The sequence below is a fragment of the Bufo gargarizans genome, chromosome 1 (genome assembly GCF_014858855.1).
Source record: "Bufo gargarizans isolate SCDJY-AF-19 chromosome 1, ASM1485885v1, whole genome shotgun sequence".
NCBI classification, from domain to species: Eukaryota; Metazoa; Chordata; class Amphibia; order Anura; family Bufonidae; genus Bufo; species Bufo gargarizans.
In genome coordinates this window covers 50,768,054-51,056,411 of record NC_058080.1, presented here as the reverse complement: position 1 = coordinate 51,056,411, position 288,358 = coordinate 50,768,054, and the positions used below count along the sequence as shown (strand labels likewise).

Here is a 288,358-nt window from a genome sequence, read left to right as displayed (position 1 = left end):
CTCAGCTGCTGCAGAACCTCCTAATACACACCTCAGCTGCTGCAGAACCTCCTAATACACACCTCAGCTGCTGCAGAACCTCCTAATACACACCTCAGCTGCTGCAGAACCTCCTAATACACACTTCAGCTGCTGCAGAACCTCCTTATACACACCTCAGCTGCTGCAGAACCTCCTAATACACACCTCAGCTGCTGCAGAACCTCCTAATACACACCGCTGCTGAGGAACCTCTTAATACACACCTCAGCTGATGCAGAACTTCCTAATACACACCTCAGCTGCTGCAGAACCTCCTAATACACACCTCAGCTGCTGCAGAACCTCCTAATACACACCTCAGCTGCTGCAGAACCCCTTAATACACACCTCAGCTGCTGCAGAACCTCCTAATACACACCTCAGCTGCTGCAGAACCTCCTAATACACACCGCTGCTGAGGAACCTCTTAATACACACCTCAGCTGATGCAGAACTTCCTAATACACACCTCAGCTCCTTCAGAACCTCCTAATACACACCTCAGCTGCTGCAGAACCTCCTAATACACACCTCAGCTGCTGCAGAACCTCCTAATACACACCTCAGCTGCTGCAGAACCTCCTAATACACACCTCAACCACTACAGAACATCATAATAGACACCTCAGCTGCTGCAGAACCTCATAACACACATATAACGAGTGAGAGTGAATCTGCACATCCTCAATACTATGCTTTTGATATAACTGTTTTTCAGCATAATAAAACATGTTTTTTCAGCACAATATTAATAAATATAACCTTATGCTATACACTAAAAGGAGGCATTGGCATACAGTTTGATCAAAGAGCATAGGCCCACTTACCACGACAAGGTTGCCTCTTCAAGTGGGGACCTACTCTAACTTTAGCGCGGCACTGTGCAGCGACCACCGACACCTCCACACTGCGCCAGTAGGCGACGGGACCCAGTAGCCACACAGCACCCTCACTGTGCTGGTGGTCGCTGTGCAGTGCCGCGCTAAAGTTAGAGTAGGTCCCCACTTGAGTAGTGCATAGCATAAGGTTATAATTATTAATATTGTGCTGAGAAGCCATGTTTTATGCTGAAAAACAGTTGTTATATCAAAAGCATAGTATTGAGGATGTGCGGTCCTGATTCACTCTCACTTGTTATACCTCATAATACACACCTCAGCTGCTGCAGAACCTCCTAATACATACCACAGCTGCTGCAGAACCTTATAATACACACCTCAGCTGCTGCAGAACCTCATAATCTGATGCTAGAGAACATAAAAGGCTTTTATCACATCTGTGTTGGTGCCTCAGTCACATATCAGGTTATAAATTCTGGATACAATTTTATATCCTTGCAGATGGAAACCCGTCAGATCTCATCATAGTCAGCGGGATCCATCGGGTGTTGTTGTCCATGAAGTGCCAGATCCGGAATTGCAGTGATTTTCGTTGATTTGTTCCTATGACTGAGAAGAACAGCGAACGTCACCAGCACAGATGTGAACAAAGCCTAATACACACCTCAGCGGCTGCAGGACATTATAATAGTGACAAGGGAACTACAAGTCTCATCATCACCAGATTGTTATTATTGGAAATTAGGGAGCAACACAGGGAGAGGTAAAATGGAGAGAACTACAACTCCCAGCATGTCAAGGCTGTTATTATCGGATACAAGTAGATATTACACAGAGAGAGTATAAGGCCGAGTTCACATCACCGAGTTCACATTTAGTTTTCCGTTCTTCTGATCCGTCAGATGAACAGAAAAAAAAAAACGAATCATGTATTTCAAGCATCAGTTCTGCACATTTGGCATCCATTTAAGCCATTTCTGTCGGAGATACGTTATTTTAGAAGGAAGAAAGTCCTGCACGCAAAACGGAAAACTAAACGGTGATGTGAACACAGCCTAAGAAGAGAGAACTACAACTCCCATCATGTCCAGATTATTATAGGACATCATCTAGTTGTACTAGGTGAGAGCTTTAAAAAGAAATAACTATAACCCCCAGTATGGCCAGACTTATTATGGAGCATCAGTATACATTACAGAGAGGGGTATAAGAGGAGAGAACTACAACTCCCAGCATTTCCAAACTGTACTAGGGCATAAATTGAAATTACATGGAGAGGGAAACAATAGGACAGAAGAACTACAACTCCCAGCATTACCAGACTGTACTAGGGCATACATTTAAATTACATGGAGAGGGATATAATAGGACAGAACTACAACTCCAAGCTTTTCTAGGATGTTTTGGGTTATCTCAGGACACCACTAACCTCTCCTCCTGGCACCACACAGAAGCTCCGCCCCCTCACAGGGATATTCCACAGGTCTTTCACCAGTCCTCTGCAATGGTCACATGATGATGACATCACCAAAGGTCCTTCAGACTTCTGCTGCTCTGCTATTTCTTGGCTTCCTGCACTGGTCACATGGTTAATGACATCACCAAAGGTCCTTCTCCATGTCTTAGATTCTCAGGTAGCCATACAAGTGTAATTAGTGGGCGGGGCCTATCCTCCACTGCGGGCTCCCTTTCGCCAGGGGCCCCATAGCAGCTGCATGGTCTGCCTCTATTGGAGGTACGCCACTGCCCGCCAGTTGGTAAATTACTGCTCTTTCCTACTGTATCCATTGGAGGATGACGTGTTGTGCAGCACAAGGGTCTCAGCCTTCGGGCCGGGTGTTATTGTATGTTCCGAGCATTTGTAGTTGTGTTTATTGCCACATTTAACCGCCTCAGGACCGCTGCACGCAGGATTGCGTCCTGGCGGCGGCCCTGTTATTCCTCCTGGACGCGCCGGCACGTCCTCTCATGAGAGGCGAGATTTCCTGTGATCGCGCGCACACAGGAGCGCGCATTCACAGGAACCGGAGGTAAACGAGTGCATCTACAGCCTGCCAGCGACGATCATTCGCTGGCAGGCTGTAGATGCGATTTTTTTAACCCCAAAAAGGTATATTAGACGCTGTTTTGATAACAGCGTCTAATATACCTGCTACCTAGTCCTCTGGTGGTCCCTTCTGCTTGGATCGACCACCAGAGGACACAGGCAGCTCAGTAATAGGTACCACCAATCACCACACTACACTACACCCCCCCTGTCACTTATTAACCCCTTATTAACCCCTGATCACCCCATATAGACTCCTTGATCACCCCCCTGTCATTGATCACCCCCCTGTAAGGCTCCATTCAGACGTCCGTATGTGTTTTGCAGATCCAAGGATCCGCGGATCCGCAAAACACATACGGACGTCTGAATGGAGCCTTACAGGGGGGTGATCACCCCATATAGACTCCCTGATCACCCCCCTGTCATTGATCACCCCCCTGTAAGGCTCCATTCAGACGTCCGTATGTGTTTTGCGGATCCAAGGATCCGCGGATCCGCAAAACATGGACACCGGCAATGTGCTTTCCGCATTTTGCGGATCCGCACATTGCCAGAACTATATAGAAAATGCCTTTTCTTGTCTGCAATTGCGGACAAGAATAGGACATGTTCTATAGGCTCTACAAAAAACGCAGTGTTCGCCCGATCAGGCTTGATCTTGTGCGCACACTTGCGTTCAGTCCGCCCCACCGCAGTGACAGAATTTTTTTTTTTCTGATCACTGCAAAAACACTGTAAAATCGCTGCAGCGCTATAAATATCACTTTTGAGGGGCATGGCGAGTTCATAGAAGAATAAAAAAAAATTAATTGCCACAAGTTAGCGGAAATTGTTTATTTTTTATTTTTTTTTTTTCTTACAAAGTTTTATATTCCACTAACTTGTGACAAAAAATAAAATCTCACATGAACTCACCATACCCCTCACGGAATCCAAATGCGTAAACATTTTTAGACATTCCAGACTTCTTCTCACGCTTTAGGGCCCCTAAAATGCCTGGGCAGTATAAATACCCCACAAATGACCCCATTTCGGAAAGTAGACACCCCAAGGTATTCGCTGAGGGGCATATTGAGTCCATGAAAGATTGAACTTTTTGTCACAAGTTAGCGGAAAGGGAGACTTTGTGAGAAAAAAATAAATAAATCATTTTCCGCTAACTTGTGTCAAAAAAAAAATTCTATGAACTCGCCATGCCCCTCACGGAATACCTTGGGGTGTCTTCTTTCCAAAATGGGGTCACATGTGGGGTATTTATACTGCCCTGGCATTTTAGGGGCCCTAAAGTGTGAGAAGAAGTCTGGAATCCAAATGCCTAAAAATGCCCTCCTAAAAGGTACTCATTAGAATTTGGGCCCCTTTGCGCATCTTGGCTGCAAAAAAGTGTCACACATGTAGTATCGCCGTACTCAGGAGAAGTAGGGCAATGTGTTTTAGAGAGATATTTCTCTCACCCAGCATGGGTATATGTAAAAATACACTCCAAAACACATTGCCCTACTTCTTTTGAGTACGGCGATACCACATGTGTGACACTTTTTTGCAGCCAAGATGCGCAAAGGGGCCCAAATTCTAATGAGTACTTTTAGGATTTCACAGGGCATTTTTACGCATTTGGATTCCAAACTACTACTCACGCTTTAGGGCCCCTAAAATGCCAGGGCAGTATAAATACCCCACATGTGACCCGATTTTGGAAAGAAGACACCCCAAGGTATTCCGTGAGGGGTATGGTTAGTTCATGTAAAATTTTATTTTTGTCACAAGTTAGTGGAATATAAATCTTTGTAAAAAAATAAAATAAAATCATCATTTTCCGCTAACTTGTGACAAAAAATAAAAACTTCCATGAACTCACTATGCCCATCAGTGAATACCTTAGGGTGTCTACTTTACGAAATGGGGTCATTTGTGGGGTGTTTCTACTGTCTGGGCATTGTAGAACCTCAGGAATCATGACAGGTGCTCAGAAAGTCAGAGCTGCTTCAAAAAGCGGAAATTCACATTTTTGCACCATAGTTTGTAAACGCTATAACTTTTACCCAAACCAATAAATATACACTTATTGGATTTTTGTTATCAAAGACATGTAGAACAATACATTTAGAGAAAAATTTATATAGAAATGTAGTTTTATTTTTAAAAAATTACAACCGAAAGTAAAAAAATGTCATTTTTTTGCAAATATTTCGGTCAATTTCGATTAATATAAAAAAAAGTAAAAATGTCAGCAGCAATGAAATACCACCAAATGAAAGCTCTATTAGTGAGAAGAAAAGGAGGTAAAATTAATTTGGGTGGTAAGTTGCATGACCGAGCAATAAACGGTGAAAGTAGTGTAGTGCAGAAGTGTAAAAAGTGGCCTGGTCATTAAGGGGGTTTAAGCTAGGGGAGCTGAGGTGGTTAAGTAAAATCTGTTTTGGCAAAAGCTGGTGTAGGGGTTGCTTTCCTCGTTCATGACTTCACACGATCGTGGGAGCCCACCCCGGTACACGGCTTACATACCAACTGAGCATTTTTGTAGGAAGTGCGTTATAACACCTTGGAAGGGCCCTAGGGTAGTACCCTGCACACGCTGCAATTGGCGTCACGACAAATACAGAACATTAACAACCCAGCCCTAGCCAATGCAAAAGTGGCGTCACGAACAGGATTTACCTTTGTGCCTATAATACAGGCTATAGTAATCACCAAACCCATGGAAAAAGAGACTTTTATTTAATGTACTTACTGCTAAAGAGTGTGGGTTTGCATCAGCTGCAGGACAGTGGCAGAGCAGGGGTTAAACAGCCTGCCTCCACAGAGAAAGCATTCCTACAGCAACAGGACCTAAAGTGCTGAATACAAGTTCCCAGGAGGACAGAGAAATCGCTGCCCATACAGGAAGTGAAACGGCGGCCATCTTGAAAAAGGGAAAATACAGTCTTTTCTGCCTTGTATGTTGGAGAAACATCAACTGTGGATCTGAGTGAGTACTACTGTGAAAATAACCTTGCTAAAGACTGTTAAGGGTTATTAATCTTCCTGAAATTGAGCAGCTGCAGCGACTCTTAAAGGAGCAACGCACCAATTCTGCTGCAGTCGCCCATAGCAACCTGCATCTAAATTGCATTGTGGCCAATACTGACCCCTCTAGTCTGGTACTGGGTATCAAGGGCCATGTCTGACAACGAGCATAGCACCCACTTAGACCGCAGTGATCCAGCAGTGGCAGCCACCTGCATCATGCCTCTTACTATGCCATACTATTTTGGGGCACCCTGGCTCCCAAGTTACTCAGGAGAACCCCATTCACTCATGGAATTCCGTGATAACATGCTAGCCACGTTTAAGCTATATCCAGTATCACTGGAGCGGAAAGTAGAAATCCTGATTGGCCAGTTACAGGGAGCTGCGCTCCGGGAGGTCAAGTCCTGGCCTCGGCCAGAGCGGAAAACCGCTGAACAGATCCTAGACCGACTCAGTACCACCTTTAAGACTAGGACTGTCTCTGAGCTTCAAATGCGCTTCTTTGGAAAGAGGCAGCAGTCAAAGGAGACCTTGAGAGACTTTGCCCTGTCCCTGCAGGAAGCTCAGCGAGCTGTTATCCACATTGATCCCCGTGAAGCTGAGGGACAAGATCAAACCCTCAGGGAACAGTTTAGGTGTCCTTGACGAATCCCTTAAACGTCAGCTGAAGATGCTGTCAGCTCAGCACCCAGATACCCCTTTCTTGGATTTAAAGGAACTTGCTATTGGCATCCTAGGGTAAAGTCACCAAGCTGAACCCCCTGAAAACAAGAAGGCAGGGCCCGCACTATGGCCTGTTACTCATAGCCAAATAGCTGAGCATGGGGCTCAGGCACCTGTTCCAGATGCCGTAGCAGCTCTTACCACTCAAGTCTCCCTTTTAGCTGAGAATATGGAGAGGATGAGGAAACAGCTAGAGCACCTGGAACAGCAACCCAAGGTGGAGAAAGGGACTTCTGCAAACAGAAACCGACCTACACCCAGTCCACAAGAATATTGGCGCCAGCCAATCGGTAGGTTGTCAGACCTCAGTTATCAAAACATTAGGAAACACCGATGCCTGCATTATCAGAGGTATGGACACACTGAAAAGGACTGCCGTCAGTTAAACGGGTATCCCCTGAGGTCAAGGACCGCCCGTAGGGAGGAAGAATACTAGGTCCCAAAGATCCAGCCTTTATGCCTAGGTATGTGGGCGCCCGCCCCGTGGTTAAAGTTGACATCAACGGAGTGAAATTTCCTGCTTTAATCGATACCGGATCTCAAGTGACTACCATCCGCCAAGCAGCATTTTACACATGCTGAAACAGAGCCCAGCTGATGCAACCTCCTGAATCTTGGCTCCACATCATAGCTACCAATGGTAAACAAGTGCCTATACTAGGTTATTGGGAACCTACCTTACAGATTGAAGATACCGAACTCCCATGCCAAGGGGTAGTCGTGATTCAGGTCCCGGAAGATGACCATTGACCTGTGGTCCGGGGGATGAATGTACTTGGCAACTGTTACCCTGAAGTGCTGAAAGCCTTAAAGAAAACCCTACTGACTACCCACCGTGCAACTCAATGGGCTATAAACCAGACCATTCAAGTGCTAGCTGCCCAACTAAAATTCTGCAATCAACGGGGCGAAATCTGCTGTGTCCGCATCAAGGATGCTCAACCTATCAAATTCCAGCCGGGAGCAGAGACTCTGATATGGTGCAAGGCTTGCATTGGTATCCAAGGTCAGGATTATCAGGCCCTTGCGGAACCACTACATCTTCAGGATCACCCCCTTGTCTTAGCTGCTAGGAGCATGGTCACTGTGTCTCAAGGAAAGGTACCTATACGTTTTGTCAATCTAGGTGATAAGGCTGTGAAATAAAAAATGCACTGCCCAGTGGCCTGCCTATATCACATCCTTCAGCAGGATATCCTGGATTCCCCTACTGCTGCGGCCCAACAATCACTCCAAACAGTGGAGAAAGCCAAAGACCCGCCGAAACAGCCCTGGTGGGCCGAACTACATATTGGGGATACCACAACCACTGCCGAACAGATCAACGGTGTGCTGGACTTCAAACAACACCATCAAGTCTTCAGCAAACATTCTCTGGACTATGGTCAAACTCGTTTAATACAGCACACCATCCCAACTGGTACTCATCCTCCAATCAAAGAGAGATACAGACCAGTACCTTCAGCCCTATACCAGCAGGTGAAGAAGATGGTTCAGGATATGAAGGCAGCTAACGCCATCCAGGATAGCCACAGCCCCTGGGCTGCTCCCCTGGTCCTGCTGAAAAAGAAGGATGGAACCATCTGTTTTTGTGTGGACTACCGTAAGATCAACAACATTATGCACAAGGATGCATACCCCCTGCCACGAATTGAGGAGTCCCTGGCAGCTCTGGGATCCACTGCTTACTTTTCAACTCTGGATCTAACCAGTGGCTATTGGCAAGTCCCTATGGCACCAGAAGATAAAGAAAAAACTTGTTTTGCCACCCCAATGGGTCTGTTCGAGTTCAACTACATGCCATTCGGGTTGTGCAACACCCCTAGGACATTTCAGAGACTCATGGAAAGATGTTTTGGACACAAAAACTTTGAGACCGTGTTGTTGTACCTGGATGATGTGATCGTCTACTCTAAGACCTACGAAGAGCATTTACAGCACTTGGCGGAAGTGTTCCAGACTTGACTGGACTGAAAGTGAAACCTTCAAAGTGTCACTTACTGAAGCCCCAGGTGAAATATCTGGGACATGTTGTGAGTGCCAGTTGCTGAGATTACTCCAAGTCAGACAGCTGATCCTCCTGCACAAGTCCATGACTCTACTTCTACCCCTGGAGACTCGGAACTGCCCTTGCGGAGATTCGAACGGACCAACAAGGGTGTGCCACCTGCCCGTTATCGGGAATTCTTTGAAACCAGTGTTTAGCTGCAGAGACAATGGGAGCCAAGCCATGGACACATTTTACTGGTAAGAATCATTGCCTACTGTCTATTGTTTACATTATTGGCTCCTTCATCTACCCTTTCTGTGCCTGGACTTCATGGACTCCATCTATCAACCAAGCGATACCTCATGTTGGATTACAAATTATTTTTGATTTATTTTATTTTTTTCTACTTGTTACAAGTTATGCAACGTTACAAGTTTGCACCCAAAGAAAAGACTCAAACGTGTACCTGAGCTCTTTGTGACTTAGGCCTCTTTCACACTTGCGTTGTCCGGATCCGGCGTGTACTCCACTTGCCGGAATTACGCAAGTGTACTGAAAGCATTTGAAGACGGATCCGTCTTCAAAATGCGTTCAGTGTTACTATGGCAGCTAGGACGCTATTAAAGTCCTGAAGTCCTGGTTGCCATAGTAGGAGCGGGGAGCGGGGGAGCGGTATACTTACCATCCGTGCGGCTCCCGGGGCGCTCCAGAATGACGTCAGAGCGCCCCATGCGCATGGATGACATGCCATGCGATCATGTCATCCATGCTCCTGGGGCGCCCTGACGTCACTCTGGAGCGCCCCGGGAGACACACGGACGGTAAGTATGCTGCTCCCCCGCTCTTCACTACACTTTACCATGGCTGCCAGGACTTTTGCGTCCCGGCAGCCATGGTAACCATTGAGAAAAAGCTAAACGTCGGATCCGGCAATGCGCCGAAACAACGTTTAGCTTAAGGCCGGATCCGGATCAATGCCTTTCAATGGGCATTAATTCCGGATCCGGCCTTGCGGCAAGTCTTCAGGATTTTTGGCCGGAGCAAAAAGCGCAGCATGCTGCTGTATTTTCTCCAGCCAAAAAACGTTCCGGTCCAGAACTGAAGACATCCTGATGCATCCTGAACGGATTTCTCTCCATTCAGAATGCATTAGGATAAAACTGATCAGGATTCTTCCGGCATAAAGCCCCGACGACAGAACTCTATGCCGGAAGACAATAACGCAGGTGTGAAAGAGCCCTTACACTGTTCTAATCTTGCACAAATGTTTCTTAAATGTTTACAGGTGTAGCAACGTTCAAGTACTTATGCACATTGTATGGACTCTTTTATAGATGCCGCAATGTGAATTTATGCACTTTTTGTGAAACTGCACTTAACTTTTGCCTTTAGCCAGATCAGTAGCACCTTGCTTCTGTGTGCCTTGATGTACAGGGAGTGCAGAATTATTAGGCAAATGAGTATTTTGACCACATCATCCTCTTTATGCATGTTGTCTTACTCCAAGCTGTATAGGCCCGAAAGCCTACTACCAATTAAGCATATTAGGTGATGTGCATCTCTGTAATGAGAAGGGGTGTGGTCTAATGACATCAACACCCTATATCAGGTGTGCATAATTATTAGGCAACTTCCTTTCCTTTGGCAAAATGGGTCAAAAAAAGGACTTGACAGGCTCAGAAAAGTCAAAAATAGTGAGATATCTTGCAGAGGGATGCAGCACTCTTAAAATTGCAAAGCTTCTGAAGCGTGATCATCGAACAATCAAGCGTTTCATTCAAAATAGTCAACAGGGTCGCAAGAAGCGTGTGGAAAAACCAAGGCGCAAAATAACTGCCCATGAACTGAGAAAAGTCAAGCGTGCAGCTGCCAAGATGCCACTTGCCACCAGTTTGGCCATATTTCAGAGCTGCAACATCACTGGAGTGCCCAAAAGCACAAGGTGTGCAATACTCAGAGACATGGCCAAGGTAAGAAAGGCTGAAAGACGACCACCACTGAACAAGACACACAAGCTGAAACGTCAAGACTGGGCCAAGAAATATCTCAAGACTGATTTTTCTAAGGTTTTATGGACTGATGAAATGAGAGTGAGTCTTGATGGGCCAGATGGATGGGCCCGTGGCTGGATTGGTAAAGGGCAGAGAGCTCCAGTCCGACTCAGACGCCAGCAAGGTGGAAGTGGAGTACTGGTTTGGGCTGGTATCATCAAAGATGAGCTTGTGGGGCCTTTTCGGCTTGAGGATAGAGTCAAGCTCAACTCCCAGTCCTACTGCCAGTTTCTGGAAGACACCTTCTTCAAGCAGTGGTACAGGAAGAAGTCTGCATCCTTCAAGAAAAACATGATTTTCATGCAGGACAATGCTCCATCACACGCGTCCAAGTACTCCACAGCGTGGCTGGCAAGAAAGGGTATAAAAGAAGAAAATCTAATGACATGGCCTCCTTGTTCACCTGATCTGAACCCCATTGAGAACCTGTGGTCCATCATCAAATGTGAGATTTACAAGGAGGGAAAACAGTACACCTCTCTGAACAGTGTCTGGGAGGCTGTGGTTGCTGCTGCACGCAATGTTGATGGTGAACAGATCAAAACACTGACAGAATCCATGGATGGCAGGCTTTTGAGTGTACTTGCAAAGAAAGGTGGCTATATTGGTCACTGATTTGTTTTTGTTTTGTTTTTGAATGTCAGAAATGTATATTTGTGAATGTTGAGATGTTATATTGGTTTCACTGGTAAAAATAAATAATTGAAATGGGTATATATTTGTTTTTTGTTAAGTTGCCTAATAATTATGCACAGTAATAGTCACCTGCACACACAGATATCCCCCTAAAATAGCTAAAACTAAAACCAAACTAAAAACTACTTCCAAAAATATTCAGCTTTGATATTAATGAGTTTTTTGGGTTCATTGAGAACATGGTTGTTGTTCAATAATAAAATTTATCCTCAAAAATACAACTTGCCTAATAATTCTGCACTCCCTGTATAGCTCTGTTCTCTTTATACGGACTGCCTCTTTGGATGCTTAATACTAATGGCCTACATCTGGTGTCATATATCCCGGGTACCCAGGTAGGACAAGTGGTAAGTCCCAGGTAGGTTCAGAAACTACCAGGGTAACCCTGCTGCTTTGGGAACGGCTAGGGGAATAATATACCCCTCCTTCCTGTTTGTTATATGTGCCAGGATTGGTAATGGGACTACTAAACCCCCCATCCAGGTGTGTCTTCCAGGAGTTTCATGGGATTATTATACCCTCCTCCTGTGGCATTGCCAGAAGTGTTTGGAGAAGCTAATACCTCCCCCTTCTGTGCCTTTGCCTAGGGTATAGCGCATCCACCTTAGAGCCTTTTTGCTACCCATAGTCACCATAGTGATCATGCTATAAGCCTTATATTTTGACTTTGGTGCAGGGAAGAGAATACAGGATAAAGCCACTCTTCCATTTGCAAGTATTTCATTACACAATGGTGGGATTACAGAGTAAAGACACCCCCATGCTTTCTTTGGTATTAGGATCCAATATACTTCAAAGTCATGCGTTTTTGAGGGACTGCGCGTTCCCTATCCAGAAGGTTACACCTCTTCAGTCTTGAGGCATCCAAGATATATGACACAAGCAAGTAAATCAGGTCCCCACTGCCAACACTCTAAGGCTCCTGTGGGATATCAGAAAGTATGCATATGGTGAAGCGCTGCAGGTCACCAGAAATTCCTTGTGTGATTGTACGCACAAGCGCAGCTTGACATATAGGCGCCTAGTATAACTCCACGGCTCTCCTTTTATCCACGCGTCTTCACCACCACTAAAACAAGGATCACTCCAATAGTGAAGCACCACTAGCAAAACGCTGTATAAAAGTGCTTATTATACTCACAAACATGAGATAACACAAAGCAGTCAAGGCTGTCTTTTCAAATCTGCCCGACCTGGGTTTCGCTCCACGCTTCGTCAGGGGCTTCACCGTGATCTTCCTCCCACATGTTTTATACCCGCCCCCATATACATATCATAAAATAAATACCATAAAATTCATAAAACACTTATAACCAGTTTGAAACTTTTCCCATCAGCACCTGTACTCACATCCTAGGTATAATATTCTCACTTTCCACTTACGTTCAATTGCAGGTTCATTCATTCATAAATCCGCTCTTAGTCACTCCCTTACTATCCTAACTCATGACGATACATTCTACCAACTCCCATAGGACACACCTCCCTACTCTGATTGGTGCGTGTTGTCATACCTTCTTTCAATGACACACCTCCCTCACCTAATTGGCTAGTGGCGATCGATCTTTTGATTTTTCTAAATCGGATACTTTATTCCACCAGGCACGTTTTTAGATCCAATTCGACATTAAGTCCCTGTGGCTGGATAGTATCCAGCTCATAGATCCAACTGACCTCCCGCCGATCTATCCTCTTTACCGCATCTCCTCCCCACCAGTCATTTTTCACCACTTCTAATCCAGTGAATGCAAGCCCTTTAGGTTTTTTTTGGTGGACTTTTTTTTAAAATGCATGGATACCGCATGAGTCTCCAGTCCCTTTTTAATGTTATTAATGTGTTCCTGTATCCGAATCTTTAATTTTCTCGTTGTACGACCCACATACTGGAGGCCACAAGGGCACTCCAGCATGTATACGGCTCCTATACTGTCACACGTAATTTGCCCTTTAACTTTAAAATCTTTCTTATTCTTCTTTCTTTCCTCTTCTTTATTCACTAACTCTTTTTTATCCCAATTTTCCTGAACCTCGCGACTGTATCTCACTAAGTCCTCTTTATTATATCCCTTCATTTCCTGGAGAAAGGATATAATAAAGAGGACTTAGTGAGATACAGTTGCGACATTCAGGAAAATTGGGATAAAAAAGAGTTAGTGAATAAAGAAGAGGAAAGAAAGAAGAATAAGACAGATTTTAGATTTGCTTTTCTCACTAAATACACAGCCCAAGCAGGCCTCATAAAAAATGCCATAAGGAGAAATTGGAGTGTACTCAAGAATGATCCGATTATAGGCACAGAAGTCATCCCGATTTTATTTTTAAAAAGGCACCGAATTAAAATAATCGATTGGTCCACAGTGTGATTAAAAATAAAGAGGGAATGGAAAGAAAAAGATAATTTTTTCGTGGTGCGGTTTTTGCCTTGCGTGTAGGAATAGGAATAATAATAAGAAATAAAATGAAAACAACAGTGATCCATTCGGCTAAAAGAGATAAAGATTTTAAAGTTACACAGTAGTTTCCCCCACACTGCCCCATACAGTATATTCCCCACACTGCCCCACACAGTAATTTCCCCCACACTGCCCCCACACAGTAGTTTCCCCCACACTGCCCCATACAGTAGTTTCCCCCACACTGCCCCATACAGTAGTTTCCCCCACACTGCCCCATACAGTAGTTTCCCCCACACTGCCCCATACAGTAGTTTCCCCCACACTGCCCCATACAGTAGTTTCCCCCCACTGCCCCATACAGTAGTTTCCCCCACACTGCCCCATACAGTAGTTTCCCCCACACTGCCCCATACAGTAGTTTCCCCCACACTGCCCCACACAGTAGTTTCCCCCACACTGTCCCCACACAGTAGTCTCCCCCCACTGCCCCCACATAGTAGTTTCCCCCCACTGCCCCCACACAGTAATTTCCCCCACACAGCCCCCACATAGTAGTTTCCCCCACACAGCCCCCACATAGTAGTTTCCCCCACACTGTCCCCACACTGCCCCCACACTGCCCCCACATAGTAGTCTCCCCCACACTGCCCCCACACAGTAGTTTCCCCCACACTGCCCCCACACAGTAATTTCCCCCACACAGCCCCCACATAGTAGTTTCCCCCACACAGCCCCCACATAGTAGTTTCCCCCACACTGTCCACACACAGCCCCCACATAGTAGTCTCCCCCACACTGCCCCCACACAGTAGTTTCCCCCACACTGCCCCCACACAGTAATTTCCCCCACACAGCCCCACACAGTAGTTTCCCCCACACTGCCCCCACACAGTAATTTCCCCCACACAGCCCCCACACAGTAATTTCCCCCACACAGCCCCCACATAGTAGTTTCCCCCACAACAGCCCCCACATAGTAGTTTCCCCCCACTGCCCCCACACAGTAATTTCCCCCACACAGCCCCCACACAGTAATTTCCCCCACACTGCCCCCACACAGTAGTTTCCCCCACACTGCCCCCATAAAGTAGTTTCCCCCCACTGCCCCCGCACAGTAATTTCCCCCACACAGCCCCCACATAGTAGTTTCCCCCACACTGCCCCCATAAAGTAGTTTCCCCCACACTGCCCCCACACAGCCCCCACATAGTAGTTTCCCCCACACTGCCCCCACATAGTAGTTTCCCCCACACTGCCCCCATAAAGTAGTTTCCCCCCACTGCCCCCGCACAGTAATTTCCCCCACACAGCCCCCACATAGTAGTTTCCCCCACACAGCCCCCACATAGTAGTTTCCCCCACACTGTCCCCACACAGTAATTTTCCCCACACAGCCCCCACATAGTAGTTTCCCCCACATAGTAGTTTCCCCCCACACTGCCCCCATAAAGTAGTTTCCCCCACACAGCCCCCACATAGTAGTTTCCCCCCACTGCCCCCACACAGTAATTTCCCCCACACAGCCCCCACACAGTAATTTCCCCCACACAGCCCCCACATAGTAGTTTCCCCCACACTGCCCCCACATAGTAGTCTCCCCCCACTGCCCCCACACAGTAATTTCCCCCACACAGCCCCCACATAGTAGTTTCCCCCACACTGCCCCCATAAAGTAGTTTCCCACACACAGCCCCCACATAGTAGTTTCCCCCACACAGCCCCCACATAGTAGTTTCCCCCACACAGCCCCCACATAGTAGTTTCCCCCACACAGCCCCCACATAGTAGTTTCCCCCCCCACTGCCCCCACACAGTAATTTCCCCCACACAGCCCCCACATAGTAGTTTCCCCCACACAGTAGTTTCCCCCACACAGTAATTCTCCCCACACTGCCCCCACATAGTAGTCTCCCCCCACTGCCCCCACACAGTAATTTCCCCCACACAGCCCCCACACAGTAGTTTCCCCCACACTGCCCCCACATAGTAGTCTCCCCCCACTGCCCCCACACAGTAATTTCCCCCACACAGCCCCCACATAGTAGTTTCCCCCACACTGCCCCCATAAAATAGTTTCCCCCACACAGCCCCACATAGTAGTTTCCCCCACACTGCCCCCATAAAGTAGTTTCCCCCACGCAGCCCTCACATAGTAGTTTCCCCCCACTGCCCCCACACAGTAATTTCCCCCCACTGCCCCCACATAGTAGTTTCCCCCACACTGTCCCCACACAGTAATTCTCCCCACACAGCCCCCACATAGTAGTTTCCCCCCACTGCCCCCACACAGTAATTTCCACCACACAGCCCCCACATAATAGTTTCCCCCCACTGCCTCCACACAATAATTTCCCCCACACCGTCCCTACACAGTAGTTTCCCCCACACAGCCCCCACATAGTAGTTTCCCCCACACTGCCCCCACACAGTAGTTTCCCCCACACTGTCCCCACACAGTAATTTTCCCCACACAGCCCCCACATAGTAGTTTCCCCCACATAGTAGTTTCCCCCCACACTGCCCCCATAAAGTAGTTTCCCCCACACAGCCCCCACATAGTAGTTTCCCCCCACTGCCCCCACACAGTAATTTCCCCCACACAGCCCCCACATAGTAGTTTCCCTCACACTGCCCCCACATAGTAGTCTCCCCCCACTGCCCCCACACAGTAATTTCCCCCACACAGCCCCTACATAGTAGTTTCCCCCACACTGCCCCCATAAAGTAGTTTCCCCCACACAGCCCCCACATAGTAGTTTCCCCCACACAGCCCCCACATAGTAGTTTCCCCCACACTGCCCCCACATAGTAGTTTCCCCCACACAGCCCCCACATAGTAGTTTCCCCCCCACTGCCCCCACACAGTAATTTCCCCCACACAGCCCCCACATAGTAGTTTCCCCCACACAGTAGTTTCCCCCACACAGTAATTCTCCCCACACTGCCCCCACATAGTAGTCTCCCCCCACTGCCCCCACACAGTAATTTCCCTCACACTGCCCCCACACAGTAGTTTCCCCCACACTGCCCCCACATAGTAGTCTCCCCCCACTGCCCCCACACAGTAATTTCCCCCACACAGCCCCCACACAGTAGTTTCCCCCACACTGCCCCCACATAGTAGTCTCCCCCCACTGCCCCCACACAGTAATTTCCCCCACACAGCCCCGACATAGTAGTTTCCCCCACACTGCCCCCATAAAATAGTTTCCCCCACACAGCCCCACATAGTAGTTTCCCCCACACAGCCCCACATAGTAGTTTCCCCCACACTGCCCCCATAAAGTAGTTTCCCCCACGCAGCCCTCACATAGTAGTTTCCCCCCACTGCCCCCACACAGTAATTTCCCCCCACTGCCCCCACATAGTAGTTTCCCCCACACTGTCCCCACACAGTAATTCTCCCCACACAGCCCCCACATAGTAGTTTCCCCCCACTGCCCCCACACAGTAATTTCCACCACACAGCCCCCACATAATAGTTTCCCCCCACTGCCTCCACACAATAATTTCCCCCACACCGTCCCTACACAGTAATTTCCCCCACACCGTCCCTACACAGTAATTTCCCCCACACTGCTCCCATACAGTAGTTTCCCCCCACTGGCACCACACAGTAATTTCCCCCACACTGCCCCATACAGTAATTTCCCCCACACTGCCCCATACAGTAGTGTCCCCCACACTGCCCCATACAGTATTGTCCCCCACACTGCCCCATATAGTAGTGTCCCCCACACTGCCCCATACAGTAGTGTCCCCCACACTGCCCCATACAGTAGTGTCCCCCACACTGCCCCCACACAGTAGTTTCCCCCACATTGCCCCATACAGTAATTTCCCCCATACTGCCCCCATACAGTAGTGTCCCCCACACTGCCCCCATACAGTAGTTTCCCCCACACTGCCCCATACAGTAATTTCCCCCTCATGGTAATTTCCTCCACTTTACTAGTATTTTTCCCCCCACATAGTAAGGGTACTTTCACACTTGCGGCAAAGAATTTCGGCAGGCAGTTCCATCGCCGGACACAAACGGATGCATTTGTGAGATGGATCCGGATCCGTCTCACAAATGCTTTGCAATACCGGATCCGTCTTTCCGGTTGTCATCCGGAAAAACGCATTCGTTTTTGTTTTTTTTCACATTTTTAAAGGTCTGCGCATGCGCAGAACGCAAACCCAAGTCCGTTTTGCCAGAACACTTGGAGCCGGATCCGGCATTAATGCATTCAGTTTTTTTCCCAGTATTGAGCCCCGAGGACGGAACTCAATACCGGAAAACTTTAACGCAAGTGTGAAGTACCCTAATCCCTCCCATAATTATTGCCCCACATAGTAATCCCTCCCATAATAATTTGCCCCCACACAGTATCCCACCATAATATTTTCCCCCCACATGTCCTCCTGTATCCCCCCCACCTGTGTCTCCCAAAGTTGGCACATAAAATAAAAAATAAAATAAAAGCTAAATACTCACCTGCGCTTGCTCGCAGAGGAAGATGCGCACACTTCACTGTGCTGCTGTGTCCCGGCATTGGTGCGCGCGAAGACGTCATCACACATGCCTGCGCCGGGATTTCACTACCACATAGGCCTGAAGCCTATGGAGGTGATCTGTGGCGGGGCAGGGAACTATGCGCTCCCGTGCCCCGCCGCAGTATGTGGGCGTCAGCGCTCCAGCAATGAGCGCTTCCATCTGTATTGATGGAAGCGCTCATTGCTTCTGGCACCCCCCTGAGAACGGGCACCCGAGGAGGAACGCTCCCCTCCCCCCCTAGGCACGCCACTGCACACAGGAGGATGTTGCAGTAGTCTAGGCGGGAGATGATGAGGGCATGTACAAGCATTTTTGCAGACTCAAAGTTCAGGAAAGCGCAGATGCAGGAGATGTTTTTGAATTGAAGGTGGCAGGTGGTGGAAAGGGCTTGGATGTGCGGTCGGAAGGAGAGGGCAGAGTCCAAGGTCACTCCAAGGCAGCGGACTTGGTTGACCGGGGAGAGTGTGTAGCCATTGGTTGTGATAGATAGGTCTGTTTGGGGGTTGAGCAAGATGGGGGAAAGATGATGAATTCTGTTTTATCCATGTTAAGTTTTAGAAAGCGAAAGGAGAGGAAGGAGGATATGGAAGATAGACATTGTGGGATTCTGGATACTAAGGTGGTGATGTCTGGACCAGAGAGAGAGTAGATTTTTGTGTTGTCAACATAAAAGTGATACTGAAAGCCATGAGCTGTCCCAGGCCAAAAGTGTAGATAGAGAAGAGCAGAGGTCCTAGGACAGAGCCTTGCGGGACAAACACAGAGAGGGAATGAGACGAGGAGGAGGTGCGGGAGTGGGAGACGCTAAACGTCTGCTCTGTGAGGTATGATGTCATCCAGGAGAGGGCCAGGTCAGTAATGCCAAGGGATGAGAGAGTTTGCAACAGAAGGGAGTGGTCGACAGTGACAAAGGCAGAGGATAGGTCAAGGAAAAGGAGGACAGAATAATGTTTCTTGTTTTGGCTGTTAGTAGGTCATTGGTGACAAGTGGTGGGTTCGGAAGCCAGATTGTAGCCGGTAAAAGAGGGAGCAGGAGGAGAGGTGAGAGGACAGTTCAGAATGGACATGTTGCTCAAGTAGCTTTGAGGCATATGGAAGAAGTGATATGGGGCGATAACTGGACAAAGAAGATGGGTCAAGTGAAGGCTTTTTGAGGATGGGTGTAATGGTAGCATGTTTAAAAGCAGAGGGTAAGACACCAGAGGTTAGTGATAGGTTGAAGAGATGAGTTAGGGCTGGGATAAACACTGTGGTGTGGTTAGGGGTGAGGTGGGATGCGATTGGGTCAAGTGCACAGGTGGTGAGATGTGATCTGGAGAGTAGAATGGAGAATTTTCCTTCTGTAATGGTGGAGAAGCAGGTTTTGGGAGAAGAGGACCGAGCAGTTGTGTAAGGGAGTAAGTAAGGGAGTTTAGTAAGGGAGATGTGGGGACTGTGCCCTAATATTATGTGTCCATGATATGGTACCACATGTCCACTCACTGTAATCACATATCCATTTGCTGGTACTTGCCCAGGTATTTCATATGCATGGCTGATATCACATGTCTATGCTCTGGCAGCACATTCTGTAGTACCCCAGACCCGGGGCTACTATAATTTTGTATACAGTTGCGTATTGTTTTATATTATATTATTATGGATTTTGTTAGTTCGTGCTATGACAATGGATGCATTTCAGCACAGTCAGTAACCAATAAAATCCACCTTTATTGGAAGTAATATAAAAATGATACAGGGACAGAGCCTCTGAACTGGCTTACGCGTTCCAACACAAGGTCTCAGTGATAACCTAACCAGTATAAAACAGCTCACTCTATAAAACACCCCAACCCTCCATGATGTCAATATCACATACGTGTTGGCATAATGATAGTAATGAAAGAAATCACATACCTGATACATAAAACATACGGGGATATATTCCATACTCCAAGGATTTTCCTACTAAAATCTCCACCCCTCTAAGTATTAAACACTTTCTCAATACCAATATCCCAAGTGGGTTAAATCCCCATCGTGCAACTCTTTAAGGTGTTCCTGTATGTTTTATATTACTGGTTAGGTTATGATTGAGACCTCGTGTCGAAATGCGTAAACCAGTTGAGAGGCTCTGTCCCTGTTTCATTTTTATATTACTTCCAATAAGGGTGGATTTTATTGGTAACTGACTGCTGAAATGCATCCATTATCAAGCTATGCTGCTCCAGGAGTTCAGTGCACGTAGACCAGACAGTGGAGGGGGAGCCGAAAATATATGTGGTGTATCGTCCATGCTATGGTAGGAAAGGAAGGGACGGGAGAAAAGGAAAGAAAAGCAAGGGAGGAAGGGATAGTAAGGGAAAGAAAAGGAAAGGAAGGGAGGAAAGGGAATGAAGGAGGGAAGGACAGTAAAGGAAAGAAAGGAAAAGGAAGGGAGGAAATGAAAGGAAGGGAGGAAAGGGAATGAAGGAGGAAAGGAAAGAAGGAAGGAGGAAAGGAAGGAAGGAAGGAGTGAGGGAAGGAAGGAGGAAAGGAAGGAATGAATCCATTGTCAAGCTATCCTGCTTCAGAAGTTCAGTGCACGTAGACCAGACAGTGGAGGGGGAGCCGAAAATATATGTGGTGTATAGTCCATGCTATGGTAGGAAAGGAAGGAAAGGGAGAAAAGGAAAAAAAAGCAAGGGAGGAAAGGACAGTAAGGCCTCGTTCACACTTCAGTGTCTGGTCAGTGATTTCCATCAGTGATTTGTGAGCCAAAACCAGGTGCAACTCTAAACACAGAACAGGAGCAGATCTTTCCCTTCTACCTCATGTCTATGGAGGCCCCACTTCTGGTTTTGGCTCACAAATCACTGATGGAAATCACTGACCAAACACTGAAGTGTGAACGAGGCCTAAGGGAAAGAAAAGGAAAGGAAGGGAGGAAAGGGAGTGAAGGAGGGAAGGACAGTAAAGGAAAGAAAAGAAAAGGAAGGGAGGAAATGAAAGGAAGGGAGGAAAGGGAATGAAGGAGGAAAGGAAGCAAGGAGTGAGGGAAGGAAGGAGGAAAGGAAGGAATTAATCCATTGTCAAGCTATCCTGCTTCAGAAGTTCAGAGCACGTAGACCAGACAGTGGATGGTGAGCCGAAATATATGTGGTGTATAGTTCATGCTATGGTAGGAAAGGAAGGAAAGGACAGGAAAGAAAGGAAGGAAGAAAAAAAAGAAAGGAAAGAAGGAGGAAAGGAGAGGAAGGAAGAAGGGAGGAAGGAAAGGAAGTAGGAAAGGAAAGAAAAGGAGGAAAGGAAAAGAAAGGAGGAGAGGAAAAAAGAAAAGGGAAGGAAGGAGGGAGGAAAGGAAAGAAGGAAGAAAGGAAGAAAGGAGGAAAGGAAGGAAGGAGGAAAGGAAAGAGGAAAGGTGTGACTCAGGATAGATACAGTGAGGAGCAAAAGGGTAACGATGTTTTGAACTTGGAAAATCTTCCTCGTGGCTGCTCCTGGATTAGAACCAGTGACCTTTTGCTTGAGAACCAACCTAATAACACCCTGAGCTATTAGGCAATGTGAGAACAGGTTGTAATTTGTAGTTTACAAGAAGAAAAAGATTTTTCCACCACCAGGAGCAAAACAGTAACAATGCAGTTACATGACAAGAATCTGTATAACTAATCATATGCTAAATAGCTGCAAGTCCAATTTATGTATGAGACAGCCAAGATGATTGTCTATAATCTATGGTGGGAGTCTCACGTCCGAAGCTGTAGTGGATGGTGCGATATGGAGCCTGAAAGTCAAATGTTCAAAACATTGTTACCCTTTTGCTTGTTAGTGTAGATAGATAAATGTCGTCTCAGCCCTTGTCCACTGCCCCACAGGCCTCAGTGTATGGGTTTCCATTGATTGCGCTCTCTATATCATTATCTTGGACATGCCTCTCTCTCGGCGTCCGCTCTTTATGTGCAGTGGAGAAAGTTACAGGTGAAACTCGAAAAATTAGAATATTGTGCAAAGTAAATTTATTTCAGTAATGCAACTTAAAAGGTGAAACTAACACATGAGACTCATTACAGGCAAAGCGAGATATTCCAAGCCTTTATTTGGTATAATTTGGATGATTATGGCTTACCGCTTATGGAACCCCAAAGTCCCAATCTCAGGTCCCCTTTGCTCAGGGGGTATGGATTAATTAGCTGACTAGAGCGTGACACTTTGAGCCTAGAATATGGAACCTTTTCACAAAATTCTAATTTGAAGCTGCATTAATGCAATAAATGGACTTTTGCAGGATATTCTAATTTTTTGCGAGTTTCACCTGTATGTCCACTATCAATTTTTTTCAAGCTTGGCCAGTGCAGATACTGTAGCGTGCAGAAATGTATTTCATCAGAGGACTGTCAGGCCACAGGCTGCTGATAAATTCACCACTCTTCCTCTGAGCTATTGATGAGGACTTTAAAAAAATTGATCTGATTTACCAAAATTCCCTTCAAAGTACAGGCTTCATAGGATATTGATCAGGATACAAGGTCACCGTGCTTAACCCGATTAGTCCCAGTGGCTGAGGTTCAGCAAGTCATTGATGGAAAACATTTCAAATTAGTGCAAGGAGGGAGAGATAAGGAGACAAGCACGGTTTATAAGACCCTGAATGTTCAATGGATAGACTAAAAGGGCATGTCAACCATATTACAGATTATATAACGGATTAATCTACATAAAATTTTGAGTCAAATCATAAACACATTACATTACTTATCCTGTACTGATCCTGAGTTACATCCTGTATTATACTCCAGAGCTGCACTCACTATTCTGCTGGTGGAGTCACTGTGTACATACATTACATTACTTATCCTGTACTGATCCTGAGTTACATCCTGTATTATACTCCAGAGCTGCACTCACTATTCTGCTGGTGCAGTCACTGTGCACATACATTACATTACTTATCCTGTACTGATCCTGAGTTACATCCTGTATCATACTCCAGAGCTGCACTCACTATTCTGCTGGTGCAGTCACTGTGTACATACATTACATTACTTATCCTGTACTAATCCTGAGTTACATCCTGTATTATACTCCAGAGCTGCACTCACTATTCTGCTGGTGCAGTCACTGTGTACATACATTACATTACTTATCCTGTACTGATCCTGAGTTACATCCTGTATTATACCCCAGAGCTGCACTCACTATTCTGCTGGTGCAGTCACTGTGTACATACATTACATTACTTATCCTGTACTGATCCTGAGTTACATCCTGTATTATACCCCAGAGCTGTACTCACTATTCTGCTGGTGCAGTCACTGTGTACATACATTACATTACTTATCCTGTACTGATCCTGAGTTGCATTCTGTATTATACTCCAGAGCTGCACTCACTATTCTGCTGGTGCAGTCACTGTGTACATACATTACATTACTATTCTGTACTGATCCTGAGTTACATCCTGTATTATACTCCAGAGCTGCACTCACTATTCTGCTGGTGCAGTCACTGTGTACATACATTACTTATCCTGTACTGATCCCGAGTTACATCCTGTATTATACTCCAGAGCTGCACTCACTATTCTGCTGGTGCAGTCACTGTATACATACATTACATTACTTATCCTGTACTGATCCTGAGTTACATCCTGTATCATACTCCAGAGCTGCACTCACTATTCTGCTGGTGCAGTCACTGTGTACATACATTACATTACTTATCCTGTACTGATCCTGAGTTACATCCTGTATTATACTCCAGAGCTGCACTCACTATTCTGCTGGTGCAGTCACTGTGTACATACATTACATTACTTATCCTGTACTGATCCTGAGTTACATCCTGTATTATACTCCAGAGCTGCACTCACTATTCTGCTGGTGCAGTCACTGTGTACATACATTACATTACTTATCCTGTACTGATCCTGAGTTACATCCTGTATTATACCCCAGAGCTGTACTCACTATTCTGCTGGTGCAGTCACTGTGTACATACATTACATTACTTATCCTGTACTGATCCTGAGTTGCATTCTGTATTATACTCCAGAGCTGCACTCACTATTCTGCTGGTGCAGTCACTGTGTACATACATTACATTACTATTCTGTACTGATCCTGAGTTACATCCTGTATTATACTCCAGAGCTGCACTCACTATTCTGCTGGTGCAGTCACTGTGTACATACATTACTTATCCTGTACTGATCCCGAGTTACATCCTGTATTATACTCCAGAGCTGCACTCACTATTCTGCTGGTGCAGTCACTGTATACATACATTACATTACTTATCCTGTACTGATCCTGAGTTACATCCTGTATTATACTCCAGAGCTGCACTCACTATTCTGCTGGTGCAGTTACTGTGTACATACATTACATTACTTATCCTGTACTGATCCTGAGTTATATCCTGTATTATACTCCAGAGCTGCACTCTCTATTCTGCTGGTGCAGTCACTGTGTACATACATCACATTACTTATCCTGTACTGATCCTGAGTTACATCCTGTCTTATACTCCAGAGCTGCACTCACTATTCTGCTGGTGGAGTCACTGTGTACATACATTACTTATCCTGTACTGATCCTGAGTTACATCCTGTATTATACTCCAGAGCTGCACTCTCTATTCTGCTGGTGCAGTCACTGTGTACATACATTACATTACCTATCCTGCACTGATCCTGAGTTACATCCTGTACTATACCCCAGAGCTGCACTCACTATTCTGCTGGTGGAGTCACTGTGTACATACATTACATTACTTATCCTGTACTGATCCTGAGTTACATCCTGTCTTATACTCCAGAGCTGCACTCACTATTCTGCTGGTGGAGTCACTGTGTACATACATTACTTATCCTGTACTGATCCTGAGTTACATCCTGTCTTATACTCCAGAGCTGCACTCACTATTCTGCTGGTGGAGTCACTGTGTACATACATTACTTATCCTGTACTGATCCTGAGTTACATCCTGTATTATACTCCAGAGCTGCACTCTCTATTCTGCTGGTGCAGTCACTGTGTACATACATTACATTACTTATACTGTACTGATCCTGAGTTACATCCTGTCTTATACTCCAGAGCTGCACTCACTATTCTGCTGGTGGAGTCACTGTGTACATACATTACATTACTTATCCTGTACTGATCCTGAGTTACATCCTGTCTTATACTCCAGAGCTGCACTCACTATTCTGCTGGTGGAGTCACTGTGTACAGTACATACATTACATTACTTATCCTGTACTGATCCTGAGTTACATCCTGTATTATACCCCAGAGCTGCACTCACTATTCTGCTGGTGCAGTCACTGTATACATACATTACATTACTTATCCTGTACTGATCCTGAGTTACATCCTGTCTTATACTCCAGAGCTGCACTCACTATTCTGCTGGTGGAGTCACTGTGTACAGTACATACATTACATTACTTATCCTGTACTGATCCTGAGTTACATCCTGTATTATACTCCAGAGCAGGGCCGGCGCTACCATAGAGGCAAGGGGGGCAATTGCCCCCGGGCCCCCGCTCGTTAGGGGGCCCCTAGCGCCGGCCCGGCCTATTATCTTATTGTCAGTTGCTTGTGTGAGTTGTCACACTCACTGACACCTCACGCTGCAGCCAGGCTCTGCGGGCTGCCGCCGGCGCCGCGCGGCAGCCGGCAGTAATGTAATTAAAATACATTTACTAATTACTCACTACCCCAGACTCGGACTCCAGTAGTCTGACTGCAGTGAGTGAGCAGCCAAGTGTTGAAGGGGCCCCCCGCCAGGCGCAGTTGTTGATTGGAGTGTCTCATCACACAGTCACTTACGACTGCCAGTGTGGTCTGGAGGGAGGGGGCCCCTCGTTGGGCGCAGGTGGCTGCTGACTGTGCCTGCGCCGCTGCCGCTGCTTCTGTCTCTTTAAGAGATTCAAGTATGTCTGGAGCAGCAGCGGCATGCACAGCACAGGCCAGGCACGTCTGCCACAGGCTCCGCCCCCTCGCCCAGAGGCCAGAGCAGGTACTTAAGGACAGGTGCACTGAGCAGTGCCAGGAGGCATTGGCAATGAGAAGGAGAAGAAGCAAAGCAAAGCAAAGCAGGTAGGTTCATAATTCATTGGTTAGGGTACTTTCACACTTGCGGCAGGACGGATCCGGCAGGCTGGTCTCCCTGTCGGATCCGTCCTTTGGCTGCGAAGGGGGTCATGACGTGACATGGAGGGGGAGAAGGCTGTTTCGCCATATTGCTGCTCTGTCCCTATTGACTATAATGGGATGGGGGCTGAGCTCTGGCGCAGCACGGCGGTGCACGGCGAAAGCCGCCGGACTAAAAAGTCCTGCGCCGGAGCTCAGCCCCCGTCCAGTGTACTACTAGCCCGGCCTGCGGCCCTGGTTCTGTTTGTGTTTGGAGTCAGTTGGACTGGAGAAATGTGCGTTTGGGGGGGGGGCAGTTAATGGTACTACCCGTAACTGCCCCTTCCCCCAAATGCACATTTCTCCAGTCCAACTGACTCCAAACAGAACCAGGGCGGGCTAGTATACTGGCACTGGGACAGGTGAGATGGTGCCTGGAATGGATCCGATCCAGTTTAATCAACCAACCTACTAGTAACTGGTTGGTTGATTAAACTGGATTGTGATCCATCCCAGTCTGGTAGGTTGACATTGAGGCCCGGGGGGCATCATTGGGGGCACTTTTTACTGGCACATTATTAGGTTGCACTATGGGGGCACTTTTTTCTGGCACATTATTGGGGGGCATCTATGTGAGCACTTACTAATGGCACATTATAAGGGGGCACTTCTTGCTGGCACAGTATTGGTGGGCACTTTTGGGGCATCTACTGGGGCTACAAAGAAGTGGTTATATGGAGGGCTCTGTACAGTGGCATTTTATACTGGGACACGTGGGTACTATGGGGAGAGGAATACTATGGGGTCATCTACGGAGGGCACTAAGAGGGCATTTTATGCTTGCAAAATTTATTTATGGAGGACACTGAGGGCATCTACTGGGGCACTATATATGGGGCATTTAATACTGGTACATTATGGGGGGCACTAGGAGGAAGGGGGAGAGGAGCACTATGCAGCATTTACTGGGGGCACTATATAGGGGTATTTTAGACTGGTACATTATGGGGGCACTATGGGAACATTAGCTCAACTGGGGGCATTACAAGAGGGTATTTTTGCACTGTCACATTATAAGGAGAATTATTTCTACTGGGGGGCATTATGGTGGGCTTTATTACTCCCCCATGGTATGACCCCCTAGAAGGAGCACCAGTCTCTCCCTGCTCTGCTATCCCTCTGCCCCTTCTCCAAATCCTTATTATGAAATCTTTCTCATTAGGATAAAGCACAACATCAGCTCCGCTGAACCCCCGGCCAAAGTGTGGAAGTGGCGTCCGAGATCCCCAAGGACCAAGCCAAGTAACTGTAAGTGTTCATGTGAAATATGTTTGTTATACACTGTGCCCCACAATATACAGTATACCTCTACACTGTGCCACACAATATACAGTATACCTCTACACTGTGCCCCACAATGTACAGTATACCGCTACACTGTGCCCCACAATGTACAGTATACCGCTACACTGTGCCCCACAATGTACAGTATACCGCTACACTGTGCCCCACAATATACAGCATGCCTCTACAATGTGCCCCACAATATACACCTCTACACTGTGCCCCACAATATACAGTATACCTCTACACTGTGCCCCACAATATACAGTATACCTCTACACTGTGCCCCACAATATACAGTATGCCTCTACACTGTGCCCCACAATATACACCTCTACACTGTGCCCCACAATGTACAGTATACCGCTACACTGTGCCCCACAATGTACAGTATACCGCTACACTGTGCCCCACAATGTACAGTATACCGCTACACTGTGCCCCACAATGTACAGTATACCTCTACACTGTGCCCCACAATGTACAGTATACCGCTACACTGTGCCCCACAATGTACAGTATACCGCTACACTGTGCCCCACAATGTACAGTATACCGCTACACTGTGCCCCACAATGTACAGTATACCGCTACACTGTGCCCCACAATATATATATATATAATTTTTTTTTCTGTATAAAAGTCCACAAATTAAATCTCCAGACCAATTGATGAACGAGATATGTGGGCCAGCCACAATTAAACCTATTATTGTTTTTATTGATGACTGTTTTATGGTTTTATCTATCACTGACATGACACTCCTAGTGAGGTAGGAGGGAGGAGCCGCAGCTAGCCACTGGTGTCTCCCTCCTGTACTCTTGGAGTGATATAGGGTTAACTTAAATTCTGTATTACTAAAGGACCTCTCACTTGTATAAACTATGTGAACTGAGTATGCTGCCATATAGAGCAGCACCCGGGGATCTCACTGCACTTACTATTATCCCCGGGCGCTGCTCCGTTCTCCCGTTATAGGCTCCGGTACCTTTGCTCCTTAAGTTATAGTAGGCGGTGTCTTCCCTTGTCCTGTGGGCGTCTCCTTCTCCTAGGCTGCAGCGCTGGCCAATCGCAGCGCACAGCTCACAGCCTGGGAGGATTTTTTCTCCCAGGCTGTGAGCTGTGCGCTGCGATTGGCCAGCGCTGCAGCCTAGGAGAAGGAGACGCCCACAGGACAAGGGAAGACCCGCCTACTATAACTTAAGGAGCAAAGGTACCGGAGCCTATAACGGGAGAACGGAGCAGCGCCCGGGGATAATAGTAAGTGCAGTGAGATCCCCGGGTGCTGCTCTCCATGTCAGCATACTTAGTTTTGATATTATTATTATTATTATTATATATATTTTTTTTTTTTTTTTTTTTTATTGTAATGAAAGGTCCTCTTTGACCATCCCAGGACCGCCGCATGCAGGATTGCGCCCTGGCGGCGGCCCTGTTATTCCTCCTAGACGAGCCGGCGCGTCATCTCGCAAGAGGCGAGATTTCCTGTGAACGCGCGCACACAGGAGCGCGCGTTCACAGGAACCGAAGGTAAACCAGTGGATTTACAGCTTGCCAGCGAACGATCGCCGCTGGCAGGCTGTAGATCCACTGGTTTACCATTGGTTCCTGTAAACGCGCGCTCCTGTGTGCGCGCGTTCACAGGAAATCTCGCCTCTTGCGAGATGACGCGCCGGCTCGTCTAGGAGGAATAACAGGGCCGCCGCCAGGGCGCAATCCTGCATGAGGCGGTAGATGCGCTGTGTTTTTTTTTGTTTTTTTTTTACCCCTGAAAGGTATATCAGACGCTGTTTTGATAACAGCGTCTAATATACCTGCTCCTCTGGTCCCTTTTGCTTGGATCGACCACCAGAGGACACAGGCAGCTCTGTAATAAGTAGCACAGCACAGCACTACACTACACACCCCCCGTCGCTTAATAACCCCTGATCACCCCCCTGCAAGGCTCCATTCAGATGTCCGTATGTGTTTTGTGGATCCACAAAGCAGACACCGGAAATGTGCTTTCCGCATTTTGCGGATCCGCACATTACCAGAACTATATAGAAAATGCCTTCTCTTGTCCGCAATTGCGGACAAGAATAGGACATGTTCTATAGGCTCTACAAAAAACTGTGTTCACCCGATCAGGCCTGATCTTGTGCGCACACTTGCGTTCAGTCCGCCCCACTGCAGTGACTTTTTAATTTTTTTCTGATCACTACAAAAACACTGTAAAATCGCTGCGGTGCTATAAAGATCACTTTTGAGGGGCATGGCGAGTTCATAGAAGATTATTTTATTTTTTTGGCACAAGTTAGCGGGAATTTTTTATTTTATCTTTTTCTTACAAAGTCTCATACTCCACTAACTTGTGACAAATTTTATATATATATAAACTATATATTTTTTTTTAATTATATTGTAAGATTACTGGGCCAAGATGAAGCGATCCTATCTCAGCGGTTCTCAGAAAAGGAAAAAAACTGAAGAAAAAACAAGGAAGTTGGAGACCTATCCAAAACTAACATCATTCTTTCAACCGCATCGAGAATTGCAGAAAGTTGAAGCTTCACCATCCAGTGATGGAACTCCTTTACCACCAGCCACAGAAATGGGAGAGGAAGCTCAAGGTCACGGATCCAAGGACACAGTCTCTTCTGTTGAAACGCCAATGCAATGTGGAAGTGAACCAGTCACCACTGAACCTGCTGCAGAAAGCACTAATTCTGCTGTTTCCATCAGTATTATTTTACCACCGGAAAATGTAGGCATTATTGATGTTTTAAGTGACGACCCAGCATTGTGGCTTACTGCAATTTCTGATGCCCAGAGAATGGAGTTAGTGAAGAGAGGCCCCAAGCAAATTGTGGACATTGTCTTTCCACAGAACAAATCAGCAACACCAAGACGTTTTACCAAAGAAAATTATTTCATTCAAGTAGGCAATGGAGACACAATTCTACGTACATGGCTGGTGTACTCTGAGAAAGTAGATAAAGTATTTTGTTTCTGCTGCGTTGTATTTGGAAAACGGGATATCACAATATCCAAAGATGGGTTTAACAAGTGGAAAAATCTCCATTCATACCTTAAAGAACATGAGCAGTGCATGCAGGACTGGCATAGCCTACGCACAGGGATGTGTGCGAAAAGGACAGTCGATAGTGCCAACATGCAGCAGATTGAACTGGAAAAAAACTACTGGTGCTCTATTCTAACAAGGATAATAGACATTATTTGCCATTTGGCGCAACGCAATCTGGCCTTACGTGGAAGTACAGATAGACTATATCATCCCCACAATGGCAATTTTCTTGGCTTGGTAGAGCTTCTTGCTAAATATGACTCGGTTATGAATGAACATGTGAGAAAAATTCAGAAGAAGAAAATGAAACAGCACTACCTCAGTAAGGACATTCAGAACGAGCTTATAAGGCAGATGGGTAATACCATACTACAGGCTGCGGCAGAAAGAATTCGTACAGCAAAGTACTATGGTGTGATCATGGACTGCACACCTGATACAAGCCATGGTGTGATCATGGACTGCACACCTGATACAAGCCATGGTGTGATCATGGACTGCACACCTGATACAAGCCATGGTGTGATCATGGACTGCACACCTGATACAAGCCATGGTGTGATCATGGACTGCACACCTGATACAAGCCATGGTGTGATCATGGACTGCACACCTGATACAAGCCATGTGGAACAACTTTCAATAACCATTCGCATTGTGAAATGTGAACTGTCAGTTGGAGCATCAGTTTTTGAACACTTTGCTGGTTTCCTTGCTGTGGAAGAAACAACTGGGGAGGCCTTGTGTGATGTATTTTTAAAACACCTGGATGAACTGAACATCAGTATTGATAACTGCAGAGGTCAGAGCTATGATAATGGCAGTAACATGAAGGGGAAGAAACAGGGTGTCCAAACAAGGATTTTGGCCATTAATAAACGAGCATTGTTTATGCCCTGCAGCAGTCATACTTTGAATTTAGTAATACTGGATGCTGCCAAATCTTCTGTTTTTTCTGTGACATTTTTTGGCGTTTTACAGAGAATCTATGTTCTTTTTAGTTCCTCTACACAGCGGTGGGCTATCTTGAAGCAGAACTGCCCTCGTCTCACTCTCAAACCCCTCTCTGGCACTCGATGGGAGTGTCGGGTTGATAGTGTGAAGGTTCTGCGCTTTAACCTAGGGGATGTTGTTTCTGCACTTGAAGATCTTGTCATCCATGCAACAACAAAGAAAGATGATGTGACAGCTGCAGAGGCTAAGAGCCTTTCCAAGGAGATATCTTCAGGCCAATTCACTCTCTGCACTGTGGTGTGGTATGATGTTTTGTACCACATTAATCGTGCCAGCAAGCTCTTCCAGAGTCCAAATATTGGGATGGATGTCCTAACAAAAGAAATTGAAGCAGCACTGGAATTCTTGCAAGAATACAGAGATACTGGTTTTGAATCAGCCCATTCCATTGCTAAAGACTTGGGAGAAGAAATAGGTGTGGAATTTGTGTTGCCCATCAAGAGAAAAAGAACAAAAAGAAGAATGTTTGACTATGAGGGAATAGATGATGTAAACTCCACCCCCGAAGAACATATAAAACGAATTTTCTTTCTACCCCTGATTGATGTTGCCCTGACAAGCATAAAAGAAAGATTTACTCAAGTAAGCACTTTCTACAATCTTTTCGGTTTCCTCTTCAGTACAAAGGAGATGAAGGCTGCTAAAGATCACCAAAGACTGGAAGCTTGTTGCAAACACTTCTCAGAAGAAATGGGGGACATTGATCCTAATGACTTGAGGCTAGAAATAATTACTGCCATAAGAAGCATGCCTGATGACGTATCCGATTCCAGCCTGAATATGTTGAATCACATATATAGAGCCAACCTTTTGGATCTGTACCCGAATCTCAGTGTGGCCTTTCGTATCCTCCTGAGTGTGCCAGTTACAGTGGCATCCGGAGAGAGAAGCTTCTCACGTTTAAAGCTAATCAAGAACTATTTACGATCCTCCATGTCACAAGATCGGCTAAATGGCTTGGCGGAGATTGCAATTGAGCAAGACATTTGCAGAAATCTAGATTTCTCCAAATTGATAGAAGAGTTTGCCTCAGCAAAAGCCAGAAAGGTTCACTTTTAAGAAGTCAAAACTTTTATTAAAAAGCAATTTTGTTGGTTCTCAAACCATTGCACTTTAAAGTATTTATTTTTGCTTGATGTTGCAGTATTCTGTTTTTTATCTAACGTTAAGTTAAAACATTTCATGTTAAATTATTTGTTTAATATTTATTTCTATTTGTTTATAGTAAATCTATTTATTTCTATATGGTCATTTTAATCATTTTGATTGAAACAATTTTGTTATAGCTTATGTTGATGTTACATTTACTTACCTGGGATGACTTATTTATTTATTCCCATGTCATAGTTGATGTAATTGCACTGTTGCACATATAATTTATGAGCACTTTACTTATTTTCAGGCCACTTTAGAAATGTTTGTTCACATGCCATAGGTTAATTTTTGAATTGGCGAACTTATATTTATCTGAACATTTATTAGAGACCAGTTTCTGGAATCATTTTTATTTGACTATTGCATGGTTTACATTGTGTTTTTGTCTGTAGTTTAAATTTTCCCTACAGTGGGGTTTTAAGCCTACCCCAAAAATCTAACTGCACTGTTTATTTGGAAAAATACTAAGGTACTTTGAAATTTGATTCCTTTTTTTGTAGCATTTATGTATTGTAAGAATATTAAATAAATTTTTACTTGTACATGTTGCTTTGCCACTTGCATTTGTTTACAATACAGGACGTTTTATGTCAGCAAGTGTCATTGGGGGGGGGCGGAGCAAGGGGGCGGAGCGAGGGGCGGTCAGGGGGCGGGGCGGGGGGGCCCCCTTATTGTTTTCCGCCCCAGGGCCCCATTTCGCCTAGAACCGGCCCTGCTCCAGAGCTGCACTCACTATTCTGCTGGAGGAGTCACTGTGTACATACATTATATTACTTATCCTGTACTGATCCTGAGTTACATCCTGTCTTATACTCCAGAGCTGCACTCACTATTCTGCTGGTGGAGTCACTGTGTACATACATTACATTACTTATCCTGTACTGATCCTGAGTTACATCCTGTATTATACTCCAGAGCTGCACTCACTATTCTGCTGGTGGAATCACTGTGTACATACATTACATTACTTATCCTGTACTGATCCTGAGTTACATCCTGTATTATACCCCAGAGCTGCACTCACTATTCTGCTGGTGGAGTCACTGTGTACATACATTACATTACTTATCCTGTACTAATCCTGAGTTACATCCTGTATTATACTCCAGAGCTGCACTCTCTATTCTGCTGGTACAGTCACTGTGTACATACATTACATTACTTATCCTGTTCTGATCCTGAGTTACATCCTGTATTATACTCCAGAGCTGCACTCACTATAATGCTGGCGCAGTCACTGTGTACATACAGTACATTTTTAGTCTGTACTTATTCTGAGTTACATCCTGTATTATACTCCAGAGCTGTACTCACTATTCTGCTGGTGGAGTCACTGTGTACATACATTACTTATCCTGTACTGATCCTGTGTTACATCCTGTATTATACTCCAGAGCTGCACTCTCTATTCTGCTGGTGCAGTCACTGTGTACATGCATTACATTACTTATCCTGTACTGATCCTAAGTTACATCCTGTCTTATACTCCAGAGCTGCACTCACTAATCTGCTGGTGGAGTCACTGTGTACATACATTACATTACTTATCCTGCACTGATCCTGAGTTACATCCTGTATTATACTCCAGAGCTGCACTCACTATTCTGCTGGTGCAGTCACTGTGTACATACATTACATTACTTATCCTGTACTGATCCTGAGTTACATCCTGTATTATACTCCAGAGCTGCACTCACTATTCTGCTGGTGGAATCACTGTGTACATACATTACATTACTTATCCTGTACTGATCCTGAGTTACATCCTGTATTATACTCCAGAGCTGCACTCACTATTCTGCTGGTGGAGTCACTGTGTACATACATTACATTACTTATCCTGTACTGATCCTGAGTTACATCCTGTACTATACTCCAGAGCTGCACTCTCTATTCTGCTGGTACAGTCACTGTGTACATACATTACATTACTTATCCTGTTCTGATCCTGAGTTACATCCTGTATTATACCCCAGAGCTGCACTCACTATTCTGCTGGTGGAGTCACTGTGTACATACATTTATTCAACAGACTTTTGGGTCCTTCAGGAGGTGGTCACACTATATTTCTCTATATATGCAATTCAGTGGTCACTAGGACCGAAGTGTGGCTTTTTCTCACCTCACTGACTAGTTATTTTCTTAAAACATACATTTTAATGGTTCATTTTAAAATATATTTATTTATTTCGACTCTAAATTTAAAATTCCTCAATAGTTGGAGAGATGGGAATTATGTATAGTACTGACATATGAGCTTGTTCCCTATTGGGGTGCCTGATATCTTCTCAGGACTAACCCCCTTCTTTTCATGTGTCCTACTCCTATCTGTCAGTCTATTTTGTGTCTTGGCTCTTGTTTTATTATATATACTTTCTCCCCTGTTGGGGTTCCCCTCTCTCCAATATTGAACTAAAAATCAATGTTACTCCTGCATCCCTTATCCTGTACTAATCCTGAGTTACATCCTGTATTATACTCCAGAGCTGCACTCTCTATTCTGCACTATTCTGCAAATGAAGGCCATTGTAACCCTAGTTTGATATTTTCCGAGCTGTCTCAGTGTCCCCCAAAAAACTTCATAAACAAGGTCCCAGGGTCCAGGCCTCCAAATCCAGGAGTTCCCATATCAGTAGGGACAAGTGATGAGTACATAGGTCCCACACCCTAAGGCCGGCCCACGGTAGGAGTGATATATGAAGTAGAAAACAAGACTGAAGGTATGACACAAGATCCAACATGTAAGGTTATCATCAACTCAAGAATATGTTCAAGACTCTTGAATTTTGAACGTGATCTGATTCCATAAGTTCATGTTCTTTCTAAAGATATTTGAAAGACGTTGGCTATTTTCAAGAGCTCGTTGTCTTCTCCCTACGTGACACTTTCATCGTGTTGACCTTCATATTAGGCCCAGTATGGTCTGCTACTGTATGTCCCATTGTAGATCTTTTCTCATGAATGACCACACATGAAGACAATGTTCCTGTATCATTGCTGTGTCTGTGAGATCTCCTGGCTTCCTAGACTGAATGGGAGAGTGAGGGGGAAGAATCCACCTGGGCCTCCGAGAGAGAAAAGCAGATGTCTAATCCAATTGAAATTGGATGAAAGGGAAATTTGGTTTCCTGAGAGACGTTGAATTGATGCTCTTGAAGCCAGACGGGAGCATTTGCTGAGCTTAGATAAACTGTGCACATCTGGAATTGTAGTGTTTGTGAAGCGCAGTTGGAGCATAGGAAGACAGATGCTACAGAGGGTCTTTCTTCTCCGTTCTACAGTATCAGTCGTTACTTTGTGTTCTGCACTTGTAACACAATGTACCATATATCAGAGAAAGCTGAAAATATCATCTTCGGAAAGAAACTTTCCCAGGGGGATTTCTGCAAGGAAGAGACGGATAGAAGGAAGCCATCATGACATGCTCCACTACAATCGCTCCCTTGTAGACAGAGGCAGGCGATTGGGAAGGAACCCAACATCTGCTCTTCTATGTAACTGGATCAATGTTGTTTCCACTTGCAAATCCAAGTTGGTCTAATTTTTTCTTTCCAGATGGCGTATGTGAGGGGCGACACCTTATTTTCAGGCCTCAAAGACCATCTGCATTCTGTCCCGTAATAAGGTGCACAGTCTATGACCGCACCTTGCTGCAGGATGCAAAGTTTTTTGTGCCATATGTTACAGGTATATTTAGTTGGCCATAAGAAGCAGAGAGAAATTGCTTCAATATTAATTTTGTCCTCATGAAAACCGGTAGGAGGCCTTACAAGACCTTCCAGTTAGCAGCCGCAGCAGTGATCAGCTGGTTGTTGTAGGTTTGGCTCCCAACACTCCTAGAAGGACACGTTAAAGTACTGGAATGAATTTGGTGCTCTATGGGTACTGAGAGGATAGGAACACTGAGATTTCACAAGCCAGGGATCAGCAAACTCCGGCACTCCATCTTTTCAGAAACTATAACTCTCAGAATACATTAAAAGAACAGCCAAACATGTTCGCATGCTGGGAGTTGTAGTTTCACAGTAGATGGACTGCTGAAGGTTGCTGACCCCTGATCCAAGCCCCATCCATAAGCACAGACAAAGCCCCATAATGAAAGTCAAAGTATCTCCACTGAGAGCACCATCACAGTAAGTACTACCAGCAGAGTGCCCCACATTAACAGTGTCAGCATAGATTAAATTCTGGCTGCCTCCAGTGAGCTCAGTAGGGTGCTTTAGAAAGAAATACAGCCAGGTCCATAAATATTGGGACATCAACACAATTCTAACATTTTTGGCTCTATACACCACCACAATGGATTTGAAATGAAATGAACAAGATGTGCTTTAGCTGCAGACTGTCAGCTTTAATTTGAGGGTATTTACATCCAAATCAGGTGAACGGTGCAGGAATTACAACAGTTTGCATATGTGCCTCCCACTTGTTAAGGGGCCAAAAGTAATGGGACAATTGGCTTCTCAGCTGTTCCATGGCCAGGTGTGTGTTATTCTCTCATTATCCCAATTACAATGAGCAGATAAAAGGTCCAGGGTTCTTTTCAAGTCTGCTATTTGTATTTGGAATCTGTTGCTGTCAACTCTCAAGATGAGATCCAAAGAGCTGTCACTATCAGTGAAGCAAGCCATCATTAGGCTGAAAAAACAAAAAAAAACATCAGAGAGATAGCAAAAACATTAGGCCGGCCAAAACAACTGTTTGGAACATTCTTAAAAAGAAGGAACGCACAGGTGAGCTCAGCAACACCAAAAGACCCGGAAGACCACGGAAAACAACTGTGGTGGATGACCGAAGAATTCTTTCCCTGGTGAAGAAAACACCCTTCACAACAGTTGGCCAGATCAAGAACACTCTCCAGGAGGTAGGTGTATGTGTGTCAAAGTCAACAATCAAGAGAAGACTTCACCAGAGTGAATACAGAGGGTTCACCACAAGATGTAAACCATTGGTGAGCCTCAAAAACAGGAAGGCCAGATTAGAGTTTGCCAAACAACATCTAAAAAAGCCTTCACAGTTCTGGAACAACATCCTATGGACAGATGAGACCAAGATCAACTTGTACCAGAGTGATGGGAAGAGAAGAGTATGGAGAAGGAAAGGAACTGCTCATGATCCTAAGCATACCACCTCATCAGTGAAGCATGGTGGTGGTAGTGTCATGGCGTGGGCATGTATGGCTGCCAATGGAACTGGTTCTCTTGTATTTATTGATGATGTGACTGCTGACAAAAGCAGCAGGATGAATTCTGAAGTGTTTCGGGCAATACTATCTGCTCATATTCAGCCGAATGCTTCAGAACTCATTGGACGGCGCTTCACAGTGCAGATGGACAATGACCCAAAGCATACTGCAAAAGCAGCCAAAGAGTTTTTTAAGGGAAAGAAGTGGAATGTTATGCAATCACCTTACCTGAATCCGATTGAGCTGCATTTCACTTGCTGAAGACAAAACTGAAGGGAAAATGCCCCAAGAACAAGCAGGAACTGAAGACAGTTGCAGTAGAGGCCTGGCAGAGCATCACCAGGGATGAAACCCAGCGTCTGGTGATGTCCATGCGTTCCAGACTTCAGGCTGTAATTGACTGCAAAGGATTTGCAACCAAGTATTAAAAAGTGAAAGTTTGATTTATGATTATTATTCTGTCCCATTACTTTTGGTCCCTTAACAAGTGGGAGGCACATATGCAAACTGCTGTAATTCCTGCACCGTTCGCCTGATTTGGATGTAAATGCCCTCAAATTAAAGCTGTCAGTCTGCAGGTAAATCACATCTTGTTTGTTTCATTTCAAATCCATTGTGGTGGTGTATAGAGCCACAAATGTTAGAATTGTGTAGATGTCCCAATATTTATGGACCTGACTGTATGTAGAAAGCTCTCTCTGGTGGCTGCCTCTCATTAGACTTGTCTGTCCTGTCAAGAGTCCAAGATGTCTACACTATTTAAGAAGACTCCTGAATAATTTGTGAGTAAGTATGACTGAGATGGAGGCTTACATTTTGGAGAAGATTGTCTTATAGGAGATGGTAAGAGAAATATGACAAGTGCTGGTACCTGGGTCAGAAAATAAAGCCTCCGTGTTACCACAAAGTAGACATTTTTCTACAAAGGAAAGTCTTGGTGGATTTTCTTCTTTACCTTGTTCCATGTGCTATAGAGGATGCAGCAGCTATCATTCCCGGGCCACGTTTTTAATTCTTCCCCACCGGACGCACAACCCTAAATTACAATTTTTCTGTCACAGTAAATGAAACATTTGAAGGCGAGAAGGTGACACTTATTTCTCTGAAGAAAGCCTCTTATTGCTTTTCTGGTGGCCTGTAAATGATAGCAGCCCAGGACTCTGCGGTAGAGGTCACCTCCGATTTTGGTTTTTGTTCAGAATTCACATCTCGCTACACATTTATCTTGTCTAAGAACTCAGGAACATGTCATGCTGCTTGTGTAAAAGCCACACACTTCTCGTTTCCTGTCACTTCAGCCTGGTGAGAACGAAGCTAAGTGACGCTAAGTAAACACTCATTAATACTGCCTCCTAAGCATATACATGAGTAAATGTACTATCTCCTCTATCAGGGGTCAAGCTCTTTAAATGTACTATCTCCTCTATCAGGGGTGAAGCTCTCTAAAATGTACTATCTCCTCTATCAGGGGTGAAGCTCTCTAAGATGCTGTGTGGGAATATGAGGTCTTACAAAGTTCACAAACTCATCAGGGTAAAAGAGCTACAGACCTAAGTTTTCAATTTCACTGTGATTGCCTTCAAAATGGTCCCCTTGGAAAGCCATGCACTGGTGCCAGCGCCTCGTCCATGCTTCGAAGCAATTTTAGTGTTGGTTTGTGGAATGGCCTTCAGCACTGCTGTCGTATTACCTTTGATGTCATCAAAATGCCTTCCTTTCAATATTTCCTTTATCTTTTGGACCAGAAAAAAGTAATTGGGGGTTAGATCTGGTGAATAGCGAGAGTGGTCCAACACAATTATTTGTTCAGTAGCTAAAAACACTTTGATTCTTCGTTTTAGAGTTGTATTCGTAGACCTATGTTTCATCATCTGTGATGACATGGTCCAAAATGTCATATTCTTGGCAAATTTCCAGACTCCTTTGCTTGTGTTCATTGTGGAGTGTCTTGGGGACCATTTTTACACACACCTTCCACATGCTAAGATTTTGAGTTGTTTTCCTTACTGTTTCTCTGTCGATGTTCATTCCTGAAGCAGAAGATTTTCACGCACAATTTGCGAACTTTTGCAATGATTTTGTCACTTCTGCTTGTGGTTGGGCGTCCAGATTGCTCCATCAGTGACACAGTCTGATGTTTAATCCACTGCTGTTTTCTTTATAGTATTATCCCCATAAACTGGCAATTACATCTCCCCGATTTCTCTTCCACTCTTGCCAAGTCGAACAAGAAATGTTATGCCTGTTCATTGCTCTGATTCAAAGTCCAACATTCTTAGGACAGGATACAGAAACCCACATAGACCTTACCAGTTGCCAATCGGAATTTGTTGTGGGTCTATGAAATAATAAGGTTATGAAACCATACATAAGTGTCTGTATAGGTGCTGCCCCGACGAGATCACAAACAAGAGGCACAGAGACAAGACTGCCACTAGATTCCCCCCTCTATAATACAGTCATGACTACTACTAACAAATTTACTATCCTTGTATAGCACCAACATATCTTTGTAGGTCCATTTTACAAGTTTTAGGTTACTGAATAATACAACCGTCTGCATCCGTTATGAACGGATCCGGTTGTATTATCTTTAACATACCCAAGACCGATCCGTCATGAAAGTCAATGGGGGACGGATCAGTTTTCTATTGTGTCAGATTGTGTCAGAGAAAACGGATCCGTCCCCATTGACTTGCATTGTGGGTCATGCCGTCTTGCTCCGCATTCCATGACGGAAGGAAAACTGCAGCATGCTACGGTTTGCTCTCCGGTATGAGAACGCAACCAAACAGAACGAAAAGCATTTTTAGAGCGCTCCGTTCTGTTCAGTTACATTTTGTCCACATTGACAATGAATGGGGACAAAACGGGAGTGTTTTTCTCCAGTATTGAGACCCTATGACGGATCTCAACACCGGAAAATAGAAACGCTAGTGTGAAAGTAGCCTTAGAGAACTTGGCGATTCGGCAGGATAGATTCCCTCATGTTTAATGCAAACTTTATAACTTATGGGTAGGGCCAGACAGTCAGGTTTCTGTATGCAGTTTTGGAAACCAAAAAGAAGTGAATTCAAAAAAGTCTTTTCTGTGCTTTCCTTTTATTATCCGGTCCTGATTTTGGAAACCTGACAGCATGGCCGTAATATAATTGCAAACAGACTGTGCTCCTTCCATTCATAACTTGACACCCTGGTTTTTCTTTCCTTCAAGTCTTACAGCATGAGGACAATCCAAAGGTGACACACTGCTGTCTGTCTTGGCCAGGAGGAAGCTTTCTGCAGCAAATAACATCCCCCTTTTAAGTGTGTAATGGCAATGAAGCAAGGATATAAAAAAACAAAGAGGGTTTCACAAGTTCTTTCCAGTAATGTATCAGGAGCTCCGGGCTACATCTGATGAATCAACACCAGACTTAACAGCATTATGCAGAAACAAATCCAAAAACAATAAAGTATAATGCAAATGAATTAATTCATCACAAACAAATCATGAAAATTTACTAAAATAAATAAAACGTGAAATATTAGGAGGGTAATAAACAAAAGAGTATCACCCCGCACGGTGAAATGGAAGCGCAGTATTGTAAATATCAGAGCTTTCATCTGCATCCATTTCTTCTCCTTTCATTATTGCTTTACTCTGTAATTAACATTAAATCTCATTTAAACAGTACAGAAGATCTATAACGACAAGCAGAAATTTCATGGTATTATCATTACGCCTTACTATAAATCCGACACGAAAATCTGCAGCAAATCCTCACCCGAGAACATAGATGGCAGGGGGAAGTGGTTATCTCAGTCTGAAAAGTGTTCAGGGACATTTCTTAAATACGACCTTTCACTAGTAAATAATTGTATTCCATTTTAAATTACCATTCTAGAACATCTATTCTTATGGCTCTTAATCGACTCCTCTATTATTCCTACAAGACAATAATCCCCAACTAAGTGTTACCAGTGATGGTGGTGTCCCTGCACAGTCTGACAATATCCAGTCAGTGCCGCCAGTGTTAGGCCAGATTCATTCATAAACTTCTAGTAGGAATAATTGAAGAATAGCACTGTTAACAATGCCGTTGTTATTGCAGGAAGAACGCAAGTAGTTACTAAAAAATATCAGGAGAGCCAACGTAATAAATAAAAAAAATTGTCAGCTCTCCTGTGTGGTGTTGTATAGGTTATAGTTTCTCAACCCTTTCAAGCCAATTACCCCCTAGTGACGACAAGTTCCAACCGAATACCTCCAGTGATGAAATAAGGCTACTCTCACAATGCTGTCAGGTTCTGTTCCAAGCCTCCATCAGCAGTTCTTTTAGATATGATGGCTAATCTTCCTGTTGTAATGACCCATGATGGAGGGATATTACTTTCTAAATTACTTTCAGGGCTACCAAACATATAAGAGAATCCAGCAGTGTTACCTGATCTGATTGTGGGTGCTCTCATTTTTTCCATTCGGCCCAGACCGCCATGACGACTTCTTTCAGCCATGTCTCATCTATCTAGAGTTTGCCAAATAGACATCGTAGGTTCCTCACTTTTCCATCAGACATCATTTCCTCATAGATTGTAAGCTCTTGCGAGCAGGACCTTCACCCCTTGTGTTTTAGTTGCATATTATTCAGTGATGTCTATTTTGATTTGTACATGTTCCCTCTGAATTGTAAACAGTTGTGAAATATGGCGGTGCTATATTAATAAAGATTATTGTTATTACCTCATTCATCTGCAATGTGGCACTGGACGCCTACACATTCTCTCATAGGCGGTCATGATGATGCCATTAAGCCATCTGTGCCATTCCTTCATAGATTTATCAGGCCTAGTGGCCTGTGTCTGCAATAGAGCAAGATATCGGGTAACGCTTACGCCATTTATGCAGTGGGCCAGGATGCGGGTATTAAAGTTCTGTATTTGTTCATGACGCCAATTGCAGCGTGCGCAGGGAACTATCACAGGGCCCTTCAAGGTGTTATAACGCACGTCCCAGATTAGGAATGCCAGAGTGGTATAATTGCCTATAATTAGTGTTAAACGAACTTCTGTTTTAAGTTCGGCGTCTAAAGTTCGGCTTCCGGTTAGCGGAGAATCCCGATATGGATTCCGAATTCCGTTGTGGTCCGTGGTAGCGGAATCAATAATGGCCGATTATTGATTCCGCTACCACGGACCACAACGGAATTCGGAATCCATATCGGGATTCTCCGCTAACCGGAAGCCAAACTTTAGACGCCGAACTTAAAACAGAAGTTCGCTCAACACTACCTATAATGTCTCTACAGATGGTGATAATTGTGTCAACTTTGTCTCCTACCTGGGTACGGCTGGACTCCTGGCTCACTTGCAATAAATTTGAGTGTAGTGATAGTAGGATTAATAGAGGAATTTTGCAGCAGAAATTATGTTCAGACCTTTAGATGAAGTTAAAACTTTTCTTTACTGAAGATAACTTGTATCCAAGCAGAATACAGCTTTGGTCTTTGGTCCCAGCAGGTTTTAGCAATCATTGGCAGGAATAAATACTTCTGCACTTTAAATCTGGAGCTTGCAGGATAATTTGTCTGCTTGGTAGCTCTGTAATGGTGGCAGGAACTATTTTTCTGCACCTTTCAATACTTCTGCTGTATGGGGACAGACTAGCTGAGGAGGAATAGCTTCTCATAGGTCTCTGGACTTACTCTCAGATGGTTTCTCAGAGGCTTTCTTCCTGGAACTCTGGAGATTGTCTGCTTTCTTCTCATCCAGCTGAGGCTGCAGGGCTCAGTCTGGGTATATGATCAATGTCTCATGGTTTTACATGCACGTTTGCGAAGACATAATGTAAATTATATCAGATGATAATATACAGGCTCTTAGGAGACAGTAGCGGGGTAGAGGCGAGTAGTAACACAACTCTGGGGTGTTACATGTCCTTTCAAATTAAATGGAGGAGAAGGGAGCAACCCCCTCTCATATCCCGCCACACTGCTCAACTGTATCTCCATCCTGAGGATGATGGTACTGTATATCTACTTGGACCTAAATGGAGATGATTACTAAGTAGGAGGTAATAATACTAAATATCTGTGTTCTGTTTGTTCAGTTATACAGAAAGAAGTTGTGGAAAAAGGAAAGAGAACAACTCCAGTCAGAGAAGACATCATTCATAGTCACTGAGTTGGGGCCTATACGGGTTTATTAATTACAGTTTGTTGAATGACATCCCCCCTCCTCCGGCGGGGGGGGAGGAGAAACCGGTCCCTGGCACAAAAAAGGTTGGGGACCACTGGTATAGAGGATCTGTCAGCTCTCCTATGTGATGTAGTATAGAGGATCTGTCAGCTCTTCTGTGTGGTGTAGTATAGAGGATCTTTCAGCTCTCCTGTGCGGTATAGTATAGAGGATCTGTCGGCTCTCCTGTGCGGTGTAGTATAGAGGATCTGTCAGCTCTCCTCTGCGGTGTAGTATAGAGGATCTGTCAGCTCTCCTGTGCGGTGTAGTATAGAGGATCTGTCAGCTCTTCTGTGTGGTGTAGTATAGAGGATCTTTCAGCTTTCCTGTGCGGTGTAGTATAGAGGATCTGTCGGCTCTCCTGTGCGGTGTAGTATAGAGGATCTGTCAGCTCTCCTGTGCGGTGTAGTATAGAGGATCTGTCAGCTCTCCTCTGCGGTGTAGTATAGAGGATCTGTCGGCTCTCCTGTGCGGTGTAGTATAGAGGATCTGTCAGCTCTCCTGTGCGGTGTAGTATAGAGGATCTGTCAGCTCTCCTGTGTGGTGTAGTATAGAGGATCTGTCAGCTCTCCTCTGCGGTGTAGTATAGAGGATCTGTCAGCTCTCCTGTGCAGTGTAGTATAGAGGATCTGTCAGCTCTCCTCTGTGGTGTAGTATAGAGGATCTGTCAGCTCTCCTGTGTGGTGTAGTATAGAGGATCTGTCAGCTCTCCTCTGTGGTGTAGTATAGAGGATCTGTCAGCTCTCCTGTGCGGTGTAGTATAGAGGATCTGTCAGCTCTCCTGTGTGGTGTAGTAATAGAGGATCTGTCAGCTCTCCTGTGTGGTGTAGTATAGAGGATCTGTCAGCTCTCCTGTGTGGTGTAGTATAGAGGATCTGTCAGCTCTCCTGTGTGGTGTAGTATAGAGGATCTGTCAGCTCTCCTGTGTGGTGTAGTATAGAGGATCTTTCAGCTCTGCTGTGTGGTGTAGTATAGAGGATCTGTCAGCTCTCCTGTGTGGTGTAGTATAGAGGATCTGTCAGCTCTCCTGTGTGGTGTAGTATAGAGGATCTGTCGGCTCTCCTGTGTGGTGTAGTATAGAGGATCTGTCAGCTCTCCTGTGTGGTGTAGTATAGAGGATCTGTCAGCTCTCCTGTGTGGTGTAGTATAGAGGATCTGTCAGCTCTCCTGTGTGGTGTAGTATAGAGGATCTGTCAGCTCTCCTGTGTGGTGTAGTATAGAGGATCTGTCAGCTCTCCTGTGTGGTGTAGTATAGAGGATCTGTCAGCTCTCCTGTGTGGTGTAGTATAGAGGATCTGTCAGGCTCTCCTGTGTGGTGAAGTATAGAGGATCTGTCAGCATCTCCTGTGTGGTGTAGTATAGAGGATCTGTCAGCTCTCCTGTGTGGTGTAGTATAGAGGATCTGTCGGCTCTCCTGTGTGGTGTAGTATAGAGGATCTGTCGGCTCTCCTGTGTGGTGAAGTATAGAGGATCTGTCAGCTCTCCTGTGTGGTGTAGTATAGAGGATCTGTCAGCTCTCCTGTGTGGTGTAGTATAGAGGATCTGTCAGCTCTCCTGTGTGGTGTAGTATAGAGGATCTGTCAGCTCTCCTGTGTGGTGTAGTATAGAGGATCTGTCAGGCTCTCCTGTGTGGTGTAGTATAGAGGATCTGTCAGCTCTCTGTGTGGTGTAGTATAGAGGATCTGTCAGGCTCTCCTGTGTGGTGTAGTATAGAGGATCTGTCGGCTCTCCTGTGTGGTGTAGTATAGAGGATCTGTCAGGCTCTCCTGTGTGGTGAGTATAGAGGATCTGTCAGCTCTCCTGTGTGGTGTAGTATAGAGGATCTGTCAGGCTCTCCTGTGTGGTGTAGTATAGAGGATCTGTCGGCTCTCCTGTGTGGTGTAGTATAGAGGATCTGTCAGCTCTCCTGTGTGGTGTAGTATAGAGGATCTGTCAGCTCTCCTGTGTGGTGTAGTATAGAGGATCTGTCAGCTCTCCTGTGTGGTGTAGTATAGAGGATCTGTCGCTCTCCTGTGTGGTGTAGTATAGAGGATCTGTCAGCTCTCCTGTGTGGTGTAGTATAGAGGATCTGTCAGCTCTCCTGTGTGGTGTAGTATAGAGGATCTGTCAGCTCTCCTGTGTGGTGTAGTATAGAGGATCTGTCAGCTCTCCTGTGTGGTGTAGTATAGAGGATCTGTCAGCTCTCCTGTGTGGTGTAGTATAGAGGATCTGTCAGGCTCTCCTGTGTGGTGTAGTATAGAGGATCTGTCAGGCTCTCCTGTGTGGTGTAGTATAGAGGATCTGTCGGCTCTCCTGTGTGGTGTAGTATAGAGGATCTGTCAGCTCTCCTGTGTGTGTAGTATAGAGGATCTGTCAGCTCTCCTGTGTGGTGTAGTATAGAGGATCTGTCAGCTCTCCTGTGTGGTGTAGTATAGAGGATCTGTCAGCTCTCCTGTGTGGTGTAGTATAGAGGATCTGTCAGCTCTCCTGTGTGGTGTAGTATAGAGGATCTGTCGGCTCTCCTGTGTGGTGTAGTATAGAGGATCTGTCGGCTCTCCTGTGTGGTGTAGTATAGAGGATCTGTCGCTCTCCTGTGTGGTGTAGTATAGAGGATCTGTCAGCTCTCCTGTGTGGTGTAGTATAGAGGATCTGTCAGCTCTCCTGTGTGGTGTAGTATAGAGGATCTGTCAGCTCTCCTGTGTGGTGTAGTATAGAGGATCTGTCAGCTCTCCTGTGTGGTGTAGTATAGAGGATCTGTCAGGCTCTCCTGTGTGGTGTAGTATAGAGGATCTGTCAGCTCTCCTGTGTGGTGTAGTATAGAGGATCTGTCAGCTCTCCTGTGTGGTGTAGTATAGAGGATCTGTCAGCTCTCCTGTGTGGTGTAGTATAGATGATCTGTCAGCTCTCCTGTGTGGTGTAGTATAGAGGATCTGTCAGCTCTCCTGTGTGGTGTAGTATAGAGGATCTGTCAGCTCTCCTGTGTGGTGAGTGGGATCTGTCAGCTCTCCTGTGTGGTGTAGTATAGAGGATCTGTCAGCTCTCCTGTGTGGTGTAGTATAGAGGATCTGTCAGCTCTCCTGTGTGGTGTAGTATAGAGGATCTGTCAGCTCTCCTGTGTGGTGTAGTATAGAGGATCTGTCAGCTCTCCTGTGTGGTGTAGTATAGAGGATCTGTCAGCTCTCCTGTGTGGTGTAGTATAGAGGATCTGTCAGCTCTCCTGTGCTGGTGTAGTATAGAGGATCTGTCAGCTCTCCTGTGTGGTGTAGTATAGAGGATCTGTCAGCTCTCCTGTGTGGTGTAGTATAGAGGATCTGTCAGCTCTCCTGTGTGGTGTAGTATAGAGGATCTGTCAGCTCTCCTGTGTGGTGTAGTATAGAGGATCTGTCAGCTCTCCTGTGTGGTGTAGTATAGAGGATCTGTCAGCTCTCCTGTGCGGTGTAGTATAGAGGATCTGTCAGCTCTCCTGTGTGGTGTAGTATAGAGGATCTGTCAGCTCTCCTGTGTGGTGTAGTATAGAGGATCTGTCAGCTCTCCTGTGTGGTGTAGTATAGAGGATCTGTCAGCTCTCCTGTGTGGTGTAGTATAGAGGATCTGTCAGCTCTCCTGTGTGGTGTAGTATAGAGGATCTGTCAGGCTCTCCTGTGTGGTGTAGTATAGAGGGATCTGTCAGCTCTCCTGTGCGGTGTAGTATAGAGGATCTGTCAGCTCTCCTGTGTGGTGTAGTATAGAGGATCTGTCAGCTCTCCTGTGTGGTTGTAGTATAGAGGATCTGTCAGCTCTCCTGTGTGGTGTAGTATAGAGGATCTGTCAGGCTCTCCTGTGTGGTGTAGTATAGAGGATCTGTCAGCTCTCCTGTGTGGTGTAGTATAGAGGATCTGTCAGCTCTCCTGTGCGGTTGTAGTATAGAGGATCTGTCAGCTCTCCTGTGTGCTGTAGTATAGAGGAATCTGTCAGCTCTCCTGTGTGGTGTAGTATAGAGGATCTGTCAGCTCTCCTGTGTGGTGTAGTATAGAGGATCTGTCAGCTCTCCTGTGTGGTGTAGTATAGAGGATCTGTCAGGCTCTCCTGTGTGGTGTAGTATAGAGGATCTGTCAGCTCTCTGTGTGATGTAGTATAGAGGATCTGTCAGCTCTCCTGTGTGGTGTGTAAGAATGTCGGCTCTCCTGTGTGGTGTAGTATAGAGGATCTGTCGGCTCTTCTGTATGATGTTGTATAGAGGATCTGTCAGCTCTCCTGTGCGGTGTAGTATAGAGGATCTGTCAGCTCTCCTGTGTGATGTAGTATAGAGGATCTGTCAGCTCTCCTGTGTGGTGTAGTATAGAGGATCTGTCAGTTCTCCTGTGTGGTGTAGTATAGAGGATCTGTCAGCTCTCCTGTGTGATGTAGTATAGAGGATCTGTCAGCTCTCCTGTGCGGTGTAGTATAGAGGATCTGTCAGCTCTCCTGTGTGGTGTAGTATAGAGGATCTGTCAGCTCTCCTGTGCGGTGTAGTATAGAGGATCTGTCAGCTCTCCTGTGTGGTGTAGTATAGAGGATCTGTCAGCTCTCCTGTGTGGTGTAGTATAGAGGATCTGTCAGCTCTCCTGTGCGGTGTAGTATAGAGGATCTGTCAGCTCTCCTGTGCGGTGTAGTATAGAGGATCTGTCAGCTCTCCTGTGTGGTGTAGTATAGAGGATCTGTCAGCTCTCCTGTGCGGTGTAGTATAGAGGACCTGTCAGCTCTCCTGTGTGGTGTAGTATAGAGGATCTGTCAGCTCTCCTGTGTGGTGTAGTATAGAGGATCTGTCAGCTCTCCTGTGTGGTGTAGTATAGAGGATCTGTCAGCTCTCCTGTGTGGTGTAGTATAGAGGATCTGTCAGCTCTCCTGTGTGGTGAAGTATAGAGGATCTGTCAGCTCTCCTGTGTGATGTAGTATAGAGGATCTGTCAGCTCTCCTGTGTGGTGTAGTATAGAGGATCTGTCAGCTCTCCTGTGTAGTGTAGTATAGAGGATCTGTCAGCTCTCCTGTGTGGTGTAGTATAGAGGATCTGTCGGCTCTCCTGTGTGGTGTAGTATAGAGGATCTGTCGGCTCTCCTGTGCGGTGTAGTATAGTGGATCTGTCAGCTCTCCTGTGCGGTGTAGTATAGAGGATCTGTCAGCTCTCCTGTGTGGTGTAGTATAGAGGATCTGTCGGCTCTCCTGTGCGGTGTAGTATAGTGGATCTGTCAGCTCTCCTGTGCGGTGTAGTATAGAGGATCTGTCAGCTCTCCTGTGCGGTGTAGTATAGAGGATCTGTCGGCTCTCCTGTGCGGTGTAGTATAGAGGATCTGTCGGCTCTCCTGTGTGGTGTAGTATAGAGGATCTGTCAGCTCTCCTGTGTGGTGTAGTATAGAGGATCTGTCAGCTCTCCTGTGCGGTGTAGTATAGAGGATCTGTCAGCTCTCCTGTGCGGTGTAGTATAGAGGATCTGTCAGCTCTCCTGTGTTGTGTAGTATAGAGGATCTGTCGGCTCTCCTGTGTGGTGTAGTATAGAGGATCTGTCAGCTCTCCTACTATAGAGGATCTGTCAGCTCTCCTGTGCGGTGTGGACGGACTGTCACAGAGAGGAAAAGTAACACTCATGTCCAGAATCCCTTTAAGGCCAAGCTAGGTTTTTGTCCTGAATAAATTGAAGTTTAACAGTCGTTTCAGTATTTTATAGTGTAGGGACAAGGAGGGTAAATATTAATATACTTAATTGGGGAAGGATGTTTATTTCTACTAGAAAACAGGGTGTAAAGAGTCGCAGAGGAGAACCTGTGTTCTGTCTGCCAGTGTAATATACAGACGCTTCCAGACATCTCCTCATTACCCTGCCTGTATACAGGTGCCCTATCGCTGTCCATCACCCTGCCTATATACAGGTGCCCGATCACTGCCCATCACCCTGCCTGTATACAGGTGCCCTAATACTGTCCATCACCCTGCCTATATACAGGTGCCCTAATACTGTCCATCACCCTGCCTATATACAGGTGCCCTATCACTGCCCATCACCCTGCCAATATACAGGTGCCCTATCACTGTCCATAACCCTGCCTATATACAGGAGCCCTATCACTGCCCATCACCCTGCCAATATACAGGTGCCCTATCACTGCCCATCACCCTGCCTATATACAGGTGCCCTATCACTGTCCCTCACCCTGCCTATATACAGGTACCCTATCACTGCCCATCACCCTGCCTATATACAGGTGCCCTATCACTGCCCATCACCCTGCCTATATACAGGTGCCCTATCACTGCCCATCACCCTGCCTATATACAGGTGCCCTATCACTGCCCATCACCCTGCCTATCTACAGGTGCCCTATTACTGCCCATCACCCTGCCTACTGTATATACATGTGCCCTATTACTGCCCATCTCCCTGCCTATATACAGGTGCCCTATTACTGCCCATCTCCCTGCCTATATACAGGTGCCCTATCACTGCCCATCACGCCGCCTATATACAGGTGCCCTATTACTGCCCATCTCCCTGCCTACTGTATATACATGTGCCCTATTACTGCCCATCTCCCTGCCTACTGTATATACAGGTGCCCTATTAATGCCCATCTCCCTGCCTACTGTATATACATGTGCCCTATTACTGCCCATCACCCTGACTTGTCACGGAAGGTGTACAGGAAACAAGACAACACAAAATAAATATATGACTCACTGGATCCAAAACTAAGGAACAAAAGGGAGACCCCTGCATCAGACCTGGCTCTCTCCCTTACTGCTCAGCCTATGCGATAATCCCAATGGTAGATGATCGCATATCCTCGTACCTCGACTGTATAACACCTGAACGCCCTATAATAGTGAGGGGACACGACCACCGGCTCCCTACACTAGATACGGAGGGAGTCAGGGTCACCTGGGATCCAGCAAACAGAAAAACACAAAAGGATGCACAACACTTATCTTGTAGAAGAGTGGGAAGTAGGATCAGCATGCACACACACTCCAGGAAGAAATATAAACCGCACACTGATGCAGTATGGGGAGGAATTTAAAGGGATGCAATCAGTCCAACTACATGACAGCTGAGAGAGGCTAACAAGATGAGGAACTGAAAGCAAAACAAAGGAAGCTCAAGGAGGAGGTTCTGAAAGGCATCTGTCAGAGCTTCTCAGATGTCTGGTGGTGACATGCCTACTGTATATACAGGTGCCCTATTACTGCCCATCACCCTGCCTACTGTATATACAGGTGCCCTATTACTGCCCATCACCCTGCCTACTGTATATACATGTGCCCTATTACTGCCCATCTCCATGTCTATCGGCCTCGTTACACAGTTGTCTTGAGCGCTCAATAGAACAGAAGACAGACTCTCCTGAGGAACGCTCAGTTACAACTTTGATCAAAGACGCTTTACACCAAAGAGACACTTACACTTTAAGTAACAAGAAAAGTATAATATACCGGAGTGAGATTGTGGTAAGTGTACAATGAATGACTCCTATCTACAATAACCTCACTGTGCATCCCGAAAATTAATTTCCTCCATAGAATTTGCTTTGACTTCAGTCAGTGGAATCACTAATGAAGTTAACAAAGATTGTTCTTACCGAAGTCTCACACACAACTACTCCCCCCCCCCCCCCCCATGCTGTAGCAGTACTAATGACATATTTCTAAGAGCATTCAGTATAAAGTAAAAATAAGTGACAACCCACCAGCAAAACCCCAGACGTGGTACAGGGCCGATCATCACAGGAGCAGATACGATAGTTACCTTACCTGCTCCGGGCATGAGAAGTTCTACTGTACAAATGTCTTGACATAACGACAAGAACATATGTTCAGCAGAGGTGACCGACATGAAAAAAAAATACGTCAACAATAAACATGTAACCTGTTCTCATAATGGTGCAAATCAAAGTACTACTGTGTCTGCTCAGCTCCCGACTGTTCGGAAATCAAGCACCGCTGGGGGCCCAGAAAGAAGGGCCCATACCAAAGCTGAAGGGACTGGGAATATACCTGTATGTACATATGTAACAGAGTATGCCTATGGGCACGCACATGCAGAACACATATGTAAGCATGGTTTGTACACTGGTCTTGCAGAACATTAGAAGCCCCTGTCTACTATTTTGTAAGCCCCCCTCATGCCACCAAAAGAGCTCTGATCTCTGGAGGGACAGACTCCACCAGGCCTCTGAGTAGTCCTGTGGTATCCTGCAGCAGATCAGTGACAAGTCGTCACCTAGATCACGTTTGCCCTGTTCTTCATGAATGGACTGTATTTGCAGTGTGGCCAGGGCATTATTGAGGTGAAAGAGGTCACTGCAACTAGAGGGCATCGTACAATGTTTAGGTACATGGCCAGGACCCAAAGAGTCCAGCAGAACATCACCCAGAGCATCACACTACCTCCACAGGCTTGTCTTCTTCCCATAGTGCATCCTATTCCATCTCTTGCACAGGTAAGTGTTGCACATGCTCCTGGTCCTCCATGTGAGGTTGACCCAATTCACCAGACTAGGCTACCTTCTTCCATGGATCCATGGTCCAGTTCTGATGCCAACATCCCCAGTGTAAGCTGCGGTGGTGGACAGGCACTGCTACTTGACTACACTGCCACATACATAGCAGTTCTTCTGTAGGACTGGACCAGACAGGATAGCCTACACTGCCCAGCCATATCACCTGTTCTCCTTCTTTGGACCACTTTTGGTGGGTACTAACCATGACATACAATGAACACCCCACAAAACCATCTGTTTTGGAGATGCTCTTCCCAGTTTTCTTCACACTTTGCCCTCAACAGGGTTGCTCAGATCCTTACGCTTGCCCATATTTCCTGCATCCAACAAATCTACTTCAAGAACTGACTGATCACCGACCGCCTGATATATCCAATACTGACCGGCGCCACTGTCACGAGTTTATCCATGTGTGACAAATCCAGTATATGTATTGCTAACGCTGGGGAATGCGGTTTATTGTGGGAGCAGGGAAACGCACTGTGTGTATGTCTCTTTGTTTACCCTCCCTTCCCCCATCCACACCTATCTGTTAAGCTAATCAGCCATGATGTTTGCCCTGTTAAATCGAAATGTGTATTGGGAAAAATCAGACTCCTGCAAAGTGGTTGATAACGGTTCTTTCTAGACCGGGAGGGGGTGCGTTTCTTTCTATAAAACTAAAATGCTTTGTGTTAATAAAGGTTCTGGTCATTCTGCTTACCTCAAAATGAGTGCTGCCTGATTCTTGGGGTAATGGTAACAGCGGTTGGAATACGTTCCATTTGGGAAGCCATATCACTGACGGAGGTGCCCAGTCGGGGTACCAGGGAGTCCATCACAATTGGTGGCAGCAGTGGGATGCTTCCCTGCACTTGGAACATCCAGACCACCACCGGAAAGTACACTGAAGGACTTACTTGAGTCCCAAGGAATTAGTGGAAGCTGTAATACTAAGGCGCCGCTCATCGCAGAACTCCTAGAGGGAGATCAAACCAGAGAGAAGATGAGTGCCCCGGGGGCGCTCAGCTCATGGAGCTCCAGCGGGATATCCAGTGGAAGCTAGCCCTGTATAGCACTCTACCTGACTCAGATACCATCACCAAGCTCATCTCGGAGGCTACCAACCTGAGACAGGCAGAGGTTCAACGAGCAGGAGACCGACAGGCAGTGCCCGATGGAGGGAGCCAGAAGAAAATACAGTTTGACTCATTCCGACTTTTCCAGGACGGCCAGGAGGACATTGATGTGTACCTGGAGCTGTTTGAGACGCAGTGAAACATGCAGGGAGTAGAAGAGGCTGACTGGATGAAGATCCTGATCAGTAAACTGTCCGGTCAGGCTTTGAATGCCCTCGAAGGAACTACGAGCGGGTGAAGGAGAGGATCCTAGTTATGAGGACTGCGGAAGGAAGCTGAGCAGCCCTATACAGAGCTAGCGCACCAGATGGTCCAAGTCATGGATGCCTGGTTCGTGGGATGCCAAATCACCACCATGCGGAAGCTGCCCAGCTCATCCTGATGGAGCAGCTATACGACCAGTTGCCGGTCGAAATTAGGGATTGGGTGAAGGACCGAAGACCGCCTAACATCAATGAAGCTGCAGTCCTTGCAGATCAGTATATTGATACCAGGAGACCCCCTCGACCTGACGTTCGACCAGTCAGCAGACCCTTTCAGGCGGTGATACCTCGTCCCCCAGTAACAACAAACCGCCCACCGCTCTTGTACCCTCCTCCTCGGGTAGCACTTGCAACCCTTCTCCCAACCCTTCTTGCAAACCTTCTCTCGGATGGGGGAAGGTGCTATACATGCAGTCAGGTGGGACACATGTGGAGCAACTGCCCCCGAAATCGCCCGCAGTCTCCACAGTGGAACCGAGCTACAGTGGGACCGCAGAGAGCTGCAGCCCATTTTGTAGAGGAGTCACCGGTAATTATGGTAGTAAGATGGGATGAGGAGGAGTTTGAGGTGCTCCACGAAGTGGACCCTGTGCAGGCAGCCACTCTAGATAACCGCCAACACCATAAGCAGCTGTTGAAAGTGAATAGATGCCCCACAAAAGGGCTCCGGGACAGAGGAGCCACCATCACGCTAGTACAGCTGCGGATGGTGAGATCAGACGACCATACAGGACGGGCCATTGCAGTACGAGTAGCAGGAGGAAAAAATCGTACGAATTCCGACCACCCGAGTATACCTGGACAGGGGAGCAGATAACAGTGAACTGGAGATCGGGGTGATGAAGAAATCCTGCTCGGAAACGATCTGGGGAATTTGTAGCAGAGTCCTCATCGGAGGCATATCCGGTGACCACCCGGAAGCAGTCCAGACAGGCGAGCTCTACATTCGATGATGGGACCCAATTTCCCCGACATTGTCCTGGGTTCCCCCATACCAATTTGCCCAGGAAACTCTGACCGACCCCTCATTGACCAAGTATAGAGAGAGAGCAGGGTTGGACCCTGGGGGGTTTGGAGGGGGCCGCTTCTTTAAGTCATATGGGGGGGTACTGTACAGAGTTACTGAGGGAAAGAGATCTCACCATCTACTGAAGCGGCAGCTATTGGTACCCCTGCAACATTGGTCCCAGCTTCTTAATATTGCCCATGACATTCCCTTAGCGGGGCACCTTGGAGTTGCTAAAACCCACGCCCGCCTGACCATATTATTGTTTTGGACGGGGATCACTGAGGACACTCGACAATACTGTTGGAACTTCAACAGTTGTCAGCGGGTGGGCAAGAAGGGTGGCCATTCCAAAGCTTCCTTGTATCCCATGCCCATAATTTCTGAACCGTTTATTCGGATTGCAGTTGACCTGGTTGGACCACTTTCCCATCCCAGTCCCTCTGGAAAGAGGTATATATTGACGGTCGTGGACTATGCCACCCGTTACCCGGTGGCGATTCCGCTGGCCAATATCCATGCAGAGACCGTAGCTAATGCCCTACTCAGAATTTTTGCTTGGTTGGGATTTCCTAGAGAGATTATCTCGGACCAGGGGAGTCAATTAACCGCTGAACTGACCCAGCAGATCTGGAATCTGTGCGGGATTGACCCCCAATACAGCTCTCCATACCACCCCCAGATGAACGGACTGTGTGAGAGGTTCAATGGAACGCTAAAGCAGCTGCTTCGTACGTTCGCTATCTCTCACAAAGATTGGGAGAAACTCCTGCCGTACCTCCTGTTCACTTACCGGGAGGTACCCCAGGAATCCACTGTATTTTTTCTCTTTGAATTGTTATATGGTAGAAGGGTGAGGGGACCCCTAGACTTATTGAGAACCCACTGCGAAGGAGGGGAGGGGGGGGTCAGGACACATCGGTGATAGCCTATATTTTGGCATTGAGGGACCGGCTGAAAGAGCTCACTGTAATGGTCACTGAAATCTTCAGCACGCGCAGGGTCAGCAGAAGCGGTGGTACGATCGGACCGCTCTCTGCTTTTTGGGCAAAAGGTTCTTGCCCTCAAACCAACCAAGACGGATAGGCTGCAGGCCACTTAGGGGGGACCTTACAAGGTAGTAAAGCAGCTTTGAGACAATACTGTACCTACCACGTAGCTTAATGTTCAGATGAAAGAGTCCAGTGGACCTATCATGTGAATATGCTCAAAGCGTACGAGGAAAGGTCAGAAGATGTAGCAGCCATTTGTGAGCCATCAGAGAGTCTTCCCCCGCAGGCACTTCCAGAGCATAATAGGGTCAGCACCGGCATAGAGGCATCAAGTTAGATGATCAGCTAGGGACTGAGCAGAAGGAGCAGGTCAGGAGGGTTATTAGCCAGAGACAGGAAATGTTCTCCACCACCCCTGGATTCACTACAGTAGCAGTACATCAAGTGGAGACTCCTGGCCAGACGGCTCTCAGGCAGGCTCCGTACCAGGTACCCAACGCAGTCAGGGAAGGGATGAGGCAGGAAATTAGGAATATGCTCGATATGGGAGTCATCGAGCAGTCACTGAGCCCTTGAGCTTCCCCAGTAGTGCTAGTACCTAAACGGGACGGTACAACCCATTTTTGTGTAGATTACAGGAGACTGAATGACTGCACCACGACTGACGCTGACCCTATGCCCCGAGTGGATGAGCTGCTAGACTGCAACGCTCGGGGTAACTTTCTGATTTCCTCCTCTTTTTTAGAAAGGGGGGGATTCCCTACGATCTTCGGAATCGATAGGACGGGACGACCTTCAAATTATCAATTTATCGACGCGGGTCCTTCGTCCTGGAGGAGGTGGGGGTCCTTAGGCGGGGACTGTCGTTCGTACCCACTACGGACTTCAGTCTTTTCGCTTGGACTAAGGACCTTCACCTCTTCTGTAGGAGGCTCAAATGGCACAAGTTCTACAAGAACTCCAACAGTGACACCTGCCATAGACTGGGGCTAGAGGAGGGCGATCATGATGACCTTCAAAACCTCGTGGATCTCAGTAGTGAGCAATTTAAAACCCCTGGAACAGGTCCTTTTACTACACTAAGACCTAGAAGTACACGTATGCCTCCTCCTTCGAGCTCGGAGCATATTGATATATTTCTCCAACTGGTTATACAAGACCTTGAACGGATGGAGAAGGCGAGACCCAGGACCTTTAACCTCTCTGTCTCAGAGATGCAGGCACTAAAGTCACTTGAGACCGATGATACCATCATCATTAAACCTTCCGACAAGGGGGGTAACTTGGTGATCCTTGATTGTGATAGGTATAGAAATATGTGTCTGGACCTCTTGAAGGACAGGGGGTGTTATGAGGTCCTATCCACTAACCCTATCCAACAGTATTTAGTGGAACTCAAGAATATCTTGAATAAGGGGCTTTTGAACAAAGTCATAAGTGCAGCTGAATTTGATTTTCTTCTGCCGGTGAATCCACTTACAGCCACCTTCTATGGACTCCCGAAAGTCCACAAGGGGACATCTCCCCTCAAGGGTCGCCCGATAGTCTCAGGCGTCAATTGTTTGACCCAGAATTGTGGCATCTATCTGGACAAGATTTTGAGGGAGTTCGTCGTGTCCCTCCCGGCTTACACGAGGGACACGATGGACTTCCTCAATAAAATTAATACCCTCAATCTTGATCCTAACTGTTTACTGGGCAGCATTGATGTCGAGGCTCTATATAGCTCTATACCTCACGACCAGGGTCTCAGGGCAGTTGACCATTATCTAAGAACTAGGGGTATCCATTGCTTTCCCCATAATGCATTTATTCTTGAACTATTGAGGTTCACCCTCAATCACAATTTCTTTCTGTTCGATGCGCGGTTCTACCACCAGCTCAGGGGGACGGCAATGGGCAGTCCTTGTGCCCCATCCTATCCCAACCTCTTCCTGGGCTGGTGGGAAGATACCCACGTGTTTCCGGACCATGATGTCTGGTGGGCAGACAATATTCAATTTTGGACACGCTACATTGATGACGTGTTTGTCGTCTGGAAGGGTGATCCCCATAGTTTCAAACAATTTGTCCTGGTCCTCAACCAGAACCAGATCGGTCTCAGATTCACATATGAGATGGACCCTGTGTCTTTAGCCTTCCTTGATGTAAGGGTTACCAAGGTAGGGGACTCTCTATCCACCAACATATATCGTAAGAACACCGCCACTAACTCCCTGCTCCATTGGAGCAGCTACCATCCCACCGCCCTTAAACGAGGTATACCGAGGGGTCAATACCTCAGGGTAAGGAGGAACTGTTCTAACAATAATTCCTTCTTTAATGAGGCTGGAAATTTACAGCAGAGACTTTTGACAAGGGGGTATCCCAGTGGTGTTCTTCGTGAGGCCTTCCAATGGGCAGCCGCAAAACCTCGCACCGAACTATTGGTTCCGAGATGTAGAACCAATGATGGTCCCCAACCAGCACGGATCATTGCTAATTTCGATACGGCCAATCGCGAAACGAGAGCAGTCCTCACCAAATATTGGTCTATATTACAGATGGACTCTGACCTGTCAGACATTGTGAGTAAATATCCCTCGGTTTCATATAGACGAGGTAGGAGCCTAAGAGATCGCCTTGTACGCAGCCACTTCTCACCACCTATGAGAGGTGGGTGCTGGCTTGACCGTAAACCTATTGGCGTTTTTAAATGCGGGAGATGTAAGGCCTGCAAATACATCTCGACTGCGAGGTCCATCACCTGCTCGGTCACGGGTCAGTCATATCAGATTCGCGATTTTATCAACTGCGTATCTAAAGGTTTGGTGTATCTCTGCCAGTGTCCCTGTCCTTTGGACTACGTGGGCAAAACAATACGTGAGTTCAGGAGAAGGATCCTTGAACACATTAACGATGTAGTCAAAAAGGAGCCAACACCTCTGGCCACTCACGTCAATGACTGTCATGGGGGGGATCCCTCAATACTTAGGTTTACGGTCCTTGAACTGGTACCCCCCTCCCCACGTGGAGGTGCCTGGGATAGGCGAATCTTACAAAAGGAGAGCGAATGGATACACAGGTTCCGTTCACAATCTCCCCGTGGCCTTAATGAGCGTTTAACCTTTTCTTGCTTTTTATGAGCACTATCTGCGTTCTCCTGGTTGTGTATATATTTTTCTTTCCTTATTTTCTACTGTATCGCCTCTTATATAGGCCCTAACTCTACAAACTTCATTATATCGTTACAATTTTTCCATCTTACGGCACTTACACTGGTTGGCTGCATCCCTGGTCCTGAGCGGCCTACCCGCCCTGCTATGTCCCTTTTGCCAGTATGGCCTTCCGTAAAATTATTTACCTTCCCTGGTTTCGTAGCCTGGGTACGCGAAGTACCCGAACGTATTATCTATGAAGGTGTTACTTTATATCCTAGTACACCATATATCTGGTATCCGGTTATTAGTACGGAAGCCAGTCCTTACCGTATATTTTGAGTATGGAACTCTGTTTCTCTAGGCATTTTATTGACCGCACATTTATCTGGGTCTGGTGACTGTTTACTAATTACGTACTATTGTGACTGTGTATTCATTAATTACGTATTATCATTAGACGGGGCCCACCGCATCTACTAGTTGGGCCTTCTACACTTTATATATTTACCTCGCATTACCCCCTGAGGATCCCACTCTGTGGGTGAAACACGTTGGGGTTAATTCTGTATCTTCTATACATCATATAATTATCATATATATGTCTCTGTGTGTGTATGATTTGTCCACGTAATTTTTAACCACTAGGTGTACCCGGTACCTCCTGGCACTAGGTCACGAGGGTCGTATACTGTGGACACCTTTTTGCATTTTTGTATGTATTGATGTGTTTTTGGGTCAGTTATTTCTCGGGGGGGAGGGGGGGTCACTCTTCGGTACCAGCATTTTTTCTCCCTCCACCTTTTAGGGTTTGTTAGGAGTTTCAGGCTAGGTACAAGGACAGGGAGTCCCCACCACCAGGAGACGTCCCTGGGCACAGGACTAGACCAGGGTAGTAGTGGCAGGGATATTTTCCCCACCGCTTACCCACCTTGTCCTATTTATCTTGTGTGGCCCTCCCGATCTGACTTTATTAGAGCTATAGTTTTCTCATTAAATATAGATATTTTTCAAAAGGGTGTATTGCTGGACGTTCTGTTACATATATGATTACCCCTATGCTTTGCATTTTAGACATCAATTTTGCTGGACCTTTTTAACTTTCTGATTACCTTTAACCTATGTAAAGGGTACTGTCAGATTCCTCTGGACGCAGATGCTGTTCCAAAGTCGGCGTTCATCACTCCATTCGGCCTGTACCAGTTTTTGGTCATGCCATTTGGAATGAAGAATGCTCCGGCGACATTCCGGAGAATGATAGATCGGCTCTTCGATGGTCTCCAGGACTATGCCTGTGCATATCTGGACGACATTTCGATCTACAGCGATACCTGGGAGGAACATATTGTTCACCTGGGTATTGTGTTAGACCACATCTCAGCTGCGGGACTAAAGTTGAAGCCAGACAAGTGCAGCATAGGGATGTCTGAGGTACAGTACCTCGGGCATCGGGTGGGCTGTAGTCAACAGCGCCCGGAACCTGCTAAGGTCGAGGCAGTCGCCAACTGGCCCACTCCCCGGACGAAGACACAGGTTTTAGCCTTCTTAGGGACTGCAGGATATTACAGATGGTTCATCCCCGACTACAGTTCTATATCGAAACATTTGACTGACCTTACCCGTAAGAACCTTCCCCAGCAGGTCCTGTGGTCCCCAGAATGCGAAGCCACCTTCCAGAAGTTAAAGCAAGCATTGATTTCTGCACCCCTTCTCGCTGCTCCTGACCCCAACAAACGATTTTGTGTTCACACAGATGCCTCTACTTTTGGGTTGAGAGAAGTGCTGAGCCAGGTGGGCGCCGACAGTGGTGAGCACCCTGTAGCCTACCTCAGCCGCAAGTTACTACCCCGGTAGGTGGGGTACGCGGCTATTGAAAAAGAGTGCCTAGCACTGGTATAAGCTCTGAAGAAACTACAGCCGTATTTGTATGGACGATCTTTCACAGTGCTCATCGACCACAACCCACTGATTTGGCTCAACAGAGTCTCCGGAGACAACAGACGTTTGTTGCGCTGGAGTCTTGCCTTGCAGCCTTATAACTTTACTGTGCAATATCGGCTGGGAAAGCAGAATGGAAAAGCGGATGGGCTTTCCCGGCAAACTGAGATCTAGGACTGTGCTCCAGGACAGGTCTAGCCGGGTATGCCGGATTATGGAACGGGGGGGGGGGGGGGGTATTGGGACAAATCCAGGATGTGTATTGCTAATGCTCGGGAATACGGTTTATTATGGGGACGGGGGAACACACTGTGTGTATGTCTCTTTGTTTATCCTCCCATCCACACCTATCTGTTAAACTAATCAGCCCATTGTTAGACTCTGTGCCATGATGTTTGCCCTGTTAACTCGAAATGTGTATTGGGACAAATCAGACTCCTACAAAGTGGTTGATACAGCAAAGGAGCAGGGAAGGGGATGCAGTAACCTTGACTTGAAGCAAGGAGGCCGCTGCCCACTTGACTTCAAGAGTGACTCGAAAATAACGCGCTCAGGGGATAAAAGATAGTTTTTTCTTGCCTTTACCGCATCTGACTGCAGGAAAGAAATTATCATTAGAAACTCACTGCCAGCTACTTGAAGGTACTGCTGGCAGTTTGGGGTGTTTTTTGCCGCTGACAGGTTCCCTTTAAATCCCTTCCTTCACATAGTTCCATATAAATAACATCACTCCTTACTATCCAGTCTTCTAAAATATCCAGTCCTATGTAAATAACACCAGTTATCTCCCTCCAATCTTCTATAACATACAGTCCCATGTAAAAAACATATATTCCTTATAGTCTTCTATAACATACAGTCCTATGTAACTGACACCTCTCCCCTCCCTTCAGCCCCTCTAACATACAGTCCTAGTTAAATAACATATTTCCCTCCCACTAAGCAGGGAGAACCACATCTCCCAGCATTTCTCTGACATTCATAAAAAAAAACTCCACCCGCTCCCGACCTCTACTCTAAGGTGTCCAGGTTACCCTGTTGGCAGAGGTATGGAATGAAAAATATGATAAAACATCTCTGCTGGCATGGTGATGAGCCCCCTTCCTTTGCTGGGCCTCTGTGCAGCTGAAACAGCAGCACAGGCAGTATGTCTGCCCCTGATGTGATTCACTTCTCCTGTCTCTGGTATTACGCACCATATTGTGGTATTAGTTCAGCATGGCCATTACACAGGCAGTATTATTTGTGGTCACTGAGGCATTGCATGGTGGTTTTATCTTTACATAATATCAGCAGGCCAGGTAAATGTGGGCATCTTGGTGCCCAGAACAGGACAAGTTCCATAAATAACACGGCTACGAAAAGATTATACTTAAAAGGTTCTTAAGGAAAAAGTTCATTGCACGTCTATACCAAGGTCAACCGAGGGCTGCAATCAAAAACTAAGAAAGTTTTCCTGTTTCTGTGGCATTGACTTTGCCTGGAAGCAATCCAAACTCCTCAGCCGACCGAGGTGGTTAATACTCTTCGGAGTTATTAAATAAAACTTGCCGCATCTTAATTACATAACACTGAGGAGCACGCTGCCCGGGCCTATTGGTTTTAGGCATGAGAAGACACAAGACGAGCGAGAGGTCGGGAAGTGGCTGAACTTCATTTTTCGGCAACCCAGACATTGAGCTCAGTAATGCGGAAGAGGATTCTAATTTACTGACCTGCAAAAGCTCCGGTGTGATAATATTGTGGCTGGAGATTGGTGGTTGTCAGAGCGTTGATACAAAGGGACGCGAAGACGCATTGGGTAGAAGCTACAATGTGACAAACAAGTTTCGTCTTCTTGGTTTTAATCATACGACTGTTTATAAAAGCAAATGGCAAATCATAAATCATGTGCAAATCTTGACATATGCAACGGCTCTCGGGGAAAGGCGACCGAGGAATTAAACAGAAGAGTCTCCGGCGTTCGGAAGGCTTTCCAGACGTGGAGCTCTGATTATCGGCGGTCCGATGGGGATGGGGGGAGCGAGGATAACACTTAATGGAAAAAAAAAACTTTATAGAAGTTCATTGCCAGCGTCAGTATGGGAGCAAAGACGTCAAACACAAATAAGACATTCATAGATAACTCCTGCATAGAAGACGTGGATGGAATTCAAGGCAGAAAACCTAAGAAACCTCAAGACTAAACCGTGCAGGTGAGACGACAACCCCTGGTCATTGGTCTAGTAGGGCGGATAGGTATCCTAAAGGGTTCCCCAGCTTGGGACCTCCTTTTTTTAACCAAAATGGAGAGCGGATCTGGTGAAATCCAGTCCTCAATGTATTACATTTGGCTGTCCACGACTTCCCTCAGCCAAATCAGCCGATTGCCAGAAGCAGGACCTGCAGAAATAACCTAATCACCACAGCAGCACCTATCCGAAAGGGAACGTGTGTGCGTGTGCGTGTGCGTGTGTGTGTGTGTGTGTGTGGGGGATCAGTCACTTTGAGTGGGTTTGGCGGGAATTTTGTTTCTTAAGAAGCTATATTTGTGCTTGCTGGTCAGACCACACCACAGGTCACCCTTCCCAGCAATATACAGTATCTGGGTATCTACCTACTATTCATCTGAAGAGTCCATGATACAGTATGGGATACATAGAGACTGTATCTTCCTATTACACTTCTATTCTATTCTATTCTTGCACCTAGGGGGGCAGTACTATAGCAGTTCTATTCTTGCACCTAGGGGGGCAGTACTATAGCAGTTCTATTCTTGCACCTAGGGGGGCAGTATTATAGCAGTTCTATTCTTGCATCTAGGGGGGCAGTATTATAGCAGTTCTATTCTTGCACCTAGGGGGGCAGTACTATAGCAGTTCTATTCTTGCACCTAGGGGGGCAGTACTATAGCAGTTCTATTCTTGCACCTAGGGGGACAGTATTATAGCAGTTCTATTCTTGCACCTAGGGGGGCAGTACTATAGCAGTTCTATTCTTGCACCTAGGGGGACAGTATTATAGCAGTTCTATTCTTGCACCTAGGGGGGCAGTATTATAGCAGTTCTATTCTTGCACCTAGGGGGGCAGTATTACAGCAATTCTATTATTGCACCTAGGGGGGCAGTATTATAGCAATTCTATTCTTGCACCTAGGGGGGCAGTATTATAGCAATTCTATTCTTGCACCTAGGGGGGCAGTATTATAGTACTATTTGTAATCAGAGTAGTTGACTAACTTTTGTACCTTCCTTTAGACATATACAATCTTAACATGGAGTGACAGTGAATAGGTTTGAGTGAACCTGAACTGCAAAGATTAGGTTCGTACCAAACTTTGCCAGTTCGGGTACCTGGACCCGAACCCGGACTTTTTCACTGAAGCTCGGGTTCGGGTGATTTCATTACTTTCCTTTATAACATGGTTATAAAGGAAAATAAATAGCATTCTTAAGATAAAATGCTAAATAAAATCGCCATTGAGGGGTTAAAAATAATAAATAAATAAAAACTCACCTCATCCACTTGATCGCAAAGCCGGTATCCTCTTCTTTCTGCAGGACCTGCGATGACATCACCAGGTGGTGAGGGCAGTGACATCATAGCAGGTCCTACAGAAAGAAGAGGATACCGGCTGCGTGATCAAGTGGATGAGGCCGAGTTGTTTTTTATTTAAATTATTTTTAACCCCTCAATGGCCATTTTATCTAGCATTCTGTCTTAAGAATGCTATTATTTTCCGTTATAACGGAAAATAATAAAGTGAAGTTCGGGTCCCCATTGACTTCACTTGGGTTCGGGTCATGAACCCAAACTTTGACCTGAAGTTTGGCTGAACCCGAACTTCATCGGGTTAGCTCATCCCTAACAGTGAACCAATCATCTCCTTATATTGTAGAAGAGAATTCAGAGTAAAGAACATAAACCATGAATAGCTGCCGATCAAACACTTGTCCATGCATCAGCTTTCTCTCATAACCTCCCCATACATATACTGTGCATGCTTAGCCTGGCCAAGAATGTATGTGCTACCAGTGGAGAGATAGGAGACCACCACCGCCGTCAGCCTCCTCTAGCAGGGGCTTTTCTCCTTGTAGACCAAACCGATCTGATTGAGACCAGGAGTGGTCCAGTAACTACTAGTTTGCAGACCATAGTCTGTGTACGGGGGTCTTAGTCCTGGGTATTCTATTATTGAAACCTTTAATTGATAATGAACTACAAGTCCCAGTATTTAAAGGAAAGAACAAGCAGCACATCTTGAAGACACGATTATTCCTGTAATCCATTCTGGAAGAAGAGACATAATTGACAGCTCAGGCAAGAAGAAAGAGAAACACAAAAGAAGCCGACTCAAGCACAGAGAAAATGCTAAAACCTTCCCATTTACACTTCAAAACTCCCTGTGTGAGAAGTCACAGCGGGTTGAACGTGGCGGCTCCAACCTCCGGGCTGAGAGGCCTCGCTGCCTCCACTCACAGGACGTGATCTTCACCACAATGAAAGGTATTTACAGAAATTAGAAGCCTTGAAAAAGGACCCAGAAAAAGAAGAAAGTTCTTAAAAGTTTTCAGAGGATGTTGTGTAATTCAGCTGCTGGGAAATTAGCAATGACATTAGCGGATATCTCCCATCTTTATTGTGAGCACTGGTGACACCAGCACAAACAGCACTATTTATTAAAGGGGTTGTCCAGAATGAGAAAAACATGGCTGGTTTTCCCGAAACAGCGCCACACAGCTTGACAGGTTGTGTCCAGTATTGCAACACAGCTCTATTGTAGTAAATGAAGCTGCAGACTGTAAGCAAATGTGAGACCGTTTTTGGCAGAGAGGAAAATCAGCTGTCAGAAAATGGTCATATATACAGAGAACACATTCCACTCATTTTGGAAATGTATACATTTTTAGTTTTTTTTTCCCCCCCCATAATATATGTATACATAATGGAAATATACCAATCTATATACTTTGTACATAAAGTGTGTGCGAATATATATTTATATAGTGCCTTGAAAAAGTATTCATACCCCCTTGAACTTCCCGATCCTCACCCCCCCCCCCCCCCTCCCTTACCCTCAAGAAAGATGGCAGCAGCGGCCCGGCGCATGCGCAGACTGAAAGCCGGCCGCCGCTCACAGGAGAGGAGAGAAAAGTTCAAATTATGCCCCGATCAGGTCCCCCAGATGTGTTAAATAAAGTTATAAGGGTGCCCCCCCCCCCCCCCCCAACATCTAATTAAAAAATAATAATATGGTGCAGACATGCGCACTGGTTACTGTGCTGAAGATCTGCCTTCAGCACAGTAACCATCAGGGACCAATAATAATGTGCTCTGTTGGAAAAATATGTCTTTAAATTAATACTTATGTGTAAAAAAATGAAAATTTCATTTTTTTCACCTTCTTAGCATTCATTTGTTTAAAAAACTAGTGGGTCAAAAAACTTATTACACCCATACATAAATACGTTAAGGGGCCTCGTTTTTAAAATGGGTTCACTTTTGCGGGGGTTCTTATTCTTATAAGCTTCTGCAAACTTGGCTTGCTGCAGGAAAAAATATGTACTTCAAAAAAAAATAAAAAATTATGTTAAGTCTCCTAAAATAAAAAATAAAAAAGTTTAAAATGTTTGTAAGTGCAGCCAAAATAAAAGTAAAGATATGGAAATATATTTCTGATAAAAATATTGAATAGTATTTATGTATGTGAAATATTGCAGTTGAAAATAGGAAAAACGTGCCAATTTTTACAAATTTTCACATTTTTTTAAATAAAGATACACATTTTAATCGGTAGAATTTTACAACCTAAGTAAAAGTACAATATGTGACGAGAAAACAATGTCAGAATTACTTTGATGTGCAAAACCGTTACAAAGTTATTCTAACCTAAAATTACATGTCAGATTTCCAAAATTTGGCTTGGTCATTAAGGCCCAAACGGGCTTGGTCACTAAGGGGTTAAAGGGAACCTGTCAGCGGCAAAAGCCATCCCAAACCGCCAGCAGTACCCTTCACAGTGAAGGGGCAGGGAAGGGCGGCGCGGTTACCTTCACTTCAAGCCTGACTGGAAAATAGCGCAGACGTAGGATGAAAGAACGTTTTTCATACTTCTGTATCATCAGAATGCAGTAAGAAAATAATCATTAGAAACTCGCTGCCGGCTACTTGAAGGTACTGCTGGCGGTTTGGGATGGCTTTTGCCGCTGACAGGTTCCCTTTAAATGTATTTTATTGGGATTTTATGTGATAGACCAACACAAAGCAGCAAGTATGCGTGAAGTGAAAAGGAAATGATACATGGTTCTCTAAATTATGAATAAATAAAAAGCGGAAAAGTGTGAGGTGCATTTGTATTCAGCCCCCCATATTCGGATACACCTAAATAAAATCGTCTGACCAACTGCCTTCAGAAGTCACCAGATTAGTAAATAGAGTCCACCTGTGTGTTCTGTGAAGGCCTCAGAGGTTTGTTAGAGAACATTAGTGATCAAACCGCATTATGAAAACCAAAAGGAACACACCAGACAGGTCAGGGATAAAACTGTGGAGAAGTGTAAAGCAGGGTTAGGTTATATAAAACAAAATATCCCAAGCTCTGAACAACTCACGAAGCACTGTTCAATACATCATCTGAAAATAGAAGTATAGTACAACTACAAGCCTACATGGCTGTCCACCTAAACTGACAGCCCAGGCAAGGACAGCACCAATTAGAGAGACAGTCAAGAGCCCCATGGTCACTCTGGAGGGGCTTCAAAGATCCACAGCTCAGGTGGGATAATCCTGTCCACTGAACAAATGTTAGTTGTGTACTGCACAAATATGGCCTTTATGGAAGAGTGGAAGTAATGACATTCTTGAAAGCAAGACATAAGAAGTCCTCTTTGCAGTTTGCCACAAGCCATGTAGGGGACACAGGAAACATGTGAAAGAAGGTGGTCTGGTCAGAGGAGACAAAAAAGTTGAACTTTTTGGCCTGAATGCAAAATGCTATGTGTGGCAGAAAACATCCCCCTGCACACACCATCCCCACCGTGAAACATTGTGGTGGTAACATCATTCTGCAGGAATGCTTTTTTTTTTTTTTTTTTTTATAGCAGAAACAGGGAAGCTGGTCAGAGTTAATGGTTGAATGGAGCTAAACACAGGGAAATCCTAGAGCAGGCATGGCAACCTATGGCTCTCCAGCTGTTGTAAAACTACAACTTCCACCATGCCCTGCTGTATGCTGATATCTGTAGACTGTCCAGGCATGATAGGAGTTGTAGTTGTGCAACAGCTGGAGAGCCTCAGGTTGGCCATCCCTGTCCTAGAGGAAAACCTCATAGCAGCTGCAAAAGACTGAAGCAGAGGTTCACCTTCCAGCAGGACAATGACTCTAAACAGCCAGGCAGAGCTACGATGGAATGGTTTAGATCAAAGCATCAATTTCAGCCTGTAGATGTACAAAGCTGGTAGAGACACACCCCAAAAGACTGAAAGATGGTCCTACATTAGTATTGACATTCAATATCCATCGATGATCGATATCTCAGATCTCATCCATCCATGCATTTCCTATCCTAGATCTCAGATCTCATCCATCCATCTCCTATCCTATCCTAGATCCCATCCCAAATCCCATCCATCCATCTCATATCTATCCAATATCTACCTACCAATCTATCTACCTATATCTCTCTATATACACACACAAAACCTGAAATAAGTTTTCACACAAGTCCTCTCGATAGGCCAACACTTCCCGTCCCTCTTCAGCCTGTGCTGTGTATATTGGAGGCAGGGTCAGAAGTCCTCTCATTATCATCACAGGCAGGGTTGCAATAAAAGGCATCAATGCTATTATAAAGCTGCAGGCAAATACAGAAAGACAGGCTCCACAACTGATAAGAAGCAGCAGAGACAACTTACCTCCTCCCTGTACAGACACCTGTGTACACAACACAGAGCATGCCCACAACTCCCCAACCACATCTCGTTACAGATGGCTGTCCCCACGAGCAAATAAGAAAATTTACACAAAATAAATATATATAATATAGGAAAAACACAGAAGCGTTGTACAGTTTAGGCCTCATGCACACGACCGTTGTGCATTTTGCGGATGTGTCCGTTTGCGGAACGGCACGGACAGCCATTGATATAACTGCCTATTCTTGACCGCAAAACGGACAAGAATGGGACAGGTTATATTATTTTTTTGGGCAAACCACAGAACGGAGCAACGGATGCAGACAGCACACTGAGTGCTGTCCGCATCTTTTGCGGCCCCTTGAAGTGAATGGGTCCGCATCCGAGCCGCAAAAACTGCGGCTCGGATGCGGACCAAAACAACGGTCGTGTGCATGAGGCCCTACATTGTGGGAATCCACTGATAAACCAGACAACTCCCTGTAGGACTGTAATGTGAGGACGCCTTCCACTAAGCGATCCGTTCCTTTATTCTGGAGAAAAAGTACTTTTAATCCATATGCAAATGAGCAGTAAAGTGCACTAGGGCGGGTCCAAGTCACCCAGTTCAGCTTTACCCCTCCTACTTCCTCTTGATTGACAGGGAAAGGCGAGATGACTATGCAGGAACCTGGCCCTGTCAAACACTGAAGCAGACTCCCAGGCTGTGGCCCTCCAGCTGTTGCAAAACTACAACTCCCAACATGCCCTAAAGCTGTTGGCTGCCCAGGCATGCTGGGAGTTTTAGTTTTGCAACAACTAGAGGGCCACAGGTGGGGGCAGCCCTGGTTTAGACTGCAGTTGCCCCCTCCTATTACCCAGGAAGCTGAGATATGAAGCTGTTTGAAGCGCCACTTTAGCTTCCACCAGCGCACTCTCCATGTCAGCTACTCCTAGCCACCACCAATGATTGGTAGGTGCAAGAAGGGGGCAGCCAAAGGGCCATGGGCTGAAGGGAAAGGAGTTAGGCTAAGAAATTAGCATTGGGGAGGGAGGCAGCAGAAAGGCTAGGTGCACCCCTGCTCCTGCCTCAGCTTCTACAGTATTTATATCACATCTATAAAATCCCATAAAATGCAAATAAATAAAACAAATAAAAACCCCATAAATAAGACATGTACAAAATAATTCATTTTAATGACTACGTGCGATACAACGGTGATGTTTTTAAAAGGATTTGGACATGTTATTTAGAAGCTTTGTTCTTTTTCAGCCTAAAAGTAGATTATTTTTACATTTTTTTAAAACGCATTAGTCCCCGTTCTGACCCACCCCCGAGGAAAAAGCCAGACTGAGGGTGGGTGCAGCGTCTCCGAATCCAACCAGCACAAAAATAAATATATTTGAGGGAAAGCAAAGTGTCACTGAAGTTAGCACCTTGTCATGAACACCCTTTTTATGATTTCTTCTATACAGATATACATCCATCCTCTGGGGGGAGCTATTGCTTCTGGTAGCAAGTCCGTTATTGGAAGGCTGCGTACATGTGTGAAATGAAGGCTTGGACACGACGACGTTCTTCCGTGAATACTAGCTCCATCGTCACCGGCGGTCACCCGGCAGCCGAACCCTATCCCATCGGTGTCTGCAGGAAGAACGTGTGCTTCTAAGTCTGTCATGATTACCTGCACATACAGAACCCGACGGACTCACACCCTACAGTATAATGTCCGCCAGTTCCTCAAGTATTCCCGCATATCTGCGAATCCAACACGTAAAAATGTCTTATTAAATTAGGCAATATATATGTATAAATCAGCCATGCCCATCTCTCACACTGCGCAGTGCCTCTCTCTCGAGTTCTGCTGGTACCAAGACTGGCGTCGGTGGGTGCCCGCAGACTGCCGATGAACCAGTCACTTTGGCGTTAACCAGCGCGGCTCCACGTACACACCTCATCAACGCTCGCCCCTGCCGTTACAATGGGAATGTCTTTTCAAGAGTAGCTGGGAATCAGAAACCGGTCGGTACAGAAAAAAAAAACAAAAAAAAAAAACAGGTTCTTCTGGAAATTATGGACCCGGACCCTGAGCGTGGGCTACAGCAAGTCTCATTGTAGTGAAAATAACTTAGGATTTTTACTGCTTTGTCTTCCAGTTCTCATGGCGAAAGTTGAAGAAGAAAAAAAAAAAAAGAAAAAAGAAAAGAAAACGAACGTCTGTAGAAAGAAATCAACCGGGAAAAGTGAACAGAACCATGCAGATGTGCGAGGAGGCTGAGAGATCCCGCAGGAATCGGGGGAGCCCCTGCTGAGTGCCTCCATGGTAAAACCGCGATTCCTCCAGCGTCAGTGTTCACGTCTCCTAAACTGTGCAAGTCCAGAGTCAAATGCAGGTGCTGGGTTGTGCCGGCGGCTGGTGCTTTCGGTTTCGCGCTGCTCCCGATTTCTCTTTGTACGCTAACGGCATCTGTTGTGAGATGTCCACTAATGCGCTGGCCACCGCCAGACCTGCAGAGGAGAGGAGACAGAATGTGGAAGATATAAGACTCTACTGCTACAAGACAGTGCTCCGAGAGCTTATGCTTCCCTTGGAAATACTTGAAGGCTCTATCTGATACAGGTTTTCACTTATAGAATGATTCTACATAAAGATGGAGTCAATGTGTGCATACTATACTTATCCTGAACTACATCCTGTATTATACTCCAGAGCTGCACTCCCTATTCTGCTGGTGGAGTCACTGTGTACATACATTACATTACTTATCCTGTACTGATCCTGAGTTATATCCTGTATTATACTCCAGAGCTGCACTCACTATTCTGCTGGTGGAGTCACTGTGTACATACATTACATTACTTATCCTGTACTGATCCTAAATTACATCCTGTATTATACTCCAGAGCTGCACTCATTATTCTGCTGGTGCAGTCACTGTATACATACATTACATTACTTATCCTGTACTGATCCTGAGTTACATCCTGTATTATACTCCAGAGCTGCACTCACTATTCTGCTGGTGCAGTCAATGTGTACATACATTACATTACTTATCCTGTACTGATCCTGAGTTACATCCTGTATTATTCTCCAGAGCTGCACTCACTATTCTGCTGGTGCAGTCACTGTGTACATACATTACATTACTTATCCTGTACTGATCCCGAGTTACATCCTGTATTATATACTCCAGAGCTGCACTCACTATTCTGCTGGTGCAGTCACTGTGTACATACATTACTTATCCTGTACTGATCCTGAGTTACATCCTGTATTATACCCCAGAGCTGCACTCACTATTCTGCTGGTGGAGTCACCGTGTACATACATTACTTATCCTGTACACATCCTGAGTTACATCCTGTATTATACCCCAGAGCTGCACTCACTATTCTACAAGTTAATAACTACACCTCACTTACCAGACTGTCCTGGAGGTGGAATGCCCCCTAAACCGCGTGGCAGCCGCACAAATATTGAGAGGACCGCTGCTTTGTTACCACAACACGGCTCCAAGGCGATCGGCTTCGGTACAGTCTGAAGAGAGGCAGAGGGGGGAAAATAAATTACAGTTGGAAACAGTCAACATGGAGGGGCGTCTGAGCTTTACTACAAATCCCAGCTGATGAGAATGGCATAGTGACTGCTCCTTTGCTGAGAAATACCATTGCACAGTATACTACAGCAACCAGGCGCCCAACAATGCCGAGAGCAGCAGTTGTGTGTTCCAAAACCTCCTTACTGGTTAAGAGCTCTGCTTGCAGTCAATGAATGGGAAACTTTCAACAACTGAAAGTTCACCTATGTCGTCCTGCTGCAGAGTGTTACAATGTATCAGTGTAACTTACAATGATCAATGTTGTTTCTGAGTTTAGTTGACTACACTGACACACTGTAACAAACTGCAGCTGTGTGAGCAGGTCTGGTGTCCAGCCTGATTAGACATGTTTTGTTTAAGGGTCTGTTCACACCAAATTTCACCCTCCAACTGACAATCTCCCAACATAAGACTTCAACGTATCCGACCATCCAGGCATCAATGGAGGTCCAGGTGATGGACCTGTAACAGCCGTGACACAGGAACGCCACCAGCCCCTAGACCAGGCATCCTTAAACTGTGGTCCTCCAGCTGTTGCAAAACTACAACTCCCAGCATGCCCGAACAGCCTATAGGTATCAGCCTACAACAGGGCATTGTGGGAGTTGTAGTTTTACAACAGCTGGAGGGCCGCAGGTTGAGGATGCCTGCTCTAGACTAAAACATGGAAATACTATTCTTTGCTACAATGTATCAGCGCAGGCAAGACTAACTGTAACAAAACCTCTGCATCCAAACCCCGCTATAGGGCGCCATGACGGACGCAATGTCACAGATTTCCCGGCTGCAGAGTAACAATCACATTCAGCCCCGTAATTACCACAAGTAATAAATTGTTGCCTCTCGCAATGTGTATTGTCTTTGTAATTGTGAAGAAATGGTAACGCTGCTGTGTGGGCGGAAACCAACAGGCGCCATTATACGATTTAAAGGCTTAATGGAAAAGCAAATGTCAGGCTGATAAATCAAAGGCGGCGGTATTTATGTCCTCTATTACACCGACATAATTCTATTAATGAATTAACACCCAGCCTCATGCTAATGAGTGTTTTATGACCCGGTGGAGGCATAAACTGGAGCTGGGATGGTCGGAGGGCGAAATTTTTCCCATTTTATTTCCAATAACAGCAGATCACATTCGGGCTAATTAGTCTTGCGGTTTTTTTTTGTTTTTTTACCAGGCGGCAGTGAGCACAGCGGAGGCTCCGTTACCCTGATTACTTTATTGGGCTCTCAATCTTCCCAGGGCCTGGGCTGCTTTTCTCCACACTTAAGACACAGATGTTCAGCTATTTGTCAAAGCTTGCCTATTAAAGGGACACTAAACCTAGAAATAAATTAGCGGAAAAATAAATTCCGACACAAATGGTCTGGAAAACAGGTCTGTGGGGACTGATACCATTTTTTGTGTAGAAACAGATCTGTGTGTTGTGTTTTTACACCAAACATTATTATTAACATCACCTAGAGACAGGCAGCCATTTGACAACATCACCTAGAGACAGGCAGCCATTTGACAACATCACCTAGAGACAGGCAGCCATTTGACAACATCACCTAGAGACAGGCAGCCATTTGACAACATCACCTAGAGACAGGCAGCCATTGACAACATCACCTAGAGACAGGCAGCCATTTGACAACATCACCTAGAGACAGGCAGCCATTTGACAACATCACCTAGAGACAGGCAGCCATTTGACAACATCACCTAGAGACAGGCAGCCATTTGACAACATCACCTAGAGACAGGCAGCCATTTGACAACATCACCTAGAGACAGGCAGCCATTTGACAACATCACCTAGAGACAGGCAGCCATTTGACAACATCACCTAGAGACAGGCAGCCATTTGACAACATCACCTAGAGACAGGCAGCCATTTGACAACATCACCTAGAGACAGGCAGCCATTTGACAACATCACCTAGAGACAGGCAGCCATTTGACAACATCACCTAGAGACAGGCAGCCATTTGACAACATCACCTAGAGACAGGCAGCCATTTGACAACATTACCTAGAGACAGGCAGCCATTTGACAACATTACCTAGAGACAGGCAGCCATTTGACAACATCACCTAGAGACAGGCAGCCATTTGACAACATCACCTAGAGACAGGCAGCCATTTGACATCACCTAGAGACAGGCAGCCATTTGACAACATCACCTACAGATACAGTCCAGATGTGGTGGATGTGTTACATGTGGAGTGTGACAAAACCAATTGGCGTTTTTAAAGATTGGAAAAACATGTCCAAAAACAGTGCCACACGCTGGTGCTATGTTTTTTTCCTCCTCTTTAAGATGGTCATCCGGTTCACAGAATCTATGTTTAAACTCTCTATCAGGGGATACTGAGTTTTTATGTGTTACAGACCCACCATGTTGATTTATTCAATGCATAGCCTATTGATTTTAATGGAAATTCTGTAAGACTATGGCGGGTCCAGATGGCTTTTCTCCCACTCCAACCCTTCAGATTAACCCTGTAAAGGGGTTTTCTGGAATTCACATATTAACGGCCTATCCTCAGGATACCTCATTGATATATGACTGGTTGGGGTTTCACTCCCAGAACCCCTGACGATCAGAAGAGCTCCGGTGAGTGCCGCGGCCTCTTTCTAGGTAAATAACGTCCTATTCATTGGTCACATGACCTGGCGCAGCTCAGTCCTATTGAAGTGAATGGGGCTGAGCTGCAATACCAAGCGCAACCACTGTACAATGTAGGGCGCTGTGCTCGAAATACTATAAAGAGGCGCAGCACTCACTGGACTGTTCCTAGGCCACGGATGCCACGCTCATCAGTCACATAACCTAAATGCAGCTCAGCACCATTCAAGTGCCTGAGCTACAATACCAAGCACAGCCACTATACCATGTATGGCGCTGTGCTTGGCGAGCTGCGAGGAGGCTGCAGAGCGGTGCAACTTCTTCAAATAGCTGACTGGAGGGGGGGGGGGGTCCCCATATGTCAGACCCCCAGAGATAAAGATATTAACTACCTACTCTGGTTTTTGGTGGGGTGAGCTGTAGCTTTCTTGGTCCCAGTTTGGGGTACATACAACTTAATATTTCTTTTAATCCACTTTTTCCGGGAACGGCAAGGAGGGCCACAAAAAAAAAAAAAAAAAAACACTAACATTTTGGATATTTTCGGATGCAGTGATACCAACAGTTTTTTTTATTTATTATTTTTTGTAAATGGGAAAAGGTGGTTTTGCACTTTTTGTAATTTAGTTTTTTGATATTTTTTTAATCTCTAAATGTTTTCCGATCTCCAGTACAGTATACATCAGGATATTCTGCTAATCGGTGGTGACACAATCTGCGCGGCGAGGATCGGCGCTCCTATGAGTAGGTGTGGAATATACTTTGTGAATAAATTGCTTTATGCCAGAAACGTGTTTTTTGCCGCCGCCGGTGGTTTTGTTGATGGGGCAGAATTCTGTATCTGATTATCAGCCAATCAGGCGGCTCCGCAGCAGCGATATTAGGGCAGCGCAGGTGACAATTGTGCTCCTCGGCCTTAATGACAAATGCGAGAGGAAGGAAACGGGAGAAGGTTTCCCTTTTTCTGCTGCTGTTTCTTTAGGCAGTGATTAAACTGAGGTCAGCAGATGTAAAAGCAGAGAAATGGCGAGGACGGCTGTGTAGGGGCAGTCCACCCAGGGAGGCCTATCCCTAGAGGTACCGCATACAGTAAGGAGAACGCCAGGACACACGGCTGCAGCATTTTGGGCTCCCCCGCTTTCTGCCTTCTCTACTAATTCAGGAAGGTCCTGCCGCGTTAAAGGTCCATGGAGCGATGCGTCAGGCAATTATTGGGAAGGAACCAAACATGCCAGATAACTGCCTCATCGTCAGCGGAGATCACCTCTGCTGTAAGGAGGTAATGGATCGCTTGTCTCCATAGATCATCATTGCTCCCAGCAGATCCCGGGATACACAGCGCGATCTTCAGCACGGAAACGCCAATTCTAGGCGCCTGAAGAAAGACAGGGTCACCTGAAGAGCGAGGGTTGGCTCTTTCATTGGGCAATCGCCAGAACCATTCACACAGGTCAATTTTCAGGAACAAGCGCTTCTACAAACATTCTTCTCAATATCTGGCCAGTCTATGGGTAAAAGGGGTTAGCGAAGATGGAGGAGAGAGTGAGAGAGGGAGAGAGTGAGTGAGAGAGTGAGAGAGGGAGAGAGTGAGTGAGAGAGGGAGAGAGTGAGTGAGAGAGGGAGAGAGTGAGTGAGAGAGGGAGAGAGTGAGTGAGAGGTGAGAGAGTGAGAGTGAGAGAGTGAGAGAGTGAGAGTGAAGCGTGGAGAGTGGTGAGAGCGGGCGAGGGCGAGATGCGTGCGCGCGGGCGCTCTGCTATGCGCGCGTGCTGAGTGCGTGCGTGCGCGTGCGCGTGCGTGCTGCGCGTGCGTCGCGTGCTTGCGTGCTGCGAGAGTGAGTGGGTGCGTGCGTGCGTGCTTGCGTGCGCGGGCGCGCGTGCGCGCGGGAGTGCGGCGTGCGCGCGTTGCGTGCGCGCGTGCGAGCGTGCGTGCGCGTCGCGTGCTGCCGTGCGCGCGGGCGCGCGTGCTTCGCGCGTGCCGCGATGCGTGCGTTGCGTGTCGTGCGTCGTGCGTGCGCGCGGCGCGCGTGCGTGCGTGCTGCGTGCGTGCGTGTTGCGCGCGGGCGCGCGTGCGTGCGCGCGTGCGCGCGTGCGTGCGTGCGGCTGCGTGCGCGCGTGCGTGCGTGCGCGTGCGTGCGTGCGTGCGTGCGTGCGTGCGTTGCGTGCGCGCGGGCGCGCGTGCGCGCGGGCTGGCCGTGCGCTGCGCGTGCGTGCGCTCGCGTGCGCGCGTGCGTGCGCGCGTGCGCGCGTGCGTGCGCGCGTGCGCGCGTGCGTGCGCGCGTGCGGCGTGCGTGCGCGCGTGCGCGCGTGCGTGCGTGCGTGCGTGCGTGCGGTGCGTGCGTGCGTGCGTGCGTGCGTGCGCGCGGCGCGCGTGCGTGCGCGCGGGCGCGCTGCGTGCGCGCGTGCCGCGTGCGTGCGTCGTGCGTGCGTGCGTGCGCGCGTGCGCGCGTGCCGCGTGCGCGCGTGCGTGTGCGTGCGCGCGTGCGCGCGTGCGCCGCGGGCGTGCGCGCGTGCTGCGTGCGGGCGGCGGGCGTGCGCGCGCGTGCGTGCGTGCGTGCGTGCGTGCGGGCGCGCGTGCGCGCGGGCGTTGCGCGCGTGCTCGCGTGCGTGCGCGCGTGCGTGCGCGCGTGCGCGCGTTCGTGCGTGCGTGCGTGCGTGCGTGCGGCGCCGTGCGTGCGCGGGCTCGCGTGCGTGCGTGCGTGGCGCGCGCGTGCGTGCGCGCGCGCGTGCGTGCGCGCGTGCTGCGTGCGTGCGTGCGTGCTGCGTGCGCGCGTGCGCGCGTGCGCGTGCGTGGCTGCGGGCGCGCGTGCGCGCGCCGTGCGTGCTGCGTGCGTGCGTGCGCGCGTGCGCGCGTGCGCGCGTGCGCTCGTGCGTGCGTGCGTGCGTGCGTGCCGCGCGCGTGCGTGCGCGCGTGCGTGGTGCGGGCGCGCGTGCGCGCGTGCGTGCGGCGTGCGCGCGCGTGCGCGCGTGCTGCGTGCGGGCGCCGTGGCGCGCGTGCGTGCGCGCGTGCGCGCGTGCGTGCGTGCGTGCGTGCGTGCGTGCTGTGCGCGCGTGCGCGCGTGCGCGCGTGCGCGCGTGCGTGCGCGCGGCGGGCGCCGTGCTTGCGCGCGGGCGCGCGGGCGCGCGGGCGCGCTGCTTGTGCGTGTGTGTGTGTGGGGTGTGTGTGTGTGTGTTTGCGCGCCGCGCGCCCGCGGGGGGGCCCGCGGCGAGGAGAGAGACCGAGGGGTGGACGACGCGCGGACGAGAGAAAGGAGGGGGCAGAAGCGAGGGAAGAGAGAAGAGGAGGGGGCCAGACGAGGGCAGAGAGAGCCGAGGCGGGGGCACAGAAGCGAGGGAAGAGAGAGAGGGAGGGGGACAGAAGCGAGGGAAGAGAGAGAAAGAGGAGGGGGACAGAAGCGAGGGAAGAGAAAGAGAGGGGGGGACAGAAGCGAGGGAAGAGAGAGAAAGAGGAGGGGACAGAAGCGAGGGAGAGAGAAAAGAGGGGGACAGAAGCGAGGAAGAGAGAGAAGAGGAGGGGGGACAGAAGCGAGGGAAGAGAGAAGAGGGAGGGGGACAGAAGCGGGAAGAGATAGAAAGAGGAGGGGGGACAGAGGCGAGGAGAAGAGAGAAAGAGGAGGGGGACAGAAGCGAGGGAAGAGAGAGAAAGAGGAGGGGGGACAGAGGCGAGGGAAGAGCCGCAGTATATATAGTGTGTGAGGTGGGGACAGGAGATCTCTGGTGCAGCCGCAGTATATATAGTGTGTGAGGTGGGGGACAGGAGATCTCTGGTGCAGCCGCAGTATATATAGTGTGGTGAGGTGGGGGCAGGAGATCTCTGGTGCAGCCGCAGTATATATAGTGTGTGAGGTGGGGACGGGAGATCTCTGGTGCAGCCGCAGTATATATAGTGTGTGAGGTGGGGACAGGAGATCTCTGGTGCAGCGCAGTATATATAGTGTGTGAGGTGGGGACAGGAGATCTCTGGTGCAGCCGCAGTATATATAGTGTGTGAGGTGGGGACAGGAGATCTCTGGTGCAGCCGCAGTATATATAGTGTGTGAGGTGGGGGGCGTACAGGAGATCTCTGGTGCAGCCGCAGTATATATAGTGTGTGAGGTGGGGGCGTACAGGAGATCTCTGGTGCAGCCGCAGTATATATAGTGTGTGAGGTGGGCGTACAGGAGATCTCTGGTGCAGCCGCAGTATATATAGTGTGTGAGGTGGGGACAGGAGATCTCTGGTGCAGCCGCAGTATATATAGTGTGTGAGGTGGGGGACAGGAGATCTCTGGTGCAGCCGCAGTATATATAGTGTGTGAGGTGGGGGACAGGAGATCTCTGGTGCAGCCGCAGTATATATAGTGTGTGAGGTGGGGGACAGGAGATCTCTGGTGCAGCCGCAGTATATATAGTGTGTGAGGTGGAGGACAGGAGATCTCTGGTGCAGCCGCAGTATATATAGCGTGTGAGGTGGGTGACAGGAGATCTCTGGTGCAGCCGCAGTATATATAGTGTGTGAGGTGGGGGACAGGAGATCTCTGGTGCAGCCGCAGTATATATAGTGTGTGAGGTGGGGGACAGGAGATCTCTGGTGCAGCCGCAGTATATATAGCGTGTGAGGTGGGGGACGTACAGGAGATCTCTGGTGCAGCCGCAGTATATATAGTGTGTGAGGTGGGGACAGGAGATCTCTGGTGCAGCCGCAGTATATATAGCGTGTGAGGTGGGGGACGTACAGGAGATCTCTGGTGCAGCCGCAGTATATATAGTGTGTGAGGTGGGGGACAGGAGATCTCTGGTGCAGCCGCAGTATATATAGTGTGTGAGGTGAGGACAGGAGATCTCTGGTGCAGCCGCAGTATATATAGTGTGTGAGGTGGGGGACAGGAGATCTCTGGTGCAGCCGCAGTATATATAGTGTGTGAGGTGGGGACAGGAGATCTCTGGTGCAGCCGCAGTATATATAGTGTGTGAGGTGGGGGCAGGAGATCTCTGGTGCAGCCGCAGTATATATAGTGTGTGAGGTGGGGGACGTACAGGAGATCTCTGGTGCAGCCGCAGTATATATAGTGTGTGAGGTGGGGGACAGGAGATCTCTGGTGCAGCCGCAGTATATATAGTGTGTGAGGTGGGGGACGTACAGGAGATCTCTGGTGCAGCCGCAGTGTATATAGTGTGTGAGGTGGGGGACAGGAGATCTCTGGTGCAGCCGCAGTATATATAGTGTGTGAGGTGGGGGACAGGAGATCTCTGGTGCAGCCGCAGTATATATAGTGTGTGAGGTGAGGACAGGAGATCTCTGGTGCAGCCGCAGTGTATATAGTGTGTGAGGTGAGGACAGGAGATCTCTGGTGCAGCCGCAGTATATATAGTGTGTGAGGTGGGGACAGGAGATCTCTGGTGCAGCCGCAGTATATATAGTGTGTGAGGTGGGGGACAGGAGATCTCTGGTGCAGCCGCAGTATATATAGTGTGTGAGGTGGGGGACAGGAGATCTCTGGTGCAGCCGCAGTATATATAGTGTGTGAGGTGGGGGACAGGAGATCTCTGGTGCAGCCGCAGTATATATAGTGTGTGAGGTGGGGACAGGAGATCTCTGGTGCAGCCGCAGTATATATAGTGTGTGAGGTGGGGGACAGGAGATCTCTGGTGCAGCCGCAGTATATATAGTGTGTGAGGTGGGGACAGGAGATCTCTGGTGCAGCCGCAGTATATATAGTGTGTGAGGTGGGGGCAGGAGATCTCTGGTGCAGCCGCAGTAGTATATAGTGTGTGAGGTGGGGACAGGAGATCTCTGGTGCAGCCGCAGTATATATAGTGTGTGAGGTGGGGGACAGGAGATCTCTGGTGCAGCCGCAGTATATATAGTGTGTGAGGTGGGGACAGGAGATCTCTGGTGCAGCCGCAGTATATATAGTGTGTGAGGTGGGGGACAGGAGATCTCTGGTGCAGCCGCAGTATATATAGTGTGTGAGGTGGGGACAGGAGATCTCTGGTGCAGCCGCAGTATATATAGTGTGTGAGGTGGGGGACAGGAGATCTCTGGTGCAGCCGCAGTATATATAGTGTGTGAGGTGGGGGGCGTACAGGAGATCTCTGGTGCAGCCGCAGTATATATAGTGTGTGAGGTGGGGGCGTACAGGAGATCTCTGGTGCAGCCGCAGTATATATAGTGTGTGAGGTGGGGACAGGAGATCTCTGGTGCAGCCGCAGTATATATAGTGTGTGAGGTGGGGACAGGAGATCTCTGGTGCAGCCGCAGTATATATAGTGTGTGAGGTGAGGGACAGGAGATCTCTGGTGCAGCCGCAGTATATATAGTGTGTGAGGTGGGGGACAGGAGATCTCTGGTGCAGCCGCAGTATATATAGTGTGTGAGGTGGGGGCAGGAGATCTCTGGTGCAGCCGCAGTATATATAGTGTGTGAGGTGGGGACAGGAGATCTCTGGTGCAGCCGCAGTATATATAGTGTGTGAGGTGGGGGACGTACAGGAGATCTCTGGTGCAGCCGCAGTATATATAGTGTGTGAGGTGGGGGACAGGAGATCTCTGGTGCAGCCGCAGTATATATAGTGTGTGAGGTGGGGGACAGGAGATCTCTGGTGCAGCCGCAGTATATATAGTGTGTGAGGTGGGGGAAGTACAGGAGATCTCTGGTGCAGCCGCAGTATATATAGTGTGTGAGGTGGGGACAGGAGATCTCTGGTGCAGCCGCAGTATATATAGTGTGTGAGGTGGGGGACAGGAGATCTCTGGTGCAGCCGCAGTATATATAGTGTGTGAGGTGGGGACAGGAGATCTCTGGTGCAGCCGCAGTATATATAGTGTGTGAGGTGGGGGACAGGAGATCTCTGGTGCAGCCGCAGTATATATAGTGTGTGAGGTGGGGACAGGAGATCTCTGGTGCAGCCGCAGTATATATAGTGTGTGAGGTGGGGACAGGAGATCTCTGGTGCAGCCGCAGTATATATAGTGTGTGAGGTGGAGGACAGGAGATCTCTGGTGCAGCCGCAGTATATATAGTGTGTGAGGTGGAGGACAGGAGATCTCTGGTGCAGCCGCAGTATATATAGTGTGTGAGGTGGGGACAGGAGATCTCTGGTGCAGCCGCAGTATATATAGTGTGTGAGGTGGGGACAGGAGATCTCTGGTGCAGCCGCAGTATATATAGTGTGTGAGGTGGGGGACAGGAGATCTCTGGTGCAGCCGCAGTATATATAGTGTGTGAGGTGGGGGGCAGGAGATCTCTGGTGCAGCCGCAGTATATATAGTGTGTGAGGTGGGGACAGGAGATCTCTGGTGCAGCCGCAGTATATATAGTGTGTGAGGTGGGGGACAGGAGATCTCTGGTGCAGCCGCAGTGTATATAGCGTGTGAGGTGGGGACAGGAGATCTCTGGTGCAGCCGCAGTATATATAGTGTGTGAGGTGGAGGACAGGAGATCTCTGGTGCAGCCGCAGTATATATAGTGTGTGAGGTGGGGGACAGGAGATCTCTGGTGCAGCCGCAGTATATATAGCGTGTGAGGTGGGGACAGGAGATCTCTGGTGCAGCCGCAGTATATATAGCGTGTGAGGTGGGGACAGGAGATCTCTGGTGCAGCCGCAGTATATATAGTGTGTGAGGTGGGGGCAGGAGATCTCTGGTGCAGCCGCAGTATATATAGCGTGTGAGGTGGGGGACAGGAGATCTCTGGTGCAGCCGCAGTATATATAGCGTGTGAGGTGGGGACAGGAGATCTCTGGTGCAGCCGCAGTATATATAGCGTGTGAGGTGGGGACAGGAGATCTCTGGTGCAGCCGCAGTATATATAGTGTGTGAGGTGGGGGCAGGAGATCTCTGGTGCAGCCGCAGTATATATAGCGTGTGAGGTGGGGACAGGAGATCTCTGGTGCAGCCGCAGTATATATAGCGTGTGAGGTGGGGGACAGGAGATCTCTGGTGCAGCCGCAGTATATATAGTGTGTGAGGTGGGGGCAGGAGATCTCTGGTGCAGCCGCAGTATATATAGTGTGTGAGGTGGGGACAGGAGATCTCTGGTGCAGCCGCAGTATATATAGTGTGTGAGGTGGGGGACAGGAGATCTCTGGTGCAGCCGCAGTATATATAGTGTGTGAGGTGGGGGCAGGAGATCTCTGGTGCAGCCGCAGTATATATAGTGTGTGAGGTGGGGACGGGAGATCTCTGGTGCAGCCGCAGTATATATAGTGTGTGAGGTGGGGGACGTACAGGAGATCTCTGGTGCAGCCGCAGTATATATAGTGTGTGAGGTGGGGGACGTACAGGAGATCTCTGGTGCAGCCGCAGTATATATAGTGTGTGAGGTGGGGGACAGGAGATCTCTGGTGCAGCCGCAGTATATATAGTGTGTGAGGTGGGGACAGGAGATCTCTGGTGCAGCCGCAGTATATATAGTGTGTGAGGTGGGGACAGGAGATCTCTGGTGCAGCCGCAGTATATATAGTGTGTGAGGTGGGGACAGGAGATCTCTGGTGCAGCCGCAGTATATATAGTGTGTGAGGTGGGGACAGGAGATCTCTGGTGCAGCCGCAGTATATATAGTGTGTGAGGTGGGGGACGTACAGGAGATCTCTGGTGCAGCCGCAGTATATATAGTGTGTGAGGTGGGGGACAGGAGATCTCTGGTGCAGCCGCAGTATATATAGTGTGTGAGGTGGGGGACAGGAGATCTCTGGTGCAGCCGCAGTATATATAGTGTGTGAGGTGGGGACAGGAGATCTCTGGTGCAGCCGCAGTATATATAGTGTGTGAGGTGGGGGACAGGAGATCTCTGGTGCAGCGCAGCAGTATATATAGTGTGTGAGGTGGGGACAGGAGATCTCTGGTGCAGCCGCAGTATATATAGTGTGTGAGGTGGGGGGCAGGAGATCTCTGGTGCAGCCGCAGTATATATAGTGTGTGAGGTGGGGACGGGAGATCTCTGGTGCAGCCGCAGTATATATAGTGTGTGAGGTGGGGGACAGGAGATCTCTGGTGCAGCCGCAGTATATATATAGTGTGTGAGGTGGGGACAGGAGATCTCTGGTGCAGCCGCAGTATATATAGTGTGTGAGGTGGGGGACAGGAGATCTCTGGTGCAGCCGCAGTATATATAGTGTGTGAGGTGGGGGGCAGGAGATCTCTGGTGCAGCCGCAGTATATATAGTGTGTGAGGTGGGGACGGGAGATCTCTGGTGCAGCCGCAGTATATATAGTGTGTGAGGTGGGGACAGGAGATCTCTGGTGCAGCCGCAGTATATATAGTGTGTGAGGTGGGGGACAGGAGATCTCTGGTGCAGCCGCAGTATATATAGCGTGTGAGGTGGGGACAGGAGATCTCTGGTGCAGCCGCAGTATATATAGCGTGTGAGGTGGGGGACGGGAGATCTCTGGTGCAGCCGCAGTATATATAGTGTGTGAGGTGGGGGACGTACAGGAGATCTCTGGTGCAGCCGCAGTATACGCTCTGGGGGTCTGACGAGAGGCTGCCATCCTCATACAGGACTCTGGAGACATTAACCATTTATTCACATCCTGCAGTCACTGGTGGGGTGGCTTTAGAATATAAATGAACATGTGAATAAGCCCCAAGAGTAACCCACCCTAGTGTCTGCATGTTCTGGGGGTACACCTGCTGTGTATCTGTAGGACTGCGCTCTCATCACACTAGGACTCCGCTGTGGTGCGTCTCCGCATACATAAGGCTCCACTGGTCTGATGGATCACACTGCCCCTAGAGGCCACCACAGGCACTGCTCCCTGTCACTTATATATACGCTCTCTAATTTTCTTTTCGTATCCTCCTATGATTAAACTATAATAAAAAGCCCCACACGAGAGCCGCAGGCGCATAGAGCAGGGAGTCACTGCGGCTCACCACAGTTACCAGGATAAGACATGGAAATGGTTTGCCGGCTTGTGATTTGGACCGGCGTTCCCCTTTATGGGACTAACCTGCAGGAGATGACTGCTGCAGATTACATTACTGGGCCCCAGAGTGGAGCCTGCATGAGGCAGCGGATAATGAATGCAGACAGAATCCTTTACCCTGTCCTCAGGAGCGGAGAACGGTGGGGGTCTGCCTGTCTGAAGGGTCTGTGGCCCTCCGGTGAGCACTGCGGACCCTTCTTCAGCCATCCGTCACATGGACTTTCTGCATATCAGTCCTATGCAAGTGGATGGGACTGAGCTGCAATACCAAGCACAGCCACTATACAAAGCATGGCGCTGTGCTTGGTGCACTAAGAGGCTGGAGCACTTCTTCAAACAGGGGGTCGGACCCCCCACTTTCTCCGCAGAAGAGGGAGAAAGGAATAAATCCCAATGAAGCAAGTGCCGGAGGGGTGCAGGAGATGTCCCTGCGGGGATCGGCTGATGAAAGGTACAGAGAAAGTTTCACGTAAAGCACGGAAAACAGCAAGAAGAGGAGGCTGCGGCCAATCCGCCAGCAAACACGAGGCCTCGTACGTCTGATACATTGTAACAAACAGAACTGTGCCACATCGGACACAACTGAAGCAAACCCTCAGCTCTGAGAAGCATTAGGCCTGTGCAGCCTCTGGATAGACAACAGTGTTCCCATTCTCTGACAGCAAGCAGAAATCCTAAAAAGGAATAAAGACACAAAGCATTTAAGGAGGTTGTCACTACACAGTGCACAGGGGACCGTAACCTGGTGCTGACTGGGGGCAGTGCAACAACACACTGTAACGACTTCTCAGCTCTCCAGCAGTCCTAGTAACAAACTGCAAGTCTCTGCGATCTGTGCGATCCTCACCTTCACGCTCCCGCCGATCAGATCCGGCGGCTCCTCGTCCGTTTCCAGGGCGACGTTGACGGAGGCGAAGGGTCGGCTCGCCATCTGCTGCATCTCCCGGATGAGTTGCTGGAAATAAAGAAGACACGGGTTATACAAGACCGAAATACGGGAGCAGGGGGCTCATCACCGCTATACAGTGACGGCACAATCTGCACCTCCTGAAATACTCTGTGCTGTGAGGGAGGCCGCCTTCCCTTAACCTTTTCAGCACCGGGTGCTCTGTGATACGTGCACTCTGCACAGTATGCAGGGTGGTGATCTGTCACATCTGATAAGGCAGTGCGGCATGACGACATGTCAGGATTCCTCGATCCAGGATAGCATCACACTGTGCTCATCCTGATCTGCCCGATTCACTGCAGGGTACTGGGGACTGCTCATATACATGATATTTTCTATATTCCTCAGTTATTCCTCTGTATTACCCTCCAGTCTAAAGCTCTGCTCATCCTGATCTGCCCGATTCACTGCAGGGTACTGGGGACTGCTCATATACATGATATTTTCCATATTCCCCAGTTATTCTTTTGTATCACCCTCCTGTCTATACCTCTGCTCATCCTGATCTTCCCGATTCACTGCAGGGTACTGGGGACTGTTCATATACATGACATTTTTTTATATTCCTCTGTATTACCATCCTGTCTATAGCTCTGCTCATCCTGATCTTCCCAATTCACTGCAGGGTACTGGGACCTGCTCATATACATGCCATTTTCTATATTCCTCAGTTATTCCTCTGCATCACCCTCCTGTCTATAGCTCTGCTCATCCTGATCCACTGCAGGGTACTGGGGCCTGCTCATATACATGACATTTTTTCATATACATGACAATTTCAGGAGGATCAGGGTGAGCTCTGCTCATCCTGATCCTCCTGATTCACTGCAGGACACTGGGAACTGCTCATATACATGACATTTTCTATATTCCTCAGTTATTCCTCTATCACCCTCCTGTCTAAAGCTCTGCTCATCCTGATCCTCCTGATTCACTGCAGGACACTGGGAACTGCTCATATACATGACATTTTCTATATTCCTCAGTTATTCCTCTGTATCACCCTCCTGTCTAAAGCTCTGCTCATCCTGATCCTCCTGATTCACTGCAGGGTACTGGGGACTGCTCATATACATGACATTTTCTATATTCCTCAGTTATTCCTCTGTATCACCCTCCCATCGTTCGGATTTCCTGGGTGTATGACTAGGACCAGCAGGAGCCCAGTAAAGACTGACAATAGTAGAGGGAACAGAGGGATGTGCCATTCGGGGTCTGTGGAGAGCGCGGTGGCTCCATCTGCTGGAGGACATGTTACCTGTCTAATGATGCACCCATACAACTACATCACACAACGTCTACAGCCTCACTGCCTGTGTCAGTCTTCACTGCAGTCTTAGTATTCTACTCATGAACTAGGACATCGTAATTCCTTCCAACATGGGGGAGGACTGTACTGTAAAACACACATTCTTCCCTCTGCTCATGTATGTGTCAGTCTTCACTACAGTCCTGCTATTCTATTTATGAACCAGGAGACTGAGGATGAACACAGCTGTAGCTTCACTGTAAAGCACAGTTATATCCTTCCCTCTGGTCATTTACGTGTCAGTCTTTACTGAAACTCTAGCATTCTATTCATGGATGAAAACACCCTGAGTGAACATAGTGCTGCTGTAAACTCAGTAGTGTTACATAATTCCCCCTACTCATGTGTCAGTCTTCACTGCAGTTCTAGTATTAAATTCAAGGATGAACATATCACCAGCCCTTCCCCACATAGAGGAGCGCTGCACTGTAGAATTATTTCCTTCCCTGTGTTCCTTTATGTGTCAGTCTTCACTGCAATCCTCGCATTTTATTCATGAACCATAAGGTTCAGTATGACCATAGCTGTAGCTCCCTTTCTCACAGGGGGGATGCATCGTTTAGTAAGTGTACTCCCTCCCCATCACTGACCAGTGGTAGCGGCTGCCGCAATACACCGTGGTGCGACTCTGCAGATCCGCCATTCAGGACTCCGGGAAAGCTGGGTGGTGCCCTTTGTGGCGATCAAACGGGGGCACCAGCCCACAAAGGGGTAGACTAGGTACTGAAGGTGCATCTGGGGTGGAGATCGGCTCAGGAAGGGTTAAACGTGGTCAGTCTGCATGTGGTCAGATCATAGGAAAGATTACAGCAGCGGGAGAGGAGTGCGCTTACCCTGCGCAGAGGGGGCAGCGTCATGTGACCGGGGGGTCACTGGCAGTTAGATAGAAGACCAGGCTGCAGAGCAGCACAGAGTATTTCAGGAGAAAAGCATCTCGAGCTTGTGGATGCAGTGATCTGTCCATTCAAGCGTCATTTGATAGAGGCAGTGCCATGATGTGAGGAGGGGAAGAGAGGCAAGTGGAAGGTCACAGAAGGAGCACAGAGTATTTAAGGAGAGCAGAACAGTATTGAGGACAGGGCTGTATGTGACCAGCACTGAGCAGGTTAATCATTCCAGTGAGGCAGCAGTGGCTTCTGACTGAGGACCTCCGGAGCCGACAGCGCGCTGCTGCCCGTGCTGATTACTGCCTTCTACACCCGGAGAGCAGGAGGCAGCACATGGCGGTCCCTGGGGAGCTGCTTCATCCAGCTGTGCACAGGCTTCCTCTGATGTAGCAGTGCTGAAGCGGTCAAAGAACTATAACTGGAACCAAGTGCAATGGAAGCGAGGCGTCCCCAGCTGATGCCTCCCCTCTACCTGCACTCGTGGTGCAACACTGCCATCTAGTGGCCACAACAGGACACCGCTCAAGGGGGAAAACTGCATGAAAGCCAGAGATTGTAGGAGTGAGGCGTCTGCTGCAAAAAGGGGGAAAGGATAGATCTGCAAGGACGTGATCAGAGAAGATCCCACGCGGCAGTGACCACAAGAGGGAAATCAGCAGAAGGGATCTTTTCAATGACTTCCTGCTGCGCATGTGCTTAGACGCAGCAGCAAATCCAAACGAGCAGAGCCGCAGTGTAAAGCGTGAAGAAGGTGGAATAGGCACCACCAGGGAGGAGGCGTAGCGGCATGACGTGAGTTACGGGCGTGCTGCGGTTCCCCCGCCCCCAACGCCGGCTCTAGCTACGGCCCCTGATGCAGCGCTGACATGCCGTCCTGAGACGCCGCCGTACCTGCAGAGTCTGCCGGACGAACTGTGCTTCACGCGGGGTGCTGACGCTCTGCCCGCTGAGCCTCAGAGGTTGGAGGTTGGCGCCGGCTCTGTGCTGGGAGCGGTCCCTCTGCTGGTCCGCGTGTGCTTGGAGGCATGGTCTGCCTGAGACTGAGCGCGGACGCTCCACTCCTTCGCTGGCTTACCTGCTGACCCGCACTGGTGCCTGCTGCCTTACCTGATGGGTGGCCCCCAAAGCTTCAGGGCAACTCAATGGTGACGTTACGCCCGGGGTGCCATACCGATGCGGTTCTGCTCTGCTGCAAGACGCCGCTTCATTCATTCCTCTGACTCCCAGGCGGCTGCTCCGGTCTACTACTCAGAGTAGGCGACGGCCGTTAAACAACGCAGGCGGGCCGCGCTAAAGATACCCGGACCACCCCACTATGAAAAGTTATCCAGGACCTGGAAAACCCAGGAGACTGAGGAACGTAAGACCCCTGCTTTACTGGTTTGTATTAGAAGACATAAGATATATGCTTGCTCAGAAATACAGGGATTTACGCACTTTTGCACAATACAAAAAGTTTGAAAGTAACTTCGTAACAGGAGAAAAGGTGGGGGGGGGGGGGAGAAAAAGATAACTTTTTTTTTTTTTAAAGTACGGCACCTAAATGGTACGAAACGCAGATTACAGAATTGCAAAAAGATACCAATCAGATAAAAAAAAAAAAAAAAAAAGGATTGAAATAGTAGAGAGTGATAAGGCATTGAAGGAAAAAATGGCGGATCTGGAGGACAGGTCCCGGAGAAATCATCTCAAACTAGCGGGCTTCCCGGAAGGAGCAGAAAGAGATGACCCCACAGGTTTCATCCAAAAATGGTTATCAGACAACGTAACATCCGCAGAGGCAGCTCCATCACATACCGTGGAGAGAGCGCACCGCATCCCGACGAGAAAACCACCACCAGGGTCAGCACCGAGACCACTGCTAGTCAAAATGGTTTCCTCAAGAGACCGGGGTGACCTCCTCAGGTGGAAACGAGAGATACAGACGGTGAAATACAACGACGCCAACATAGAGATACACCCGGACTTCTCCAAAGTTACGCAAGACAAAAGAAGAGAATATAAAGATGGAGGGGGGGGGGGGGGGAATAGCCTATAGTTACGCTGGGTTCACACCTGAGCGTACTGGATGGAGCGCTCTGTATGCGCGATTCTACGGGCATCTCACATACGCGGCTCCTGTGCAAGCGAACGCCCATTGTCGCGCGTTCCCGGAAGTCTATGTACGGGAACGCACGACAAAACGCCCCAAAGAAGCTCCTGTACTTCTTGGGGTGTAGGGCGTTTTACAGCGCGATCGTACGCGCTGTAAAACGCTCAGGTGAGAACCATTCCCATAGGGAAGCATTGGTTTCTCCTTGTTGAGCGTTTTACAGCGCGTAGGAACGCTCAGGTGTGAACCCAGCCTTAGAGACCGATGAGTCACATTCAGCGACTCGCAGGTCAGTACGGGAGTAGGGGTCGAGGTATTGAGGATGTGTCGTTGGGGGTGCCCCTGCCCTTCCGCCTAGCACTGTCTTAAATTCAGGGAAAAAAATAAAATATATAAAAAAATAAAAATAAAAAGTCAAGAATTTTGACATTGAATATTCGCGGATTTGCGGCTAAAACTAAGATGTGCGCAGTGTTTGACCTAGTCTCTAGACATCTACCAGCTATAGTCGCCTTGTTAGAAACACACCTAACAGGTGAAAAAGTGCCAGCGCTGGGCGGAAGGAGAAGGGCCTCTCATAAATACCACTCCTGTTACTCCACATACTCCCGTGGAATTAGTGTCTACGTCCACAGACAGGTAGACTGTGTCCCAATAGAACAATTAATTGATCAAGAGGGTCGGACATCTTCCTTCACTGTCAGTGGCAGGGTCAAAGGAGTATCATCGCTTTTATATACATCTCACCCCTTTTCACAGCAACTGTGCTATGTAAACTGATGGATTATAGCTCGGCACGAGAGGAGTGCCCGGTGCTGGTGGGGGGCGACTTCAACTCGGTCATGGACATCAAAATAGATAGGACATCCACCATAACTAATTATGAACAAAACTCCAGCTCAAGCACTTTACCATTTAGAATGTGTAAAGAAATGGCACTGGTCGATGTATGGAAATAGGTATTCTCATGCTTCAGTAATACATACAGGTCCATGTCTCGAGTTCATCTGGCCCTCGCCAGCCCCGGGCTCATCAACAGGGTTAAAAAAAAAAAAAAGAATTCTGAAAGTCACGGTATCTCCGACCATTCCCCGGTTACGGTATTATTGGATAGCCATAATAAACTAAATAAAAATAGAATTTGTAAACTTAACCCCCATTGGATGACACTAACAGGGATGTGGAGAAGATTAATGAAGAAATGAAACTCTTCTGGAGCGACAATATTAACTCAACACATCCACGTGGTTTGGGACTCGCTCAAGGCATACCGCCGAGGTTTGTATTCACACCAAATTAGGAAACAGAAAAACGTCTTTGCCCAAACTCAAAAAGAAATAGAAGGGAGGCTCAACCACATAATGAATGAGATCACTCAGGTAAATACCCAGAAAAACAACTTCAATTAAAAAAAAGTGCGAGACGAATATAAACCATATCTATATAAAAAAGCACAGAATAAAAGGTTCTTCTCGGGGTTGAGGACCTTTAGGGAATCCGGTAAACCAAGTAGATTACTATCCACAATAGTAAAAAAATCAAAGGGGGAGTAACAATATTATGGGAATTAGGACAGCGGCAGGAGACATTTTAGGAGACCCTGATGATATCCTAGGGGAATTCACCCGATATTTCTCCGTGCTATACCAGGCTGGGCCCATAGATCAGGGAGGAAAAATAGATCAATACTTAGATAACATTAAGATTCCGGAATTCGACAAACAAGATATTGACTGGTTGAACTGACCGATCCAACTGAGCGAGCTACAAACTACGCTAAAATCCATCAAGGGCAATACGTCCCCAGGGTTGGATGGTCTCCCATTCGAAGTATGCCGAAAACATGAGGGCGTTATTCTCCCCCAAATGTTGGAAGTATTAAACCAATCATGGATACTGGGCTCTCTACCCCCCTCATGGACAGAAGCAACCATCACATTAATCCCCAAAAAGGGGAAAGACCCGCTGTCAGTCACATCTCTCTGTTGAACACAGGTTATAAAATCCTTGCAAAACTGTTGGCCAACAGATTAAAAGCCGTCATTCACAAAGTCGTCCACGCGGACCAAACTGGGTCCATTCCAAAAAGGAATATACAGGACAATGTAAGGAGGGCCTTCCTGAATATCCAGATGGGGGAGGACCGCTCCATCCTGTCCTTGGACGCGGCTAAGGCGTTTGACAGGGTGGAGTGGCCCTTCCTCTGGAGAGTGATGTCGCGGGTGAAGATGGGTGAATACTTCTCCAGATGGGTTTGCATTCTGTATCAAAACCCGGTATCCAGAGTTCGAGTTAATGGGTTATAATTACTGTGCCCCCCGCTGGCAGAACGAGATGGAGACCTCGACACGAGGACCCGGCTGCGCCGCTGATCTCCGATAGACTGCCTTTGTTTGGCGCTGCCTCCACTGTGCCGGCGGGAGGCTCAGCACAAGTGACATTTTACTTAGAAACTTGCTAAATGTCTTGACTTTACTGCTGGCAACGTGCGGCATTTGTGAGACACCGCTGGGGTCGTGATCTGTGCTGCGGGAAGATTTCAGGGGACGTGAACTGATTAGCCTTATGCAGGGGGAGGGGGGCGACACACAGGCTGGGAGGGGGGGCGACACACAGGCTGGGAGGGGGGCGACACACAGGCTGGGAGGGGGCGCAGCTCTATGTGATCCTCAGACACAGGGGCAGAGTGTGAACAAGGCCTGTATTCACACCGAGCCGACTCCCCGATATAGGGGTCAGCTGCATACAGCGGGAGATGGGGGGGGGGGGGGTCAGAGACTGGGACTAACAAAACGTAGAGACCAAACATCACTGGTCTCCTCAGCTGCAGAAGTCCTGCACAGGGGTCGTCTCAGACTTGGGCTACATGCACATGACCGTATGCGTTTTGTTGTCCGCAAAAAATAAATTATGGAATGGACACGGAAACAAACATTCGTGTGCATGTAGCCTTAAACCTGACCGTAATCATCAGGGAGGAGAGGGAGAGGGGGAGAAGAGAGCAAGAGAGGAGGGGAGGAAAGTGAAGGAGAGAGCGAGAAAGAGAGGAGGGGGAAAGTGAAGGAGAGAGCAAGAGAGGAGGGGGGAAAGTGAAGGAGAGAGCGAGAAAGAGGAGGGGGAAAGTGAAGGAGGAGAGAGAGGAGGGGGAAAGTGAAGGAGAGAGAGAGGAGGGGGAAAGTGAAGGAGAGAGCGAGAAAGAGGAGGGGAAAGTGAAGGAGACGAGAAAGAGAGGAGGGGGAAAGTGAAGGAGAGAGGAGGGGGAAAGTGAAGGAGAGAGCGGAAGAGAGGAGGGGAAAGTGAAGGAGAGAGCGAGAAGAGAGAGGGGGAAAGTGAAGGAGAGAGCGAGAAAGAGGAGGGGAAAGTGAAGGAGAGAGCAAGAGAGGAGGAGGAATAAGGAGAGAGAGAGAAAGAGGAGGGAAGTAAAGAGAGAGAAAGAGGAGGGGAAAGTAAAGGAGAGAGAGAAAGGAGGGGGAAAGTGAAGGCGAGAGAGGAGGGAAAGTAAAGGCGAGAAAGGAGGGGGAAAGTGAAGGCGAGAGAGGAGGGGGAAAGTAAGGCGAGAGAGGAGGGGGAAAGTAAAGGCGAGATAGGAGGGGAAAGGAAAGGCGAGAGGAGGGGAAAGTAAAGGCGAGAGAGGAGGGGGAAGTGAAGGAGAGAGCAAGAGAGGAGGGGAAAGTGAAGGAGAGAGCGAGAAAGAGGAGGGGGAAAGTGAAGGAGAGAGCAAGAGAGGAGGGGGAAAGTGAAGGAGAGAGCAAGAGAGGAGGAGGAAAGTGAAAGAGCAAGAGAGGAGGAGGAAAGTGAAAAGAGCAAGAGAGGAGGGGGAAAGTAAGGAGAGAGAGAGAGAAAGAGGAGGGGGAAAGTAAAGGAGAGAGAGAGAAAGAGGAGGGGGAAAGTAAAGGAGAGAGAGAGAGAGAGAGAGAGAGAGAGAGAGAGGAGGGGGAAAGTGAAGGAGAGAGAAAAGGGAGGGGGGGGGAGGAGAGGGAGAGAGAAAGAGAGGTAAGTTGAGGCGATAGAGGAGGGTGAAAGTGAAAGGCGATAGAGGAGGGGGAAAGTAAAGGCAGAGAGGAGGGGGAAAGTAAAGGCGAGAGAGGAGGGGGAAAGTAAAGGCGAGAGAGGAGGGGAAAGTAAAGGCGAGAGAGGAGGGGGAAAGTAAAGTGCGAGAGAGGAGGGGGGAAAGTAAAGGCTAGAGAGGAGGGGGAAGTAAAGGCAGGAGAGGAGGAGGGGGAAAGTAAAGGCGAGAGAGGAGGGGGGAAAGGTAAAGGGCGGAGAGAGGAGGGGGAAAGGAAAGTAAAGGCTGAGAGGAGGAGGGTGGAAAGTCAAGGCGAGAGAGGAGGGGGAAAGTAAAGGAGAGAGAGGAGGGGGAAAGTAAAGGAGAGAGAAAAAAGGAGAGGAAAGGTAGAGGAAATGTAAAGTGAAGGAAGATGGTACAGGGGAAAAAAGAGGAAAGGGAAAGGAGGAAAGTGGGAAAAAGGGGAGAAAAGAGGAAAGTGGATAAAAAGGAAGGGAAGAAGGGACAAAAATGAGGGGGAAGGGAAAGGTTAGAAAAGAGAGAAGGAGAAAAAAGAGATAATGAAAAGGGGAGGAAAATGAGAAGGGAAATTGGAGGAAAGAGAGGAAAGGGGAAAAACAAGAGGAAAGAATGAGGGAGAGGGGAAGAAAAGGAAAAACAAAAAAGGGAAGGAAAGGCAAAGAGGAAGAAGGAAAATTAAAGGGTTCACAATCGCTGACCAAACCACCGATGTGTGGACTAGTCCTTACTGTATAGAGCAGGGATCAGCAACCTTCGGCACTCCAGCTGTGGTGAAACTACGACTCCCAGCATGCACACTTCCTTAGCCATTTTCAGAACTCCCATAAAAGTCAATGGAGCGTGCTGGGAGTCGTAGTTTCAACACATCTGGAGTGCCGAAGGTTGCCGACTGCTGGTATAGAGTATTTAGTGCATACTGGTTGCGCTCTCCCATTAACCCTTTCCTTGCCTACTTGGTATTCCTCCGCAGAGCCCCCGACATGCACAGCAGATAAATCCACAGTGACATTGGGAGGAGTATCGATCAGACCCCATGGATAATTCATGAAGGCTGCGCCCGGGGCCCCTCACCAGTCTGGCGGAGGAGCACTAGGAATTATTTATTGATAATTAAGTCACAACAACATTTGTAAGTCGTTAAGAGGCGCAATTAAGTCGCTTCTTGTTACCTTGAGCTATAGAAAAGGAAACGGGAAGCATTATCACGCGTGGCTCCTAACAGGAGGGCCGTAAAAGGCGCCGACTAGGAAAACTGCCTTTTAATAAATCTCAGCAACAATGGCCGCCACGTTCTTAAAGGGACACTACCAGCTGACCTGGCGTCACCATGTAAGGTGTACTCAGGTGATTTATAAGGAGGCTGACTGTGAGGATATATGCCTATAGGTGGCGCTACAGAGCACAACACCCCTACTAGGGAAGGCTGCAGTAAAACTTTTTGCTGGATGCTTGTTTGCAAGGAGAAAAGTGAGGTAGTAAAACCAGCAGCCCCATGCGAGGACTGGATCAGACCCCAGTCATTTATTATGGAATGGCTAAGTCTCCTAGCCAGGGGTGCACAACCCTTTTTGGTCTGAGGGCCGCATTGTCACATCGCTCTATTTCAAGGGGCCGCAAATAAAAAAAATTGCTCTGCGTTTATTTGCATCAGCCTATTACACAGGCCAATGTAAGGTGACTGGGGAGGAATGATCGCCACCACAGAGGTGTGCGGCACCATTATACCGCCAGTTATCAGGGACGAGCGCTCCTATGGACACTTGTCCCCAGTGTATTAGGGGCTTAAAGGTATTTCCTGCAGCATGGCCCCTGAAACCGAAGAGTTCTACTTACCTGCTCCCTGCACTGTGCGGCCATGGCCACATGTACCTCTCCAGCCAATCACTGGCTTCAGCGGTGATGTGGCCCCAAGCAGCGTGTCACTGCTGACTGGAGCGGTGTATGTGACCATGGCCATGCACTGCCAGGTGTAGAAGTGCAGGTACCGGAAGATGGCGGCATGAAGCAGGTAAGTGTGCATCTTCAGGGGCCACGCTGCAGGAACTTGTTCATAAATCAGTGATCCCCTGCACTGCAGAGGCCGCGCTCCCTGGTTATTACCGCCTCCTGCCGGTTACAGGCGCCCCGCAATAACCAGTAAGCATTTTCCCTAACTAGTGGGGGAAGCGCTTATTGGTTAACACTTTAATAACCAGGCCAAACAGACACTTTTTTGTGATTTAGCGCACGCGGTGGTCATGTATTTTATTATTTTTTTATCTTTTGCAACTTAAATTTTAATATATTTCTGCTACAAACAATATCCCCCAAGGGGTCATAAAAAGACCTTTGGGGGACACTGACACTTTGTTAATTTTTCACTTTTTCCTTTTTAGTTTTTCCTTTTGTTTTTTATTAATATTTTATTGTATTATTGTTTATAATTGGTTTATTACTTATTATTTAAATATATTTTTGCCACATATGTCCTCCAAGAGGTCATAAAAAAAGACTGTTGGGGCCAATGAACACTGTACTATTTTGCACTTTATTTTTCCTTTTATTTTAATAAATATTTTTATTTTTTTCTATTATTTTTTTTAAACATATTTTTGCCACATAATGCCCCAAGGGATCATAAAAAGACTGTTAGGGAACAGTGAACACTCTTATTTTGCAGTTTTTCCTTTTCTTTTATTTGCATCTTATTTTATAATTTTCAATTTTTTCTATCATTTTCTTCCTTTATTTGTGTCATATTTTTTATATATATATTTTTTTTTTCCACATAATTTGTCCCCAAGAGGTCACAAAGACCTTTGGGGACATAGACTTTTTTTTTTGCACCATTTCCACTGTAACTGGGGCATCCAAAGGAGCCCCAGTCACAGGGGAAACCAGCCTGCTGTGGGGGCTTTGTACACAGGCAGAGTTGATCCTGACCCTGCAGCTCTGCGCTCCTCTGCCCCCAAGCCGGGTCCACCCTGCATAGCGCTCACCTGTGTGAGGAGAAGGCAGAAGCGCTGACACACTGCTTCTGCCTTCTCCTCGGCTCCCCCGCTGTCACTGACAGCCGAGGACCCGTCCGGCTCCTGCTACAGTGCGGGAGCTGCAATGCTTCATCGTGCGGCACTACGGGCAGAAACACAGCGTATTGCACCATCAGCTGTGTTTCTGTCCAGGGGGATGGGGGCCGCAAACATTGGCTCTGGGGGCCGCGGGCCGTGCACCCCTGCTCTAAGCTAATGGGCACCAAGCAATCATTTTCACTGGGCTCTTATATCATGTACGTTGCAATCTTGAAAGTCCAGGGTTGAAGGTCCCCCGACCATCTGAGCAAGAAGTGGCTGCCAAGTGTCCTACAACAGCTCTAGGACTGGGTGGGTCCCCAAAAAGAGGGCAACAGTGCAGTGTACAGTGCCTTGCAAAAGTATTCACCCCCTTGACTTTTCCCGTATTTTGTTACATTACAGCCTTAAGTTCGGTGTTTTGTTAATCTGAATTTTGGTAAAATGTGGCAACTGCTCATAGAGACTTATCCAAAGCGACTTGGAGCTGTGATTGCCGCAAACGGTGGCTCTACAAAGTATTGACTTTAGGGGGGTGAATAGTTCTGCACATTGACTTTCTGGTATTTTGTCCTATTTGTTGTTTGCTTCACAATAAAGGAAAACAAACATCTTCACAGTTGTCGGCTGTTCTGTAAATTACACTGCTCAAAAAAATAAAGGGAACACAAAAATAACATCCTAGATCTGAATTAATTAAATATTCTTCTGAAATACTTTGTTCTTTACATAGTTGAATGTGCTGACCACAAAATCACACAAATTAAAAAATGGAAATTACATTTTTCAACCCATGGAGGTCTGGATTTGGAGTCACACTCAAAATTAAAGTGGAAAAACACACTACAGGCTGATCCAACTTTGATGTAATGTCCTTAAAACAAGTCAAAATGAGGCTCAGTAGTGTGTGTGGCCTCCACGTGCCTGTATGACCTCCCTACAACGCCGGTGCATGCTCCTGACGAGGTGGCGGACGGTCTCCTGAGGGATCTCCTCCCAGACCTGGACTAAAGCATCTGCCAACTCCTGGACAGTCTGTGGTGCAACGTGACGTTGGTGGATAGAGCGAGACATGATGTCCCAGATGTGCTCAATTGGATTCAGGTCTGGGGAACGGGCGGGCCAGTCCATAGCATCAATGCCTTAGTCTTGCAGGAACTCAGGGCCGACCTCACCAGCATATGGTCTCACAAGGGGTCTGAGGATCCCATCTTGGTACCTAATGGCAGTCAGGCTACCTCTGGTGAGCACATGGAGGGCTGTGCGGCCCTCCAAAGAAACACCACCCCACACCATTACTGACCCAATGCCAAACCGGTCATGCTGGAGGATGTTGCAGGTAGCAGAACGTTCTCCACGGCATCTCCAGACTCTGTCACGTCTGTCATGTGCTCAGTGTGAACCTGCTTTCATCTGTGAAGAGCACAGGGCGCCAGTGGCGAATTTGCCAATCTTGGTGTTCTCTGGCAAATGCCAAACGTCCTGCACGGTGTTGGGCTGTAATCACAACCCCCACCTGTGGACGTCGGGCCCTCATATCACCCTCATGGAGTCTGTTTCTGACCGTTTGAGCAGACACATGCACATTTGTGGCCGGATGGAGGTTATTTTGCAGGGCTCTGGCAGTGCTCCTCCTGTTCCTCCTTGTACAAAGACGGAGGTAGCGGTCCTGCTGCTGGGTTGTTGCCCTCATACGGCCTCCTCCACGTCTCCTGATGTACTGGCGTGTCTCCTGGTAGCACCTCCATGCTCTGGACACTACGCTGACAGACACAGCAAACCTTCTTGCCACAGCTCACATTGATGTGCCATCCTGGATAAGCTGCACTACCTGAGCCACTTGTGTGGGTTCTAGACTCCGTCTCATGCTACCACTAGAGTGAAAGCACCGCCAGCATTCAAAAGTGACCAAAACATCAGCCAGGAAGCATAGGAACTGAGAAGTGGTCTGTGGTCACCGCCTGCAGAACCACTTCTTTATTGGGGGTGTCTTGCTACTTGCCTATAATTTCCACCTGTTGTCTATCCCATTTGCACAACGGCATGTGACATTGATTGTCACTCAGTGCCGCTTCCTAAGTGGACAGTTTGATTTCACAGAAGTGCGATTGACTTGGAGTTACATTGTGTTGTTTAAGTGTTCCCTTTATTTTTTGGAGCAGTGTACATGATGCCAATCCTCAAACAATCCATGTTAATTCCAGGTTGTGGAGGCACCAAAATACGGAAAAAGTCAAAGGGGGTGAAATACTTTTGCAAGGCACTGTATCCTTTACCAATTCTACATTCAAAACAGGGTCATGGGTCATCTTTTTTAGGATCGGAGATGACCCCCGCTGATTTAACAGTGATCCTCTGAATAAAGCATAGCTTGTTCTTCCCACATTACCCATAACAGTATGTGACACAGAAACAATGACACAAAGTAAAACCAATACAAAATATAAAGAAAACTAAATAAATAAATAAAAAAAATTAGAAAATTAGCCAAAGAATAAAACATACAAAAAAAGAAAATAAATAATTCCCTTAAAAGCCGATCTACACAGCTACAGTCTATAGGGAAATCTGAGCTGGGCGTACAGAGTGATCCGGCCATTACTGCGCGCCCGGCGCTGCGTGTACAGTCACGTTCACACTATACCATGGGGGGGCTCCGGGTCCACCCTCCACTGAAGAAGCTACAACGTGGGCCACACGGGCAGACAGAATGACTATGTGGCTGGGGTAACGATGATAAAGGCGATGGGGGTCTGACCGTGTGGGAAGATAAAAGGCAGTGCCATAACACACAAGGCCGTTGGTCAGCAGGAGTCGTCCATGTGCAGTTCTGTATACCACCTCCCCCAAGAGGCAGGCAAGTCTGATCATGAAATGATATAGATAGTGGCTCACCCTTCCTGTTATCACAGACAGGTGCTCTCACCCTTCCTGTTATCACAGACAGGTGCTCTCACCCTTCCTGTTATCACAGACAGGTGCTCTCACCCTTCCTGTTATCACAGACAGGTGCTCTCACCCTTCCTGTTATCACAGACAGGTGCTCTCACCCTTCCTGTTATCACAGACAGGTGCTCTCACCCTTCCTGTTATCACAGACAGGTGCTCTCACCCTTCCTGTTATCACAGACAGGTGCTCTCACCCTTCCTGTTATCACAGACAGGTGCTCTCACCCTTCCTGTTATCACAGACAGGTGCTCTCACCCTTCCTGTTATCACAGACAGGTGCTCTCACCCTTCCTGTTATCACAGACAGGTGCTCTCACCCTTCCCGTTATCACAGACAGGTGCTCTCACCCTTCCTGTTATCACAGACAGGTGCTCTCACCCTTCCCGTTATCACAGACAGGTGCTCTCACCCTTCCCGTTATCACAGACAGGTGCTCTCACCCTTCCCGTTATCACAGACAGGTGCTCTCACCCTTCCTGTTATCACAGACAGGTGCTCTCACCCTTCCTGTTATCACAGACAGGTGCTCTCACCCTTCCTGTTATCACAGACAGGTGCTCTCACCCTTCCTGTTATCACAGACAGGTGCTCTCACCCTTCCTGTTATCACAGACAGGTGCTCTCACCCTTCCTGTTATCACAGACAGGTGCTCTCACCCTTCCTGTTATCACAGACAGGTGCTCTCACCCCAACCACAATAGGTTATAGCAAGAAAGTGTTGTATAGTGGGCACTTAATATCTGTTACTACACATTGGGTACAACATATTTATTATTTAAAATTCTATCAATATTCCACCAGATTTCAATCAATTACATAACATTCAATCAATATAACACAATACTATTATATAAGACAATGTAAATCAATCCCTAAAATTTATAAAATTTTTGGAGGTTAGATAAGAATTATTATATTATTCCTGCGGATTAGCCAAGGACCGATTAATGGTTGGTTAGAGTATCATATATTCCTCCATAAAATCCCTCTAAAAATTCCACACTATTTTGTATAGTGCAGTCAATACAGTGCAATTGATGCGGAGCACTTGTTAATAATATGCTGATGTCCTTCAATAGTTGGAAAGTCTCAGTTGCATAGCAAATTATTACTCGGGTAATGTTTTGGATCAGGGGTTATTATATGCAGTTTGATATTTGTACTTACTGCTTGTGGTTCAACCTTTTGTATATCTGACTGTAATGGCGTCCCACTACCAGTCAGTTCACTCACCCCTCTTCTTCTACCCGATGGCGTGCATATTGCTGCGTTGTTCAGGGACCTCCTTCCGGTTTCTGTTCGGCGTCCCACGTGATCGGAGCCTCGGAACGTCCCACGTGACCTATACTTCGTTCAGTTTGTTTTCCGGAGGCGGTGCCAACCTCCGTACATGTGATTATTTTAAAGAATGTTTCTATAGTTTTTTCCCCAACAGTCGGTTATTAGTTACAATGCTGTAGGACGTCTTTTTTTAGTATAAGGATCTCATCCACTCCTGCTAAGTCTGTGATCATATCTACTGGTGCAGGACCCCACAGTCACCCCCATTACCCTGGATATGGCACCAGCAGTCACACCTCGGGGGATGGGGAGCGGGTTATACATGAAGCATGACAGTGCAGACATGCAATAAGCCTTCACAATGTCCCCGCAGTGGGCACTTTGTAAACACGTGACAACAACTGAAAGCTACAAACAATGGTCCAGAAGGGCAGATCAGTGAACGGCAATACCGGACACAACTCATGGACAGAAGGGCTGCTTTTGGAAAAGAAAAAAAAAAAAGCCGGAATTAGACTTACCGGTAATTCATTTTCCCCGAATCCACCATGACGGCCCAGAGAGATTTACCCCTGACCTCTGTAGGGGCAGGAACAGAGATAGGTTTAAAAGGACCCCTCCCACCACCATTCACCAGTGAGTTCCAGATTATAGTGCCACAATCACCAGTTAACAAGTGAACCAACAAAGTGTTTTTTGTTTTTTTGGTATTAAGTCATACCAAACCATCGGAGTAAAAAGTATTTTTGGGGTGGGATATCATGCCGTCATGGTGGATTTGTGGAAAATGAATTACCGGTAAGTCTAATTCCGGCTTTCCACTTCACCACCATGACGGCCCAGAGAGACATAACAAATTATATACGTCTTAGGGTGGGGGAATGGCCGGTAGGACCTTGCGACCAAAGGCCAGGTCTGAGGATCTGGATAAGTCAAGTGTATAATGTTTAATGAAGGTGTTTACACTAGACCAGGTTGCAGCCTGGCATATTTGATCTAGGGAAGCTCCTGCCCTTTCAGCAAAAGAGGCAGACATGGCTCTCGTAGAGTGAGCCCGAATGACCTCTGGACAACTGATGCCTTCGATCTTGTAGCAGTCCATAATAGTCTGTTTTACCCATCGGGCAATGGTAGATCTGGAAGCTGCCTTCCCCTTATTTTTACCACAGAAGAGCACTAGTAAATTGTCCACTTTCCTCAGGTCTTTAGTGACCTCTAGGTATCTTAGCACTGTTCGTCTAACATCCAAGGTATGGAAACGTTCTTCTCCAGAAATCTTAGGGTTTTCACAGAAGGAGGGAAGAACGATCTCCTGGTTCCTATGGAAGTCTGTTACTACTTTTGGCAAAAAGGTCGGGTCTAGCCTCAATGGTGACACGTCCTCCTGTATTGTGAGGTATGGTTGTCTTATTGACAATGCTTGGATCTCGCTCAATCTTTTTGCTGATGTTATAGCAATAAGAAAAGCCGTCTTCTGAGAAAGATGTTTCAGAGAACTTGAGTCCAAGGGTTCGTAAGGCGGACCTGCGAGTCCGTTAAGGACAGTGTTTAAGTCCCAGGTAGGCACCCTTGATTTGAGAGAAGGTCTTAGTCTGGCTGCAGATCTCAGGAATCTTTGGATCCATCTATGGCTGGCTAATTCGGAATCGAAATATGCACTAAGTGCTGAGACCTGGACTTTAAGGGTAGAAGGACTTAACCCAGACTCTAGGCCCTTCTGCAGGAAATCCAAAATCCTCAGTACATTCGGTTTGGTCTGGGGCATCGTTGCCAGACCAGGTACAGAATTTTTTCCAGATTTTAAAATAAATGGCGTTGGTCACCTTCTTTCTGCTGGCCTTCAAGGTAGAAATAACCGCTTCGGAGAGACCTCTATGTCTTAGAAGGTTGGACTCAGGATCCAAGCCGAGAGATTCAAGATTTCCGGATCCCTGTTTGAAGACCATTCCCCCTGGTCTATGGTAGTCCTGCTGAGGAAGTCCGCTGCACAGTTTAGGCTTCCTTTTAAATGTATTGCAGATATCGACTTTACGTTCTTTTCCCCCCAGAGGAAGATCTTTTTGGACAGACCTTCTAGTTTTTCAGGTACCGAGTGCCCCCCTCATGTTTGAGGTAGGACACGGTTGTTACATTGTCTGAATAGACCTTTATATGTTGGTTTCTTAATTTTGGAGTGGCAACTTGTATTGTCTCCCAAACTGCCCTGAGCTCCCTGTAGTTTGAAGAATGAGCAGCAATATTTAGAGGCCAGTCTCCCTGGTAGAGATCGGAAAAAAAATTGCGCCCCACCCCTTTATGCTGGCATCGGTATGAACAAGCACTGCTGGGGTTCTGAACCAGACCATGCCCTTCGTTAAGTTTTTGTTTGAAGCCACCACTGGACTGAGGATTTTATGTGGCCCGGGATCAGGATTTTCTTGCCCAAAGAGGATAGATTTTTGTCCCATTTCCTTAGAAGCCAGGACTGAAGGGCTCTGTAATGGGCCTAGCACCAGGGGACTGCTACTATTTAGGCTGTCATCTGACCTAAGAGACTCATCGCTTCTCTGCACGAGAAGGAGCGACGTCCTAGGAAGGCCCTGATCGCGGACTGCAGGTTCAGAATTCTTTCTGCTGGAAGAAAGGTTGTTTGTTTTTCTGAATCTAACAGAACCCCCAGGAATTTTACCCTGGTATTTGGAACTAGGGATGACTTTTTTAGGTTTATCACCCAACCTAGAGATGTCAGAAGGGAGCAGAAGATGTCTCGGTCTGCTATAGACTGATCCACCGAGTTGGAAATCAGTAGAAAGTCGTCTAGGTAAGGAACGACAGTCACACCCTGAGACCTCAGTGAGGCGACCATCTCTACCACCAGCTTCGTGAAAATCCTTGGGGCTGAGGCCATCCTGAAGGGGAGAGCCACGAACTGGAAGTGGTGAACAGACCCTCTGTGATCCCTTACTGCAAACCGTAGGAACCTTTGAGACTGGGAGTGAATAGGAACATGCTAGTATGCGTCCTTTAAGTCGATTGTACAGAGGGACGCATCTTTTTGAATTAAAGGAATGGTGGAATTTAGAGATTCCATCTTGAATTTTTTTGTAGATAAATTTGTTTAGCCTCTTGAGGTTTATTATCATACGGAAGGAACCCCCTGGTTTCTTTACTAAGAAAAGGCTGGAGTAGAAACCTTGCCCCCGTTGAAGCTCGGGAACAGGAATCACTACTCCCAAGTCCCGGAGATTCTGAACCTCCTTCCAGATCTGGCTGTGCTGAAAGGGAGAAGGGTGGTGAGAAATCAGAAACACATTTGGATGTGGGGGGGGGGGGGGGGAGAGATAACTCTATCCTGTATCCATTTCTGACAAGATTTTGAGCCCAGAGGCTGGGAGAAGTCTCCTGCCACTGAGCAAAAAACTGGGATAGTCTTCCCCCAATCCTGGCGTCACCGTTTCTCACCTCCCTTGTTTTGGGGATTAAGGAGGAATCCTCTACCCCTTCCCCCTTTTGGGTAACTCCAACTTCCGGATTTACCTTTACCACGAAAGGAGCTATTTTGGCTACGAAAGGAAGTTTTCTTTTTAGCGGTCTTTTCCTCAGGGAACCCTTTCTTTTTATCCGTAGCCTTCTCAAGGATCTTGTCCAGGACAGGACCAAACACGTATTCCCCTGAGAAGGCTATAGAACATAAAACTTCATCTTGGAAGAGATGTCGCCCGACCAAGATTTCATCCAAAGTGCCCGCCGGGCAGCATTGGACAAAGCTGCATCCTTGGCTGAGAACCTAATCGTCTCTGCAGAGGCGTCTGCTAGAAATCCAGTGGCGGATTTTAATAGGGGAATAGTATCGAGTATCTGATCCCTAGATGACCCTCTAATTCGTTCAGCCACAGGTACATAGACCTGGCGACTGAAGTAGCAGCTATGTTAGTTTTGACACTAAACATGGCTGCCTCCCAAGACTTTTTAATAAACTGTCAGCTTTTCGTTCCATAGTGTCCCTTAACTGACAGGAGTCCTCAAATGGAAGTGAGGTTTTTTTTATTGACCTTGGCCACCTGGACGTCAATTCTAGGGACCTCGTCAAAAATCGTAGAATCCGACGGGTCGAATACAAGGCGGTTCCTGAATTCTTTGGAAATTCCCAGTTTCTTTTCAGGATGGGCCCATTCATCCATCACCATTTCCCTAATGTTTTCGTTTATGGGGAAGACCCTGGAGCGTTTGACCTTCAATCTAGCAAACATCTCCTACTGAACCGTATGGGGTCGCTGTATGTCCTCCACCCCCATGGTATCCCTGATGGCCTTTAAAGGGTCACTCATCTCACTGGGGGTAAAGAAATATTTCCTAGTGTCCTCAACGATCTCACCCTCAGACAGGGGGTCGTCGTCCTCTTTTTTAGAGGATGAGGCATCGTCCTCTAAATGTTCGGTGTCAGAAATATCCGCCATCCTGGGCCGTTTAGGTGGGCGAGACCCCCGGATATCCTCACGGAGGGAGGCCAGGGAAGACTTAACCTCCTCCTGAATCATGGATCTGAACTCCTGCATAATTGAGGGCTGTTCCTCTCTCACTAATTTGGCAATGCAATCCTTGCAAAGTTTTTTAGTATAGTCATCGGGAAGCCGGACGGAGCACTGGATGCATCTGGCGGTCGTCTGACTTTTTTAAAGTTAGTTTGGCCTAAATTTATGTCAGTCTGGTATAGGAGCATAATATAGATGCAGTATACCAGCAGACCCCCAGGGGGAGGGGAACAGAGAATGCACTAGGGTGCACTAGGGTGCACCAGGGTGCACCCCCCCCCCCTTCCATTTGTGAAGCTGCCGGCTGCCCAGGTGGGCTACTCACGCAGGGGCGCTCTGGAGCGGTCTGCTCCTTCAGCTGCGGCTCCTTTTCCTGGTCCGACATGTCTGGTCAGCGAGCGATGCAGAGAGCGCAGCAGGGAAGAGTGCTGGGAGACTTTTTTTTTTATCGAGGCCGCGTCTACTTCCGGGTTTCGCCGGCAACCCGGAAGGGACGTCAGACGCGCGCGACTGCGCAGAGCGTCTTTCCGGTCGGCTCCCCCACAGGGAGGTAGGCGACCTGCGGCAGCTCAGGGCAGGCTTCCCTCAACAGGGAGCATGACCCTGGCGTCACCCTGCCAGCTTTGGAACTAGTCCGCCGGAGAGCAGGGGACGCTTTCCTGGATGATGAACCCACAAGGGAGGCCACAAGGACCGCCGACGCGGTCACCCAGGTACCTTAAAATAAAAATAAATCGAGGTCCACTTCACCTCCCTGAAGCCAGAGAGGACTTCTCTGTCCTGGCCACTATAGGGGCAGGAACACACTGGTGAATGGTGGTGGGAGGGGTCCCTTTTAAACCTCTCTCTGTTCCTGCCCCTACAGAGGTCAGGGGTCAATCTCTCTGGGCCGTCAGGGTGGTGAAGTGGAAAAGTAGCAACGTTTTTCTAATCCTGGACAACCAACATGATTAAATTCTGGCTGCATGCAGTTACCACCAGGGGGAGCTGAAGTGAACAGGTTCAACAGGTGCAGAATAAATCCAACTTCAGAGAGCTGCCCCTAGTGGTGGCTGCAGGTCAGTGCTGTTACAAAGTTAAGGACGGGGCTATATGAAGACAGGTGGTCACAGAGTGAGGGTCAGGGTTGTCAGAGGAGAGCTTGTGATGTCACAGAGTGAGGGGCAGGGTTATGACAAGAGCTTGTGATGTCACAGTGAGCAGCAGGGATATGTGAGGAGAGCTTGTGATGTCACAGGATGAGGGGCAGGGTTATATGAGGAGAGCTTGTGATGTCACAGAGTGAGCAGCAGGGATATGCGAGGAGAGCTTGTGATGTCACAGGATGAAGGGCAGGGATATATGACAAGAGCTTGTGATGTCACAGAGTGACCAGCAGGGATATATGAGGAGAGCTTGTGATGTCACAGGATGAGGAGCAGGGATATATGAGGATAGCTTGTGATGTCACAGGATGAGGAGCAGGGTTATATGAGGAGAGCTTGTGATGTCACAGAGTGACCAGCAGGGATATATGAGGAGAGCTTGTGATGTCACAGGATGAGGAGCAGGGATATATGAGGAGAGCTTGTGATGTCACAGGATGAGGAGCAGGGTTATATGAGGAGAGCTTGTGATGTCACAGGATGAGGAGCAGGGTTATATGAGGAGAGCTTGTGATGTCACAGGATGAGGAGAGCTTGTGATGTCACAGGATGAGGAGCAGGGATATATGAGGAGAGCTTGTGATGTCACAGGATGAGGAGCAGGGATATATGAGGAGAGCTTGTGATGTCACAGGATGAGGAGCAGGGATATATGAGGAGAGCTTGTGATGTCACAGGATGAGGAGCAGGGATATATGAGGAGAGCTTGTGATGTCACAGGATGAGGAGCAGGGATATATGAGGAGAAGTTGTGATGTCACAGGATGAGGAGCAGGGATATATGAGGAGAGCTTGTGATGTCACAGGATGAGGAGCAGGGATATATGAGGAGAGCTTGTGATGTCACAGGATGAGGAGCAGGGATATATGAGGAGAGCTTGTGATGTCACAGGATGAGGAGCAGGGTTATATGAGGAGAGCTTGTGATGTCAGAGTGAGCAGCAGGGTTAAATAGGGGACAACTGGTAATGTCAGTAGGAGGAAACGGCTTAGCTGGAGAGGACTGATGATGTCACATAATGAGGGCAGTGGTTATGTGGATGGATGATGTCACATAGTAAAGACACTGGATGTCTGAGGAGGGGTGGTGATGACAGGGAGAGGAAACTGGTTATCTGGGGAGGGTTGGTGATGTCCGAGCGAAGGGCAGGGTATCTGGGAAGGAATAAATAAGCTCTGGTGATGTCATTGCCCATCTAAAATGACATCATAATGAACTGGTAAAACACAGTAATACAGTGCACATCCCTTAAAACAAGTTTCCCAGATTCTCTCCTGATAATAAGATTACAGGTCTGGAGGAACCCGACGTGGTGTGCGGCTCCTGCAGCAGATGCCAGCGGGCAGTATCTCCTGTATACAGCCCAGGGTCCCATCAGGGACAGACAGATATCAGAGCGCTCATAGACATCAACAGGGTCCCCAAACACCTGGCAGCAGAGCAAATGTGGGGTCTCCACCATAAAGTGTACACCGTATTCCGACCAGGCAGGCACCCTGGACCAAACACTTCACCCTCCTAGCACCCAGGCAAGGAATGAAAAGACAGAAGCATCTTACCTCTCTTCTCCTTGAAGCCCAACAACTTTGTTTAATTTTCCAAACGACAGCGGCCACCAGGAGCAAGGAGAGGAAACAACTGCAACAGTGAAAGAAAAGTACAGTGCAATGAGGATAGGACACCACTAGGTGGCAGCAAATAGCTGAGAAGCTGTACGCATTACCCCATAGAGCTGCCTGCTGCACATCATCTGGATAAGGGCTCATTCAGACGGCCGTATGTGCTTTGCAGTCGGCAAATTGCAGATCCACAAAACACGGATACCGCAATTTGCGGACCGCACCTGGCCGCCACTCTCATAGAAAAAGCCTATTCTTGTCCGCAACTGCAGACAAGAATAGGACATGCTCTATATTTTTAGCGGGACCGCAGAACTGAACTACGGATGCGGACAGCACACTGTGTGCTGTCCGCATCATTTACAGCCCCACTGAAATGAATAGGTCCGCACCCGTTCCGCAAAATTGAGAAAAGTGTGCGGACTCGTTCATACGGCCGTGTGACTGGGCTCCAAGGCTACTTTCACACTTGCGTTGTTGTTTTCCGGGATTGAGATCCGGCAGATTCCGTTTCCGTTTAGTCCTGATGCATTCTGAATGGAAAGAGATCGGTTCAGGACGCATCAGGACGTCTTCCGTTCCGTCAGCATTCCGTTTTGTGACCAGACACAAAAACGCTGCAAGCTGCGGTTTTGTGTCCAGTCATAAAAACAGAAAAAAAAGGATCCGGCACTGAAAACAACGCGAGTCAACGGTGACTGATGCTTTCTTATGGAGCCTAAAAAAATAGATCCGTCACCCATTGACTTTCGATGTGTTTTGTTTTTCCCCCCGTTTACATTTCACACAACCGCATCCTGACGGAACGGATGCATGTCGATGTGCAAAATCAAACCGGATCCGGTTATTTTCTGGTACTGAGATCCTCTGCTGGATCTCAATACCTGAATTAACAACGCAAGTGTGAAAGTAGCCAAGTATGGTGCCGGTCACAGCGCTGCTCCACAACCCATAGCGAGGCCTGAGACCTACCTGAAGAACGTGACAAAGAACTGTACCAAGTCCATAAAGTTACTGTGCTGAGAGAAGGCGATCTGGAAGAGAAGACAGAGACAGTCAGGACCCCGGGGCCACACGGGCGATCGTCACCAGCTTTCATCCACTTCTCAAAACAGTCTAATATCAAACATTTATCAGAAGTGACTCCTCCTTAGACTTGTAGTACTTCTATCATTTTATGTACTTTATTCACTGGTGGGTGGAGCGCGGCGCCACCTGGTGGCTGCATGGTCTCCTTTCATCATCCACCAAGTGATCACTTTGAAGTCAACAGCGGCAACTTCTGCCAAAATGGGAAGCGCATGTAGAGATTGGACTCCAATGCGCTGCGGATTTAGGGTCCATCCACACGGGACTGAATCCAGAGTTTGGACAAACCCTTAAAATCTGCACCCCTAGTCAATTTCCATGTCAGATTGGGGTAAACTGCTGCTTTTATAAATCTGCAGATTTTACTCCAGCAATTCCAGGGTGAGAAGTCTGTCTATGTGCCATGTGTGGACATACCCTTGGGGTATCAGAGCGGCGAGACCCATCCTAGGCCACAGAGGTAGAATGTGCTCATACAGTAGAAGACCATCGCGCCACAACCAAATCGACCAGCACAACCACTAGGTGGCGCCGCACTCCATCCACCTACACACTGCACAAAGGTCATACTCAAGTACATAACCATACGGTACTACATCCAAAGAACACAGCGATGAGACGTTACTGAATGCTGGGGTCACCTAGGCATTTACCAGCTGACCTGCCGGGCACTGAGGGCATCCGTCCTGGTCTTGTCAGGGGCTGGCGGGTGACAGCCTGTGTGTGTACGGAGGTGAACACCCGGCAGTAAAGGATTAGGCCGGCGCTGCCCTCCTGATTATGACATTCATACACAGTCATCACATAAATCCTCAGCCACATTCACACAAGTTTTTATTAATGCAGCAGGCATCTAGCACAGCGCCCCCTAGTGGACATGTGACACGGAAATGGGACTGTGTGCAGGGCCCCCTGCTGGTATGGATGTAAGTGCTTTAAAGACGTTATCCAATCCCTGCACCACTCCTGTTCCCCTCATCGCTGCTTCTCCCCGTGCAAGGATGAAAACATCTTGAACATGACAGACCAGTCATAAAACCCCCATCGTCCCCCAATACTAAAAGGGGAGCCGTCCTCTCTCCCAATACATCTGGTTTAGTATCTACTTGCATTCTCCACATGGCTGGCGTCAGCACCCGGCATACCCGGGGCCCACAGCTCCTGTGGGGGCCCAGAGCGGAGCTGCCAAAGGCCAGCTCCCCGCGCTCCTGTCACTCACCACTCGGCACAGAGGACTTTATTACTATGGAGGGGGCACAGAGGACCTTATTACTATGGAGGGGGCACAGAGGGCCTTATTACTATGGAGGGGGCACAGAGGGCCTTATTACTATGGAGGGGGCACAGAGGGCCTTATTACTATGGAGGGGCACAGAGGGCCTTTATTACTATGGAGGGGGCACAGAGGGCCTTATTACTATGGAGGGGGCACAGAGGGCCTTATTACTATGGAGGGGGCACAGAGGGCCTTATTACTATGGAGGGGGCACAGAGGGCCTTATTACTATGGAGGGGGCACAGAGGGCCTTTATTACTATGGGGGGGCACAGAGGGCCTTTATTACTATGGAGGGGGCACAGAGGGCCTTATTACTATGGAGGGTGGCACAGAGGGCCTTATTACTATGGAGGGGGCACAGAGGGCCTTATTACTATGGAGGGGGCACAGAGGACCTTATTACTATGGAGGGGGCACAGAGGACCTATTACTATGGAGGGGGCACAGAGGGCCTTATTACTATGAGGGGGCACAGAGGGCCTTATTACTGTATGGAGGGGGCACAGAGGGCCTTATTACTATGGAGGGGGCACAGAGGGCCTTATTACTATGGAGGGGGCACAGAGGGCCTTATTACTATTGAGGGGGGCACAGAGGGCCTTATTAACTATGGAGGGGGCACAGAGTGCCTTATTACTATGGAGGGGGCACAGAGGGCCGTTATATGATGGGTCCAGATGGCCTTATGAGAGGAGGGGCACAGAGGGCCTAATTACTATGGAGGGGCACAGAGGGCCTTATTACTATGGAGGGGGCACAGTAGGGCCTTATTAACTATGGAGTGGGCACAGAGGGCCTTATTACTATGGAGGGGCACAGAGGGCCTTATTACTATGGAGGGGGCCACAGAGGGACCTTATTACTATGGAGGGGGCACAGAGGGACCTTATTACTATGGAGGGGGCAACAGAGGACCTTATTACTATGGAGGGTGCACCAGAGGACCTTATTATGGAGGGGGCACAGAGGATATTACTATGGAGGGGGGCACAGTGAGGGACCTTATTACTATGGAGGGGGCACAGAGGGCCTTATTACTATGAGGGGGGCACAGAGGGCCTTATTACTATGGAGTGGGGCACAGAGGGCCTTATTACTATGGAGGGGGGCACAGAGGGCCTTATTACCTATGGAGGGGGCACAGAGGGCCCTTATTAAACTATGGAGGGGGCACAGAGGCTTATTACTATGGAGGGGGCACAGAGGGCTTTATTACTATGGAGGGGGCACAGAGGGCTTTATTACTATGGAGGGGGCACAGAGGGCTTTACTATGGAGGGGGCACAGAGGGCTTATTACTATGGAGGGGGCACAGAGGGCTTATTACTATGGAGGGGCACAGAGGGCTTATTACTATGGAGGGGGCACAGAGGGCTTTATTACTATGGAGGGGGCACAGAGGGCTTTATTACTATGGAGGGGGCACAGAGGGCTTTATTACTATGGAGGGGCACAGAGGGCTTATTACTATGGAGGGGCACAGAGGCTTATTACTATGGAGGGGGCACAGAGGGCTTATTACTATGGAGGGGCACAGAGGGCTTATTACTATGGAGGGGCACAGAGGGCTTTATTACTATGGAGGGGCACAGAGGACTTTATTACTATGGAGGGGCACAGAGGGCTTTATTACTATGGAGGGGCACAGAGGGCTTTATTACTATGGAGGGGCACAGAGGGCTTTATTACTATGGAGGGGGCACAGAGGGCTTTATTACTATGGAGGGGGCACAGAGGGCTTTATTACTATGGAGGGGGCACAGAGGGCTTTATTACTATGGAGGGGGCACAGAGGGCTTTATTACTATGGAGGGGGCACAGAGGGCTTTATTACTATGGAGGGGGCACAGAGGGCTTTATTACTATGGAGGGGGCACAGAGGGCTTTATTACTATGGAGGGGGCACAGAGGGCTTTATTACTATGGAGGGGGCACAGAGGGCTTTATTACTATGGAGGGGGCACAGAGGGCTTTATTACTATGGAGGGGGCACAGAGGGCTTTATTACTATGGAGGGGGCACAGAGGGCTTTATTACTATGGAGGGGGCACAGAGGGCTTTATTACTATGGAGGGGGCACAGAGGGCTTTATACTATGGAGGGGGCACAGAGGGCTTTATTACTATGGAGGGGGCACAGGACTATGGAGGGGGCACAGAGGGCTTCTTTATTACTATGGAGGGGGCACAGAGGACTTATTACTATGGAGGGGGGCACAGAGGACTTATTACTATGGAGGGGGCACAGAGGACCTTATTACTATGGAGGGGGCACAGAGGACCTTATTACTATGGAGGGGGCACAGAGGACCTTATTACTATGGAGGGGGCACAGAGGACCTTATTACTATGGAGGGGGCACAGAGGAGCCTTATTACTATGGAGGGGGCACAGAGGACCTTATTACTATGGAGGGCGCACAGAGGACCTTATTACAATGGAGGGGGCACAGAGGACCTTATTACTATGGAGGGGGCACAGAGGGCTTTATTACTATGGAGGGGGCACAGAGGGCTTTATTACTATGGAGGGGGCACAGAGGGCTTTATTACTATGGAGGGGGCACAGAGGGCTTTATTACTATGGAGGGGGCACAGAGGGCTTTATTACTATGGAGGGGGCACAGAGGGCTTTATTACTATGGAGGGGGCACAGAGGGCTTATTACTATGGAGGGGGCACAGAGGGCTTTATTACTATGGAGGGGGCACAGAGGGCTTTATTACTATGGAGGGGGCACAGAGGGCTTTATTACTATGGAGGGGGCACAGAGGGCTTTATTACTATGGAGGGGGCACAGAGGGCTTTATTACTATGGAGGGGGCACAGAGGGCTTTATTACTATGGAGGGGGCACAGAGGGCTTTATTACTATGGAGGGGGCACAGAGGGCTTATTACTATGGAGGGGGCACAGAGGGCTTTATTACTATGGAGGGGGCACAGAGGGCTTTATTACTATGGAGGGGGCACAGAGGGCTTTATTACTATGGAGGGGGCACAGAGGGCTTTATTACTATGGAGGGGCACAGAGGGCTTTATTACTATGGAGGGGGCACAGAGGGCTTTATTACTATGGAGGGGGCACAGAGGGCTTTATTACTATGGAGGGGGCACAGAGGGCTTTATTACTATGGAGGGGGGGGGCACAGAGGGCTTTATTACTATGGAGGGGCAAGAGGGCACAGAGGGCTTTATTACTATGGAGGGGGCACAGAGGCTTTATTACTATGGAGGGGGCACAGAGGGCTTTATTACTATGGAGGGGGCACAGAGGGCTTTATTTACTATGGAGGGGGCACAGAGGACCTTATTACTATGGGAGGGGGCACAGAGGGCTTTATTACTATGGAGGGGGCACAGAGGGCTTTATTACTATGGAGGGGGCACAGAGGGCTTTATTACTATGGAGGGGGCACAGAGGGCTTTATCACTATGGAGGGGGCACAGAGGGCCTTATTACTATGGAGGGGGCACAGAGGGCCTTATTACTATGGAGGGGGCACAGAGGGCTTTATCCCATTCACTTGTATGGAAGCAGCGAGGAGCAGGGGGTCCTCCTGCCACAGCTCTCCCCACTCCATTCTCCTTGTAGGTGCAGGTCCCAGAGGGCCTGCACCTATCAGACAATGGGGGTATATCCTAGCAATATGCCCCCATTGTATGTGATGGGAACACCACTTTAAGACTATGTTGTGCCATTCCTCTATTATTCCTACCAGAAGTTTATGAATGGGTGGGTATTGGGGGTGTGGCCTGACACAGTCTGACACTATCCAATCAGTGTAGCTGGGGACAGACCCGGCTGGTAAGTCACTCATAAAACTTCTAATAGGTGTGCACTGATTGGATAGAGTCAGACTGCAGGGGAAAAATCCCAACTGGCAATGCCCACCCAGTCAAGCTTTTACTAGGAATAATAGAGGAATGGCACAACACACAGTCATAAGAATGTATGCTCCAGAATTGCTATTACATGGGGGAAGCACAAAATATGGGGCACATTTATTAAGACCAGCATTTTAGACGCCGGTCTTAATAAAGCCCCTGCGCTGTACCTGCCGAAGTTATGAAGAAGCGCCGGCCTCGTGAGCGATCTTACATTTAGACCTTTTCTACACCTAAAACAGGCATAGAAAATGGTAAATGAGACGGGCCTGTCCCCTTCTCCGCCAAGACCACAATTTATAGACCTGGTGTGAGTGGGGCGAAGTCGCAAATAGTGGGGCAACTAACCGTTGCGCCGCCATATGTGTCTGTAATACGCCTAATTTCAGTACAATAAATGACCCCTATATTTGTACCATGTTAGCCAGTAAACAGAAGATTTAAAAGATTTGGAGATTCCTCAGTGGTGGGTACCTTTTGAAGGGCATCTGTCAGCAGTTTTGCACCTATGACACTGGCTGACCTGTTACATGTGCGCTTGGCAGCTGAAGGCATCTGTGTCGGTCCCATGTTCATATGTGTCCGCATTACTGAGAAAAATTATGTTTTATTATATGCAATCGAGCCTCTAGGAGCAACGGGGGCATTGCCGTTACACCTAGAGGCCCTGCAACTGCTGCACAATCAGCACTTTCACAGGACCAGGCAGTGTGATGTTTTCACTCCCCAGTCCTGTCAATCAAAGTGCAGAGGATGCAGCAGTTGCAGAGAGAGCAGAGCCTGTAGGTGTAATGACAACGCCCCCGTTGCTCCTAGAGGCTCATTTGCATATAATAAAACATAATTTTTCTCAACATATGAACATGGGACCAACACAGATGTCTTCAGCTGCCAAGTGCACATGGAACAGGTCAGCCAGTGTCATAGGTACAAAACTGCTGACAGATGCCCTTTACCTGGATACTGTGGTTACACTGATAACATCATAATCATCTGGACGGGATCTGAACAACCACCAAAAACATCCCATCATCAGTTAACTACTCCTTCACTGAAATAAACTTTTTGGATGCATCAAGTTACAGAACAATACAATCATCAGACATCTCTATGGCAGAAACCAGCTGGGCGCACAACCTACCTCAGATGGGACAATGTCCACCGCAAACACACAAACTCCATCTCCAGTCGAGCTATCAGACACAAGCACATATGTTCACACCCTGCACACAGCGATGAACACCTTGGAAGTCCCAAAAATAAATTTTTGAGTCCAAAAGTGCCAGAGCCACCAGATTACCAAGGAGTGCTCTCCTACAATACAATGCACCGCTAGTAGTCACCTACAACCTGGAGATTCTGAGGAGCGCTGCTCGGAGACAACATCCAAAACTACAAAAAGATGACCATTTAAAATCCATATTACCAGACCCCCCCCCCCACTTCTGTTCTATAGGCAGCCCCGTAATCTCTAAATATCTTCGTCCAAAGCCCCCTGTCCTCTCCAACAACAGGAACATTCCCGTACAACCAGACCAAACATAAGACCTGTCCTAATGACCACTGACAAGGTGCAGGTCTCAAATACAGATCAGGACTACAAGATCCCAGGTACCTTCACCTGCACCATGCCAAATGTGGTCTATTTGGTTGTATGTACCAAATGTCCTACTGGGGGTCTCTGTCGCTGAAAGTGGTCAAAAGCTTAGAACAAGAATGAACTCATCGCCACACAAGGAAAGACCTCCCTGTACCTAAAGCCATGACCACAACATCACAGACATGAAAGTCTTGATATTAATAGGGAATTTCAAATCTCAGAGGGACAGAAGAATCTGGGAATACAAGCTCATGACCACCTTTGACACACTTAGACCAGCAACGAATATGTCTCATGGACTTATGTTCTGCTACATCTCTTAAGGAATGTCGCCCATCAGATCTCCTGGGGTCATCACATTCATGGACTGGAAATCTATTAGAGGACAATAAACTCCACTCCTTATCTGTGACTGCTCCAACAATTTACTGCTCCAACAGTTTGTTTCCTTCTCCCCTTTGATCTACAGCCCTGTCTCTTCGACCTCATTGCTCCTCTGTACTGTGGAGGAGTAGAGATGTCTTCAGACATGGTCTTTAAAGATGGCCGAGGAAGAGGCCTGAATAGTCTTGAAAACACTGCAATTGTGTCAGAATCTCCTCAGTTAGCCATCAAAAATACCAACCAATGAGGAATATATTTATATCATACACGGGGGAAGGCAGGTAGGTACTAGAAGACAGAAGAGGTCATCTGTAGGCTCATGGGTGGCAGCGTGTCATACACAGGGGCCACAGTCTTTTAGCAAGCACCAGGCCCCCCTGGAGTGGATCCCAAAGGAACAGGAAATACGGCGTTTTTGGACTACTACTTCCTGCATCATCCACTTCTGGCTTCACAAACTGCACATAGGTTATAAAAAAATACATCAAAACTGACAATCTTTTCCAAATTTGCATGTGTGCGTCTCTATTGGAAAGCTATAGCGGCCCCTCAATCTCAAATGGAGGAAACCATTTACATCGCGTCCAAATTAGGCCTGCAGTAAACGATTATTTCAGTAATCGAGTATTCTACCGATTATTTTTTACGATTAATCGAGTACTCTAATAAGAAAAAATGAATTAATAGACTGTTTACCTTTATAAAATCTCATCAGACCCCCCTGCCATCAGTCCCCAACACCCTCCGTTCCCCCCTGTGTGATCCGCCGCAGTGCCATCAGCTCCGCTCCCCCCGCCCCAGTGCCATCAGCTGCGCTCCCCCCCGCCCCAGTGCCATCAGCTGCTCTCCCCCCCGCCCCAGTGCCATCAGCTGCGCTCCCCCCCCCCCAGTGCCATCAGCTCCGCTCCCCCCCGCCCCAGTGCCATCAGCTCCGCTCCCCCCCCCCCCGCCCCAGTGCCATCAGCTCCGCTCCCCCCCCCCGCCCCAGTGCCATCAGCTCCGCTCCCCCCCCCCGCCCCAGTGCCATCAGCTCCGCTCCCCCCCCCCGCCCCAGTGCCATCAGCTCCGCTCCCCCCCCCCCGCCCCAGTGCCATCAGCTCCGCTCCCCCCCGCCCCAGTGCCATCAGCTCCATTCCCCCCCGCCCCAGTGCCATCAGCTCCATTCCCCCCCGCCCCAGTGCCATCAGCTCCGCTCCCCCCCCGCCCCAGTGCCATCAGCTCCGCTCCCCCCCCGCCCCAGTGCCATCAGCTCCACTCCCCCCCACTGTGCCATCAGCTCCACTCCCCCCACTGTGCCATAGTCTCTGCTGCCCTGCTCCTCCTGACACCCGGATTGCACAGCGTCATTGGTTGCTATGACGCTGTGCACTTCGGGCGCCCGGCCATAGTCGCTCCCCCACCACCTCGGTTTCACCAACTTACCTTTACAGCAGGGGCGCCACCGACACTCCATCGTTCCGCGCTGCTCTGGGCCTGACATCACACAGCGCGTCAGGTCACGGCGTGCGTACGTCAGGAGGTCAGTGCAGCGCGGGACCATGGACATGCTGTGGAGTGTCCGGAGGCCCCTTGCTGGAAAGGTGAGTATTGCGGGCCAGCGGGAGACCACGGAGCGGGAGTAATAGCAAGCGCTTCACTCCCGCTCCGTAGTCACATGACACAAACTAATCTTCAATGCAAAAAATTTGCATTGAGGATTTTTTTTTTGTCGAATTACTCAATTTAATCGAGTAATCGTTTCAGCCGTAGTCCAAATACTAGATAAAACCGGTCAATAAGGCCTCATGCAACTGACCGAGATGTATTTTACGGGCAGCAGATTGCTGATCTGCAAAATACGGATACGGGCCGCGTTGCATCTGCATTTTCTGCAGACCCATTGACTTCAGTGGATCAGTGGTCTGCATTTTTTCAGACATGTTCTATCAGTTTGCGGAAGTGGACATGCGGACACGGAAAGCACACGGAACATAAAGGAAGAATACTGAAGTCAATGGGTCTGCAAAAAAAAAAAAAAAAGCAGATGGCACATGGACTGTAGCTGTTCGTGGATGCGTGGTTTGCGGTGTGAATGAGGTCTTAACGGATGCTATAACTTTAAATGGGAAATAATGCCGTTTGGCTGCGGAGACCACTGGCTGATGAATCGAAAAACGGATTTCATATTTGTGCATCAATTTTGATTGGCAGTGGGAAAAAATAAAAAAATAAAAAAATGGGCAACATTCACAAATCCTCAGGTTTTTTGTGGTGTTCTTGGTGTCTTACCCTGTATATTTTTGATGCGTCAGGGCTCACGCAGCCGGCCCATAATAGAACAGTCCGATCCTTGTCCGTAATGCAAACAATAATAGGAAAGGTCTATTTTTTGGGGAACGGACATATGGAAAGGGAATGTACATAGAGTTATCTCTGTCTTTTCCCACCCCCATACAAGTGGGGGGGGGGACGGGGGACGGAACGGAAACAAAATATATGTGTGTGCATGAGCCCTTATGGGAATTTATAGCAGCGTTTCCCTCGATGGTGTTTTTATGGCTCTGGCTATCTGTGCTTTTTTTGATGCATGTCAAAACGTGTGAATAAAAAGTCTCTGGAAAAAGAAAAAACGCCATAAAAAAAACTCAACTGACATGAAAAAAATTTGGTTTGTCTAGCCTTTCTATGAGACAAAAAATAAAACCGCCAGCCCAGACGTACGTGGGCAGGAGCCCTTAAGGCCGCGTTCACACGTGGAGAAATACACTGCTAAGTGGATAACATTCTGCAAACTCATTCTAGCGACGCAGAAAAGCGGAAACGGACCCATGACGCAGATTTAGGCGCACTTACATCTTGGCCACGGATTTGCATTGTGGATGTAACACGCAGACTCCGTCCCATGAGGCCGCGTGCACACAACTATACTTTTTGCGGTCCGAAAAAATGCAGACGCTGTCCGTTGACCCATTGTTTTACATGGGCCCGTGGTCCGACACCCGGACGGATGATCTGCGTGCTTTCCGCATCCATGTGTGCCTTCTGCAAAAGGACACGACATGTCCGATACGGGTGGACGCGCTGCCGAACGCATCCGTATTCTGTGGAGCCACAATTTGCAGACCGCAAAACAGATGGGGAAGTGTGCACGAGGCCTTCGAGGAAGAGCACTGAAGTAAACTTCCCCCGGGCAGTCAAGTCTTTGTCAGGCCCGGCCAGTCCTCCCCCCACATGGAAAAAGTTACAAAACAGGGAGAGGCGGCGGGCAGAGCTCCTCCGACACTCCAGACTTGTCGCCAGGAGAAAGTGCACAGAGACGTTACCTCGAGGGAGAAAGCCCCGCGTCCCAACTCCAGCGATGAGGATGATAGAAAAGCAAAAAAATAAAAATAAATAAAAAAATTCTTCTCAAGTGACGGGAGGCCGGGCCGGAGCTTGCTGAATCTCCAGCATTGTGAGAGCAGGAAGCACCTCAGAGCCAAGAATCGGGCAGGAATGGCTGGAGAGGAAGCATCTGCTCCATCTTCAGAGGATCGCTCACACGCTCTGCTCCTCCTCCTCCTCCTCGCACATCCAGCAGGAGCCGTGCCAGGCCGCCCGTCCTGCAAAGCCACCGCTAATTGCACAAATCTGGGACGCGTTATTTACACTAATAAACTGCCCCTGATTGAAAACAAATTCATTTTGGAGCCTGTGGGGCGACGAGAACGTTTGTGCTTCAAGTCTTTGCCGTTTTCAAGATCTCCAATTGCTGTCAGTGAATGACAGAACTGAGATTATCAGACAGAGAGGACTGAAAAACCTAAGTATTTGTTGGCACGGCAACTTTTCCATGTGGATTTTGGACACGTGTTTGCCTCCTCCTATCTGCTGCAGGGATCAGCGACCGCCGGCACGCCAGCGGTTCCGAAACTACAACGCCTAGAATACTCCATTCACTTCTACAGCAAGTGTGCATGCTGGGAGTTGTAGTTTCACAGCACCCAGAGTGCCGAAGGTTGCTGATCCCTGCTCTACTGTATAGTTCATTGGGAGCGGATTTAGAGGGGTTCCCCAGGATCAATGGGGGCCAAACAGCAAGAGAGTCCGTCCTGGCGTTCGAAAGGGAAAACCGCTGCAGAGACTTCAACAGAGGGCAAAATCTGCTGTGTGAACATACCCTTAGACTTCTCACATCTGAGGGTTTGTTACAAATGTTATGCAGTCCTCTGAGGTCTAATACATTTCTCTCCTGCACTGATACACTGAAGCAAACGATCAGGACAGAGAGATCCGCAGCACCTTTCCTGAGGTAAAACGTGGCATTTCATCTTGTGCTTCTCATGTGCTGGGAAACTACAACTCCTATCATGAGCTTTGTACCCTGAAGGCACACTGGGAGTTATGGTTCTGCTGGTGTTGGAAACCACTGCTATCATACACAGAAACAGCTGGGATCTGATCCAATTAGGACAGGGGTGTAACTAGAAAGGGTGCTGTACCAGTGGCACCTGGGACCCCACCCCAGGGGCCCAAGGGATCCTCTGCCGCATGGAGCCCAGAAGCCTGCGGTTTCACCTCTGCACAGACTCCATGAACGTGGATTTCAGATCCTCCCGGGTCCCCCAATGAGAAGCCGATCACAGGAATCGTAGAGAACCTGACAATAAGGGTTTAAATTCCCTGCAGCGCCACCACAGGAGATATGTAGTATTACACAGCACCCTATAGAAATCTACAGTCTGTCCATGTACTGTTAGGACGTGCCAGGTCCTCCAGGCCAAGGGAGGCGCTGTGGCTAAACAATGAGGGTCTAGATTTAGGGAGCCCCTAATTTATTCACCCAGGAGTCAATAAGAGGACACTGCAAATAGGCATTAAGAAAACAAATGTAACAAGACACAGATGTCAGGTGCAGGGAGCCGTAATGACAGGAAACGTCCTCGCCTATCATTAAGGCCGCACAGTCATTCAGGATGATCCTGCTGGATGAGATGTCTGATGGGCGCTCCCACAATGTACATGTACGCCCACGAAGACACATCCACCAACAATAACAAACCCAGCGGACTCATCTGCGGGTGGAGAGGATCACACCCATCGGAAACATCTACCTCCAAACATGGTAGCCAATGAAAACTACTACACATTCACAACCAATTGAAGTCAATGGAGTTATTCACATGGACGTTAAACAGGACATGTCACGGCCAGACGGACCCCACTGAAATCAATGGAACCGTTTTTAAGGGCCGTTAGACAGAAGTGCACCCAACTAACGGTCATGAAAAATGGCCGACAACTCTTCCCCGCCTGTGGGGCCTCTCAGACACCCCCGCCTGTGGGGCCTCTCAGACACCCCCGCCTGTGGGGCCTCTCAGACACCCCCGCCTGTGGGGCCTCTCAGACACCCCCGCCTGTGGGGCCTCTCAGACACCCCCGCCTGTGGGGCCTCTCAGACACCCCCGCCTGTGGGGCCTCTCAGACACCCCCGCCTGTGGGGCCTCTCAGACACCCCCGCCTGTGGGGCCTCTCAGACACCCCCGCCTGTGGGGCCTCTCAGACACCCCCGCCTGTGGGGCCTCTCAGACACCCCCGCCTGTGGGGCCTCTCAGACACCCCCGCCTGTGGGGCCTCTCAGACACCCCCGCCTGTGGGGCCTCTCAGACACCCCCGCCTGTGGGGCCTCTCAGACACCCCCGCCTGTGGGGCCTCTCAGACACCCCCGCCTGTGGGGCCTCTCAGACACCCCCGCCTGTGGGGCCTCTCCACAGGATAGGGATGACTATCAGATCGGTGGGGATCCTACTGAGGCTCCATTCATTTCTATGGGGGCGCAGGAGATAGAGTACAGAGCTCGGCTATCTCCGGCGCTCTCGTAGAAATGGATGCCAACCCATCACGAGAACGGGGGCCGTGGAGCCCCCTGAAATGGACAGAGCATTCATTTCTATGGAAGCGCTCAGCTATCTCCAGCCACATTTCTCCCCAGCCGCTCTGTCCATTTCAGGGAGCTCCAGGGGGTATGGGGACCCCGTTTTCATGATCGGTGGGGGTCCCAGCAGTAGAACTACCAATCTGATAGTTATACTTAAAGGGGTATTCCAGTTACAACACGTTATCTGCTATCCACAGTATAGGGGATAACTGGTTATAGCCAGAATGCCCCTTTAAGTATTATGTGCCAATCCAAGCTACCCACACAGACTCAGAACGCACCCCTTTAAATGGGCATTATCATCTCACAGGATATGCCCCTCTATGATCAGTGGTCGTCCCACCTCTAGGACCCCCATGATACTGATACTTCACGTGTCGTCTGGCTCTGGAGGAGGGGGGTCTGAACTGTTTCTGGGCCAATTAACTTAAATGGTGCTGCTCAGCGGGTGGACGGAAATGCCGCTGTGCAGAGACGAGACCGCAGTGCTGGGGCCCCTTTTGTTTGTAGGATAGGTGAGGGTCCCAGAGCCCCAAATAACAAAGTAATATCCTAGTGACAGCCCTCACTTCATGGAATAGCCCTTTAAGTGCACCTACCACATGAGAAACTAGAGCAAGCATCAGAAACCTCCGACACGCCCACTGTTTGGGACTACAACGCCTAGCATTCACCCTTGCTCGCTCTTCTCAACAGTGGCAGTTCCACAGGTTTCGGGCCCCTTATCTAAGGTGTAGTGGACTAAGGCAGAATCAGGGGCATAGACTTCCAGATTTTGGGTCAGAGTTTGTCGTGCGGTGGACGCTGTAAAATGATGCTAGAACAATGCGTCACTATGGCGGAAGAGTCACTTGTGAAATCACGAGATTTGTCAGGAGTCGCCCAGGACTCTGTCCCCACTGGTGGTGATGAAACGGGGCCCTAGACTTAAAGGGGTGCACTCTTAGACCACTCCATGCGCCATGTCCTCACAGAGCACTTTATGTGCAGGGTCCGCATCCCCTGGAGCGCTGCGCTGTTTATATTTACGCTTGGTCAGGAAATAGGCACGGGTCTGTGCGAGCAGCATACTGGGCAGGAAACAAGGTATTTACTCCCCGCTGTCCCTCAAAGTATGCGGCCAGCACAGAGCGGCCATTCACCGGCGCACAGTCCCCCTCTGTGTGCGCCGCTTGGAAGTAGGAATTTGCGGAAGCAGAAAAAACATCCTAAACCGACAAACGGCCTCAAACCACTTCAGTGATATATTTATAGAGGTGCAAAAACATGGGGGCCTGGGACGCTGAAAGTCCCTGAACTCCTGCACAGGGCTCCATTCATAGGGCCGGGCAGCACCTGCATAATGACAGCACTCACATAAGGAAGAGGGGTCCTCACTCACATACCTTACTGCTAATAGATGTAGCTGAGCTGGTTATATGGCACAGTTTGTAATGTAGAGAGGGACCACGTAAACAATGGAGCACCCAGGAGTCAGGCTGTCCAGCATAGATGGTCATAGATTAAACAAACTCCACTCTGCTACATCTATATCCCCTATATGATAGACATCCAATGCCACACTCCAAGGAACCACTAACACAAAAACATTCAGAACTATTGTCTCACAGTTACCGATTGTAATGCGGGTCACACACGGGATGAATCTACTACTTTCCTCAAGCCCCTGGCAACCGGGCACAAGGGCCAAGATGTGACTGCTACAGGAGAGGGGTCAAGCATTACTGTGACTACAGAGTCTACTGACCGCGACCGCTGGGGAGGTGTGGAGGGGGCATGGCGGCGACCGCTGGGGAGGTGTGGAGGGGGCATGGCGGCGACCGCTGGGGAGGTGTGGAGGGGGCATGGCGGCGACCGCTGGGGAGGTGTGGAGGGGGCATGGCGGCGACCGCTGGGGAGGTGTGGAGGGGGCATGGCGGCGACCGCTGGGGAGGTGTGGAGGGGGCATGGCGGCGACCGCTGGGGAGGTGTGGAGGGGGCATGGCGGCGACCGCTGGGGAGGTGTGGAGGGGGCATGGCGGCGACCGCTGGGGAGGTGTGGAGGGGGCATGGCGGCGACCGCTGGGGAGGTGTGGAGGGGGCATGGCGGCGACCGCTGGGGAGGTGTGGAGGGGGCATGGCGGAGACTGCTGGGGAAGCGTGCTGCTTGTGCTCACATCACCGCTGAAGCCAGTCACTGGCTGCAGCAGAACTTATGACCATACCCATATTGTGCAGGATGTCAACACCGTGGGGACCAGAACATTGAAAGAGCGGAGGCAGCACGGAGGACCGGAGCAGGTAAGTATTAATCTTCCGCTTAGGGGGCAGACCGCAGGCACTTGCCAAAGTGTCCCAATTCCGAGAGAACACCTTTAGGTAGGAAAAACCATTTAAGATAATGTAATAGGGTGACCAACAGTCATATGTGACACAGTAACGGTCTGCCCTGCTGCATCTCACACAGATAGCAACGCTGCTTGAAGAACTGATGAGTGGAAAGAGTTAATTGTAGCCCATTTTCCAGATAGGAAAAATGAATCTATCCAGGCTGAGGGCTGACCTCCAGTGCAACTCGCTGACACCCCACCCCGACCTCAGAGCTGACTACCAGCGCCGGCACAAAAAAGATGAAAAGTATACTTCACCATGTATCAACTGAATGCAGGCTGTCTAAGTCTGTCCAGGAGCTCCCCCTAGTGGTGACTACAGTAGAAAGAGCATTTAAAGTGTACCCGTCCTTTGAGGTGACTTTTCTGTCATGTCTGTACATGAGGAATACCGCTGTATCCAGGCATTACATGACTTGACATCTGTCAGTTTTCCCTGAGCTGGTGTCTCCCACACCCTGCACACAGAGATCCTGCTCCCCTAACTCTGAGAAGCAGCAGCATCATGGAGGACATTACACAGCAGTACCGAGCAGTGTAGCTGGGAATCCTGCACAGGGGTGAGACAGTAAAACACTAAATCCTGCAGCATCATCTGTGTCCGCTCTTCCTCCATCCACTCTGCATTGATTACTATGGGCAGCAGCTGTAACCTGATCACTCAGTGTAGTAAGCAATGAGGGGCAGCACAGAGGAGATGAGGGGCAGCAATAGGAAGATGCCAACAGGAGGGTATGCCATTCTCTCTGGATCTGTAGGTAATATCTGTGTCTCCTGACTTCCCTGAAAGGAGAATTTCAAGATTTTACGTTTTGATTCCTCCCCACTTTCAAGACCTCTGTTTGCTGTCAGTGAAATTACAATATTCTTGCTGAAAACCCCCTCCTGACCTAGTCCTGCTCACACGGCTGAAAAGCTCATTTGACGGATCACAGTATTCCGCCGCAAAATGGGTCTTTTATCATGCACTTACTGCAAGCAGAGATCTTGAAAATGCTGCGGAAATTAAACTCCCACCTGCTGTGTGGGGAAATGCTGTAAAGAAGCGCTGACACTAAACCAGAGCTGCTGCTCCGTCACCCATAGGATTGAAGGGGGTTCGTGGCTCGTCCCTTTAAAAACTAACCATGATAGAAGGCGCGGGTCCTTTAAGAACGCTGGAAGCCGGAGACAGCATGAGCTTGTTTCTAAAAACAGAGGCTTACAGCAGCAGCAGCGCTCGTCAGGCTGTGAAACGAGAGGAAAGGTGTCAGGGGGGGCGTCGCCGAGCGTGGCCCCATGTCTGGAGGATCTGACCCCCGCTGTGATTCTTCATTACACATCGAGGGATTAAAGTGGAAAAGCTGAAGGATCCTTAACACATACAAGTCCGGCGCCTGACTGACAACCCTGACCGGCGACAAAAGGTTGTCAGCGGCAACGTCTTACAGCTCCGCCCATTTCACAGAGAACTTTCTGATCACAACAATCATTAGTACAGCGACAAAAGCAAGCGGTAATCCAGACTACTCGGGTCAGGTGAAAACGAGACTGCGACAGCCACAACGCCGCCATGACCGTGACAGCCAGTGTAAAAAGCAACAGACAGCAACCACCACACTGTCACCGTAACAACCAAAATGGATCTGCGACAACCACAGCGTCACCGTGACAACCAAACTGTAACCATGACAGTGACAGCATCACCATGACCGCGTCACCATGACAACAACAGCCAGCATCACAATGACAGAGTCAGCATGACCACCAAAATGTAACCATGACAACAGCAGCCGCCACAGTCCTCGTACCACAGGTGTGGCCACCCACCACTGACACCTACCTGTATCTTTATGGGCCAGGTGAAGTTGCTGACGTAGACGAAGAAGGTGATGTTCGGATTGTTGTGGAAGTCAAACTTCTCATTGGAGAAAGTGTCTTTACATTCCTTGACGTTGGTCCTGGAGATGATGGGGATCTCCTCTCCCGCCTGGGTGCCGGCTGCAAGAAGGGGCCACACAAGGACTTATCATAGGAGCATGAACCTTCTAACAGGCACCATCTTCAAGATCTCTGCTTGCTCGCCACTAATAGGGACATTCATTCTCCCTTTTACTACTGATGACTTATACCCTTCTGATCAACCCCTAATCTAACCTAGCCCTAATACTTGTCACAGCTGAGGGCTTGTTACAATTGCATCCAGTCTAGACATTCCTCTATAGGCTAAGCAGACTGGAGTCCGGGCTTCTATCTCCACTCACACCCTGCTATAGGACATCAGGACCGGAGAGAGCCTCGCACATCATAGAGGACTATTCTAGACTGCAAACAATTGTAACAAAACATCAGCTGTGAGAAATATTTATTCTGAACAGGTTAACTGAGAGCGCACAAAATCCCCTGCATCACGAGAGTACAAGTTAAAAATGTGGCTGCCTGAAGCGCCCACTAGGGGGAGCTCTGTGCATACAGGTCCATGTATACATGTACGCAGTGAGCTCCCTCTAGTGGCAGCAGCGGGAGTTCTACTAAGTAACTATATGGTTGTGTGTGAAACAGATTTGGAGCTCTGATCACTACAAAAAGGACTAAATAGGAATTGATGTTGAAAGTAGGAGGTGCACTTTAAGGCAAGGGGTACACGGCGACAGGAAACTGCACTGGATTTGCACTTAAACCACAACTGCAGGCAATTCCCATAATTCCCAAAGCTCTTCTCTGCGATATCCAATGATCGTTCCCTAAAATGGCGATATGCGAGATGCTCTGCAGAACTCACTGGTAACCTGTCCCATAGAAAACAATAGAGAGTGCAGTGCTGTGGAGAAGTTGGCCGGAGCCTAGGTTACCTGCAAAGCTTGGTGCCCACGTTATATTCAGGTTGAAGTTCTTAGATGCATTGATGAACATGTCCAGGTCTCTATTTTGCTGCAAGGAAGAGCAAAAAATAATTATAAATGAGAGGGGCTGTGTCACATAGTCTGCATTTTTCACACCAGAACCTGGATCTGAATACTTCTGTAATTGCATGTTACTAAAAATGTTGCATAGTCAGAGTTATTCACTAAAATCTATCTGTATAGCGCCACCTGCTGTTTGTTCTTCCCCTTATTTCTCTACCTCACTGAGGTGGTCGCACACGCTCAGTTTACATCTTCAACTGCCATCAGCGGTAAGTTCTGTTAGAAGCTACGTCCGTGAACGTTGTGCATCCGTTCCGTGCATTGGGGGCTGCAATTTGCGGTCCCCGATGCGTGGGCAAAGTCCGTGCGGCGGCCAGGACAGATCGAGACCCACTCAACTTGAATGAGTTTGTGATCCATCGCACCGCAAAAAAAATAGAACAAGTTCTATTAGTGCGGAGGCACGGACAGAACCACGGAGTGCTTCCGATCTGTGCTCCTGTTCCGCATCTCCGTGACTGCGGACCCATTCAAGTGAATGGGTCCACATCCGTGATGCCGAGTGCACATGGGCCGCAACATGGCCACGGGCACACAACGTTTGCAATGCGTGAGGTGAACGCATTGCACCCGGACTGAATCCGGACCCATTCACTTCTATGGGGCTGTGCACACGAGCGGTGATTTTCACGCATCACTTGTGCGTTGTGTGAAAATTGCAGCAGGTTCTATATTCTGCGTTTTTCACACAACGCAGGCCCCATAGAAGAGAATGGGGCTGCGTGAAAATCGCAAGCAAATGCGGTGCGATTTTCACGCATGGTTGCTAGGAGACTATAGTGATGAGCAACCCCGGACCCCATTAACAGCATTCTTAATACAGAAAGCATAGCATAATGCGCATTGAGGGTTAAAAAAATAAATAAAAATTAACTCACCCCATCCACTTGATCGCGCAGCCGGGAAAATAATAAAATCTACACAACACCGAACCCAAACCTGAACTTCAGTGAAGAATTTCGGGTTCGGGTCTGGGTACCACATTTAGTTTTTTCTCACGCGTGTGCAAACAGCAGACAAAACTGACTGAAATTGCGTGCACACTCACGCGGGGGTTTCCTGCAATGTACCCCGAACGCATCCAGCCCTCACCCGTGACACCTGTGTGAAGGGGGCCTTACAGGGAGAGAACTGCAGCAGAAAGGACACACCCAAGCTGTCAGGCTGAAGGTAATGTATCAGAGTAATGACTGGACCCATGTGAGGTCCAGGGCTGGTTCTGGCTTTGTTAGAGGTCGTCATGTCCTATATGATGTCTGACTTTCGATCTTTACAATAATGATGGGAGAACCCCTTTAGGAGAGGGTATTAGTACCCTGTAGGCTATCTGGCGGGAGTAGTGTCTGATCAGTGGCCACTTACAGGTTGTGGCTCAGACCACGAGGACACGCTTCCTCCGCACATGGAATATTCCCGGCGTCTATAGAAAAAACACTCCGCTTCCTAGACAATAGCGCTCGCCCCGGGGTCACTGCACCGGAAGCCGTGTCCTGCAGATCATCGCTCTAGTAGTATTAGAGAGTCAAATGTCTGCAACCATCTTTGTCTTAATTCCTTAAAATTTTCAGGAGCTCTGCTTGCTGTCAGTAAACGCAAACATTCTTGTTCACATCCAGAGGAGGAAACCTGATGACTGGGGAGTGATTGACTGCTATTCTTCCTGTGACTGGAAACTGGCGGGGACCCAGCTCTTATCGTCCACCAGTGTACTGTCCCTTTAAATGGGAGCGTTCCCCAGTGAGAGGCATTGAGACCACAGCAAGCACAATCTGCACTTAGAAACTTCCAAACGAAGCGCTAAGGAATAGAAGTCTGAAGTCCCACGATAGGGAAATGCTTCCATTCTCTGTGCTGCTGTGACAGGCAGAATGGTGGCCATGTCTGTAAGGAAGGCGTATGGTCACCCGGCATTGGTATTTATGCTCCCTGTACCCTGAATCCATCTCAGGCGGTAGCAGCGCGGCTTCACAACGTATTTTTAGACAGCGGCAGACATTTTTAGCCTCGGATTCAGTTGAACACAATTAGCAGAAAAAAAAAAAAAAAAAAAAGCAGAACGTTTATAGCGAAAGCAGAGGAGCCACCAATACACGGCTCAATCCAGGGGTGTCCTCCAGCAACTGAGGGGGCGCTCCGGGGGAGCTACCGGCAGCCTCTACAGGCCAAAATGTGCAATTACAAGGGCCGTGCCAGGTCAGTGCGCAATCTCTATAGACTCTCCTGCCTACCATGTGCCATACATAATACCGGTGCCCTCTTATGTGGGGGAGGCACCCTTCCTCTGCACCCCCTACAGATACGCCCTTGTGCCGAGTCCTATCCAACTACCCGCAGATCCCTCAATGTATATGCCGTCTGCAAAATCTCTCACGATGTGGCTCATATACACAAAGCTTACTCAATTTATAATCAAGTTCCTCTAATCCGGCATCTGATAATCTACCAAACAATTAGAAAATTCCTCATAAAAAAAAAAAAATAAGATGGATCCACTAGATCAGGGATCACTCCAGCTGTTGGGAAACTACAACGCCCAGCATGCTCATTTCACTTCTGTGGGAGTTTAGAGAACAGCCAGGTGTGCATGATGGGAGAAGTAGTTTCACAACTTGCTGATCCCTGCACTAGATGGTGTCCGGAAGGTGGGAACCTGACCGCTGGGATCACCGCCGATAAGACCAGGGGTCCCCCGGTATGAACGGAGCGGGCGCTGCTGCTCTTCAGCAACTCCACCGACTATAAATGGAGCGTGTCCTCCACATCCACTCCACTCATACAGTGAGATCACTGGGGGTCTCAGCAGTGGGACCCCCACAAATCAGATAGGCATCACCCATCATTAATAAGCTGCAATCTTAGGACAACCCCTTGAAGTCAGACTTCTACACCGAACTACAGCGATGCAGAATGTCTCCTCAGCTACGACGTCACCTTCACTGCTTTCACATTTCACACTGGGGTAACTCGGCCTCCATGGTGGGTAAATCCCTGAAATCATGCCACAGCCCTGCCCCCGGGTACACACTTACCTCCTCAGGAGTGGCCACAAAGTTGATGGCCGTGTAGTACCGGTCGTCCTCCTGGGACAGGCTGAAGGTGAACTGATAGTCAATCAGCAGGGTGTCTGCACAAGGGAAGCGCACGAGAAGATTATTATATATGCAGGGAAATGCGGATAATCCTCAGACTGATGCATTAAAAATAAAGGTTTCTTTGACATATGTTTTTTTTTTTTTTTGTTAAGAACAATCCCTTCTTATTTCTGATGCATGCAGTGCCCTCACTCAGCCTGCAGGTGTCACTGCTTACAACATAAGACAACTAAGTGTCCATTCACACGTCCGCAATTTCGTTCCACAAATTCATTTCTATGGGGCTGCCCAGATTCGGAATTGCGGATCCACACTTCCTGGTCCGCAATTCCGTTCCCGAAAAAAATATAACATGTCCTATTCTAATAGGCATTTTCGATTAAGTGCCAGCGATGTGCGGTACGCAAAATGCGGAACGCACATCTCCGATGTCCGTGTTTTGCGGATCAACAAAACACACACGGACGTGTGAATGGGCCCTAAGGCTACTTTCACACTTGCGGCAGAGTGATCCGGCAAGCTATCCCGTTGCCGGAACTGCCTACTGGATCCGGCAAAACGTATGTCAACTGATGGCATTTGTAAGACTGATCAGGATCCTGATCAGTCTGAAAGATGCCTGATCAGTCAGAAAAATGCATTGCAATACTGGATCAGTTTTTCCGGTGTCATCAGGCAAAACTGATCCGGTATTTATTTTTTTCACACTTTTAAAAGGTCTGCGCATACGCAGATCGGGAAACCGGATCAGTCAATGCAGCAATTTGAATGCACTAATACATTCCTATAAAAAAAATAATAATAATGTATTCAGGCAAGTGTTCAGTTTTTTGGGCCGGAGATAAAACCGTAGCATGCTGCGGTATTTCCTCCGCCCTTAAAAGGCAAAAATACTGAACTGAAAACATCCTGATGCATCCTGAACGGATTGCTCTCCATTCAGAATGCATTGGGATAGGGGCACTTTCACACTTGCGGCAGAGGATTCCGGCAAGCAGTTCCATCGTCGTAAAAAAAAAAAAAAGTTTCTCTGTGTGCATTCCGTTTCCATATGTCTGCATGTCCGTATTTCTGTTCCACAAAAAAAATAAAACGTCCTATTATTGTCCACATTACGGACAAGGATAGGACTGTTCTATTAGGGGCCAGCTGTTCCGTTCTGCAAAATACAGGATGCACAAGGACGTCATCCGTATTTTTTGCAGATCTGTGTTTTGCAGGCCGCAAAATACATATGGTCATGTGGATGAGCGCTAAGGCAGTTGTCACCCCCAAGTGTACTGCACCCCAGACCATACTCACAGTAACACGTTCCTTTCAGGGGGTTTCCTTGATAGCGATTTTCGACTTCGCACCTACAAATAAAAGACACAAGAAAAAGCATATCATACATTTTACACTGAATCCGTGGCAACTAAACACTTTACACATCTAGTTCTGAAACCTTCTAATATAGTTTGTATTTCAACTGTTCAGTTTCAAGACCCCTGATTGCTGTCAGTCAATGGAAACTATAGACACTGAAAATGAGCTGCTCATATGGCTGCTTGGTGCCATGCACTATAAATTCCTCCTTGGAACAAGCTCTATATAAAGGGGCACTTGATTACTTTTTGTAAAGGTCCACATACCTAGGTCTGCTGTAGGGTGACGGTCCGAACCCCAAAAACATAAGGAGGGACAACGCCAATAGAAGCAGGGTTTGTTTCGTTTTTATTTAACCCACCTAATCCCATGACATACACACTGTAATAGTGCCCCCATTGGTGCCTGCCCACACAGTAATAGTGCCCCCATTGGTGCCTGCCCACACAGTAATAGTGCCCCCATTAGTGCCTGCCCACACAGTAATAGTGCCCCCATTAGTGCCTGCCCACACTGTAATAGTGCCCCCATTAGTGCCTGCCCACACAGTAATAGTGCCCCCATTAGTGCCTGCCCACACTGTAATAGTGCCCCCATTAGTGCCTGCCCACACTGTAATAGTGCCCCATTAGTGCCTGCCCACACTGTAATAGTGCCCCCATTAGTGCCTGCCCACACTGTAATAGTGCCCCCATTAGTGCCTGCCCACACCGTAATAGTGCCCCCATTAGTGCCTGCCCACACCGTAATAGTGCCCCCATTAGTGCCTGCCCACACAGTAATAGTGCCCCCATTGGTGCCTGCCCACACAGTAATAGTGCCCCCATTGGTGCCCGCCCACACTGTAATAGTGCCCCCATTAGTGCCTGCCCACACTGTAATAGTGCCCCATTAGTGCCTGCCCACACTGTAATAGTGCCCCCATTAGTGCCTGCCCACACTGTAATAGTGCCCCCATTAGTGCCTGCCCACACAGTAATTGTGCCCCCATTAGTGCCTGCCCACACTAATAGTGCCCCCATTGGTGCCTGCCCACACTAATAGTGCCCCCATTAGTGCCTGCCCACACTGTAATAGTGCCCCCATTAGTGCCTGCCCACACAGGAGTTTTGCCCCCCTCAGAGTTATACCCCCCTGACAGATGTCATGCCCCCTCACGGGATTTATGCCCTCTCAAGTGCCTCGTTTAAATACCCACCTACCCCACATCCCCCCGATGAACAGAGTGTAGATTAACTGATCCGCCCAGGGCTGTGGTGTCTGCGCCATCTCTACATTGCACCTGCGGACAGCAGGGGACTGGTGATGCAGGGAGCGGACGGCCCACTGCGTCACCACTGTATCGAAGTGTATATAGGTCCAGAGGACAGCTGAATGCGGACAAGTGTGGCGCAGATTTGGATCATGGTCCGCCACTTGAGAAACTCTGCTCTATGCCTATGTAAGCAGTACCAGGACATGTTCTCATTCACTGGCATAAGTCTTGAAAACTGATTTAAAAAAAAACATACTAGAACTCATCATAATGTGTCAGGATTTGGGGGGGTGGAGATCCGTGGACTTACAGCTGACACTCTTCTCCTTTGATCCCCTTGGTGGTACAGAAGCACTTGCCGCTGTTCGTGTTGCACATGGATGCGTGTCCGTTACATTTGCAGGCTGTTGATAGACGTGACATATTAGACCGGAGCCACAGGACGGTCAGCAGTCATGTGACGGGGACAGGGTGCTACGTACGCTGACAGGATCCCCCGTTGGTGGGGTCGCCGTAGTAGCCGGAGATGCAGGTGTCGCAGTTCTTGCCGGTGGTCAGGTCTTGGCACTTCTCGCAGATACTTTCATTGATGCACTTGCTGTGTCCGTTACACTGGCAGGCTGCAAACATAATCACAGACATCACAGGTAAGCCTCAGGCTGTCAGGGCATGCTGGGAGTTATAGTTTCCCAGCATTTGTCACATGTACCCTGTGACATGTAGGACATGATGGGGGTGTATGTGTGTAGTGCCGCCTCTGGTGCAGGTGTGTCTGTACCTGGACAATGGATGAAGGACCAGTTGTAGCTGTTATTGGCAGGGCACAGGGTGACATCCAGGACCGGCTCAGAGTTTGCCTTTGCACCCGCTGAAGCGTTTGGCAGTTTCATTGGCCCCTGATATGAGGCCTCCATACACTGCCCCTTCCCTGTGTTACTGGGGTCCGTACACCAGCCGCAGCCGGGCTGCTCCAGACACTGGGCACACGTACGATATCCGGAGCAGTTCTCAGCTGTGGGGCCATGAAAAGACGAGAGGTCACGGAAACCCAAATGTACAGTAACATAAACAGATTAATAATAATAATCATAGCAAAACTGAGCCCTTCCCCCCCCCCTCTTCTCCATGCTCTCGGCCCCCCCCCCTCTTCTCCATGCTCTCGGCCCCCCCCCCTCTTCTCCATGCTCTCGGCCCCCCCCCCCCTCTTCTCCATGCTCTCGGCCCCTCCCCCCCCTCTTCTCCATGCTCTCGGCCCCTCCCCCCCCTCTTCTCCATGCTCTCGGCCCCCCCCCTCCCTCTTCTCCATGCTCTCGGCCCCCCCCCCCTTCTCCATGCTCTCGGCCCCACCCCCCCCTCTTCTCCATGCTCTCGGCCCCGCCCCCCCCTCTTCTCCATGCTCTCGGCCCCCCCCCTCTTCTCCATGCTCTCGGCCCCCCCCCTCTTCTCCATGCTCTCGGGCCCCCCCCCCCCCTTCTCCATGCTCTCGGGGCCCCCCCCCTCTTCTCCATGCTCTCGGGGGGCCCCCCCCTGCACCCTTTACCACTTATTTTCAGAGCAAAAAAATACATCTTTAGTATGTTGTGCCCCCTTCACTGCCCTCAGACCCCCAAAAAGATAGGCCCATAGAAAACTCTTACCATTGGAAAAATAAAACTGTACCCTCCTAATATAATGTCTCTGCATTAAGATCTCTGCTTACTGTCATTGAATAGAAGTACCCGGTTTCACTCACAGGTGGCAGTTTAGATAACATACAACTGCAGTTAGCTCTGAGCAGCAACCAGACTTCATCCTATGGCAATAACAAGTGTTTCCACTCACCAAAAGCAAGCAGAGATCATAAGGAACTGGCACACCAAATTATATTTGGAAGCTGCAGACAGACTTCATAGAGAGCTCACTCACCATCTATGTGGTACGTGGAGGATGAGGGGTCCACGGAAACAACCCTAAATCACCAGCTCAACCCCAAACCAAAAGCTCATTAGTAAAGGCGGCAATACTGACAACAAAATAAAATGTTACCGCAACAGTGTGGTAAAGATGGCGTACGTACGTGGACAGTTGCTCATGGTATACCACTCCATACACTGCCCGAATGGGAAGGAGGCCACATAGGCGTTGGAGTCCACACACTGCTTCATGTTACTGCACCACATACACTCGGAGCTGGCGCTGGTGCACTCCGAACACTGCGTCCTGGAGGCACACGGGGTGCGGCACTGCTTGGCACTGTGATTGGCTGTACAAGGAGAGGTAATAACGCCATTAATGAGGTATATGCAATAATACTAAACATCGAACAGCCAACAGAGCCCCCAAATACAAACTCCGCATACCTGACTACTTGTAACAGTGCAGGCGCCAGTCCCAGTTAGTGCCCCCCCAGGCGCCAGTTATAGTGAATACACCCTTCAGGTGCCAGTCATAGTAAATGTGTCCTGCCGGAGCCAGTGATAGTGAAAGTGTCCTTCAGGTGGCAGTCATAGTACGCAGGAGCTAGTCATAGGAAATCTATCATGCAGCGCCAGTCATGGTGAATGTGTCCGGCAGGTACCAGTCCAAGTAAAACCATCATGCAGATGCCAGTCACAGTAAACCCATTATTCAGGAAGCAGGCACAGTTAATCTTTAAGCTTGCAACAGTCCCTGTATACCAGTCATGTTGGCACCAGTCACAGCAAACATACCCCAGTGTACTTGTTTCCTGTGCACATAATGGGGGTCATACTGAAATACGCCTATATTAGGTGTATTTCAGGCGCAGCTGGCGGCGCAACAGTTAGTTGCTCCACTATCTGCTACTTCTCCCCACTCACGCCAGGTTTAAAATTGTGGGCATGGCGTGGGAAAGGGGACTGGTCGACAGGGCCGTCTCATTTACCAATATCTATGCCTGTTTCTTAAGCCGTGTTACATTTAGAACTGGCGCCAGATGCGCCAAAGTTATATAGAGGTCGGTGCTTGTTCATAACTTCGCCGGATCCACCAGTCTTAATAAATGTGACCCAGCACCACGGACCAGACATGGAAGGACTAACAGCTCTTACACATACCTGGTCTTTCACAGACGCTGCCATTTATCTGGTGGATACAGGTTGCCGTTTTTAGGCCCGCTGTGGAAGGTTCGGCCAGGTAGCCGCAGAAGCCGACACCGCTGGGCTCCCCTGCTTGCCACTGCAGCGTGGTGTTAGTGAAGGGCGACATGTCCTCCCAGCACCAGTAAGAAGCATTTAGCTTTCGGAGGCCGACCCAAGGGGTGAGCTCGCTCTTTGTCTGTGGGAAAACAGTTCTAGATTAGGTTGGAGGGTTTTCTGCAACTTTCTTACATATTTAATGGTTCCGTTTTTCACCATTACCAACATCTCTGCTTGCTGCCACTGAAAGCAAACATGCAACCAGTGAGGAATGGGAACAGAAGAAATCCTTGTTCTGGGAGAACACAGCAATCGAGCGTTACCTGCATGTTCTGCAGCTGCTTCACCACGAACTCCACCTTCTTGGGGGTGGTGAGGGACGCCAGCATCGCGTTGTGCTGCCGACACGCCTGCTTGGAGAAGTCATAGTTGTCCTTGGTGCTGGTGATTTTCAGGCAGGAGCTTTCCACCAGATGCCAGGAGGCCCCACAGATGTTTTCTGGGAATATTTATATAGTGAGGGTTTGACAAGGTGAAGTCATCCAGTCTATGCAGTCACAGTCTCAAGCCTGCGGCCTGTATTTTACCTGGCAGCCCCATACACTCCTGGTTCCGAGATTCCCACTGGCAGTTCTGGTCCACGGCGCAGCTCTTACAGCTCGTCTTCTTGCTGCAGTAAAACCCGTGGTTACTCTTGGGGCAGTGCTCATGTGATGTGATCGCTCCCTGGAAACAGAACATATACTGAGTATGTAGCACATGTTATGGTGACATGGGCGCAGCGGGGGCGATCACTGACCTGGCTGCAGTTCTGGAGGAGGGATATACACTGGTCGTTACACCACCGGCAGCCATTGGAGTTCACCGAGCAGCTGAAGCAGTCCGTGTACTGATCGCACCGGCTGTCGCCCTCCAAATCTGTCACACATACAATAAAAAGATTACTATGTACATTGTCATCAACAACGGTATTACTGACGCCGGACAGGTTTATATTCAACAGAGAGGACCAGAAAGGGCCGTGCGTGGTGGAAAGAGAGAGAGGACCAGAAAGGGCCGTGCGTGGTGGAAAGAGAGAGAGGACCAGAAAGGGCCATGCGTGGTGGAAAGAGAGAGAGGACCAGAAAGGGCCGTGCGTGGTGGAAAGAGAGAGAGGACCAGAAAGGGCCGTGCGTGGTGGAAAGAGAGAGAGGACCAGAAAGGGCCGTGCGTGGTGGAAAGAGAGAGAGGACCAGAAAGGGCCGTGCGTGGTGGAAAGAGAGAGAGGACCAGAAAGGGCCGTGCGTGGTGGAAAGAGGGAGAGGACCAGAAAGGGCCGTGCGTGGTGGAAAGAGAGAGAGGACCAGAAAGGGCCGTGCGTGGTGGAAAGAGGGAGAGGACCAGAAAGGGCCGTGCGTGGTGGAAAGAGAGAGAGGACCAGAAAGGGCCGTGCGTGGTGGAAAGAGAGAGAGGACCAGAAAGGGCCGTGCGTGGTGGAAAGAGAGAGAGGACCAGAAAGGGCCGTGCGTGGTGGAAAGAGAGAGAGGACCAGAAAGGGCCGTGCGTGGTGGAAAGAGAGAGAGGACCAGAAAGGGCCGTGCGTGGTGGAAAGAGAGAGAGGACCAGAAAGGGCCGTGCGTGGTGGAAAGAGAGAGAGGACCAGAAAGGGCCGTGCGTGGTGGAAAGAGAGAGAGGACCAGAAAGGGCCGTGCGTGGTGGAAAGAGAGAGAGGACCAGAAAGGGCCGTGCGTGGTGGAAAGAGAGAGAGGACCAGAAAGGGCCGTGCGTGGTGGAAAGAAAGAGGACCGACTAGAAAGGGCCGTACGTGGTGGAAAGAGAGGACTGACTGCTGTACATGGAGGAGGACTGACAGGACTGCACGTGGCGGAGGAGCACTAATAGAAGCACAGATGGAGCGGGAGGAGGGGGACACGACAGGACTGTACGTGGCGGAGGGGGGGGAAATGACAGGACTGTACGTGGCGGAGGGGGGAATGACAGGACTGTACGTGGCGGAGGGGGGAATGACAGGACTGTACGTGGCGGAGGGGGGAATGACAGGACTGTACGTGGCGGAGGGGGGAATGACAGGACTGTACGTGGCGGAGGGGGGAATGACAGGACTGTACGTGGCGGAGGGGGGAATGACAGGACTGTACGTGGCGGAGGGGGGAATGACAGGACTGTACGTGGCGGAGGGGGGAATGACAGGACTGTACGTGGCGGAGGGGGGAATGACAGGACTGTACGTGGCGGAGGGGGGAATGACAGGACTGTACGTGGCGGAGGGGGGAATGACAGGACTGTACGTGGCGGAGGGGGGAATGACAGGACTGTACGTGGCGGAGGGGGGAATGACAGGACTGGACATGGCAGGGGGGGGGGGAATGACAGGACTGGACATGGCAGGGGGGGGGGGAATGACAGGACTGGACATGGCAGGGGGGGGGGGAATGACAGGACTGGACATGGCAGGGGGGGGGGAATGACAGGACTGGACATGGCAGGGGGGGGGAATGACAGTAACATACGTGGCGGAGGGGGGGGAATGACAGTAACATACGTGGCGAAGGGGGGGATGACAGTAACATACGTGGCGGAGGGGGGGATGACAGTAACATACGTGGCGGAGGGGGGGGAACAACAGGAACATACGTGGCGGAGGGGGGGGGAACGACAGGAACATACGTGGCGGAGGGGGGGGAACGACAGGAACATACGTGGCGGAGGGGGGGGAACGACAGGAACATACGTGGTGGAGGGGGGGGAACGACAGGAACATACGTGGTGGAGGGGGAATGACAGGAACATACGTGGTGGAGGGGGAATGACAGGAACATAGATGAAGGAGGGGGATGACAGTAACATACGTGGAGGGGGATGACAGTAACATACGTGGAGGGGGATGACAGGAACATACGTGGAGGGGGAAGCCTGAATGAACTGTATGGAAGTCTTACACATGACTGCAGGACATGTGAGGACGGTCTCATTTTGCTGCTTTGGTGTAGCCTCTTCCCAGGACAAGCACCGAGAGGCTTCGCTGTCCCAGACACACCGGACTCCGGGTCCTGCCTCCACACATGACGTGTTCGATGTAAAAGCCTCGCAGCTCTTGGAGGTGTACATCAGGATGTCGCTGAGCAGGAGGCTGTTGAAGCCGCCAAATACAAACATTGTGCTGGAAAAAAGACAAAAACTGAATTAATCTAAAAGGTGAAAAATCACATTTATTAATGGACTTCACTCACAAGGAATCAATGAGAACACAGGGTCCTCCACTGAACCTGCCCTACCCTGGATGTCCACCAGAGGTCAGTACTGACAGTAACCTACCAACAGATTGCTGATAATGATTAATAATCCTCTCATACTGCAGGATCACGTAGCAATCAGCAGGAATACTGCAGTATTAAGCAGGCCCTGCAGTACACCACAATAGGGGATCCGTTTTTAATGCCTTACTTCGATGCTAAGATCTGATTGCATGAAGTTACAGGTGTAAAGCATGAGGCTGCACCACAGAGAGTCTGATGACAACAGGGGGCAGTGTTGAGCCAAAGGAACAGACCCCATCATATGTACACATACACTTGTCACTAGCGCAGTGATGTGGGCTGTAGGTGTCCATGTGGATAGCAATCTGGTTCATATCCAGAATCTCTCATTGTTGCGGCCTCTGGCTCTTGATGGATGCTGGAACGCACCAAACCGTTAGGGTACATTCACACGACCGCATTTATGAGTCTGCATCCATTCCACAATTCTGAGGAACAGATATGGAACCATTCATTTCAATAAGGCGGCAAAAGATGCGGACAGCTGGCTGTGTACATTGCGCAAAATGCGGAACGCACACGGCTGGTATCCGTATTTTGAGGATCTGCAATCTGCGAGCTGCAAAACACATACGGTCGTGTGAATGGACCCTTATCTGTATATCATCCTAACAAGGTAGGGTGAGAAGAGCGAAGAAGCAAGCCAGGGAAACAGATCATTAAGTTTTCCTAGTTTTACCCGTTTTTCAGGACGGCGGTGTGACCGAAGCGATTGACATCATAGCCCAGAGTGGGAAATGGCAGCTGGTGCCAGGTATCGCAAGCTAAAAGGGACAAAAAACATACGTCAAATTAGGTAAACTACCCATACAGTGAGGTCCCTTTACCCCGGCGTCTGATAATCTAGAAAGTCAGCCATAGGAACAGTAAGCAGGCAGCACATTTCCTGGCTGGCAGCGTACGGAGCCGGGCTACCTCTGGCGCACTGTGGCACCTCTGCCACGAGTCGGATCCTCACCAATCTGATATCGATGATCTATCCTAATAAACCTGTTAACGGACTGCTTTATGTCTGCAGCCATTAACAGCGGGCACAGCTCCTGTGCTTTGTAAGCATAGAGGATACCGGTGACCGCTCCTGGTAATAGAACTAGGGGATGGTGCTGTACTGATGGACCTACACTGCAGGGACGGTGGCAGAGGGGCCACACAGATACACACTACCCAGAAAAGGACAGCACATTGCTATTCACTTACATTATGTACGGAGAAGACGACATTTTACCATAATCATGTTGTTTAGTGGGCAGATGCCTTTGGGGGTGGGCTCTGGTATAGCTGGTCCTGTGTCTGAATTAAGTTCAGGGATTGGGTCTAAGGGAGTTAAGGGGTCTGCACTTGGATCTCAATGATTGTAGGAGTTATATATGAGCTCTGAAATCATTTAGGGGTCTGGTCTGTGGTCTGAAAGAGTACGGGTTTTAAAAGGTTTAAGGTGTCTGGGGTCAGAGTTTAGGGGTCTTGGTCTGAGAATTTAGAATATCAAATAGTATAAGGGAATGATCTAGGGGTCTGAAAAAGTTTAGGGTTCCGGCCGGGGGTCTGAAAAAGTTTAGGGTTCCGGCCGGGGGTCTGAAAAAGTTTAGGGTTCCGGCCGGGGGTCTGAAAAAGTTTAGGGTTCCGGCCGGGGGTCTGAAAAAGTTTAGGGTTCCGGCCGGGGGTCTGAAAAAGTTTAGGGTTCCGGCCGGGGGTCTGAAAAAGTTTAGGGTTCCGGCCGGGGGTCTGAAAAAGTTTAGGGTTCCGGCCGGGGGTCTGAAAAAGTTTAGGGTTCCGGCCGGGGGTCTGAAAAAGTTTAGGGTTCCGGCCGGGGGTCTGAAAAGTTTAGGGTTCCGGCCGGGGGTCTGAAAAAGTTTAGGGTTCCGGCCGGGGGTCTGAAAAAGTTTAGGGTTCGGCCGGGGGTCTGAAAAAGTTTAGGGTTCCGGCCGGGGGTCTGAAAAAGTTTAGGGTTCCGGCCGGGGTCTGAAAAAGTTTAGGGTTCCGGCCGGGGGTCTGAAAAAGTTTAGGGTTCCGGCCGGGGGTCTGAAAAAGTTTAGGGTTCCGGCCGGGGGTCTGAAAAAGTTTAGGGGTCCGGCCGGGGGTCTGAAAAAGTTTAGGGGTCCGGCCGGGGGTCTGAAAAAGTTTAGGGGTCCGGCCGGGGGTCTGAAAAGTTTAGGGGTCCGGCCGGGGGTCTGAAAAAGTTTAGGGGTCCGGCCGGGGGTCTAAATAGTTTAGGGGTCCGGCCGGGGGTCTAAATAGTTTAGGGGTCCGGTCGGGGGTCTAAATAGTTTAGGGGTCCGGTCGGGGGTCTAAATAGTTTAGGGGTCCGGTCGGGGGTCTAAATAGTTTAGGGGTCCGGTCGGGGGTATGAATAAGTTTAAGGATCTGGTCTCGGGTGTAAATTAATTAGTGGTCTAGTGTTAAAGGGGTTAATTACAGGCACAGAAACCAGAGGTGAGGACCCGAGGCAGCGTTGGAAACAACGGGGACTAGAATGAGTTAATTTATTATTTTAGCAGATTTAGGGGCCCTGGGGAGATTCTTCCGTAACTTAGAAAACCCGTTGAATTTCGGCCTTGCATTCCCATTCCTCATTTATTTGGTGTTCAGCTTGGACCTTCCCCTAAGTCACCTTTACCTTTGAACCCCGGGCTCAGAGTATGCTCACATGCTGCACAATACCACTCATCTGAATGGGGCTTGCAGAAATCCATGCACATGGAACAGGACATCAGCACAGGACTGGCGCCGAGTGCACAACCCCTTTACCCAGCGACATTTTATGTACCGTCCAATAAGCCTGACTATTTTGTACCAAGTTCGAGGAATTCTATGCGTTTGATAACGGGCAGTGGTTGGTGCCCACACCCACCTATGTCATACGCCATGAAGTCCTTAGAGAAGCACTTGGCTCCGTAGCTCATGGATGTGTCGTTGTGGGTGTTCCCGCCAAACACCAGCATGGTGCCGCTCACAATCACAGCCGAGTGCAGGAAGCGGAAGAACTTGCTGTCTTTTAGGATTCTCCTGGATTACAGAATACATAAAAAAAAAAAAAATTATGAAAAGTAAGGACACAGAAAATCAGCCCTCATACTTAACCCTGTCACTGCTGGGACACATTACTAGCGTCACTATTTAGTGTTAAAGGATCAGTAAGGTTACACTTGGCAGTGCTGTCTCCATCTGCTTATAGATTTGGATTACCCGTTTATGCCCCTGGGAGATGTGAACCCACTTTCCCAGTCATCTGGAGTGCTGTCCACGCTGGAATTTAGCCGCTACTCGATCTTACATATTTCTACCACCAGAGGGAGCTCTTGAGCTGCATAGTAAACCCCAGTGATGCACAATGTACCAGGCACTGACCGATTCCACCGCCCCAGGACCTACCACATGCGAGTGTCCACCTCATACTTGTACAGGTCATCCGCTAGGCGATTTTTGTTTGCGGTGAAAGCTTTGTATCCACCGTGGATATAGATGGATCGGGTGTTTTCATCATAAGCGGTGCTGTGGCCGTATCCCCCCTGGACTAATGCCCCCTGAGTCTCAACGACGTCCCAAACATTAGTACCTAAAAAAAACATGATGTAAATTAAAACATGCACTAAATAAAGAATGTCCGTCTCATTCCTCCACCCCCGGGGAACAGTGGACAGAAGCATCTTCACTCAGGATGGCGCTTCCTAGCAGAGATGTCTGGTGGACTTCTCCATCTCCACGAGCTGGGCCAGAATCTGAGAGAACCCTGGCATGTAACCCTTCCAGCATATAACTTATTGTATTGTATACAACTGTAACAAACCCTCAGCTGTGACATCAAGTCTGTCACAACATGATTTTTGGCCTCTGAACACAGACAAACTTCCAACTTCACCATCCCGCGGACATAACGAGGGCTCCTCACTCACCCAAGTTATAGCTCTGGATGCTGCTAATATAGCCATAGAGGGGGCAATGGCCAAAAAACACCAGCATGACCGTACTGCCGTCCTTCAGAGTGACGATGTGAGCCGAGTGCCCCACCACAGCATACTGCTCTTTGGCATTCGGAAGGAGCTGGACCCAGGACTCGTTCTGAACATGGAAAACCCACAGCTCGTTGGATACGTTCCCTGTGAAGTCTAGCTTGCCGCCATACATGTACATCTTGTCCTAGGAAGAAAGCGAGAGAAAGGGTCGTACACTATGTATACAATGACTCTGAGCTTCTGTCTATTCCCACTGCCTGATGCCACCACTAGAGGGAGCTCACTGCGTACAGATTGATCATACATTCATTTTCAGTCAGCTCCCTCTAGTGGGGGCTGCAGGCAGCTACAATATTATCAGAAACAATAGAAATTGAGAAAGGGGAACTAATGATCGCATATATAACATATACAGCCAGAAGCCCATCTGTGCCAATCAGAAGACTGGAAAAGCTGGGTGAGGACCGCAATATGTATATTTGTGCATTGCTCGATGCTCGTATTCTGGGATTTCTCAGGGGCAGCGGAGCCACAGACCATGAGGAGGTTACCTTGTATAAAGCCAGGGAGTGTCCGTAGCGGATGACGACAGAGTTGACAGAGCTGTTCAGCTTCAGCCACTCGCGGGAGACCAGGTTATACCTGCACAAGACACAATCCAGTTACTGCCGACCTCTGCAGAGCATTCCCTAAATCACACAAAGCACATCCCCCCCCCTCCACCAGGGTAATCATTATGTAATAAAACCCTCTGCAACTTTCTGTATATTCAGCATATTTAAGATCTCTGCTTGCAGTCACTGAAGGAAAACAGTACTTCTACACACAGCAGCCATTGTCTCTGGTCTTAAACTTGAGACTAAGAACCCGTCTGCGCTGTGACAAGCTGCAGATGCGAGCAGGCTAAGGGTGCGCTCACACAGGCAGATAACATATATTTAGGGTGCATAGCATGCTATCTCGTAAGGTACACTACCAGCCTGTGTGAATACAAGTCAAGAGAGGTTTTGCAGACCCTGAATGTAAACACTGTTCACATTCACTGACTGGAAGCAGAGATGGGAGGAAATGACCACTGCAAGGTATGTCGTTTCTAGATAGGTGATAAAATGTTTTAAAAAATGCAGGTTCTCACGCCATAACCATCTGGTCGATGGAGTGGTCGAACACGTAGCCGCCCACGATCCACATGACATCATCCAGCACCAGTGCTTTGTGGGAAGCTCTGCCCAGCTGAGGATCGGAGAACTCCTCCCGGGTCCAGAAGGACTGGTTGGCAGGGACTGGGATGGAGCAGCCGGGACCTGAAGAAGCAAAAAATAATATAAACTATTACACTGGGACTACTGCACTCAGCTCATTAAGGACACCGCGATCGGAGACCTTAAAGGGCTAGTCCCATCTCAGGAAAAGTTTGACCACACAATATGCCAGAATGGTCCAATATATGGGGGTCCCACACCCTGTCTCGGCCGCTGAGAATAGGGCAGTGGGTGTGCGCACGTGGCTCTCTCCATTTACTTCTACATCAGCTCCGCACACAGGCGAGTCAGTGCACGGGGACATTTTCAGAAGCCCTATGGAAGTGAATGGAAAAAGCAGTGGAGGAGACTGCTGCTATTACATGCAGCGATCTCCTCCACAGTATGGGGCGGAGTGACCGCTAATGCAGTCGCTTGTCACCCTAGAGACTCAATGTTTGCCGGCAGCACAGCGTGTTCATGACCTGCTGCCAGCAAATAAGGACTTAGGCGACTGCACCGACGACTACCTGATGAACGAGCTTTTCGCACCTTTTAACGGGAAGCTTAATAATTTGCCCCAATATCAGGCAGGCTTTAGGCATCTCCTCATATAATCCTCCTTGCTCCTAACCCCATACAAGAGGGAAATCTCCAGCCAGACAGCGACCTGAGGCAGACACCTCTAATCCTTATACATAGTAATGTACCAAGAGATAATCCGCTGTGGGAGGTTCAGCGAGGATTACTGTGCCTCACCCTGCCAGCCGTCGCTGCACACGCAGCTCTTGGTGCCGTTCACGCTGCAGTCTCCGCGCTCGGGGTAGCCACAGTTGTCCCTGCAGTAGGGGATGTGGCAGGACTCTCCCTTCCACTCCTCGGCGCAGTCACAGTACACACTGCTGTCGTTTCCCTGAATGCAGATCCCCCGTCCTGAGCAGTTGTTGGGACACGTGTTTATGCTGGAACGTAAATGGATATTGTAGGGTTAAATGGGAGATCACAATCCAAGGGGGGTCACCCCCACAAAATCAGGAACGCATAAAAATTAAATTAAAAAAATAAAGTTTCCAAAGGCTTTAACCCTCTGTTTTAAACTACACTGCACTCTTTGTACCCAATACATATTACATTCTCTTTACCAGCCTTCAGCATCACTTCTAACCTAGATCTAGTAAATCCAATCCCCTGTAAGCTCCCAGTCACTTGTCCTCCCTATGTGGCGGTTGTACACATATTACCCAGTAAGTTCCAGTCAGTCTTCTTCCTCGTCTGGTTGTGTAAATCTAGCATTATGTAATCTCCCAGTCACTGTTCTTCCCCATCTGGTAGCTGGAAATATAGTAGCCAGTAAGTTCCTAGTCAGTCTTCTTCCCCCTCTAGAAGCTATAAATATAGTACCCTGTAAACACCCAGTCAATCTTTTTCCCCATGTAGTAGTTTTAAGGGGTTTTCTGGGATTTTAATATTGAAGACCTATCCTCAGAATAGGTCATCAATATCAAATCAACGGGGGTCCGACAACTGGCACCCCGGTTGATCAGCTGGTTGAAGGGAAGGTCTCGCTCTATCCAGGGGATAGGTCATCAGGACTAAAATCCTGGAAAACACTTTTAAATATAGTAGCCTGTAAGTTCCCAGCCATTCTTCTTCCCTATATGTCAGCTGTAAATATAGTACCCAGTCAGCCTTCTTCTCCCTCTGGCAGCTGTAAAGCTCACAGTCAGTCATCTTCTACTATAGCCATAGCCCCGGTGTGTGACTATAGGCATTATAAGAGACAGTACTGGCAGATCGGTGTCATTACTGGATCTTTCAGCCAGTTAGTTTTGTGTTTTTTGTTGCAGCTGTCGGTGACCATATCAGCCATGTAATCTGCACAGACGGCAGGAGGCTGTGCAGACCTGGATCTGCCGACTGTGTAGGAATTAGCGCCTCCTCTGCATTCTCTATGCTGCCGACACCCAGAGGAATCGCTAGGAGGGAAGGCAGAAGGAGCACAAATGTACTGACCGCAGAGGCAAACAAGGGTCTAGAATGAGGCATAAAACACAATGCAAGGTCAGTCTGCTGCACCAAAAGGGGGCACACGTCAGTGTTTCCTGCCCCCAGACTCAGGAGAAGGGTGTGTGTAAATAAGCCAAGTGCTGCCCTATTAGTCCTATTATAGGGGTCCAGCAGAGAACCGATGGAGGGTCAGGACGCCGTCAAGCAGGGGCTGTGCATCCCTGACAAGCTTAGGCGACCCTGTGACTAAGTTATAGATGAAAGAAGATGGGAAACCAGCACACAGTGACAGAACCTCTCCTCCGCTGAAGTGTCGTCACAGCTTCCTACCTGTAGCTGATATTAAAGCCGGTCAGGTTGTAGGCCGCGTCGCTGAAGAAATGCAATAGGGCGTATCTAGAAGTAATGGAGACTTCGGGGACCGTCTCGTTGCCTTCGCTCTCCGGGACAATAAGTCCACTGAAAATAAATATTAGAATTGTAAATATGTAATGTATTATCAGCCACAAAAATGATTCAAAAACGTTGGAATTGTTCATTATTTTCAGTATAAAGCCGCCCTATAGATGAGAGGTTGTGATCATGTGTAAAAAGCATCCCCATCCCGATCCTTCTCCGCTCCAGAACCACCCCAACGATCTTTTTTTCATGCCTATACACTGCTGAGGCCAGTGACTGGCTGCAGTGGTCACGCAAGAAGTCATCGCTGCAACCAAAGTCATACCGACGTGGCCGGTTGGTGTGGAAGGGGGTCAGAAATGGTAAGTATACCGACTGGCACTTTTGATTAAAGAGGTATTCCAACTGCTGCTAGCACTGATAGAAACAGCTAAGCGCTAAGCAGTGGATAGGAGATAAATGCTTCTCGCTGGAATACCTCTTTAAACATGGATGGCAGCCGGGGTCACGTCCACTCAACGCAAGTACAGGAAGACAGAGCAGTTCTAAAGGAATGGCTGAAAGCTCAGGGAGTGAACACAATGACTTACCTCGTCCCTGACAGGGTGCTCCCAGCTCCTAACACTGGGCGTCCCTTGTTTGGGAAGGACAGCCCCCACTGGGGTGTAACAAGTGGACATTACGTGGCCAGCGTGCAATACCGAGTTTCTCCTGTAGTGGCCGCTGCAAAGGACATGTATAGATAGAGGAGCTTCCCCTGGACTCTTCATGTTTATGGATATCTTAAAGGGGTCCTCTCCAGGATTTAAATACTGATGATCCATCCTTCGGATAGGTGAGGTCTGACACCCTGCCGATCAGCTGAACGGCTCCCACTGAAGTGAATGGTGACCAGCGCCGTTCAGTACACGACATGACAGAGCTTCCTGGTTCCGGTGACTGCTCTCAGCGCTGGAGCTACTGCCGAACAGTCAGAAGAGTGCGGGGTGCGAGACCCCTGATCCATCACATCTTGTTAAATCCTGGACAACCCCTTTAAAAAGCTTTTGTGGGTAAAATGAAAAGCTCTGCGATGTAATACACTGTGTTAAAATCGCCCACTGCTTGCAGACAGTGAATGGAAATGCTGTTTCCTGAAGCACTGTAACGAACCATACATCTGTGCACGCAGCACCTTTTCATTCGCTGACAGCAAGCAGGGACGTGAATGACTTGTATCTTATACACTTGCAGGACTGTTAAATATAGGACCATGGATCGGGCTTATTACTGGGTGTCAGGACGTCACCGGCACAACACATGCCATGTACACGCATGTAGCCTGCCAATATTACACCCGCTAATGAGCATCTCATCACCATGGCGACGTATTATTACAATGTCAGCTCGTTATGGCTGAGACTACACGGAAAGGGCTCATTACATGGCTATAGCGGGATGCAGACAGTCATTAGAGCAGATTACGCAGGAAGGGGGGGCGACGGCGAGAACCAGGGCCGGGCACCTCGGCCTAAAATTATAATCTCTTTCTAACTTACAGATGATTATTGATTGTAATCTTTCTCTGCCTTCGATGAGTCCCATAGAGAATGACTGGAGCAGCTGGCAGTCCTCTAGGACAGGGAACGGGACCCCCATGTTCGGGGCGGAGTCCACTGATCCAGAACAGGAAGCCTTAGACCACCTAGATCAGGGATCAGCAACTTTCGGAACTCCAGCTGTTGTGAAACTACAACTCCCAGCATGCTCTTTCCACTTGTGTGGGAGTTTAGAGAGCAGCCATAAGCAAGTGTGCATGATGGGAGATGTAGTTTCACAAAACCTGGAGTGCTGGAGGTTGCTGACCCCTGACCTAGATCATAGGTCTACGGCGTACAGTCAGGGCAGGCCGAGGAGCCTGCGGGGGCCGATGAGGACAGAGGGAGCCCCCACCCTGCTCCTAACTCCTGACCGTGCTGGGCACCCGCGCCCAGTTATTACCCCGCCTGTAGGGGTAAATATCCATTTCACAAATCTGTTAAGATCAGGATTGATATTCACTGAAATGGCGACTAAGCAAATAAAAAAACGGGTCACCCAGGCCTAGCGGGAACCCTGCAGAGCAGTACAGGGCTCAGCATGTGCCGCAGGGAGGGTGGTGCCTTCTAGTGAGATGAATGGAGAACCCTGGTAATCTCCCATATACAGTATGTCACTCCTTTACCACTAGAGGGCAGGATTACGGACGCTACATAGGGCTACAACACCAAGGGTCGGCCAGCACGTGTGCCACAGAGAGCACACAGCCCACATTGCACAGGCACGCTGCTGCGCCTTATAACACTTCAGGCGGTGGAAAAGAATGGGGAGACTAGCACTGTGACTGCTAGGGGGGAGAATGGGGAGCAAGCTTCTGAGAACTTTAGGGGTTGAGATGGCGAGCCTGAATGGAAGTACTCTGTATGGAGGGGTTGAGATCTGGATGAGATTGGTGGATGAGGGTGAGCACCGATTATTACCTTGGGGGGGGGGGGGATGAGCACCGATTGTTATTACCTTGGGGGGGATGAGCACCGATTGTTATTACCTTACCTTGGGGGGGATGAGCACCGATTGTTATTACCTTGGGGGGGGGGGGGGATGAGCACCGATTGTTATTACCTTGGGGGGGGGGGGATGAGCACCGATTGTTATTACCTTGGGGGGGGGGGGATGAGCACCGATTGTTATTACCTTGGGGGGGGGGATGAGCACCGATTGTTATTACCTTGGGGGGGGGGGAGGAGCACCGATTGTTATTACCTTGGGGGGGGGGGGGGTGAGCACCGATTGTTATTACCTTGGGGGGGGGGGATGAGCACCGATTGTTATTACCTTGGGGGGGATGAGCACCGATTGTTATTACCTTGGGGGGGATGAGCACCGATTGTTATTACCTTGGGGGGGATGAGCACCGATTGTTATTACCTTGGGGGGGATGAGCACCGATTGTTATTACCTTGGGGGGGGATGAGCACCGATTGTTATTACCTTGGGGGGGGGGATGAGCACCGATTGTTATTACCTTGGGGGGGGATGAGCACCGATTGTTATTACCTTGGGGGGGGGGATGAGCACCGATTGTTATTACCTTGGGGGGATGAGCACCGATTGTTATTACCTTGGGGGGGGGGGGATGAGCACCGATTGTTATTACCTTGGGGGATGAGCACCGATTGTTATTACCTTGGGGGGGGGATGAGCACCGATTGTTATTACCTTGGGGGGGGGGGATGAGCACCGATTGTTATTACCTTGGGGGGATGAGCACCGATTGTTATTACCTTGGGGGGGGGGGGGGGGGGATGAGCACCGATTGTTATTACCTTGGGGGGGGGATGAGCACCGATTGTTATTACCTTGGGGGGGGGGGATGAGCACGATTGTTATTACCTTGGGGGGATGAGCACCGATTGTTATTACCTTGGGGGGATGAGCACCGATTGTTATTACCTTGGGGGGGGGGGTGAGCTCTGATTGTTATTACCTTGGGGGGGTGAGCTCTGATTGTTATTACCTTGGGGGGGGCGAGCTCTGATTGTTATTACATTGGGGGGGTGAGCTCTGATTGTTATTACATTGGGGGGGTGAGCTCTGATTGTTATTACATTGGGGGGGTGAGCTCTGATTGTTACATTGGGGGGGTGAGCTCTGATTGTTACATTGGGGGGGTGAGCTCTGATTATTACATTGGGGGGGTGAGCTCTGATTATTACATTGGGGGGGGGTGAGCTCTGATTATTACATTGGGGGGGGGGTGAGCTCTGATTGTTATACATTGGGGGGGTGAGCTCTGATTGTTATTACATTGGGGGGGTGAGCTCTGATTGTTATTACATTGGGGGGGTGAGCTCTGATTGTTATTACATTGGGGGGGTGAGCTCTGATTGTTATTACATTGGGGGGGTGAGCTCTGATTGTTATTACATTGGGGGGGTGAGCTCTGATTGTTATTACCTTGGGGAGGGGGGCGAGCTCTGATTGTTATTACCTAGGGGGGGTGAGCTCTGATTGTTATTACCTAGGGGGGGGTGAGCTCTGATTGTTATTACCTTGGGGGGGGGTGAGCTCTGATTGTTATTACCTTGGGTAGGGGGGCGAGCTCTGATTGTTATTACCTTGGGTAGGGGGGCGAGCTCTGATTGTTATTACCTTGGGTAGGGGGGCGAGCTCTGATTGTTATTACCTAGGGGGGTGACCGGTGTAGTATGAGGCACCAGTATATGGGAGACCCCACCACCAGCCATGCACTAAGTGACAGTGGTAGGAGAGGACAGTACTTAGTTAAAGGGGTTTTCCGAGGACATATCCTCAGGAGTCCAGAGTCCTCTCCAGGACTTAACGGCCTGACGCCACCTTCCTTCCATCGTTTACCTGCCCGCCGTCCTATTCACTTCAATGGGACGGCTCTGTAGTATAGACTTGAATAAGAAGGAGCCGTCCCATTGAGGTGAATGGCACAGACTGGAATTACACCTGACTACCCGAAGAAGATGGCATCTGCAAAGCTGTCAGTCTGTGGGACGGGATCTTCTCCCATAGGACGCAGGGTCACTGCTGACAACGCTGAGGCCTGCGTCACCTCCTATAAACCGTGGCCGGCTCCTCAGGGACAAGGGCCACACTGATTATTTGGCTTGAGTCACCCACACTTTGTGGTATACCACACTCCTGTATTACGGCACAGCGAGCGCTTCACCTGTACGCCGTACAAAAAAAAAAAAAAAAAGGTAGCGGACATAGGTATACACTAATCCTCCGCCCCACCATAGGCATATCGCAGAAGAAAGCAATGAAAGATTAAGACAATGAAAACTGGGAGCCGAGAATTTCCAGATACACAGGCAGGTAAACTCTTCAACTTTCTAATGCACTGTGCCATTCAATGCCTGACAGTTCTCCAAGATCCCGATTACCGTCAGTGAATGGGAAGATCACAGACCAGAGCTCTGAAACGCACCAGTCCTAGTCACCGCGGACAAGCCTGCCCCCCCGAGCGACTGCTCAGCGGCCTCTAGAGTGGACGTCCGAGATGTCACTCGCAGCAGAGCGGAGGGTCCCTGAACATAAAGAGACCGCCTGCGGGGTACTTACACTGGGAGGATTAAAGGGATTTTCCAGGATTTTCATATTAATGGCCTATCCTCAAGAGGTCATCAGTATGAGATTGGTGGGCCCCGATCAGCTGTTTGAAGAGGTCGCAAAGCTCCGTGGGCAGTGACTGTTCAAAGAAAACTCTTATACAAAAATGTATTTCTCACCACACATTTATATGAAAGTGCGATATGCTTTAAAAGGGTTGGCGGAGTTATATTGTTGTCCTTTGTACGTTTCTAACTAGGCAAATGTAACAGCTTTACCGTGCACTTGCTGCATCTGCAGTGGCTGGTCTCTCAGATCTCACTGAGGTCACATGACCTGTGATGTCAGCTTCTCTCCCTGCTCCGATGAAGTTTTGCAGGTCTGTGTCAGCGCACGGGACGTCACTGTGCTGAGCTGCTGCTGTCTGTCCTGCCTCTCCCTGGATTCTTCAGAAAACTTTAACCCCTTCTGCAGCACACACTCAGGACTCAGGCAGTGAAGAGACACAGGATATTCCCTCCTCATCCTGCAGACACAGAGCTGACAGACTAGAGGGGTTCTGCAGAGCATTGCACAAGAACAGGTAGGGGGAAGATCCTGTGTGTATAAGCAGTGTCATTGTACAGCTGGGACTTGTAGTCCTACACATACAACAGGGCAGCGCTTGTATTCACAGGAGGAGAGGCACAAATATTGATCAGGAAAACCTCAGAGACGGTTGTTACTGCAGGTAAGAGAACCAGGGAAATGAGGAAAGAGAATTTTTATTGCCTAAAACTTGCTTAGCTTATTTGTATATTGCTGCCCATCAGATTTTTATTGCCATTTACTTTTTTCATAACTCTGACAACCCGTTTAAAGCAGAGGAACAGAAGAGCATAAGGTCTGAGCGTCACTGACCTATGTAAGTAATACTGTCACACACTCGAGTCAAAGCTCATTTGGGTCACGCATTCCCTTCCGGAAATAAGCGTTCAGTGGGTTAAGTTCTCCGAATCACTGCGAGCGACATGCAGCCACTTATAAAAGACTAATGATTCCTAATAGTGGAGGCTCACGTAGCAGGTGAAACCAAAAGCAATTGGCACCGAGCGGTGACATTACCAAGGCTGGCCTCCATCCAGGGTAAACCTGGCGTCAACAAGCACTTAGCTGTGCAAATACAGGTAGGTGAAAACCAGAGGAATGTACAAGTGTACAGGACACACGCCAACTACAGACACTAACATGTTTACATACAACACGGAAGAGCAAGGGGACACTGCATCATAGAACAGCCAGCCAAACAGAAAGCATACAAAATAATACCGCCCCCAAACATAGAATATAACTACAAGAATATAACTACTATAATACTGCCTCCTATGTACAAGAATATAACTACTATAATACTGCTCCTATGTACAAGGATATAACTGCTATAATACTGCCTCCTATGTACAAGGATATAACTGCTATAATACTGCTCCTATGTACAAGAATATAACTACTATAATACTGCCTCCTATGTACAAGAATATAACTACTATAATACTGCCTCCTATGTACAAGAATATAACTGCTATAATACTGCCTCCTATGTACAAGGAATATAACTGCTATAATACTGCCTCCTATGTACAAGAATTATAACTACTATAATACTGCCTCCTATGTACAAGAATATAACTACTATAATACTGCCTCCTATGTACAAGAATATAACTACTATAATACTGCCTCCTATGTACAAGGAATATACTACTATAATACTGCCTCCTATGTACAAGAATATAACTACTATAATACTGCTCCTATGTACAAGAATATAACTACTATAATACTGCCTCCTATGTACAAGAATATAACTACTATAATACTGCCTCCTATGTACAAGAATATAACTACTATAATACTGCCTCCTATGTACAAGAATATAACTACTATAATACTGCCTCCTATGTACAAGAATATAACTACTATAATACTGCCTCCTATGTACAAGAATATAACTACTATAATACTGCCTCCTATGTACAAGAATATAACTACTATAATACTGCCTCCTATGTACAAGAATATAACTACTATAATACTGCCTCCTATGTACAAGAATATAACTACTATAATACTGCCTCCTATGTACAAGAATATAACTACTATAATACTGCCTCCTATGTACAAGAATATAACTACTATAATACTGCCTCCTATGTACAAGAATATAACTACTATAATACTGCCTCCTATGTACAAGAATATAACTACTATAATACTGCCGCCTATGTACAAGAATATAACTACTATAATACTGCCTCCTATGTACAAGAATATAACTACTATAATACTGCCTCTATGTACAAGAATATAACTACTATAATACTGCCTCCTATGTACAAGGAATATAACTACTATAATACTGCCTCCTATGTACAAGAATATAACTACTATAATACTGCCTCCTATGTACAAGAATATAACTACTATAATACTGCTCCCCTATGTACAAGAATATAACTCCTATAATACTGCCCCTATGTACAGGAATATAACTCCTATAATACTGTCTCCTATGTACAAGAATATAACTCTAATAATACTGCTCCTATGTACAAGAATATAAACTACTATAATACTGCTCCTATGCTTACAAGAATATAACTACTATAATACTGCCTCCTATGTACAAGAATATAACTACTATAATACTGCCTCCCTATGTACAAGAATATAACTACTATAATACTGTCTCCTATGTACAAGAATATAACTCCAATAATACTGCTCCTATGTACAAGAATATAACTACTATAATACTGCCTCCTATGTACAAGAATATAACTACTATAATACTGCCTCCTATGTACAAGAATATAACTACTATAATACTGCCTCCTATGTACAAGAATATAACTTCTATAATTCTTGCTCCTATGTACAAGAATATAACTACTATAATACTGCTCCTATGTACAAGAATATAACTACTATAATACTGCTCCTATGTACAAGAATATAACTACTATAATACTGCTCCTATGTACAAGAATATAACTACTATAATACTGCTCCTATGTACAAGAATATTACTACTATAATACTGCCTCCTATGTACAAGAATATTACTACTATAATACTGCCTCCTATTTACCAGAATATAACTGCTATAATACTGCCTCCTATGTACAAGAATATAACTGCTATAATACTGCTCCTATGTACAAGAATATAACTGCTATAATACTGCTCCTATGTACAAGAATATAACTACTATAATACTACCTCCTATATACAAGAATATAACTGCTATAATACTGCCTCCTATTTACCAGAATATAACTGCTATAATACTGCCTCCTATGTACAAGAATATAACTGCTATAATACTGCTCCTATGTACAAGAATATAACTACTATAATAGTGCTCCTATGTACAAGAATATAACTACTACTAAGAATATAACTACTATGGTACTACAATTGGAAATGTGATACATTTATGTGGCTGGAACACCCCTTTAATACCCCTCTCAGTTCCTTGCTACCACTTGCAGCATATGAGGAAAGGCTACTTTCACACTAGCGTTTTTACTGGATCCGCTTCAGTTACGGATAATACAACCGTCTGTATCCGTTCTGAACGGATCCGGTTGTATTATCTGTAACATCGCCATGACTGATCAGTCATGAGCTCCACTGAAAGTCAATGGAGGGCAGATCCGTTTTCTATTGTGCCAGATTGTGTCCACATCCCAGGACTGAAAGCAAACTGCAGCACGCTGCTCTCTGGTATGAGAACGGAACGTATTCTGGAGCACTCCGTTCTGTTCAGTTTTGTCCACATTGACAATGAATGGGGACAAAACAGAAGCCTTTTTTTCCGGTATTGAGGCCCTATGACGGATCTCAATACGGGAAAATATTAACGCTAGTGTGAATGTAGCCTTACATGTCCCTATATCCACATGTGCTCCCTCTGTCTTGTGTCATCCACTAACACAGCAGAGTCGGAGAAGTGATATGAGAGATGCTGGACTACAAAGTATATGTAAATCCTAATCCCTGGACGCAGCCACCGGAGACCACAGAAACGGCGTCATGATGCGGAGATTAGGCAGAGGTTACAGAAATCCCCTTCATCCTGCATAATGAGCCTCTCCGACTACAGCACTAAGAAATAGTAGGAAAAGGATCAGTAACAGTATATAAAAAAAAAAAAACTAGCAGCAACAATGGTAGTAGTAGCAGCAACAACAATGTAACGGTGGTAGTAGTAGAAATAGGACTAGTTATAAAGTAGTAATAGCAATGGTAGCAGTAGTAAACGCAGGAGTAATAAGTAGCAGTCATAGTACGAATAAGTTTAAATACTAGCAAAAATAATAGTCGCCATAGTAACAGTAGTAATAATAGTATTAATAATAATACTTATCAGTACCACTTTCTTAGACATGAAATACTAATATGTCGCAGGGCTGCGCACCCGCTTGCAGCATTGTCTCCATGCAGACACTGTGCCAGGACATGTCCTTTAAAGGGGTTGTCCGAGTTATTTTTTTGTTCTTTCTATGTTTCTAACTAGGCAAATGTAACAGCTTTCCAATTCACTCTCTTTATCTGCAGTGGCTGGTTTCTCTGATCTCACTGAGGGTCACATGACCTATGATGTCAGCTTCTCTCCCTGCTCTGATAAAGGTCATTTACAAGCCTGTAAACGAGATGTCACTGTGCTGGCCACGCCCCCTTCACTGCAGTCTACTCTCTGCTGGGATTCTTAACCCCTTCAGCTGCACAGCTCTGCAGGCAGTGAGGAGACAATTCTGGGCACTGGAGATGATATACTAGAGAGAACATTACACAAGAAGGTAGGGGGAAGATCCTGTGTGTATTAGCAGTGTCATTATACAGCTGGAACTTGTAGTCCTACACATACAACATGCTGCAGAGTCTCTCAGCAGGCAGACATGTCACTCAGGGCAGCTCTTGTATTCACTCCCTTAGCAGTGTCATTATACAGCTGGGACTTGTAGTCCTACACATACAACATGCTGCAGAGTCTCCCAGCAGGCAGACATGTCACTCAGGGCAGCTCTTGTATTCACTCCCTTAGCAGTGTCATTATACAGCTGGGACTTGTAGTCCTACACACACAACATGCTGCTGATTCTCCCAGCAGGCAGATATGTCACTCAGGGCAGCTCTTGTATTCACTCCCTTAGCAGTGTCATTATACAGCTGGGACTTGTAGTCCTACACATACAACATGCTGCTGAGTCTCCCAGCAGGCAGACATGTCACTCAGGGCAGCTCCTGAATTCACTCCCTTAGCAGAGGGAGGAGGGGGGGCAAAGGTTGTTTTTATTGCATGTAAACAAAGGCCCAGAAAAGAACCAGGGAAATGAGGAAATATATATTTCTATTTTTTTTGCATAAAACTTGCTTAGCTCAATTATATATCAGATTTTCAGTGCTATATTATTTTTCATAAGTCGGACAACCCCTTTAATCGTCAGCCACATGCCGGCTTTTTTACATCATGTGAATGGGATGAAGATGTCTGCTTGCTGTCAGTGAAAAGGAGCATTCATTGTTCAGTTGGCTGAAAATCATTCCAGAGCTGATATCCCTAACAAGCCGGGATCCCGGCTGAGGCCAATCCTGCTCACACAGGGCGAGACCAGACAGAAGCGTCCTGCAGTATACCGCACAGTACCTGAAGGCAGCCACCAGCGGGGCGTAGATGGAGTCTCCATTGTACACGTACAGGTGATCCCAGCTGCACTCTGTGGCAAAGTGGTTGAAGCGCAGACGCAGCACAGATTGGGGTCTGGAGAGAAGAAAGAGACTGTCAGTGCGGCCGCCATCAATACCCGACAGTGACCACTACGCACCGCACATAGGATGTGGTCACCCAACCGAGAACATGCATCATCAGCCCTGTCTGATACTGCACTACTGCAGGCATCTTCACTAATTGTTCTATTCATGAAGCAGAGGGCTCAGGATGAGCAGTGATCAATTCTGTGGAATTGTGGGAGGACAGATTATGGAGGAGTAGATAAACTGCAGTCTATGGGAACCGTCTCGGGGGACACTGTAAGGGGGACCTGCCACCACTCCAGACTTAACTATACAACTATGTGGGGGGGGGGGGGGGGGGGTCGACAAAATGACATGAGGGTCACCTATACAAGAATGAGAGGTCGTCTATATAATTAAGTGGGGGTCATCTACAGGAAAACACAGGATCATCTATAGAAGTTATATATGATTACACGGAGTCGTCTATAGGGTGATGTATAATTATACAGGGTCGTCTATAGGGTTATATATGATTATACAGGGTCGTCTATAGGGTTATATATGATTATACAGGGTTGTTTATAGGGTTATACAGTACAGACCAAAAGTTTGGACACACCTTCTCATTCAAAGAGTTTTCTTTATTTTCATGACTATGAAAATTGTAGATTCACACTGAAGGCATCAAAACTATGAATTAACACATGTGGAATTATATACATAACAAAAAAGTGTGAAACAACTGAAAATATGTCATATTCTGGGTTCTTCAAAGTAGCCACCTTTTGCTTTGATTACTGCTTTGCACACTCTTGGCATTCTCTTGATGAGCTTCTAGAGGTAGTCACCTGAAATGGTTTTCCCTTCACAGGTGTGCCCTGTCAGGGTTAATAAGTGGGATTTCTTGCCTTATAAATGGGGTTGGGACCATCAGTTGCGTTGTGGAGAAGTCAGGTGGATACACAGCTGATAGTCCTACTGAATAGACTGTTAGAATTTGTATCATGGCAAGAAAAAAGCAGCTAAGTAAAGAAAAACGAGTGGCCATCATTACTTTAAGAAATTAAGGTCAGTCAGTCCGAAAAATTGGGAAAACTTTGAAAGTGTCCCCAAGTGCAGTCACAAAAACCATCAAGCGCTACAAAGAAACTGGCTCACATGCGGACCGCCCCAGGAAAGGAAGACCAAGAGTCACCTCTGCTGCGGAGGATAAGTTCATCCGAGTCACCAGCCTCAGAAATCGCAGGTTAACAGCAGCTCAGATTAGAGACCAGGTCAATGCCACACAGAGTTCTAGCAGCAGACACATCTCTAGAACAACTGTTAAGAGGAGACTGTGTGAATCAGGCCTTCATGGTAGAATATCTGCTAGGAAACCACTGCTAAGGACAGGCAACAAGCAGAAGAGACTTGTTTGGGCTAAAGAACACAAGGAATTGACATTAGACCAGTGGAAATCTGTGCTTTGGTCTGATGAGTCCAAATTTGAGATCTTTGGTTCCAACCACCGTGTCTTTGTGCGACGCAGAGAAGGTGAACGGATGGACTCTACATGCCTGGTTCCCACCGTGAAGCATGAAGGAGGAGGTGTGATGGTGTGGGGGTGCTTTGCTGGTGACACTGTTGGGGATTTATTCTAAATTGAAGGCATACTGAACCAGCATGGCTACCACAGCATCTTGCAGCGGCATGCTATTCCATCCGGTTTGCATTTAGTTGGACCATCATTTATTTTTCAACAGGACAATGACCCCAAACACACCTCCAGGCTGTGTAAGGGCTATTTGACCATGAAGGAGAGTGATGGGGTGCTGCGCCAGATGACCTGGCCTCCACAGTCACCGGACCTGAACCCAATCGAGATGGTTTGGGGTGAGCTGGACCGCAGAGTGAAGGCAAAAGGGCCAACAAGTGCTAAGCATCTCTGGGAACTCCTTCAAGACTGTTGGAAGACCATTTCAGGTGACTACCTCTTGAAGCTCATCAAGAGAATGCCAAGAGTGTGCAAAGCAGTAATCAAAGCAAAAGGTGGTTACTTTGAAGAACCTAGAATATGACATATTTTCAGTTGTTTCACACTTTTTTGTTATGTATATAATTCCACATGTGTTAATTCATAGTTTTGATGCCTTCAGTGTGAATCTACAATTTTCATAGTCATGAAAATAAAGAAAACTCTTTGGTCTCCAAACTTTTGGTCTGTACTGTATATGATTATACAGGGTCATCTATAGGGTTATATATGATTATGCAGGGTCGCCTATAGGGTTATACAGGTCCTTCTAAAAAAAATTGCATATTGTGATAAAGTTCATTATTTTCTGTAATGTACTGATAAACATTAGACTTTCAGATATTTTAGATTCATTACACACAACTGAAGTAGTTCAAGCCTTTCATTGTTTTAATATTGATGATTTTGGCATACAGCTCATGAAAACCCAAAATTCCTCTAAAAAAATTAGCATATCATGAAAAGGTTCTCTAAACGAGCTATTAACCTAATCATCTGAATCAACTAATTAACTCTAAACACCTGCAAAAGATTCCTGAGGCTTTTAAAAACTCCCAGCCTGGTTCATTACTCAAAACCGCAATCATGGGCAAGACTGCCGACCTGACTGCTGTCCAGAAGGCCATCATTGACACCCTCAAGCAAGAGGGTAAGACACAGAAAGAAATTTCTGAACGAATAGGCTGTTACCAGAGGGCTGTATCAAGGCACCTCAGTGGGAAGTCTGTGGGAAGGAAAAAGTGTGGCAGAAAATGCTGCACAACGAGAAGAGGTGACCGGACCCTGAGGAAGATTGTGGAGAAGGACCGATTCCAGACCTTGGGGGACCTGCGGAAGCAGTGGACTGAGTCTGGAGTAGAAACATCCAGAGCCACCGTGTACAGGCGTGTGCAGGAAATGGGCTACAGGTGCCGCATTCCCCAGAAACAGCGGCAGAAGCGCCTGACCTGGGCTACAGAGAAGCAGCACTGGACTGTTGCATGTCATTCGGAAATCAAGGTGCCAGAGTCTGGAGGAAGACTGGGGAGAGGGAAATGCCAAAATGCCTGAAGTCCAGTGTCAAGTACCCACAGTCAGTGATGGTCTGGGGTGCCATGTCAGCTGCTGGTGTTGGTCCACTGTGTTTTATCAAGGGCAGGGGCAATGCAGCCGCTATCAGGAGATTTTGGAGCACTTCATGCTTCCATCTGCTGAAAAGCTTTATGGAGATGAAGATTTCATTTTTCAGCACGACCTGGCACCTGCTCACAGTGCCAACACCACTGGTAAATGGTTTACTGACCATGGTATTACTGTGCTCAATTGGCCTGCCAACTCGCCTGACCTGAACCCCATAGAGAATCTGTGGGATATTGGGAAGAGAAAGTTGAGAGACGCAAGACCCAACACTCTGGATGAGCTTAAGGCCGCTATCGAAGCATCCTGGGCCTCCATAACACCTCAGTAGTGCCACAGGCTGATTGCCTCCATGCCACGCCGCATTGAAGCAGTCATTTCTGCAAAAGGATTCCCGACCAAGTATTGAGTGCAGAACTGAACATAATTATTTGAAGGTTGACTTTTTTTGTATTAAAAACACTTTTCTTTTATTGGTCGGATGAAATAACGAGATTTTTGTATAACTTACCAGTAAAATCTCTTTCTCGCTCTTCCTTGGGGGACACAGGAAACCTTGGGTATAGCTTATCTCCATAGGAGGCGTGACACTAAGTAAAAGACTGTTAAGCCCCTCCTCCAGCAGCTATACCCTCAGCCTGGAGAGAGAGACTTCCAGTTATGTGCCCAAGTAGTGCAAGACAAAGGCAAGGAGTAACCAAACCAATACCAACAAGTCAGAAAAAAACACCCGAAGGCCAACAAAAAACAATGGGTGGGCGCTGTGTCCCCCAAGGAAGAGCGAGAAAGAGATTTTACTGGTAAGTTATACAAAAATCTCGTTTTCTCGCCCAATTCCTTGGGGGACACAGGAACTCTTGGGACGTTCAAAAGCAGTCCACAAACAGGGAGGGACCACAATCAAAAGCGAACCAGGCACCGTAAACATTAAGGCACCGCCGCCTGCAAGACCAAGCGGCCCAAAGCAGCATCCGCCGAGGCATAAGTGTTCACCCTGTAAAACTTGGTGAACGTGTGCAAAGAAGACCAGGTGGCCGCCTTGCACAGTTGTTCAGCCGAGGCACGATTACGCTGAGCCCAGGAAGCCCCGACCGCTCTGGTAGAATGAGCGGTAACACCAAAGGGCGGATCCCTGCCCCGAGCACGGTAAGCCTCAACGATAGCCATCTTGAGGAAGCGGGCAACAACCACCTTAGATGCCGCCAGCCCCCTGCGCGGACCCTCCGGAATCACAAACAGAGAATCCGAGCGTCGAAAGGGTCTGGTCACATCCAGGTAGATCCTGAGAGCCCGAACAACATCCAGACGGTGAAGCTCCCGCTCCCGGGGATGCGACGGGGACGGACACAGAGAAGGAAGGACAATATCCTCATTCAGGTGAAAGGCGGACACCACCTTCGGAAGAAAATCCGGAACAGGGCGGAGAACCACCTTGTCCTGGTGAAAAACCAAGAAGGGCTCCACGCAAGAAAGAGCCGCCAACTCAGACACACGCCGAAGAGACGCGATAGCGACGAGAAAGAAAACTTTGCAAGACAACAAGCGAGGGGAAACCTTGCGCAGAGGCTCGTAAGGGGAAGATTGGAGAGCCGCCAACACAACGTTAAGATCCCAAGCAGGAACGGGAGGGCGATAGGGGGGAGCACAGTGAGCAACCCCCTGAAGAAAGGTCTTAACCGGACCGAGCGGAGCCAGAGGACGCTGAAAAAGGACCGAAAGAGCCGAAATCTGACCCTTCAGGGTACTGAGACCCAAGCCCAGAACCAGACCAGACTGCAAAAAGGATAAAACCGTAGGAAGGGAAAACCTCAGAGGGGGAGTCCCCAAGGCCTCACAGAAAGCCAAATAGGCCCGCCAGGTACGATAATAAATCCTGGCCGAGGCCGGTTTTCGTGCACGAATCATGGTACGGACCACGTCAGCCGAAAACCCCCGCCGCGTCAGGACCGCGGTTTCAATAGCCACGCCGTCAAACGTAGCGACCCTAAATGCTGGTGGAAGATCGGCCCCTGAGAGAGGAGGTCTTCTCTGAGAGGCAGAGGCAAGGGAGCGTCTGCCAGAAGCAACATAAGGTCGGCGTACCACGGACGACGCGGCCAGTCCGGGGCGATTAGGATTGCTGGCGTGCCCTCCGCCGCAATCTTCCGAAGGACACGCGGAAGAAGAGGCAGGGGCGGAAACACGTAGAGGAGCGAAAACTCCGTCCAGGGGAGGACGAGCGCGTCCGCGCCGTAAGCGTCCGGATCCTTGGCCCTGGCCACGTAGATGGGAAGTTTGTGGTTGAATCTGGAGGCCATGAGATCCACGTCCGGACGACCCCAACGGAGACAAAGAGACTCGAAGACGTCGGGGTGCAGAGACCACTCCCCCGGGTCGATCGTCGTCCGGCTGAGGAAATCCGCCGCCCAATTGTCCACCCCCGGAATGTAAATGGCCGAAAGGGCCGGAACATGAACCTCCGCCCAGCGAAGGATCAGAGACACCTCCCTCATCGCCGCCGCGCTGCGAGTGCCCCCCTGGTGATTTATGTACGCCACAGCCGTGGCATTGTCCGACTGGACCCGAACAGGGCGACCCTGAAGCAACGAAGTCCAGTGTCGGAGCGAGAGGAGGATGGCCCTCAGCTCCAGAACATTGATCGGCAGTCTGGACTCCGATGGAGACCAAGTGCCCTCAAGACAACTCTGCAGTGCAGAGAGTGTCTTGCCTCCTTGACACTAAGCAAAAAACTGGAAGTCTCTCTCTCCAGGCTGAGGGTATAGCTGCTGGAGGAGGGGCTTAACAGTCTTTTACTTAGTGTCACGCCTCCTATGGAGATGAGCTATACCCAAGAGTTCCTGTGTCCCCCAAGGAATTGGGCGAGAAATGCTAATTTTTTTAGATAAGAATTTTGGGTTTTCATGAGCTGTATGCCAAAATCATCAATATTAAAACAATAAAAGGCTTGAACTACTTCAGTTGGTCTGTAATGAATCTAAAATATATGAAAGTCTAATGTTTATCAGTACATTACAGAAAATAATAAACTTTATCACAATATGCTAATTTTTTTAGAAGGACCTGTATATGATTATACAGGGTCATCTATAGGGTTATATATGATTATACAGGGTTGTCTATATGGTTACATATTAAACGGGGTTGTCTATAGGGTTATATATGATTATACGGGGTCGTCTACAGGGTTAAATACGATTATATGGGCTCATCTATGATGGTATATATGATTATACAGGGTCATCTACGATTATACATGGTTGTCTATAGGGTTACATATGATTATACGGAGTATGTTAAAGCCCTATGTACAGGGTGCAGTGTTTCACTCCCTTGGAGGTAGGATGAGGCGACATGACGGGGGATGTCTAATGATTGAAGGTTTTTACCATGTGGACGGCGGCCTTCTAGATAAAGTGTGACGTCCGCAGCAGTATCCAACATGAACAGGCAGAAGGGTGCGCATACATGGATATACATGTGTGCACCGTGTCAGGAACAGTGTAAAGTATACCGGGCTTCTCTGACAGCAGTGGGGGGGGGGGGGATTTTCGGCAGGAGTCACCCTCACCCAGGGGTAATCAGCCACGCCCGTCATCCTCCTTGTAAGACGCGGTGCACGGCAGGGTGCAGCACAGTCCCTGCCCGCTCCCTCCTCCTCACCTTTAGACTTTGGGCGCCGGTCATATTTGTTATTTACCTTGCGAGTCCAGCGCTCGCCCGACATGTCACACAGCGAACGGAGGAGCAGAGAACCCTACGCAGCCCCCTCTATACCCAGACTGATGGAGGGGGGGGGGGGGGCCGCGGTGACTCTAGGGTCTTCTACAATACATGGTGCCAACATATACCACAGTGTCTGACAACAGCCCGACAACTCAAATGCTGCAGCTCAATATCTAAAGCTCCCCTTGGAGATAAGGGGTTTCTAAGCAACCTGGCAACACTTATCTCCCATCATAACTTATCTCTCCATATTTTTATATTTATTTTTCGCTCAAACTTCCCGTATTTTAGATATAGTCAGGGCACCAATTCTCTTTATTTTTCTTGTTTCTATTTTTATATAATGCACAAGAAAATGTTTTCCATTTTTTAAGTGTTTTTAATTTATTTATTTTAATCTTTATTATCCTACCGGTATTTTCTTTTTTTCCTGATCCCCTTAGGGGAGCAGAACCCGTGCATTAACAGGATAGCACCCCAGTAAGAGCAGTACTAACATGGCAGGCCTCAAACCCTTCACTAGGCCCAGGGCTGCCACGAGAGCTGCTTTACGCCCCACAAGAGATTAGCGGTATATCCCTAGGACATGCCACCAATGTCAGATAGATGCGGTACCACCACTACCTTTAGAATGGTTTCTCCTCCAAAATGAAGGAGAGCACACTGCGCAAACGCAGCCATCTGCTGTTCACCGCTACCAGAATTTTGAAAACAGCTGAGCTGTAACGGTGAAAGGAGAGAAGCATGCTCCATTCACCGCTATGGGACTTCTAAAAATATCATGCGCTCTCGCTCAGCTACTTTTGCAACCCCCATAGAAGTAAACGCACTTCTCTTCATTTTCAGGGTTCCATTATGGAGATAGATGCCACCTGACACTGGTCGCATATCCTAGTGATGAGACAACCCCTTTAAAGGGGATGTGCAAGAATGGGAGGGTTTTTGGCAACCCCTTCCCTACTATGTGAAACCTGTAAAGGGTAGGTCACTTACCTGCTTCCTGCTCCTCCAGGCCTGCAACGCTCTGCTGCGCCCCTTCTCTGAAAACATCTGGTTTGACATCGCCACAGCCAATCACTGGCCGCGGTGGGGAGCGGACCACCTTGTGTCATATGACCATTTGCAATGATTGAAGTAGAGCAGGTCATCATCGTGGCCAATAATTGGCTGCAGCCACGTCAAAAACAGCAGCAGAGCATCGCAGGCCTGGAGCTGGGACCAGCCTAAGTAAACTCCCCCTTACTGATCCGGGCAAGTACAGAGGGATGCCTAAACCCACCCCATTCATGCACAATCCCTTTAAGGGTACCATAACCCTGCTGTAATGGTGGCTCAAATTCTGCACTTTCCTCCAGTCGTGGGTTTGATCAACATCTGTCTGGGGTTTGTACATTCTTCCCGTCGGGGAAGGGGGGGGGGGGGGGGTCTCCTTCAGGTACTATGGCGCCCCCCAAACCTCAAACATACTACGAAACTGACCTCAGTAAGTGTGAGAACTGGACGGTGAGCCCCACTGGGCACAGGGACTGACGGTAATCTGCACCACACTGCGGTATAGGTTGGTGCCATGTACAAGAACCAGAAAGTACTTCTGAGAAAACCGTAAACTGCCCCTAAAGAAGTGAGAGGGGCGCTGCCGACTCTGGTTACAGGCGTACAGAAGACAGGCCGCTGCGCACGTGACTTACAGCCCCTCGATCAGCCAGGTGCACTTAGTCTTGTACTTGTAGTTCCCGGGGCCGTCCGTCACAGTCCCACTTGGTCCAGTTAACCTAAAAGACATAGGAAACATCAGAAATGTAAGAAAACCGAAGACTGTGAGTGAATAGAAGTCACGTCTGCTATGATGCATGGACACGGAGGACCTGCACCAACACAACTACATGTATCAGCGCTGTCCAATGGTGGCCACCACCACATACTGGAGCAGCACCAGTAAAAACCCATCCAAGTGGATCTAAATCTCTGAACAATGATCCCCAATCATCCGCCTTGCCCACCGTGCTCACACTGAACACCCTAACTGGGGTAGGCGACGAGCCACCGGGCTATCTACTCGTCTGGGGCGTCAAAAACGCACAGAGTGCCCCAAAAATATATTGTGCGCAGAACTACAGGAGGGGAGAGGAGGTGCCATGTTATTTTAAAGGAACAGGACACCTAAATCAATGGAGAACTACAGCAGATTCATCTCCGGCAGAATGGAGAAGACTCCATCTTCTAGATGTGACCGCTCTTCAGATGAAGCAAAACTACAACTCCCACCATGCTGAGTGTTTCCGCACGCCGTGGAAACACTCAGACCGGCCATTCAGCTTGACAAAGGGCACCGAATGGGCCCGAAACGTTGCAAATAGCAATAAATGTCTTGAGATTGTACCGAGATTATACCACTGGCAAATAAAGGTTGAATATAAAGCTACCCTGCTGACATTGGTGTGCCGTCTCTGAAACACTTATTTAAAGCTACCATGCTGGAGGGTGAACCTCAGGAGCCACATAGATCCAGCATGCTTCTCAGTTAAGTGCTGGAGTGTCTGGACTACCAGATGCCGGATGAGAGGACGTGGACTATGAGCCTAATGCCGTTCCCAGCTTAGGAAGGAGGTAATGGATGACTTATTGACTCTGCTATATACAGAATATACAAGGACTGCTCTGAATGCCGGGATTCCGGATTACTGGATATTCTGAACCACTGGACGTGGCTGTTGGATATTTATGGCATATCCGTAGGTCCCACCTCTGGCCCCCAACTTTAGAACAGGACTCGCTTGTGGAGCACTGCCCGACGTCTCCCTACTATCCCGGACACTCTTCACGTCTCCACAACGAGAGGATACACTGAGAGCTGTAGGACCAGTGGCCCCATCTAAGGACCAGTCTGTTCCAGTCAGCTCTGTGCTGGTGAGGTCTAACCTGCCCATCCATATCTAGTACTTGGTGGGATTGACCAAGCTAAACTGCTGACAGCACGAGGTAGTGCGAATATGAGGTTTTATTCTGCCAGACTCTGCTCCTGCAAGTGCTCAGGAGGTGGAGCTTCACTGTGCTCTCTGCCCTGACTTATAGCCCCTCCCCTGTGATAGCTGTAGTGGTCTCTTGGTTGGATGCTGCAGCTGTCACTCAGCAGAGGGGAGGGGCTATACATCAGTGCAGCCCGCCCCCTGGGCACTTGCAGGAACAGAACCTGGAAGAATAAAAAGTTAATTTTCACATCACTCCTGATAATAAATGCTCCCAAAAAGGTATGTTTGTAGCTCTCGCCTCAGCCCCTACCTAGTGTTAGGGTCCATTCACACGTCCGTTTTTTCTTTCCTGATCTGTTCCGTTTTTTGCGGAACAGATCAGGACCAGATCTGGACCCATTCATTTTCAATGGGTCCTGGAAAAAAATCGGACAGCACAATGTGTGCTGTCCGTTTCCGTTGTTCCGTTCCGCATGTCCGTTTAAATATAAAACATGTCCTATTATGTTCCTGAAAAATCGGATCCTGGTACAATGCAAAGTCAATGGATCCGCAAAAAACGGAAGACATTCGGATGTCATTCCGTATGTCTTCCGCTTTTTGCGGAATCCGTTCCTGGAAACACATAGCAAATTTTTTTATTTTTTTTTCAAAGAAATCCAAACAACTTTATTTGATTATTGAAATGTATACATGTTTCCGTTTTTTGCGGATCCGCAAAAAACGGATGACATACGGAAACATTTTCAGGAACGACGGATCTGCAAAAAACGGACCGAAATTCGGATTATAGAAAAATACTGACGTGTGAATGTAGCCTTAGACAGCAGTTTATCATGAACAAAACTGCTGACAGACTCCATTTAAAGGGATATTCCCATTTTATAAAGTAATGGCACATCACTAAACCAGTGCTCTTCATACTGAGGACTGTGGGGTCCCCGTCTACACAGGGGTTGCTCAAACCCTACAGAGACAACTGCCTCATCCCCTGTGACAGATCTGCTGCTCTCAGAAGTTACATAAAGCAAACACAGAGTACATTACTGCCCCGAGCAAGAAAGACATAAAGAAATCATCTACAGGCCGTAAATTACCTCCAACAATGGGCGCCGTTCACACGCTGGCACTGACAATTATACTGCACATATTATATAGTCTGCTGGAAAAGCCCACACACAGCGCCACACTAGGCAGTGTCTGGTAAAGGGGCTGGCTAGGCTCCTGATCAGGCTAGGTCATTAACATCCGATTGGTGAGGGTCCGCACCCCCCGCCGATCAGCTGTTTGCCAAAGTGCAGAGGCCGTGTTGGGTCACAGCAGCACAGCTCCTATTTACTTCAATGGTAACCGAGCTGCAGTAACCCATGATGGCCACTACACTTTGAATGGCACTGTGCTTCCTGCTCGATTCAAGAGCTAGCTCCAGTGCTGGAAGCTGCAGGGAACAACTCGGGGTGCGGATGTAAGACCCCTAACCGATCTGACAGTAATGAACTACCCTGGGAACAGGTCATGAGTATCAGGAGCTTGGAGAACCTCTTTAAGCTATGGTCCACCTAAGCGACTGGTCTGTTTTTATCATGCTTTATACTGCAGCTCTGCTTGTTCAGACTGGCTGCGGTGTATATGTAGGAGCTCACCAGTAATTCAGACTGTGAAGCTCCAGTACCGAGGATCTGACCGCCGCCGATCACATATTAGAGGGTTGTGTCATCTAGGACTATCGCTTGGACATCTGTCCGTCCTCTGAGACCGGACCCATCTGCAGATGGAGGATGCACCGCAGATGCTCCGGTCCGGACCTTGTGCTTTCTATCAGTCACTGCCAATAAATGAGACCTGGCGACAGAGGCACAAAACCTCACCGACAACATGGCGCCTCACTACTGTAGATGGCGCAGAAACGGTAATGATTAGGAAGCCATCGCTGGGTCCAATGGATTCATTTATTTCAAATACAGTATAACTGACCTACAGGTGTAAAATAAATTAATACATTTGAACTACTACCCCTATTGGGCAAACAATTATTCCTCAGGACAGTTCTGCGGACATCTGGAATAGTCCGCAGTAGCTCACCCAGTCAATCCATCATACTTTTACCTGCAGCTCTGCTTGTTCAGACTGGCTGCCGAATATCGGCACAACCCCATGCCTAGCTCAGGGGGAAGCCAGCGCCTAACTACAGCGAGGGCATAAACTAAACCAGCAGTGGGGGACAGAAAAGGGCGTACAGCACCCGAAATAGGTCCATGAATCATTTTGCGATTGTGAATTTTAGCAAAGATTTTTCCGCACCAAAGCCGCATGTGGTACTTGCAGGTTTGCTGCAGATTTCATCCTTACATTGAACAGGGTAAAATCTGCACAAAGTATCTGCAGGTTTCAAAATCCAAACAAGTAAGTTTCCGCACAGAATAATAAAGGACGAACTACATTCAACATTCAGCTGTTGTCGGCTGAGCCATTCACATCCAGTCTATGTACTACCTTCTGTCTGATAGATACACCCGTCATCAGAATGGACCCCAGACAGAAGATATCAAATACACCAACCAAAATAATACTGCCCCTCCCTGTACAATAATTACTACAGTAATCCCCCCTGTATTCAGGAATATAACTACTATAATACTGTCTCCTATGTACAAGAATATAACTACTATAATACTGCCTCCTATGTACAAGAATATAACTACTATAATACTGCCTCCTATGTATAAGAATATAACTACTATAATACTGCTTCTATGTACAAGAATATAACTACTATAATACTGCTCCTATGTACATGAATATAACTGCTATAATACTGCCTCCTATGTACAAGAATATAACTGCTATAATACTGCTCCTATGTACAAGAATATAACTACTATAATACTGCTCCTATGTACAAGAATATAACTACTATAATACTGCCTCCTATGTACAAGAATATAACTACTATAATACTGCTCCTATGTACAAGAATATAACTACGATAATACTGCTCCTATGTACAAGACTATAACTACTATAATACTGCTCCTATGTACAAGAATATAACTACTATAATACTGCTTGCTATGTACAAGACTATAACTACTATAATACTGCTTGCTATGTACAAGACTATAACTACTATAATACTGCTCCTATGTACAAGACTATAACTACTATAATACTGCTCCTATGTACAAGACTATAACTACTATAATACTGCCTTCTATGTACAAGAATATAACTACTATAATACTGCTCCTATGTACAGGAATATAACTACTATAATACTTCTCCTATGTACAAGAATATAACTACTATAATACTGCTCCTATGTACAAGACTATAACTACTATAATACTGCTCCTATGTACAAGAATATAAACTACTATAATACTGCTCCTATGTACAAGAATATAACTGCTATAATACTGCCTCCTATGTACAAGAATATAACTGCTATAATACTGCCCCTATGTACAAGAATATAACTACTATAATACTGCCTCCTATGTACAAGAATATAACTGCTATAATACTGCCCCTATGTACAAGAATATAACTACTATAATACTGCCTCCTATGTACAAGAATATAACTGCTATAATACTGCCCCTATGTACAAGAATATAACTACTATAATACTGCTCCTATGTACAAGTATATAACTACTATAATACTGCTCCTATGTACAAGAATATAACTACTATAATACTGCTCCTATGTACTAGAATATAACTACTATAATACTGCTCCTATGTACAAGAATATAAACTACTATAATACTGCTCCTATGTACTAGAATATAACTACTATAATACTGCTCCTATGTACAAGAATATAAACTACTATAATACTGCCTCCTATGTAGAATAATATATAGGGTATAATTATGTAACCGCTATAACACGGGTCATTAGCACACCATGTATACGACGGTCCGGTATAAGACGGCACTGAAGTACAAGAACTTGACAGTAAATCACAATATGCGGTTACAATGAGTATCGGACGTGTATTCAGGGCGGTTTTACGACTGCCATAGTGACTTATAAAACCTCTACGACAATGTCATGATTGCTGATTGAATTCCGTAAGTATACAGTGTGAGTCACTGACGCCGCCCTCCCCCAGTAATCCAGCAGAAGCCGCCATAAACCACATAACTGTGTGATACAGAGATCAATGTGCGCATCATAGAAAAGAAAAAAACAGCGTGCATAATAAAGCCGGATAGCGGGACGCCGCGTCGATCCCAACCCGTCATTATAACTACGCACCAGGAGACCAGCCTCAGATCAGTCTGGCTGTAAGGCATCTGGTGCCAGCAGGAGCCCTCCCCTCAACAGAATTCATTGTGAAGCTGGATCGCGGTAGTCATCTATGTAACATGATGCAATGATAGGAGTTGTTATCCGCTGGTTCTTGTCCTCCAGTATCTGAAGAACGTCGGCCTCTGTGAGGACTGTCAGGATTCCAGGACATGGGATTTACGTGTAAGGGCTCGTTCACACAAACGCATGAAGCCCGTTGCTGTATTGCGGACCACATTTGCGTATCCGTAATACACGGGCACCGTTCCATGGCCATTCAGCATCATGGATGCGGACCCATTCATTTCAATGGATCCGCAAATCCGGAGATGCAGCACGGAACAGAACGGAGTTCATTCTGGGGTTCCGTTTCCTGCTTCCGCACCGCAAAAAGATAGAACTTGCGCTATCTTTTTGCGGAACGGAAGGATCGCGGACCCATTCAAGTGAACAGGTTTGCGACCCCATGCGGCTGCCCCACAGACGGTGCCCGTGCATTGTGGACCGCAATTTGCGGAGTTCGGATTTACACACACAATCCACGGTCACGTGTTCAGGGCACGTCCCCAACCAGGACAACCCCAGGGATGATGGATGCGAATTAAAGGGCACCTTACCATTAAATAATCCCCAGACAGTGTAATTCCTCTGCTGCGGACCATCCTGAGGGGCCCGGTCCTCACTGCAATCTGGGCTCTTTGCTTTTTTTTTTTTTGAGTTCCGTATACAGAACCCTTAATTTTAATGGATCCGCAAAAAATAAAAAATGAAGGTACTCCGTATGCCTTCCATTTCCGTTCAAAGATAGAACATGTCCTATTATTGTCCGCATAACGGACAAGGATAGTACTGTTCTATTAGGGGCCGGCTGTTCCGTTCCGCAAAATACGGAATGCACACGAACGTCATCCGTATTTTTTGTAGATCAGTTTTTTGCAGACCACAAAATACTGAAAAGGCCATACGGTCGTGTGCAAGAGGCCTAATAGTAAGACTGGTCTCCCATACTAGTAGCAGTCCCTGCCATCTCCCAGCTTCACACCTTAGTTCACACGTGTCTGTGCTGGGAAAAAATAAATAAAAATAAAAAAAAAACAGGCGCAGAACCTGCATCAGTTTTTTGGGGGGTTTTTTCTGGTGCAGTTTTTGATGCGGATTTGGCATGGATTTTTATTCCTGCCCATTATCAGTGGGAATTCTGGCCGCGGGTTGCATGTCAGTAATGGGCAGGACACTTCTATTTCATGCTTCCAGTTTTTAAAACCACAAGCGGGAAAAAAAAATTAATAATAAATAACGCTGTAAGATTTTATATAAAGATTTTCCATTGAAATGGGGGAAGTTCTAAATGCATTTCTGGTGCAGATGTTAGGCGCAAAATCCCTGGCGAAAATCCGCCCTATAACTATACGGTAAGGGCACCTGCACGTGGGTGCAGGTTTCAAAAGAGAAACGCAGCGCGGTTTTTCACGCGGATCTCTGTGTTACTTGACCGCAGGGCTCTCTCTAATGTTCAGACTGAGCTTTTGGGCGCAGGTTTCAGTGCGTCGCACGGTTCTCCAAAGCGCGGCAAAAATGTACAGGTCAATTCTTAGCAAGATCCCTGCACAGAGCCCTCACAGTGTCAGCGGCCGGAGTGCACCACGAGGTTCTGCAGCAGCTACGACAGAGGAGTCTCCATGTTACGGCTCGTTCACACTTGTGATGTAAATACGCATTATCTACAGAATTACTTCCGTACAGCGCTGAACTGTCCGTTTTCACCCATTTTTATCAGGTTTTTTTCTTGCCATTTTAAAAATGGATGTAACACAGAACACGTATCGCTACATGTAACCCGTCTATGGCGGGGGGGGTAATTCCGTGCGGCCCCCAACCCTCCGGTAACAGACATGCCTGCGTCATCTGGCTCCTCACATGTATTTCAAGTTTACATTTTATTTTCAGCGCTCGTCTGGTTCACTCTGGCAATGTGGACCCCAACCCAAAAATGTTGTGCACCCCCTGGTCTATGGGCTGATCAGTGGGAGCACAAGTGTGATTGAGCGGCAGAGGGAACGGGTCCACTGCGAGGCTGAGCAGAGAGATGGCGCCAGTAGTACTGTAAAGATTATATTATAGTGCGACACCGCACACCGCCATGGGATCCATCAGATTACATACAACCGCCAGGGCCGGCCACAAACACAGAGCACAGGGCTATAACTGTGCTTTAAATCCAGGTGGCACAGTTACACGGCTACTGGCCCTTTAAATCCAGGTGGCACAGTTACACGGCTACTGGCCCTTTAAATCCAGGTGGCACAGTTACACGGCTACTGGCCCTTTAAATCCAGGTGGCACAGTTACACGGCTACTGGCCCTTTAAATCCAGGTGGCACAGTTACACGGCTACTGGCCCTTTAAATCCAGGTGGCACAGTTACACGGCTACTGGCCCTTTAAATCCAGGTGGCACAGTTACACGGCTACTGGCCCTTTAAATCCAGGTGGCACAGTTACACGGCTACTGGCCCTTTAAATCCAGGTGGCACAGTTACACGGCTACTGGCCCTTTAAATCCATGCACTCAGTATAAACATATGAAAGTCATCCAAGGGTGGAAAGCTTTACTCACACATCAGTGTTTGATCAGTGATTTCCATCAGCGATTGTGAGCCAGAACCAGGAGCGGAGCCCCCAGAGAATACCGGTGTACTGGACTGATGGAGGTCACTGATCGCAGCAGAAACCTGCGCTGCGCGGAGGAGAGGAGGGAGACGGGGGTCTGTGCACCAACAGGAGAGCGGGAAATAAATCAGATGCAGTTCACACTACAGCCGCACGTTCTATACTGGCATGTCATCCACCCCATGTACTGTAACTACTACTACCTCCACCATCCAGCTACAATGTACTCCTAGTACTAAGACTAGTAATCAGACATTACTCGGTGGGGTCCGACACTCAGCGCCCCTGCAGATCAGTGGTATGAAGGGGTGGCTGGTGATCGGAGGAGGTACCAAGAATCGGGCCCCCGCTCATCAGACGGCCTGTGCGAGGATAGGTCATTGATTGCAAGTGTCTGGATAACCCCTTCAACTTTAGTAAGGAGCCAACTCCAAGACCCCAACGGCACAGGACTGACCATGAACGAAAACTTCTGCAACTTCCTCTTAGGCCCCTTGCAGACGAGCGTTGCGGCAAACTCGCGCGAGTAGCTACGCAACTGCAGTCAGTTTTGACTGCGATCGCGTTCCGTTGTTCAGTTTTTATCGCGCGGGTGCAATGTGTTTTGCACGCGTGTGATAAAAAACGGACTGTGGTACCCAGACCCAAACTTCTTCACAGAAGTTCAGGTTTGGGTTCAAGGTTGTGTAGATTGTATTATTTCCCCTTATACCATGGTTTTAAGGGAAAATAATAGCATTCTGAATACAGACTGCATAGTACAATAGCGCTGGAGGGGTTAAAAAATAATTTAACTCACCTTAATCCACTTGTTCGCGCAGCCGGCATCTCTTCTGTCTTCTTCTTTGAGGAATAGGACCTTTAATGACGTCCCTGCGCTCATCACATGGTCCATCACCATGGTAAAAGATCATGTGATGGACCATGTGATGAGCACAGTGACGTCACCAAAGGTCCTATTCTTCACAAAAGACAGAAGAGATGCCGGCTGCGCGAACAAGTGGATTAAGGTGAGTTAAATTATTTTTTAACCCTTACAGCGCAATTTTACTATGCAGTCTGTATTCAGAATGCTATTATTTTCCCGTATAACCATGTTATAAGGGAAAATAATAATGATCAGGTCCCCATCCCGATCGTCTCCTGGCAACCGTGCGTGAAAATCGCACCGCATCCGCACTTGCTTGCGGATACTTGCGATTTTCACGCAACCCCATTCTTTTTTATGGGGCCCGCGTAACGTGAAAAACGCACAAAGATGAGCATGCTGCGATTTTCACGTAACGCACAAGTGATGCGTGAAAATCACCGCTCATGTGCACAGCCCCATAGAAATGAATGGGTCAGGATTCAGTGCGTTCACCTCACGCATTGCATCCACACGGAATACTCGCCCGTGTGAAAGGGGCCTTAGGGTGGGTTCACACTAGTGGTTTTACTGGATCCGGCAGTGATCTGCAAAAACGCTTCTGTTACTGATAATACAACCGTCTGCATCTGTTATGGACGGATCCGGTTGTACCATCTGCAACATAGCCAAGACGGATCCGTCATGAGCTCCACTGAAAGTCAACGGGGGACGGATCCGTCTTCTATTGTGTCAGAGAAAACGGATCTTGTATTGGGGGTTATGACGGATCCGTTTTGCTCCGCATCCCCGGACGGAAAGAAAACCACAGCATGCTGCAGTTAGTTCTCCGGTATGAGAACGGAACGTATTCTGGAGCGCTCCGTTCTGTCCCCATTGACAATGAATGGGGACAAAACGCAAGCGCTTTTTTCCCCCAAAATTAAGCCCCTATGACTGATCTCAATACCGGAAAATATTAACTGTAGTGTGAAAGCAGCCTTATATCTTCTCTATTAATTCCGTCAAGACCTCTGCTTGCAGTCAGTGATTCAAAACCTCCAACTTAGACACCGAGACTGAGGAGCAGTACAGGGCTGGGCAGTGGTTACAAGGTATCTGTGTATGTATCCGCATAGAGGGCGACTGCTCAGCTCTGCGCAGACACACTGAAACAAACCTCCAGCTGTGGGAGCAGAACTAGACAGAGCGTTAGAAACACAACTACTCCCATCATCCAACATCAAGCAGAGAACAACTGAGCGTAGGGGGGGGGGACCTACCGTATATATCCCCCGGCTCCCCCCCATGTACACAGCGCATACCCCCGGCTCCCCCCCATGTACACAGCGCATACCCCCGGCTCCCCCCCATGTACACAGCGCATACCCCCGGCTCCCCCCCATGTACACAGCGCATACCCCCGGCTCCCCCCCATGTACACAGCGCATACCCCCGGCTCCCCCCCATGTACACAGCGCATACCCCCGGCTCCCCCCCATGTACACAGCGCATACCCCCGGCTCCCCCTATACACAGCGCATACCCCCCGCTCCCCCCTATACACAGCATATACCCCCAGCTCCCCCTAGTACACAGCATATACCCCCAGCTCCCCCTAGTACACAGCATATACCCCCAGCTCCCCCTATACACAGTATATACCCCCAGCTCCCCCTATACACAGTATATACCCCCAGCTCCCCCTATACACAGTATATACCCCCAGCTCCCCCTATACACAGTATATACCCCCCGCTCCCCCTATACACAGTATATACCCCCAGCTCCCCCTATACACAGTATATACCCACAGCTCCCCCCTGTACACAGTATATACCCCCAGCTCCCCCCTATATACACAGCATATACCCCCAGCTCCCCCCTATATACACAGAATACCCCCAGCTCCCCCTATATACACAGAATACCCCCAGCTCCCCCTATATACACAGTGTATACCCCCAGCTCCAGTCCCCCCTATACACAGTATATACCCCCAGCTCCCCCCTATATACACAGAATACCCCCAGCTCCCCCTATATACACAGTATATACCCCCAGCTCCAGTCCCCCCTATACACAGCATATACCCCCGGCTCCCCCTATATACACAGCATATACCCCCGGCTCCCCCCCATATACACAGCATATACCCCCAGCTCCCCCTATACACAGTATATACCCCCAGCTCCCCCTATACACAGTGTATACCCCCAGCTCCCCCCTATACACAGCATATACCCCCGGCTCCCCCCTATATACAGTGTATACCCCCAGCTCCCCCTATATACACAGCGTATACCCCCAGCTCCCCCCTATATACACAGCATATACCCCCAGCTCCCCCCATATACACAGCATATACCCCCAGCTCCCCCCATATACACAGTGTATACCCCCAGCTCCCCCCTATATACAGTGTATACCCCCAGCTCCCCCCATATACACAGTGTATACCCCCAGCTCCCCCCATATACACAGTATATACCCCAGCTCCCCCCATATACACAGTATATACCCCAGCTCCCCCCATATACACAGTGTATACCCCCGGCTCCCCCCTATATACACAGTATATACCCCCGGCTCCCCCCTATATACACAGTATATACCCCCAGCTCCCCCTGTACACAGTATATACCCCCGGCTCCCCCCTATATACACAGTATATACCCCCAGTCCCCCCTATACACAGTGTATACCCCCAGCTCCCCCCATATACACAGTGTATACCCCCAGCTCCCCCCATATACACAGTGTATAACCCCTGCTCCCCCCATATACACAGTGTATACCCCCAGCTCCCCCCATATACACAGTATATACCCCAGCTCCCCCCATATACACAGTGTATACCCCCGGCTCCCCCCTATATACACAGTATATACCCCCAGCTCCCCCTGTACACAGTATATACCCCCAGCTCCCCCTATATACACAGTGTATACCCCCAGTCCCCCCTATACACAGTGTATACCCCCAGCTCCAGTCCCCCCTATACACAGCACACATACACAGCCGCAGTGCCCATGGAGGAGGGCGGACTCACAAGAAGCGGCCCCCGCAGTGCTGGCACTGCTCTCCGGTCCAGCCGGGATCACACTGGCACTGTCCGCTGCCCGGCTGGCAGGCGCCGTTCACACAAGGCTTCTCACACTCCTTGGCCTCCAGCAGTGGGGACAGGGACAGCTGGAGCAGGACGAGCAGCAGCCCCGCAGTCCGCATGTCTCCCCCGAGGCCGGCGCTCTCCAGTCCGGGGACACTAGTCTGCTCCGCTCACTCGGATGTCGTCACCGAGCTGCCAGGCCTGACCCGGGGCGGGGCTAAGCGCGGTCACGTGTCCTCTGCGCTCCACGCTAGAAGCGACCATTCTGAGCTGACTATAGGGGGGTATCAAGCACCACCCCGTGAAGGCTCAGTGGACTGCTCCTGGGCCGTCGCCATGGTGACCCTGAGTCGCTTTCCATGCCACTGTATATAGAGGAGGAGGATAGGCTCTATACTGGTGAGCTAGGAGGAGGATAGGTTCTATACTGGTCAGCTAGGAGGAGGATAGGCTTTATACTTGTCAGCTAGGAGGAGGATAGGCTGTATACTGGTCAGCTAGGAGGAGGATAGGCTTTATACTTGTCAGCTAGGAGGAGGATAGGCTGTATACTGGTCAGCTAGGAGGAGGATAGGCTTTATACTTGTCAGCTAGGAGGAGGATAGGCTGTATACTGGTCAGCTAGGAGGATAGGCTCTATACTGGTCAGCAATTAGGTGGGCAGGCTCTATACTGGTCAGCTAGGAGGAGGATAGGCTCTATACTGGCCAGCTAGGAGGAGGATAGGCTCTATACTGGTCAGCTAAGAGGAGGATAGGTTCTATACTGGCCAGCTAGGAGGAGGATAGGCTCTATACAGGTCAGCTAGGAGGAGGATAGGCTCTATACTGGTGAGCTAGGAGGAGGATAGGCTCTATACAGGTCAGCTAGGAGGAGGATAGGCTCTATACTGGTCAGCTAGGAGGAGGATAGGTTCTATACTGGCCAGCTAGGAGGAGGATAGGCTCTATACAGGTCAGCTAGGAGGAGGATAGGCTCTATAATGGCCAGCTAGGAGGAGGATAGGCTCTATACTGGTTAGCTAGGAGGAGGATAGGCTCTATGCTGGTCAGCTAGGAGGAGGATAGGCTCTATACTGGTCAGCTAGGAGGAGGATATGCTCTATACTTGTCAGCTAGGAGGAGGATAGGCTGTATACTGGTCAGCTAGGAGGAGGATAGGCTCTATACTGGTCAGCAATTAGGTGGGCAGGCTCTATACTGGTCAGCTAGGAGGAGGATAGGCTCTATACTGGCCAGCTAGGAGGAGGATAGGCTCTATACTGGTCAGCTAGGAGGAGGATAGGTTCTATACTGGCCAGCTAGGAGGAGGATAGGCTCTATACAGGTCAGCTAGGAGGAGGATAGGCTCTATAATGGTCAGCTAGGAGGAGGATAGGCTGTATACTGGTCAGCTAGGAGGAGGATAGGCTCTATACTGGTCAGCTAGGAGGAGGATAGGTTCTATACTGGTCAGCTAGGAGGAGGATAGGCTCTATACTGGTCAGCTAGGAGGAGGATAGGCTCTATACTGGTCAGCTAGGAGGAGGATAGGCTCTATACTGGTCAGCTAGGAGGAGGATAGGCTCTATACTGGTCAGCTAGGAGGAGGATAGGCTCTATACTGGTCAGCTAGGAGGAGGAAAGGCTCTATACTGGTCAGCTAGGAGGAGGATAGGCTCTATACTGGTCAGCTAGGAGGAGGATAGGCTCTATAATGGTTAGCTAGGAGGAGGACAGGCTCTATACTGGTCAGCTAGGAGGAGGAAAGGCTCTATACTGGTCAGCTAGGAGGAGGATAGGCTCTATACTGGTCAGCTAGGAGGAGGATAGGCTCTATACTGGTCGGCTAGGAGGAGGATAGGTTCTATACTGGTCAGCTAGGAGGAGGAAAGGCTCTATACTGGTCAGCTAGGAGGAGGATAGGCTCTATACTGGTCAGCTAGGAGGAGGATAGGCTCTATACTGGTCAGCTAGGAGGAGGATAGGTTCTATACTGGTCAGCTAGGAGGAGGATAGGCTCTATACTGGTCAGCTAGGAGGAGGATAGGCTGTATACTGGTCAGCTAGGAGGAGGATAGGCTCTATACTGGCCAGCTAGGAGGAGGATAGGCTCTATACTGGTCAGCTAGGAGGATAGGTTCTATACTGGCCAGCTAGGAGGAGGATAGGCTCTATACAGGTCAGCTAGGAGGAGGATAGGCTCTATAATGGTCAGCTAGGAGGAGGATAGGCTGTATACTGGTCAGCTAGGAGGAGGATAGGCTGTATACTGGTCAGCTAGGAGGAGGATAGGTTCTATACTGGTCAGCTAGGAGGAGGATAGGCTCTATACTGGTCAGCTAGGAGGAGGATAGGCTCTATACTGGTCAGCTAGGAGGAGGATAGGCTCTATACTGGTCAGCTAGGAGGAGGATAGGCTCTATACTGGTCAGCTAGGAGGAGGAAAGGCTCTATACTGGTCAGCTAGGAGGAGGACAGGCTCTATACTGGTCAGCTAGGAGGAGGATAGGCTCTATAATGGTTAGCTAGGAGGAGGATAGGCTCTATACTGGTCAGCTAGGAGGAGGAAAGGCTCTATACTGGTCAGCTAGGAGGAGGATAGGCTCTATACTGGTCAGCTAGGAGGAGGATAGGCTCTATACTGGTCAGCTAGGAGGAGGATAGGTTCTATACTGGTCAGCTAGGAGGAGGATAGGCTCTATACTGGTCAGCTAGGAGGAGGATAGGCTCTATACTGGTCAGCTAGGAGGAGGATAGGCTCTATACTGGTCAGCTAGGAGGAGGATAGGCTCTATACTGGTCAGCTAGGAGGAGGATAGGCTCTATACTGGTCAGCTAGGAGGAGGATAGGCTCTATACTGGTAGCTAGGAGGAGGATAGGCTCTATACTGGTCAGCTAGGAGGAGGATAGGCTCTATACTGGTCAGCTAGGAGGAGGAAAGGCTCTATACTGGTAAGCTAGGAGGAGGATAGGCTCTATACTGGTCAGCTAGGAGGAGGATAGGCTCTATACTGGTCAGCTAGGAGGAGGATAGGCTCTATACTGGTCAGCTAGGAGGAGGATAGGCTCTATACAGGTCAGCTAGGAGGAGGATAGGCTCTATAATGGTCAGCTAGGAGGAGGATAGGCTGTATACTGGTCAGCTAGGAGGAGGATAGGCTGTATACTGGTCAGCTAGGAGGAGGATAGGTTCTATACTGGTCAGCTAGGAGGAGGATAGGCTCTATACTGGTCAGCTAGGAGGAGGATAGGCTCTATACTGGTCAGCTAGGAGGAGGATAGGCTCTATACTGGTCAGCTAGGAGGAGGATAGGCTCTATACTGGTCAGCTAGGAGGAGGATAGGCTCTATACTGGTCAGCTAGGAGGAGGATAGGCTCTATACTGGTCAGCTAGGAGGAGGAAGGCTCTATACTGGTCAGCTAGGAGGAGGATAGGCTCTATACTGGTCAGCTAGGAGGAGGATAGGCTCTATACTGGTCAGCTAGGAGGAGGATAGGCTCTATAATGGTTAGCTAGGAGGAGGATAGGCTCTATACTGGTCAGCTAGGAGGAGGATAGGCTCTATAGCTGGTCAGCTAGGAGGAGGATAGGCTCTATACTGGTCAGCTAGGAGGAGATAGGCTCTATACTGGTCAGCTAGGAGGAGGATAGGCTCTATACTGGTCAGCTAGGAGGAGGATAGGCTCTATACTGGTCAGCTAGGAGGGATAGGCTCTATACTGGTCAGCTAGGGAGGATAGGCTCTATACTGGTCAGCTAGGAGGAGGATAGGCTCTATACTGGTCAGCTAGGAGGAGGATAGGCTCTATACTGGTCAGCTAGGAGGAGGATAGGCTCTATACTGGTCAGCTAGGAGGAGGATAGGCTCTATACTGGTCAGCTAGGAGGAGGATAGGCTCTATACTGGTCAGCTAGGAGGAGGATAGGCTCTATACTGGTCAGCTAGGAGGAGGATAGGCTCTATACTGGTCAGCTAGGAGGAGGATAGGCTCTATACTGGTCAGCTAGGAGGAGGATAGGCTCTATACTGGTCAGCTAGGAGGAGGATAGGCTCTATACTGGTCAGCTAGGAGGAGGATAGGCTCTATACTGGTCAGCTAGGAGGAGGATAGGCTCTATACTGGTCAGCTAGGAGGAGGATAGGCTCTATACTGGTCAGCTAGGAGGAGGATAGGCTCTATACTGGTCAGCTAGGAGGAGGATAGGCTCTATACTGGTCAGCTAGGAGGAGGATAGGTTCTATACTGGTCAGCTAGGAGGAGGATAGGCTCTATACTGGTCAGCTAGGAGGAGGATAGGCTTATACTGGTCAGCTAGGAGGAGGATAGGCTCTATACTGGCCAGCTAGGAGGAGGATAGGCTCTATACTGGTCAGCTAGGAGGATAGGCTGTATACTGGTCAGCTAGGAGGAGGATAGGCTCTATACTGGTCAGCTAGGAGGAGGATAGGCTCTATACTGGTCAGCTAGGAGGATAGGCTCTATACTGGTCAGCTAGGAGGAGGATAGGCTCTATACTGGTCAGCTAGGAGGAGGATAGGCTCTATACTGGTCAGCTAGGAGGAGGATAGGCTATACTGGTCAGCTAGGAGGAGGATAGGCTCTATACTGGTCAGCTAGGAGGAGGATAGGCTCTATACTGGTCAGCTAGGAGGAGGATAGGCTCTATACTGGTCAGCTAGGAGGAGGATAGGCTCTATACTGGTCAGCTAGGAGGAGGATAGGCTCTATACTGGTCAGCTAGGAGGAGGATAGGCTCTATACTGGTCAGCTAGGAGGAGGATAGGCTCTATACTGGTCAGCTAGGAGGAGGATAGGCTCTATACTGGTCAGCTAGGAGGAGGATAGGCTCTATACTGGTCAGCTAGGAGGAGGATAAGGCTCTATACTGGTCAGCTAGGAGGAGGATAGGCTCTATACTGGTCAGCTAGGAGGAGGATAGGCTCTATACTGGTCAGCTAGGAGGAGGATAGGCTCTATACTGGTCAGCTAGGAGGAGGATAGGCTCTATACTGGTCAGCTAGGAGGAGGATAGGCTCTATACTGGTCAGCTAGGAGGAGGATAGGCTCTATACTGGTCAGCTAGGAGGAGGATAGGCTCTATACTGGTCAGCTAGGAGGAGGATAGGCTCTATACTGGTCAGCTAGGAGGAGGATAGCTCTATACTGGTCAGCTAGGAGGAGGATAGGCTCTATACTGGTCAGCTAGGAGGAGGATAGGCTCTTACTGGTCAGCTAGGAGGAGGATAGGCTCTATACTGGTCAGCTAGGAGGAGGATAGGCTCTATAATGGTCAGCTAGGAGGAGGATAGGCTCTATACTGGTCAGCTAGGAGGAGGATAGGCTCTATACTGTCAGCTAGGAGGAGGATAGGCTCTATACTGGTCAGCTAGGAGGAGGATAGGCTCTATACTGGTCAGCTAGGAGGAGGATAGGCTCTATACTGGTCAGCTAGGAGGAGGATAGGCTCTATACTGGTCAGCTAGGAGGAGGATAGGCTCTATACTGGTCAGCTAGGAGGAGGATAGGCTCTATACTGGTCAGCTAGGAGGAGGATAGGCTCTATACTGGTCAGCTAGGAGGAGGATAGGCTCTATACTGGTCAGCTAGGAGGAGGATAGGCTCTATAATGGTCAGCTAGGAGGAGGATAGGCTCTATACTGGTCAGCTAGGAGGAGGATAGGCTCTATACTGGTCAGCTAGGAGGAGGATAGGCTCTATACTGGTCAGCTAGGAGGAGGATAGGCTCTATACTGGTCAGCTAGGAGGAGGATAGGCTCTATACTGGTCAGCTAGGAGGAGGATAGGCTCTATACTGGCCAGCTAGGAGGAGGATAGGCTCTATACTGGTTAGCTAGGAGGAGGATAGGCTCTATGCTGGTCAGCTAGGAGGAGGATAGGCTCTATACTGGTCAGCTAGGAGGAGGATAGGCTCTATACTGGTCAGCTAGGAGGAGGATAGGCTCTATACTGGTCAGCTAGGAGGAGGATAGGCTCTATACTGGTCAGCTATGACTGAATATGTGTGCAGTATAAATGACATGATCCCTCTATAGTGATAGTCCGTGTAATTATAGCGATATCTGATTTACATGTATATATTTTATGTTTTATTACTTTTGCACAATAAAAATACATAAAAAACACTTGTTTCTGTGTTACCATATTCGTAGCCGTGCAGTAACTGTTCTTGTTTTGCTGGTTTCGGGCTTGAATGTTTTCTTCCGGATACGCTGTGGTATCGTTCTAGTCGTAAGACGTAATATCACAATTCAAAGGGTAAAAGAAAAAACATAACAGCGATCATATATGTATAATCGGATAATACGGAGGGCACGCAGCTGTCTGGCTATTGCAGGGAAGCGGAGCACACATAGAAAGATACGAATATTCATTCAAGAATAGAATCCAATTACTGTAAAAAGACTATAGAAAAAAATACATAAAAATAAAATATCAGAATCCTCGATCAGATATGTATACGGCGAGCCTGTAAACTCCGCATCATCCTCTATTCCTGCGTCTGGGATACATAAAAACACGTAATTGTTCCACCTGATTTATATAATGCAACAAACTGTTTCAGTTCATAGCTGTATATAGTAGATCAGATCAATGATAGAAAGAAAATATAAAAATAAAAGAAAAATATAAAAATAAACAGCAGTGCTCTGTGTCCATATAGAGTTATATTGTCTTGTGGCCCTGAAACACCTATATATCCAGTTCTTGTTAGAACGCCATCATTACGCCCCACTCAGTTGATCCGGTTTTTATATAAAGTTGCAAGAAAAAGTATGTGAACCCTTTGGAATGATTCGGATTTCTGCACAAATTGGTCATAAAATGTGATCTGATCTTCATCTAAGTCACAACAATAGACAATCACAGTCTGCTTAACTAATAACACACAAAGAATTACATGTTACCATGCTTTTATTGAACACGCCATGTAAACATTCACAGTGCAGGCGGAAAAAGTATGTGAACCCTTGGATTTAATAACTGGTTGAACCTCCTTTGGCAGCAATAACTTCAACCAAACGTTTCCTGTAGTTGCAGATCAGACGGGCACAACGGTCAGGGGTAATTCTTGGCCATTCCTCTTTACAGAACTGTTTCAGTTCAGCAATATTCTCGGGATGTCTGGTGTGAATCGCTTTCTTGAGGTCATGCCACAGCATCTCAATCGGGTTGAGGTCAGGACTCTGACTGGGCCGCTCCAGAAGGCGTATTTTCTTCTGTTTAAGCCATTCTGTTGTTGATTTACTTCTATGCTTTGGGTCGTTGTCCTGTTGCAACACCCATCTTCTGTTGAGCTTCAGCTGGTGGACAGATGGCCTTAAGTTCTCCTGCAAAATGTCTTGATAAACTTGGGAATTCATTTTTCCTTCGATGATAGCAATCCGTCCAGGCCCTGACGCAGCAAAGCAGCCCCAAACCATGATGCCCCCACCACCATACTTCCCAGTTGGGATGAGGTTTTGATGTTGGTGTAAATGCTGAGATGGAGCTGATTGGCTTCTTGTAATCCTGGGTGCCAATCGAGGACGGGACCTTGAGGCCTGGCTGTTTACCAGCACCTCCTTGGCGCTCCCCCCCCATCCCCTCGCACCTTCTCTTTTCCCACATCTTCAACAAGATAAGAAAACAGAGTGAAGATAGTAGGGATAATGAGGAAAGTAGGGTGATGTAGTATGGAGCGGCAAGAAAAAATGAAAAAAAGAAAAGAAAAAATATGGAATAATGAAAAACGATATCATTATTACAGTTCATACGATATACATATAAGAAGCCTGTAGGAATGGGGGATAATAATACAGATAAATCATGTGATATTCTTTCCGCTTTTTCAGACTGGAGGCGGTTTTTTCCTTGTTTCTATCTATGAGTAGACGTTCCGTAGATCCATAGTGTAGTATACTTTCTATATAGCTTTGAACACCTCTAGATATGAGTTGGGATTCATCTAATGCGTTTAATTAACTAGAGACGTACAAAAACGTAAAAACGGACCAACGTTTTATATCCCTTCTTTTGTATATCACAATGTCTTGATCTCTTATCTTTCTATAGGTGGATGGTTTGGTGGAGCCACGTTACAGGAGCGCCTATAGGATTGATAAGATCCCCTCCATATGTTGATCCTGGATCTTGTGATAAACATCTCCCCTTCATTAGAGATCCATCTTTAAAAAGATCCCAAAAAAGCAGCGCACTGTCTACCACTGATGAAGGAGCACGAGGCTCCGAAACGCGTCTGGCTGTAAAGAGGAGACGGTACATGTGGGAATGATATCATCGAATTGATGGCGCATTTCCTCATAGCAGACAGGAGCGCTCCGTGACCTCCATTGACCGGCATCCAGGGGCAGAGAGTATCGGCATCCCCGCACAACACGTGGGACGCCGAGGATAGCGAAGCAACTAACGGTACACCAGCTGCAGCGATACGCCTACCCTTCGCATACAGGGCTCCCCGGTCATGGATATAGACGGGTAATGTCGCCATTTATTGGAATAATAATAATGCTTACCTACGTGGTGATCGCAACAAGTGTAATCCAGCGATAACAGTGAAGTGTCAGCTAACCGCACTATGAAGGAACTGCGCTTATATGCAAAACGGACTTTGAATTGATACAGTGATATAAATAGTCAGTACAAGTGAGCGGGCATTTCATTACACAACAGACATACCGCCATACTGTACTGCTGTATATTACAGGACAGACGTACCGCCATACTGTACTGCTGTATATTACAGGACAGACGTACCGCCATACTGTACTGCTGTATATTACAGGACAGACGTACCGCCATACTGTACTGCTGTATATTACAGGACAGACGTACCGCCATACTGTACTGCTGTATATTACAGGACAGACGTACCGCCATACTGTACTGCTGTATATTACAGGACAGACGTACCGCCATACTGTACTGCTGTATATTACAGGACAGACATACCGCCATACTGTACTGCTGTGTATTACAGGACAGACATACCACCATACTGTACTGCTGTGTATTACAGGACAGACACACCGCCATACTGTACTGCTGTATATACTGGACAGACATGCCACCATACTGTACTGCTGTATATTACAGGACAGACATACCGCCATACTGTACTGCTGTGTATTACAGGACAGACATACCGCCATACTATACTGCTGTATATTACAGGACAGACATACCGCCATACTGTACTGCTGTGTATTACAGGACAGACACACCGCCATACTGTACTGCTGTATATTACAGGACAGACATACCGCCATACTGTACTGCTGTATATTACAGGACAGACATACCGCCATACTGTACTGCTGTATATTACAGGACAGACATACCGCCATACTGTACTGCTGTGTATTACAGGACAGACATACCGCCATACTGTACTGCTGTATATTACAGGACAGACACACCGCCATACTGTACTGCTGTGTATTACAGGACAGACATACCGCCATACTGTACTGCTGTGTATTACAGGACAGACATACCGCCATACTGTACTGCTGTATATTACAGGACAGACACACCGCCATACTATACTGCTGTATGTTACAGGACAGACACACCGCCATATTGTTGTGCTGCATATCATAGGACAGACATACCACCATACTGTACTGCTGTGTATTACAGGACAGACATGCCACCATACTATACTGCTGTATGTTACAGGATAGACATACCGCCATACTGTACTGCTGTATATACTGGACAGACATACCACCATACTGTACTGCTGTGTATTACAGGACAGACATACCGCCATACTGTACTGCTGTGTATTACAGGACAGACATACCGCCATACTGTACTGCTGTGTATTACAGGACAGACATACCGCCATACTGTACTGCTGTATATTACAGGACAGACACACCGCCATACTATACTGCTGTATATTACAGGACAGACACACCGCCATACTATACTGCTGTATGTTACAGGACAGACACACCGCCATATTGTTGTGCTGCATATCATAGGACAGACACACCGCCATACTGTACTGCTGTGTATTACAGGACAGACATACCGCCATACTGTACTGCTGTGTATTACAGGACAGACATACCGCCATACTGTACTGCTGTATATTACAGGACAGACACACCGCCATACTATACTGCTGTATGTTACAGGACAGACACACCGCCATATTGTTGTGCTGCATATCATAGGACAGACACACCGCCATACTGTACTGCTGTGTATTACAGGACAGACATACCGCCATACTGTACTGCTGTGTATTACAGGACAGACATACCGCCATACTGTACTGCTGTGTATTACAGGACAGACATACCGCCATACTGTACTGCTGTATATACAGGACAGACATACCGCCATACTGTACTGCTGTATATTACAGGACAGACATACCGCCATACTGTACTGCTGTGTATTACAGGACAGACATACCGCCATACTGTACTGCTGTATATTACAGGACAGACACACCGCCATACTATACTGCTGTATGTTACAGGACAGACACACCGCCATATTGTTGTGCTGCATATCATAGGACAGACATACCACCTGTGATAAAGTGCATGGAAAGGTCATGGAAGGGGTGTATATCTCAGCCAGGTTCCTCCACTGGGTGAGGTAAGTAAAATCCAGAAAAAGCTAAAGTAGTTTCAGCAAGGTGTAGGTTGCTGAGACAGTTTTATTAACTGTTCAAGGGCTGGATTGTATTTGGACTGGGAAGGAAGGTTTGGCAGTGGGACCTGCCCAGTCCACCCCCATTCCAGGGCAGGTTTTTCCCCTAACCTGAGGGATCCTCAGGTGTAGCCAGCTGGGATCATGAGGGGGAAATAAAAGCAGATCCCAGGCTGTCAGTCTGAGGCCCCATGCACACTGCCGTGTTTCACAGCCGTGTGCGGGCCGTGGAACCGCGGCCTGGGTCCCTCCTGAGAGCAGGAGCGCACGGCGTCACTGGTTGCTATGACGCCGTGCGCTCCCTGCTGCCGGCACAGTACAGTAATACACTGGTATAGATCATACCAGTGTATCACTGTATTGCGGCGGCAGCAGGGAGCGCACGGCGTCATAGCAACCAGTGACGCCGTGCGCTCCTGCTCTCAGGAGGGATCCAGGCCGCGGTTCCACGGCCCGCACACGGCTGTGAAACACGGCAGTGTGCATGGGGCCTGAGAGTGTGATGCCTGGAAGAAGTCTAGGAAGCTGGCTGGAGACGCCGGAGTCTCTGTGTGTGACCTGCGCTCAATAGGTGAGCTAGAAACTAAGCTGTATTAGTTAGAGCCCAGACGGGCAGGAGTTTATTTTGTTTGGTTTTTGTTTTGTGATGCTGGAACTTCACCGTAGCCAGTGAGTTATAACTGGAGTTGCCTGTATATTGCCGGAGTGTCATAAAATAAAGCATCAATTTGGACTTTAATCCTGTTATCTGCAAATTAATCTGTCACCGCCGCCCTGCTTGAGAGAGCAACCCCTTACACACCATACTGTACTGCTGTATGTTACAGGACAGACATACCGCCATACTGTACTGCTGTATGTTACAGGACAGACACACCGCCATACTGTGCTGCTGTATGTTACAGGACAGACACACCGCCATACTGTACTGCTGTATGTTACAGGACAGACATACCGCCATACTGTACTGCTGCATGTTACAGGACAGACATACCGCCATACTGTACTGCTGCATGTTACATGACAGACATACCGCCATACTGTACTGTTGTATGTTACAGGACAGACATACCACCATACTGTACTGCTGTATGTTACAGGACAGACATACCGCCATACTGTACTGCTGTATGTTACAGGACAGACATACCGCCATACTGTACTGCTGTATGTTACAGGACAGACATACCGCCATACTGTACTGCTGCATGTTACAGGACAGACATACCGCCATACTGTACTGCTGCATGTTACATGACAGACATACCGCCATACTGTACTGTTGTATGTTACAGGACAGACATACCACCATACTGTACTGCTGTATGTTACAGGACAGACATACCGCCATACTGTACTGCTATATATTACAGGACAGACATGCCACCATACTATACTGCCGTATAACACAGGCAGACATACCGCCATACTGTACTGCTGTGTATTACAGGACAGACATACCGCCATACTGTACTGCTGTATGTTACAGGACAGACATACCGCCATACTATACTGCCGTATAACACAGGCAGACACACCGCCATACTGTACTGCTGTGTATTACAGGACAGACATACCGCCATACTGTACTGCTGTATGTTACAGGACAGACATACCGCCATACTGTACTGCTGTATATTACAGGACAGACGTACCGCCATACTGTACTGCTGTATATTACAGGACAGACATACCACCATACTGTACTGCTGTATATTACAGGACAGACATACCGCCATACTGTACTGCTGTATGTTACAGGACAGACATACCGCCATACTGTACTGCTGTATGTTACAGGACAGACGTACCGCCATACTGTACTGCTGTATATTACAGGACAGACATACCATCATACTGTACTGCTGTATATTACAGGACAGACATGCCACCATACTATACTGCCGTATAACACAGGCAGACATGCCATCATACTGTACTGCTGTATAACACCGGCAGACACACCGCCATATTGTTGTGCTGCGGTATTATCTCATAAGGAATGTCATCTGTCTGGTTCACTCTCCAAGCTGTTTTTAGAATGTGAGTCATGTAGAATATATCTAGTCTATAGGAGGATGTACAGAGCGGCAGAAGGAAGGGACCGATCACACTGGACTATAAAGGGGAACTCCGCACACTAACAGCGCCACTCTCCCCGCAGGCTGTGTCTGATATTACAGGTCAGTCTCACATAGCTGCTGCAGCGATCCCCATGGAGCAGAGGGCCTTGTCCACCCCACCGACCCCAGAAGGTCAGCAGATACCACCCAGAACAGTTCTACTTATGGTGAAGCCCCGATGGCACTAGAATCAGAAAATGGAAAAAAATCCGACAAGCTGCCGTTATCATAACTGACAGTTTTCCGCTGTTAAAAAGATGTAAATCCCCATTTTTGTTACTTTTTAAATGTTATTGCAACTTTTTCAGTCTCAACTGGCATTTTTACTCCTCCCTCTCCAGGTTTCTGAGAAGGTGGTGTGGCAAGGGCAGGACGGAGGTGCGGTGTTCCTGCCCATATGGCGCTGCTCGGTGTGTGGTGGACATTACAGTTGTGTCGCCATGCGTGTGTACTTTACATTGCCTGCATTGATAAATGCCCAGCGTGCAGCCACAGAGGTTAAGGAGCCATGCCGCCCACAGCGATGGGGCAGACAAGTGCCCATCACCTAAAATTTGTGCCTTTTTTGTTTTTTAATACAAAGATCCAGAAGAGAAGTTAATCATTTAAAGGGGTTCTCCGGGCTTCATGATGGGTCATCAATACAAGATCTGCAGGGGTCCGACATATGGCGCCCCCACAGTGCACAGAGAGGACGCAAAGGGCTCCGTACGCCGTGTAGTCTCGGGCCTACTGAATGGTAGCTGAACAGCAGTACCCTGGCACGGCCACTGCACACTGTATGGCGCTGTCTAGTTCCCGGCACCACAGAAACAGCCGACCAGTGCCAGGGGCCGGGCCCCCACAGATCTGGTATTGGTGACCTGTCCTGAGGATAGTCTCGAAAAATAAAAACTGAGGCAGCACTCCAACAATGTGAGATGTATTGCAGGTGCATATCCACCAGATGGCACCTGCAATGCATCTCACACTGTCTATTGCAACAGGTCGGAGTGCTGCCCCAATTTTTATTTTTGGAGGCCAATATTGGGGTGGTTTGAACCAAACCCCTCTGTGGCGAGCACCCGTATACTTATGGTTTCTTCAAATTCTGTACATGGAGTGCCGTCACTCCACGCAGTGTACTGTGCTGAGGATAGGTCATCAGTGTATAGAATCTGGACAACCCCTTTAGGTAATATAGTCTAAAAATGTGACCCCCCAAGATCAAAAATCTACTATTGGTGGCCCCCCCTCGTCACCGGATGTTTAGATCCGTGTCACAGGGAGAGGCAGCGGTGGCCATGCGGGTGCTAGGGAGCGGAGTAAGTATAACCTATATGAGGGTCCCGGGCATTAAGGGGGTCATTATAGGGGTTGGATAGCCCCTTTAATTTTAGCAATGGACAGCCTGTTCAGGAGAGAGTACCTCTCACTCTGGAGGACCCAGCACATCCATACATTACATGGGCCGCCTATTGATTTCAATACGAAATGCGTAATACTTTATACCTGCACTACTGCAGGCTGTTCCACTGCTGGATCAGGTAAGTACAGATATGAAACTAACCTACACTAAGTTGTCACCAGTGTGACCTGCTTGCTTATGAATGTTCTTTTTTTGGGGCATGCTTTTCAAAATTGGACGCCAGTTTTATGGAGCACAGAAGTTTAATATTTTTGTGCAAGCGCCATTAAAACACAATTCTCTGCGGCTCATGGCAGAGGTAGAGCTCAGCAGAGGGAGCAGGGCTTGCCCGGCTGACAGTAAAGGCCCCTTTACACTGTTCAATCAAGCAGACGATTGTCGGGAAAGAAGCGTTCCTGCTCGTCAGTGAAGAAGACCGCTGTATTTACAAGCAGAGACGGCATGATCTGCTGCCGGCAAACCATGATTTAGGTGACCGCACAAATCTTTTCACCCAGTGAACAAGCGTTTCACTCATTCATCAGTAATCGGCGGCACCTTTGCAGCGGCAGATAATCACTACGAATGCTTGTTAGCGATTATCTGGCTGACGTTCGGCCAATGTAAAGGGACCGTAAAGCGCATTTAGATGCTGCGAAGAGAAGCCGATCGTCGGGGAGGAAGCTTTCCTTTCTGACAATCAGCTGCTCGTCAGTGGAGGTGACGAGCTGGAATTACATGCAGTGATCGCCTCCACAGTATGAGGACAAGGGATGTCTGTTGCCATCGCTCGCACTCATTTAGCTGCATTGCTTTCGGGAAGCAGAGTGCTGTTTGGACACGCGATCTGATTGAGGTGTCCGCACCTCAGATCTTCGGATGGATGAGATTTAGGAGTGTTTCACTCGTTCATCGGGTGATCTGCAGAACGGGCGTTTGTAGGAACAGTCGTTCCTGATGATCATCCCAAACATCGGACTGTGTATAGATTGTAAATGAAATCTACGCCGGCTCACATTTAACGGATACAAGTGAGAACTTAGCCTTAGGATCCCTCTGGTGATCAGATGGAAGCAGCTGTCAGAGCACAGCCTCTCCTTCTCAGCAGAACATTGCTGTGCCGTTCTGCCCATGAGTAGCTGATACAGGCAGGGGTAGGTGTCCACCTTGTTTGGCTGCCCCCTCCTTTCTGACCTGTGTAAATTAGTCATTCTTTCAATACCTAAAACTTATTTTCTAGAACGAGACAGAATTTCCATTACGTCCCCACCTCTCACATTCCTGCCATTTTTAGTCACTTTACAGACTCCAAAATGCTGCATACCGAGCAATCCTATAGCTCCTTGTGCTGCATATACAGCTTATACAGGGAGAATACGTCATTAGGGGGTGCCATATAGCACTGTATATGTCGCTCTATTATACTGGTAAACAGGAATGTGATGGACAACTGTTAAATAATGTGTGATATAATATTATTTGGTATTCGATATAAAAGATTTATGACACCATCTATAGTAATACACTTGGCAATGGGAGGTCTGTATGGGAACGTCAAGACCTAGATTTGAAGTCTCCATATATGACAATGTAGAAGCCCATACATTAGTAAGACACGTCTGTATCTATGGTGTAAATGACTGACACAGACAAGGGGGTGGTCTTCTTACTCTCACTGTGTTGGGGTGGTCTTCTTACTCTCACTGTGTTGGGGGTGGCCTTCTTACTCTCACTGTGTTGGGGGTGGCCTTCTTACTCTCACTGTGTTAGGGGTGGCCTTCTTACTCTCACTGTGTTGGGGGTGGCCTTCTTACTCTCACTGTGTTGGGGGTGGCCTTCTTACTCTCACTGTGTTGGGGGTGGCCTTCTTACTCTCACTGTGTTGGGGTGGTCTTCTTACTCTCACTGTGTTGGGGGTGGCCTTCTTACTCGCACTGTGTTGGGGGTGGCCTTCTTACTCTCACTGTGTTGGGGGTGGCCTTCTTACTCGCACTGTGTTGGGGGTGGCCTTCTTACTCGCACTGTGTTGGGGGAGGCCTTCTTACTCTCACTGTGTTGGGGGTGGCCTTCTTACTCTCACTGTGTTGGGGGTGGCCTTCTTACTCGCACTGTGTTGGGGGTGGCCTTCTTACTCGCACTGTGTTGGGGGTGGCCTTCTTACTCTCACTGTGTTGGGGGTGGCCTTCTTACTCTCACTGTGTTGGGGGTGGCCTTCTTACTCTCACTGTGTTGGGGGTGGCCTTCTTACTCTCACTGTGTTGGGGGTGGCCTTCTTACTCTCACTGTGTTGGGGGTGGCCTTCTTACTCTCACTGTGTTGGGGGTGGTCTTCTTACTCTCACTGTGTTGGGGGTGGCCTTCTTACTCTCACTGTGTTGGGGGTGGTCTTCTTACTCTCACTGTGTTGGGGGTGGTCTTCTTACTCTCACTGTGTTGGGGGTGGTCTTCTTACTCTCACTGTGTTGGGGGTGGTCTTCTTACTCTCACTGTGTTGGGGGTGGCCTTCTTACTCTCACTGTGTTGGGTTGCTGCTGAAGAAGATGGAAGACACACATAGAGCCTGAGAAGGAGGTTCCTACCCTTCAGAAATGATACTTTATGGACTTTCATATTCAAGGACAATAGACTAAGACTTTTACTAACCTATTTTTGTAAGTAATCAACTTTTAAGAAGACCGAAAATAAATCACATTATTCATTTTTTATATAACCCTTGTTGAATCCTGGTGATGAGTCCTCTGGGTGTTCCTTACTCCAAATAACGCATACACCATATTTGGAGAGGATTACCAAATAAGTTTTATATTTTTCATACATATTTTTTACAACAACTTGATTTTACAATAGGTGATATTCTGCCGATATATTCCCTGTAAGGAGTCGGTGTCCATGCCAGGGCCAGGTCACCCAGGATTTGGGTTCAGTCGATGTCTCAGACCCCTGTATATATAGTTCTTTGCTCAATGATTCTCATGCACAGATAATCTCAGTCTGGGAAATATCATACTATTAATAAAGAAAATCTTCTGAGCAATGACGTCTATATAAACGACTTCCTATCAATCCCATCAGAGCCCGAGACAAGTACTGTAAGAGTCCACCATGGAGGCAGCTGGAGATAAGATATTTATAAGAAGACCTAATCTAAAAAGAAATTATGATAACAAGGTCCTATAAATGTTGTCTACTGGAACATCAATACACCCATAATGCATGCAAGAAAAGTGAGAGTAATCAACAGGACAGCATAGGAAATAACAGAACTTAGTGAGAAGGGTTTCTCCTAAGATAACCACCATTAGGTGGCGCAAGAGTGACATTTGCTTTTTTCCCCTCACCCACAACAGAGAGAAGATCCGCCCTCAAAGACAGGAAACCTGAGGTACAAAAAGGCAGAGACTCCCCTCCAACTTTAGTATGGTTTCCTGTCTTTGGAGGGGAAGCTTGTGGTACATCCTTCTCTCCCTGTGGCTGCCCTTCGTTACAGTCACACCCTGCCCTGTGGGTGTTCTGAGCAGATCTGTCAGAGTTGCTGCACGTGACTCGATCTGACAGTTTGTTTTGTTGTGGGTTTGAGCTGAATCCCACCTCCTCCCAGGTGTTGTTCTTTAGGTTATTGGTCAGGCTATTTATTCCTTCCTCTCCCTATAGCCTTTGCGGGTTATAGTTCTGCTTTGTGTGAGCTCTGGAAGTTTGGTGGATCGTCTGCTCTAACACATGTCTAGATAAGTCTTTTTCCCTTTTTCCTTCTGTGTCTGTTTTGTCTAGGTCTCTAGGGTGACGCTAGCTCCTTCGGTTGTTGAAAGAGCTGGGTGTCTCTTTCCCTCTTCCCTTCAGCTGAGGGTTTGGTTCAGTGTGTCATAGTCTTAGGCACGTGGGCATGTGCATATCTACCATCGGGATATGCACATGGGCATAGCAGCATAGGGAAAGTGTTTTAGGGATTGCTAGGAGGTGACCCCTTTGTTCCCTAGCATTTGGGGCCTATCAGTTGTTTTGTTTGCTTTGCCGTGTTCGGTTTCCTTTTCTTATCTTACCTACCGTGACATTATAATCCCCCCTACCGTAATTTTTTCCCCTTGCTGTTTGCAAAATGGAAACTATTGATGCTTTGGTTGATCGCATGCAGGGATTGTCTTTGGAGGTGGCTAACCTCCGCAATTCGGTTGCACGGTGTCAGAGTACTTTGGTGTCTGGCTCCACCGGTGGAAACCAGGTCTGCCTGGAACCTAAGGTCACTCTCCCTGATAGGTTTTCCGGGGGAAGTGATAACTTTGTTCGGTTCTGCGTCCGATTTCCTCTGGAGACGAAAACCAAAGAGTAGAGATTATTATTTCTCTGCTAAAAGGTAACCCTCAGTCTTGGGCCTTTTCTCTGCCGACCGGTTCACAGTCCCTCCAGTTGGTGGATGAATTTTTCGGAGCTCTGGGCCTGATTTATGATGACCCAGACCGGGTCTCCGTGGCTGAATCTAAGTTGCGCAGCTTGTGCCAGGGAGAACGTACTGCTGAGTCGTATTGTGCTAAATTTAGAAGATGGGCGACTGACTCGGAGTGGAAAGCTCCTGCACTCTGTAGTCAGTTCTGTCAGGGGCTATCTGAGAGATTAAAAGATGCCCTTGCATTTCATGAAAAACCTGATTCTTTGGAGGCGGCCATATCTTTGGCCGTACGGATTAATAGACGTCTTAGGGAGACGTGCAAGGTTCCTCTCGGGCAGGGGGTGCTGTCTGGTGGGGAATCAGTCCCTCCTGTTCCTCGGGGTACTATGACACTTGAATTAGGGACTGGAGAGGAGCCTATGCAATTGGGTAAGGTTACTTCTTGCTCTGGTAATAGGAATTTTAGGAAGCTGAATAGACTGTGTTACTTCTGTGGTAAAGAAGGTCATTTTGTTAATGTGTGCCCTTTTATTAAACCTCGAAGTGGTAATGAAAAACAAATAGGGGATTCCTTCAAAGGAAATAAAAGCTCCCTTACTCCTGGTAGTGTGAATAGGGAGCCAGAGCAAGCATATTCGTATCCTACCTGCAGTACCCGATTCCTCCTGCCTGCCATGGTGGAGCTAGACTCTGGAAATTTTGAGTTAAAGGTATTTGTGGACAGTGGTGCAGGGGTTATTCTTATTGATTTTCAATTTCTTCAGAGTCATGGTTTTTAAACTAGTGCATTAAGCAAAGAGATACCAGTGTTTGCAATAGATTCCGCCCCCTCTCGCAAAGATGTCTAGCTCATATTGTTCAGGATATTGATTTGAGGGTGGGTGATGCTCATGTTGAGCTCATTTCTTGTTTTCTTATGAAAGGTTTGCCTGCTCCAATGGTTCTGGGTTTACCATGGTTGATAAAACATAACCCTACCATTGACTGGTAAACAAGACAAATCAAGTGAATTTTGTATGGACAACTGTCTTAGTGCCTCTATTTCGGGGGTGGTCACTAAGGTGTTGCCTCAGTTTCTTTCCAATTTTTGGGACATATTCTCGGAGGGTGGAGCTCAGGAGCTGCCCCCTCACTGAGAGTATGATTGTCTGGTCAATCTTATCTCCGCAGCAAAATTGCAAAAATCTCGGTTATATAATCTTTCTCAAGCCAAAAGAGTAGCTATGCGGGAGTATATTGTAGAGAGTTTGGCAAAGGGACATATTAGACCGTCTAAGTCTCCTATGGCCGCTGGCATCTTTTTCGTAAAGAAGGACAGATCCCTTAGACCGTGCCTGGATTTCCGGGAACTGAATCTCATTACTGTCCGTAAACCTTATCCCCTTCCCTTGATTCCGGATCTATTTGATCAGATTGTTGGTGCCAAGGTGTTTTCTAAGTTGGATTTTAGAGGAGCTTATAATCTGATCAGAATCAGGGAAGGAGATGAATGGAAAACGGCCTTCAATACCCCCGAGGGTCACTTTGAGAACCTAGTCATGCCCTTTGGTTTAACTAATGCTCCACCAGTCTTTCAGCGCTTTATCAATGAAATTTTTCATCATTTGGTGTGGAGGTTCGTTGTTGTTTACCTCGATGACATACTAATTTACTCACCCGATATGAGGACTCATCAGGATCATTTGAGACAAGTGTTATTGATCCTTTGGGAGAATAAATTGTATGCTAAGTTGGAAAAATGTGTATTTGCTGTTTAGAAGCTGCCATTTTTGGGATATTTGCTTTCTGCCTCCGGTTTTCGTATGGATCCCGAAAAGGAACGTGCGGTACTGGAATGGGATCGGCTGGAGAATCATAAAGTCCTGATGCGGTTTTTAGGATTTACTAATTACTACAGAAAATTAATCCTGAATTATTCCACCATTGTCAAACCTTTGACAGATATGACTAGGAAGGGTGCTGACTTCTCTGTCTGGTCGGATGACGCATCACAGGCTTTTTCTGCTATTAAGAAATGTATTGCTTCTGCTCCCATTCTGATGCAACCTGATGTGTCTCAAACCCTTCATTGTGGAGGTTGACGCGTCAGAAGTGGGAGTCGGAGCAGTCTTGTCGCAGGGTCCCTCTCCTAGTAAATGGCGCCCGTGTGCTTTTTTCTCCAAGAAACTCTCGTCCGCCGAAAGAAATTATGATGTTGGGAATAGAGAGTTGTTGGCCATCAAATTGGCCTTTGAAGAGTGGCGTCATTGGCTAGAAGGGGCTACTCATCCGATTACGGTATTTACTGACCATAAGAATCTGGCTTACCTGCAATCTGCTAAGTGTTTAAATCCTAGGCAGGCTAGATGGTCATTGTTTTTTACCAGGTTAAATTTTGTGGTCACCTATCGCCCAGGGATTAAAAACGTCAAAGCGGATGTGGTGTTATCACGTAGCTTTCCTGGGGGGGGGGATTCAGAGGATCCCGTTCCGATTTTGGCTGATAGGGTGGTGGTTTCCGCTCTTTACCCTGAGCTGGAGACGGAAGTGTTGGGTGCTCAAGAGGAGGCACCTGATTCTTGTCCTCTAGGCAAGTTGTTCGTTCCTTCTGAACTGCGATACAAGGTGTTCAAGGAACATCATGATACTGTCCTTGCGGGACATCCTGGAAGTAGATCCCCTTTAGATCTTATTTCCCGGAGATTCTGGTGGCCAGGGTTGCATAAAGGTGTTAAGGGTTATGTAGCAGCTTGTGAGACCTGTGTACGCGCGAAGGTGGCTCACACTCGGCCATCAGGATCTCTTCTTCCTTTGTCCATCCCATCTCATCTTTGGACGCATTTGTCCATGGACTTCATTACTGATTTGCCGAGTTCCTCTGGGAAAACTGTGATTTTGGTGGTAGTGGACCGCTTTAGCAAGATGGCTCACTTTGTACCATTATCAGGTTTGCCCAATGCAAAAACTCTCGTTCAGGATTTTATTGGTAATATTGTGAAATTACATGGCATTCCCCCTGATGTGGTGTCTAAAAGGGGGGACGCAATTTGTTTCTAGGTTTTGGAGGATGTTTTGTTCTCGTCTGGGTATTCAGTTGTCTTTCTCTTCGGCTTTTCATCCTCAGTTGAATGGTCAAACTGAGCGCACTAACCAAAACCTGGAGACCTATTTGAGGTGTTTTGTCGCTGAGAATCAGGATGTTTGGTCCTCGTTCTTGTATTTAGCTGAGTTTGCCTTGAATAATCGTAGGCAGAAGTCAACTGATTTTGGCACATATGGTTTTCACCCTCAGTTTGGTACTTTTTCTGGGACTGAATCTTCTGGAAGATTCTCTTCCTCTTTGTCATCTATCTGGCAGAAGATTCAAGTTAATTTGAAAATAATGGGTGAAAGATATAAACAGATGGCTGACATGAGACGTATGACTGGTCCGGACCTGTGTGTGGGTGATTTGGTGTGGTTGTCCACTAAAAACATTAAGCTGAAGGTACCCTCTTTGAAATTGGGTCAAAAATGTATTGGCCCTAACAAAATCTCGGCCATTGTCTCTTTTTTGTCTAGGTCTCTAGGTTGACGCTAGCTCCTTCAGTTGTTGGAGGAGCTGGGTGTCTCTTTCCCTCTTTCCTACAGCTGAGGGTTTAGTTCAGTGCGTCATAGTATTCGTCACGTGGGCATGTGCATATCTACCATTGGGATATGCACATGGGCATAGCAGCTTAGGGAAAGTGTTTTAGGGATTGCTAGGAGGTGACCCCTTTGTTTCCTAGCATTTGGGGCCTAGTCAGTTGTTTTGTTTGCTTTGCCAAGTTTTGTTTCCTTCCCTTATCTTACCTACCTTGACAGTTACCTGCGGTCCACGTCCTTAGATCGTGGGGGGTCCGGCAGAGGCACGATGGCTGGAGGCTCCTGAGCGCTTATGGGCACGATGCTTTAGTGCTACCGACAAGCACTAGTAAGCATCGCGCGCGGCAATAGGAAGATTTGAAAGTCTGGGGGGGGGGGGAGCTTCTGCTCTGCTCTGTGGAAGGATATTCCGGTATCCAGAAAGAGGCCTGGAGCACACGTATGCGTAGTGACGCATCATGTGCTGAGGGGAGGTGCTAAAAATGCACAGGAACCCGGAAGTGAGCTGTCGGCATGGGTTTTACCGGCTTACTGTCGGAATCAGGAGCGGTATTCTCAGACACTATGGAGGAAGAAAAGAGGGACATAAATCCAAACCAGGCTTGGTACCTATTGGAGGGGTGAGAGGCTTGCGGTCATATAAATTTATACTCATCCTTATGACTTGTGTGTGTATATATATATATATATATATAATATATGTGTGTGTGTGTGTGTGTGTTTTTCAGGGGAAGCCTAGGAAAGCTTTGGCTAAAAGGCGTCATAAAGAGTGTGCCATATGTACATTTGCCTTGGCTTCTGACTATGAAAAAAAGCCATGTAAGCCATGCATTGAAAATACTGTGGCAGAGGAATCGCCATCATTTCATAAATGCCTACAGTCTTTGGTCAGATCTGAAATAAACTCGTCTCTGGCATAAAGAAAGTTCAGTGCATCTAGTGAACAGAAACCTAGGAAAAAGCAGACGATGTGTAATGTGGTTTCCTCAGATTTAGAAGAGGGAAAGATTTTAATTTTTTCCGATTGAGGATATAGATAAATTATTAAAAGCAGTTAAATCCACTATGGGGATAGAAGATGCTAAGGAACCGAAATCAGCACAAGACATAATGTTTGGGGGTCTTAAGACTAAACATATGAGATCCTTTCCAGTTCATAAGAATGTATCAGCATTAATTAAAGAAGAATGGCGAAGGATTAACAAAGGGGTTTATATTTAAAAAAATGTAAAAAGAAAGTATCCCTTTTCTGAGGAGGAAGCGGCTAACTGGAATAAAGCTCCCAAAATAAATGTAGCTATCTCCAAAGTAGTAAAAAAGTCTTCCCTACCCTTTGAAGACATGGGATTATTAAAAGACCCCTTGGATAAAAAAGCAGAGGGGTTTTTATAGGAGGCTTGGCAAGCTTCAACGTCTAGCTTTAGGCCTTCTATTGCCTTAACCTGCTCGATTACTAATAATCTGGTTATCGGAGCTAGAAGATCAGTTAAAAAATAAATGCCCCAGGGAAGAAATATTAGCGGGCCTTCCAACCATTAAGAAAGCAGTAGATTTCTTGGCGGATGCATCAGCAGATGCAATAAAGATAGCTGCTCGTTCTTCTGGTTTAACTAATTCAGCGCGCAGAGCCTTATGGTTAAAAAACTGGAGCGGAGACCATCAATCTAAGAAGAGACTTGGTGCGGTGCCCTGTGAAGGGGAATACTTGTTTGGGTCAGCCCTGGATGAATTGTTGGAAAAAGCGGCAGACAAGAAGAAGAAGTTTCCGGCGCAAGGTGTCTTTTCTTCAAGAGGAAGATTTAGTCGACCCTTTCGAAACAATAGAGAGGAATGAAAAGCGGCCAAACACTTTAAACTTAGGTCCCAGAGAAAAGGGGGAAGAGGCTTCTTCTTTAACAGATCCGTTAGAGATGATAAAAAACCAAGTCCGCAATGACGCCAGATGCCATGTGGGAGGGAGACAAAAAAAAAAATCTTCCTGCATGGGCATTCATTTCCAGAAGTCCCTGGATTTTGGACACATTGGGTCAGGGCCTGAAACTGGAGTTTCGCTCCCTACCCCGTCAAGATTCATGGTAACAAAATCAACATAATATCAGAAGTTCTATCCCTGAGAGAAAAGAAGTTTTTGGTACCAGTGCCAAGCGGTCAGGAAGGAGAGGGTTTCTACTCTGCTTTTTTTAGTCAGAAAACCCGATGGTTCCTTTAGAACCTTCATAAATTTAAAAAAGTTAAATTGATTCTTGTTGCTAAAAAAATTCAGGATCGAAGCTATAAAGTCAGTAAATCTGTTGTTTCCAGGGTACTTCATGGCTGTACTAGACTTAAAAGACGCTTACTTTCATGTTCTTATTTGTCAAGAAGATCAAAAATATTTAATGGTAGCAGTGGAGATAAAAGGTGTCCTCAATCACATGCAGTTCCAGGCCCTTTCCTTTCGGGTTATCAATGGCGCCCAGAGTGTTTAGCAAAATAGTGGCAGAGATGTCGGCTCACATTCGAGAGAAAAACATACTGTTTATTCCATACCTTGACGATTTTCTGGTTGTAGCAGAGACCAAGGATGCCTGTAGCAGAGCGGTACAAGAAGTGATCCAGATCCTGGAAGACTTGGGATGGATATTGAAGCCGAACCCTCTTCAGTGCCAGCAATTCCTAGGTCTGATCCTAGATTCCAGAAAGCAGATGTGTTTGTTGCCAGAGGACAAAATCTTGATGGCGGTCATGTGGGCCCAGTTTCACTCAAGAGATCTTCAGTGGGAAATAATGACAGCTTGGCAAAAAGGGAGACAACCCTTAGAATTAAAGATAGAGATTTCGGCCCAGACATTACTCAAACTGGAATGGTGGTTAAATGTAGACATTTTATAGACAGGGAATTCCATGGATAAGGAACAGCTAAGTATGCCTAACGACCGACGCAAGCCCTTGGGGCTGGGGCGGCCACATTCAAGATCTATCTTTTCAGGGGCTATGGAAAGGGAGCCTGAAGATGGCATCCTCCAATATGAAGGAGTTGATGGCGGTAAAGTTTGCAATTCTAAAAGTACTTCCATTAATTATAGGCAGGGACTTTAGGATTATGTCAGACAACAGAACTGTGGTATTGTCACGAGGGTATCGAGAACCACGCCTGACTCCGTTATACCCGGGGTCAGGAAGTCGCAGCGGTTGGCTGCACGCTCTATTTAAGATAGGGCTGTTTTCCTTATGGTAGCTTTCTGGGTTTGCTTTGCAAACCCTTTTGGCTCACTCAGGGATCCATAGCTCCTTCTCCTCAGCTGTTCCTTGTCCAGCACTCCCAACCTCCTTATATTCCCCTCTCTCTCACTTCTCTGGTTGCCAGAGATAGAGCTTCCTGCCTGGACATCTATTCTGACCCACTGGAGCTGTGTTGCTGCGTTCTCGGATGGTTGTTTCAGAACGCTACCCTCCGGATCCCTGTTGGACCTTTGTGGACTGCTGTGGTCGCCCACCTGGGTGTTTGTGTTTGTTTGTATTTGTCTGTCCTCTCCCTGGTGTTTCCCTCTTAGTGCAGTGGTGCGGACTAGCGATCCCACCGGCCCGTTCACTATCTAGGGCTCATTTCAGGGAAAGCCAGGGTTTAGGCACGTGATCGCCGCACGGGTGAGGAACCCGTCTAGGGACGTCAGGGCAGTCAGGTGCCAGCCGCAAGGTGAGTTAGGGGTCACCACCTTTCCCTCTCCCTTGGGCAGGGCTTTCCCTGTTTTCCTCCCTGTGTGTGACGCCGGTCATTACAGGTATCCTATATAAACAAACAGGGGGGTACCAGAAGCCAAAGTCTGATGTCAATGCTCAGCTCAATTATTCAGATAGTGGAACAGTACTGCAAGTCAATCTCTGCAGTCCACAAAGGGGAAGGAGAATGTCCAGGCAGATTTTTTTGAGCCGTCATATAATTTCCCAGGGGGAATGGAGCCTTGATCCGAAATTTTTTGGACAGATAGTAGACAGCTGGGGTCTTCGAAGCATAGATCTTTTTGCTTCAGTCCAGAACATGAAGGTAGAAAGAAAATTCTCCCTGTCCCCAGAGGGATTCCCCTGTGGTCTAGATGCTTTTCTCCACAGGTGGAACTTTCCACTAGCTTACGCTTTTCCTCCCTTTTCTCACCATCCCGTTCACATGGGCCCCGCACTCCATACAGTATCTCTGCGTTCATATCTCGGCCAATCCAGATGATCTATTCAGCTTAAACTATGCCCCGCTCCTGAAAGACATTAGACAGCACCTCCAATCAGTGAAGCTCCCATTTGTCTCATGGATGGGCAGGAAAAACTACTTAAAGACTTACATTGTCCCCAAGTTCATTTATCTCATACAAACGTTACCTATCTGGCTGCCCAATTCCTACTTTAATGAGATCAAAAGAATCTTCTCTTTTATTTGGAAGAGTAAATAAGCTAGAGTAGCCTACTCGACCCTAACAAGGGAAAGGAGGTTTGGGGGATTTGGGCTACCAGATATCCGCCTTTATTACAAGGCCACCCAAGTGATCAGGGGTTTGGACATAATAGCTGGGGAGCCGGCGTCAATGTGCGCCCATCTGGAAGCCGCCACCCTTACTTACAGAGAAAAACTCGCCCTATGGGGGGTTCGCCCCTGTCCGCATAATTCCACAAATGTTTCCTTTATGTGGAAAGCGGTTCTAGCGGAATGGTCTAAACTGTTTACTGCTAAGGAGCTGAAATTCCCGCACTCTCGCCTCCCTCCATCTCTGTTACAAGCTCACATCCACAGAGATATACTTGATGCCTCAGGCATCTGGTCCCTTCTTCACAACCACTCAATGGATAGTATCAGAAACCAAAACGGGGAATTGGATTGGTCATCAATACTGGATGCACCTCTAGTGAAAAAAGCATCTTTCCTGCAGATACTAGGCTTCCGTAAGGACATTTAGAAACTCGAGATGCCTCCCCCCCCATAACACCCCGCCAACGTGGCTTGAAGAACGTGTGGGGATACCCTTCCCTGCTTCAAAAGCTTTATCCAAAATGTACAAGCTCCTTCTCTCAGCCGCTCCGCCAACCATGTCGCATCTCACTGCATGGGAAATGGAGCTTTCAACAAAATTTTCGGCTCCAGAAAAAGCAGCCATTTTAACCAACTCGCATAGCTTCTCACGCTGTATAATAGTGCAGGAAAACTCCTTCAAACTCACGACTAGATGGTATAAAACGCCTGTGTTTCTACACAAATTAAACCCTTCCATAGCAGATGTGTGTTGGAGGTGCGGCACTGAACCGGGATCACTGTCCCACATTTGGTGGAGCTGTCATAACATGATACGCCCCTTCTGGCTCCAAGTCAAAAATACTATTAACCAGGTATGCTCTCCACAACATCCATTACTACTGGACCCTAAACTAGTACTACTCTGGTGCTCAAATCAAACCTTTACCCCTCAAAAGCTAATTTACCAACGATGCTACTCACGGCAGCTAGATTACTTGTTCCGCTCAAATGGAAATCAGATAGACCCCCGTCACAAGTGGAATGGTTGGATAAGGTGGACCAGGTATACCGCCTAGAAGAGTTAGCGGCCTGGGAAACGGGAAACCGCCGGAAATTCCTAAAAGTATGGCAACCCTGGAAGCTTTTTCGAGGCTTTGCTTGATCACCTGAGCTTTACATCTTCATCACAGCAAACTTTTCCCCCCTCCCCCCCTTCCTCCTTATGTGTTCCATATATGTCAACCTAATGTTGTCTTCTGTCTACCCTTGTCTACATGTTATTGTGACCCCTAGGAGCACCTTTTTGGCCACATTAGAAGCCTGACAAATGTTTGGTTCCTATCGTCATGTTTGTCCCATGATTATATATCAGTCTTTATTTCAAACAAATGTTGGTATGTACACGATTACTGTTTGATGATGTGATTATCCAAACATTACCTGTACGTGTTAAAAAGTAATCTATATCATCTTGTAACATTTTGATGATGTTTAATAAAAAGAAAATTGGCATAGAATATGACTACTATAATACTGCTCCTATGTACAAGAATATAACTACTATAATACTGCCTCCTATGTACAAGAATATAACTACTATAATACTGCCTCCTATGTACAAGAATATATTTACTATAATACTGCCTCCTATGTACAAGAATATAACTACTATAATACTGCTCCTACAGTATGTACAAGAATATACCTACTATAATACTGCCTCCTATGTACAAGAATATAACTACTATAATACTGCTCCTACAGTATGTACAAGAATATAACTACTATAATACTGCCTCCTATGTACAAGAATTAACTACTATAATACTGCTCCCAGTATGTTACAAGAATATTAAAACACTACTATAATACTGCCTCCTATGTACAAGAATATAACTACTATAATACTGCCTCCTATGTACAAGAATATAACTACTATAATACTGCCTCCTATGTACAAGAACTATAACACTATAATACTGTCCTCTGTACAAGAATATAACTACTATAATACTGCCTCCTATGTACAAGAGATATAACTACTATAATACTGCTCCTATGTACAAGAATATAACTACTATAATACTGCCTCCTATGTACAAGAATATAACTACTATAATACTGCCTCTATGTACAAGAATATACTACTATAATACTGCCTCCTATGTACAAGAATATAACTACTATAATACTGCCTCCTATGTACAAGAATATATAACTACTATAATACTGCCTCCTATGTACAAGAATATAACTACTATAATACTGCTCCTATGTACAAGAATATAACTACTAATACTGCTCCTATGTACAAGAATATAACTACTATAATACTGCTCCTATGTACAAGAATATAACTACTATAATACTGCTCCTATGTACAAGAATATAACTACTATAATACTGCTCCTATGTACAAGAATATAACTACTATAATACTGCTCCTATGTACAAGAATATAACTACTATAATACTGCTCCTATGTACAAGAATATAACTACTATAATACTGCTCCTATGTACAAGAATATAACTACTATAATACTGCTCCTATGTACAAGAATATAACTACTATAATACTGCTCCTATGTACAAGAATATAACTACTATAATACTGCTCCTATGTACAAGAATATAACTACTATAATACTGCTCCTATGTACAAGAATATAACTACTATAATACTGCTCCTATGTACAAGAATATAACTACTATAATACTGCTCTCTATGTACAAGAATATAACTACTATAATACTGCCTCCTATGTACAGGAATATAACTACTATAATACTGCTCCTATGTACAAGAATATAACTACTATAATACTGGCTGCTATGTACAGAAATATAACTACTATAATACTGGCTCCTATGTACAAGAATATAACTACTATAATACTGCTCCTATGTACAAGAATATAACTACTATAATACTGCTGCCTATGTACAAGAATAAACTACTATAATACTGCACTCCTTTACAAGAATATAACTACTATAATACTGCCTCCTATTGTACAAGAATATACTACTATAATACTGCCTCCTATGTACAAGAATATAACTACTATAATACTGCCTCCTAGTGTACAAGAATATAAACTACTATAATACTGCCTTCCTATGTACAAGAATATAACTACTATAATACTGCCTCCTATGTACAAGAATATAAGCTACTATAATAACTGCCTCCTATGTACAAGAATATAACTACTATAATACTGCTTCCTATGTACACGAATATAACTATAATACTGCGCCTATGTAACAAGAATATAACTACTATAATACTGCCTCCTATGTACAAGAATATAACTACCTATAATACTGCCTCCTATGTACAAGAATATAACTACTATAATACTGCCTCCTATGTACAAGAATATAACTACTATAATACTGCCTCCTTGTACAAGAATATAACTACTATAATACTGCCTCCTATGTACAAGAATAACTACTATAATACTGCCTCCTATGTACAAGAATATAACTACTATAATACTGCCTCTATGTACAAGAATATAACTACTATAATACTGCTCCTATGTACAAGAATATAACTACTATAATACTGCCTCCTATGTACAAGACTATAACTACTATAATACTGCCTCCTATGTACAAGAATATAACTACTATAAATACTGCCTCCTATGTACAAGAATATAACTACTAATAATACTGCCCTATGTACAAGAATATAACTCCTATAATACTGCTCCTATGTACAAGAATATAACTACTATAATACTGCCTCCTATGTACAAGAATATAACTACTATAATACTGCCTCCTATTTCAAGAATATAACTACTATAATACTGCCTCCTATGTACAAGAATATACTACTATAATACTGCTCCTATGTACAAGAATATAACTACTATAATACTGCCTCCGTATGTACAAGAATATAACTACTATAATACTGCTCCTATGTACAAGAATATAACTACTATATACTGCCTCCTATGTACAAGAATATAACTACTATAATACTGCCTCCTATGTACAAGAATTATAACTACTATAATACTGCCTCCTATGTACAAGAATATAACTACTATAATACTGCCTCCTATGTATAAGAATATAACTACTATAATACTGCTCCTATGTACAAGAATATAACTACTATAATACTGCTCCTATGTACAAGAATATAACTACTATAATACTGCTCCTATGTACAAGAATATAACTACTATAATACTGCTCCTATGTACAAGAATATAACTACTAGAATACTGCCTCCTATGTACAAGAATATAACTACTATAATACTGCCTCCTATGTACAAGAATATAACTACTATAATACTGCCTCCTATGTACAAGAATATAACTACTATAATACTGCCTCCTATGTACAAGAATATAACTACTATAATACTGCTCCTATGTACAAGAATATAACTACTATAATACTGCTCCTATGTACAAGAATATAACTACTATAATACTGCTCCTATGTACAAGAATATAACTACTATAATACTGCCTATGTACAAGAATATAACTACTATAATACTGCCTATGTACAAGAATATAACTACTATAATACTGCTCCTATGTACAAGAATATAACTACTATAATACTGCCTATGTACAAGAATATAACTACTATAATACTGCTCCTATGTACAAGAATATAACTACTATAATACTGCTCCTATCTACAAGAATATAACTACTATAATACTGCTCCTATGTACAAGAATATAACTACTATAATACTGCTCCTATGTACAAGAATATAACTACTATAATACTGCTCCTATGTACAAGAATAAACTACTATAATACTGCTCCTATGTACAAGAATATAACTACTATAATACTGCTCCTATGTACAAGAATATAACTACTAATACTGCTCCTACAGTATGTACAAGAATATAACTAATATAATACTGCCTCCTATGTACAAGAATATAACTACTATATACTGCCTCCTATGTACAAGAATATAACTACTAATACTGCCTCCTATGTACAAGAGATATAACTACTATAATACTGCCTCCTATGTACAAGAATATAACTACTATAATACTGCTCCTATGCACAAGAATATACTACTATAATACTGCTCTCTTGTACAAGAATATAACTACTATAATACTGCTCCTATGTACAAGAATATAACTACTATAATACTGCTCCTATATACAAGAATATAACTACTATAATTACTGCTCCTATGGTACAAGACTATAACTACTATAATACTGCTCCTATGTACAAAAATATAACTACTATAATACTGCTCCTATGTACAAGAATATAACTACTATAATACTGCTCCTATGTACAAAAATATAACTACTAAAATACACAGTAGAAATGGTTGCTATAGAAATCGCAGATTCTGATTATACAGCGGGGACTTATCACCCACCTACAGTAGTGAAATATCATCCACCTCATATAGCAGTGATATATTATACATATCATATACCGGTGTTTTTGGTGGCACTACCACCTTTAGCCGCAGCTTTACACACTGATATAATAATGTTGGTGCTGTCAGGGCTGTATTTGACATGGGCTGCGTCATTATATGCTGAGAGACAAGTGGTCGATCACAGGCTTGCATATGCAGAATCTCACAGCAGCACGGAGTATTTCAGTAATGGAGTGTGTTGGTCTTGTGAGGGGCAGCCACCTGTCCACTCTTGTCATGATGTGAGGCCAGGACTGCATATGACAGGGGTAGTGTTGTGAGGTATAGAGGAAGACAGAGGCTGAGATCTATTGAGAAGAGCAGGGTCTCACAGCAGCACAGAGCATTTCAGCAATGGAGTGTGTTGATCTTGCCAGGGGCGGCCACCAGTGTGCCCATATGATGATGTGAAATCGGGGCTGCATGTGACGGGGCAGTCTCACGGTTTATAGAGAAGGAAAGAGGCAGAGATTTATACAGTGAGCAGAGCAGGGTCCTAGAGGAGCACAGAGTATTTCAGGAGAGGAGTGTCCTGATCTTGTAGGAGACAGTGAGCGTACACTCTCTTCCCCTGTTACTGATCAGTACATGACACGTTGTGCTGGAGATCTGGAACTCCCAGCATTCACATTTGCCCAGCTGTGCTTTTAGCTCCCATAGAAGTGAAAGAAGGATTCTGGGAGTTGTAGTGTCAGAACAGCTGCAGTGCCGGAGGTTGCTGACCCCTTATGCATGGAGATCCCTGCTGCCAGTAGTCGTGGAGCGGGTATTGTGCCATGAACAATGTGTGCTCAGCCGGGATATCCTCCTGTTATTTCCTGACGCACTGCTCTCTTATCGCGTGCCTGACATACACCTCTCTGCTCCTCCGCCAGGGATGACACTGAGGACGGCTCACTGGATTATCCTCCCGTCAATCACCCCTTATCCCCAGGGATCTCACATCCCTCCTCCTTCATGCAGCTCTGTGTTCTCCGACCTTCTCAGACATCTGGTGCGTTAGCTCCTTGTTTTCAAGAACTCTGCTTGCTGCCGGGGCATAGATACATTTTTGGTAACAACTATAGGCTGAAAATCCTGTACAGGGCCGAGGTGTGACACAGGGGAGAGTTTGCTACAATTGTATCCTATCTGAACGCTCCTCTGTAAGGGCCAGTTCACACGGCTCATTTTGGAAAACATGTGTGGGGACTCGCTCTGGTAGACGGGATTAGCGGACGCAGTATAGCGGCAACAACAAGGTCTTTGGAGCAAACAGTTCAGTGTTTTATTCACACTTTAGGCAAGTAACAAAACAAGCAGTCATACTCAAGCAAAAAAGTCACCTTGCGGTGTTGGTGGTAATTCACACCTTGCGGCAATTCTGCCTCAAAGAGTCCTTGATCATAGCAGCACCAACCTGTTTTCACGCCAAACAGGTAGCAAGCCTTCATCCAGACACAAGGCTCCCAGATCCCAACACAGAGACCTCGCTTCTGAGCCCAGCTGCCTATTTAAGGACAGCCAGGTGCTGCCAAAACCCAGACCGGATTTTAAATTTAAAATCCGGTCCGGTATTTGACCTCAGCACATGCTGGGAGAAAAATGCATTTTTTTTACCCTCCTTTTTTTAACCTGTTTTGAGGCAGAAATGCTCCAAAATCGGCACCAAAAACTGTGTGAACTGGCCCTAAGGCTACATTCACACATCCTTGATAACATCCGTGACAAGATGGCCAGTGTCATGCCCTGCTCGGGCTACGTGCGGAGGTCTGCCAGATTAGCAGCACGTGTCTAGTCTTTTGTTTTGGAGTCAAGCTAGATTCGCCTCCCTTCAGGTGCACTGGGTGGGGTCGTTGGTTTAAATTACACCCACTCCCTGTGTTCCGTGCGGGTTATAGCTTCTGTCTGGCTCTGTGAAAGGAAGGAAGGAAGGATTGGCTTTTCCTGCTCTGAAAAGATAAGTTGGTTGTTGTTTTCTTGTTGTTTGCTGCCTAGGCTGTTAGAGAGACGCCTGTCCCCTCCAGGTTCTGAGGGAACAGGCTGACTCTATTCCCCTTCACCATTTTAGGGATTTTAGGGTATTTTCAGCACAGGCACGAGGACACGTTATTCCCACCTTAAGGGTCTGAACGTGGGCATAGCAGTATAGGGAGAGCTGGTAGGGATTTGTCAGGAGGTGACCCTTATCCCCAGCTTCTTGCCTAGATACTTGTTTGTTTATTTTTCTGTGTTTCTGATATCCTGTTCGCCATGACAGCCAGTGGTTCATCCAAGGAGAATCCGTGTTTGGTGCACATGTCTGTTTTTTTCACTTCGTGTGTCGTCTGTATTCCAAGGGCACCGCTGGGCTGAAAAGAGCATATCCCAGCAAGGATCCGTGAAACCAGACCAAACACGGATGACACCCGTGTTGTGTCCATGGTTTTTATGGACCCACGGACTGCAATGTGCATGAGGGATCTGTAATCATGGACGAAAATAAATCGTGCATCCATGTGGTTGAAAACCACCTATGTGTGAATAGACACATTAAAGTCAATGGCTACACGAGACCACGGACAGCACACGTCTTGGATTTACTAAAGTGTAAAAGAGGCCTAAAGCTACTTGCACACGACGGCCCTTAAAAACGGAAACAGTGTCAATTTTTCATGGCCATTCTGCATTCATTTTCTGGCCTGTTCTCTGTTTTAATCGCCGTTTTGCATCAATTTTTCAAGGCTGTTAAAACAGCTATGAAACATGAATTAATGTCATAGTTTTTTTTGGGAACATCCCAATCCCTGCAGTGCCCACAGTGCATATTATGCACCCCCGCAATGCCCCAGTATAAATAATAGCCACCATATTGCCCCCAGTATAGTAGCTCCAATATATATAAGGCCCCCTATAGTAGCTCCAGTATATATGACCCCCATAGTGGCTCCTGTATATATAAGGCCCCCATAGTGGCTCCAGTATATATGACCTCCATAGTGGCTCCAGTTTAATAAGGCCCCATAGTGGCTACAGTATATAAGGCCCCCCATAGTGGCTACAGTATATATAAGGCCCCCCATAGCGGCTACATATCCAGTATATATAAGGCCCCCCATAGTGGCTCCAGTATATATAAGGCCCCCCCATAGTTGCTCCAGTATATATATGGCCCCAATAGTGGCTACAGTTTATATAAGGCCTCCCCATAGTGGCTACAGTATATATAAGGCCCCCATAGTGGCTACAGTATATATAAGGCCTCCCCATAGTGGCTCCAGTATATATATGGCCTCCATAGTGGCTCCAGTATATATAAGGCCCCCCATAGTGGCTCCAGTATATATAAGGCCCCCATAGTGGCTCCAGTTTATATAAGGCCTCCCCATAGTGGTTCCAGTATATATATGGCCCCCATAGTGGCTCCAGTATATATAAGGCCCCCCATAGTGGCTCCAGTATATATAAGGCCCCCATAGTGGCTCCAGTTTATATAAGGCCTCCCCATAGTGGTTCCAGTATATATATGGCCCCCATAGTGGCTACAGTTTATATAAGGCCCCCCATAGTGGCTCCAGTATATATAAGGCCCCCCATAGTGACTACAGTATATATAAGGCCTCCGCATATTGGCTCCAGTATATATAAGGCCCCCCATAGTGGCTCCAGTATATATAAGGCCCCCATAGTGGCTCCAGTGTATATAAGGCCCCCCATAGTGGCTACAGTATATATAAGGCCCCCCATAGTGGCTACAGTATATATAAGGCCCCCTATAGTGGCTACAGTATATATAAGGCCCCCCATAGTGGCTCCAGTATATATAAGGGCCCCATAGTGGCTCCAGTATATATAAGGTCCCCTATAGTGGCTCCAGTATATATAAGGCCCCCCATAGTGGCTCCAGTATATATAAGGCCCCCATAGTGGCTCCAGTATATATAAGGCCCCCATAGTGGCTCCAGTATATATAAGGTCCCCTATAGTGGCTCCAGTGTATATAAGGCCCCCCATAGTGGCTCCAGTATATATAAGGCCCCCTATAGTTGCTCCAGTATATATAAGGCCCCCCATAGTGGCTCCAGTATATATAAGGGCCCCATAGTGGCTACAGTATATATAAGGCCCCCCATAGTGGCTACAGTATATATAAGGTCCCCTATAGTGGCTCCAGTATATATAAGGCCCCCATAGTGGCTCCAGTATATATAAGGCCCCCCATAGTGGCTCCAGTATATATAAGGCCCCCATAGTGGCTCCAGTATATATAAGGGCCCCATAGTGGCTCCAGTATTTATAAGGTCCCCTATAGTGGCTCCAGTGTATATAAGGCCCCCCATAGTGGCTCCAGTATATATAAGGCCCCCTATAGTGGCTCCAGTATATATAAGGCCCCCCATAGTGGCTCCAGTATATATAAGGGCCCCATAGTGGCTACAGTATATATAAGGTCCCCTATAGTGGCTCCAGTATATATAAGGCCCCCATAGTGGCTCCAGTTTATATATGGCCCCCATAGTGGCTCCAGTTTATATAAGGCCTCCCCATAGTGGTTCCAGTATATATATGGCCCCCATAGTGGCTCCAGTATATATAAGGCCCCCCATAGTGGCTCCAGTATATATAAGGCCCCCATAGTGGCTACAGTATATATAAGGCCCCCCATAGTGGCTACAGTGTATATAAGGCCCCCCATAGTGGCTACAGTATATATAAGGCCCCCCATAGTGGCTACAGTATATATAAGGCCTCCACATAGTGGCTCCAGTATATATAAGGCCCCCCATAGTGGCTACAGTATATATAAGGCCCCCTATAGTGGCTCCAGTATATATAAGGCCCCCCATAGTGGCTCCAGTATATATAAGGGCCCCATAGTGGCTACAGTGTATATAAGGTCCCCTATAGAGGCTCCAGTGTATATAAGGCCCCCCATAGTGGCTCCAGTGTATATAAGGCCCCCCATAGTGGCTCCAGTATACATAAGGGCCCCCATAGTGGCTACAGTATATATAAGGTCCCCTATAGTGGCTCCAGTATATATAAGGCCCCCCATAGTGGCTCCAGTATATATAAGGGTCCCATAGTGGCTACAGTATATATAAGGTCCCCTATAGTGGCTCCAGTATATATAAGGCCCCCCATAGTGGCTACAGTATATATAAGGTCCCCTATAGTGGCTCCAGTATATATAAGGCCCCCCATAGTGGCTCCAGTATATATAAGGCCCCCTATAGTGGCTCCAGTATATATAAGGCCCCCCCATAGTGGCTCCAGTATATATAAGGGCCCCATAGTGGCTACAGTATATATAAGGTCCCCTATAGTGGCTCCAGTATATATAAGGCCCCCATAGTGGCTCCAGTATATATAAGGCCCCCCATAGTGGCTCCAGTATATATAAGGCCCCCATAGTGGCTCCAGTATATATAAGGCCCCCATAGTGGCTCCAGTATATATAAGGGCCCCATAGTGGCTCCAGTATATATAAGGTCCCCTATAGTGGCTCCAGTGTATATAAGGCCCCCCATAGTGGCTCCAGTATATATAAGGCCCCCTATAGTGGCTCCAGTATATATAAGGGCCCCCATAGTGGCTACAGTATATATAAGGGCCCCATAGTGGCTACAGTATATAAGGTCCCCTAGGGTCCAGTATATATAAGGCCCCCATAGTGGCTCCAGTATATATAAGGCCCACCATAGTGGCTCCAGTATATATAAGTCCTCCCTATAGTGGCTCCAGTTTATATATGGCCCCCATAGTGGCTCCAGTTTATATAAGGCCTCCCCATAGTGGTTCCAGTATATATATGGCCCCCATAGTGGCTCCAGTTTATATAAGGCCCCCCATAGTGGCTCCAGTATATATAAGGCCCCCATAGTGGCTACAGTATATATAAGGCCCCCCATAGTGGCTACAGTGTATATAAGGCCCCCCATAGTGGCTACAGTATATATAAGGCCCCCCATAGTGGCTACAGTATATATAAGGCCTCCACATAGTGGCTCCAGTATATATAAGGCCCCCCATAGTGGCTACAGTATATATAAGGCCCCCTATAGTGGCTCCAGTATATATAAGGCCCCCCATAGTGGCTCCAGTATATATAAGGGCCCCATAGTGGCTACAATGTATATAAGGTCCCCTATAGTGGCTCCAGTGTATATAAGGCCCCCCATAGTGGCTCCAGTGTATATAAGGCCCCCCATAGTGGCTCCAGTATATATAAGGGCCCCCATAGTGGCTACAGTATATATAAGGTCCCCTATAGTGGCTCCAGTATATATAAGGCCCCCCATAGTGGCTCCAGTATATATAAGGCCCCCCATAGTGGCTACAGTATATATAAGGTCCCCTATAGTGGCTCCAGTATATATAAGGCCCCCATAGTGGCTCCAGTATATATAAGGCCCCCCATAGTGGCTCCAGTATATATAAGTCCTCCCTATAGTGGCTCCAGTTTATATAAGGTCCCCCATAGTAGTATAGTGTCCCACTCCTGTGTGTATGGTCCACTCCAAATTGTTGTGTAATATGATGTTATTTTACACTATTTCTTTGTCTATGCTGCTACATCCATATTTTAGGCTGGTAACCTGCACTACATAATTTTTACCACTAGAGGTCTCTAACACACTACCTATATAGTGCAGGCGCAGGAAGTGAGAGGGGAGTAGAGAATAGGGGTGGAGGAGGCAGGAGAGGAGACAGTCTTGTCTCTGTCCCCCTGTGTCTAGCCCAGGGGAACTAACTAGTTTCAACCATTTAGTCCAAAGATCAGGACTATAGAGTACCCTTCCGGGGTATCAAGTGGATTATTTACTCTGAAGACCACAACCTTTTCAAATAATGAAGCAGAGTGTTTGCCTGCCATGAGGGAGATCGCCCTTGGGTTGTTGGATCATTGAACTAGAGACTATAGGCGAAGGAAGGTAACTGTCACTTATCAGACTCCAGACTCCTTTGCATCAGGTGGAGAGATTCTAGGCTTCCGGCAGCTCCACCATAATCAAGGACAGAAAGGCCCTCTGTCAGAATACTCATCTACAGAGGATCTAAACTAATAGTGAAAGGTTGAGGGATCAGAGCAAGATCAGGAACCAAACACAAGTAAGAACATCACCTTCACTCCAGTGGGCTGGAGGCAGGGGCGTAGCTTTAGGCTCATTGGCCCTGGTGCAGGAATTCAGTTTGGGCCCCCCCCCCCCCCCTTACCTGCAATACCAGACCCCTGCACGCCCACCGTGCCCATGCCCATATTGCTGATATAGCTGCCGCTTGTGCTGGAATCAGTCTATGGCCGAATGCACACGGCCGTGAACGGTCCGTGGTATCCCGGCCTGGATTCCTGCTGACAGCAAGAGCGCACTGACGCTGTGCGCTTCATGCCGCCACTGTACTACAGTAATACACTCTTATAGATCATACGAGTGTATTACTGTAGTACAGTGGCGGCATGAAGTGCACGGCGTCATAGCAACCAATGACGCCGTGCGCTCCTGCTGTCAGCAGGAATCCAGGCCAGGATACCATGAACCGTTCACAGCCGTGGAATACGGCCGTGTGCATTCGGCCTATATGTGTCATTCTGCAGCATGGGAGGTACATAGTTCTTAATTTTCCTTCACTTATCCTTTCAGTTTGCTTCATCATATGCCAGCAGGGCTATTAACATCGCCGCCAAGCCCGCCATTATTGCTCACACAGGGCTGGTCAGCACTGGAAATATGGGATTGCAAGTGCAACCCCTATGGGAGCAGTGACTGTCACCATATTGCTGTGAGTGACTGATGATTATAGCTGCCGCTTGTGCTGGAATCAGTCACTCACGGCAATATGGTGACAGTCACTGCTCCCATAGGTGTTGCACTTGCAATCCCATATTTCCAGTGCTGACCAGCCCTGTGTGAGCAATAATGGCGGGCTTGGCGGCGATGTTAATAGCCCTGCTGGCATATGATGAAGCAGTGATGATCATGATATAGCTGCCGCTTGTGCCATAGACCATCACATGATTTATAGGACTCTGCTGTGACATCTACCAGTACTTGTAGGATAGCAGTAGTGGGTCCTCTTACTTGCAGAGCTCATTTGCAGCTGCACATGTGGCTAGAACGATGCTAGTAAGAGGACGCACTACTGCTATCCTATGTGATGGTAGTGTACTCTAGCTACTAGAAAGCATCCAACTGCCAGAGCAGAGACTGTCTCCGAGTCTCTGCTAGTCACGTCGCCACGGCCGCCCTCACCTCACTCCCTCAGGCGGCACACAGCTTCTCCTCCGCCGCTCCAGTCACGTCGCCACAGCCGCCCTCACCTCACTCACTCGGGCGGCACGCTCCACTTCTGGCCAGTACTTCCAGACGGGACCACTCCCTCTCCTGGCTGAGCCTGCGCCTGCACAGCTGCACGCACGGCTCTGCCTCCGCCCCCCCTGTGAAGTTAGCCGCCAGCAAGTACTGTACAGTCTGTACTCTGCGACTGCAAATCAGGGGCCAGGGCTTCACTCCGTCTCTCCTGGGGGGCCCTGTGGGCCCCCCTGACTTAGGGGCCCGGTCGCAATTGCGACCGCTGCGACCCCTATAGCTACGCCACTGGCTGGAGGTAGCCTATGCACTTCACCATAAGGAGCCTGCTAATTTGGATTTTGCAGCTTTACCCTTTTTGCCATCTGTATGAAAGACAAAGTGATGTTGTTGGAAGCTTTACTACATCTGACAAGTGAAGTTTCTGCCTGGTTCAACCACTGCCTCGCTCATCATTCCACTTCTCCTCCTCATTTCACCTTACGGTGCTGGCATCACGAACCAGGGGCCCAGCCGCCACAAGCACCCTAAACACCACCACCATCAAGGGCACCTCAACTTCCATCTGGCTGGTGTTCCCTGCAACGGAGAGTGCCCCGGAAGATCTCGTGCTGTCTTCCCATCCACTGCACGCCGGCCCCCAAGGGACCACTTAACCATGAATACTACTATCCTAGGCACCATATCACTAGTACGCCCACGCGCATCACCCCTAGGGTGTCCAGTCATTGCAGTGATTCCAGTAATTATAAGGCCGCCCATAGTAGCTCCAGTATATATAAGACCCCCATAGTAGCTTCAGTATATATATATGGCCCCCATAGTGGCTCCAGTATATATATGGCCCCCCATAGAGGCTCCAGTATATATAAGACCCCCATAGTGGCTCCAGTATATATAAGACCCCCATTGTAGCTCCAGTATAAAAATATGGCCCCCATAGTGGCTCCAGTATATATATGACCCCCCATATAGGCTCCAGTATATATAAGACCCCCCCATTGTAGCAACAGTATATATATATATTTATATATATGGCCCCCATAGTGGCTCCAGTATATACGAGGCCTCCCATAGTAGCTCCAGTATACATAAGCCCCTCCATAGTAGCTCCAGTATATATAAGACCCCCATAGTGGCTCCAGTATATATATGGCCACCCATAGTAGCTCCAGTATATATATGGCCCCCATAGTGGCTCCAGTATATATGAGCCCTCCCATAGTAGCTCCAGTATACATAAGCCCCTCCATAGTGGCTCCGGTATATATAAGACCCCCATAGTGGCTCCAGTATATATAACGCCTCTCATAGTGGCTCTAGTATATATAAGCCCCCCATAGTGGGTCCAGTATACAAACCGGATTCCCAAAAAGTTGGGACACTATACAAATCGTGAATAAAAACTGAATGCAATGATGTGGAGGTGCCAACTTCTAAGATTTTATTCAGAATAGAACATAAATCACGGAACAAAAGTCTAAACTGAGAAAATGTACCATTTTAAGGGAAAAATATGTTGAATCAGAATTTCATGGTGTCAACAAATCCCCCAAAAGTTGGGACAAGGCCATTTTCACCACTGTGCGGCATCTCCCCTTCTTCTTACAACACTCAACAGACGTCTGGGGACCGAGGAGACCAGTTTCACAAGTTTAGAAATAGGAATGCTCTCCCATTCTTGTCTAATACAGGCCTCTAACTGTTCAATCGTCTTGGGCCTTCTTTGTTGCACCTTCCTCTTTATTATGCGCCAAATGTTCTCTATAGGTGAAAGATCTGGACTGCAGACTGGCCATTTCAGTACCCGGATCCTTCTCCTACGCAGCCATGATGTTGTGATTGATGCAGAATGTGGTCTGGCATTATCTTGTTGAAAAATGCAGGGTCTTCCCTGAAAGAGATGACGTCTGGATGGGAGCAGATGTTGTTCTAGAACCGGAATATATTTTTCTGCAGTGATGGTGCCTTTCCAGACATGCAAGCTGCCCATGCCACACGCACTCATGCAACCCCATACCATCAGAGATGCAGGCTTCTGAACTGAGCGTTGATGACAACTTGGGTTGTCCTTGTCCTCTTTGGTCCGGATGACATGGCGTCCCAGATTTCCAAAAAGAACTTTGAATCGTGACTCGTCTGACCACAGAACAGTCTTCCATTTTGCCACACTCCATTTTAAATGATCCCTGGCCCAGTGAAAACGCCTGAGCTTGTGGATCTTGCTTAGAAACGGCTTCTTCTTTGCACTGTAGAGTTTCATCTGGCAGCGGCGGATGGCACGGTGGATTGTGGTCACTGGCAATGGTTTCTGGAAGCATTCCTGAGCCCATTCTGTGATTTCCTTTACAGTAGCATTCCTGTCTGTGGTGCAGTGTCGTTTAAGGGCCCGGAGATCACGGGCATCCAGTATGGTTTTACGGCCTTGACCCTTACGCACAGAGATTGTTCCAGATTCTCTGAATCTTCGGATGATGTTATGCACAGTTGATGATGATAGATGCAAAGTCTTTGCAATTTTTCGCTGGGTAACACCTTTCTGATATTGCTCCACTATCTTTCTGCGCAACATAGTGGGAATTGGTGATCCTCTACCCATCTTGGCTTCTGAGAGACACTGCCACTCTGAGAAGCTCTTTTTATACCCAATCATGTTGCCAATTGACCTAATTAGTGTTATTGGTCTTCCAGCTCTTCGTTATGCTCAAATTTACTTTTTCCAGCCTATTATCACTACTTGTCCCAAGTTTTTGGGGATTTGTTGACACCGTGAAAATTTGAATCAACGTATTTTTCCTTTAAAATGATACATTTACTCGGATTAAACGTTTGATCTGTCATCTACGTTCTATTACAAATAAAATATTGACATTTGCCATCTCCACATCATTGCATCCAGTTTTTATTCACAATTTGTTTAGTGTCCCAACTTTTTTGGAATCCGGTTTGTATATGCCATACAGAAAAACGGAATGGAACCGGAAATACTACTGAAACAAAAAACGGAAAAGCTGATCTGTTAAAAACGGTCCGCAAAACACAGAAAAAACCATAGGGTCGTGTGAAGGAGCCCTTACTGGTTTATTGTTAGACTGTTACATTTACTGTTGGTTTATTCTCTGTTACAATCTGTTTTCTACATTCTCAGCTTCTTGTTCACTACATCGTACAGTAAACTCAACTGCTCGGAAAGAACCGTTGTCTGTGTCTGTGTGGCATCGTGTAACCTCTGTCTGTGTGGCATCGTGTACCCTCTGTGTGGCATTGTGTACCCTCTGTGTCTGTGTGGCATCGTGTACCCTCTGTGTCTGTGTGGCATCGTGTAAACTCTGTGTCTGTGTGGCATCGTGTACCCTCTGTGTGGCATCGTGTACCCTCTGTGTCTGTGTGACATCGTGTACCCTCTGTGTCTGTGTGGCACCGTGTACCCTCTGTGTGGCATCGTGTACCCTCTGTGTCTGTGTGGCATCGTGTACCCTCTGTGTCTGTGTGGCATCGTGTACCCTCTGTGTCTGTGTGGCATCGTGTAAACTCTGTGTCTGTGTGGCATCGTGTACCCTCTGTGTGGCATCGTGTACCCTCTATGTCTGTGTGGCATCGTGTACCCTCTGTGTCTGTGTGGCATCGTGTACCCTCTGTGTCTGTGTGGCATCGTGTAAACTCTGTGTCTGTGTGGCATCGTGTACCCTCTGTGTGGCATCGTGTACCCTCTGTGTCTGTGTGGCATCGTGTACCCTCTGTGTCTGTGTGGCACCGTGTACCCTCTGTGTCTGTGTGGCATCGTCTACCCTCTGTGTCTGTGTGGCATCGTGTACCCTCTGTGTCTGTGTGGCACCGTGTACCCTCTGTGTCTGTGTGGCATCGTGTACCCTCTGTGTCTGTGTGGCATCGTGTACCCTCTGTGTCTGTGTGGCATCGTGTACCCTCTGTGTCTGTGTGGCATCGTGTACCCTCTGTGTCTGTGTGGCATCGTGTACCCTCTGTGTCTGTGTGGCACCGTGTACCCTCTGTGTCTGTGTGGCACCGTGTACCCTCTGTGTCTGTGTGGCACCGTGTACCCTCTGTGTCTGTGTGGCATCGTGTACCCTCTGCGTCTGTGTGGCATCGTGTAACCTCTGTCTGTGTGGCATCGTGTACCCTCTGTGTGGCATCGTGTACCCTCTGTGTCTGTGTGGCAGCGTGTACCCTCTGTGTCTGTGTGGCATCGTGTACCCTCTGTGTCTGTGTGGCATCGTGTAAACTCTGTGTCTGTGTGGCATCGTGTACCCTCTGTGTGGCATCGTGTACCCTCTGTGTCTGTGTGGCATCGTGTACCCTCTGTGTCTGTGTGGCACCGTGTACCCTCTGTGTCTGTGTGGCATCGTCTACCCTCTGTGTCTGTGTGGCATCGTGTACCCTCTGTGTCTGTGTGGCACCGTGTACCCTCTGTGTCTGTGTGGCATCGTGTACCCTCTGTGTCTGTGTGGCATCGTTTACCCTCTGTGTCTGTGTGGCATCGTGTACCCTCTGTGTCTGTGTGGCATCGTGTACCCTCTGTGTCTGTGTGGCACCGTGTACCCTCTGTGTCTGTGTGGCACTGTGTACCCTCTGTGTCTGTGTGGCACCGTGTACCCTCTGTGTCTGTGTGGCATCGTCTACCCTCTGTGTCTGTGTGGCATCGTCTACCCTCTGTGTCTGTGTGGCATCGTCTACCCTCTGTGTCTGTGTGGCATCGTGTACCCTCTGTGTCTGTGTGGCATCGTCTACCCTCTGCGTCTGTGTGGCACCGTGTACCCTCTGTGTCTGTGTGGCATCGTGTACCCTCTGTGTCTGTGTGGCATCGTGTAACCTCTGTCTGTGTGGCATCGTGTACCCTCTGTGTGGCATCGTGTACCCTCTGTGTCTGTGTGGCATCGTGTACCCTCTGTGTCTGTGTGGCATCGTGTACCCTCTGTGTCTGTGTGGCATCGTGTAAACTCTGTGTCTGTGTGGCATCGTGTACCCTCTGTGTGGCATCGTGTACCCTCTGTGTCTGTGTGGCATCGTGTACCCTCTGTGTCTGTGTGGCACCGTGTACCCTCTGTGTCTGTGTGGCATCGTCTACCCTCTGTGTCTGTGTGGCATCGTGTACCCTCTGTGTCTGTGTGGCACCGTGTACCCTCTGTGTCTGTGTGGCATCGTGTACCCTCTGTGTCTGTGTGGCATCGTTTACCCTCTGTGTCTGTGTGGCATCGTGTACCCTCTGTGTCTGTGTGGCATCGTGTACCCTCTGTGTCTGTGTGGCATCGTGTACCCTCTGTGTCTGTGTGGCACCGTGTACCCTCTGTGTCTGTGTGGCACCGTGTACCCTCTGTGTCTGTGTGGCACCGTGTACCCTCTGTGTCTGTGTGGCATCGTCTACCCTCTGTGTCTGTGTGGCATCGTCTACCCTCTGTGTCTGTGTGGCATCGTCTACCCTCTGTGTCTGTGTGGCATCGTGTACCCTCTGTGTCTGTGTGGTGTCGTCTACCCTCTGCGTCTGTGTGGCACCGTGTACCCTCTGTGTCTGTGTGGCATCGTGTACCCTCTGTGTCTGTGTGGCATCGTGTAACCTCTGTCTGTGTGGCATCGTGTACCCTCTGTGTGGCATCGTGTACCCTCTGTGTCTGTGTGGCATCGTGTACCCTCTGTGTCTGTGTGGCATCGTGTACCCTCTGTGTCTGTGTGGCATCGTGTAAACTCTGTGTCTGTGTGGCATCGTGTACCCTCTGTGTGGCATCGTGTACCCTCTGTGTCTGTGTGGCATCGTGTACCCTCTGTGTCTGTGTGGCACCGTGTACCCTCTGTGTCTGTGTGGCACCGTGTACCCTCTGTGTCTGTGTGGCACCGTGTACCCTCTGTGTCTGTGTGGCACCGTCTTCCCTCTGTGTCTGTGTGGCATCGTCTACCCTCTGTGTCTGTGTGGCATCGTCTACCCTCTGTGTCTGTGTGGCACCGTCTACCCTCTCTGTCTGTGTGGCATCGTCTACCCTCTGTGTCTGTGTGGCAACGTGTACCCTCTGTGTCTGTGTGGCATCGTGTACCCTCTGTGTCTGTGTGGCATTGTGTACCCTCTGTGTGGCATCGTGTAACCTCTGTGTCTGTGTGGCATCGTGTACCCTCTGTGTCTGTGTGGCATCGTGTACCCTCTGTGTCTGTGTGGCATCGTGTACCCTCTGTGTGGCATCTTGTACCCTCTGTGTCTGTGTGGCATCGTGTACCCTCTGTGTCTGTGTGGCACTGTGTACCCTCTGTGTCTGTGTGGCATCGTCTACCCTCTGTGTCTGTGTGGCATCGTGTACCCTCTGTGTGGCATCGTGTACCCTCTGTGTCTGTGTGGCATCGTGTACCCTCTGTGTCTGTGTGGCATTGTGTACCCTCTGTGTCTGTGTGGCATCGTGTAAACTCTGTGTCTGTGTGGCATTGTGTAAACTCTGTGTCTGTGTGGCATCGTGTACCCTCTGTGTGGCATCGTGTACCCTCTGTGTCTGTGTGGCATCGTGTACCCTCTGTGTCTGTGTGGCACCGTGTACCCTCTGTGTCTGTGTGGCATCGTCTACCCTCTGTGTCTGTGTGGCATTGTGTACCCTCTGTGTCTGTGTGGCATCGTGTACCCTCTGTGTCTGTGTGGCATCGTGTACCCTCTGTGTCTGTGTGGCAGCGTGTACCCTCTGTGTCTGTGTGGCATCGTGTACCCTCTGTGTCTGTGTGGCATCGTGTACCCTCTGTGTCTGTGTGGCATCGTCTACCCTCTGTGTCTGTGTGGCATCGTGTACCCTCTGTGTCTGTGTGGCATCATCTACCCTCTGTGTCTGTGTGGCATCGTCTACCCTCTGTGTCTGTGTGGCATCGTCTACCCTCTGTGTCTGTGTGGCATCGTGTACCCTCTGTGTGGCATCGTGTACCCTCTGTGTCTGTGTGGCACCGTGTACCCTCTGTGTCTGTGTGGCATCGTGTACCCTCTGTGTCTGTGTGGCATCGTGTACCCTCTGTGTCTGTGTGGCATCGTGTACCCTCTGTGTCTGTGTGGCATCTTGTACCCTCTGTGTCTGTGTGGCACCGTGTACCCTCTGTGTCTGTGTGGCATCGTGTACCCTCTGTGTCTGTGTGGCATTGTGTACCCTCTGTGTCTGTGTGGCATCGTGTACCCTCTGTGTGGCATTGTGTACCCTCTGTGTCTGTGTGGCATCGTGTACCCTCTGTGTCTGTGTGGCACCGTGTACCCTCTGTGTCTGTGTGGCATAGTCTACCCTCTGTGTCTGTGTGGCATCGTCTACCCTCTGTGTCCGTGTGGCATCGTCTACCCTCTGTGTCTGTGTGGCATCGTGTACCCTCTGTGTCTGTGTGGCATCGTCTACCCTCTGTGTCTGTGTGGCATCGTCTACCCTCTGTGTCTGTGTGGCATCGTCTACCCTCTGTGTCTGTGTGGCATCGTGTACCCTCTTTGTGGCATCGTGTACCCTCTGTGTCTGTGTGGCATTGTGTACCCTCTGTGTCTGTGTGGCATTGTGTACCCTCTGTGTCTGTGTGGCATTGTGTACCCTCTGTGTCTGTGTGGCACCGTGTACCCTCTGTGTCTGTGTGGCATCGTGTACCCTCTGTGTCTGTGTGGCATCGTGTACCCTCTGTGTCTGTGTGGCATTGTGTACCCTCTGTGTCTGTGTGGCATCGTGTACCCTCTGTGTGGCATCGTGTACCCTCTGCGTCTGTGTGGCATCGTGTACCCTCTGTGTCTGTGTGGCACCGTGTACCCTCTGTTTCACAATACAGGTATCATTTTAATCAGCAGGATCAACTCTACCAGGCAGTGTGTATGATTTTAATAGTTGATCCTTCTGATAAGCGCAGAGACCCGTGGCAATAATGCCGATCACGTTAATTAAAGCTTTTAGATCAAGTGAGATCACTGCATCGAAAGATGCTTCCGGGCTTGTTACCGGCATCCTCTGCAGACAGTGAGGATGCCGGTAATGGATTTTAATACGCTGCGCCTCGTTGAAGAGTCTCAGGGTATTTAAGCTGCAATTTTTTTATTTGGCCAACATAAGAAATTAGTAGTTCTGAGCAATAACTGGATTTTAAAAATCCATGATTGTTCAGAATCTTAAAAAAAAATGATTTTGTACACTCAAATACTGGCTTCAAAATCATAACAAAAAGGTAAAAATAAAAAATGTTAAAAATATAAAAGTTTAAATCACCCTCTCTTTCCGTATAATAAAAAAATAAATACACAAATAAAAAATATTAACATCATAGGTATCACCGTGACTGAAAACGCCCATACTATAAAAAAAAAAAAAATTAATACAGCGAATGGCGTAATGGAAAAAAGGCTCAAAATGACCACTCTTCTCTTACACAATTTTTTTTATATAATGTGATCAAAAAGTCACGCACTCTAAAATTATAATCATTCAAACTACATATTGTCAGCAGATATAACTATAAAAAAAGTTATGGGGGTCAAAATATGGTGATGGAAAAAAAAAAATTCCCTCAAAGTTTAAATTTTCGATTTACACTATTTAGACATAAAAAACCTATATAGATGGGGTATCCTTGTATTCGTACTGACCCAGAGAATCAAGGACATGGGTCAGTTTTGCCGCAAATGGAATGCCGTGGGAACAAAACCCGTAAAACTGTGGAGGAATTGCGTTTTTTTCTCCAATTCCACCCTATGTGGAATTTTTTACCGCTTCCCACTACATTCTATGCTATAATAAATGGTGGCAATAAAAAGTACAACTTGTCCCGCCAAAAATGAGCCCTCATACAGCTATGTGACTGGAAATATAAAAAAAAGTTATGGCTCAAGGAAGATAGGGAAGAAAAATGAAAACGCAAAAATGGGTAGAGGATTGGGGTAGAGGACTGGCATGGGGCATAGAGAACACTGATAATCTTATCTGGGGCAATGGGACCTGTAAAACCTCTTTACTAAGTACATCTCTAGGGTAACTTTGGGTGGAGTTACCCTTTAAATGCCCAGAGCCTGTGTCCTCCATGTCCTGCTATGTGACATTGGCCGGGGCCGGTGGCCTCCATCACTGGGCATTCTCCTGCTCTGCTTCTCATTATCTCTGCTCAGTCAAGGGCAGCAGACGAGAGCTCAGGCCAGCTTTCAAAAGTGAGATTTCTTAAGCAGATTATTCCTGCGGCCGTGTGGTCCGAGCGCGACGCCTATGAATTGATAATGCCGGGAGAACTCCTTTACACAGAGGTTTATTTCTGAAGGCTGAGGGATAGGAAGTCCCATGTAAGGGCTCCGACGTGCTCTAATATCGCACAGATGATACGGTGCTGAGCTCTGACCAATCGATTAGCACGGCTTTAATGCCTCGTCCTGCTGCAAAAGGCTTTCTCATTAACTGTGCGATTAGCAGCTGCCGCCTGTAACCCTGTAGATGCCAGGACGTAATAGACCGAATGGAGACATGGGGGCGGCACAAGGGGACATCTTTGTTCAAAACATGGAATCGAGGTAATAACTTACATATCACATAATTCACTTGAGTTTTGCACTCTATGAACCCCGGGCACAGCCTCATATTGTAGACGGAGAAGTATTATTGTATGCACATGGCACCACCACATGCCATAGCATTGTACAGAGATTGTCATTACTCGCATGGTACCTGTCCCCACTGGAGCTCACAATCTAATATCCAAATTATACTAGTGTTCTGGAGTGTAGGAGGAAGCCACACGAGGGAGAACATACCAACCCCCAGGCAGATGTTGACCTTGGTTGGATTTGAACCCAACAGTGCCAGCGACTGAGCCACCGTGCTGGAGACGGGTAAGGATTGGGACCCACTGCACCTGATTAACACATGGGAGGCCTCACTCATAATGCTCTCACTGCGCAGCCATTGTCACGTTGGTGGTCCGTGTCCGCTGCTGACCTGCTTCCCTCTGCGGGCATGGACACCATGAAACTTACTCCCTCCTTCTCTGTCCTACCCCTCTGTTATGTCTGAGTCCTCTCTGGTCTTAGTCTCTTAAAGGGCCAGCATGCACAAAATAATCCTCAGCCAATGGTTGGATATTCAGTGGTATATTAAGCAGCCTCCCCAAGGAGAGGGTGCCTGAGCTTTAGGTTCCTAGTCTCTAGTTTGCCAAGTGAAGGTGTTATTATGTGAGTATCCTGCCTGACTACCAATTCTGCCTATGTCTCTTGTCCTGACCCTTGCCTGTTTACCGTTTTGCCCCATTGCTGCCTGCCTCAACCTCAGACCTGTTTCATGGATACCCACAAACCCTGTCTGCCCTGACCTTCGGCTAGTTTCCTGACTACGACTATTACCTTAACCCTTGGTGCTTCATGCCGGTCTCTTCAACACCCAAGGTTAGCTGCCAACTACAGCAGGACTACTCCACGAGGTAGTGGCCTGGTTCGACCCTGCAGGAAAGTCCAGATCCCTGTATAGGGGTTAAAGGGTGAATACCAGAGGACCACCGCGACAACGCCCTTAGGTTTAGCCCAAAGTCAAACTGGTTAGTTGGCACAGAAGGTCCACACCCACTGTATTTTACAGCCATATTTTCCTTGCAGTATCATTTGGAACTTTCCTGGTTCCCCCACTATTTTCTTCAAAGAAGTGACCTGCAGCCTCCTGCAGTGGGTTTGAAAACAGGAGTGTAAAAATACGCACCCATATGGTGCACATTTCCCATTGAAATCAATGGGAGGCTGTCTCCAAGCATTTTTTAGCTGTATTACAGTTCCCCAAAATACACTGGATATTTTGCCGTGTAAACATCCTCAGAATGAGGATCAGTTGAAATCTATGGCAGAGGGGATAGTCTTTGGCTTCCTGTCCTGCCCTTTACTCTGGGAAGCCACAGCTTGACTTGGTCTGTGGCTGTCACGGATGGTGTAACAGAAAACAAGAAGTTACAAATAAGGATCCGACTGGCTTGATCCGAAACTAAGGAACAAAAGGGTTACCCCTATTTAAGCCCTGAAACTCTCCCTGTCTTCTCAGCCCATGCAAAGATCTCTATGATAGATAATTGCATGCCCTCGTGCCTCGACTGTATGACACCTGAACACCCTATAATAGTGAGGGGACACGACCACCGGCTCCCTACACTAAATACGGAGGGAGTCAGGGTCACCTAGGATCAAGCAAACAGGAAAACACAAATCAATGAACAGACTTATCTGTAGAAGACTCAGTAGTAGCATCCAGCATGCACACACTCCAGGAAGTTGCATAAACCACACAGTGATGCAGTATGGGAAGGGATTTAAAGGGATGCAATCAGTGCAACTACATGACAGCTGAGAGAGGCTAACGAGATGACAAAACCAAAGCAAAACAAAAGAACCTCAAGCAGGAGAGCTTCTCAGATGTCTGGTGGTGACAGTGGCTGACCAGAAGCCTGGAGGTGGCCTGGCGCATGCGCATATAATCGGCGCATTTATTCAGTGCTCACGTGTGCTATTATAATTACTGATGCGCTCTCTTGGGATTTTCTATGCTGTATAATTGGTTCCAAATCCCATACTGATTGCTTGGCAGATACACCTGGCACATGTCCGTCTGATCTTTACTATATTATCACACCATCTTTTCTGTTACTATAGGGTTGTGTATTATTGAGGTTACACGTGACTTTGGCGCCTGGGTGGTTATTATTTCTATGTTTTACTCCACCTTTGTGAAGTTAGCCTGCTGGTTCATGGCACCAGCTCGTGGATGTGGGGTTGTTTCTACTCACGAGATCCGTGATCGAGAGTCTGGTACCACCATCGTGTCTACCTTGCCAATAATCAATGTCACTTCATGCACCTGACTGGTGTGTATAAACCCAGCATGCATTTCCATCCGTACCCCGGATGAAGCCATGGTAGGTGGCGCTATGCTTGGGCTTCCATAGCCCTCTATATCCCCTCTTGTTCTCATTTCCATTCGGAAAGTGTTCAGACCCTTTCACTTTTTTCACATTTTGATATGTTGTGGTCTTGTGCTAAAACAAAAAAATAATTACTTTCCACATCATTCTGCACTCAGTACCAAATAAGGACGAAGTGATCTTTTTATTGCAAAGGAAAATATAAAATGTTGCATTGATATAAGTATTCACACCCTTTACTCAGAACTTAGTTGAAGCCCCTTAGGCACGAGAACAACCTCCAGTCTTCTTGGAGATGATGCCACAAGGTTTGCACCCCTGGATTTGAGGAATTTCGGACATTGTTCTCCTCTCAAGCTCTGTCAGGTTGGTTGGGGACCATCAGTGGAAAGCCAATTTCAGGTCTCAAGATATATTTGATTGGGTTCAAGTCAGGGCTCTGGTTGGACCACTCAAATAAGGACACTCCTGTGTTGTCTTGGCTGTGTGCTTAGGGTCAATGTCTTGTTAGAAGGTGAACCTTTGGCCCAGTCTGAGTCCCAGAGCATTCTAGATCAGGTTTTCATTAATATCTCTGTACATTGCCCCATTCAGCTTTCCCTCAACCCTGACCAGTCTCCCAGTACCAGTCACTGAAAAACACTCCCATAGCATGATGCCGTCACCAACCACCATGCTTCATTGTAGGGATGGTATTGGGCAGGTGATGAGGAGTGCCTGGTTTCTTCCCGACATGACGCCTAGAATCGAGGCATAAAAGTTCAATCTTGGTTTCATCAGACCAGTCTGAGAGTCCTTTAGGTGCTTTTTTGGCAAACTCCAGGTGGCTTTCATGTGTCTTTTACTGAGAAGAGGCTTCTTTCTGGCCACCAGGGGCGTTGCTAGGGTCTCAAAAGATCCGGGGCACAAGCCCCAATAAATATGTCCCCCCCCCCCCCCGCACTATGCTGTACTTGCTATACAGCAACACTTACCTGTCACATCCAGGGCCTCCAGGTGACGTCTCCTCTCTGTCATCATCTTCTCCACTTGGTCTGGACAACTTCTCTCAGCCGCCTCGTCTCTGCAGAGTGTGACACACAGACATCTTAGCTTCCTCACATTCTATCATTATCCCCCAACTGGAGTCCCCACAGTGTTATCCTGCTGCTTGCTATGCCCCCCCAATACCCCCAAATACTATCCTAAAGAAACATTACTGCCCCCCATAGTAATAGTGCTCCTCATAGTCCCAACAATAGTAATTCCCTTCTAGAATGCCCTCATTAGTAACACTGCCCCAACCGAGATAATACTCCTCAACAATGCCCCCATTATTAGAAGAGCCCTCCCATATTAATAATACCCTCACAGAGTCCCCAGTAGAAATAAGGCCCCCTATTGTTCCCCCAGTGGTGATAAAGCTCCCTACAGACCCCTCAGTAGTAATAAGACCCCCATATCGTGCTTAGTAGAAATAAGGCGGATCTATAAGACCCTCCTATAGAGCCCCCAGTAGTAATAAGACCGCCTATAATGTCCCCTGGATCTGCAGTGCCCCCTGCAGTTATAATCCTCCCTCCACCATACAGTCCCATGTAAATAACATCACCTCCTCCCCAGCGGCCTCCAACGCACAATCCCATGTAAACATCACCTCCTAAGGCTACTTTCACACTTGCGTTCATGCAGATCTGTCCTGTACTTGTACAGGACGGATCCGCACCGATAATAGAAACAAATGCATCCGTTCAGGACCGATTCGTTTGTATTAGATTTGAATTTCTAAGTCCCAATACGGATCCGTCCTGACTTACATTAAAAGTCAATGGGGGACGGATCCGTTTACAATTGCACCATTTTGTGTCAATGCAAAGAGATCCGTCCCCATTGACTTACATTGTAAGTCAGGACGGATCCGTTTGGCTCCGCAAGGCCATGCGGACACAAAAACGCTGCTTGCAGCATTTTGGGGTCCGCCTCCAAAATGGAACGGGGGGCCGTACGGAGCCGAACGAATGCATTCTGAATGGATCCGCATCCATTCAGAATGCATTGGGGTTAAACTGATGCATTTGGGGCAGCTTGTGAGAGACCTGAAATGGATCTCACAAGCGGATCCCCAAACGCAAGTGTGAACGTAGCCTAAACCAGTGTTTCCCAACCAGTGTGCCTCCAGCTGTTGCAAAACTACAACTCCCAGCATGCCCGCAGAGCCAAAGGCTGTCCATGCATGCTGGGAGTTGTAGTTTTGCAACAGCTGGAGGCACACTGGTTGGGAAACACTGGACCCTAAACATTAAGTCCCATGTACATAAACATTATTCCCCCCACCATCCACTTTCCACATACAGTCCCATGTAAATAACATCACTCCCTCCCCCAGCCACCTCAAGCACACAGTTCCATGTCAATAACATCCCTCCCTTCAGCCCTAACATACATCCCAGTTAAATAACTACAACTCCCAGCATTGCTCTGCCTCTCCCTTCACTTACCTCTCCTGTACAGACATCACCATTAGGCTCCTTCTCCTCTTCACTCCGGTGTCCAATGCTGCACTGGTCACATGATGGTGACATCATCCAGGTCATCCTATCACAGCCTGTTTTGCTGATCACATGACCTGTGATGTCACCAAAGGTCCTTCGCCTCTTCCCAGTGTAAGATTCAATTGTATTGCCGTTCTGTGTACGGCAATACAGTTGTATCTAGCAGGCAGGCAGGACATTCGGGGCATGGGACAAAACATCCGGGGCCCAGGCCCCGAATGTTTTAACCTAGCGACGCCCCTGCTGGCCACTGTGCCATAAAGCCCAGTTTGGAGGAGTATTGCAGTAATGGTTGACCTTCTGGAAGTATCTCTTATCTGAACACAGGATCTCTGGAGCTCAGCCAGAGCGACCATTGGGTTCCTGTTCACTTACCAAAGTCCTTCTTCCTCGATTTACATAGTTTGGTGGGGCGGCCAGCTCTAGGAAGAGTCCTGTTCGTTTCAAACTTCTTCCATTTAAGAATTATGGAGGCCAATGTGCTCAGAACTTTCAGTGTGGCAGAATTTTTGTTGTACCCTTCCCCAGATCTGCACATCTACACAATCCTGTATCTGAGCTCTACAGGCAGTTCTTTCCTCCTCATGACTTTGTTTTTGCTCTGATATGCATTGTCACCTGTGAGACATTTATATAGACAAGGCTGTGTATTTCCAATTCATGTCCAATCAACAGAATTTACCACACATGGACTCCAATCAAGGTGTAGAAACATCTCAAAGATGATCAAGAGAAATTATTTTATGGGGGCATCTCGCGGTCGCGTGGATGAAAGCATCCGACGGTGGGGGGGGGGAGGTCAGCAAATAGCAGGCCACGATGGAAACTAGCCTCCCTAGCGTTACGGTTGACGGGAGATAAAACGGCGCCGTGAGGGCATCAGGAGCGACGCAGGTGCCGGGGACCGAGGTAAGTACAATCTGTGTGAGGGTCCTGGGCATATGGGGGGCATTATGTCTTGGACACCTCTTTAATATTGTAGGTCGCAGAAACAGGGACATAGGTACAGAGGCTGCAGGAAAAAAGAGGAGCCAAAGATGTTTTTGCATTACATTCTGCCGACACAAGTCATGGCTGGAAGATGCCTTCATGGTGGTCTGAACCAGATACAGAAGAGAAACTGGACAATTCCTATCAGAGAGGCTGTTACCTGTAAGTCACTGGATAACACTGTACTGCAGTCACTTACAGTCTGCAAAGCGCCTGTGTAGAACTGGTATTTACCTCTATATGTTCATTGTATGGTGGTAATTTTGGTCTTAGTACAGAATGGTGGTGGTAAAATGGTGTGGCGGTATTATTTGGCCAGTATTATTGGTAATATTGCTCTTGGTTCATTGGGTTTTGTTCAGTATGGTGATGATATTTGTCACTTGATTAGTGGTATTAATTGTTACAGGATCATCCCGGTCTTTAGATATTGATGAGCTATCCACAGGACCCCACACCACCACAGATCAGCTGCTGGCGCTGGAAACAACATGGTGGACGGATCTGGATGCAGAAAGCTCCGTCCACTCTGGCCATGCCGGCGTAGTGCAGCTCAACTCCCGTTCACGTTTAGATTTTTTTCCAGGGCCACTTTAAGTTCCCAGTTTGTTGCGGTCTCGTCTCTTGATATTGTCCTCAGCCTGTCTTGTCCTGGGTCTCTATCGTATTAAGGTTCCTTTAATGTCTGACTTCAGCAGAGATCTCACACGTGTGGTTTGAAGTGTCTCCACATTTAAGTTTGCAGAGATTCAAAGAGTTCAAATCAACGGCTGCCATTTATCCGACATCAAAATGACTCCTGTAGGGCGCAGTGCTCTTGAAGGTCTGGATGACACACTGCTAACGTGGGATACGGCCGGCTTATTACATTCTCCTCTTGTGAAGACCGTCATTGACTAAAGTACAATCAGCGTTACAGGAGCCCAGAACGGACGAGGGGAGAGGAACCAACTGTGAGCAGCAGTGAGGAGAAGGAGGAGAAGTTAGAGAGCGGTTACCCCCAAAATCACAATATCCTCAGCCGCTGAGTCCTCCTCTTCTGTCAATTCGATTATGGGTTATGTTTCTCCAGAAAAGCTGAGTGGTGACCAGTGCGGCTCACACGGGGGTTGTCACCTAGCTTTTCCAGAGTCCTGAAAGACAAATCTACTTTGGCATTAAAGCCTGGTGGAGAGTGATTCATCCTCTGTGGGGTCATGGAAGGAGCGTGGGAGACAACGACATTACTGCCAGTCGCCTGCCTATCCTCTCTCATGTAAACGTGCACTGCGGCAGATACTGCTATGGCGGCACTATGTCTGGCTGTGTAATGGATACTGTTATGGGCACTCTTAGCGGTCAATGTGGTTGGCAATGTTAGGGTGTGCTGTAGCTCACATAGAACACCCTAGCATATACCCCCAAAAATAATTTACACCAGTTTTGGGCATAAAAAAAAATCTAAGACCCCTTTTTGCAGCTTTTTAAACCCCCATGCACAATATTTTGTTGCATGGGCATATTTACACCGTCCTCACCACTTGGGAGTGTTGAGGGAGTGACGGGGCCATGCTGGGGCTGGGACATCAGCTCTGACAAATTTACTAACATTTATGCCCAGAAACAGGCAAAGGTTGGCAAAAAACTACTCCAGCCAGGGTCTGCAGTGGGTTAGAGGCCAGTCACATGGACTGACGAAGATGCGCCTAATTTATGACGCCGGTCCTTGTGAATGGCAGTTGGTAATAGAGTACACTACAGCTCGCACTGTTAGGGTGCACTGTGGTTGGTATTGTTAGTGCGCACTGTGGTTGGTACTGTTAGGGTGCACTGTGGTTTAGTACTGTTAGGGTGCACTGTGGTTGGTATTGTTAGTGCGCACTGTGGTTGGTACTGTTAGGGTGCACTGTGGTTGGTACTGTTAGGGTGCACTGTGGTTGGCACTGTTAGGGTGCACTGTGGTTGGTACTGTTAGGGTGCACTGTGGTTGGTACTGTTAGGGTGCACTGTGGTTGGTACGGTTAGGGTGCACTGCGGTTTAGTACGGTTAGGGTGCACTGTGGTTGGTACTGTTAGGGTGCACTGTGGTTTAGTACTGTTAGGGTGCACTGTGGTTGGTATTGTTAGTGCGCACTGTGGTTGGTACTGTTAGGGTGCACTGTGGTTGGTACTGTTAGGGTGCACTGTGGTTGGTACTGTTAGGGTGCACTGTTGTTGGTACTGTTAGGGTGCACTGTGGTTGGTACTGTTAGGGTGCACTGTGGTTGGTACTGTTAGGGTGCACTGTGGTTTAGTACTGTTAGGGTGCACTGTGGTTTAGTACTGTTAGGGTGCACTGTGGTTTAGTACTGTTAGGGTGCACTGTGGTTTAGTACTGTTAGGGTGCACTGTGGTTTAGTACTGTTAGGGTGCACTGTGGTTTAGTACTGTTAAGGTGCACTGTGGTTTAGTACTGTTAAGGTGCACTGTGGTTTAGTACTGTTAGGGTGCACTGTGGTTTAGTACTGTTAGGGTGCACTGTGGTTGGTACTGTTAGGGTGCACTGTGGTTGGTACTGTTAGGGTGCACTGTGGTTTAGTACTGTTAGGGTGCACTGTGGTTTAGTACTGTTAAGGTGCACTGTGGTTTAGTACTGTTAGGGTGCACTGTGGTTTAGTACTGTTAGGGTGCACTGTGGTTTAGTACTGTTAGGGTGCACTGTGGTTTAGTACTGTTAGGGTGCACTGTGGTTTAGTACTGTTAGGGTGCACTGTGGTTTAGTACTGTTAGGGTGCACTGTGGTTTAGTACTGTTAGGGTGCACTGTGGTTTAGTACTGTTAGGGTGCACTGTGGTTTAGTACTGTTAAGGTGCACTGTGGTTTAGTACTGTTAGGGTGCACTGTGGTTTAGTACTGTTAGGGTGCACTGTGGTTTAGTACTGTTAGGGTGCACTGTGGTTTAGTACTGTTAGGGTGCACTGTGGTTTAGTACTGTTAGGGTGCACTGTGGTTAGTCTGTAGGTGCACTGGTTAGTATGTAGGTGCACTGTGGTTTAGTACTGTTAGGTGCACTGTGGTTTAGTACTGTTAGGGTGCACTGTGGTTTAGTACTGTTAGGGTGCACTGTGGTTTAGTACTGTTAGGGTGCACTGTGGTTTAGTACTGTTAGGGTGCACTGTGGTTTAGTACTGTTAGGGTGCACTGTGGTTTAGTACTGTTAGGGTGCACTGTGGTTTAGTACTGTTAGGGTGCACTGTGGTTTAGTACTGTTAGGGTGCACTGTGGTTTAGTACTGTTAGGGTGCACTGTGGTTTAGTACTGTTAGGGTGCACTGTGGTTTAGTACTGTTAGGGTGCACTGTGGTTTAGTACTGTTAGGGTGCACTGTGGTTGGTACTGCAGAAAGTTGGTTGAACCTAAAAGTTGATGAACCTAAAAGTTGATGAACCTAAAATGCGCTCTAACCTTTACAGGTGAACCTAATGTGACCTTCTCTAAACTTTTGAATGCACACGTCTTCCTCCTGGGATCCTCACCGATCCCTTGATTAAACTTGATGGATTTAAGTCTTTTTTCAACCGTATTAACTATGTAACTGTCCAATGTTTCAGTACTTTTTGCACAAATTGCTGTTCTTTAAAGGGCACCTGTCACCATGTTCTGACATATAAAACCAAATGTACCTTAATGCTGTTTACCCCGATAGTTCCCAGCGATCGACCCATAATCCTCTCAGGACTAACCGGTCCTATTTTATCGCCCTATAACGCTTTCCCGCCTTTTATGCTAATTTGCAGACACGAGTCATATCTTACATGCTTGACCAGAGAAGAGTCATATTTTCTCAGAGTCAAGCGCCTCAGCTCCACCTAAGAAACGCCCCTATAGATAAAATTTTGCGCATGCGCAGTATTTATTTCTGGCAGAACTACGTCGCGTAAGTATCGCAACTCTACCACGTGATGTCCGTAGTGCCCTTCGTAATGCGCACTCTTTATTTACTTCCGCACGTAGTGGCGTGAGGGGGAGGGGACATACAGTAAGCTAGCTGATTGGTCTTTCATAAAAGGGGCAAGTGCGCATGTGCGTGATTTCAGACGAGATTACAAGCAGTGAGGGGAAGAATTGGCTGTCAATCAAAGTCTAGGGGGAAGGAAATAGGCTATGATGGTGCGAGGGGAAGGAATTATTTATGCTAATGAGCATAAATGCGGGAAAGCATTATATGGCGATAAAATAGGACAGATTAGTCCTGAGAGGATTATGGATCGATCGCTGGGAACTATCAGGGTAAACATGCTTTAAGGTACATTTGGTTTTATACGTCAGAACATGGAGCCAGGTTCCCTTTAACAAGGAGCTTAACAGTAAAATTCACAACAAGTGTAAACAGTCCTCCTCATCATGCTGTTCACATTTTGACATCATGAGACCAAGACAACACCTAACAATTGATGAAGAGTACCTCGCCATTGGAGGCTTCAAGCAGAATGTTCTCAGACGGAAGTGACCACTGAGCTTAGAGCGTCACAGAGTGTCATCAGCAGGTTGTATCAGAGATACAGAGAGACTGGAAGAGTCACAGAAAGGCAGAGAAGTGGACCTCCTTTGGCCACATCCCACACTGATGATCGCTTCATTGTGACCAATGCTCTGCAGAACCGGATGATGAAGGGAGCTGAGAGGCACCCAAGTGTCACGTCAGACCATTAGAAACCATTTACATCAGCGTGGTCTGTGTGCTAGATGACCTGCAAGGGGACCTGACCACAGGCTTCATCATTTTGTATCGGCCAAGGAGCATCTACGCTGGACGAGGGACCAGTGGGCCTCAGTGCTGTTCACTGATGAAAGTTGATTCACGCTGAGCAGAAATGATGACCGCCAATGATGTTGGAGATGTCAAGGAGAGCACTATGCAGTAGCCACTGTTGTCACCAGACGAGCCTTTGGTGGTGGTGTTACAGTGTGGGCAGGTGTGTCTAGTCAATACAGAACTTTGCAATACACACTACTACAATACACACTTTGTGAAAGGTACAGTGACAAGCTCATACTACTTGAAGAACATAATTAATCCAGTCATTGTGCCTCTGCATGAACAACATAGGCCTAATTTCATCTTCATGGACGACAATGTGCCAGCTCATCGAGGTCACATCATTAGAGAACAGCTGCTGGAGACTGAGGGACCTCAGATGTAGTGGCTTTCATGTTCTCCAGACCTGAGTCCCATTGAAAACCTATGGGATCAGCTGAGTCGTCGTGTAGAGGCTCGTAACTCTGTACCCCAGAACCTCAATGACCTGAGGGCCACCCTTCAAGAAGAGTGGGACGCCATGCCTCAGCAGACAATAAGTTGACTTGTGAACAGCAGGAGACGTCGTTGTCAAGCTGTAATTGATGCTCAAGGCCACCTGACAAGCTATTGAGACACTGACATATTGTGGGGGTATACCCAGCACTGGTGTGGGCTTTTGTTTCAATAAATTGTTTGAGATGAGGAAATCACCATTGCTGCTTCTACTTAAATCCTACTTTCATGATAAAATATCACTGGAGTGGGAACCTTTTACGTTTTCCATAAATTTCACCCGAAAGCCAATTATCCCTAACTTTCTGTAAGTAGTGTATGTAGTCAGCTCCATAAGGTACATGCACTGCTGCCATCTGGTGGCCAGATTGTCTACCTACAGTAAATATGTATATGACACATGTAAGCACATCACCACCCACATTTTATTACATACATGCTCCATTCTGACTGATTGTTCGGAGGGCTGGACACGCAGCTCATTACAGTAAGGATATAATGATACTTTTCTCCTCCTTTGTTTTAATTCCACTTACACAGCAATATGGGGGCTTAGTGCAAACAGATAACAGCTTCCATTTCAGTCAATTGTAACTCTATACATTCTATGCACTGAGTTCCCCCTCTCTGTAATTAAAGCGCTGCATGGGAGTGATTGACACGCGTACTGGGAAACTGTGTGAGGCTGGGAGGACCATACTGGGGGTCATTTACAAAGACCGGCATTTTATGCCTCTTTTTGTTTCCCCTCTGCTCTGCCAGAGGATTTGCCTAATTTATGACAATGTATATTTCCTCCTGACCTGTTACATGTGCCCTTGGCAGCTGAAGACATTTGTGTCGGTCCCATGTTCATATGTGTTGCATTGCTGAGAAAAATGATGTTTTATTATATAAATGAGGTTCTAGGAGCAATGGGGGTGTTACCATTGCACCTAGAGGCTCAGTTCTCTCTGCAACTGCTGCTCCCTCTGCACTTTGATTGACAGGACCAGGTGTGGTGACACTTACACTGCCTGCCACGGTCAATCAAAGTAGAGAGGGCAGAGCCGCTAGGTGCAACCGCAACGCCCCCGTTTCTCCATTTGCATTTGTTGCACAGGCATTTTTTCCATTTGGAAGTGGTGGGGGAAAGACGGGAGCATGGTGGGGGATGGCCCAGGACATCGGGTCTGACATATTTAGAAAGCGGAGTGAAAACTAGGCTAGCCAGGGCCCGGAGTAGCCTTTGCTGCAGGGGCACGGACTGCCAATAACTGACCAAATAAGTGAAGTGTGAACTGCGCCTAAGCAATGAAGCCTTCTGCATCCAGGATCCGTGCGCTGGTGACGTCCGAGGCTCGTGGTTCCACTGACCTCATGCAATGGCGAATTCCCACAGTCACTGGAGATGGGCGCACAGGCCGTCCTCTTTTTTTGTGGGATTTCCTTTTGCTCCACCACAGAGCACATGATCCCAGGGAGATAATGGCATGACTGTCCAGAACGATGGGAAATTCATTATGTGAAGTGAGACTGGATGATGGGTGTGATGTCCTGAGAGGGTAGAGGCCGTAAGACCGCTGCTAAATTTAAAGGTACACTAACCTCAGAAATGGATATGCTTTATATTGTGGGGAAATTATAAAGATTGATTTACAGCTTCTTGGTGGTTTGTATTTGTAACTCTCTAGTATAATTTGTGTTTCTGTTTGCAGTGACCCAGTGGATCACTGCTATAGGTTAATTGTTTACAAAAAGTAAAATGTGATTTAATGTAAAAGCACTTATCTATCTATCTATGGTTGTGTATATACAGCAAACAGTTAACATTGGCAGCCTCAGCCCAGTTTCCAGGGTGATGGGCTGGCCCTGCCCCCTCATTAAGTGTCTAGTCAGAGAAGCTAGAGATAAGGCTTGTATGTGTGAGCTCCTGCTAATTAGGCCCAAATCGAAGCCTGATCCAGGAAACACCATTTCTGAGACTGAAAACAACTGAGAGACTACTCCTGAAAGAAGGAGAACAGACATTCGCAGAAGGTTTAGAACTGTCATGGCCGTACTGGATTCAGACAGTAAGGTACTGGACTTTACTGCTGGTGGACAGAGTCACCTGCCTCTGGCACCCACCACCCTTTGAGACAGACTGGCCACCCAGATCTCGGAATTGCATAAAGAGTTAATGAGAATGGAATTGCACGCCTGTGATTATTTGGGAAGATTGCAACGTGTACTCAAAGTGAGACTCAGGGGGGACTACTACTACCATCATTGCTACTGCCTAGACACAATTATTGGGGAAATTCTACCCTGCAATATACTTTTGCTGCTTTATGAACTACTACTCCCATTATCTATTCAGTAAAATGAGACTTTATTTATTGCAGTCATCCCCATTGCACCATTTTCCCGGCTGACATTTGACTTGACCTCCTGCTTTTAACCTGCCAAACATCTACTATCACCAGGTGGCAGCCCCAGAGAAGAAGGAAGATGGAAGAGGGGTGCACCCTCCATTCAGTGCACACACGCTGGAGAGCATCAGAGGGAAGGTTGTCACTGTAAACTTTGAGTACTACTACCACTATCAGGACTACCACAACCACTCCCATCCTCTCTTCCCTGCGACTCCCATGTGGCTTGCTGCATATTTATCACTATTTTCAATATCTCTGCTTGCTCTGGTCAGTGTATAGGAACATTTGGGGTCATTTATCAAACTGCTGTAAAGTAGAACTGGCTTAGTTGCCCATAGCAACCAATCAGATTCCACCTTTCATTTTTCAGAGCTCCTTTGGAAAATGAAAGGAGGAAGCTGATTGGTTGCTATGGGTAACTAAGCCAGTTGCACTTCACACCAGTTTGATAAAGCTCCCCCACTGGTTTTTTACATTCAGAGGCTGAAGACTTGCCAAGCCTCTGTCAGGTGAACACGTAAGGGGGTCAGACCTTACCAAATTATCTTTTTTGCCCCATGAGTGGTGTACACGGTGGAAGGAAACAAGCGGACACAGATGTCACGACGGTTTTTACTTTTCTCACAGGAGGCGACAAGCTTGATGGTTACAAAAGACTCAGAAGAGGCAACTAGCTTAAAGAGGACCTTTACCGGATTGTATTAATTGACATAAGTACCTGTACTTGCGGGGTATTAACAAAACAGGCAGGGTGGCAGCATTAGGCTACTTTCACACTAGCGTTCGGGTTTCCGTTCGTGAGCTCCGTTTGAAGGAGCTCACGAGCGGACCCGAACGCAGCCGTCCAGCCCTGATGCAGTCTGAATGGAGGCGGATCCGCTCAGACTGCATCAGTCTGGCGGCGTTCAGCCTCCGCTCCGCTCGCCTCCGCCCGGACCGGCGGACAGCTGAACGCTGCTTGCAGCGTTCGGGTGTCCGCCTGGCCGTTCGGAGGCGTGCGGATCCGTGCGGATCCGTCCAGACTTTCAATGTAAGTCAATGGGGACGGATCCGTTTGAAGATGCCACAATGTGGCTCAATCTTCAAGCGGATCCGTCCCCCATTGACTTTACATTGAAAGTCTGGACGGATCCGTCCCAGGCTATTTTCACACTTAGCTTTTTTTTGCTAATATAATGCAGACGGATCCGTTCTGAACGGAGCCTCCGTCTGCATTATTATGAGCGGATCCGTTCAGAACGGATCCGCCCGAACGCTAGTGTGAAAGTAGCCTTAGCGGGGGGCACCCGACAAGTACAGGTACTTATCTCAATTAATAAAATCCGGCAAAAGGTCCTCTTTAACGGTTACAGTCTCTCAATGAGGCCACAGGTACATGTATATGTCTCTTAGGGTCCATTCACACATCCATAGTGTATTGCGGATCCGCAATACACCCGGCCGGCACCCCCATAGAACTGCCTATTCTTGTCTGCAATTGCGCTCCGGAAATGCGGATGCGGACAGCACACTGTGTGCTGTCCGCATCCATTCCTGCCCCATAGAGAATGAATGGGTCTGCACCCGTCCCGCAATTTGAGGAACGGATGCGGACCCATTCTGAGGATGTGTAAATGGAGCCTTAGTCTCTGCAGGCCTTGCAACCACGCCCTGGGCCACCACACACTGCCTGGGACTCTGCTGCCGGCTGACTGGATGGCTTTAGTCGCTTGACAGGCCACTGCACTCTCTCCTTGAGGGACACCAGCACACAGGTTGTGGTATCACTCTCTCTTGCGGACACACTTGTATGCACGCTCTTTTCACAGGCATCTACTTGCAGCAAGCTGGCTGGTCTTTGTGGTCATAACCTGGCTTCATCACAGGTCCTCTGCTGCAAGTTGGCCACCCCTGTCCCAGGCTATTCTTGTCTGCTGTGGGTGTTACTTCTTCTCTAGTCCCTGAGAGGGTGCACCAATTTGTGAGATCTACTAGACAGACACGCCAGGTCTAAAAAAGTGGGTGTGGAAGGGGGCAGGCCGGCAGGCCCATATCATCTACCATTTTATATACGCCTCGTTTAGGTCTAAATGTAAACCTCTACATAACAGAAGCAGATCCAGCACCAGCGCAGAGGCTTGTTAAGACCAGCGTCTAAAAAGCCGGTCTTAGTAAATGTGCCCTATTGTGCGTATATAGTAGTATATATACTAGATCTGCATATAGTGCAAGTGTATATATATAATACATGCTGTGATAAAGTGTATGGAAAGGTCAAGGAAGGGGTGTATATCTCACCCAGGTTCCTCAACTGGGTGAGGTAAGTAAAATCCAGAAAAGGTTTCCAAAAAGTGTAGGTTGCTGAGACAGTTTTGTTAACTGTTTAAGGGCTGTATTTTATTTGGACTGGAAAGGTAAGTTTGGCAGTGGGACCTCCCCGATCCACCCCCATTCCAGGGCAGGTTTGTCAGTCTGAGAGTGTGATGCCTGGAAGAAGTCTAGGAGGCTGGCTGCCTTGCTAGCTAGAGACACTGGAGTCTCTGTGTGTGACCTGTGCTCAAAAGGTGAGCTAGAAAGTGATTTGTATTAGAGCCCAGACGGGCAGGAGTTAATTTTGTTTGTTTTTTGTTTTGTGGTGCTGGAACTTCACCGTACCCAGTGAGTTATAACTGGGTTTGCCTGTAAATTGCCAGAGAGTCATAAAAATAAAGCTTCAATTTGGACTTTGATCCTGTTGTCTGCAAACAAATCTGTCACCGCCGCCCTGCTTGAGAGAGCAACCCCTTACAAAGCACCTTACAATCTGCAGATGTACTATATATACTGTATATATGGTACATCTGAAGTAGATCTGCATATATATATATATATATATATATATATATATATATATAGTCTTGCAAATAGTGAATATATTATATATACACTTGCACTATATTCAGGAGATCTATTATGGTATATATACTACTATATATGCAGTATCTGCAGGAGATCTAATATATATATATATATATATATATATATAGTGGGGATTCGCTCTGGTAGCTGGGATAAGCGGGTGCAGTACAGTGGCAAAGTACAAGTTCGTAATTCAAATGTCCGTGTTTATTCACACATAAGGTCAAACAAAACACTCTTTGCAGGGTTGGTGTTTGTTCACACCAGGTAGAAAGTTCTTGCATAGCAAAAACGTCACCTTGTTGGCGGTTCTGCCTCCAGCAGTCTAAATGCAGGCTTTAGGTGGCCTGCTCTCCCAACACACGGGTCTCAGCTTTTCAGCCCAGCACAGGGCTCAGATCACAACACACAGAGTGTTCTCTGCTGCTGAGCCCAGCTGCCTTTTTAAGGATAGCCAGGTGCTGTCAAAACCCGGCCTGGAACGTGGGGAGTAGTCACCCACCCAGCACTTTGACTACTCCCAATAAGAGCCGTCCCGGATCAGCTATTTACAGCCATACTAAATAGCAAAAGTGTCAATCGGCATCAGCTGCCGCTGACACATGAAAATACCGGCTCTTACTTCACCGAGGCCAGGAACCTTGGTGACACATACCTACCATCAATGACGACCCCTTGTACCTTTCTACTATATATAGTGCAGACAGATGGGTAAGAGGACAGGTGGTCGCTGGGGCAGAAAGGCGGGTGGGTAGGCTGGTGGGCGGCCCTGGCGCTGCTCAGCTGCTTCACTTGAATGAGGCTGAGTTGTGCCTCAGCCATGTGACCGATTTAAGGTTTTGTCACTGGCCTAGGCTAAGCTGTGAGAATGCTGTGGCATACTGCGAGCATCGCTGCCTTCTCAAACAGCTGATTGGCAGGGGTCTCAGGTGTCAGATCCCCACCAATCAGATACAGATGACTGATCCAGAGGATAGGCCATTAGTATTAAAGTCTCGCAAAAACATCTTTAATATTTGCATGTAGTTGGAGGATACACCTCCAGAATCAGTTATACATGTGGGCCCCCCAGTCTGACACTGAAGAGGTTAATATGAGTCTGGCTCCCAGCACTGCGGTGGCACTGAGCATGGTACGTGATGTGAATGTAACCGGTGGCAGAACGGACTTTTCTACTGATCATTAACCGCCTAGCTGTGTATTTTATTGTGCATAGAGGTGTGAGGAGGAAAATGCTGAAGTTTATGAGAAACTTTCTAAACAAATGAGATGGAGTCACCGCCAAGCATCATTAGGGGCAACTTCTGACCTCCACCAGACTCCTGTACCAATAAAACCAGCCAAGCGTTCAGAGTGGAGAGGCTCACCGAGTATGCTGTGCCCCTTGATGCGGTCGCTGTCTGGCTGCATCATGAATATTCATGTCTGTGTCTGAATGTATTGTGCAAGGCCTCAGCCACAAAAGAATATAACATTTCTAGATTTTGTCCAATTCCTTGATACTCAGCAAAGTGTTTCTGTCACGGATGAAGTTAGCAGAAAGCTGGAACTTATAAATAAACGAGCGACTGGCTTGATCCCAAACTAAGGAGCATATAGGTGAGCCCTATAAAACCCTAAGAGCTCTCCCTGACTGCTATGCCCATGCAAAGGTCTTTATGGTAGACGATTGCATGCCCACGTACCTGTGTGACACCTGAAAACCCTATAATAGTGAGGGGACACGACCACCGGCTCCCTGCACTTAATACGGACGGAGTCAGGGTCACCTAGAATCAAGCCAGCAAGGAAACACAATAAAGTATAGGACTTATCTAAACAAACAGCAGACACAGCCTCCAGCAGTGACCACTTCATCCAGGAAGTAATATAAACCGCAAAGTGAGGCAGTATGGGAGGGAATATAAAGGAAAAGGGTTAGTCTGAATAAGTGGCAGAAGGAAAGGAGATGAGAAAGTGAAACCAAAACAAAGAACATCATACAAGAGGTAGAGAAGAACGTCTGCCAGACCTTCTCACAGGACTGGCGGTGACCGTTTCATTTCTATGAGGCGACCTTCATGGTCCTAGCAGCCAGTATTACGAGACAGGGACCACCGCATGCTGGGGTACACGAGTGGTTTAAGCAACTTAAAAGGGTTGTGCAGTGACATAAAATTGATGGCCTATCCTCAGGAAAGGTCATCAATATCAGATCAACGGAGTCCCGGCACTTCACTGTGCTTATGCGAGTGCTGCTTTCTCTGTACCTGAGCGCCATCTAATTTGTAGTTACTCTCCCATTGTCTGGCAAGGTTTATTTTTAGTGGTTCTTTCCCTTTAATTGTTACCCTTTTAATGTAGCGATATTCTTGGTAATGTAGTTAGTGAGTGTGCACAGGTCCTTATTGTTTTACAGTTATCAGGACTGGTACCTGGTACCTGGCCACATTTCTAAGGGCTTAGGTAACTATACATGCATACTGCACACTGAAGACTTGTAGGAGAGGCCTGGAAGCTAGAAAGTATAACCTTCTATGTATGCAACAAAGAGATCAGCTCCTCTGATACATCGGTCAAGTAAGATGCCTTGTTACTATCTCTCTCTTTGTATCACCATTGGCGTTGACCAGATGCCATGTTCAGAACTGGTAGATGGGGAGCCCGCTCATTTGTTTGAAGGTTAGGTGATTTGTTACTTTACTCTACTCTCTATGTGATCTGTTTGTAAATTTACCTTTGAACTTATCTAGGAGTGATGTTGAATTTTGTCTTACAATTTTTTTTTTATATGTCCTCAGCTGCTGGCAGTCTGTTATTTTATTATTATCTGTGCTGCTTATATATTTGTGTGTTTGTGTGTGTATATCTATATATATACACTCACCTAAAGAATTATTAGGAACACCTGTTCTATTTCTCATTAATGCGATTATCTAGTCAACCAATCACATGGCAGTTGCTTCAATGCATGTAGGGTTGTGGTCCTGGTCAAGACAATCTCCTGAACTCCAAACTGAATGTCAGAATGGGAAAGAAAGGTGATTTTAGCAATTTTCAGCGTGGCATGGTTGTTGGTGCCAGACGGGCCGGTCTGAGTATTTCACAATCTGCTCAGTTACTGGGATTTTCACGCACAACCATTTCTAGGGTTTACAAAGAATGTTGTGAAAAGGGAAAAACCTCCAGTATGCGGCAGTCCTGTGGGCGAAAATGCCTTGTGGATGCTGGAGGTCAGAGGAGAATGGGCCGACTGATTCAAGCTGATAGAAGAGCAACGTTGACTGAAATAACCACTCGTTACAACCGAGGTATGCAGCAAAGCATTTGTGAAGCCACAACACGCCCAACCTTGAGGCGGATGGGCTACAACAGCAGAAGACCCCACCGGGTACCACTCATCTCCACTACAAATAGGAAAAAGAGGCTACAATTTGCACGAGCTCACCAAAATTGGACTGTTGAAGACTGGAAAAATGTTGCCTGGTCTGATGAGTCTCGATTTCTGTTGAGACATTCAAATGGTAGAGTCCGAATTTGGCCATCCCTCATGACCACCATGTACCCATCCTCTGATGGCTACTTCCATCAGGATAATGCACCATGTCACAAAGCTCCAATCATTTCAAATTGGTTTCTTGAACATGACAATGAGTTCACTGTACTAAAATGGCCCCCACAGTCACCAGATCTCAACCCAATAGAGCATCTTTGGGATGTGGTGGAACGGGAGCTTCGTGCCCTTGATGAGCATCCCTCAAATCTCCATCAACTGCAAGATGCTATCCTATCAATATGGGCCAACATTTCTAAAGAATGCTATCAGCACCTTGTTGAATCAATGCCACGTAGAATTAAGGCAGTTCTGAAGGCAAAAGGGGGTCCAACACCGTATTAGTATGGTGTTCCTAATAATTCTTTAGGTGAGTGTATATACACTATATATATATATATATATATACACAACTATACATTTATCATTGTTTAGTAAACTTTTCTTGCACATAAGCCTTGTCAAGCCTACTTTATTTTATTCCCGGATCTTAGAATTCACAGTAAAACACCCATTCACTTGAATGGGATGGAGGGAGCAGTTGTAATGACACTCACCACCACTACAAATGAGATGACATGCAGGTAAAGTTTGAAGAGGAGCTAGTGCGCGCATTAGCGCTGCAAGCTCTTCCAACAGTTGATCGGCAGCAGGAGTGCCAGGATTTGGAATCCTGCCAATCTTATATTGATGACTTATCCTGAGGATAGGTCATCAGTATTGTCCCACTCGGGGTCAGACTGGCCCACCAGATCCTCTGGTGAGCAAGATCCTGATATTTTAAAGAGGACCTTTCATCAGAAAAAAGTATGTAAACTGACTATACCGACGTGTAGAGCGGCGCCCAGGGATCCCCCTGCACTTACTGTTATCCCCGGGCGCCGCTCCGTTCTCCGGTTATAGCCTCCGGTATGTTCCTACTTAGGCTCCACCCGGGGGAACTTAGGCTCCACCCAGGGGAACCTGCCGCGGTCTCTTTCTCCTATGCTGTAGCGCTGGCCAATCACAGCGCTCAGCTCATAGCCAGGCTATCAGCTGAGCGCTGCGATTGGCCAGCGCTACAGCATAGGAGAAAGAGACCGCGGCAGGTTCCCCTGGGTGGAGCCTAAGTAGGAACATACCGGAGGCTATAACCGGAGAACGGAGCGGTGCCCGGGGATAACAGTAAGTGCAGGGGGATCCCTGGGCGCCGCTCTACACGTCGGTATAGTCAGTTTACATACTTTTTTCTGATGAAAGGTCCTCTTTAATGAGTCCCGAAGATCCAGGAGTAAAGAAAATATTTAGTTGCCACTAAGGGTTCAAAACCTATTAAACTTTGTTGATATCATTTCCTCTTGGTTGGCTCAAGGAACCCCAATCTGACACTGAAACAGCTGCGCAATCCTTTTAATGCAAAAGCTCAGTCCAGGTTAAATCTAGGCTTGAAAATGCAAAAAACAGCTTATCAGCATGGCTGGATGTTAGGGCAAGTCTACCTGTCATCCTCTCCGGTAAATGTTCCACGGATAAAATCCCATCTTGAGGCCCTGTGAGTTGTCACGATACCAGAACTTTAAGTTGAATTTCGATACCAAGTAAACTATTACGATACTTCATACCAATTCGATACCACACATTGGTGGGCAACATGGGGTAAATGTGTATTTTAGTTAAAAAAAAGTGTCTATTGCCCATTATATTAAGAGGTACTTCCTTGATGGGGTCACTTACTAATAATGTGAGGCACATAGAAGTCTAAAAAGATAAAACCACGTGCCTCACATTAAAAGGAATCTGTCACCCATGATTTTGGACTATTATCTACAGTAATACAGGAGTAGTCCTGCAGATAAGGAGTCCATGTCACTATTTTTTATTTTCCTACTGCCCCCAGTTCCCTCGCTGTCAGCATTTAAAGCTGCACTGAAATGCACAGTCTGACTGCTCTGCTGTTCTAACATAATGGAGAGGACTCAGGTGCACTTGCGCAGCAGTCCAGTAAGGCCGGACTATAGGTTTACCATAAGGGTAGGCCTTCATGACGAATTTGGTGCCAGGGGCCTGGTAGAGGTAGGGTTAATGTGTGGCGGGAAGCGGAGGGGTGGGATAGCAAAGGCGGAGTTAGGGGGGAGATTATTTAAGGGGATGTAGCCAGGGGGCCATTTTAGTGTTAGTGAAAAAAGCGGAGTGTTAGTGACAAAAGCGGAGAGGCACCTAGCAGGGAAGGCCTGTGGACCGGAGTGGTTGAGGGAGCAGCTGACTGGTGTGCTTCAGGGGTTGGTGGGAGCATCTTGTCCCCAGCCTCTGGGAGTGGGAGGAATCCGGGTGCGCAGCGGAGCCCAGAAGGAGGCAGGGCCCCATCTTCCCTGCCTTCACCTGCAGCCAGCATGGGATCCGGAGCTGGTTCGGCGGGTTCCTTGCTCCCCCTAGTGGCAGGAACGTCCGCTCGTCGTGGGAGAGTGTGTAGCAGGAGGACGGAGCCTGTGCCAGTAGTGGCCACTAGAGGGCGAAGGGCTCCTAGGGATCACGGGCAGGTGTCTTCTGGCCTGGGTCTGCAGGAAGAGTTTATGAGGGATGAAGAGGTTGAGAGCGCACCCAGCATGGATCTTGTTGGGGTGCAGACGTCGGGCGGATCCAGCACAGCAGGAGCATCCGTGGAGTCGGCGGTGAGGTCCGTTCGTCTGGAGTCCGGATCAGCGGCTGATGGGTTCACAGCGCCCAGGCAGCCAGGTGAGAACATGTGGGGTGTTTTGCAGAATTTGATTAGTAGCCCGGGGGGTGTGGGGGCTGGGGGAGGTCACAGGGAAATTGTGGGGGGTTTGGGGCAGTTTTTGGCGAGTTTGGTTTCAGGTTTGGGGGTGGCAGGTTCGTCTCCGTTGCCGGCATGGGGGGTCGGTGGGAGTTTAGGGGGGGCGTCTGGGGACGGGCAGTCTCGGGGTGTAGGTTCGGTGTCGGTTCAGACGCAGGTGGGGGGTGAGTAGGAGAGGCCTAAGGTTAGCGACGCGGCGAAGGGTGAGGTATATGTATGTTTTGAGGGGCCGTTGGGGGCGCACTTAAAGCAGGACGTTCAGGAACGGATATGGCGGGGGGAGTATGTTGAAATTTTTTCGCTTCCCCCTCTGGAGCGGTTTAATCTGGATAGGGAACGAGTGGGTGAGGGAAAAAAGGAGGACAATGAAAAGCGCCGGCATATACTCATACCGCGTACGTTTGCCAATTGCTTGCAAGCGTTTGCGATCTTGGCAAGTGTCATTGGGGAAAAGGCGCCTGAGTGTTGCTCGGCATTGTTTTGCTATCTGGATGCGATTGGGGAGGCATATAGGGTATATGGTGGTTCCGGGTGGCTCAGGTATGACGAGCAATTCAGACAGAGGAAGGTGGTTAGGCCTGATATTCGGTGGGACCATAAAGATCTATGGTTGCGGGTGACTGCGCCGTCGCGGCAGTGGCAGTCCTTTCGGGGGGACGCGGGAGGGGCGCCAGGTCAGTCTACGGTGTCTGCAGCGTCAGCAAGAGGTTTGTGTTTGCTCTTTAATGAGGGGAGCTGCAGGTTTGGCGCAAAATGCAAGTTCAAGCATGAGTGCACAACTTGCAGGGGGTGCCCACGGGGCTAACCGGTGCTTCAGAGGCGGTAAACACGGGGTCAGACTCGGCTGCAAAAGGGGCTGACTCCAGTTCGGGTGGAAAGGATGGAGGGGTACTTAAATAGGTATCCTAAGCGGGAAGCGGCGGAATTGTTGAAACGGGGGTTTTCGGAGGGGTTTCGTATTCCGTCAAACCCATTGCCTGTGGTCGTACCGCAAAGAAATTTGCGATCAGCTTTGGAGTTTCCGGAGGTTGTCTCTGAAAAGTTGGCAAAGGAGGTTGCCTTGGGCAGGATGGATGGGCCATTTGAGGGAGTGCCGTTAGCTGGCTTGAGGGTGTCACCGCTGGGGTTGGTGCCCAAAAAGGAGCCGAACAAGTTTCAGCTTATACATCATTTGTCTTTCCCAAAGGGGGCGTCGGTCAATGATGGTATCGATCCTGACATTTGTTCGGTGGTCTATACGTCATTTGATGCGGCTGTGGCATGGGTAAAGAAGTTGGGGCCTGGGACCTTGTTGGCTAAGGCAGATATTGAGGCGGCTTTTCGGTTACTCCCGGTCCACCCGAATAGTTTACATTTGTTGGGGTGTTTTTGGGATGGGGGGTATTTTGTGGACAGATGTCTGCCTGAGGGTTGTTCCGTGTCATGCGCGTACTTTGAGGCATTTAGTTCATTCTTGGAATGGGTGGTGGTGGATGTGGCCGGGTGTTCGTCCATTATCCATTACTTGGATGATTTTTTGTGCTTGGGACCGGCGGGCTCGCGGGTTTGTTCCCTTTTGTTGGCTACGTTGCAGTCAGTTTTTTGCGAATTTTGGGGTACCGTTAGCTGTGGAGAAGACTGTGGGCCCGGCGACAGAATTACGTTTTTTGGGCATTGTAATTGATACGGAGCGGATGGAGTGTCGGCTTCCGGAGGATAAAGTGGTTGATTTTCGGGCGGGAGTCGAGACAGTCGGCGAAGGTTCGGTTGCGGGATCTGCAGTCTCTTTTGGGAAAATTGAACTTCGCGTGTAGGATCATGCCTATGGGCCGAGTGTTTTGTCGGCGGTTGGCGGCGGCTACGGCGGGGGTGGTCGCGCCGCATCATTTTATTAGGTTGGGGCGGGAGTTAAAAAGGGATTTGGAGGTTTGGTCTGGTTTTTTGAGGGATTTTAATGGTAGAACGTTGATGATGGGTGAGGTGGTGGATAGTTTTGACTTTGAATTATTTACAGATGCGGCTGGCGGGGTGGGGTTTGGGGCTTATTGTCATGGCCAGTGGTGTGCAGGCTCGGTGGCCGAAGTCTTAGGGTTGAGCGGGGGTGGGTCAGGAATTTGTGTCTCCTTGAGCTTTTTCCCATTGTTCTTGCAGTGGTGTTGTGGGGGGATAGATTTAGGGACAAGAAGGTGAGGTTTCATTGCGATAACATGGGGGTGGTGCAGGCGATCAATGGTTTGACGGCTTCGTCGCCACCCGTGGTTCGCTTGTTGCAGCATCTTGTGTTGCTTTGTTTATCGTTTAATGCATGAATGGTAGCAGTTCATGTGCCCGGGGCTTCTAACAACATTGCGGATGCTCTTTCTCGTTTGCAGTGGGTGCGATTTCGGCAGTTGGCTCCGGAGGCGGAAGCGGAAGGCCTGGAGTGCCCGGGGTCGCTGTGGGGACTGTTGGAGGTACTGTAGCGGGATTGTTGCAGGCGTCATTGAGCGAGGGTTCTTGGGCTGCGTATGGGAAGGCTTGGAGGGATTGGGAGCAGTGGTGTTCAGGGTTAGGGATGGGGTAGAGGAGGGGGAGATACCTCTATTGTTGTTCTTGGGGCAGGGTAAGGAGCAGGGTTGGTCGGTGGCGCAGTTGAACAAATGTGTAGCTGGTCTGGCATTTGGTTTCAAGCTGAGGGGCATGGTTGATGTTACAAAGACCTTTTTGGTGAGGCAGGTATTGAAGGGTTGGAGGAGGGGGCAGCGGACGGAGGATCATAGGAGGCCAGTGTCGTTCTCTTTGCTGTTGAGGATGGGTGGACAGGTCGAGTTGGTTTGTAATTCTGCGGGGGAGGTTAGCTTGTTTCGGTTGGCTTTTTCGTTGGCCTTTTTTGGAGCTTTCCGTTTGGGGGAATTGGTGTCTAAGAGCGTCAGGGTTGCAGGGGGTTTGTGTGGGGAGGATGTTCATTTGCTTCTGGACAGGGTGGTGGTCAGGTTGCGGTCGTCAAAAACGGATATGGAGGGAAAAGGGCGGTATGTTACTCTTTTTTCAGTCCCGGAGTGCTTGTTGTGTCCAGTTAGATGTTTGCGGGTGTATAGGGAGGGGGTGTTTTTTGATGATGGCCCGCTGCTGAGGCACGGTGATGGTTCATTTCTGTCCAGATTTCAATTTGTGGGCAGTGTTTAAAAAATGTTTGGTAGGGGTGGGGGTGGACCCAGCAGACTTCACGGGTCACTCCTTCAGAATTGGGGCGGCAACTGAGGCGGCTAGGTTGGGGTTAAGTGACGAGGTTATTAAAAGGATAGGGCGTTGGGAATCTATCAGGTTCCGGTCATATGTGCGTTTGGGTGGTTTGTAAGGAGTGTTGGGGAACGTGATAGTGATGTGTTTCTTTTGTTTGCGTTTTTATTACAGGCTCCGGTCCGGCGCTAGTTTGGATTATTGGACATTCGTTCGTTTCTGGGGGGCGTTGAGGGCCGATGTTCGGGAGAACGGACGTCAATTGGGGTTTGGCAGGGATGTCGCGGTTGTAAAGTGGCTGGGATCTAGAGGTATGTTGTGGGGCAGTGTGTTGAGGGAGGTTCATCGTTTTGTGAGGTTAGACAGAGCTCCGGAAATTTTAGTGCTCCATGTTGGGGGCAATGATTTGGGGGTTAGGCCGGCAAGAGAACTGATCAGGGATATCAAATTTGATCTCTTACGGCTTTGGTCATTGTTCCCAAAAATTGATAACTGTGTGGTCGGATATTGTGCCTAGAAAAACGTGGCGGGAGGCGCGGTCTGTTGAAGCGGTGAACAGGGCTCGCATTAAGGTAAACAGGGCGATTGGACGGTTTGTGGCTAAGAGTGGGGCGGTGGCGGTTAGGCATGTGGATCTTGAGTCGGGCCTTGGGGGGTTTTGGAGGGCGGATGGGGTTCACCTTAATGCGGTCGGGATTGATCTGTGGTCCTTGGGAATACAGGGTGGAATTGAGAGGGCATTGGAGATGTGGAGGAACGCGCAGTCTTGAGGTCGGAGTGGTCAAGTTGCGCGTTGTTGGCGGGGGAGGTCCTCGAAGCTGGTGGAATGGGTTGGTGCTTGAGAATGAGAGGGCCTCAATGGTGGGGCTGGACTCTCAGGATTGGGCACTCGGTTAATCAGTGAGGGCATCCATCAGTTGGTGGCTCCGAGCTGGGTGTGGAGGCAAGGTGGATTGTCCAGTTAGTGGTTGTTCTGGATGTATACATGTTGGGGCTTCTAGGACCTCCCTCGTCTGGGGTAATTCATTGTTAACTTATTTGTATTTTTGTTTAATAAATAACGGCTGCTGTGGCCGATTTAAATCCGACTCAAGTCTCTGTGTCTTATTGGTAAGGGGGAGGTGAAAGGGTTAATGAGGGAGGTATTACAGGGGAGGAATGGTTGGTAGGCCCCGGAGGGGTCACCAATAATTCGCTCATGTAAGGCCAGACTATAGGTTTACCATAAGGGTAGGCCTTCATGACGAATTTGGTGCCAGGGGCCTGGTAGAGGTAGGGTTAATGTGTGGCGGGAAGCGGAGGGGTGGGATAGCGAAGGCGGAGTTAGGGGGGAGATTATTTAAGGGTATGTAGCCAGGGTGCCATTTTAGTGTTAGTGAAAAAAGCGCCCGCCCACCCTCCCTTGAGTAAGTATTGGGGAGGTAGCAGTGGTAGTGGTAGGGGTTCTGTAGGTATGGGTTAATGGTGAGGGTTGTATGTTATGTATGTCGCGGCAGTCGAGGCGGGGGGAGGTCCTCGGAGCTGGTGGAATGGGTTGGTGCTTGAGAATGAGAGGGCCTCAATGGTGGGGCTGGACTCTCAGGATTGGGTACTCGGTTAATCAGTGAGGGCATCCATCAGTTGGTGGCTCCGAGCTGGGTGTTTACGGCTGGAGGCAAGGTGGATTGTCCAGTTAGTGGTTGTTCTGGATGTATACATGTTGGGGCTTCTAGGACCTCCCTCGTCTGGGGTAATTCATTGTTAACTTATTTGTATTTTTGTTTAATAAATAACGGCTGCTGTGGCCGATTTAAATCCGACTCAAGTCTCTGTGTCTTATTGGTAAGGGGGAGGTGAAAGGGTTAATGAGGGAGGTATTACAGGGGAGGAATGGTTGGTTGGCCCCGGAGGGGGTCACCAATAATTCGCTCATGTCCATGTATTTCAGTGCAGCTCTGAGCGCTTTTGAGATCTGAGTGCCATATTTGTTATTTTGGAACCTTCCCGTATGAACCCTTACCTGAAATACAAGATGTTCTACTCTGTCCAGCAATTTAGGCTAGTTTCATACTAGTGCTAGGGATTCCGCAGGCTATTCTGGCAGGGAACAGTCTGCCGGATTTCTCTGCATTTTGACATTGCCAGAAGCTTGAACTTGTCCATCTGGCCCCATTAACTATAATGGGGACCAGTGGAGATCAGGCCGCAACCTGGCAAATATGCAGAGCATCTGCCGGAAGAAAACTGGTTCCTGGCCGATTCTTGGCTAAGCTAAAATGTGACATGCAAGACTCTTAGTGAAGCAGGCACAGGCAGGAGCGGCTCCGTTCAGCTAATCCTGGCATAGCACAGGGTTACAGCCGGGTACCCATGTCCTATGCCAGGAGTTAGTAAACCTCTGGGGGGCACAGACAGGAGCAGCAATATGCGCTCCTGCCGGTACTCGCAGCGCGGCAGCCTCACTGATGACATGTGTTCTCCGTACTCTGTACACCGCTGAGCTCTCCGCGCTGTACTGGAAAGTCAATTTTAAGCTCACAGGGAAAGGTGGGAATATCTCTAGTAAAAGTTTAGTTACTCTTTAAATGTTTAATACTTTTGAGCAGAGTTGATAATAATACACTATATGGAGAAAAGTACGGTGACACATACACGTTCCACCTACAGGAGCTGCTCTGACATCCCATTCTACATCCATAGACATTGATATGAGCTGGCCCCCTTATGCCCTTCTGGGAACCCTTTCTACAACATTTTGGAGGGTGTCTGTAGGAATATTTGCCTATTCATCCTGAAGAACATTTGTGAGGTTAGACGTCAGATGTTGAAGGAGAGGGCCTGGCTTACAACCTCTGCTCTACTTCATCCCAAAGGTGTTGGATGCGGTTGAGGTCAGGGCTCTGTGCAGACCAGTCAGGTATTTCAACATCAAACTCCCCTAACCATGCCTTCTCTTAGACCTCGCTTTGTGCACAGTCATGCTGGGCCAGAAAATGGCCTTTCCAAACTGTTCTACAAAGTTGTCCAAAATGTCTTGGTCTGGTGAAGCATTAAGACTTCCCTTCAATGGAACGAAGGGGCTAATCGCTAAAACCCAAGCCTATAGCATTGTCCTCCTCCACCAGACTCTACAGCTGGCACAATGTGGTCGGACAGGTAATGTTCCCCTGGCATTCATCACAGACTCGTCCATCAGACCGCCAGATAGCGAAGTGTGATTGGTCACTTCACATCTCCACCGAGTTCAGTGGCGGCAGGCGGCTTTACATCACTCCATCCAGGGGGTTCCCTACTTAACAGCGAACATGCGGAGTCACGACACGTTTACATATACATGCACCATATATATGCAACACACATACGCCATATATACACACATACCACCCAACTGAGGAGCTAAACTATCAGCGGCGCACGAAGCAATGGAAGCGAACATCTCCAGCTGCCCTGCCGCCATCAGAGCACCGGATCGGGGCTCAGCCGGTAACACTGTTCTCCGATCCAGCTGTCATTTTAACATCTGGAGAACTGGAGGGAACTGGCTGAATCCCATGCCTGACTCCATTCAACGCTTTGTATTGTGCTTGCTAAAGTAAGGCTTGTGTGCAGCTGCTCGTCCATGGAAACCCATGCCATGAAGCTCCCGGCACAGCACAGTTTTTGGCAGCGGAGGTTTGGACTCTGTAGTTATGGAGTCAGCAGTGTGTAGATGACGCTCAGTGACCCCGCTCTGTACATGGTCTCCACTTCATGGCTGAGCTGCTGTGTTCCTCACAGGTGATGGTGGAATATCTAGGAGGGGAGACATTTCATATGACCTCATATTACAAATGTTAGTAAAGGCAGGCTAGTGGCTAGTGCTGGATTTTATACACCTGTGGCGATGGGACTTAATGAAGCACCTGAATACAAGACATGTCTCCCAATACTTTTCTCCACGTCTGGTAAATGTCTTCTACTTTCCACCTGCTGCTGTTAAATCAACTCTGCAAATTTCAATTCGGTTGTTTTCAAAATGTGTCTTTTTAAAAATTTTATTCCTGGCACAAAATAAGATAAAATCCCCTCCTGTACTGAAGAGACGCCATCCGGTTGGCACTGCCTGTTATAAATATTGAGGAGATAAATCACCTCAATGAATAATCATTCACGGCTAATATAATAATCCGTTTTATGACTTTGCACTGCTGCCATCTAGTGGTCACTTTCTAAATTTCCAAACCCATGTCACATTGGGTAACACACGTGCAATTATCATTGTCATTCAAAACCATACACAGTATTAATGTAGAATTCCCATCTCAGTCACTTATGGTATATCCGCCTCTGGAAACCGCACCTATCCGTAGAACAGGCCCCCCCTGGCCTACCTGCATGCAGCGACCAAAGGGGACTGCATGGGGTTGCAGTAGCGGCAGCTCACAAGTCATGCAGTGCTCCACCTCATCAGCTATATAACATTTTCCTCTACTGAAATCAGTGTGCTGTGTATGTAATGTATGGACGCTCTGTGTATGTAATGTATAGACGCTCTCTGTGTATGTAATGTATGGACGCGCTCTGTGGATGTAATGTATGGACGCGCTGTGTATGTAATGTACGGACGCGCTCTGTGGATGTAATGTATGGACGCGCTCTGTGTATGTAATGTACGGACGCTCTCTGTGTATGTAATGTATGGACGCTCTGTGTATGTAATGTATGGACGCTCTGTGGATGTGATGTATGGACGCTCTGTGTATGTGATGTACGGACGCTCTCTGTGTATGTAATGTACGGACGCGCTCTGTGGATGTAATGTATGGACGCGCTCTGTGTATGTAATGTACGGACGCTCTCTGTGTATGTAATGTATGGACGCTCTGTGTATGTAATGTATGGACGCTCTGTGGATGTGATGTATGGACGCTCTGTGTATGTGATGTATGGACGCTCTGTGTATGTGATGTATGGACGCTCTGTGGATGTGATGTACGGACGCTCTCTGTGTATGTGATGTACGGACGCTCTCTGTGTATGTGATGTATGGACGCGCTCTGTGGATGTGATGTATGGACGCTCTCTGTGGATGTGATGTACGGACGCGCTCTGTGTATGTAATGTACGGACGCTCTGTGGATGTAATGTACGGACGCTCTGTGGATGTAATGTATGGACGCTCTGTGGATGTAATGTATGGACGCGCTCTGTGTATGTAATGTACGGACGCTCTGTGTATGTAATGTACGGACGCTCTGTGTATGTAATGTACGGACGCTCTGTGTATGTAATGTATGGACGCTCTGTGGATGTGATGTATGGACGCTCTGTGTATGTGATGTATGGACGCTCTGTGGATGTAATGTATGGACGCGCTCTGTGTATGTAATGTACGGACGCTCTGTGGATGTAATGTATGGACGCGCTCTGTGTATGTAATGTACGGACGCTCTGTGGATGTAATGTATGGACGCGCTCTGTGTATGTAATGTATGGACGCGCTCTGTGTATGTAATGTACAGACGCGCTCTGTGGATGTAATGTATGGACGCTCTGTGGATGTAATGTATGGACGCTCTGTGTATGTGATGTATGGACCCGCTCTGTGGATGTGATGTATGGACGCGCTCTGTGGATGTGATGTATGGACGCTCTCTGTGTATGTAATGTATGGACGCGCTCTGTGTATGTAATGTACGGACGCTCTGTGTATGTAATGTATGGACGCGCTCTGTGTATGTGATGTATGGACGCTCTCTGTGTATGTAATGTATGGACGCGCTCTGTGTATGTAATGTACGGACGCTCTGTGGATGTAATGTATGGACGCTCTGTGGATGTAATGTATGGACGCGCTCTGTGTATGTAATGTATGGACGCTCTCTGTGTATGTAATGTACGGACGCGCTCTGTGGATGTAATGTACGGACGCTCTGTGGATGTGATGTATGGACGCGCTCTGTGTATGTAATGTATGGACGCTCTCTGTGTATGTAATGTATGGACGCTCTCTGTGGATGTAATGTATGGACGCGCTCTGTGTATGTAATGTATGGACGCTCTCTGTGTATGTAATGTATGGACGCTCTGTGTATGTAATGTATGGACGCGCTCTGTGTATGTGATGTATGGACGCTCTGTGTATGTAATGTATGGACGCGCTCTGTGTATGTGATGTATGGACGCGCTCTGTGGATGTAATGTACGGACGCTCTCTGTGGATGTAATGTACGGACGCTCTCTGTGTATGTAATGTATGGACGCGCTCTGTGTATGTAATGTATGGACGCTCTCTGTGTATGTAATGTATGGACGCTCTCTGTGGATGTGATGTATGGACGCGCTCTGTGTAGCATCGCTCTGCTGGCTAGGGCACCTTTCACACATCATGATGACATCCGTGACAAGAGGTTTATCTATAAAAAGTCAATGTGTCCATTTTTTGCCACCCGGGTGTCATCCGTATTCCATGGACACTACTAGACTGAAAATTAATTTCCAGAGCATATCCCAGAAATCCTCAGTGTAAACTACTGACAGAACAGGGATACGTTTATGTTGTGTCAGTGGTTTTCGCAGACCCATAGACTTGAATGTTTTGTCTGAAGGACCAAAGTGGTCAGTAGAAAAAAAAGCATTGAAATCAATGGGTATGTGTTAGGGCTGGGCGATTAATCTAATTATTTCTATGAATTTGCCTATTTAGCGGCCGACGGTCTAGCTATATTTTTTTATTCTGGAGTGCTATGTCAGCCCAGCACGTGCAGGTCTTTTCAATCCCTGCTGTGACCGCCGTTGTGAGGCTCCTCATTTGACGTGGCACCTATGGCGGTGGACATGGTTCCCGATGTGCAGCCCGGGCCCAGTGATACGGGGGTCATTTAGTTTTAGCAGATGCAGGGGCTGTTTTTTTATATGTTTGTAGTGTTTTTTTTTTTTTTAAACCCCTCCAGTATCTGGTTATATATGTATATAGCACCCACCAATTAGTAGCACCGGGTTGTAGAAAAAAATACTGAGAAGAACCTTCACTATTCAAAACTAACACACAAAAACTAGAACTACGGCTCCACCATATAGATAAATAGAAAATGCTTTATTGAATAAGCTCAGTCTCCTCCTTCCAACGTCGTTTCGCCAGTGAACTGGCTTCTTCCGAGGATGTAAAACTCCTAAAACATCGTCCTCACAGGTGAAGATTAATCATTAGGTGTGTCATGGAGAATGGGAACTCACACCGTGGGTCAGGTGGTCACAAAAGGGGAGGCCGGTTTACCACAGTAGTATGAAACTCAGTGAGCGGCCAATATGACGCGGCGGTCACGTGGGACACACGTGACCGATACGTCAGTGCCCCGTCACGTCAGCCACACCTACCAGCACTAAGATAATACCTACAAGTAATCCACTTAAATGTCATATAGAAATAAATAACAAGAGCTGTGATAACAATAATCAGGTCCACCTAGAAGGGAAAATATCTCTAAGGTATGATATTATATATGGACACCCCTAAATACAGGAAGAGAAGGGAAGTAAGGGGGAGGAGCTAATGCCAATTTGGTCACATGACAGATGACGCGCTGAGCGCGTGGATGACGTGATCGGAACATCAACATGCAAATGACCTCCCACATATGCCGCACAGCATAAGCCACTAGATTGCATGATGTATGAATAAGGACCAATAAGATAAGAGCAAAATAAGTGCAAAGTCTGTGGAAAGGGGTGACAAGAGTGAGTATAGTGAGCGAAGAAAATGGGAAAAAGGTGAGAGTAGATATTGAATATTAATAACAAATCATATCATAGATATAATAAATATACAGTACAGACCAAAAGTTTGGACACACCTTCTCATTCAAAGAGTTTTCTTTATTTTCATGACTATGAAAATTGTAGATTCACACTGAAGGCATCAAAACTATGAATTAACACATGTGGAATTATATACATAACAAAAAAGTGTGAAACAACTGAAAATATGTCATATTCTAGGTTCTTCAAAGTAGCCACCTTTTGCTTTGATTACTGCTTTGCACACTCTTGGCATTCTCTTGATGAGCTTCAAGAGGTTGTCACCTGAAATGGTTTTCACTTCACAGGTGTGCCCTGTCAGGTTTAATAAGTGGGATTTCTTGCCTTATAAATGGGGTTGGGACCATCAGTTGCGTTGTGGAGAAGTCAGGTGGATACACAGCTGATAGTCCTACTGAATAGACTGTTAGAATTTGTATTATGGCAAGAAAAAAGCAGCTAAGTAAAGAAAATCGAGTGGCCATCATTACTTTAAGAAATGAAGGTCAGTCAGTCCGAAAAATTGGGAAAACTTTGAAAGTGTCCCCAAGTGCAGTCACAAAAACCATCAAGCGCTACAAAGAAACTGGCTCACATGCGGACCGCCCCAGGAAAGGAAGACCAAGAGTCACCTCTGCTGCGGAGGATAAGTTCATCCGAGTCACCAGCCTCAGAAATCGCAGGTTAACAGCAGCTCAGATTAGAGACCAGGTCAATGTCACACAGAGTTCTAGCAGCAGACACATCTCTAGAGCAACTGTTAAGAGGAGACTGGGGCGTGGCCGGATGCCGGGAGGAGAGGTCGCATAGTGCCTGAGCTCCGGCTGTGGAACTCCGACAGCGGCACAAAGCGACTATAGTACAGAGATACTTGAGATACTTACCTACCCCAGAACGGACCCTGCTTCAGTACTCCTGCCGATGATGACCAGAGGAAGGAAGAAGGGATCGCAGCCTCAGAAAATGACGGCATTCTTCCATCCAGCTCCTGGGTCTTCACAAGATGGCGCCGGTTCCCGCCACACAGAGGGAGTGCCCTGTCCGTCCTCTGCAGCGGCACTCATTCAGCGATCACCAGGGTCTCCCTCTTCAGCAGGATCCGATTCTCCTTCTTCACTGGAACCTAAAAAACAAAAGAGGGTGAGTGAACAACAGCCATACAGTCCTCCCCTTGATACTTACCCTGCTTCATCAGGCATAGATCCTGGATTAACAGTTACCACAATGCAGGACATGCTGACAGATCTAAAAAGATCTATTCATGGCGACTTTAAAGAGACAATCTCTGTTATTCATGCAGACATAGTCGCTATAGGAGAAAGAACCGCACATTTGGAAGAAAAAATGGAGGAATTTGTCTCAGCGCATAACTCACTAGTTGATAATCATAATGCGGTTGAAGATGACATAGCCACCATGAAACTTAAAATCGCTGATCTGGAGGATCGCTCCAGAAGAAACAACATTAGGTTCAGAAGCATTCCTGAAAGTGTTCTGGACTCTCAGCTGCAGGGCTTTATTGCGGACCTTATAGTGTCATACTTGCCAGATACTCCAGGGCCAGAGTTGATAATAGACCGGGTTCACCGGGTTCCTAAACCCAAAGCTCTTCCAGCCTCTATTCCCAGAGATGTTCTTGCCAGAATACACTTTTATCACCTAAAAGACTCCCTAATGAGAGAAGCTCAAAAAAAGAGGACGGATATCCCTGAAAGATTTTGTAATGTCCTCCTATTCACCGACTTATCGCCAGCGACACTGAGCAGGAGGCGCGAGTTCCAAATATACACCAAAGCATTAAGGGATAACAATATTCCTTACAAATGGGGCTTCCCTGTTAAGCTGATTGTGAGATACCAAAATTCATCAAATGTCCTAGTTTCTCCACAGGAAGCGTCAGTAGCTTTCACCAAGTGGAACATCTCTGTGCCACCGGAGGGCGCCAAAGACAAAGACAAAGAAAGAGACAAAGCAATGAACTCTCCTTCTAATAGACCTTCCTCTGACAGAAGCCACCTCAACCTAACTCCAGAATGGACCAAAGTGGGAAAAAATACACAATAGTTAATCTATATGCCCCTAATGCTGATCAGATCAATTTTATCAAACGTACAGTCAAATTAGCTCAGGATTCTAAACAAGGTTCTCTATTGATTTGTGGCGACTTCAATATGTGTCCTGACTCCTCAATTGATAGGCTGCCCTCTCCTCTTCCCACTCAAAAAAATTCACACCTCAGAGATTTCTTATTTCAAGAGGGTCTTCTAGATATATGGAGGGTTCACCATGCCAATGAAAAGGATTTTACTTTCTTTTCACACCCACACAATACTTACTCTAGAATTGACCTCTTTGTATCAGATAAATGGCTCCTTCAAAAAGTGTTAGAAGTATCAATCTCTAATATAACATGGTCGGACCATGCGTTTATTACTCTTACTCTGGATGACAAATATAGTAATAGAATATATTCCCCATGGAGACTTAATAACTCCTTACTCCAAAATTCCTCTATACGTATAGAAATAGAAAATTCACTAAAAGAGTATTTTAAATCCAATGACAATAAGTTGGTTTCAGATATTACACTATGGAGTGCGCACAAGGCATTTATAAGGGGGGTTCTGTTAAAACATGCAGCTATCCAAAAGAAAAATAGAAGGAAAACTCTAGATAAATTACTAGCTGATATCAAAAACCTGGAGGACTTTTCTAAGATTTCTTTAGATCCTAAAATTCTCAGGAAATTAAAAACAGCCAGACACCATTTATACCTCCATTTACATGAAAAACATGAATTCCACCTGCGTAAAGTCAAATCAGACCACTACTCCCAAGGTAATAAAGCATCAAAAATTTTAGCTAATAGAATTAAAAAAAGAGAACTCAAATCAAGAATCCCTTTCTTATACGACAATCAGGGTCAAAAATTATATAATCCCAAGCATATAGCAGAGGAATTCGCCAAATATTATGAAAATTTATATAATCTGGAAAAAGCATCTGACATTGTCCAACCAACTACTGAATATATTAATGACTTCCTTTCTGGTCTATCCCTTCCTTCCATAACATCAGCCCAAAGTCAGTCCCTCAACTCTAAAATCACACATCAGGAAATATCTGAAGCAATACATTCCCTCAAAAACAATAAATCTCCTGGTCCAGATGGGCTTACAAATGAATATTATAAAAATTTCTCAGACATTTTAAACCCTTTTTTGAATAGATCCTTCAATTTAATAGCAGAACAAGAGTCGATCCCCAAAGATATGTTAAACGCACTGATAATTACGCTCCCAAAACCTGGTAAATCTGCAGACAAGCCGGCTAACTTCAGGCCTATATCGCTACTAAACTCAGATATAAAGATATTTGCGAAAATTTTGTCAAAAAGACTATCTGGCATTCTTCCCACATTAATAGCTAATGACCAAATTGGTTTTGTCCCCAACAGGCAATCATCAGATGGTACTAGGAGATTCATAGACCTTTTGGATGTAGCATATTCCACCCGAACGCCTTCTCTGCTCCTCTCCTTGGACGCGGAGAAGGCGTTTGATAGGATACATTGGAAATACATTCATGCAACCTTGAAAAAATTTGGATTTGGTGATTTTTTCCTGTCTGCGGTAATGTCTTTATATTCCAACCCCAGCGCCTCTATTTACTCATCTAGTTTCTTATCTGCTCCATTCAATATTAAGAATGGAACCAGACAAGGTTGCCCCATGTCCCCTTTAATATTTGCCCTAGCAATGGAACCTTTTGCGGAGCATATCAGAACCTCCCCTCTCATTAAAGGGATAACGGTGGGAAACACAGATCACCGCATAGGTCTTTTTGCAGACGATGTGTTAATTTTAACATCAAACCCTGCTACTGCATTAAATGCTATTAACGATATAATTTCTAAATTTGGCAAAGCCTCCTTTTATAAAGTTAATATCAACAAGTCTCAAATTCTTGACCTGGGATTATCCAGAACTACCAAAAATGTAATCTCCAAATCGTACAAATACCCCTGGGCTGTAGAATCATTGACATACCTAGGCATCCAGCTTGCATTTCCTACTAACAAATTATTCAAAGTTAATTTTTGGCCACTATATAACAAGATAATTGATTCCTTAAACAACCTAAGAATGGACTCACTTTCATGGCTAGGGAGAATAGCAGCAATTAAAATGATGATACTACCCAAAATCATTTATATGTTCCGGAATATTCCAATTGCCATTCCCAAAGGATATATATCAAAACTACAAACCTTAATCAACCGACACATATGGGGGAAATTTAAACCCAGAGTGAAAGGTCTCATCCTTCAAAGATCACTTAAAACAGGCGGACTCAATACCCCTTCTATTAAGCACTACTATGCCTCTTCTATACTTGATCAAATGAGATACTTGATTAAAAATGATACTTCTAAAAAATGGGTTGTACTGGAGAAAAATATAATGGGAGCCCATGATTTAAACTTATGGCTCTCTGCCACAGCGGTCTTTGGTATTAAACATGTCTCTTCACTATCAACCCTGAATGCAATCCACAGCATCTGGTATGTCATTGCTAGAACAGAAAAATTAGTTACTTCCTCAATCTCCTCCCTACCTCTAGAAATATGCGAATTAGCCATTCCAGACCTTCAGATTAGCAACTGGATTTCCTCCGGTATTACAGATATTGGTCAATTGAGAATTAATGATGTTTTTGTCGATTTTGCTTATCTACATAAAGAGTTCAATATCCCCAACTCAGACTTCTATAAATACCTTAGAATAAGACATCTACTTCAATCCCCAAGGAATTTTCACTTCATCTCACAAAACCACTCGCTAATGGATTGGATCCATATGACACATAGACTAGATAAAGGTATCACTAAAGGTTATCAACTGCTAAAAGAATCTAGCACAAATCCTCTACAACATATCATGGACATGTGGAACTCTGAGTTGGGCTCTGATCTCACAGAAGCGGAATGGGCGGAAGTTTTCACCTCTGTATCTAAACTTTCCAAATGCTCAGACCATTTAGAAGGAGCAAGAAAAATACTATATACAGACGTGGACAAAATTGTTGGTACCCTTTGGTCAATGAAAGAAAAAGTCACAATGGTCACAGAAATAACTTTAATCTGACAAAAGTAATAATAAATTAAAATTCTATAAATGTTAACCAATGAAAGTCAGACATTGTTTTTCAACCATGCTTCAACAGAATTATGTAAAAAAATAAACTCATGAAACAGGCATGGACAAAAATGATGGTACCCCTAACTTAATATTTTGTTGCGCAACCTTTTGAGGCAATCACTGCAATCAAACGCTTCCTGTAACTGTCAATGAGACATCTGCACCTCTCAGCAGGTATTTTGGCCCACTCCTCATGAGCAAACTGCTCCAGTTGTGTCCGGTTTGAAGGGTGCCTTTTCCAGACTGCATGTTTCAGCTCCTTCCAAAGATGCTCAATAGGATTGAGGTCAGGGCTCATAGAAGGCCACTTTAGAATAGTCCAATTTTTTCCTCTTAGCCATTCTTGGGTGTTTTTAGCGGTGTGTTTTGGGTCATTGTCCTGTTGCAAGACCCATGACCTGCGACTGAGACCAAGCTTTCTGACACTGGCTAGTACATTTCTCTCTAGAATTCCTTGATAGTCTTGAGATTTCATTGTACCCTGCACAGATTCAAGACACCCTGTGCCAGACGCAGCAAAGCAGCCCCAGAACATAACAGAGCCTCCTCCATGTTTCACAGTAGGGACAGTGTTCTTTTCTTGATATGCTTCATTTTTTCGTCTGTGAACATACAGCTGATGTGCCTTGGCAAAAACTTCGATTTTTGTCTCATCTGTCCACAGGACATTCTCCCAGAAGCTTTGTGGCTTGTCAACATGTAGTTTGGCATATTCCAGTCTTGCTTTTTTATGATTCGTTTTCAACAATGGTGTCCTCCTTGGTCGTCTCCCATGTAGTCCACTTTGGCTCAAACAACGACGGATGGTGCGATCTGACACTGATGTTCCTTGAGCATGAAGTTCACCTTGAATCTCTTTAGAAGTCTTTCTAGGCTCTTTTGTTACCATTCGGATTATCTGTCTCTTAGATTTGTCATCAATTTTCCTCCTGCGGCCACGTCCAGGGAGGTTGGCTACAGTCCCATGGATCTTAAACTTATGAATAATATGTGCAACTGTACTCACAGGAACATCTAGTTGCTTGGAGATGGTCTTATAGCCTTTACCTTTAACATGCTTGTCTATAATTTTCTTTCTGATCTCTTGAGACAGCTCTTTCCTTTGCTTCCTCTGGTCCATGTCGAGTGTGGTACACACCATATCACCAAACAACACAGTGATTACCTGGAGCCATATATATAGGCCCAATGGCTGATTACAAGGTTGTAGACACCTGTGATGCTAATTAGTGGACACACCTTGAATTAACATGTCCCTTTGGTCACATTATGTTCTGTGTTTTCTAGGGGTACCATCATTTTTGTCCATGCCTGTTTCATGAGTTTATTTTTTTACATAATTCTGTTGAAGCATGGTTGAAAAACAATGTCTGACTTTCATTGGTTAACATTTATAGAATTTTAATTTATTATTACTTTTGTCAGATTAAAGTTATTTCTGTGACCATTGTGACTTTTTCTTTCATTGACCAAAGGGTACCAACAATTTTGTCCACGTCTGTATATGGTATAGAACCCCTATGTACTTGAACAAAATATTTCCTGAAATATCTCAAGCATGCTGGAGATGTGGTAATGCCTCTGGTACATATATACACATGTGGTGGGATTGTCTATCAGTTAAATGTTTATGGAACTCAATTTTTGAGTTTATATCTCAACTGGCAGGCTCCCATATCATCCCCTCACCTAAGATGGCTCTTTTATCTGTAGGCCTTATTGAACTTCCTCAGCATTATAGATCCATTGTCAGTCATTTAATATTTGCTACCCGTCTGAAAATTGTTGCCTGCTGGAAAACCGGTGATCTTCCTAATATCAAGAGAATTCTTAGAACGCTAGACAACTGTTGTTTATATGAGGGACTTTGGGCCTCGGCTAGGAACTCGAAAATTGCCTTCCTGAAAAATTGGGATACGTGGCTGTCCGACAATAATTGCAAAATACCTTCTAATGCTTCTGTTAGGTTATAATACTATAGTTCCCTGCCTCGTTACCTGTACACTAATATTTTGCTATGTGAAGTACCTGTAAGGTCATTCTTATTACTGGTATTAGTTTATCTGTCTTATGAAGTGTAATTTCCTTTCTCTAAAGAAGTTTCACAAGTGCCTAAAATTACATCTGTTACAAAGTATACATGTGATTGTATTCATGCAATTGTAACCTATTTTTTTATGAAAATCTTAATAAAAAATTATTGTTCAAAAAAAAAAAAGAGGAGACTGTGTGAATCAGGCCTTCATGGTAGAATATCTGCTAGGAAACCACTGCTAAGGACAGGCAACAAGCAGAAAAGTGTCACGGCTGAGGATGGGGGAAAACCCTCAGCCATGCGATGCCAGAAGATGTTAATGGGTACTCGGCCAGAACAACAGAATTAGGGAGCAGGTCACCTCCTATTACGTCCCTAATCTGACCCTGACTCCTAACCGTATGAGAAAACCCTGATGGTAGGAGGGCTCATACACCGGAACCTAATAGTCTCTGCTAGCCCTCAGGGTGGCCCTGGACTAGGAGCTGGGTAGACAACCTGTTCCTCCTGGACGCAGAGAAACAGGAGTCTAAAGTGGCCAAGCTACATAGAAAAGGGAGACATGAACAACTTATGGCAATGGCAGGTAAATGTAACAAATACAACACCTACCTGCCACAGACACAAAGCCTGGAACCCATGTGCAAGTGCTGCTGTCCACAACAACACAAACAGACACAGCACACACCACACAGGAACCGAGGACCATAAGCTGCAAAGAATAAAGACCAAACAAACATCTTCATAACATCATGTAACATAAACCTATGACCACAAGGGTGGCTGGCCCCCACTGGCAGATGGTATAACACAGGAGGATGACTCCAGCTAGCCATGGCTGAAGTACCCCTCAGACTACTGATCTTAACTGAGGCTTTATAGCCCATGTAGCCACGCCCACACACGGACACACCCAGGGCACACACACTAGGAAGGAAGTTAACCCTTCCAAACACAAGGCAAGGGAAGACGGCCACTTAAAGGGGAAGTACACACATAAACACACACTTCACCTGTTGCCACGGGCAACGGCATGCGTGGCAACCATGTCCTGGGGATCAGCCAGAAGGCCGAGACACTGCCACCACATGCATACAACACCAAATGTAGTCACGGGCAACCAAGTGAAGGAAAATGTCACTACGCATGCCATAGGCCGTGACAAAGAGATTAGTTTGGGCTAAAGAACACAAGGAATGGACATTAGACAAGTGGAAATCTGTGCTTTGGTCTGATGAGTCCAAATTTGAGATCTTTGGTTCCAACCACCGTGTCTTTGTGCGACGCAGAAAAGGGGAACGGATGGACTCTACATGTCTGGTTCCCACCGTGAAGCATGGAGGAGGAGGTTTGGGGTGAGCTGGACCACAGAATGAAGGCAAAAGGGCCAACAAGTGCTAAGCATCTCTGGGAACTCCTTCAAGACTGTTGGAAGACCATTTCAGGTGACTACCTCTTGAAGCTCATCAAGAGAATGCCAAGAGTGTGCAAAGCAGTAATCAAAGCAAAAGGTGGCTACTTTGAAGAACCTAGAATATGACATATTTTCAGTTGTTTCACACTTTTTTGTTAATTCATAGTTTTGATGCCTTCAGTGTGAATCTACAATTTTCATAGTCATGAAAATAAAGAAAACTCTTTGAATGAGAAGGTGTGTCCAAACTTTTGGTCTGTACTGTATATATAGTAGGTATGCAAATAAATTGAATACTTTCATGAAAAATCATGAAATCACTAATAGACCTATATACACTACGTGCAGAATTATTAGGCAAGTGAGTATTTTGACCACATCATCCTCTTTATGCATGTTGTCTTACTCCAAGCTGTATAGGCTCGGAAGCCTACTACCAATTAAGCATATTAGGTGATGTGCATCTCTGTAATGAGAAGGGGTGTGGTCTAATGACATCAACACCCTATATCAGGTGTGCATAATTATTAGGCAACTTCCTTTCCTTTGGCAAAATGGGTCAAAAGAAGGACTTGACAGGCTCAGAAAAGTCAAAAATAGTGAGATATCTTGCAGAGGGATGCAGCACTCTTAAAATTGCAAAGCTTCTGAAGCGTGATCATCGAACAATCAAGCGTTTCATTCAAAATAGTCAACAGGGTCGCAAGAAGCGTGTGGAAAAACCAAGGCGCAAAATAACTGCCCATGAACTGAGAAAAGTCAAGCGTGCAGCTGCCAAGATGCCACTTGCCACCAGTTTGGCCATATTTCAGAGCTGCAACATCACTGGAGTGCCCAAAAGCACAAGGTGTGCAATACTCAGAGACATGGCCAAGGTAAGAAAGGCTGAAAGACGACCACCACTGAACAAGACACACAAGCTGAAACGTCAAGACTGGGCCAAGAAATATCTCAAGACTGATTTTTCTAAGGTTTTATGGACTGATGAAATGAGAGTGAGTCTTGATGGGCCAGATGGCTGGATTGGTAAAGGGCAGAGAGCTCCAGTCCGACTCAGACGCCAGCAAGGTGGAGGTGGAGTACTGGTTTGGGCTGGTATCATCAAAGATGAGCTTGTGGGGCCTTTTTGGGTTGAGGATGGAGTCAAGCTCAACTCCCAGTCCTACTGCCAGTTTCTGGAAGACACCTTCTTCAAGCAGTGGTACAGGAAGAAGTCTGCAAGGTAAGAAAAACATGATTTTCATGCAGGACAATGCTCCATCACACGCGTCCAAGTACTCCACAGCGTGGCTGGCAAGAAAGGGTATAAAAGAAGAAAATCTAATGACATGGCCTCCTTGTTCACCTGATCTGAACCCCATTGAGAACCTGTGGTCCATCATCAAATGTGAGATTTACAAGGAGGGAAAACAGTCCACCTCTCTGAACAGTGTCTGGGAGGTCGTGGTTGCTGCTGCACGCAATGTTGATGGTGAACAGATCAAAACACTGACAGAATCCATGGATGGCAGGCTTTTGAGTGTCCTTGCAAAGAAAGGTGGCTATATTGGTCACTGATTTGTTTTTGTTTTGTTTTTGAATGTCAGAAATGTATATTTGTGAATGTTGAGATGTTATATTGGTTTCACTGGTAAAAATAAATAATTGAAATGGGTATATATTTGTTTTTTGTTAAGTTGCCTAATAATTATGTACAGTAATAGTCACCTGCACACACAGATATCCCCCTAAAATAGCTAAAACTAAAAACAAACTAAAAACTACTTCCAAAAATATTCAGCTTTGATATTAATGAGTTTTTTGGGTTCATTGAGAACATGTTTGTTGTTCAATAATAAAATTAATCCTCAAAAATACAACTTGCCTAATAATTCTGCACTCCCTGTAGTTATATGTGTATGTGAGTGAGTACATAAAACCTTATTATAAATAGCATGACCAAAAATAGTATACCTATAAAATACATAACAATTCATATATGAAAATAAAAATATTCTTACATATTAAAAAAGCATTGTGAATAATTAAATCATCAGATACATGATTGATTGAAGTCCCTAAGCGTAGAAAGTTATATGCTTTATATCATATGTGTTTTTAGGTGTCCCAAGGCAGTAATTGCTCGGTCAGTTCGTTAGAACATTCTCTCTACAAGAAGAGAGAGGGAGAAAGAATTCCCAAATCCTCCAGTCAGCACGAACATCTCTCCGCGCAAGTAGGGAAAAATCCACCACCATAAATGGAACCAGCACAGCAGATGCCATTCACTTGACCCACCAGGACACATATAGATGTATATATAAAAAACAAAAGAAGCAGCAGCGCAGTCACTAATATGAAGGGGAGCAATTCCTCCTGGATTTCAGGCAAAGATCCATAAACAGTATCCAAAAAAAGCAAATGATGAGGCAGCGCTCCAGGTTCAGTGAAGGCTGCTAGACCCGTTTATTTCCCAAGTCGCAACGTTTCAGCCCAGATCAATGAGGCCTTTGTCAAGCAATAGAATGATGTCATGTGCAAACATCAAATACCCACCAGTTAATTATAAGACGTGATTGGATAATTGATAATCAATAAACATGATACAATGTATTTACATTCATAAACGAGAATCCCTGATTCAGAATATACATCGTCAGTGTCTGATCAATTACCCTGAGATATAGATACATTGATTAATAAAGTGCCGAATGATGAGTAAGTAATGCTCTCCGCTGTGTAATTATGTGAAACCACAAACAGCCGCAGCAGCCGTACAGTATAACCTTCTGCCACCACATTTTACCTCCTACAGTAGCTACTTGTAGGTCTCCTTACGCTGTATTAAATGATGCCCTTATTAACTAATATTCTTGATTTATTTCTTTATAAAATCGATTTGAGTGATATGCTAATGACTTACATAAGGTTGGTACCCAGCCGCAGCCCTCGGTCCGGTGCCCAGCGCCGCCTCTAATATAAGTCCACTGTGGTAGAACTTCTTCATCCAGATAAACTGTAGGATGTTATGACTGGTGTTCATTTTCTGGGATACCACAGAACTTTATAGGTTCGTCCTTCCTTCTTACATTTTTTCTTTTTTTATACAGATCTTCATCACCTTTGTCTCCATCACTACTGCACCCTGTGGGCACCAGTTTGGGATTCGGCGTATGATCTACGTATGTCTAGTCAGTCAATCAGGACACCTCCAGACGATCATCTCTAAGGCACGTGGATTTCTGACCAGCACATTTATTTTTAGGTTGCACTTTCACTTTGTTGTGACGGTGGCTTCAATATCACAGCAGTATCCTGATCAGGGGGCTAGAAAATAATCTACAATATATTTGATTGTGGGGATGAAGATTGTGGCCACATGTGTGGTGACAAGAACTTGTGCCGCCCCCCAGGAGGTACTGAGCCATGGACACTGGTGTGTGCCTCCCCCAATCCCCACCTTCATTTCTTATATAGGGGTAGTTGTTCTGCCGTTGATAATGGTGAACCCCCCTTCCCCCCCCTTATATTTTCCTCTGAACCCTCACCATTTAGTGCCTCACTTTATGACTGGGGATGTTTGTCCTCCTTCGATCTGCTCAGGAGTCGTCTGCCCTATATTATTTTCCTAACTACATAAGACAGTTGTTTCAGTCAGTATACTCTATGTGGGAGTTTCCTATTCTGGCTATATTATGTTTTACGTCTAATGATCCAGTCATGTGACAGTGCCGGTCAGGTGACCGCCCGCCCCCTCCCCTGGGCTGTGCCGCAAGTTTCTTGGAACGCTCACGTGACCGCGTGACAAAGGCCTCATTGATCTGGGCTGAAACGTTGCGACTGGGGAAATAAACGGATCTAGCAGCCTTCACTGAACCTGGAGCGCTGCCTCATCATTAGCCTACAGTCGTGGCCAAAAGTTTTGAGAATTACATAAATATTGAAAATTTGAAAAGTTGCTGCTTAAGTTTTTATAATAGCAATTTGCATATACTCCAGAATGTTATGAAGAGTGATCAGATCAATTGCATAGTCCTTCTTTGCCATGAAAATGAACTTAATCCCAAAACAACCTTTCCACTGCATTTCATTGCTGTCATTAAAGGACCTGCTGAGATCATTTCAGTAATCGTCTTGTTAACTCAGGTGAGAATGTTGACGAGCACAAGGCTGGAGATCATAATGTCAGGCTGATTGGGTTAAAATGGCAGACTTGACCTGTTAAAAGGAGGGTGATGCTTGAAATCATTGTTCTTCCATTGTTAACCATGGTGACCTGCAAAGAAAGGCGTGCAGCCATCATTGCGTTGCATAAAAATGGCTTCACAGGCAAGGATATTGTGGCTACTAAGATTGCACCTCAATCAACAATTTATAGGATCATCAAGAACTTCAAGGGAAGAGGTTCAATTCTTGTTAAGAAGGCTTCTGTCACGACCATGTTATGGCCATGACTCCTTGGGAGCCGCATTCAGTTGCCCGCGGTTTGGGTTGTAGTGTCAACCGCAGCTGGAGGCATAATGTTGTTGGCCTCAAGTGCGGTTGCCGCGGACAACAGCTATGTGTGCGGTTCCCTTGGAGTTGTGTGCGCGTTTGTATGCACTTTGGTATGTCTGTGTGCACTCTGTGTTATGTGTGGTGTGCACTTACATCTTCCCCTCACTGTGGTTGCCCGTGGCAACGTTTGGTCATTGTGTGTACATGTGGTGGCAGTGTCCCGGCCTTCGGGCTGACTCCCAGGACACGGTTGCCACCCATGTCATTGCAAGCGGCAACAGCCACAGTGTGTTCGTTGTTTGGACACTTCCCCTTTGTGTTGTGTTTTCCCTTCTGTGGTATTGGAAGGGTTAACTCCCTTTCTGTGTGTGTGAGTCACAGGGTGTGTCTGATTGTTGGGTGTGGCCTCTTGGCCCTATAAAGCCTCAGTTGTAGGCAGTAGCCAGAGAGGGTGCTTCAGCCATGCTGGCTGGAGACATCCTCCTGGTTACTTACCAACTGCCAGCAGCGGCCATCCTTCTGGTCATAGCAAAATAATATCTCGTTTGGTGTCTTGAAGATGTGTTTGGTTTTAGGCTTGTTTCTTGCACCTATGGTCCTGGGTTCCCGTGTGTTGTGTGCTGAGTCCTGTTGTCTGTGGTCAGTACTTCCACATGGGTTCCAGGCTTTGTGTCTGTGGCAGGTGACTGTTATGCTTGTGGCAAGTACCTGCCATTGCCATAGGTTGTACTTGTTCTCCCTTCCTTGCAGCTTGGCCAGTGAGACTCCTGTTCCTCCGTATCCAGAAGAAACAGGTTGTCTTACCCTGACTCCTAGTCCAGGGACCGGTCGGAGGGTGAGTTAGGGCTCCGAGGTTCCTGAGCATGGGTCCTCCTACCTTAAAGGTCGGCCCATGCAGCTAGGAGTTAGGGTCAGGTTAGGGACGCGATAGGAGGTGACCTGCTCCCTAATCCTGTCGTCCTGGTCAAGCAGCGACCATCTTCCAGCATCACACGGCTGGGTTTTCCCCATCCTCAGCCGTGACAGCTTCAGGGTGTCCAAGAAAGTCCAGCAAGTGCCAGGATCGTCTCCTAAAGAGGATTCAGCTGCGGGATCGGAGTGCCACCAGTGCAGAGCTTGCTCAGGAATGGCAGCAGGCAGGTGTGAGTGCATCTGCACGCACAGTGAGGCGAAGACTTTTGGAAGATGGCCTGGTGTCAAGAAGGGCAGCAAAGAAGCCACTTCTCTCCAAAAACAAACATCAGGGACAGATTGATCTTCTGCAGAAAATATGGTGAATGGACTGCTGAGGACTGGGGCAAAGTCATATTCTCTGATGAAGCCTCTTTCCGATTGTTTGGGGCATCAGGAAAAAGGCTTGTCCGGAGAAGAAAAGGTGAGCGCTACCATCAGTCCTGTGTCATGCCAACAGTAAAGCATCCTGAGACCATTCATGTGTGGGGTTGCTTCTCATCCAAGGGAGTGGAGCTCACTCACAAGTTTGCCCAAAAACACAGCCATGAATAAAGAATGGCACCAAAACACCCTCCAACTGCAACTTCTTCCAACAATCCAACAACAGTTTGGTGAAGAACAATGCATTTTCCAGCACGATGGAGCACCGTGCCATAAGGCAAAAGTGATAACTAAGTGGCTCGGGGACCAAAACGTTGACATTTTGGGTCCATGGCCTGGAAATTCCCCAGATCTTAATCCCATTGAGAACTTGTGGTCAATCCTCAAGAGGCGGGTGGACAAACAAAAACCCACTAATTCTGACAAACTCCAAGAAGTGATTATGAAAGAAAGGGTTGCTATCAGTCAGGAATTGGCCCAGAAGTGGATTGAGAGCATGCGCAGTCGGATTGCAGAGGTCCTGAAAAAGAAGGGCCAACACTGCAAATACTGACTCTTTGCATAAATGTCATGTAATTGTCGATAAGTATGACAATGGAGCGAGGTGCAGATGTAGCGCAGTGAGAATTGACTGGAAGGGGGAAGTTTCTAGGCCAGGATAGGGTTAAGTTGGAGGGGAAGGGGTGTGGTGCTTCAGGGGAGGGTTTGGGGGCGGTTTGTATTTGCGCGCGCTGTTTATAGTCTGGGGTAGAGGCGGGAACGGCACCAGTGTCCGTTTCGCTTTGCGAGTTGCCCACCTACCCGCTCTGTTTTTTAGTTGTTTTGTGGGGCAATTCCATGTCATAGCAGATGGGCAGGTTAACGGGGGGTCCTGGAAGGCAATACTATGTTTTTTTTTTTGTTTTTTATAATTGTCTTTTTATTGAAAAAAGGTACATTAATAAAAGTATACATGTACAATTTCTCATGAGATCATTTGACAATCAGACATTCCAAATAAAAAAAAGTAACAGGAATGACAGCACAGATACAGCATCAAAATGCATCTCATATCAAACCCAATCAAATGACATCTTATCCTTATAAATCCCGAAAACCGGGAAAATGATTTGCATACTCAATTGTGATATTGTATATTACAAGGAAACAAATAAGAGACAAGACACGAGGATAGACATAGGAAAAGGGGAAGGGGGTTCTAATCGCTCTCATCAAAAAAAGTATCCCAAGGCTGCCAAACCTTATTAAATGTATCTACCGTATTATTAATACAATTACAGCTCTAATTTAGTAGGTATGTCCCGTCTTTTCCAAAACTTAGCAATAAGGCGTTTCGCCGCCGACAGTACATGAAGTACTAAGCAAAGCACTGGCTTCTTTAGTATTATTGGAGGCATGTTCAATAAAAACATGTATGGGTCCAATGAAAACGTAATATTAAAAAGCTGCAATAAAAGGTGTTGGACTTCCTTCCACAATGGGAAAATGACTGAGCAATCCCAAAAGATGTGGAATAGAGACCCTTGACCAGAATCACACCTCCAACAATTGCCAGAAACAGTGGGGTTCAAATGTCTAAGCATCTGGGGTGTATGGTACCAAAACATTAATATTTTGTACGAATTTTCCCTAAAGGTCACACAAGTGGATGACATCGCGGCCCTACGCCAAATAAGCTGCCACTCACTTGGCGAGATGTCTTTTTCAAGGTATCTCTCCCATTTAGACATATACGCATGTCGTAAGACCTGAGGTGACTCCGGAGTTGAGAGGAGGACATATATATCTGATATAAGACCTTTAGTAGAGGCCGAAAGTTTACAGTCTTTCAAACTGTGTTGGAGTAGACACCTTCGTATCTCGGAACATGGATCTAAGCAAATGCTTTATTTGCAAGTGCTGCCATCTAGAGGACTCGGGCAGATTATATATATATAAGTCAAAAGATATGATCTCCAGAGTTCTATATTCCACTATATCAGCAAATCTAAATAACTTATTAGAAAACCATGGCTTAAAGGACGTACCCTGCATTCCTACCGGAAACACAGGGTTGAATAAAAATGAGGTCAGGGAAGGCCTATCGGAAACTAACGGAAATTTCCGCTTACAACATTTCCAAATGTTAAACGTATGTGTCATAGGGCCCAACAACTGAGCAGAGCAATCATCCGGTAAAGGAGACCACAGGAGGGCATTGGGGTGAATGGGGGCTAGCCAAAGCTTCTCAATCTCCATCCATCTAGAGAATGCCTGAAGTGAGGACCATGCCGGGATACGACGCAAATGCGTCGCCCAGTAATATTTCAATATATCAGGAAGCCCCAAACCACCCTGTGATTTAAGGGCAGTGAGAGTGCTGCATGCAATTCTATGCCTCTTCCCATTCCAGACAAACCTAAGGATAGAAGATTGTAACGCTCTCAGATCCTTTTTAGGTATCGGGGCTGGAATAGTCTCCATCACGTATAGTAACTTGGGTAATATGGTCATTTAATACTATGTTTTTATAGGTGCATGACATGTTGGAACGTGCATCTTATGTGGTTCGGTAAGCTGAAAGCTGGGGGCTCCTGTTGGGCTAAAAGGCCTACAGGGGTAGAGGAAGATATGGATTCTGGAGGATTTGGTGCCCTTGGGTCGGAGAGTGCAGCCGAGGGTAAAGAATGATGTGTGGAGTAAAGATGGCAGCTTGCTTGGGTTGCCTTCCAGGATCCTTCCGCAAAGTGAATGTTGTTACATTGTATTAATATGTTACCTATACTGTATATATTAATGTATGCCTTATAATGTTGTTGGATAATATTGTTGTTTAATAAACGGCTGCTATGGCCTTTTCCACCAAGAATTTGGATTCCGTGTGTTTACTGGGGATGGGAGGAGTTGTTGGTGGAAAAGGTCTGGAATGATCTTACCTCCTTAAGTCAAAGCCGTATGAAGAAACGTATGAAGTGCGTGTAATTATATTTCACTACATCACAGAAACAACTGAAACAAAGATCTAAAAGCAGTTTAGCAGCAAACTCTGTGAAAACTAATATTTGTGTCATTCTCAAAACTTTTGGCCACGACTGTACATATATATATGATAGCTGTATGTGTATACAGTGCACTCCTCTACATACAGGACACCTCCTCCATAAAGTGCAGCCTTTTTATATTCAGTGCACGGTTTTTTTTTAAGTTAATTTAACAAGAAAAAAAACAAGTGAGATTATCTAGAATTGACTATAAAATGTATTATTTTTGGCCAGTCACCCAGCCCTATTTCTGTGTGCTGTCTGTGGAGGGGCAGCACAAGTCTGTGATTCACTGATACGTGAAAGAGGCCTAAGCGCGCAGAGTACATCGGCGGTATACACTGAGAGGGTCACTGCCTCGGACGTATGGCGCGGTATACAGGCTCCCTGGTGGATGCGGTAATATACAGCAAGCTGTACCTCAGTATAGCGGCCCGATACTCAGTGCATACCCAGTGTGAAGCTGCCCTGAGAGAGGTGGCCCAAGTGCGTTACCACTTTAGAAGGGTTTTCTGGAGAAGTGAGGAAGGTTTTCTACAGCCTTAACCCCTTCACCACCGGACCGATTTTCATTTTTTGCGTTTTTGTTTTTGCTCTCCGCCTTTCAAAAACCATAACTTTTTTTTACTTTTCTATTCACACAGACGTACGAGGGCTTGTTTTTTGCGAGACAAGATGTATTTTTTTGTTAAATTACTATATCTTGTATTTAAAAAATTATTTGTGGGGTGAAATGGAAAAAAATGCATTTCCTCCATTGTTTTTTGTGCTTTGCTTTTACTGTTTTCACTGTGCGATAAAAATGACACGATGATCTTATTCTTCAGGTCATAGACCAAATATATGACGTTTTTAAGATGTTTTAAATTATGATGTTTTTAAAAAAACATTTTTGCTTTGCATCGTTATATCCTGACAACCATAACTTTTCTACAGAGCAGTTTTTTTGTGGGAGGAAGTTATACCTTTTATTGGTTCCTTTTCGGCTTTTTGATCATTTTTTTTTATTCAATTATTTTAGGGGGGTGCTGACCAAAAACAGAGATTTGGTTGTTTTTGTTTCTGTTAGGCAGTCATCATACAGGATAAATACTTTTATATTTTAATAGTTCAGACATGTTTGGATGCGGTGATACCATTTACTGACACCCCTGACCATATGATGCATCTAGGAGGAACATGAGAATTTTTATTTTTTTTTTTCATCAGACCTCAGATTAGACCCCTGATCTTCATCCGGCCCCCCCTAATCAGACCCCCAATCTTTATTAGACACCATATCAGACTTCCCAATCTATATCAGAACCCCAATATTTATTAGACCTGAAATCGCACCCCCCCAATCAGACCCCCAGTCTTCATCATACCCCCAAACCAGACCTCAGATCAGACAGTAAAATAAGCAACTCGCCTCTCCTGCTCTGGACTCTCTGCCTGCGCTCTCCGCTCCCCGGTGGAGCAGTACTGCACTGTGTTCTGACGTCATAGTGCCGCCTACATGCACTACGTTCTGGCGCTATAAGCAGTCAGGACACAGAAGACCAGGGAGCGGTGAGTACAGCCAGCGGTAGCAGCACTACACTCATGGCTCCCTCCGCCTTCTGACTACTAATGAGTAGAGTGTGGCGCAAATATTCAGATGGCGAATATTAATCGCGAATATCGGCACTTTGAGAATTTGCAAATATTTAGAATATGGTGATATATTTGTAATTTCTAGATTTTTTTTTCACCAGTACCCTCCCTCCTTGCTTGTGGGCCAATGAGAAGGCTGCTATGTCTCTGTCAGAGCTTAGCAACATCCCTAGCAACCAATAGGAAAGCTGCCTCCCCCTTACTATATAATAACCGCCCCAGCAGCCCTTGTCTGCAGTATTTGCAGATCTGAGAGAGAGCAGTGACATTGCTGTGCTCTGTGCTCTCATGTGTCATTACATTAGATAGTTACTGTAGCTTATATATATATAATACAGATAGTCAGTGCAGGTTATATCCTGATATAGTGGAGCTATAGGTTCTGCTGTCCATACACACATGCTACAGACATAGCGCTGTGATGTCACAACAATACTTAGTGCTCCAATCAGTAATATGTAGTCAGACCTGATAAAATGTGAAGTTTCGTGTATTGCGCCAAAATATTTGCATCATTAGTGCAGATTAGCGCAATCACGAATATATTGGCGCACTCTATCTGCATATAAAGCTATTGTAATGTTCTGCCGACCATTGTCTCCAGTCTCAGGAAACTTCTAGCAGCCTGAAAAATGCAGCATAAGTAACCCACGTCTGAATTGCGTGCGCAATACGCACATATTGCATTGCTGATTTTCGCAATCAAAAAAATAATATTGAATTCTCGAATTTGCGAATATATGACGAATATTCTACAAAATACAGTATTTGTGAAATATTGGGAATTCGAATATTGCCCCTGCCGCTCATCACTACTAAGTACTGCCATAATAAAAGCGCTCATTAGCTTTATAAGACTTTTAGGGGAAAAAGTGTGTCTTATAAAGCGAAAAATACAGTATGAGGTGATTTCAGTTTTTAATCATTTTTTGTATTTTAAAAACATGTTTTACCTTCTTTTACTTTTTTTGGGTCACCATAGGGGACTTAAACATACAATCATTTGATCACTTATGCCATAGACTTCAGTAATATATGAGATTTTTACAGTCTTCCTGATAAGTAATGCTGCCTGCAGGGCTTAGTAGGCAGTTTACTATGGCAGGCCTGGGAGCCTTCAGGAGGCAGCGCGCCACCCCGCCATTGGATGTCCCAGGGAGCCCCTTCCCATTGACTAACCTCTCAGATACTGTAGTTGCTATTGACCATGGCATCTGAATGGTTAAATGACCAGGATCTGATTTTTCTCCAATCCTGGTCACTGCGGCCAGGTGTGCCTGCCCCATACCCCCCTCCTTACTGAGGTATTTATTTGTGGGGCAGTTCAGAAGGGACTAATTGAAGTCCCCCAGCCTGCAACATCTACTGAAAGACTCAGATTTACCTGCTTCTCACCTCTCGCCATAAACTAGCAACAGAGACCCCAATTAAAACGCTGTCCTGAGCACCGGCGTCCAACCAACGTGCTATACACGCGCAGGGTCCATTAGGGGCCTACACCCGCAGGGTCCATGAGGGTCCTACACACACAGGGTACACGCGCAGGAGCCCCCAGCTTTCTACCTTTACACAGTACACGAGGCAAGCTGTCAGCCATCCGGATGAGCCACCGAGCCGGTGTCAGATAGGGCGGTGTAGAACTGCTGACAGATTCCATTTGGTGGGGTTGTCCCTAACAACTTCACTTTATAGATGTAGAATTTGATGTTATAAAAGTAATATTGCTGGGGGTCAGATGTGTGGGACTCCTGCAGGATAAACGAGCGCTGGATAGATTGTGACTCTTAGAAATAGCTGACTCTGCTGTTCTCTACCTGCAGGCATAATACTGACCACAAGAGGTCGCTCCATCACAGCAGATACTAATGGCGCTAGCAAGAAGCTTCTTATAGTATAAAATATCTTTGTACCGAAGCCAAAGAAAATATTAAAAAAGGAGATTCCTTAGAAGATGACACCTACTAATGTCCGACAAAAACTCCTCAGGGGTCTTCATCAGGCGTTAGACCCCAGCAGTCTCAGAAGCTTGCAGTTTAGTCATCTTTTCCGTTAGCCATTACTAGCTATCAACCACGAGGAATCCCTTTTTATATGTTCTCCATTACTGTGCAGACCTCTCCCAGTGACCACGGCCTGTGTCTCCATCATACCCCCCCGACGTGTAAAGAGACCAAGGAGGGACATTATCAGCGCTGCGCCTCTGCCCAATGCCTATCTATACACGCCCAGTCCAAAAACGTTGTGCCCCCACACCATTGTGTAGCCCCCTTACAGCAGTGAAGCCTGTATAATCCTTCCCTAACCCTCTGTCCCCGGTGATTGGAGCACGGCCGGCTCTCCCCAGCAGCGGGCACGACGGAGTGACGTCATCACACCCACTGAGCGAAGCACAAGAGCGCACAGACGGTGAGGCGATCATCATCCCCCGGCTGTGTGCTCTCCTGGGCCAGACAGACACGAGCAAGTGGAATGCGATAAACCCGCATTAGTGTGAGGCCCCGTCCTGACCTCCCCTCCTTGGATAGGATAGCATAGGGTTAGGACTCGTTCACACGACCGTAGGTGTCCTGTTCCCGTACTGCGGACCACATTTGTGGATCCGCAATACACGGGCATCGTTCCGTTGTCATTCCGCATCACGGATGTGGACCCATTCATTTCAATGGGTCCACAAATCCGGAGATGCTGAACAGAAGCACAGAACGGAACACTACGGACGCAGTACGGAGTGCTTTCTGGGGTTCCGTTCCTCCGCACCGTAAAAAGATAGAGCATGCTCTATCTTTTTGCGTAACGGAGGGATCGCAGAGCCCCATTCAAGTGAATGGGTCTGCGATCCCCATGCGCCTGCCCCACGGAAGGTGCCCGTGCATTGCAGACCGCAATTTGCAGTTAACAGCACGGGACACCAACGGTCGTGTGAACGAGCCCTTATTATGATGTATAATGCTGTGTGACCCGGAGAGTCCTGGAACCTACTGAATTTGGGCTCATGTACACGGCCGTGCCCGCAAACAGCGGGTCTGCAATACACGGGCACAGTAAATGGTAACTGTATACATTCCTATGTACTGAGCTCCCCCTAGTGGTGGCAGCAGGCGGCCAGCTTTGTAATAGATGGGAAGCAGGAGATTTACCAGTGTATTTATGCCAGCAGTCTGGTGTGAATACACTGAGAGATACGGTGGAGAGAATGTGCGCCGTATTCATGGAGCACCTGTTCCGGTTTACTGACCTAGAAGTCAGATACAAATTCATGGGTAATTGCACTTTGCATTCTGGGGGGTTGCACTTTGCATTCTGCACTGCCTTGGAGTGATTGACGCATGTGTATTGGGGATCTAGGTTGGGCAGGGGGGCCCATAGTAAGTTTTGCCATGGGGCCCTATGAGATCTGTGTACACCCCTGGTGTATTATAAAAGTCAGGCCTGCTGCCACTTTTGCATTCCCTCTGGCTACCCCAGGGCTACCCCTACCTACAGGCATCTATATCATAAACTAGCCTCAGCAGTGATATAGCATAGCTGTACAGTAGTCATTGCAGGCAGCCAGACAGCGCTGGAGGGGGCAGACGTGGCTCACTTTGGTATACGGAAACATATAATAAATATGCGATGAAATAATGGTGGAAACCAGGGCTGAGCAATAGTAATGTATTATAATACTAATAATGAGCGCTGAGAGTGGCCTCTAGCGGCCGCCTGCAGTACTGCAGCTGCACAGGGCAATGACAATGAACCGAATGACCTCTAGTGGCCATCAGCAGTACTGCAGGGCAATGATAATGAACTGAGTGACCTCAAGCGGCCGCCAGCAGTACTGCAGCTGCACAGGGCAATGACACTGAACTGAAGTCACAGTTTGTTTATGAGAACGTACCACCGTGCAGGGAGAGGGGGGGATGGACGAGATAACATCCTCTGTTATTCCTGACGTAAACACCAGATAGGAACATTTTCTCTGCATTGTAACCTCAGACAGAGAACAGATGATTGTAACAGTAGTGTTAAAGAGAGCGCTCCCCCTCCCCATCTGGGAGAAATGGTACGGGCCGTCGCCCGGGAGCTGCTCTGTGGCCGTTAGATGGGCGTGAGGACGGGAGCGCGCAGTCTGTCGTGTGCGCGCCTGGTAGTTAACTCTTTCACGTCTGCACTGATGTTTCTAAATACTGTAGATCTGTGACACCGAGCACGCAGGATGTACCATGTCTCATGGACACTGTATGGCGGTATTAATTAGGAGTTATATGACAGTATTATATGGACACTGTATGGCGGTATTAATGAGGGGTTATATGACGGTATTATATGGACACTGTATGGCGGTATTAATGAGGAGTTATATGACGGTATTATATGGACACTGTATGGCGGTATTAATGAGGAGTTATATGACAGTATTATATGGACACTGTATGGCGGTATTAATGAGGGGTTATATGACAGTATTATATGGACACTGTATGGCGGTATTAATGAGGAGTTATATGACAGTATTATATGGACACTGTATGGCGGTATTAATGAGGCGTTATATGACGGTATTATATGGACACTGTATGGCGGTATTAATGAGGAGTTATATGACAGTATTATATGGACACTGTATGGCGGTATTAATGAGGGGTTATATGACAGTATTATATGGACACTGTATGGCGGTATTATATGGACACTGTATGGTGGTATTAATGAGGGGTTATATGACGGTATTATATGGACACTGTATGGCGGTATTAATGAGTTATATGACAGTATTATATGGACACTGTATGGTGGTATTAATGAGGGGTTATATGACGGTATTATATGGACACTGTATGGCGGTATTAATGAGTTATATGACAGTATTATATGGACACTGTATGGCGATATTAATGAGGGGTTATATGACAGTATTATATGGACACTGTATGGCGGTATTAATTAGTTATATGACAGTATTATATGGACACTGTATGGTGGTATTAATAAGGGGTTATATGACAGTATTATATGGACACTGTATGGCGGTATTAATGAGGGGTTATATGACGGTATTATATGGACACTGTATGGCGGTATTGAGGGGTTATATGACGGTATTATATGGACACTGTATGGCGGTATTAATGAGGGGTTATATGACAGTATTATATGGACACTGTATGGCGGTATTATATGGACACTGTATGGCGGTATTAATAAGGGGTTATATGACAGTATTATATGGACACTGTATGGCGGTATTAATGAGGAGTTATATGACAGTATTATATGGACACTGTATGGCGGTATTGAGGGGTTATATGACGGTATTATATGGACACTGTATGGCGGTATTAATGAGGAGTTATATGACGGTATTATATGGACACTGTATGGCGGTATTAATGAGGAGTTATATGACGGTATTATATGGACACTGTATGGCGATATTAATGAGGGGTTATATGACAGTATTATATGGACACTGTATGGCGGTATTATATGGACACTGTATGGTGGTATTAATGAGGGGTTATATGACAGTATTATATGGACACTGTATGGCGGTATTATATGGACACTGTATGGCGGTATTAATGAGGGGTTATATGACAGTATTATATGGACACTGTATGGCGGTATTATATGGACACTGTATGGTGGTATTAATGAGGGGTTATATGACGGTATTATATGGACACTGTATGGCGGTATTAA

General features: G+C 47.4%; 1 protein-coding gene across 2 annotated transcripts; it reads right to left on the bottom strand.

Annotated features, from left to right (window-relative positions):
- Nucleotides 1-70,379: 70,379 nt before the first annotated feature.
- Nucleotides 70,380-180,197, bottom strand: ATRN (attractin). Of its 2 annotated transcripts, none has more exons than XM_044295406.1 (29): nt 179,930-180,197; nt 167,783-167,866; nt 159,153-159,266; nt 148,292-148,420; nt 146,714-146,916; nt 145,849-146,017; nt 145,265-145,355; nt 144,654-144,897; nt 144,133-144,316; nt 143,612-143,766; nt 141,443-141,527; nt 140,386-140,606; nt 138,246-138,364; nt 138,034-138,172; nt 137,770-137,945; nt 137,366-137,585; nt 136,366-136,551; nt 135,088-135,321; nt 134,792-134,929; nt 134,620-134,713; nt 132,992-133,044; nt 131,627-131,721; nt 128,484-128,562; nt 127,475-127,632; nt 110,125-110,186; nt 109,093-109,171; nt 86,180-86,287; nt 72,634-72,748; nt 70,380-71,715 (listed from the first exon to the last, which is right to left on the bottom strand). In XM_044295406.1, exons 1-29 carry the CDS (start codon nt 180,103-180,105, stop codon nt 71,591-71,593), a joined length of 4,035 nt encoding a protein of 1,344 aa, XP_044151341.1. In that variant the 5' UTR covers nt 180,106-180,197; the 3' UTR covers nt 70,380-71,590. The 2 variants fall into 2 exon arrangements, 1 of the variants encoding a protein (XP_044151341.1); XR_006390113.1 differs by lacking the exon at nt 70,380-71,715 and adding an exon at nt 101,829-108,687 and having other exon boundaries at nt 72,720-72,748.
- Between the last annotated feature and the right edge of the window lie 108,161 nt (nt 180,198-288,358).

What these genes read in the sequence shown, in the direction of transcription:
- ATRN (XM_044295406.1), bottom strand. Translation starts at nt 180,105, where the DNA reads ATGCGGACTGCGGGGCTGCTGCTCGTCCTGCTCCAGCTGTCCCTGTCC. An exon ending in GGCTTTAATATCAGCTACAG is followed by an intron (nt 146,917 to 148,291) that starts GTAGGAAGCTGT and finishes TTTACGTTCCAG; the next exon opens with CATAAACACGTGTCCCAACA. An exon ending in GTGGGCACCAAGCTTTGCAG is followed by an intron (nt 127,633 to 128,483) that starts GTAACCTAGGCT and finishes CCCTTCTTGCAG; the next exon opens with CCGGCACCCAGGCGGGAGAG.